A 288,358-nucleotide genomic window follows, 5' to 3' on the forward strand; every position below is an offset into this window, starting at 1 on the left:
TCAAATAAACAACCTAATGTGGCACCACTAGTAATAAGAAAAACAGAAGAGAAAACGAATTGTAATAACACTAGAAGGAAAGAAATCATACGGATATAGTAGAAATAATAAAAATGGAGACTAGAAACACAATACAAAAGATCAATAAAACAAAGAGTTGGTTTTTGGAAATGACAAACAAAATCACCAAACTTTTAGCTAGACGAAGTAAAACAAAAAAAAGAAGACTCAATTCAATAAAATCAGAGACGAAAAAGGAGACATTACAACTGATAACACAGAAATGCAAAGATCGTTAGAGACTCATGACAGCTATATACTAACAATTAGATAACCTAGAAGAAACTGATAAATTCCTAGACCCGTGTAAGCTATCAAGATTTAACTACGAAGAAATAGAAAATTTGGCAGTCAGCAAGATGGCTAACTAGAGACCCATGGTGCTCATCCTCAATCCCCACCAGAAGAAAGGGTCAAGGTAACAAACAGCCAAGATTTGGTTGCAGTGTCAAAGGGAGAGTGCTGGAGTGCATGGGAGAGTGGAGATGAACCGTGGTGATTAGAAGTTCAGGAGGGCAGTGCAGAGGCATCTGGTTTTTTCAGTCCTGTCTCCCTCCACTCGGATCAGATCTGTCTGGAGCCAAGAGAGTCTTCCTGTTGCAGGGAAAATGTAAGGAGAAGGTCCCCACCAGTCACCTTGTGACTGCAAACATGTACTGTCCTTACGAGAGGAGAATTCCACAGTCCTTTAAAGTCCTGAGCCCAGTTTGGAGAGCTGCTGGGAATTCACACAGCTGTATTGCCCTGCATTAGAGGCACAAGGTGTGCACTACCCACATCCCACTCACCCACTTGGGCCAAGCTGCCGCAGCACAATCCCGTCTTGACAACAGAGCCCCCTCTGGAGTGTAGCCTCCTCTGGAACTTCTGACAACCACAATTCTCCAGCATTTGGGCCCCATCTTCATTACGCCAAGGTCACATAGTGGCTGAACTCCACAACCCCAGCTGTGCAGAGTTCAAGCCCAGGATTGGCTGTGACTCTATTCTGGCACAGCAGGGAAACCAACTCATGCCACTGCATTTCAGCTGGGGAATAATCGTCCAGTCGCACCAAGAAAACCTGTCCTTGAACTAGCCAAACTGCCACATACCCTCTACTGAGCAGGAGGGGCCCCTGAGCTCCAAGCAGCTGATATGGTCTTCCCTCAATACCTGAGAAATAGCCCTGCAGCACCCTTGCCCTCCACAGATACATCCATGGCTTGCCCAGTGACCCGATCTTTTAAATAAGGGCCCGAGAAACAGTCCCACAAGCTACCCTTAGTGGGCATGACCCCAGACTGCCCACCCCTGGTGGACATGCCCAGGCTAGCCAAGCAGCTGTGGGCCTTTGTCTCACCACTGAGAAAGAACTCCACAGTCTGCCTTGGTGGGCATGCCCCAAGGCCTAACGAGAAGCCCCATGCTTCGACCCTGGTCCAACAAAACCACTTCTTGCCACCCCTCACAGAAATACCCAAAGACTAGCCAAGCAGCCATGCAGCTGTGTCAAAGGCCAAAGAGGCAGCCCTGTTCCCTCCCCCAGCAGACATGCCACTAGGCTACCCAAGCAGTGGTACAAACCCATGTCTTGGGCCTGAGAAACAGCCCAGTGGGCTGCTCCTGACAGACATGACCTCAGGCTATCTGAGCAGCTGTGCATCCATGCCCTGAGACTGAGAAACAGCCACACATGCCACTCCTGGCAGGCATGCCTCAGGCTGGCCCAGCAAACATATACCCATGTTTCCTGTCGGTATCATGGCACCCTGGTTCCAATGCCAGTGAGCCAGACCACAACTGGCTGATCCACCAACTGCATGCACACAACCCTGATCTGAGAAATAACCCTGCAAGCTCACCCCTAAAAAAGTCATGCCACTATAGCAGCATTTTTAGAGTAGGGCACTGAGAATTCTCAAATGTTCCTCTGGATCTCGCTGCCCAGTGAAGTTGCCACACTCCAGGCCAGTACTGGGGAATGTCTGCAAGAGATCTGGTGATGTGGCCTGTGCTCGTCTCCCAGCAGTGGGTAGCCACACCAGTCATGGGGGTAGCAGGGGAGTGATGCAGACTCTGTGAGATTCCTTGGTTATTGATAGCCTTAGTGTGTTGGTTTTCTCGAACACTGGTTATAGTAGTACTGAACTGGTCACTCGGACAGAATCAGGACCTCCTGGTTAGTCAGAGGGGTACAGGCAGTGGTGATAGCTGAGATTGCTCAGCCATTTTCTCCTTCCTAGGTGCAGTGTTATTCTACCGGGAGATGCTGTAATGGACTGTGTTGGTTGGCCTCCAGCCCGGAGGTGGTGCTTGCAAAAGAGCACCAGCTATGGTAGTAGCAGTGGGATTTTTGCTTGCTTTAGGTTGCCCTCTGGTTTCTCAGGCAATAGGTGGGGCCGTAGAGCTTCCAAGAGTTTCTGTTTTTTGTGTTAAGCTACCAGGGCAGGTGGTAGAACAAAGCCAGGTGAGGGCTCGGTCAGGCAGGTTTGCACTCTGAGTCTTCACATTCAGGGAAAGCAGCAGCCCCTGTGGGTGCTGGGGGACAGGAACAGTTCTCAGGCCACTGGGTTGATGTTCCAGAGGGGACTGTTGCAGAATGGCTGTAATTTCAAAGTCAAAAAACAACAGATGCTGTAGGCTGTGGAGAAAAGAGAATGCTTATATCTTGTTTCCCCTGTGGTTGGTTGGTATGTAAATTAATTCAGCCCCACTGTGGAGAGCAGTTTGGAGATTTCTCAAAGAACTTAAAACAGAGCCACCATTTGACCCAGCAATTCCACTACTGGGTGTATACCAAAAGGAAAACAAATCACTCTACAAAAAGGACACCTGCACTCATGTTCATTGTTTTGCTGTGCACAATAACAAAGATGGAATCAACTTAGGTTCCCATAAATGGTGGATTAGATAAAGAAAATATGACATGTATATACCATGGAATACTACACAGCCATAAAAAGAATGAAATCCTATCCTTTGCAGCAACATGGATGCAGCTGGAGGTCATTATCCTGAGCAAATTAATGCAGGAACAGAAAACCAAATGCCACATGTTCTCACTTATAAGTGGGAGCTAAACATTGAACACACACTGACATAAACACGGAAACAACAGCCACTGCAGACTACTAGAAGGAGGAGAGGGGGAAGTGGGCATGGGTTGAAAAACTATCTATTGGATACTACGCTCACTACCTGGGTGATGGGATCTATACCCCAAACCTTAGCATCGCACAATATGCCCATGTAACAAACCTGAACATGTACCCCCTGTAGCTAAAACAAAATTTGAAAAAAATTTAAAACTGTATAAAAATGTTTAAATTGTGAGGCAAAACCAGCCATAGATAAAGAAAAAGTAATGAACAGAAAATGAAAAACATTAATAAACATATCAGATAAAGGGTGAATTTCACAGCATATTGAAAAAAATTCTTCACTGTAATAAAGAAGGGCACATCATCTAATAAAGAGTGTAAGATATGAGCTCCACCAGGTATTTGGAGAAATTATAATACAAACAGTTAATGCGTGTATGAAAACAATTATAGCTTCATTCATAGTTCAAGGACTGCAAGTTAAATAAAGTATAATTTGTCTTTTCACTTATGAGGCTGATTACCTAGTAGTGATTCTGGGCAAGCTCCTTCTGTCTCCAGCCTCAGTTCTAGATGTTATAAGATGAGAAAATGGGACTACTATGTAGTCTCTTGAAGTCCTTGCTGTGGCGAGGACCAGCAGATTAAGCAAAGCCCTCTGCCTGGTGAAGAGAGAATTTGCAAGAGCACAACACAAAGCACATGAGGTTGGGATCACTGTGCATGGGGACACCAAAGGGGTACAGAAAACCTCATGATAATGGTTGATTTGATGTTCTGTAATGAGTGTTTATTCATCTTCATTACGTTTTATAGTGGTTTCACAGATGGAAGTTTCTTTAACCTTCATGGTCCTCTCATATCTACGGTTTATTTGTTGGTTGGTTGGTTTGTCAAACAAATAGTTTGTATTTGATTACAAATTATCTCCCAGTCCCATGGGGTTTATTCATTTATTTATTCATCTGAGTATGTGAAATTTTCACATTGCTCCCCAGTCAGATCTGTGCATAAAGGTATATTCAGAGAAGAATCAGATATCCATCTCCATTCTCTCTTTCCTTTCTACCAATTCCTGACCACACAGGTGACCACTCTCATTGGTCTCTGGGTTTTTCCTTTCTTTTTTATTTTTACCTGCAATGAGTAGGTAAATGGATATTTTCTTATTTTGCATTCATTGTTACAAGACACTAAATTTATCACTCCACAATGTATTTATAATTAACATACATCAGTTCATGGACACCTTCCATGTTCCTTTGAACAGCTACACAGTACTTCATTTTATAGTTGTACCACCATTTATATAACCACTCTTTTCTGTATGGGTATTTTGGTTGTTTCCAACATTTTGCAGTCATAAATAATGCTGAAATTAATAGGTTTACTGTAATTCCACACTTTGATTTATATGGTTCTGTTGGTCCGGAATTTCTATTATAACCCTACCCCTCTCACCCAGCATCAGGCCAAACTGATGGAACAATGGTTTTATGAGCAAGACCCTTGCATCTTCCTGTCGTAGTCTACATCTTATGGAAAGAAAAATGACTTGAAATCAGGACTGATTTTTTTCATTTTCAGCTTTACTCCTCAATCCTAAGCAATATTCTCCTTTGTTAGATGAGGGCAGTTTTCTATATGTCAGCAGGTATTTTGACTCCAAATTCAATGGAAGATTATGACTCAGGACATTTATTACAAGCTGGAAAGAATTCAGGGCCTGGCTTGGCCTGACTCCTGGACACTCTGTGATCCTAGGGAGAGACAGACACACATGGCTAGCTAGAACTGAGTCTGCAAGGCCCTGGAGAGTGGCTCCAATGTACCTGAGGTCATCTGTGACATTCACCGCTCTACCCTGGGGTGCATCCAGAGCCTGGAGAGATGCTATCTGGGCTCCTTGGTTCAGTAAAGCTCTGTGTTGACAGAGGACTCCAGGTATTTGTTGGAGGGTGGTATCAGTTGAGTTGTGCCTAAAATAATACTTTCTGGCTTCTCTACTCACAAATCTCACAGAATACTGCAGCTACTTTCTCTGGGTAATTTAAAACACTTTTTGTGGTCCCAGAATCCTTCATCTTTCTTTCCCTTCTTCATCTGTCCTCAACAAAGAATCCATAGTTGCCTGAATGAGGCACAAGTGTCTGTATAATCAAGGAATATCATAGCCATGAATGCACAGAGGGCCCACTAACCTCAAAGCCCTTCTTATTTTTTTTTTATTATTTTTTTTTTCTAGCAGGTATTCTGAGCATCAGAAGCAGACAGTGATTGTCCAAGATCCTACAGAAAGTTGGTAGCACAGATGGGGCTACATAGAATATAATCTGCGAGAAGAAAATACAAAGTGTTCCTTGCTCCAGGCCTCAAGATATAATGAGTGTGGGTGTTGTAGACATTTCTTGGCTTCTAAGCATAAGAATGTCATTCCTATTTTGGGGGAATTAACCACATGAGCCCTGAAATCCAGAGGCTCTGCCACTTTTTATAACAGAATAGGAAAGTCTGGACACTTGTTTTCCCTGCCTCCACTGAGAGACAACCTTATGTGAGTACATGCTGTGTTCAGATCACCAGACGCACAAACTCTGGACTGCACTTGGGAGCTAGTGATGGTAGGAGGTGAAGATCCATTTCTGGGGCAGTTACAGCAATGGCAGCTGTATTTGACTTCTCAGAAGAGAAATGGAAATGATGGCCCATGAATTGAAGAGCATCTGGCTTTGGCATATTGGCCATCTACTCTGAGGTAGCACCAATGAGCTCCACAAAGGCCAATATCTGACTAATTTTGACTGTGATTCTGCATTCAATGACTTCTTTGTTTTTGCCTTTTCTTTTAACTTGAATTTCTAGGTTTGCTAGTGGTTTTGTGAACCAGTCAGATACTTGTATTTTCACAGAGCCAAATAGACTTCTTTGAAATTCAGAAGAAAATAATTGGGGAAGTCTTGCTAGGGAATGGTGTGAAGAGTTCCTTGGATTACTCCAAACCAACAACCACAGCTGGTGAAAGTTATTTTTATTTTATTTCTTTTAGATTTTATTTTTATTGTACTCATTTAAGGTATACAACATGATGTTCCGATATACATATACATAGTTAAATGTTTACTGTGGTCAAGCCAACTGCCATATCCATTGTGTCATGTAGTTACCTTTCTGTTGTTGTGAGAGAAGCACATAAATACTGTCTTAGCCAGTTTCCAGTAGATGATACTAAGAGTTGAGTGACCTGGTGACTTCTTCTCTGGAATAGCAGTGTAAGGAGATCCATGGAAATACCCTCAAACCAAACAATCATACTTGATAAAAGTTATTTTTTAAAACAGCCACTAGAAGTCTCTGGGAATTGTCTTAAGTGCATACATTTATTTTTAAAACTCTACTAAACCTTGAAAGAACACAGAGTATCTACAGCATTTGAGTCATAACACACTCTATATTTTCTATATCCTAGCTCAATATGAGGGAAGCTTCACTCAGGGCACATCTAGCCAAGAAATGGGAGAATCTCTTTCCTCTCACTTCCCTTTAAAGGATTATGATATCTCATCAGAAGCAGAAGGTTGCCAGCATCTCTCAAACCCATTCCAAGGTTGTATTGCAGAGATTCCAGGTGAGTGTGATGAAGAGGTACAGAGCTCCGTTCTTCCACCCAACACTACTTGTAGTGGAGAGATTCTACCCCAGGCATTGTAGGTCAAGAACGCTGAGACCCCCATAGCCCTCGGCACAGCTCATTTGCCAGGCAGAGCTTTCATGCCAGTGAATGCCTGCCAACAACATCAGAGGATGTTCTGGCTCATGGTCAGAACCCAGTTGGTAAAGCAGGGCTGTCACTCTGAGAAAAGTGAACCACTCTTTCCAAAACAGCTCCTTAGAAGGAACTCAGTGATTTTCCAGAAGTGAGAGGCAGGCCATAAGAATAGAGAGCTCCAAAGTCCTCCCTAAGGAACTGACAGTATTAGGAACAGAGTATAAGAAATATCCAGCCTAACAGCGCTCTTAAAAACAATGGAGGCCGGGCGTGGTGGCTCATGCCTGTAATCCCAGCACTTTGGGAGTCCAAGGTGGGCAGATCACGAGGTCAAGAGATCGAGACTATCCTGGCCAACATGGTGAAACCCCATCTCTACTAAAAATACAAAAATTAGCTGGGCGTGGTGGCACGCACCTGTAGTCCCAGCTACTCAGGAGGCTGAACAGAAGAATCACTTGAACCCAGGAGGCAGAGGTTGCAGTGAGCCAAGATTGCGCCACTGCACTCCAGCCTGGCGACAGAGTGAGACCTTGTCTCAAAAAAAAAAAATGGAGATTTTAGTGGGTTTTAGTGGTAAACAATGAAGAGTAAGTTGGAAGCCCATGAGATAAAAATCTAATGATTAATGAAATTGAACATACCAACTGATAAAGTAAGCGTTTGAGGTTTTCCAGGAAAATATTGATGATAATTGTCATGGGAGAGTTACCCATGACACATTTTAATTCCACCAAAATTATCACAAAAATATGTCAACATAATTAGGACATACAATAATGGTGAGAAAATGCACACATCTCAATGGAATAAAATATAAACTCAATGCCTTTGAGAATTTCACAAATGATAAGGGCAGAATTCCACATCACTTAAGAAATGTTAGTAATTCAGCAAATGATGTTTAGACTGATTACCAGCAATTCAAGGAGTAAATACTGTATTTCCACTCCACCCATTATTTCAAAGTACATTTTAGGAGGTCAAGGATTTAAACATAAAGATCGAACTATAAAAGTATTCAAAGTAAACATGAGACAAGTTTTGTAGAATATTTATATGTGAATGATTTTCTGAAGTAAATTAATATCATTAACTACAAGCGAATAAAAAGTTTTACAGGGAAAATCATGCATACAGTAAAAAAACAGAAATTTTTAAAATGTATAAACACATATGGTGGGAATATATTGAAAGAATTTTCAATAATTAAAATTGAAAGAATAAAATAATCGAAAGAATTTTTAAAACATAATAAGGAAAATAGATCTTCTAATAGAAAAATAAACATAGACCATGAACATATGGTTTATTAAAAAGTAATGCGAGTAGCTACTACATATTTGAAAATAAATAAAACTACCCCCATAATTAAATAAAACCACACCAAGTTAAAACAAACACATGAGTCTTTTGTTGTCATTCCTATGAGATGGTCTTCCAAATTTGGGGCAAATTTCATCTGCCAGCGGTCTGTGTCTCAATTATTGTAAAAGGAGTAGCTTGGTCTCTTAGGACTCTTCCTGCTGTGAGAAAGATTCCAAGAATCTTACTAAAGTTTCTTCCAAGTGAGCTGTGAATGTGCAGTAGAAGAGCAGAAAGCTCGTGCAGTGGGCACACCACAAGTAAGAACACCAAGTTGATGCGGAAGACCTGGATGGTGGCAGAATTAGCATACTGTGGAGGGTTACTTTATAGTTGAGTTGCTGACTTCTTTGGGGTCTGCTGAAATCTATGTTTTTCTTTGATTCCACACTTTGGCTTGGATCATTCTATTTTCCTGGAATTCCTATTGTCACTGTGCTTTTTGGCAAATTAACCCCTCAACTAGTCTTTTTTGAAAGGCTAATGAATCCTCCTGCTTTTTCAACATTCTACCAAAGGGAATGACATCATATTAGAACAGATAGTTCCCAGCCCCAGCTCTACCCCTGATTTCTAGATTAAACTTTGATGGATCCCTAGATTCCAGTTTTCCCATCCACAAGAGGGGGGGTTTTGTCCGGATATTTCAAAGGGACTTTCCAACTTCAAATTCAAGAAAAATTGGAATGTGTTACAAGCTGAGAAGCACCTGGTACTTGTGCATGATGCTTATCACTCTGGGCTCCAAAAGACAGACACACATGGCTGGCTAGAACAGTGTCCCCATCCCAGGAGGTACTGGACAAGGAAGGCCTAAGAAGGTTGTTCAAAAATTATCATTAGTGATCTCCGCTTTCAACCCCCATGGAGCACACAGAGCCTGCAAATCTGTTATCAGCTTTTCCAGTCTCAGCCAAAACTGCTTTGTTAGAGAACATTATGCATCTAGGAGGAACATGGTAGCAGTGGAGCTGTCCCAGAATAACCATATCTTTTCTGACTGCAATGCAAATTCTGAGCAGTGATTTACCATTTTAGAGTCTCTGTGTAATTTCAGTAATATCATGCAGCCCCTGAACTTCTCATCGTTCTCATAATTCTTGATCTTCCCTCGTATTACAGAATTTTAAATGCCTTTTCAAGAAAGTAAGTGGATTAGAGAATCCAGGCAAGAGGTGGTGGAGTCCCTACTATCGCCAATCTCCATTTCCTTTTTACAGTTGATTAAAACTGTAGGTCATAAGCTGGGGCTAGAACACAGAGTGAAGGAAAGGAGGGGCATAGTAGGTGCTCCAGTGCTCACAATGGGATGAGAATGGTCGTGTGGGAAACTTTCCTGTCTTAGCCTCTAAGCCTACAAACACCATTCCAAGCAGAAGCTGCAAAGTCTGCATGCCTGTTTCTCTGACTTCTTGGCAGCCTCCACATGTGCATATGCACTGGTTCACACAGTCAGAGGTACACACTGCAATGGACTGAGAATTGGTGATAGAAAAAAGCAGACATGGAGGTGGTAGGAAGTGAGAGTTTACTCCGGCAGCAGTGACATAAATGGCTACAGCATCTATTTCCGGGGGGGAGTGGAAGTGGTGTCCAATTTGGCAATATTGGTGGCCAGACATGGGGTTGCCATGCCTGGAGGCAGCAGTGGTGTGCTCTGTTGTGATTGGAGAGAAAAAGACTGTGGGACCAGTATCGTTGAGGAATGAGCGTGCCCATAAAAACACTAAACGGTAGGCTGGGAGGATAAAGTATCATCTAGTGTGGAGAAGCTGAAGATGCAGCCTGTAATTAAAATATAGGCAGAAAAATGGGTCAGGCCCGTTAAAGGTGACCTTGTGAAATAAATTACTGCCATTGAAGAAACTGATAAAAAAAAAGATACCTGGCCTTCTGCCCAATAAGAAAAGGCACATTCTTAGGAATATTTCCATGGTGATTAGGGAGTGTCCCTTCTATTTCCAGAGGTGAACATTTGTGCTGTTCACTTTATACCTGCCAACGTGTAAGTTTCAAGGGGAGTTTGGAACCCTAGGAAGATCCCCGGTGTGGGTGATGCGTCCATGCTTTTGACTGTCCACTACAGGGAACTCCCTCGTTATGTTGTGGATCTCCCTATTTAAGGCCATCTTTGAGACTTGCTAAGAGACAGAGCTGGGTTCCTACTGCAAAAACAGAAAAAAACAGGGGGCACTTTCCTTCACCCCTGAGGCCTGGGGCTGCACTAACATGCTCAGCAAATGTAATGCTCCCATATATCACCTTGGATCTCCATTGAGTGACTCAAAGAAGCAAGGATGAAGGGGCATTCTTTCCCAGAACAAAGTAGTTTTGTTGTCCACAGCAATACCCAATTCCAGAGTCATGGGTGGCAGTGATGACTGTCCAGGACTGAAGCAGCTGTGTACACATCACACAATTGTTGAGAAGTGGTTCTGGCTGTTGTCATGCTACCTAGACACTCATATCTTACAATGGTCCTGATCCTGAATCTTCAGGCTTCTCAGAATTCTGTAAGCTGTGTTTTGCAGGTTGGGTTATCCAGCAAGCTCAGGGTTCTCAGGGGCTGAGACAGAGTTAACAATGCAAGTTGCCTTGTGAGGTCACACCTGTGAAAGTAAAGGCGAGGAAGCAGGATTAGGCAAAGGACACCATCGGCAATCTCTCCTGACAACATCTCTGTCAGCCCAACAGGAAGCTCTGGAGAAAGAGCAAGAATTTTTTATAAAAGAAGTTCAACATTGCGCATGAAGGGTAGAATCTCATACTACAGCCTTACTTTGCCTTTGGCTGGAGGGCCCTGGTTCTGTGTGATCTCAGCTCAAACACTGAGGTTGTGCCTGAGGTCGAGCAGTGGCTGGCAGCAATTAGCTAACCACACTCCATGTAGCTGGGCAACAAGGTGCTCCTTGAAGGGGGATTCAAGCAGTACCTCTGTCAGCCACAGTGCACCCCTGGCACTGCTGGGATCCGGGCTCCACACACATTGGGAAGCTTCTCCCAGGCTCTGGTCGGCTCTCCCTCTGAGATAAACCATAAGAAGGTGGAAGGGAAGCGGGTACACAACAGCTGTGGCCTCTGCAGTTGTTGTGTGGGTGGCAATTGGTTCTCATCATCACCCTCTTGTATTCTCATTTTAAAGTCTCCCACCTTCAGCTACGATCACTGCTGATGTCAGTGGCTTACCTGGTGGTAGGACTCACATTCTCATTCCTGGGCGTAACTATGCCCTACTCAGGACAGGGTATCCTGCTAAAAATTTAGAATAAATCTCTTCTTTTGACTAAGAAGACATGCTACTTAGAGAGTCTGCCCTTTAATTATCATGATGTTTGTTTGGAGCCCTGCTTAGTAAAGCTAAAACATTATTCATCATGATCCTTGAAATTCACAGCCCCTGCTGTATGTTAGGGAAGATACAGAATAGGAGCCCTTACCCAATGCCCAGGCAGATGACAACCAGTGGCCTTGTCCCTTGCCCAGCTTCCTCATCCTGAGGACCTTGAGGGTCAGGACAGCAGCCAGGAGGTGAGGAGTCTCAGGGCTTTCTTTTTTCCCTCTTTTGGTGGTGATTCCCTCCATTATACTTGATTTTATTTAGCTGTTTTTCACTCCTTTTCATCTTGACTATAGTAGCAATTCGTAATTTTTTCAAAAACAATATTTAAATCTATTAATTAGAGCTACTGTTTGTCTCTTCTTGACCTCAAAAATTTGCTTTTATCTTTATTATTGCTTTTTTTTGGCCTTATTCTCTCTTTTTCTTTTTTTGTTGAAAATTTGATTCATTTACACTTCTTATTTCATTTTTGTTGATACAAGTATTTAAGGCCTGGGTGTGTCCTCTGTATCCTTGTTTACTTTTTTGTCCACTTGGTTTATCTTGTAACCAATACAGTGTGTTCAATTCTCCTACTTTTAGTGTGTTTTTATCTATATCTCCTTGGTGTATCCCATATTTTCTTCTTTCTAAAGTGTTTTCTGTGCTATATAGTGCTTACATACTCATAACTAATATCTTTACTTAGAATTGTGGCTTTTAATGTTCAAAAGTGTCCTTCTTACTGTTTCAGCAACAAAACAAGTTATAACCAATGTGTGTAATAAATATCTATGAATCCACACTGATATAAATAAACAATTGAGCCGGGCGCGGTGGCTCACGCTTGTAATCCAAGCACTTTGGGAGGCCGAGGCGGGCGGATCACGAGGTCAGGAGATCGAGACCACGGTGAAACCCCGTCTCTACTAAAAATACAAAAAAAATTAGCCGGGCGTGGTGGTGGGCGCCTGTAGTCCCAGCTACTCGGAGAGGCTGAGGCAGGAGAATGGCGTGAACCCGGGAGGCGGAGCTTGCAGTGAGCCGAGATTGCGCCACTGCACTCCAGCCTGGGTGACAGAGCGAGACTCCGTCTCAAAAAAAAAAAATAAATAAATAAATAAAAATAAACAATTGAGTAGGTAAATAAATGAGGGATAATAAACAATTATCTGACATCAGATATTTATAGATTATATTCTATCTATAATTATTATAGAATAATAATTATAATTATCTATCATTCTTACAGAATAATTCCAAACAATTTATTTAGATACTTCCCCTTTAAGGAATATCTTACGTATAGTTGTGCAGTGGCTTCCTTTCAAAGAATATCGTATGGAAGGATAGGGAGAAAGGTTGACTTTTCAGTGTAGAAACTTGACGAACACTGCCTCAGTCTGGCCATCTAGGTCAACATCATCAATAGTAAATCATGTTGAAGTCAGTACCCCGGATATTACATGATAAGAAGGGCACTTTACCTCTGATGTTTTCCTCCAAAAAACCACAACCCCAGTATAATGAGAAAAACATCAGACAAATCTCAGTTGAGGGACATTCTATAAAATACTTCAGCAGTACTCCTCAGAACTGTCAAGGTCTTCAAAAACAAGGAAAATGTGTGCAATTGTCACAACCAAGAGGAGCCTAAGAAGACATGACCACTAATCATAATCCACATTGTCCTGGATGGGCTCCTGAAACAAAAAGAACCCTGGTAACAGCAAAGGCAATATGAACAAAGTCTGAACTTTAGTTAATAATAACGTATCAATACTGGTTCATTCCTTGTGACAAATGCACCCTAGTAAAGTGTTAACAGCAGCAAGGACTGCACACCAGCACACAGAAAGTCTAGCAAATGCTCTGAGCCTCCAGGACTCTTTCTCTGTATTTTCATATGTGGACGTCCTCCTTCTGGGAATGAGTTTATTTCAATCATAGGCTCTCCTATTCTTTACACACGTATTTCTGGACCCCGATGTTTCCTTTGAAAAGGGCAGAGGAAAAAGTTCAAGAGAGCTCTGCATTGAAAATCAGTTGTTCTTTCTGTATAATTTGAAGTTTTTACTGTTCTCTGACTTCAGATTTTGTTGAAGAAATGATGTTTCTGAGGTTTTCTCATTCTTCTGTGTAATGATATGGCTTCGTAAGAATACCTTGGGAGATTTACATTCACAAGCACATCATAACTCTAGCTACCCTCAAAGTCTGGAGAATTTTTATTTTTCTGGTAAAATACTCAACTGGAGAATATTTTTGTAAGAATATTTTAAAATTTTGACTTCATAGAAATTGAAAAACTTTGTAAGGTTAAAATATATGTTCTAGCTAAAGCAATGGTTAACAACCAACCAGAAAAAAATTTTTAAATGTATGAGAGCAAGGGGTGGGTTTTCTTTGTAGAAGAATCACTCTTATAAATCAATTGAAATATTATGGACACCTAGTAGAAAAAAGAGCAAAGGGTATGAAAAGACAGTAAACAGGAAAAAAATAATGTTAACACATGAATCAATACGAAAAGTGTACCACCTTGTTTATCATTAAACACAAATTAAAAATTATCATATTATCATTTCATTTCCTGTATCACAAATTGAGGCAAATTATTTCCCATCTCTGGACATGCTCAGCAGACACAGTGCTCCCACCTGGAATTTTAGATCTCCCTGGAGTGACTCGAAGCAGCAACTGTGCTCGGATACTCTTCTCCAGCATAAGGCAATGTTCTGGTCAGCAACGAACCGCATATGTGATGGTGCTCTCATAAAATTATGATGGAGCTGAAAAATTCCTATCACTTAGTAATGTCATAGCTGTGGTAATGTCACAGTACAATGCACTACTCACATGTTTGAGGTGATGCTGGAGTAGACAAGCGTACTCCACTGCCAGTCATATAAACGTATAGCATGCAATCATGCACAGTACATAATAATGATAGTAAATGACTATGTTACTATAATTAGTATACTATACTTTTTATCATTATTTTAGAGTGTCCATCCTCTACTTAATTAAAAAATAAGTCCAAACAGTCCCAGGCAGTTTCTTCAGTCTGTAATCCAGAAGAAGGCACTGTTATAACCAGAAGTGACAACTCTGTGTGTTTTTGCTCCCGAAGACCTTCCATCATGGCAAGATGTAGAGGTGGAAGACGGTGATATTGATGATCCTGACCCCTGACCCTGTGCAGGCCTAGGCTATTGTGTGTTTGTATATTAGTTTTTGTTGTTGTTGTTGTTGTTGTTGTTGTTGTTGTTGTTTTGAGATCGAGTCTCCCTCTGTCGCCCGGGCTGGAGTGCAGTGGCACGATCTCGGCTCACTGCAAGCTCCACTCGCCTCCCAGGCTCACGCCATTCCCCTGCCTCAGCCTCCTGAGTAGCTGGGACTACAGGCAGCCGCCACCATGTCCAGCTAACTTTTTGTATTTTTAGTAGAGATGGGGTTTCACCATGTTAGCCAGGATGATCTCGATCTCCTGACCTCATGATCCGCCTGCCTTGGCCTCCCAAAGTGTGGAGATTACAGGCGTGAGCCACCGTGCCCAGCCAACAAAAAGTTTTAAAAGGAAAAAAAATAATTTAAACGGAAAAAAGCCTATAGAATAAGGATATTTTTAAAAATAGTTTTGGGTAGCTGTACAATGTGTTTGTGTTTTAAGCTAAGTTTTACTACCAAAGAGTGAAAAAATTAAAAACAAAAAAAGTGTATAAAGATTTTACAGTAAGTTAAGATTAATTTATTATTGCAGAAAGAAAACTTGTAAGTAAATTTAGTGTAGTCTAAGCGTATAATGTTTATGTCTACAGTAGTGGACAGCAATGTCCTAGTTCTTGACATTCACTTACCATTCACTTAATGATTCACAAGACCAATCAACTTGCAGACTTTCAAGCTCCATTCATGGTAAGTCCTCTATACAAGTATGTTATTTTTAAATATTTTCTATCATATTTTTTCTGTACCTTTTCTACATTTAGATATGTTTAGATACACAAGTACTTACCATTGAGTTGCAATTGACTACACTGTTCAGTGCAATAACATACTGTACAGGTTTGTAAAAATGGGATATAAGCAAAGGAAAAGAATGCAATCATGCATTGCATAACTAAGCCACAAAATCACCTAACAACCCATTTCTGAGACCATGTCACTTGTCACTAAGTGACCCATGACTGTAGTTAACAACTCACCAGAAAAAATATTTGTTAATGTATAAAAGCAAATAGTGAATCTTATTTAAATAATAAGCACTCCTACAAATAGATTGAAATAATCTGGACAGTCCAATAAGAAAGGAAGCAAAGGGGATTAAAAAGCAGTCACTGGGGAAAGGTTAACATCTGAATCAATACGAAAGCTATACCATCTCACTGAACACTAAACACAAGTTCAGAATTCATCATGTTTCCTTTGAATTTTTTTTTTTCTTTTTGAGATGGAGTCTTGCTCTGTCACCCAAGCCGGAATGCAGTGGCGCGATCTCAGCTCACCGCAACCTCCGCCTCCCTGGTTCAAGCAATTCTCCTGCCTCAACCTCCTGAGTAGTTGGTATTACAGGCGCCTGCCACCATGCCTGGCTAATTTTTGTATTTTTAGTAGAGACAGGGTTTCATCATGTTGACCAGGATGGTCTCAAACTCCCGACCTCAAGTAATCCGCCCACCTTGGCCTCCCAAAGTGCACTGGGATTACAGGCATGAGCCACCACGCCTGGCCTTCCATGGCTTCTTTGTTTTTTTCGGTATCACAATGGATTTGCTAAAAACTAGGCAAATTCTTTCCTATCTCTGGAATTCAGTTCTAACAAACATAAAAATGAATGACGTAAAAGGATCGTCTCTAAAACTCCTACAGTCCTTTCCACAATGAAAGAGGCTAAAAGATACTATGAAGCTATTTTATTGAAACGTGAGATAAGAATAAAAAATACAGAAAGTTAAGATAATTAAAATGAGAGAATAAGGGGGTGCTGAAAATTCCACTCAGAATAGCTGACTTGTCACAGAGTTGTAGAAAATCATCTCAGCCAGATTGCTTCCATCTGCAGTGTCTTCTCTTTGTTTTTGCTTTCACACGTTACCTTATGCTGTTCCATCACTCTAGGCTGTCAGACTCAATCCAATGGACCACCTTTCATGGCCCAGATCAGGTGGATCCATCAAAGTGACCTTCTTAGGAAGTTAGCACTACATCTTAGTTCTAGGCCCAGCAAGGCTACGGAGCACTCTGTGACTGAAAGACCTTCATTCTCCTCTCTGGGACTGTTTTCTCCTCCTTAATGTGAGAAGGTGGTTCGTGATAATGTCAAGGGGTACTTCCTGTTCTAAATTGGATGGAAGGCTGTGTAATCAGGGGACATGCTAAGAGCTGATAAACACTGGGTGCCTGTTTTTACCTCCCAGGGCTGACACTTGCTTACCCTTGAGATGGCTGACCCACATGACTGGTTGGAGAAGAGTCTCTCTGTCTCAGTTCTAGACAGGGCATGAGAAGTGGCTTGAGTTTTCCTGAAGCTGACCAGTGGCTGCTCTATCGTTCCATCTTGGGAATGACTGTAAAGCCTCAGGGACGAACAGAGGGCTGCTGGCCTCAGACAAGAAGCCAGAACCCTGCTGGGTTTTGAATTATTGGATCCAGATGGTGGAAACAAATGGAGGAGAGCAGAAAATATATGTCTTCTCTTGTAATTGAAAACTTGATGTCTGCTATGCTCATGAAGCCACTGTGAGTCACTCAAATGGCATTTTAGAGGACTTAAATGTGCCAAGTGGACCCCAAATCCGGTCATTTTTCCCCTTCTTCTGACTTCCTCCCAAAAGTTACCCACATAGTCAAATTTCTCCTTAGAAAACTCTCAGTCAGGGGTGTCCAATCTTTTTTTCTTTTTTTTTTTTTTTTTTGAGGTGGTTTGTTGCTCAGCCACCGAGGCAGGGGTGCAGTGGTGTCATCTTGGATTGCTGACTCCTCCTCCTCCCGGGTTCATGCCATTCTCCTGCCTCAGCCTCCCAAGTAGCTGGGACTACAGGCGCCTGCCACCACGCCCGGCTAATTTTTTGTATTTTTAGTAGAGATGGAGTTTCACCGTGTTAGCCAGGATGGTCTCGATCTCCTGACCTCGTGATCCAACCACCTCGGCCTCCCAAAGTGCTGAGATTACAGGCGTGAGCCACCACGCCTGGCCAGGGGTGTCCAATCTTTTGGCCTCCCTGGCCCACACTGGAAGAATTATCTTTGGTCACATATAAAATACACTAACACTAACGATAGCTGATGAGCTAAAAAAAAAATCACAAAGAAACTCATTTAGGAGTTTGTGTTGGGCCATATTCAAAGCCATCCTGGGCTACATGCAGCCCGCAGGCCACAGGTTGGACAAGCTTGCTCTAGATAGTTTGGAGGCTCTGTTAGAGGGGCTGAAAAACTCCACATGCTCAGGCCTTCTCTTTTCCAGATGGTGTTACTGAGGTTAGTGAGAACAGGGAACTCATTCAGGTCTGTTAGGAGTAAGACTTAGGTCTGGGAGGTGGCACAGTACTACCTGTTCCTGAATTCCAGAAGGGAATCAGAGGACAGAGGGTGCCTGGAAGGGACTTGAAGCTGGATAAGTTAACGTGGGTAGAAAGACTCCCTTTTCTGCCCAGTTACACAGCCTCCCAGGTGGGCAGGACCAAGCTTTGATGTGGCAAAAAAACAAAACAAAACAAACAAATAAAAAAAGATACTTGGTCCAAAGTCGCATCTCCCAAAATGGGCCATCATCATGCTGTGAATTCCTTATTTCTATTAATTAATAATTTCCTTTGAAATTCTAAACAATTGGAAAACAATGAAAGACTCCAAGTATTAGGAGATAAATACTGAGGCATCAGTTGGAATTATAGAAATTACATTTGAAACAATTTGATCAAGTCAGCTGTTTTCAGACAATTGTACAACAAACCCATGTCTGGGAATCAGAGAACCAGTTCTTTTCTGGGCTTGACTTACTGAGTGAAATTAGGAAATGCATTTCTCCCTTCAGGGGTCTGTGCAATCTGGATAAAGTAAGGGGGGAAATGACATCTCCCCACAGTCATTTTGTTGTCCCTTATGCCATTCAAGATTTGTTAATCAGGTGTCAATATTTCTAGGGAGGCCATGCAGGGGCAGCAAAGTGAAACATGTTGGGGCTTCATACCTCTCTTTGAGGTCTTGAGTCTCCAAGCCCTTGTCTGGTTCCAGCACTCCTTGGACAAGGCTGTCTTCCCTAGTAACAGCACCTCTCATTGCTTGGGAAGTTGGGAGAACTGGTACCCCATATCTGCTTTTGAAATCTGGTTTGTGTCTAGAGGACACATCCAATGCATGGATCACATCCAGAATTATTGCAGAGGGAAAAAATGAAATGGAAGCAAGAAAAATAGCTTCTTTTCAGCTCACCCAAAACATTACTCACGCTTTCTTTTTTCTTGATCTCCTTCAAGTGCATTAATAATTTTTCTCTAACTTCTTTCAGAGAGTAGTTTCCAGGAGATTTTTTTGGGGTAGTTGAAGACAATAGAAGGCAGAAGAGGAAGAATGAGTAACTTCCACAATCTCCTCCCCAAGAGGTATAAAATAACACCACCACTAAGAAATTTCTAAACAAAATCACACCCTCAACATAACTTGAAAACAAAGAATGCCAAAAATACAAAATACCTGTCAGTGAAAAGGGAGCAAACAACAAATCCCAGGGCTGGGACTCACACTCTCCTGCTGTTTCCAGCCCCACTGTAAAACTTAAAGCTTTGCAAAATCAACCGAAAAAAACTGCTGAGGAAGGAATGACGTAACCACGATGGTGAAATAGAAGGCACCTGCTCATGTTCCACCAGAATGACAAGAATTCTACACTCATCCACAGTCCAAAATCTCTCTGTGGGAGCCTCTGGATCTGGATTCAGGGGGAAGTTTGTGAAACTCTGGTGGAGCCCAAGACCTTGGAGGGTCATATTGAGAGTGCAGACCAACACCCACGTGGCTGATCTGCTGAGCTGGCTCCAGAGTTCAATCCCGGAAACGGCCCATTCAGGGGTTTGGTTACATTTGGCCTTGAGCCTGAAATCAAACCCATCTGCTGTGGGGCCCAGAATGAATCACACACACTAGGGCTTTGGCAGAAAGGCCTTTCTGCTCACTGACTAGGCAGTGAACCTGAAAGTTGCCTTGTGATTCAGTTCCAGACCCCATCAGTTGAGGTCCCAGCTCAGAGCTGCTCACACAACAACCCAGAGGGAGACTCACGCATATCTCATAGCTTAAGATCCTAAGCCTCCCTGACAGGCTTGCCAACCTCTGTTGCACAGCAGGTCGAGGTGGGATCCAGTCTCAGCTCTGACACTTCCTGCTGTAATTGAACTATCCTTTCAGTGCTGAGACTTGCAGGGAGATATGTACTTGTCTTGGTCAACAAGATGGAATCCCCAGCCTCCATCCCACAGCAGATCCCAAGCGAGGGGCCATTCCCAGCTTCAGCTCCTTCTGCAGGAATCAGGAAACTATTACGTGTCTGCAGGAGCTTGCTGGAAGATGTGCAGTCTTTCTAAGCCAATGAGACTGGGCTCTGCAGCCACTGCCCCACAGCAGATCCTGAGGGGCCCAGTATCAGCTCCACCCTCTCCTACTGCAGTCAGAGGACTATTGCAATTGGCAGGGTCTTCCTGGGAGATGTGTCCCTGCCTGATTGAACATGAAAGGAATTACAGTCTCTGTTCCACAGCAAATCCTGGATGGAAGAAACCACTGGTGTCTGTGAGACCTTGAGCTGCTCAGCTACCTTGCTGGGCATAGACTGGCCTCCTGGCCTGCTTCCTGAGGGAAAAGAAAGTGTCTTTTTGGAACCTTTCAATTTTTCTCTCTCAGTGGCTTATCTTTGCCTGAATTCAGACAAGAGTTAGTTCTTTTGTTTTTGTAAATAGTGAACATACCGTCTGAATCTTGTTTCTTAAAAAATTCAAGTTTTCTTCATTGTTTTGGAACTTCACATTGATCTTTACCTGAATTAGATATAATGAGATCTGATTCTGGGTTTTCTTTTGTTTTCTATTGATTTCTTAACCTGACTATTCTTCTAAGAAAAACAACATATTGATTATTGTTACTTTGCAAAACTTTTTCTTAAATCTAGGAGGTTCCAGTGCCCTAGGGTTAATCTTCATTTGTAAACATCTATGCCTATTCACAAGAATTTATGCTCCCCCATAAACTTAAGTATGGTTTCAAGTTCCCTTAACCTCCATAACCACACCATATTAAAAATGGATTTTGGGTATAATACACCTTAGGGATAAATTACATAAATATTAAATATTGAGTAAATAGTGACATCTTCACCACATAGTCTTCATGTATTGTGATATGTGCATATTCATGTATTGTGAGTATGTGTATATTCAAGCATTTTTATAGCCTGAAAATTATAGATTTCTTTTTTAAAGCTCTGCCTGTCTCCTGTTAAGTTTATTTATAGCAATGGTGTGATTTTGTTGATATCAATAATAGAAAATGCAGCATGTCTAACTGATTGTTGCTAGCATATAATAAAAATATCATTTACTATCACTTACTAACCTTGTGGCTTTTAATGGTTACTTAATCTCTCTTAGCTTCAATCTTTTTACAAAATTAGAAAATAAAATATGTATAATGGCCATCTGAAAGGGACTTATGAAAAATAAGTGACAATACATGTAATCTACTAGGTATAGGAAATAGAGTAAATATTAAAAAACAGAAACCATTATTTCCTCCAGTGATGTATTTTGTATTTGTCAAGCCAGAAGTTTGGGTACTGCTCTCACCTGTACTCCAAGACACCCTAGTGTCAAAACACTACTGTTCTTCGGACTAGCCCCTGAACAACAGGGAAAAATCATGGCTCAGATGCTCGTGGATGGGGCAAAGTCGTTCAGTGATCCACAGTGTCTCACCCCAATCCTCTGCTCCCCATGTCTTCTCAGAGCAGGAACCCAAGAAGAGCTGTTTCAGATCCCAGAATGGCAGGATTAGACCTTCCTTTGCAGAATAATTATACCTTACCCCCTCAACTGAAATAGACCTCTGAGGCCTGAGAGGGAGACATACATTTGCCAGAGGTCACCCAATACGTGGGGAGGCAAAGCCAGTGCTCAGATCACCTGACTCTCAAGCCTGTGCTCATTCCCCTTCACCCAGGCTGCTCCCCGCCTGGGGGCTATGGCCTTCTCTGAGAGTATCCTTGTGCAATGGCAGTGGGACGAGTGGGTCAACAGGAGAGCCATGAGGTTGCTCATATTCCTGCCCCTTTCTCCACTACTCAAGTCTGCCCTGCCGCCAACATGTATGTCTCCAGAGAATGCTATTCACCCAAACCTCTGACACCATAGTATGAAGGACTTAGTGTATCTTGCCTCCTCATCCACATCTTAAAACAGAAATCTGGAAGAGAATATTGCTTAACCTAAAGGAATGCTACATCATGGGGGAATCTCAGGCATAAACCAGTGAAATTCTAAAGAGCAGGAATTTTGCAGCATCTGTAACATTATCCTTTCTATGTCATGTTGAAAAGATATAGATCCCTGGGAAACATTAATGAGAAGGAAGCGGGGAGCTGTAGGTTCAGCCATAAGGGTTGGCTGGTCACACTGGCAAGGCTGACAGTAGCCAGGTCAGGACTGATGGTGGATTGGAAAAAAAAGACCTGCTTATGGTTTATGTAACGTTTATTTATTTTTTGTGTTTTGTGTTTTTCCTGGTCCTTGGCCAAAGGCAAGATTTCCAGATTTCCATTTCCTGGTGAAAAGGAGATGGCAGCACTGGGGCTGATTATTGGATTTGTAATATGAAGCCCTAGCAATGGGCCTCCTGTTTCCTCCCCCCGCTCTGCTCTCTTTCACCATGGGACCCTTGCCCCTCTTCACTGGAGAGAAGAAGTCCCAATTCTACATCCATTTCCCCAAAGCATCCAGGAGCCCAGAAGTCATAGGAACCAGAAACAAGTGGAGCAGAAGGAACTCTTTATTGGAAAGTGGGTGAGAGAGGCAGCTCCAGGCTTGGGCATCCTGAATGGGAGGAAGAATGGACAATGTGGGAAGGGGAAGGGCAGCAGGGACCTAGGACCAGATGGGGCCTGTAGCTCTGGGGACGGCACAGGTGCAGCAAGGACAGGCTCCATCTGTGGAAGAGAAGAGAATCAGAGGTGAGAGTCAGCACATCAAAGCACTCAGAGGCAGTGAGGAAGACAGATCATCCTTCTAGGCACTCTGGTTATAGCCTCTCAGACCCCTCAGTCTCCCAGTCTTTCTGTCACCTCCCACAACCTCCCTCCCACCAACCTGGGATGGTTCCCCACTGCTCAGCCTTCTTTTGTGTCTTCAGGGGTCTCCTCTTCCTCCACCTAGTGCTCACCTCACTGGGGAACAAAACAGGCCATCCCGCAAGAGCCTTCACAGCACTTCTTGATTCCTGGGCAGTCAGTATCTTTCAAGCAGCGGTTAGGGGGATTCAACATGGCGCACCGGATCAAGATATTGGGGCAAGAGCCAGGCTTAGTGGAGACTGGACCTTTGACTGGCCCTTGCCCTTTGACTCTATCTTGACCTTTAACAGAAACTTGTCCTTTAACAGGATCTTGTCCATTGAATGGAACACGGCCTTTGACAGTGTCTTGACCTTTAACAGGAACTGTTAAAAGAAGAAACGAGCCCACATTTATACCCAGTAAGCCCCCGCTTCAGCTGCCATGTCTTTCCTCTGGGTCTGGGTCCATCCACTGCTTACTGCAGCATCTTCAAACCATGACCTGAGTAGGGAAAGTACACCTGGAGAAGCTACACTCTTGGAAGCCTCTTCCTTTTTTGGGGGAGTCTACAGGACCAGAGTTCCCTTGAGTATTTTTTTCTTCCCCCTTCCTGCACTCCAAGTCTCTCAGGAGCAGTGGTCAGACTGGGGTGACACCCAGCAGTGAAGAGGACACATTGTCATTTCTTAGGAAGAGCATTGGAGTAGGAAAGAACCCTGAGCCACATACTAGGAGACTTGAGCCCCATCCTGGCTCTGGGAATTACCTTGGCAATTGCTCACTCATTTCTACGTTTTGGTTCCCTCCTTATAAAATGGGGGTCCTCAAACAACATGATTCCTGAAGTCTCGTTGTTTCTTAACCTCCTTTTAGAGTACTGATTACTCTAGTGCTTTTATGGGGCAGAGAAACAGGGGACTGTGTCCACACCCAAGGCTTCAAATCCTGGAGTTCATTATTTTCTTGCACATTCCTCACAGGTATTGACATCTGAGGCCAAGGCTACACACCAACATTACTTCCACAAACAGTCCTGATATCTCAGTCACTGAGGTGGAAAGCATGTGGAGTCCACCAGCCAAAGTCCTGTTTTTTCTGAATATGATGGCAAAGAACAGAAAGCTGAAATCTGGGCTCCAGTGCTGCCTACTGCTTCAGAAGTGCTCCCTGTCCTGGCCCAGGATGTCCCAGAGGGTCTCCCCTTAGTCCAACCCAGCCCAGCAGGTCACCTGTTCACTCACCTCCTGTGACAGCTGCCTCTACAACCAGCATCCCAGCGATGAGGAACACCACCACGATCAAGAAGCTGCTGGCCCTCATGGTGTCAGGAAGGTGTTTGGCTAAGAGCTAAGGCCATACCAATCTTTATGCAGTCCAGCTTGGCCTGGCTCCAGGGGCGGGTCTGTGGTATTATCAAGGGACATGTCCTTAGCTGTATTGGGAAATATCTACCCCATTCTGGGAGGGACCTGGGGGCTTTCCCCAAGGATTATTCACAGGGAGAACTAATGGACGTTACATCACATTATCTCTGATTGTCCCAAGAGTTTTCCTACTTTCTCACAGAGTAGAAGTGCTGGCTCACTTATTAGGTAACATTACAATGAAATTCTTCATGTTTTGAAATACAGTGAGGCCCAAGAAGAGAAAGGAATCACCGAAGGTTATTCAGCAAGTCACTGGTAGATCCAGTCTTGATTACAAAACCAAGGTGTTTCCCCATTATGCTCTGGTGCTACAAACCCCACCCAGATCTACTTTATCATTTTACCACTCCCAGCATCAAACTGGGCGTTTCCTTCCTTCTTCCCTGGTCCTGCAAAAAACTCTGTAAGACAAATTTGCCTTGAATACATAATGACTAATTATCGCACTTTGCTGTTTCAGAGACGGCCTTTCAGATGCATCAAGAAAGTAATTGGAAGGTGGAATTCTAGGTCTGAAGAGGGATGATGCCCTTGAAATCACAGTGGTAGGGAGAAAATAATCAGAAAAGAGTAGAAAACACATATCATGTATACATTGGACATCTACAGTGTGTATGTCCAGCATGCCTCCCCACTTCTTTGAACAGCACCCTGTTGTCTCTTTGAACCATCAACTTGTGAGTCTAATGGGGACTGCTAATCATGAAAGCCTGACCCCTGACCACAGGTAGGGTGTGTGTGTGTGTGTGTGTGTGTTTGTGTGTGTGTGTGTGCTGTGTGTGTGAAACTTGGTCTGGTCTATTAAAATATTTTATTTGAATGGGTAATGAAAGGGGAAAAAGGGGGTTCCTTCTTCTGGAAAAGGTGATATATATGAACCAGGGAATTCCAGAAGTGGTTATCTAAGTCTGGGGGTGGAGATCAATTGTCTGAGAAATTCACTCTTCACCTGGCAGAGACCTTAGCTTAGACCCCTGAAATCTTTCTCATAGTAAGAAAGATCTTAGGAGAGCGATATGAGCTTTTCTTTATGTATGGTACACAATTTGCCTGTGAATTGCTTGGTCCTGAGCTTTTTCTTGTTGGTAGGCTTTTTTTTTTTTTTGGAAGTTAATAGCCTTTTAATTTTTTATATATATATATTTTTATTATACTTTAAGTTCTAGGGTACATGTGCACAATGTGCAGGTTTGTTACATATGTATACATGTGCCATGTTGGTGTGCTGCACCCATTAACTCGTCATTTACATTAGGTATATCTCCTAATGCTATCCCTCCCCCCTCCCCACAACAGGCCCTGGTGTGTGATGTTCCCCTTCCTGTGTCCAAGTGTTTTCATTGTTCAATTCCCACCTATGAGTGAGAACATGCAGTGTTTGTTTTTTTGTCCTTGTGATAGTTTGCTGAGAATGATGGTTTCCAGTTTCATCCATGTCCCTACAAAGGACACGAACTCATCTTTTTTATGGCTGCATAGTATTCCATGATGTATATGTGCCACATTTTCTTAATCCAGTCTACCACTGATGGACATTTGGGTTGGTTCCAAGTCTTTGCTATTGTGAATAGTGCTGCAATAAATATACGTGTGCATGTGTCTTTATAGTCGCATGATTTATAATCCTTTGGGTATATACCCAGTAGTGGGATGGCTGGGTCAAATAGTATTTCTAGTTCTAGATCCTTGAGGAATCGCCACACTGTTGTTGTTGACCAATGAAGGAAGATTCGGTAGCCTTTCAAGAAAGACTTGTGATGAACTCATTTTGCCAAGACAGAAAGCAAAGTAATAGCAGGAATCAGAGTAACTGGATGACCGAGACAAGGTGTGCAATCAAAGAAAAACATAGATCTGGGGACACCATGAAGATGAAAGGAACGTGATTATAAAGTGACACGCTGGCCGGGCGTTGTGGCTCATGCCTGTAATCTCAGCACTTTGGGGGACAGAGGCAGGTGGATCACCTGAGGTCAGGAGTTTGAGACCAGCCTAACCAATATGGTGAAACCCCGTCTCTACTAAAAATACAAAAATTAGCCGGACATGGTGGCATGCGCCTGTAGTCCAAGCTACTTGGGATGCTGAGACAGGAGAATTGCTTGAACCCTGGAGGTGGAGGTTGCAGTGAGCTGAGATCATGCCACTGCACTCCAGCCTGAGCAACAGAGTGAGACTCTGTCTCAAAAAAAGTAAAAATAAAAAAAAAAAATAATAAAGTGACATGCCACAAAATGTCAAGTCTGCCAGCATCAACATCTTCTGCATCACCTTGGCATCCTCACTTACAGTGATCCCACTGCACAAATTTTCTGCTCCTCTATTGCAAATTCACTCTTCACCTGGCAGAGACCTTAGCTAAGATCCCTGAAATCTTTCTCATAGTCAGAAAGATCTTAAGAGATCAAGTTATTCATTTCACAATAACTGAGACACAGACTACTGGCAAATGAAATTTTCCCATAATCATTAGTAAAAAGACCATCCCATAGGAACAAAAAAATGACTTGTGTGTTTGTTTTAAATAACATTTATTTAATTTTGATTGAAGTTGTATTTATTTTCATACATCTATTATCTACTTACTTTTTCCATAAATCATGTATACGTGGTTCATGCTCATTTTTCTATTGGATCATCTGTTTTCTTTTATGTTATAAAAGTTCTTTAAATATAATATAGAATACATTTATTCCTATCACATGATTGTACTCATATTTTTGAATTTCTAATCATTTATATTACAATATATTAGATTTTTCCCAACAAAATTTTTTTATTTGCATATGGTTAACAATATCAATTTGCTCCAGAAAGTCATTCCCATATCAACATTCTACAAAACTCCACTCATGTGTTCTTTGAATACTTTTATAGTTCAATCTTTATATTTAAATTCTTGACCATCTGAAACATACTTTGAGATAATGTGTAAGATACAAATCCAGTATTTCCCCTGAATTGCTGGTAATCTGTTTTAATATCATTTACTGACTTATCTAACATTTCCTGGATAATGCAGGATTCTGCCTTTATTGTTTGCTAGATTTTCGAAGGCATCAAGTTTCTTTTTTTTCCATTGATATGTGTGTGTATTTCCTTCATTAGTACCATATGTTCTAAATACGTTGACATGTTATTGTGACAAAATTGGTAGCATTAAAATGTATCATGGGTAACTCCCTTTTTCATGACAATTTACCCTCAATATGTTTCTGGGAATTCTCACATGCTACTTTATCAGGTGGTATGTTCAGTTTCCTTAATCATTAGATTTTCTGCCATGGAGCTGCCAACCTCCTCTTCATGGTTTACCACTAAAATTCCCATTGTTTTCAAGAGCACCATTAGTCTAGACATTCCTCACACTCTGTTCCAAGATAATAGTCAGTTTCTTTGGGAGGACTTTGGAGCCCTCTGTTCTTATAGCCTAGGTTTCACCATTGGAAAATCAGTGAGCTTTTTCTGTGGAGTTTGTTGGAAATAGTGGCCCACTTCTCTCAGGGTGACAGCCTTGTTTTACCAACATGGTTCTGGGCATAAGCAGTAGCCTCTGATGTTGTCGGTATGCATTCCCTGACTTGAAAACTCTACCCTACTAATTAGCTGTGCCAGGGGGTATGGGGTCATAATATTGCTTACCTCCAATGCCTGGGGTACACCCTCTACAATACAAGTGGTGTTGGGTGGGAGAACGGAGCCTCGTACCTCTTGGTCACACACACCTGCAATACAACCTCTACAACATCACCTGGAAGGGAGGTTAAGAGATGCTTGCAGCCTTTTCTTCTTAGAGAGACATCATAATCCTTGACAGGGAGGTGGGAGAAAAGGGATTTTCCCTGTTCTTGGCTATACATGCCCCAAGTGCAGCTTCCCTCATGCTGAGCTGGGAGGTAGAAAGTACAGAGTGGGTTATGGCTCAAATGGCATGGACACTCTGTGTTCTTTCAAGATTTAGTAGAGTTTTAAAAATAAATGTATGCATGTAGGACAATTCCCAGATGGTTGTTTTGTTAAAGAGTATCTCCACAGAGCTCCTCACACTGCTACTGCAGAGCAGAAGTCACTGGGTTACTCGATTATTAGTATTGTTTACTGGAAATTCGGTAAGAGAGTAGATTTCATGTGGTCTTCCCAAAACAAGAAAACTATGTGGGATGATGAATATGTTAATTGGCTTGACTATAGTAATTAACTATGTATATGTATATCAAAACATCATGTTGTATACCTTAAATGTGTACAATAAAAATAAAATCTTAAAAAAAATTTTAAATAACTTTCACCAGCTGTGATTGTTGGTTTAGAGTAATTCATGGAGCTCTCCACACATCTATTCCCTAACAAGAGTCACCCAGTCATTCACTTCTTAATTGCAAAGAAGTCAGTCTTGGCTCAGTTAAAATTAAATGGATCACAAAGCCATTAGGGAACCTATAAACCCAAGTTATAAGAAAAGGAAAAAGCAAGCAAGGCTATGAATGCAGAATAACAGTCAAAATCAGCCAGATCCTGGCCTTAGTGGAGCTCATTTGTGATACCTGAAAGCAGGTGGAGGTTACACGTCTCACAGCCAATGTCTCTACCATCATTTCCATTTCTCTTCTGAAAAGTCAAATACAGCTGCCATTGCTATAAATGTCCCAGGAATAAATGTTCACATCCTATTATCACTAGCTCCCAAGTCCAGTTTAGAGTTTGTGCATCATATGACATTAACCCAGCATGTGCTCCTATGAGGTTGTCTCTCAGTGGAGGCAGAGAAAACAAGCATCCAGATTTTCCCGCTTTGTTATAAAAAGTGGCACAGCCTCTGGCTTCCAGGGCTTATGTGGTGGTTAATTTCCCCAAAATAGGAATGAAATTATTACACTTAGAAGCCAAGAATGAAACTTGTTTACAACAGCCACCTTCATTACATCTTGGGTCCCAGGGAAAGTAAAACTTCGTGTTTTCCTTCCACAGATTTTGTTGTAGCCCCATCTGTGCTACCAACCTGATATAGGATTTTGGACAGTCTTGTCCATTTCTGAGGCTGAAATTACCTTCTGGGGAAAAAAAAAAACAGAAAAATAAGGGATTTGAGATTCGTGGGGCCCTCTGAGCAGTCCTGACTATGTTACTTCTTGATTGTACGGAGACTGATGGCCCCATTCGGGCAACCTTGGCTTTTTTGTTGGGGAGAAATGAAAAAAAGGAAACAAAGATAAAGGTTTCCATTTTTTAGAAAAAATGGTAGAAATTACCCAGAAAAGGCAGCTGCGATGTTCAGTGTGATTTGTAAGTAGAGAAGTCAGAAAGTGTGGTTTTAGGCACAACTCAACTGACATGACCCTCCTCCACTGGAGACCTAGAGACCTCAGCACTACAAAGTTTTTCTGTGATAAGGAGCCCAGATAGCATCTCTCCAGGCTCTGGGCACATTTCAGGGGTACAGCAGTGAGCATCACTCACTGACGACCTCAGGCACACTGGAGCCACTTGCAGGCTCTGTTCTAGCCAGCCATGTGTGTCTGACCCCAGGATTGCAGAGTGCCTAGGGGTAAGGATAGGCTCCAGGTTCTTTCCAGCTTGTAATAGATGCTCTGAGACACAACCTCCCATTGAATTTAGAATGAAATCCCTGCTCACATATCCTAGAAAACTGCCCTCCTCATACAGATGGGAAAATTATTTTGGAGTCCAGAACAGAGCTTGGAATTGAAAAGATCTGTGATGATTTCAAATCATTTTTCTTTCCACAGGTTGTCGACCAAGACAGGAGGACACAGAGGTCTTTCACAAAAGATATTCATCGATCAGCTTAGGTTGTCCCTGGTTGAAAGAGTTACAGTAGGAATGCCAGACCAATAAGACAATCCAAGCCCCAATGGGGAAAATTAAAGTAAATGTATTAATTGCAGCATTGTTTGTAACTGCAAAGTATTGAAAACAGCCCACATGCCTATACAGTGGAGAGCTGTTGAGTAAATGGTGTACAACAAAGTATTATGCAGCTGTTCAGAGGAATGGTGAAGATGGCTATAAACTGAGGTATGATTTCCAGATACATTATGAAGTGAAAGTGTCTTTAATAAATAAAGCAAAAGAAGAAAATATTCATTTATCTACTCAATGCAGGAAAAAAGAAACACACAAAGGAAAAAACCAAGAGACCATGAGAGTGATCACCTACAGGGTGTTGTCAGGAATGGTGTAGAGAGGAGAGAGAGAATGGAGATGGAGACCTGATTCTTCTCTGAATATACCTTTATGCATAGACCTGACTCTGGAACCACGTTGGAAGTTTCACATACCCAAACAAATAATTAAGTGAATACATTCCATGGATTGGGGAAAACTTATAATTGAGCACAAACTGTTTATATGTTTTAAAAATTGAAGACAAACAGGAGGTTGGAGACAGAGAAAGGTGGCCAAATAGAAGCCTCCATGGATCATCCCCCCTATAGGTACACCAAATATAACAACTACTTACACAAGAAGAATACCTTCATAAAAAAACATAAAATCAGGTGAGTAATCTCAATACCTGGATCTAACTTCATATTGCTGAAAGAGACACTGAAGAGGGTATGAAAGAGTCTTGAACTGCTGACGCCACCCCCCTCCCCATCCCCCAGCAGAGGCTGCATGGCAGAGAGAGAAAATACGTGCCCTGGGAGAGGGAGAGCTCAGTGATTGTGGGACTCTGCATTGGAACTCAGTGCTGTCAACACCAGAAATAACTCAGCCGATGCCCATGGAGGGCGCATTTAGATGACCCTTAGCCAGAGGACAATCACCCATTCTAGCAGGTGGAACTTGAGTTTTGGCAAGTCTCGCCACTGCAGGCTAAAGTGCTATGGGCTAGTAAATAAACTTGAAAGGCTGTCTAGGCCACAAGGACTACAACTCCTGGACAAATCCTAGTGCTGCGCTTGGCTCAGAGGCCAGTGGACATGGGGTGCATGCGACCTAGTGACACACCAGCCTGGGCAGCTGAAGGAGTGCTTGCATCACCCTCCCTCAACCCCAGGCAGTGCAGCACACAGCTCTGAAAGAGACCCCTTTCTTCTGCTTGACAAGAGGAGAGGCATGAGTTAAGAGGACTTTGTCTTGCAACTTGGGTGCCAGCTCAGCCACAGTAGTATAGGGCACCAGGCAGAATTGTGAGGCCCCTGTGGCAGGCCCTAGCTCCTGTATGATATACAAAATCAATGTACAAAAGTAAATAGCATTTCTGTACGCCAACAGTGTCCAACCTGAGTGCCAAACTAAGAATGCAATCCCATTCACAATTGCCACAGAAATAAAATAAAATACCTAGGAATACAACTAACCAGAAAGGTAAAACATCTCCACTACAATTATGACAAAACACTGCTGAACGAAATCAGAGATTACACAAACAGATGGAAAAACATTTCATACTCATGGATAGAAATAATCAATATTGTTAAAATGGCCATAATGCCCAAAGCAATTTACAGATTCAATGCTATTTCTATGAAACTACTGTGATAGTTAATATGTAGTGTCAACTTGATTGGATTGAAGCATGCAAAGTATTGATCCTGGGTGTGTCTTTGAGGGTGTTGCCAAAGGAGATTAACATTTGATTAACATTTGAGTCAGTGGGCTAGGAAAGGCAGACCCACCCTTAATCCAGGTGGGCACCATCTAATCAGCTGCCTGTGTGGCTATAATATAAAGCAGGCAGAAAAATGTGAAAAGACTAGACTGGCCTAGCCTCCCAGCCTACATATTTCTCCCATGCTGGATGCTTCCTGCCTTCGAACATTGGACTCCAAGTTCTTCAGTTTTGGGACTTGGACTGGCTCTCCTTGCTCCTTAGCTAGCAGATGGCCTATTGTGGGACCTTGCAATCATGTGAGTTACTTCATATTTATATACATATCCTATTAGTTATGTCCCTCTAGAGAACCCTGACTAATACAGATTTTGATACCAAGAGTGGTTCTAGAGGAACAGAATATTAAAAATGGAGTTCTTTCATTGGTTTGAGGTTTCTGGACTTGGCTGCTTAATATGATTAGACCAAAAAATGCTAAGAACTCTAGTTCTAATAGTAGTATGGAGAACACTGATAGTCCGTGGCATTAACTGTTCAGAGAGTTATGCAAAATAAGCGCATTTGACACTCCTGATTCACTACTTGTGAGAGGCAAGGAGTTTAGTGATTCTATACATAATACCTTTGACCACATGTGGAGAACCAAGGAACATAATGAAGCTGGTTGGTTACTCCTAAGTTCAGTGGACAAAGTGATGAAAGAAAATGATGAACTCAGGGATTCTATCTCCCAGCTTCAGAAGCAGATACTGAGTCTCAAATCTGCTAAGATTGCCCTGACTGAGAGTCTTATCTCCTTTAGAGAAAGAGCTGAAATTGTGGAAAAACAGACACAAGCTCTTATCATGTGAGTGGCTGACCTGCAACAAAAGGTACATGCATAGCCTTGCCAGGTGTCATTGATTGGAAAAGAATGGTACCCTGCAACTTGGAATGGGGACATGTGGGAGGACCCTGATGAAGCTGAGGACACTGAGTTTGTAAACTCTGATGAACCTTTTTTGCCAGAAGAAACAGCTTCCTCACCCCAGTAGTGGCAACATCACCTCCCTGACCCGTGCTGCCATCAGCCTTTCCACCTTTGTCTGGGGAGATAAACCCTGTGCTGCCTGAGGCAACAGTGATGGCCTCCCCTGAGGCAGTTGCCAGGCAAGATAATGTTGATTCTCCTCAGGAGCCACCCCCAACACCCCTGTTTGCTTCTAGAACTATAAGTAGACTAAAGTTCCAGCAGGCCCCTAGAGGTGAGGTTGAAGTGTGACCCATGAGGAGATGCACTACACTCGAAAAGAATTGCTTGAGTTTTCTCATTTATATAAGCAGAAATCTGGAGAACAGGCATGGACATGGATATTAGGGGCGTGGGATAATGGTGGAAGGAACATAGAGTTGGATCAGGCTGAGTTTCTTTATTTAGGCCCACTAAGTAGGGACTCTGCATTTAATGTTGCAGTTCAGGGAGTTTTAAAAGGTTCTAATAGTTTATTTGCTTGTTTAGCTGAAATATGGATTAAAAGATGGCCCACTGTGAGTGAGCTGGAAATGCCTGATCTCCCTTGGCTTAAGGGAGTCCAATGTTCAAAGGCAGGAAGCATCCAGCATGGGAGATCCAAAGGCTTAGGGAGATTGGGATGCTGGAGTGAATTAGTCACTTTAAACCTACTCATCCCTGCTGGGAGGGTCCAGAAGATATACCCTTGACCAATGCCTTGTGAAATCGATTTGTGAGGTCAGCACCCACATCTTTGAAGAGCCCTGTAATTGCTCTTTTCTGTATGTCAGATCTAACAGTGGGAACCGCAGTCACTTAACTGCAAAATTTAAATACAATGGGAGTAACTGAAGCCCGAGGTGGCAGGAGCCAAAGGGCAGCACTCAACTGTCAAAGGCAAGGTGGGTGTAGCTACCATAATGGAAAGCAGAGGCAAAGCAGCAATCAGTCTGACTCATGTAGAGCTCTGGCACTGGCTAATTAATCGTAGTGTTCCTAAAAAGTGAAATTGATAGGAGGTCTACTGCGTTCCTATTTTATACAAACATAAAACTTCTAGGTCGAATGGACAAAAGACTAATTTGAATTATAAAAGCAGAGAATCATGGCCCCTTAATCAATTTCCAGACTTGAACCAGTTTACAGACCCAGAACCCCTTGAATGAAGGGGAGGCCAGGTCCCCTTGAGGAAAGACCCCACTACCCTACGGCCAATTTATGCAGTGAATCTTTCTCCCATCCTTTCCCAAGGAGATCTCCGGCTTTTTACCAGGGTAACTGTGCACTGGGGAAAGGGAAATGATCAGACATTTCAGGGACTACTGGAAACTGGCTCTAAGCAGACGTTGATTCCAGGGGATCCAAAACATCATTGGGGTCCTCCAGGACCAAAAGTAAGGGCTTACTGAGATCAGGTAATTAATGGAGTTTTAGCTCAGGTCCAACTTACAATGGGTCCAGTGGGCCCCTGGACTCATCCTGTGGTCATTTCCCCAGTGCCAGAATGCATAATTGGCATAGCCATACTTAACTGCTGGCAGAACCCCCACATTGGCTCCCTGACTGGTAGGGTGAGGGCTATTATGGTGGGAAAGGCCAATGGAAACCATTAGAGCTACCTCTACCTAGAAAAATGGTAAATCAAAAACAATATCACATCCCTGGAGGGATTACAGAGATTAGCGCCACCATCAAGGACTTGAAAAATGCAGGAGTGGTGATTCCCTCTACATCCCCAATCAACTCTCCCATTTGGCCTGTGCAGAAGACAGATGGATCTTAAAGATTGACAGTGGATTATCATAAGCTTAACCAAGTGGTGACTCCAATTGCAGCTGCTGTACCAGATGTGGTTTCACTGCTTGAGCAAATTAACACATCTCCTGGTACCTGGTGTACAGCCATTGACTTGGCAAATACCTTTTCCTCCATTCCTGTCCATAAGGCCCACCAGAAGCAATTTGCCTTCAGCTGGCAAGGCCAGCTACATACCTTTACTGTCCTACCTCAAGGATATATCAACTCTCCGGCTTCGTGTCATAAAACAGCAAAAAGACACACAGCTAGGAGGTAACCACAAGATTGCACTAGAAAGAGAGGAAAGAATGATGATGATGATGATAGATTAGATAGATAGATAGATAGATAGATAGATAGATAGATAGATAGATAGATGATAGATAGAACACCTACTTCACAGAGCTTTTTCCTCAGTATTTCTCTACCTTCCACATCAGGTACCAATTTTCCTGTGTGCACTCATAACCCATTTCTCACCATTACTGATAGCTATGTTCTCAGCCACCAAGTGAGTAAGTACATCACACACTTTTACAGGAGTGCAGAGAGGCAGAACGGCTATTTAGCCTAGGGGTCACATTCCAAAATGACCTAGTTAGACTTTTAATTTTATCAACAAACAAAGTTTTTGCAGAGTCATGGTGACATAAGGACAGGAATTAAAGGAGCAAACACTAATAATGCAACCGAAACTTATTTCTCTGTAGTTCATAACGCATTTATATTTTCTGTGAATCTAGAAATTATCTTGCTAATAGCACAATATCTTGCTTTGTCTTTGTTTGTGTTTCAACGTCGATGTGGTACCCCAAATGCACTCATATGTGAACAACACTGGGAGGGGTGGGTTTCAATTGTTCTGGATACACACTGTGAAGAGCGGAGTTGGTCAGACCTGATGCAAGCCTGGGGAAAGACAATGCCCTCCTATTGCCTCAAAATCCGCTGGATAAAGTCAGAATGAGGAAGAGCCAGGGCAGCCCTGCAACACCCTGAAGAAAGGCAGTCCACGAGGGCTCTCATAAACTATACCGCACAAATTGTTTCAACATTGTCTCTTCCTGGAGGTGAAAGGAAACAGCTGATGGTTCCGGGTCAAGTTGAGACACCTCTGACCTCCAGCCCGCAGAGCCACAGCGCCGCCTGCTGGTGGAGCCCCGCCAGAACTGACATAGACAGGTCCAGCCTCCAGGTGCACCCACGCCCTTTTCTTGCACCATGAAGCTGAGCAGCCTCTCTCTACTCTCTGTGACCGTCCTCCTTTGCCTCCGCATAGTTCAGCCTGGAATCCTGAAGAGTGTGAGTGGGTAAGGCGTGACAATCCTGGGTGTGGTTGGGGTTAGGGAACATTTCCTCTGAGGAATCCGTGGAACGAGCTGGCCCTGATGCCTGGAAGTGACTTATGGTTGCCCTCGACTCACCCTGTGTCATCTTTCTCCAGCTGCACCGAAACCTGGATATTGCCCAGAGTTTACTCTATCCTGCCCTTTCACCCTCTTACCTGTGTGCCGGCACGATAAAGCCTGCCTGGGGGTCGAGAAGTATTGCCTCTTCAACTGTCAACATTAGTGTACGGAGCCCTGGTGAACTTTGGATTGAGGTGAGGAGCCCCAGATCTGCCCTTCTCGCCTGCCCCTGAAACCTTCCTGCAGAAGCATTCATCTTAGAAGGCGCTGAGAACTGCCCATGCCTCTGGAAATCATTGCGATCAGAGCTTTCAGATTGGGTTGGGCCATAGATCTGCCTCTGAACAGTGAAAGGGGCGGCTCAATAGACTTCCTTGCTCAGAATATGCACTGTCCATTTCACATAAGGGGCACCACCTTTCTCCTCTGTATGAAGGGGACATTTGGACCAGATAATCTCTAAGCTGCTCAAGGGTTATTGAATTTTTATTGTTATTATTTCAGTTTTTCACGATACCTTTCACAGCACCTTTCTCTTCATATTTAAATCGTAAGGTCAGGGATTATAAATTCATCATTCCTTAGGGTGGCTTGCCTAGAGTCCCTGATCCGCAGTCCCTGATTCTAGGGCAGCATATCTCAGTTTTCTGTGAAGGCGAGTACTTAGCAGGATTTCTGCCACAGTGCCCCGGGACACAGAATCATGTCTCCTGCAATGCCAAGTCCCCTGGCATTGACAAAGTACCAGCCAGGATGAACCTTCCCTGAACCTTTGCACCTTCCTACATCCCTGATTCTATTTTCTCTCTCGAGGTGGAAACTCCTTAGCCAAGCCTGAGGAGACGCCAGTGCTACAGGCTCAGATTTGGATAACTGGTCTCCAATTTGTCCATGATCTTCCCAGGCCCAAGATGTCCTTTTAGAGTTAAATGCTTCTTAATATGACAAGAAGACAAAGAGATAAAGCATTGTATATTTAAAACCACAGAAAAATCTGTAAGACTGCTGGATCTTCTCTCTCTCTCTCTATCTCTGTCTGTCTCTCCATCCTTTATGGCTTTTCCCTTCGGATCTGAAAAAAGGATATGATTACTATTTCACATTTAGTTAAGGACCACAAAGGTAGTAGAAGTCTGGACAAGTCTTCCAAAATTTTATTTGTAACTATTATAAACAAATTTTGAAAAGCCAATTATTCCCTAGTATGCTTTAAGTTGACATCTAACATTTTTGTCATAATTGAATAATAGTTACAAAGAATAAACTTTTAAGAATATGATGAATATTGTCATTTCATTTAAAAAGCATACCTTAATCTTTTTAATGTTTCTAATGGAATTTAATCATCTTGACTTGATAGTAATAACTATTAAGGAAAAAAAGCATGTTCTTTTCTCCCATCTTTTTCCTCTTCTTCTCCCTTTTTTCATCATTTCCTGAACTATTCAAACCAAAACTATAGGTGAGTAGGTTTGTTTAGGACTCACTCTGAAAAGCAGATGCCTAGACAGGATTAGATAATCAAGAGTGTGTGTCAAGGAAAATGCCTGTGAGGGGCAAAGGGAGGTAGCCAAAGTGGCAAGGAGAGCATGAGACCATGATGCAGGGCTGCCTGCTCTGAGGGAGGAGAGATGGAAGAAGGAAGAGTCTCAGAATGAAGTACAACATTGGTAAAGTGCCAGCCAGGCTGAAAGACAAGGCTTGAACTGAAGCCATCTATTAGAAGAGACCCGGGTCTCAGAATGAGCCTGCCTTAGTGTTCGGGCCTCACTCAGTCATTGGCTGGGAGTAACCTGAGGGAAGCATCCATGACTTCTGCATAGACATAGTGGCAGATGCAGAGGACAGTAGCTGGGGGCATCCATCAGTTGCACACCCTGAAGCAGCAGGAGATCTAAGCGGTGCACTTCCATGCTAACCACTGTCCTCTACCTTGTGCTACACAGTTACTTCTCCAGGTACCAGGTATGGTGATGAAGGCTAGTTATCCCAGCTACTTAGGAGGCTGAGGTGGGAGGATGGCTTGAGCCTGGAAGGCAGAGGTTGCAGTAAGGGGAGACCGCACCACTGCACTCCAGCCTGGGCAACAAAGCTAGACCCTGTCTCAAAAAAAAAGAAGAAGAAGAAAAAGAAAAAAAAGAAAGAAAGGAAGGAAGAGGAAGAGAAAGAAAAAAAAGAAAGCTGGTTAATGTTAACTTGAGTTTTTCATCTTGGCTGTCAGTGTTTAATCCATCATAGATGCTTCCCAGCAGGTGTTAATATGTAATACACAAGTCTTCACAGTAAATGTCCGCTCACATGTTGGTCCTCTTGCCCTATCACAGACATCCTTGCTACTGATTTTCTAGTCCTTTGCCTTCCAAGCTCCTTTTTAAAAAATTGGGTTTTAATATTATTTAGGTATTTAATATTATTTAGATATGACAAGGCCAACATATCAGGAGATGACTGCCTTTTAAAAGAGAGTTTGTTATACTCACATATCTCAAAGGAGAGCCACACCTTGCCATGGGAAGGGTAGAGCAGGGGGGCACATAGGAAGCACCTTTTTCAGTCAAGAGATAGAGGGAGTGAGGGAGAAATGTGGGCAAACCTTTTCTGTGGTTCCTGCAAGAAGGAGCAGGTGAGGCAGGGTAAGTGTCTTAGATTGGCCAGTTTGAATAATTTCAGTGGTCTCTGAGGCAAAGGTACTGTCCCTAGCTGTCTCTGAGCCAGTACCATGATGTTCCCTATGGCCCCAAACACTAGTAGACCCAGGATCCAGCTTATCTCAGTAGACCGCAGCACTAGACTGGACCCCAGAGACTCAGGCTCCAGGCTAGCCCCTATGGCCAGGACCCAGGACAACCCTTGTGAACCTAGCCTTCAGGCCAGCACCCACACATCCAGCCCCCAAGGTCAGCCCCAGTAAACTTAGGCTCCAGGCAGGTCCCCACAGACCAGGGCTCTAAGTCAGCACAAATGTCTCCAGGAAACTGGCCATCATCTGCAATGCCAGGATCCAGACAAGCCCCCACAGACCCAGGCACTACAACTGCCACAACATGAGGCCAAACCAAGACTCTAGACCAGGCTCTGTGTTCTCAGAGTCCAGAAGACAAAGGGTCCAGGATTGCTCTAGCAGACCCAGGATCCAGGCCCATCCCAGTAGACCAAAATACCAGGCCAGTTCCCCATGCACTGAGGATCCAGTACCATCCCTGAAGACCCAGGCTCAAGGTCAGACACCATGGACCCAGGACCCAGGCCCGACCCCTTGGACTAAGGCTACAGGCCTGCTCCAGTGGACCCACGTTTCAGGCTCATCTCAGTACCTGGCCAGCCCCTTCAGACTCAGGCTCAAGGGCCACCCCAAGAGCAAGCCAGCTCTCATGGATCCAGGCTTCAGACTAGCTCCTATGAATACAGATTCCAGGCCCAACCCAACCCAGGTAACACATCCACCCACCTGCTGACCCAGGCACCAGGCTAGGCTGCCCCAGCACTCAAGCCTGCCCAAAGACCACACTCAATGGTCTCCCCAGAATATCTGGACAGACTGACTGGGGAAGGGCTCTCCCAGACAAAGTCAGTCTGAAAATCCTGGAATAAGTCTCTACTTCTTCAAATGCACAGATAGTAACATAAGGGAACAAGAAACATGAAAAATTAAAGAGACATAATGCCACCAAAAGAACACAATAATCTCCTAATAACTGACCTCAAAGAAGTGGAGAAATACAATACTGTCTGACAAGGGATTCAAACTAATTATTCTTAGGCCGCTTGATGAACTTCAAAAAATAATACTAGCACAAAGAAACAATTCATGAACTCAGAAAAAGAGTAAATGACCAAAATGAGAAATTTAATAGAGAGAGTAAAGCCATTTTTTAAAAAATCAAACAGACATTCTGCAGCTGAAAAATGCAATGAATGAAATTAAAAATTCAATAAAGAGCATCAACAGCAGAATTGATCAAGCAGAAGAAAGAACCTGTAAACTCAAAGAAAAGTTATTTTAAAATATACACTCAGATGAGAGAAAAGAAAAAAAATGAAGAGTAGTGAACAACATCAAAAGAGCAAATATTTGAGTTATGGGATTTTAAGGAGAAGAGACATAAAGGGGTAGAAAGCTTATTTAAATAAATAATAGCAGAAAACTTTCCAAATCTGGGAAAGGACATAAATATATAGGTATAGGAAGGTCAAAGGCTTTCAATAAAATTTAAACCAAACAACACTACACCAAGATAATTACAATCAGTCTGTCAAAAATCAAAAGCAGAGAGAAGATCCTGAAAGCAGCAAGAAAAAAGCAATTCACATAAGGGAATTCCAATAAGGCTAACAGTGAACTTTGCAGCAGAAACTTTAAAGACCAGGAAAGTGAAATGATATATTCACAGTGCTGAAGGAAAAAAAGTGTCCTTCAGGAATGAAAGAGAAATTAAAATTGTCCAGACAAACAAAAGCTGGAGGACTTTATTGTCATGAGACTAGTATTACAAAAAATGCTAAAGGAAGTTCATCAAGCAGAAAGAAAAAGATTTTAATAAGTGAGATGAAAACATACAAAAGTATAAAACTCATTAATAAAAGTAAGTACATAGTCAAATTCAGAATACCCTAATACTATAATGGTGGCGTGTAAATCAAATATTTTTAGTATGAAGGCTAAAACACAAAACTATTAAAAATAATAAAAGCTACAATAACTTGTCAAAGAGTACACAATATAAAAAGATATAAGTTGTAACATTAAAATTTTTTAATGTGGGAGCCGGGTACAGTAGCTCATGCCTATAATCCCAGCTGCTCAGTAGACTGAAGCAGGGAGATCACTTGAGCTCAGGACTTTGAGACCAGCCTGGGGAATGTAGCAAGACCCTATCTTTTAAAAAGGGGGGACAGGGTGGAATCAAAATGTAGAGTTTTAACATGATCAAAGTTAAGTTGTTATCAGCTTCAAGAAGACACAGTAAATAAAAATATTATTTTATGTTTATAGATTAAAGAATTTATATTGTTAAAATGTCCCTACTACTCAAAGTAATCTATAGATTCAATGAAATGCCTATCAAAATTCCAAGGATATTTTTCATAGAAATAGAAATAAAAGGCCCTTAAATGTACAGGGAACCGTAAAAGACCCTGTGGTTTACATGGAACCACAAAAGACCTTTCGTTAAAGACTGCTTTAACAAAGCAATCTGGCGCAAAAGTGACAAATCTTTTTGTCAGGAGGCATCACACTACCTGATTTCAAAATACACTACAAAGCCATAGTAATAAAAATAGCATGGTACTGGCATAAAAATAGACACATAGGCCAATAGAACAAAATAGACATCACAGAAATAAATCCATGCATTTACAGTCAACTGAGTTTTGACAAAGGTGCCAAAAATACACAATGGGGAAGAGACAGTCTCTTCAATAATAATGTTGGCAAAGCAGGATATCCATATGCAGAAGACTAAAATTGGACCCTTATCTCACACCACATGTAAAAATCAACAAAGTGGGTTAAAAACTTAAAGACTTGAAACTGTAAAGCTACTAGAAAAAAATATAGTGGGAAAGGTCCATGGCATTGTTCTGGGCAATTATATTTTGGATATGACCCCAAAAATATAGGCAATAAGAGCAAAAATAGACAAATGCAATTATGTCAAACTAACAAGCTTCTGCACAAAAAAAGGAAACAACAGATTGAAGAGACAACTTATGAAATGGGAGAAAATATTTGCAAACCATACATCTGATAAGTGATTAATATCTAAAATATATAAGAAACTCAACTCAATAGAAAAAATATAACCCAATTAAGGAGTGAACAAAGAATCTGAATAGATATTTTCAATGGAATACATACAAATAACCCATAAGTATATTTGAAAACAATCAACATCACTGATAATCAGAGAATGCAAACAAACCACAATGGCATTGTTTTATACGTGTTAGAATGACTACTATATAAAAGACAAAAGATAAATGCTGCCAAGGGTGTGGAGAAAAGGGGAGCCTTTGCACACTATTGGTGGGAATGTAAATTTGTATAGTCATTATGGAAAATAGTATGGAAGTTCTTTGAATAATTAAAAATAGAACTAAAATATAATCCAGCCGTCTCACTACTAGTTACATATCCAAAGGAATTAAAATCAGCATTTTGAAGAGATATTTGCTCTTCCATGTTCATTGCAGTATTTTTCACAATAGATAAAATATGGAATCAACCTAAGTGTGCAAAAATGGATGAACAGATCAAGAAAATATATGTATACACAATGAAATACTATTTAGCCTTAAAAAAAGAACAAAACTTTGTCATTTGTTACAAATGGATGAACCTGGATGGTGTTATGTTAAATGAAATAAGCTAGGCACAGAAAGACACATTCTGCATGATCTCCCTTACATGTGGAATCTAAAAAAAGTTGAACTCATAAAAGAAGACAATAGATTGTGATTAGCAGGGCCTGGGGGGAAGGGGAGTGTGGGGAGATGTTGGTCAAAGAATACAAAATTTCAGTTAGATAGGAAGAATAAGTTCAAGATATCAATTGTACAGCATGATGAATATGGTTAATAACAATACTGTGTATTTTTGAAAACTGCTAAGATAGTAGATTTTAAGCATTCTCATCATGATGGTAAAACTTGAGTTGGGGCTATTAGATGACAAGAATGTATCAGTGTTAATTTGCTGATATTCATGGTTGTATTGTGGTCATGACAGAGGATATCTTTGAGGGAAATACACATTAAGGTATCGGGAGTGATGGAAAATAATTTTGACAATTTTCTCTCAACTACAGAAAATCACAGATACATACGTCATTACAAACTTTGGTAAATTTGAGTACAAATATAAATAAACTATGCATAAAACTATCTGCTTTGAGAAAAATTAAAAGGAAGGGTGAAAAAGATTTCTTTGATGTAGCATCATTGAGCTAAGACTTGAAGAATATGAAAAACTTAGCCAAGCTGTGGTCAAAGAGCAAGAGGTGGAGAAGACATGTTCCAGCAAAGGGACCTGTATTTACAGAAGCCTTGAGATGGAATAGAATATGATAAAGTCAAAGAACAAACACTCAAGAACTAATATGTGTTTTATGTGATCATTCTGGAGAATGTGTGGTTTGTCAGTGGGAATATGAGTTATCAAGCTATTTCTGTGATCCAGATAAGAAATACTGCAATAGCTTGGATCAGGACAGAGAGTCCCAACCTTGGCACTACTGACACTGGGGATGGACAATTTTTTTTGTTGTGGGAGGCTGTCTGGTGCATTCTGGGATGTTTACCAACATCCTTGATCACTCCCATGTTTACTGCAGTATTATTCACAATGGCCAGGAGGTGGAAACAAACTAAAAGTTTATTGACAGATGAATGGGGTAAAGAAAATGTGGTATTTACATTTCGTGGAATTTAAACAGCCAAAAAAGAGGAAAATCTTTTCATTATGCTACAACGTGGATGAACCTTGAAGACACTATGCTAAGCAAAATAAGCCAATCACAGAAGGACAAATATTTCACGGTTCCACATTTATAATCGTAAGTGAGTTGTCAAAAGTAGTCAAACTTAGTAAGCAAAAAGTATGATGGTGGTTTCCAAGGGTTTCAGGAAGGGGGAAATGGGGAGTTGCTATTCAATGGGTAAAGTTTCAGTTATGCAAGATCAAACAGTTCTAGAGATCTGCTGTAGAACATAGTGCCGAGAGTTAATATGGTACTATACACTTAAAAAGGTGTTACAAGGGTAGATCTCATGCTAAGTGTTCTTACCACAATAAAATAATTTTTAATCCAAATTTAAATTTTCAGAAATTTAAGAATATTACATAATACATAATTAAGCATAAAAATGTAAGAACATTAATAATACATAAGAATGTTATTTAGAAACATGGAGATCAATATTAGAAACAGCTAGAAGAGCTAAAAGTGGTTACCTCTGGTATCAGGACCTCTGGGTATCAGGAATCAAAGTAAATAGGAGCAATGTAGGAGATTCTCATTGTAAACCTGGTTTTACACTTTACATTTTATACTGTGTACATATATTATTGTGATAATACTTTAAATAGAATTTCATATCTTTAAGACTAGGGAAAAAGTAGCTAAAGAATAGGCATAATTTCTTCCTGGTTGATCTTCCTTTAAGGAAGCGTTTGCTCCTTTGTCTGGCTCCGTGGAAAGTGGAGAAGGGGTTCGGATGATTGTTTCCTGATTTTTAGGCATTAAATATTTTGGGATCCCACAATTTCTAACAAGGCCATTAATTCACCTTGTACTTTCAGTCAGGCACACTGTCAGGGCAAAGATTACTGTGATGTCACCTCCCATTAACAGAAAGGTACACACACACAGACACACACACACACACACACACACACATACATACACACAGGAGTCTCTCCCGTTGAAGCAAGTGCTTTAACCAGCAGAATATGTTCATACATGGTAGATAAATAAGGAATTAAATCACTAACATGTAAAATTGGGTTAATACAGCTTTTCATAAGGCTATTGTGCCTTGTCCTGTCATATAATACCAATCGAATGCAAAAATATTGAGCATGGTATCTCTGTAGTGACACACAAAATACACACACTTCATCTCCTCCCTCTTATCTCAGTTTACCTATAGGCATTGCCCTACCAAGTGTGTGATATGCCGTTGTCGTGAGTTCCATCCTCTTCTTGATAGAAGTGTTTAATATTGTGATCAATGTCCTGGAAACAAGAATCTGAAACATGATTTTAAAAGAAATGCCTCAAGGCCAGGCATGGTGGCTCACGCCTGTATTCCCAGCACTTTGGGAGGCTGATGGGGGTGGATCACTTGATATCAGGAGTTTGAGAGCAGCCTGGCCAAGATGGTGAAACCCCATCTCTACTAAAAATACAAAAATTAGCCAGCTTGTAGCCCCAGCTACTTGGGAGCCTGAGGCAGGAGAATCTCTTGAACCCGGGAAGCAGAGGTTGCAGTGAGCAGAGATTGCACCACTGCACTCCAGCCTGGGCGACAAAGGGAGACTCCGTCTAAAAAAAAAATGAATAAAAATGTAAAAATAAATAAATAAAAGAAATGCCTTAAATACTGAGAAGTTTCAAATATAAAATATTTTTAAATAAATGAGAACATATGCTATTCGCCACAGCAATAAGCTAAATGTTGCACTCCATCAGAGATGAGACCGCTAGTGAGCCTAACACATCAGTTACTATCAGCTTCAAGTGAGATTGATAAACAATTGTAGTGGATTAAAGGTCAAGTTTTTTTTGTTTGTTGTGTTTTTTGTTTTTTTTTGTTTTTTGTTTTTTGTTTTTTGAGACGGAGTCTCGCTCTGTCGCCCAGGCTGGAGTGCAGTGGCGCAGTCTCGGCTCACTGCAAGCTCCGCCTCCCAGGTTCACGCCATTCTCCTGCCTCAGCCTCTCCGAGTAGCTGGGACTACAGGCGCCTACCACCACGCCCAGTTAAGTTTTTGTATTTTTAGTAGAGACGGGGTTTCACTGTGGTCTCGATCTCCTGAGCTCCTGACCTCCTGATCCACCCGCCTCGGCCTCCCAAAGTGCTGGGATTACAAGCGTGAGCCACCGCGCCCGGCCTGTTTTTTTGAGACAAAGTCTCGCTCTATTGTCCAGGCTGGAGTGCAGTGGCGTGATCTCAGCTCGCTGCAACCTCTGCCTCCCAGATGCAAGTGATTCTCATGCCTCAGCCTCCCGAGTAGCTGGGATTACAGGCATGTACTACCACACCCAGCTAATTTTTGTATTTTCAGTGGAGACGGTGTTTCACCACGTTGGCCGGCTTGTCTTGAACTCTTGATCTCAAGTGATCTGCCCGGCTTGGCCTCCCAAAGTTCTGGGACTACAGGCATGAGGCACCACGCCCAGCCAAAGATCAAGATTCTAATGTCAAGAGCATCAGGATAGAACTTGGCAGTTGTCCAGTTTCATTTAGAGTTATACAGCTTCCTTACAAAAGGGAGAAACTGGCAAATCAACAAAGCGGATTGCTATTTTAAGCCAGTACGGAAGTAAAAGGTAGACAATGACCCTCCAGTATAACAACATTTAGTCCCAAGAATGATGATGTCCTTCATTCCACCTTTTGTACATACCTCAAAAGCAACAGTATTTCACCATACCCACTTACCAAGCAAACTCCCCATTTTTTGTCAAAGTAAAGTGCTACGTTTACTACATAATTTCTTTATCAGGAACTGAAGATGTTTAACACTGTGGTCATGTTTTTATTGGGTGTGGCTTCTGTTTGTTTGATGTGTTACTTATGAGACTGCACAAGTTCGAATGTTCTACTTCAACTCTATTTTTTCCGGAAGACCTATTATTTGTAGTGAGCAAAACTCTAACCTAATGATTTTCAGGAATACATATTCCATGTTTACGAGAAATGTATCTTCCCTTTTATTCCCTATCTGTTTTAGGCTCGGCCGTTTTTGTTCAAGGCTTTCCACTTTCTTGAAGCACATAAATAAATGATGCCCAAAAAAAAGACAACGAATGTGAAGTCTGGTTAATGTAATTCACAAAATAACAGATTGAAGAGAAAATCCATATATTTATCTCAACTGATGAAGAAAAGGCATTTGATAAAAATTCAACATCCTTTCATGAGAAAAACTCTTAGCTAACTAGAATTAAAAGGGAACTTTATTAACTTGATTCAGCAGAACAGGGGATGAATTCCACAAGGTCACATGGCATGGGCTAAGGAATGCCTTTATTAGGTGAAACCAGTGAGCCAAGGATCAGCACTCCTAAGCATGGGATACTCCCAGCAGACACTCCCATCATTACTCGCTTCAGCCTACATTGAGGCGTTCCGAGGCCATGCACGGCTATTAGTCAGTGAGGCAGGACAGCAGCATTTCTCAACATCAATATTACTGGCACTTGGAGACAGATCATTGTTTGTTGTGAAAAGCTGTCCTATGCATTGTTAGATATTTAGCAGCGACCTCAGCCTCTAGACACTGGGTGTCAGAAGCACATCTGCCCCAGTCGTGACAATCAAATATGTCTTCAGACATTGCCAAAGTCCCCTGGGGACAAAATAACCACCTTTTGAGAAGGTAGTTTACTACTGCAAAACAGGAACATTGTCCCCTGCAATTTTACCTTCTTATAATAAAAATATGAGAAGTTCCTTATGGGGCTTGCTTCCTAGACAGTCTAGGTTTCTAGGAAACCTAAATGTAAGCCTAAATGTACTTTTATATGTACATATATAAACATATTTTTGCTATATATATGTATATATGTAAACATATTTTTGCTATTGAGTTGCAGTTCTTTATATATTTTGAAAATTAACCCCTTACCTGATATGTAGTTTGCAAATATTTTTCCTATCTCATAGGTTGCCTTTATTACTAAATATTTTACATGTTATTGCTTTTAAAGTATTACATCTTTCTAACCAATATTTCTAGTGTATAGAAATGCAGTTAAGTTTTATATATTGATTTTGTGTCAGCTAATCTTGAAAAATTGTCTGTCATGATATATCTGTAGTTTCTTTTGGGTTTCTGTTAGACTATTGTGTCGTTTGCAAACAATGGCTTCTCTCTTCTTCTATTCTAATACATATTTCTTTTCTTTTTCATTATATATGTGTGTGTACATATGCATATATATATATACATACACATAAATATAAAGACCCAATTAAAAGTGAATAAGACTTAGACATTTCTCCAAAGAAGATGCTCAACATGTCTAATCATCAGGAAAATGCAAATCAAAACCATAAGATCACCTCATACCTGTTAGGATGGCCATTATTTAAAAAGAAAAGAAAAAGAAAACAAGTCCCAGTGAGAATGTGGAGAAATTGGAACCCTTGTGCACTGTCAGTGAGAATTTAAAGGAGTATAGCCACTTCGGAAAACAGTATGGAAGTTCTTCAAAAAATTAAAAATAGAACTACCACATGATCCAGCAATCCCACTTCTGGGTATTTATTCAAAAGAATTTAAATCAGGATCCCAAAGAGATATTCGCACCTGCAAGTTCATTGCTGCAATATTCACAATAGCTAAGAAATGGAAACCTAAATGTGCATTGACCCACTGACAGATAAATGGGGAAAGGAAAAAAGATTATATACATATATATATATATATATATGCATACCATGGAATATTATTCAGCCATAAAAAAGAAGAAAATTCTGTCTCATGCTACAACATAGGTGAACCTCAAGGACATTATGCTAAGCAAAATAAGCCAGTCACAAAAGGACAAATATTGCATGATTCCACTTTTATGAGGTATCTAAAGTAGTCACTTATAGAAGCAGAAGACAGAATGGTGGTTCCAAGGGTCTGGGGGAGGGAAAATGGGGAGTTGCTATTCAGTGGGTTTCAGTCATGCAAGATGAAAAGTTCTAGAGACCTACTATATGACATTGTGCCCACAATTAACAATACTGTAGCATGTACTTAAAAATATGTTAAGAGGTCATGTCTTACAGTATATATTTCTTACCACAATTTTTTTTAAAAACACAGTGTGGAGCAAAGCATGCAAAATACAAAAGAATATTTAGGCCATAATTATGCTTACATAAAGTTAAACAACATGCATCACTAAGCAAGCCATAGCAAGAGAGCAAAACTGTAAAGGAAAACATGAGGATGATTAACAGAAAGTTCAAGATACTGGTTACCTCTGAAGTAGGGATGGTAATGTCCTATTCTAAATTGATAGGTTCATAGGTGTTTATTATTCTTTTTCAAAAGGTATAGAATGTTGATTACATTCTTTCATATGTAGGATTTATTATACAATACTTTTTTAAAGAAGTATCACCAACAGTCAACCACAAATGACATTTTGGGGAGAACTGGAGAAACAAATATGAACTGGCTATGAGATGACATGCAGAAACTATTAATTATCTTAGATATGATAATGGCTTTGTGATTATATTGAAGAATATCCTTATTCTTAGAATTTGCATGCTGATGTATTTAGGAAATAGGAACATAATGTATTCAATTTCATTTCAAATATTTCAACAAATGTAGCTATAGATATTCTAAAATATCCCAAAATATTAATAATTGTTAAATCCAGTTGTAGGTACACAAGTAACAATGTTCTGTTATTTCAATTTTTCTGTATGTTTAAAAAGTTCATAATAAAAAGCTGGAGGAGAAAATAGACAATACATTCCAACATTCCAGTATTTGTTTATTAACTTCCCAGACTCCATCCCTGGTATCCGAATGATCTGAGTCCAAGGATATGACTGGTGAGATTGTAACCAAAGATTCACCATCTAATAAGGAGTTGGCTCACTTCCAGGAATGGAGGGATCCTCCCTGCCTCTACTTAACCCCAACTCAGTCCCTTCCACACTTTAGGATGTGGAACACCCCAAATCCAAATCTTTGCATTACTCAGGGGTCCTGTTAGTAAATGACAGAAATCCAATTCAGACCAGCTTAGGCAGAAAGGTGAATGTATTGGGTGGTAACCTAACCCTGAGTATGAGTGGGGCTGATCTCAGGAAAAAGGTTAGTGAAGGACTAAATTTCCTCAAAATTACTCCTTGTCCATCTCTCATCTCTTCTTATCAGCATCTTAGATTTATCTTCTCAGAATTTCTCTCTCACCAGGGCCAGGACCAAATTTCTGGAGTTTCTGGACTTATATCTGCAACTTTTCCAACAGGAAGGATTTTCCTCTCTTTAGTACCCATTCAAAGAAAGGACTCCAAAAGCCTGGTCTCAGACACACACACACACACACACACACATCCATGTCTTCTTCCAAATCCAGGAATTTGGGGGTTGCAGGGGCAGAGGAGGGAAAACAAATCCTATGAAGACGATACAGTATAATTATTATGCTCATTGTATGAATGAGGAAACGGAGGCTTAGAAAGGTGAAGCCGCTTTCAAAGTCACACATCTGGTGACAGGTCCAAGATCTGCTTTCCTCCAGGCCACATGAGATTGGCGGGGAGAAGGAGCACACGGTGCTGGAGCGCAAGGTTGAGAGTGAATGTTCAGGACAGACATTTTAAGCACCGCCATTCAGATTCTTCCTTGCGGTGAGGAGAGAACTGAGAACAAGTCCGGGGCAGCACAGGAAGGAGGGAAGATTTTGGTCCCAGGTGAATCAGGCTGGAAGAGGGACTGATAGAGAACATGGTGGCGTTGAGGGAGTCTGGCCCTGCCACTGCCTCGTGTGTGAACTTGAGTAATTTCATGCCCTTTCTGTGCTTCTTTTCCTCCTTCCATAAGACAGTTTGGCCCTGGTGGCACCTAATGGTCAATCAGGTGGCCATTTCTTCTCTTCGTGCGAAGAACGAGGGTCGCTGTTGGATTTCTTCATCTATTCCAGTGCAGAGCCTTAGGGAAAGCCCCAAGTCCCTCCTCAAAAGGGGCCATTTCCAAATAGAGCTGGGAAGTGCAGCCTCCCTTGCCATTTTGAGCCTTCAGCTCCACCCACTGGCGTGCCCAGCAGGGACACTATAAAGCCAGGCTCAGCCCAGCTCCCAGCCAAGCATCTGCCTGGCAACATGGGGTCCAGTAGCTTCTTGGTCCTCATGGTGTCCCTCGCTCTTGTGACCCTGGTGGCTGTGGAAGGAGTTAAAGAGGGTGAGCAGACATGGTGGAGCTGGGTGGGGCTGGGCTGGGGAGAGGTCCTGAGGGGCCCTCTGGGGCTGGAGTTCTCATCTCACCTTGTGGCTTCCTCCACTAGGTATAGAGAAAGCGGGGGTTTGCCCAGCTGACAACATACGCTGCTTCAAGTCCGATCCTCCCCAGTGTCACACAGACCAGGACTGTCTGGGGGAAAGGAAGTGTTGTTACCTGCACTGTGGCTTCAAGTGTGTGATTCCTGTGAAGGAACTGGAAGAAGGTAAGGAGACCTGCCTCCCAGGGCTGGGGCTGTCCCTTCCCCTGCCTCTATCTGACCCATGAAATTTCGCAGGAATTATTCCTTTTAGCTGGTGTGAGGAGGGATGGCTAAAGCTGGCAGGGCCGTCAGAGACCAACTAGTCTGAACATCTCCATTGTCCAAAGGAGGAAACAAAGATGAAGACGTGTCAAGGCCATACCCAGAGCCAGGATGGGAGGCCAAGTCTCCAGGCTCCTCCTCTACCAGGTGTCCTCAGAAATGAGGCTGGGTCCTTTCCACCTCTGGGGGTCACTCTCACTTGGCACCTGCCCCTGAGTGTCCTGAGACTTGGAATATGGAAGAAGCAATACCCACCCCCACCAAAGAAAACCTGAGCTTGAAGTCCTTTTCCCCAAAAAGAGGGAAGAGTCATGAAAAGTCCAGACCCCAGGGACTGTACTTTCCCTCTCTACCTGGTGCTCCTCCCTAATGCTCATGAATGGACCCCTCATGAATGAAATCAGTGCCCTTATAAGAGACCCCAAAGAGCTGCCTTGCCCTTCTGCAATGTGTGATCACAGCTAGAAGGTGCTGTCAGAGATGAGAAACTGGTCCTCACCAGATGCTGAATCTGCTGGTGCCTTGATCTTGAACTTCCCAGCCTCTAGAACTGTAAGAAATAAATATTTGCTGTTTATAATCCACCCAGTCTATGGTAATTTGTTATAGCAGCCCAAACCAGCTAAGACAACCTAATAGTAAAAAAAAAAATTATACTCAACATTATCAAAGTGAATAAAATATAAAATACCTACAAATAAACAAATCTAGAGATGTACAGAAATTTTCTGAAAGAAAACCCTGAAACTTTATTAAATGACATTTTAAAAGATCTGGATAAATAGACTAAACTTTTCTACAGAATAAATAAATCAATAAACGTTTTTTAAAAGATATGCTCTTCCCCAAGCAGGAAGCCTCCACAAAATGTTCACCTTGGTCAGCATAATTTATACCTGAAATATAATTAAAATTAAAACCCACTGGGTTTTGCAAACCCTAATGAAATAATTGATTCTGGCAATGATCATCCATGGCTTCTGAATATTTACAAGGCGCCATTTCATCAGCCCATGGTATATTTACAGTTTGTAACAGGGGAAACATAAGTTTACAACTTGAGGATTCAGGTGCACACCGAAAACACATTCATCTGTCTCCACAATGCTAAAAATGGGTAAAGCAGACCTCCGTTCCTCCTGAGGTGATGCAACACAAAACACACAGCATCATTCAAGAAGGGCTCCTGCCAAGACAGTTGAGCATGAACCTCACCAAGCCTCTACAGCTAGCATTCATCTATGGGAAATGTGAAGGACAAAGAAGATGAAAGACATCACAGGGAAGCAACATGAGACATTCTAAAGAACAATTTGTCTGTTTTGTTCAACAAGTCAATAGCATGAAGAAGAAGGAGGAGGGAGGAAAGGAGAATAAAAAAGAGTTGGAGAGATTGTTCTAGATTAAAAGAAACTTCAGATACATTACAGCCAATGCAATATGTGCACCAACAACCATACAGTCACTTTTGAGACAATAAGAAAAACAAGATGCAAATAGAATATTAGATGATGTTAAGAAACTGCAGTTAATTTTCTTAGGTGTGACAGGAGTATTGTGATTATGTGAGAAAGTGTCCTTAGTTTTTAGAGATGCACACTGAAGTATTTAAAAGTAAAGTATAAGATGGGTTGGATTTACCTTAAAATACTTCAGCCAAAAAAGAGGTGGGGATATGCATGAAGGAATTCTTGTAAAATGGTTCATTGTTGAATCTGGATGATGGATGTGTAGGCTCCATAAAAGTATTGGCTGTTCTTTTGTGCATTTTTTAAAACTTTTTATGATAAAAACAAGGGTTTGTTTTTGCAACTTAACAAAATGATCATTAGGTTCACATGGAACAATGAAATACTTGTAACCTGGAAAACTGAAAATGTAGACTAATGAAGGGTAATGGATACTACCAGTCACTAAAACATATTACGGAGCTACAACAATTACAACCACAATACAAGCATACCTTGTTTTATTGTGCTTTGCAGTCGTTGCATTTTTTACAAATTGAAGGTTTGTGGCAACCCTGCACCAAGCAAGTACATTGGCCGCATGTTTCCAACAGCATGTGCTCACTATGTGTCTTTGTGTCACATTTTGGTAATATTCACAATATTTCAATTTTTTTCATTATTATTACATCTGTTATGTTGGTCTGTGATCAGTGATCTTTGATGATACTATTTTAATTGTCTCAGAGTGCCATAAACTGTGCCCACATAAGACAGTGAATTTGATCGATAAATATCGCATATGTTCTGATTTCTCCCCCAACCGGCCATTCTCTGTTTCTCTCCCTTGGAACACAACAATGCTGAAATAAGGCCAATTAATCATCTTACAGTGGCCTTTAAGTGTTCAGGTGAAAGGAAGAGTCATGTCTCTCACTTTAAATAAAAAAAAAAGCTAGAAATGATTAACCTTAGTGAGGAAGGCATGTTGAAAACCAAAAACGGTCTAAAGCTAAGCCTCTTTTACCAGTTAGCCAAGTTGTGAATGCAAAGGGAAAGTTATTGAAGGCAATTAAAACAGCTACTCCAGCGAACACACAAATGGTGAGTGAAACAGACTTATTGCTAATATGGAGAAAATGTTAGTGGTTTGGATAAAAAAATCAAAACAGCCACAGCATCCCCTTAGCCAAAGCCTAATCCAGAGCAAGGCCCTAACTTTTTTCAATTCTACGAAAGCTGAGAGGTGAGGAAGCTGTGTAAGAAAAGTTTGAAGTTAGCAGAGGTCAGTTCACAAGATTTAAGGAAAGAAGACATCTCCATAACATAAAAGTGTAAAGTAAAGCAGCAAGTGCTGATGGAGAAGCTGCAGCAAATTCTTCAGAAGATCTACACAAGATAATTGATGAAGGTGGCTACGCTACACAATAGATTTTCAATGTAGATGAAACAGTCTTTTATCAGAAGAAGAGGCCATTTAGGACTTTCATAGCTAGAGAGAAGTCAATGCTTGGCTTCAAAGCTTCAAAGGACAGGCTGACTCTCTTACCAGGGACTAGTGTAGCTGGTGACTTTAAGTTAAAGCCAATGCTCATTTACTATTCCAAAAATCCTAGAGCCTTTAGGAATTACGCTAAATCTATTCTGCCTGTGCTCTATAAGTGGAACAACACAGCCTGGATGACAGCACATCCATTTACGGCATAGTTTAGTGAATATTTTAAGCCCACTGTTAAGACCTACTGCTCACAAAAAAAAGATTTCTGCTTTCCTTTTGTAATATTTCTACTTATTGACAATGCAATTGATAGCCCGAGAGCTCTGATAGAGATGTACAAGATGATTAATATTTTCATGCCTGCTAACACAACATCTATTCTGCAGATCAAGGAGTAGTTTTAATTTTCAAGTTTTATTATTTAAGAAATACATCTCATAAGGCTATAGCTGCCACAGATGGTGATTCTTCTGATGGATCTGGGCAAAGTAAACAAAACCTTCTGGAAAGGGCTCACAGTCTAACTGCTATTAAGAACATTCATGATTCATGGGAGTAGGTCAAAATATCAACATGAATAGGAGTATGGAAGAAGTTGATTTCAACTCTCATGAATGACTTTGAGGGGTTCAAGACTTCAGTTGAGAAAGTCATCGCTGCAGATGTGGTGGCAATAGCAAAAGAACTAGAATTAGAAGTGGAGCCTGAAGATGTGACTGAATTGCTACAATCTTATGATAAAACCCGAATGGATGAGGTGTTGCTTCTTATAGATGGGCAAAGAAAGTGGTTTTGAGAGATAGAATCTACTCCTAGTAAAGATGCTGTGAACATTGCTGAAATGACAAAACCAAGAATTTAAAATATTACGTAAACTTAGTCGATAACAGCAGGGTTTGAGAGAATTGATTCCAACTGTTTGTTGTCGTTGTTGTTTTCAGAGACAGGGTCTTGCTCTGTTGCCCAGACTGGAGTGCAGTGGCATGATCATAGCTTACTGTAAACTTGAACTCCTGAGCTCAAACAATCCTCTTACCTCAGCCTTCCGAGGGGGTAGGACTATATGCATGCACCACCATCCAGCTAATTTTTTAATTTTTTGTAAAGGTAGAGCCTCACTGTGTTGCCCAGGCTGGTCTCAAACTCTTGGGCTCAAGTGATACTCCTGCCTTGGCTTCCCAAAGCTCTGGGATTACAGGCATGAGCCACTGCACCATGCCATGACTCTGATTTTGAAAGAGGATGTACAGTGCATAAAATATTATCAAACAGCATTGCATGCTACAGAGAAATCTTTCACAATATACCTTTGTATCACACCTGCACATGTACCCCCTAATTCTAAAATGAAAGTTGAAAAAAAGGAAGAGTCCATGGATGTAGCGAACTTCATAGTTGTCTTATTTTTTTAAATTGCCACAGTCAACCTATCCTTCAGAAACCACTACCCTGATCATTCAGCAGCCTCAACATCAAGGTAACACCCTCCACCAGCAGAAACATGATGACTCACTGAAGGCTTACGTGATTATTAGCATATTTTAGCAATAAAGTATTTTTATATTAAGGTATATATTTATTTTAGACAAATGTTATTGTGCACTTAATAGACTACACTATAGTGCGAACATAACTTTTAAATACACTGGGAAACCAAAAAATCCACGTGGCTCACTTTAATCCCAGCATTTTGGGAGGCCAAGGTGGGAGAATCACTTGAGTCCAGGAGTTAGAGACCAGCCTGGGCAACATAGAAAGACCCCTGCCTCTACAAAAAATAAAAACTAGCCAAACATTATTGCAATATTCTCTTTATTTCAGTGGTCAGGAACTGAACCCACAATACATGCTCGCCTGTGCTGGCATAAGAATGAACAGTCAAAAGCAAAGAACGGGCAAGGCACGGTGGCTCAATGCCTGTAATCCCAGCACTTTGGGAGGCTGAGGCGGGCAGATCACAAGGTCAGGAGATCAAAAGGAGCTTGACCAACATGGTGAAACCCTGTCTCTACTAAAAATACAAAAATTAGCCGGGTGTGGTGGCACGCGCGTGTAATCCCAGCTACTCAGGAGGCTGAGGCAGGAGAATTGCTTGAACCTGACAGGTGGAGGTTGCAGTGAGCCAACATCGTGCCACTGCACTCCAGCCTGGGCGACAGAGCAAGACTTCATCTCAAAAAAAAAAAAAAAATGAAAACCCATAAACAGCCCCTGTTACATACAAGACTTAAGTTATTGATAAAGTTTTAATTCTTAATCAATGGCAAAAGTTTAAATTATTCATTAAATGATCATAGGACAGTTGCTTAATTACTTACAAAAAAGATATTTCCTATTTCATGCTCTGTACCAAGATAAACTTCAGCTAGATTAAAGAATTAGCATATCTTTCAAAAATCACAAAATAATAACAAGTAAATATAGTGAATATTTATCTGACATCAGAGTCAAAAAGCCTTTTTAGCATAAAAATAAAAGGAGAAAATATGAATGAAAAGATTGATTACCCTAAAATTTAATCCTTTGATACTAAGCAAAAACAAGGAAACAAATATTTGCAATATAGCATTAAAGTATTTATCAAGCTTATCTCATTCAGTTCTCAGAACCATCCTATAAAATATATATGATTATCTCTATCTCTACTGGTATACAAGAATAAACAGGGGTTTTACAAAATTAATGTCAGATAGAGCCTATGGCACCAAGATTCAAAACTAGGTCTGCCTAACTCCAGTACACATCTTTCACTACTTCACCATACTGCCCCTTGTGTATGACAGGTTCATAGATTCTTAATATATAAACAGCTCTTAAAACTCAAAAATAAAAGGACCCCCAATAAAAATGAGCAAAATACAAAAACAGGCAATTCACAGAAAAAGGATACATTCAGTATGCAAATATGAAGAAATGCTCACCATCATTGGTGTTAAGAGGAAGAGGAAGACAAATTAAAATGAAATATTGTTTTCCATTAGCAAAGATTTTATTTACTTATTTTTTAAATATTCTGTATGTAGTAAGAATATCCACTGAGGATCTTTGGCTGTGAGCAACAGCATCGGATCTTTGGACTGTTCTGTTTAGAGCACTGGCTTCTCTGTTCAAGACTCTAATGAAGGCATGGGCAAGTTAAGGGTGGAGAAACGTGCAGTGGGTGTAACCTGGATTGAGTGCCCTCAGCTTTGATAGGAGAAGTACCTGCTGATCGGCAACCAACCAGAATGACAGGAGTCAGGGAGCAATGGTTCCACTGAAGGAAGAGATGCTGGGCAGACAAAACAATAGACATCTATTGCAGGGCAGGTGGAGGCTCTTGTACACTCACTTACTTCCTTTCTGAAATTTAATTTGACCAGATATATCCAACGCCTGGAAACATCACAAGGCCTTTTGACCCAGCATTTCTAACTTTGACAAATTTACTTTAAGAAAACAGTCAGAGATGTGACTCCACAATGTACACAAAAAGATGGTTATCACAGCTTTATTTATGACAGTGGAAAATTGGAAACCTCCATGTTTCATAATAGGATACTGATTATGTATATTTGGCATATCTTTTTTCCCTAAAAACTTTACTGAAGTGATGTTTTGACATACAGATCTAACAAAACAGCATGCAGCCATCAGAAAACATGATGTTTAGAGAACATTTCACAGCACAGGAAAATGTCTACAAAATAATTTTAATTTAAAAAGCATTGGCCAGGCATGGTGGCTCATGCCTGTAATCCCAACACTTTGGGAGACCGAGGCGGGTGGATCACCTGAGTTCAGGAGTTTAAGACCAGCCTGACCAACATGGTGAAACCCTATCTCTACTAAAAATACAAGAAATTAGCCGAGCGTGGTGGTGGGCGCCTGTGGTCCCAGCTACTCTGTAGGCTGAGGCAGAGAATTGCTAGAACCTGGGAGATGGAGGTTGCGATGAGCAGAGATCGCCCCATTGCACTCCAGCCTGGATGACAGAGCAAGACTCTGTCTCAAAAAAAAAAAAAAAGGCATTTCATGGCTGGGCACAGTGGCTCACGCCTGTAATCCCAGCACTTTGGGAGGCCAAGGTGGGAGAATCACTTGAGTCCAAGAGTTAGAGACCAGCCTGGGCAACATAGGAAGACTCCCCATCTCTACAAAAAATAAAAACTAGCCAAATATGGGGGTGCACACCTATAGTCCCAGGTACTCAGGAGGCTGAGGCAGGAGGACTACTTTAGTCTATGAGGTCAAGGATTCAGTGAGCCATGATGGCACTGTGCACTCCAGCCTGCGTGACATAGTGACATCCTGTCAAAGACAGAGAGAGAAAGAGAAAGAGAGAGAGAAAGAAGGAGAAGGAGAGAGAGAAAGAAAGAAAGAAAGAGAAAGAAGAAGGAAAGAAAAAAGAAAGGAAAGAAAAGAGAGAAAAGAAAGAAGGAAAGAAAGAAAAAAGGAAAGAAAGAAGAAAGACAGAAAAAGAAGAAAGAAAGTAAAAGAAAGGAAAGAAAGAAAGAAAGAAGAAAGAAAAGAAGAAAGAAAGAAAGAAAGAAAGAAAGAAAGAAAGAAAGAAAGAAAGAAAGGAAAGAAAGAAAGAAAGAAGGAAGGGGTCATATATTTGTCCTCCAAAATAAAGCTTCCAAGGAGGTGCTAGCATTCCAAAAGTAACATCAGATCATAGAAGACAGAGCCTCTCCTATCTTGATAGCTTAGAAGACAGCACGAGAGATTCACATTAAACCCAAGGAAGAACTTCCTGCTGCCAGGGCTGTCCTGGATTGGAACGGGTAAGTGAGACAAGCCCGGTAATATCACCCTCCTTTCTCAGGATCAGTTGAGGCATTGACCCGCTTTTAAAACCCAGGAACTGAATGAGGATGATGGGGAGGCCACAGTGGGAAGTCCCAGCTTAGTCAGGAATTAGCTGCATGTCCTTGGGCCAGTCGCCTCTCATCTCTATCTCACAGTTTCCTCGTCTTTCAAATGGGAAGGCTGAGAGAATGTACCTCGATGGAGTTTCTGTTTAGGATGTCCCTTAGGATGTCAAGTCTCAGCTCCCTCTCTTCTACCAAATGCAGGAGCCAACATCAAAGATACGAAATCTAAGGTGGGGGTCCCTGGATGAGATGACATTTTTTTGCTCAGGATCCCTTAGGGCCAGAGAAAAGGTTTCAGTGGCCACGCATCCGCTGTGACCAGCAAACAGCCAAGCCAAAAGCCATGCTCCGCCACCCTCGACAGCCAAGCCAGCTCCAGGAAGAGGGCAGCTCTACCAGAAGCCACTGGTGATCTCACCGAAGGCGGGGTGGTCTTTCTTCCATCCACAGGACCCAAGAGGAGAGGCCAGAGCTGGCCTCACTCATTATGCCAACCTGGGCCAGCCTTCTTTGGCTGCAAGCTCTGGCCTAACCCTAATGCCTTCTCCCTTCCTAGGCATCCAGAACTCTGCAAACCCCCACTCCTTTGTTATTCAAAGCTGACCTCTACCCGCTGCCTAGACATCACCGGGGCTTCAACATCTCTGAGAGCTGGGAAAGCAAGCATCTGACTCAACAACCTTCACCCTGTATACAGATGAAAAAACTGAGGCCCAGAGAGACAAGACTTGCCCAAGATCACAGCCCAAGTCACCGATACAGGCAAGACTGGATCTGAGTCCCCCACATGCAGGATGTGCCACCACCCTATCTTCAGCTATTGTGACAGCATCCCTTGCACTGAGGCCTCCGGGCCCTCAGGGGGTGGGGCCAAGATGAAGCAGGCACGGTGTCACTCCACGGCCCTCTCTTTCCTCTCCTGACTAAGTTTCTCTGGCTTCCCTGAGGCTGCAGGTGTTAATCTGGGGGGCCTGGGCCCTGAGCCGGCAGCAGAAATATGAAGATCCAGAGCCTCCTCCTTCTGGGGGCCCTCCTGGCTGTGGGGAGTCAGCTGCCCGCTGTCTTTGGCAGGAAGAAGGGAGGTGAGTGCGGGAAATCCCTCTGCTGTGGGGACCAGATTGTCTCTACTTCTCTAGAGAGAGTAAGGTTTGGGGGAAGGCAAGTAATGCCCTGTGGGGTGTGTGTGTGGTGTGCGTGTATGTGTGGATGCCTGATTCTTAGTGCTTTCAGAAGACTGTGTTTTCATTTGTGTACATTTGTATCTGTCCACCTGCCTGTGTTGGTATCTGTAAGTGTCTTTTCTGCCAGTTTCTCAGTGCTTGTGTGTGCCTGTCTGTATGTTAGGGGGTGACGGGGCGGGGAATACATGTGCCTGTCTGTATAGACGTGTGTCTTTGTGCCTGCTTGTCTGTGCAAAGCTCTGTCTGCACACGTATGCTTAGGAATGGCTGCATGCATGTGTCTGAGCTTGATGCCTGTCCATGTGTGTTCATGTGTGTCTCTGTGCCTCCAGGTGTGGGGAGGGACCCTGTCTGCGCCTGCTGGACTGTGGCGTGACTGGGTCAGTGGGTCCACCATCCCATCTGTGGAAAGGACTTGGGAATTGAGGAGAGGGTGTGGCTTCTGGGATCTGGGCTTTGTGGGGAGGAAGCTCTGTCTAACTCTCATCGCCCCCAACCTCCTGTCCCCATTCCCACCCCTGACAAGGCTGGGGCTGGCCTGCTGACAGGTGAGGGAGGGCTGCTGAGTGGCTAGACAGGTGACTCCTGATCTGGGTGAGGCCTCCACCTCCGTCCTCTTCTGGGGCTGGAACATTCTAACCTACATTCACCCGTGCAACCCTGGCCCTGCCTTAAAGAAAGGGGACAGTAATGGGGACAGGCTGAGGAAGGAAGTACACTGGTGAGCTCCAAGGCTGGACCCCGTGTTGACTGTGATTCAGGCACCATCACCACGTAACTCCTCCATGCGATGCTATGAGGACGGGACTATTTTTATCCCCATTTTGCAGATGAGGAAAATTGAGGCGTAGTGGGGAGCCACTTAACAAGGTCAAAGACCGACTCTTGAGTTAGTGCCAAACGTGGCATTTGAATGCAGGGATTTGAAATCAGAAACATTCACCTTACCAACTATTACAGCAAAAACCCAGGACTGTACAGGAGAATGCACCCCCAACGTAGCAAGGAGCTGAGAGACCAAAGAATGACTTAGACAAGTCCAGATTGGCAAGTGCATGAGTTTATTAGGACTTCCAGGCAGGGCACTCCTGGAAGGCAACAGGACAGGTCTGGAGACTTACTCCTTGTAAAATCGGGTCCCCTGCCTCTCTCTCCAGAGTAAATAGTGTCTGGAGGAATAAGGGCCTGGCACACAGTAAGCACAGCATAAGTGGGTGATTTGGCAGAGTCACTGTGTTCCCAGGGAGCACACCCCAATATTCAGCCCAGCTGCTCAGAGGCAAAGAGCTGGCACAGCAGAAACCAAGCCTGCGCAGGGCCACTCTGCATGGGCAGGTGTGACATGCTTGTCTCTCTCACAGCTCACCACACCTTGTCCCCCACTGGCTTCTCTCCCGTGAGACATTGCCGAGCTGTTGGTAGAATTTCAGACAATGGAGGAAGGTGACGAAGCCAAGGGAAGGGAAGCCTCAGTTTGTTGCCTGTGGAAGCCCAGCCACCTCTGTTTATAAGAGCTCCCCATTCTGCCCCTTCTCACTCAAACGTCTGGGTGTCTCTGATACAAAGAGCCTGGCATAGTCCCTGATAAACAGCAAGTGCCTAATTAAATGCTGTCAGTGGTTATGTGGTAATGGGAAGATACATGTGTCTGTGTAGCTCTGTGCATATGATTCTGTATATATGACTGTGTATGCGTATATATGTCTCTCTGTTCACACACATATGCTATATATTTATATATTTATATACATAACTGTGTGTGTCTGAGTGTCTATCTGTGTGTATGTATCTATGTGGGTAGGCATGTGTATATGACAGTGATTATGTTCCAGCTCATATGTACATACATGACGGCCTGTTTATATATGTGTTTATAAATATATTGCATATATATAACTATCTGATGTATGTCCATATGTATATATGTGTGTATTAAGTTGAACCATGTAAAATTGCTACTTTTGTAGATAAAACAGTTGACTCTCTGCAATTTCTTATTGTTAAGCCTGTAGCTAATTGTGTGTCTAGATCTAAGTGTGCTTGTGTATTTGACTATGTGTGTGTATCGTCTGTGTGTACAAGTGTATATATTTAACCATGTTTGGATACGATTCTTTTGCTCTCTAAGTCTACACACCCATGGCGCATGCATCCAGATGACCATCTGTGTGTGTGTCTGTCTCGATGTACACGTCTGTGAGTGGAGAACCTGGTTTGGAGGGATGTTAGGAAAGGCAGGCAAACAGAGTGAGTGTGACCACCCAGAGCCTCTCACGCCGGCTCTGCACACGCCAGGCTTTTATCCCCACCTCCACATTGCAGCTATCGCAGTTCTTCCACTGGAAATGCCAGCTGCCATGCCTCATCCCTATCTATCCATTCCCCAAGGCCAGCTCCAGGCCCCTCACCACAGAAGCTCTTCCTGCCTGACCCACCCGGCTCCACCAGCTTTGAGTGCAGGCAGCTCCATTTGGCCCACCCTTTGAGACCTGCGCACCTTTGACTTGGACTTGTGAATTCAGGGCTAAACCTTGGACCTCAGACAGTTTCCCAGAAGGAGCCCTGCCATCACCCCCACCACCCCAAACCCACACTTTTCCCCCCTCCCCACACCAAGCCTCTCTTTGTCCAGCAGGGGGCAGCAATTCAATTTAAACCAACCCGATCTGACAGCTGAAGTTGACTTAGAGCACGTGATGTGAGCAAGGTGCCTACTTATGTGTGCAGCCAGCACCCAGGCAGGGGGCTGAGGGGGAGGGGCGGACATAGAGGTAAAGTCACAGCACCAGATCCAGCTGCCCCTCGGAGCTCTTGAACATTTTCTCTGATGCTGGATTGAATTGAAGGCCTGGGACCTGCTCCATCCCTACAGCTCAGGGTGGAGACTCACAGAGGTCAGAGGGAGCCGGGTCCTGGGAGTCCTAAGCCCAGCCCATGTGGGTCTGGACAAGTCACTGCCCCTTTCAGGCCTTGATTTCCTCCTCTACATGGAGGAGGATACTGATTTCCAGCTTTGTGCATGAAATCTGAACATGGCCCAAAATCCCAGCAAGAAGAATGGTTAGGTAAGCTCTGGGATGGAACACTCTATACCATTCAGAGGAGTGCCTCAGAGACAGAGTTAATGCCCGATCCTTGAAACCATGCCATTTGCAACCGTGATGAACGCAACAGTGCAGACGTGGCCCGCTGTGGCTGTGACAGTGCACCAGGCTGGCCACTGCTGATGCACATGCAATGCTGGGCCTCACTTCAAAACCCTTCAAGTCACTGAGCACCCACTGTTGTGCGCCGAGTGCTGTGATATGGACCAATGGTGAGCATAGCTAGCAGGGTGTCTATTCTCATAACCTCCAGCCAAGTGAGAGACATAGACAAACAGATGCAGCGTCACAAACTCTGGAGGAAAGAAATGAGTGTGTGCTGGGGGTAGGGGGGGTGCTGATCTAGTTAATGTGGGGTCAGAGAAGTAGGGTTTTCTGAGGATGTGATGTTTCTGCTGAGTCCTAATGAGCTGACCAGGCGAATGGAGTATAGAAGAAGTACACTAGGCAAAGGATGCAGCCAGAGCGAGAGCCCTGCTTGGAGCAGATCAGGAGGCACTGAGTGGAAGGGCAGTAGAAGATGGGGCTAGAGAGATGGGCAGGGCCCAGACCAGGCATGGCCTTATTGGCCACAGTGGAGATGTTGGGCTTCATTTTCCCCTATCATTTGTGCCACCTGAGTCTCAAACTAGCCCAGCTTCCCATTTCACAGCCAGAAAACCGAGGCTTGGAGTCATTATAAACAAACAAACAAAAAAAAACAACTAGCCAAATGACAGGCAAGAAGCAAGGGATGGAGAATTCAGATCTTGTCATTCCCAGGTCAGCACTTATTACATAACCGTGAGCTTCCTCCAGCGGCAATATTGGGAGATTCTCTTACAGAGAAATCGGGGGGCTGCCCGCCAGATGATGGGCCCTGCCTCCTATCGGTACCTGACCAGTGCGTGGAAGACAGCCAGTGTCCCTTGACCAGGAAGTGCTGCCACAGAGCTTGCTTCCGCCAGTGCGTCCCCAGGGTCTCTGGTAAATGCTCCCCTCCACCTTGCTGACCACCCAAGCCCCAAGCTCCAGGGCCGGTGGGCAAGGACAGAGCTCACCCAGTTCCCTGTGTTGCAGTGAAGCTGGGCAGCTGCCCCAAAGACCAACTGCGCTGCCTCAGCCCCATGAACCACCTTTGTCACAAGGACTCAGACTGCTCAGGCAAAAAGCGATGTTGCCACAGCGCCTGCGGCCGGGATTGCCGAGATCCTGCCAGAGGTATGGCTCCTGGGTGCCCAGGGCAGGTGCCTTCCCTCTCTGAGCCCCAGCTCTAATACTTTCTTCATTGCTACAAGCTTAACAGGATGCCTCCCCAGAAGTCAGGGCCTCCCATGGCCAGGATTAGGGAATTGGATTGGGGTTGGGGGAGTCCTGCTAGGATGACAGAGGACCCGGGTGCCCTTGGTTCTCTTCTTGAGCTTGCTGTGGCAACTGGATGACAGCCCTAAACTGCTCTGGGCTTCAGTTTGCCCTTTTGAAGGGGTCGGAGGAGTCCTGCCTTGGTGGCAACCAGAGCTGAGCTGGTGGGGCATGGATGGGAGACGAAGGCCAGAAACCAGAGCCCTATTACGGGAAGGAATTAACCCTTTCTTTCTCCTTCCTCAGGCTAATTCTGATTTAGGATCTGTGGCTCTGCAACCTAAGCTGGGGACCAGCGGAAAGAGTTCACGATGGGAGGCCTGGGGCCCTGCCCGCTGGACAGCACTATCTCTACCAGCGGTGGTTCCAGCCTTCTGATAAACACTGGCCTCTTCCCTGCAACCCATCCACCCCTGGTTTCTCCTCCTGGGCGTCAAAGTCCATAGCCTGAGCTCAGAGGAAGGCCTCTGTATCAACCCAGTGCCCTGTACCACTGCCATACGAGCTTCCCACCCTTCCTAACACTTTCACACCAATCCGTACATGCTGCTTCCTCCACCAAAAATGCCCAATTCCGGCAGGCCCTGATCTCTCCCTCAGGCAGCCCAACCATCCAGAATGAATATTCTAGCAGAGTTTTCCAAACATCATTCGCCTCTTTCATGATTTTCACCATACCTACAAAACAGCACCATGGTAGGTTGCACGGTGCCTATACCACCATTTACTTAATGTTTTCTTTAAATGACTCACTTTTGTATATAAATAAATTTATTTCAAAGGAAAATTGATATCACTACTATAAATGAGATAAATGAGATCAATTGCCACAAATGGAACTATGAAAACAAATGCAATGGAAACAGCTCAGTTCCATTAAAGTAAATCATATCAGATTAAATGATATTAAATAGTGTTATTAAACTCTAGCTAGCTATAGCCACCTGCCAAGACTGAGCCTGAAGCCTGTACTAACTCTATGTTTTTGGTTTTTTGTTTTTTGAGACAGAGTCTTGTCCTGTTGCCCAGGCTGGAGCGCAGTGGCACGATCTTGGTTCACTGCAACCTCCGTCTCCCGGGTTCAAGAGATTCTTCTGCCTCAGCCTCCCTAGTAGTTGAGATTACAGGTGCCCACCACCATGCCTGGCTAATTTTTGTATTTTTAGTAGAGACAGGTTTTCACCATGTTGGCCAGGCTGGTCTCAAGCTCCTGGCCTCAAGTGATCCACCTGCCTCAGCCTCCCAAAGTGCTGGGATTACTTACGTGAGCCACCGCGCATGGCCAGTCTATGTTTTAATCAATGAAGATTTAAAGGGTTAAAGATGCAAACATCAGCCAGGCACGGTGGCTCACGCCTGTAATCCCAGCACTTTGGGAGGCCGAGGCAGGTGGATCAGGAGATCGAGGCCATCCTTGCTAACGTGGTGAAACCCTGTCTCTACTAAAAATACAAAAAATTAACCGGGCGTGACGGCGGGCGCCTGTAGTCCCAGCTACTCGGGAGGCTGAGGCAGGAGAATGGCGTGAACCCAGGAGGCGGAGCTTGCAGTGAGCCGAGATCCCACCACTGCACCCCAGCCTGGGTGACACAGCGAGACTCCGTCTCAAAAAAAAAAAAAAAAAAATGATGCAAATGTCTAAGCTGAGACTTTCTCCCTGGGGTAATCAGAAGGCTTGAGAAGGGTATGACTTTCTCCCTCCAAGAGTCCATGTTGCCTGACACTGCATCCAGGTACATACTAAGGTCACCGCAAATTGCCCAAAATTTGGGGAAATGTTGTTCAAGTCGTCGGGATGTCATTATTGTGGTGGGTCTCTCTCCACCTCACTCACTTCAGTTTCTCCTGGGTCCAGTATGCAGTCAGGGTTTAATGAGTGTTTATTGCTGGGAGAAGGGGTCAATGAGGGAATGACAGTCATCCCAAGGGACAGCTGGATTCCTGACTCTCCCACTTTCCTCCCAGGAAGGAGGTGGCAAATTCCCTGCTCTATCTGCTGGGTCTCTTGTGTCCAGCACAAGACTGAGGGACTGGGTGGTCCACTGTGGAGGTAAACTTCGGAATCCTTGGTCTTCTTTGCCTGTTCTCTTGACCTTGCAGTATGATGACAGGTGCTTCCTTCTGCACTCTGGGCTTCTGTTTGCCCCACTGGAAGATGGAAGGGATTCTACTTCCTCACCCTCCTTGTCCTTCCCATGGGATTCAAATGCTTGAACGGTTGACTCAAAAGTACCAAATGCTAACTACATGGATATAGACTGAGGTCTTGGAGAGGGGAAGGAGAACTATCTGGGAGTCACTGACTCCGAGCAACCTTGGATATTTCTGTTTCTCTTTCTGGGCCTTAGTTTCCCCATCTACATATAGCTTCAGACAGTTAACACAGATAATATTGTAGATTGGATTATTTGCCTACAATTGTTCCTTTCCCCTCCCCACCCCATGCTTACAGTGGCTTCCCTCAGGGAGAGTGTAGATCCTGCCCCAGTGACCTGGGCTTGGCGAGGAGACCTGTTTTAGCTAATGGGATGTGGGTGGCAGTGACAGTGTAGCCTGTTTAAAGACAAAACACCACCATTCTTTTTTTTTTTTTTGAGATGGAGTTTTGCTCTTGTTGCCCAGGCTAGAGTGCAGTGGCACCATCTTGGCTCACTGCAACCTCCACCTCCCGAGTTCAAGTGATCCTCCTGCCTCAGCCTCCCAAGTAGCTGGCATTACAGGCACCTGCTACCACACCCGGCTAATTTTTATATTTTTAGTAGAGATGGGGTTTCACCATGTTGGCCAGGCTGGTCTTGAACTCCTGACCTCAGGCAATCTGCCCACCTCAGCCTCCCAAAGTGCTGGGATTACAGGTGTGAGCCACCGCACCTGACCTCCACCCTTCTTAGAGCTTCTGCCCTCTGCCATGAGAAGAGCTTGCCCGGAGCCACTTGTCTTGCTGGAGAGACACCTGGGGAAAGCCTGAAGCTGAGCTAGACCAGCCAAGCCTCAAACTTGCCAAAGAGAAATAAATATTTGTGGTAAGAAGATACAGAGATTCAGGGGTTGTTTGTCACAGATTTATCCCAGTAAGAGCTTGACTAATTCAGATTCTGGTTATTAGTCTGTAATGAATGTCTACTGTAGATCTCCCACTTTTAAACATCATTTCATTCATCCAACCCATGACCCTGAGAAAGGCTATTCCCATTTGACAGTGAAGAAATAGTGGCTATGAGATAAGCGACTTGCCCAAGACCCCAGCTGAGAAATGATATAGCCAGGATTAAACCATACCTTACTCCTCCCTTGAGAGTAATAAAGGCAGCAACAGCTAACAATTACAGATCATGTGCCATGCACCAGGCATCATTTTAATCACTTTACATGTATAATCTTGTATAATCTCATTAAATCCTTGTATCCTTATCGGGTAGGCTTCATTACTTTTCCCCATTTCACACATGAGGAAACTGAAGCATGAAGAGGTTAATTTGGTCAAAGTTGTCCAACTTGTAAGTACTAGAGCGGGGATTCAACCCCAAGCAGTCTAACCATAAACTTTACATCCCTATTGACTACACTAATTAATTACAATCGGTCTTTGAAGATTCCTCCCACTTAAGATTCCTCCCATCTGAAGATTCAGTGTCCACATCTGAAAAATGAAGATCACAAAGACCCAAGAAGGTTAAGTGACCAGACTTAATTCTAGACAACTGGAACCCAAGCCTGTTGATACACAGCTTGTTGCCCTAGGTTTCTTTCCTCAAAGGCATCAGGAGGAAAATTAGGGGGCCGCAGCAGGAAGCTCCCAGTTAAGCCAGTTAAGACTTGGCTGCCAAGAGCCCTATGACTATCCTGGTGCTCTGAGTTCTGAGCTAGGTCCTTGGAATGGCAGGAGGTGACAGGTCACAGACCATGGCTTCTCTGGCTATAGGTAGCAGCATCTACACAGCCCATTCTAGATTCCCTGCTCAGCTTCCTGGCTAACTCACTCCCTGTTCCAGCAGTTCTGTGTGTTGGTCTATGCCGTGCCAGCTCCGAGTTCAGCTCCAACCCAGTCAGCTCTATCTCTACTGCCTGTCTCCGCTGCCTTTCTGGAAAGTCTCCTAGGAGGCTGATTCCTTTTGCAGACTCTAACCTTGCTTTCCTCCCTCACTCATTCAATAAATGTTTGCTGAGCACTTAATACAGGCTCTAGGCTGTGCTTCGCAGAACTCATGCACTAGTGGATGAGACAAAGCCCTAGCTAGAGAGTTGCATGACATATACCAGACCGGAGAGGCCTGGGAGGCTATGGGAGGCCAGGAGAGATCTAACTCAGCCTAGAAACCAGGCAAGTCTTCCTGAAGATGATATCCAGGTCAAGACTTTGAGTTTTAGCAGGAGCTAGCCAAGTAGAACACTTCTAATTATCCATTCTCCCCTTCTTCCTTACCAATAGCAGTGCCCCTGGTTAGAAATATTTGCCCTACCCCACCCCCAGGCTCTTGGAGTGCCGGTGACATTCCATATTTTGACCTGGATGGTAGTTACAATGGATACATACATTTATTTAAAAAAAATCATTCAGCTGTAACTTAACATTGTGCACTTTACCATGGGAACAGTATATTTCAATTTTAAAGGTAAATTAAAATTTTAGAAATATGTTTCCTCTCCAGGCTCCTTTGCACCAAACAATGATCATGTGACCCAAGACTGGCCAATCAGAAGTAAGGAAAATCTACTGGGGGGCTACATGGCAAGCTATAGTTTTCCTAACTAAGGGATGGACTTGGCCTTTTGTCTGTCATCCATTTACCCTGTGTCCTTCCTGGAACATGGCTGCTGCCACTAGAACAGCTATCTGGTGTCCTTGAGGATTGTCTTAGTTGGGTTCCCCCAGAATAAATCTTGAGATGAAGAATCATATGACAGTGATGCTTTGGAAATGTTTCCAGGAAAAATGGTTACAGGAGTACAGAAGTTCACCAGGAAGAGAAGAAGCCAGTGATGATGTGAAATCCAGTGAAGTCCCACAGGGCAGTTCTAGAAACAAGCATAGATGGAGCACATACATTCTCAGGTACTTCAGGTTCTCCCTGTGTGGAAGCATAGCAGGCTCTGGCAGCCTCAGGAAAGCCCCAGATACCAGCTGTCAGGAGGAAAAACATACCAGGAGCCTGTGTGCACAAAAGCGGTAAAGGATCCCAGAGGAGCTGTGGGCACGAATGAGTCACATAAGAAGGTGGAGGAGGAAGTGACAAGGAGCCTGGGTCTTCAGGGCTATTCATGAGCAGCTGTACCTACCCTGGCCTGCCAAAAAAAAAAAAAAAGCAAACTCTTGTCTAGTGAAGTCACTGTAATTCTGTTTCTGTTCCTGCAGCTAAATTAAATTCTAACTGATATGCAGGGTAAAGAAAGGGCAGGAGGAGTTGTTCATGGAGAGGGAACGGCATGTGCTGTTCCTCGTCTCAATCCTGAAAGGTAGGTGTTGTTCTCATTTTACAGATGAGGAAGATAAGGATCCAAGAGAAGTGCTTGGCCCAAGGTCACACAGCAGTTTAGTGGCAAAGGCAGGATTCAAACCCAGTGTATTCATTATCTATTGATGTGTAACAAGGTTTCACAAATGCAGCAGCTTAAAGCAATACACATGTATTATCTCACAGTTTCTATGGGTCAAGAACCCGGGCACAGCTTAACTGGGTCTTTTCCTTCAGTTTCTCTGCTTCACGAGACTGCACTCGAGGGGTTGGCCATGGTGGGAGCCTCATCTGAGCCTCAATTAGAGAAGGATCTACTTTCAAATTCACAGGGTTGTTGGCAGAATGTCAGTTCCTTGAGGACTAATGGACTGAATACCACAGCTCCCGGCTGGTTGTTGGCTGGAAGTCACCCTCATTTTCTTACCTTTCCCACCTGGCAACTTGCTTCATCAAAGCCAGCTGGAAGGCACAGCCTTAAGTAACCTAATCAGATAAGTGACATCCCATCACTTTTGCTATATTCTGTTCATTAGAAGCAACTCAGTAAAGCCTGTCCACACACAAGGGGAGGGGATTGCACAAGGGCATGAACACCAGGAGGCCGACATCACTGGGAGACATCTTAGAAGATGCCCGTCACATCCAGGTCTACTTAATTCCAAAGTTTTCTGTATTTTCTGCAAAATCAAGCTTACTCTGAAGGTAAAACCCCATGGATTCCAATGACTCAACCTGGTCAGGGATTGAGGGAGAATTTGGGAGACAGACCATCCATGGTACCTGAAGGACAGGGATGCCCTGTCCTTCCCACTCTTGTGGTTCACAAATTCCACCAAAACTTCATTTACCTCTCACTATGTAATCTGGGGATGAAACCAGATCCTGGTTTCATTCTCTTCTGCCCTTGGGAAATAGGTCTGTCTTTTCTCTCAGTTTTGGAAACAGTCTCTGCAGCTCCAGGGAAAACTCCTGAGTCCTGAGGGGTAGTGAAGGCTGCAGACAAACTTTTAGGCCAGGAAACAGAAGACCTGCTTCTTGGGAAATCTGCCTCAGTTTCCCTGTTGGTCAAATAAGGGAATTGGGCAAGATGCTCACTAAGAAGCTTCCTGCTCTAACTTCTTCTTTCGAGGGAAAAACTAAAGTGGCACAGCCTAGGGCTGTGCTGTCTAATATGGCAGCCATGAGCCACGTGTGGCTACTGAGCACATAAAATGTGACTAGTCAAAACTGAGATTTGCTATAGATAAATCTCAAAAAAATCTCTCTCAAAAAATAAAAAATAAAATAAATTAGTACACTAGATTTATATATGGGAGGCAGAATTCAGATGATCCCTCCTCAATGATCCTCATCCCTGTATAATCTCCTCCTCTTTAAGTGTAGGTGGAACCCGTGAATGTATATTATATGGCAGAAGGGAGATTGCCCTGGGTGGGCCTGGACTAATCAGGTGAGAGTTTTAAAGTCAGAGATTTTTCTCTGGCTGGTTACAGGAGGGGAATTCAGCACTCTGATGTGCCTGAAAGAAAGCAAGCATTCATGCTATGAACTGCCTATGGGGCAGGAACTGTAGGCAGCTTCTAGAATCTGAGATTGACCCCTAGGGGACAGCTAACAGGAAAAGAGAGACCTCAGTCCTATAACCACAAGGAAATGAATTCTGCCAACAATCTGTGAGCTTGGAAGAAAACTCTGAAGCTCACATGAGAACCTCAACCCTGGCCAACACCTTGGCTTCAACCTGGTGAGACCCTGAGGGTCCAGCCAGGCCATGCCCAGTCTTCTGACCTACAGAAACCATGAGATCATAAATTTGTATTGTTTTAAGCTACTAAATTGTGGTAATTTGTTATGTAGCAATAAGAAAAATTAGTACACTGGATTTTAGAGATTTAGTACAAAAAAAGGAAAATGTAAAATATCTCAATAATTTCTTTACTGATTCCAATGTTGAAATTATAATATTTTAGATTTAATAAAAGACATCAGTAAACATACAGTTGATCCTGCAACAACACAGGTTTGAACTGCTAGTGTCCACATATATGCAGATTTTTTTCCAATAAATACATTGGAAAATTTTTGGAGATTTGTGACAATTTGAAAAAACTTACAGATGAACCATGTAGACTAGAAATATCAAAAGCCTTAAGAATAAGTTAGATATGTCACGAATGCCTAAGATATATGTAGATACTATTTATGTGTTAATCGACTGTTTATATTATTGGTAAGGTTTCTGGCGAACAGTAGGTTATTACTAGTTAAGTTTCAGGGGAGTCAAAAGTTATATTCTAATTTTCTAGGCATGGGGGAGTGCTTTCCCTAACCCCCACTGTTCAAGGGGTAACTGTAATTTCGCCTGTTTTTTACTTCTTTAAAATGTTGCAATCAGAAATATAAAAGGATATATGTGGGCCGGACACGGTGGCTCATGCCTGTAATCTCAGCATTTTGGGAGGCCAAGGCAGGTGGATCATTTGAGGCCAGGAGTTCAAGACCAGCCTGGCCGACATGGTGAAACCCCTTCTCTACTAAAAATACAAAAATTAGCTGGGCGTGGTGGTGCATGCCTGTAATCCCAGCTACTCGGGAGGCTGAGGCAGGAGAATCGCTTGAACCCAGGAGGCGGAGGTTGCAGTGAGCCAAGATTGTGCCACTGTACTCCAGCCTGGCAACAGAGTGAATGAGGCTCTATCTCAAAAAATAAAAAATAAAGTAAAATAAAATAATATATGTGGCTCACATTATAGATGTTGGACTGTGCTGGCCTAGAGGACTCAGAAGTCAGCCATGGGACCTCCGGCAGGTCACCACATCTCTTAAAGCAGTTCTTATCTGTGAGATAGGAATAATAGTAGCACTTACCCCACAGATAAATTTGCAGTTTGAGTGAGATTGAGGTCTATGCTTGACCCAAGGTAAGTACTCAGTAAGTGTTGGTAATTATCATTATTATTAATAACAATATTTGCAAAGGCTCATATCCAGGCCCTAGTCTCCAGGAGCCTCTCCCCAACCAGGCACACAGCAGCCACACAACAGGTACATGTGTGGGGATTTCACAACCTCTACAAAGCTCTTTGGCACATGTTCTTTGCCCTCACAACCCACTTGGCAGGTGGGAATCAGGAACCCGTTGGCAGGTAAGGACACTGCGCCTCAGGGGTAAAATAATCGTTTCAAGCTTCACAACTCACCTAGGAAGAACCTGGGGCTCCAAGGGAGATGAGGCCACCTTCTACAGCTCCCTAACTCAGATGCCCACGGTCTGAGAAAATGACTGGAGCTCACCCCTAAAATGGGGGACATAAGATCCTGGCCCTGTCAAGTGTGTGCCATGAATAACTGAGATCAATCACTTGCAGCAGCTGAAGTACCCTGGCACATACTAAACACTCAATTAAGCAAATCATTTCTACTGTTGTTCCTTTGCCAGAGAAGCTTCTGCTGAAATCCCTCTCTAGGGGGAATCCTCACGCCCTAAATGACCCCTCCTTCCTGGCCCTGTAACTCCGGAGGATGCCCCTGCAGGTAGGCCCAGTCTCCAGACACCACCACCCCCCAACCGAGTCAGGAATAGAAACCGCCGCCTCCGGCCGCCAGCGGCCTCACTCCCTCCTCCGGCAGCGATCGATGCGGCCTTCAGCCGCGGGGGACTAGGCAAGGAAGAAGGAAGGAGAGGGCAGCGGGGCCGCCTGCAGCAGGAGGCTCGGCGGGGCCGGCGGGGCAGAGGCGAGATCGAGTATAGCCAGCGGCTCCCAGCCTCGGTGCCTTTGGGACAGACACGTGAGGCGCCCGGGAGGTGCCACCACAGGTAAGGGGCCTCCTTTGGGGAGGGACGTGGCTCCGGGACGGTCCCGGGCAGCCAGAGTGGGAGGCGGGGCTGCCTGGGGATCCTGGTGCTCTTATCCCCTCTAAGAGACCCCCCACCCCCCGCCAAGGAGGAAGCAGTGTGGGGTGGCCGCGCTTTGGAGACCCTGGCTGGTACAGTTTGCTCATCTGTAAAATGGGATTAGAAAACCTCCCTGGCAGGGTTGGTGTAGGGATTAAACCCAGTGAGGTGTGCATGGAGCCCAGAGAAGTGACTAGCAGATAGGAGGTGCTCAAAATAAGTGTGTGGAGAGAGAAGGAAATAAAAAAACCTGGTCTCCAACCTTAGCTGTGCCATGGACTAGCTGGGTGATTTTGAACAAGTCACTTGATTTTTCTTACTGATATTCAGGTTCTTGTCAGAAAATGTTTGTTGAATTAATTATCCCGTTTCATAGAGCAGGCAAGTGAGTTCCTGATGGATGAAGGGATTTGCCCAATATTATGCTTCTAATGGGTGATGAAACTGGATTAGAAATTTCATTTTTTGATGCCAAATGCAGGTGGAGATCCAAGTGGAGGTGGGAGTGGAGCTACATCACACATGTTTATTGTGCATTGATTATGTGCCAGGGACCACGCTGCCGATAAACACCTTGCATCATTTAATTCTCTGAGCCTCTCCTGGAAAGTATGATGCTACCCGGTTCCACAGACAGGGAAACAAGCCCAGGGAGGGCAACGAATGCACTCAAGGTCAGCAGCTAGTAAGTGGCAGACTCAGGTCTGACCACAGGGAAGTACACAGGATTAACATTTATTGAGCATCTACTGTTTTCCCAGGGCTTTGAACATATACCACAATAATGATTCATCCAAAGCAACATTATCCCCATTCCAGAGGTAAAAGAGCTAAAGCCCAGAGTGGGAAGGACACTGGCCTGAGGTCACACAAGTGATAGAGCTAAGGGTGGAACCCCAAATCCATTTAATGCCAAGCCCAGGTGCTTTACACACACTTAATCCCTAGTCTAGATATTACTGAACCCACAGTGCAAATGAGATTGCCAGTGGTGAGGAGGTGTCACTAGCCCCCAATTCTAGCAGTCAGGAGTTGGTGGGTAGTGGAAGAACCTAAATCCTTCCTGAGTATCCACTAAGGCTGAGCACTTTCTATAATCTACCTTAATCCTCCAGCCATCCCTGGAGGTAGGTGCTATTGTCTACGTTGTGCAGGAAATTGAGACCTGGAGGATAAATAGCTTCCTCAAGGCCCCAGGTGCATCAGGGGTGGAGATAAACCCAGGTTTGCCTGACTCCAGAAGATAGTGACACCAGTAAATAATTTATTAAATTCCTTCTGTGAGCCAAGCCCAAGAAAGACATCAGGTCATTTAATCTTCATAACCACACTTTGAGGTGAATATTTTTATCTCCATTTCACAGAGGCTCAGAGAGGTGATGTTACTTGCCTAAGGTGACACAAGAGAGCCAAGGTTCAAGGTCAGGTCTGGCTGACTCTACAGATGCTTTACATAATCTAAAGCAGGAGCTCTCAAACTTGACCATGTATCTGAATCACTTTCCAATCTTGTTAGAACACAAACTGCTAGACCCCACCCTTAGAGTTCCCGATTCAGTAAATCGATGGCAGGCTGAGAATTTGCATCTTTGACAAATTCCCAGGTGATGCTGATGCTGCTGGTCCGGGGAACACACTATGAGAACCTCCGGTCTAAAGTGGTGCTCCCAACACCCCCAGCAGGTAAGTGTTACTATCCTCATTTTGCAGAAGAAACAGGTTCAGAGGGCTGGCGGGCCCAAGATCCCACAGTAGACCTTTGGTGTAAATAAATCCAAGTTTGTCCTGGAAAAGAAGACATCCTATGTGAGCACCCACTAGGTGCCAGGACATCCTGCGATTCCGTCGCTTTCATATCCTTCCAGGTAGATCTCAGCATTTATTTTCCAAAGGAGAAAAATGAAATGGAGGTGGGGTGGGTCAGTGATTTGGCCAAAGTCAAATGATGGGGATGAAGGATAGTCAAAGCCAGGCCTGACTCTGAGTCCTGAGGGCACCTGACATTTACTGAGCGCCTCCTGCATACCAGATGCTTCACACAGAGCCTCCAACACCCCTTGGCTGGTTGGATGGAGGAGGGGATTTTAACCTGGTCTTCCAGGAAGGGAAGCCGGGGAACTCCTCAGCGCGCCCTTCTGGTGTCCGCAGGGAGGAGCACTGAAGTCTTTGTGAGCGAGTTCCCGGCCCCCGACACCGGGATCCGCTGGCGGCGAAGCGACGAGGCGCTGCGCGTGAACGTGGGTGGCGTGCGGCGGCAGCTGAGCGCGCGCGCCCTGGCGCGCTTCCCGGGCACGCGGCTGGGCCGCCTGCAGGCCGCGGCGTCGGAGGAGCAGGCGCGGCGCCTGTGCGACGACTACGACGAGTCGGCGCGCGAATTCTACTTCGACCGGCACCCGGGCTTCTTCCTGGGCCTGCTGCACTTCTACCGCACTGGCCACCTGCACGTGCTCGACGAGCTGTGCGTCTTCGCCTTTGGCCAGGAGGCAGACTACTGGGGCCTGGGCGAGAACGCGCTTGCCGCGTGCTGCCGCGCGCGCTACCTGGAGAGGCGGCTGAGCCAGCCGCACGCCTGGGACGAGGACAGCGACACGCCGAGCAGCGTGGACCCGTGCCCCGACGAGATCTCCGACGTGCAACGAGAGCTGGCGCGCTATGGCGCGGCGCGCTGTGGCCGCCTGCGCCGCCGCCTCTGGCTGACCATGGAGAACCCGGGCTACTCGCTGCCGAGCAAGCTCTTCAGCTGCGTCTCCATCAGCGTGGTGCTCGCCTCCATCGCCGCCATGTGCATCCACAGCCTGCCCGAGTACCAGGCCCGCGAGGCGGCGGCCGCCGTGGCTGCGGTGGCCGCGGGCCGCAGCCCGGAAGGCGTGCGCGACGACCCGGTGCTGCGACGCCTCGAGTACTTCTGCATCGCCTGGTTCAGCTTCGAGGTGTCGTCGCGCCTCCTGCTGGCGCCCAGTACGCGCAACTTCTTCTGCCACCCGCTCAACCTCATCGACATTGTGTCTGTGCTGCCCTTCTATCTCACGCTGCTGGCTGGTGTGGCACTGGGCGACCAGGGCGGCTCGGGCGGCAAGGAGTTCGGCCACCTGGGCAAGGTGGTGCAGGTGTTCCGCCTCATGCGCATCTTCCGCGTACTCAAGTTGGCGCGCCACTCCACCGGGCTGCGCTCGCTGGGAGCCACGCTCAAGGTACGGCCTCTGAGGCCAGGTTGGAGCGGGGGTGGGCGGGGGTAGCCATCCGGCAGGTTAGCAGGTGAACTTACAAGCCTGCCGAGTCCAGGCTTACGTTGAACTGAGATGCCGTCCTTTATGCCAGGCACAGGGCTGGACACCAGGTGTATGTTTCACATTCCCAACAGCCCTGTGAAGAAGGGCTTACCGTTATCTCTTTTTCCTGGGGAGAAAACTGGGGCATAGCTTTGCTTGTCTTTCTTTTTCAAAACAAAGAAAAAAGACAAAGATCACTTTTGATATATCTGTCAAACATCAAATTATATATATCACAAAGATGCGCAAAGCAGGATGCTAAATGGCTTTCTGCTAGAGCCTTTCTTCTGGCACTATCGGGGGCTCTGATAATCATAGGTCACTCTTAATAGGTAAAGTCTAGGAATAGCCCCAGGAGCTAACACTTACTGAGCACTAAATCTGTGCCAATTTCACATCCGTTATCAATTTAGTCCTTAGGAGAACTTCCTCAGGAAGATGCTATTATTTATTCTCTTCCCGTAGATGAAGAAGCTGAGGTTGGAGGGTTGGCTCTTTAAAGCCTGGTTGCAGTTTACTGAGCATCCTCCTTGTGCCAGGTGCTGCATTGTGGGTGAATCACTGGCCTGGCAAGCTTGCACTCAAGGGGGTGAAATTAGCCTGGTTTGAAGAGGGAGGCAAGGCGAACGGCGTGTGCCGAGGCCTGGAGAGAGAACAGGATGAATGCTGGGAGGGGGACATGGAGGGAAGGAGATTCCCAGAGATGAGATTGAAGAGGTGAGTGGGGCAGGGCACCGAAGGGCCATGAAGTCTTGGCACATGATTTTGGACTTGTCCCAAGGGTATAGGAGAGCTCGTGAGAGGTTAAAACAGAGGTGTTATTGTCACTGCTTGGCAGAGGTGGAAACTGAGGCTCCGAGAGGTGACAGTGCTTGTTGGAGGTTCCTCAATAAGCAGTAGAGCCCAGAGAAGAATCCAGCTGTGCCTGGCTCCAGCACCTCATGTTCTTTCTCCTAAAGCTCCATGCGGCCCTGCTGATAATCCCTAGCCAATGCTAAAAGAAAGATCCCTTCCACCCATGGCTTAGTAAAGCCTCTTATATGCCCTCAGGATACTGGGTGCTGGCAGATGACCTAGGCAGAATCCAGGTATAAGAAATTACATTCGCCAGACCCCCTGAGCTCAGCATCTCCCCAGGAAAGATCCCTGTGCCCCAGAACGTTGCCCTGTCCCCTCCATGCAGAGAGCCAGGGCCTGACACTGCTAGCTTTGTCTTCAGTAGGGGAGAAGAGTATTACTAATCAGGGCTGCCAGGGTCTAAGATGCAGGTGTAATATACTCCAGATGAGAGCCTTGCTACTCAAAGTGAGGCCCCTGACCACCAGCAGCTTTCTCATCACTTGGAAGCTTCCTAGACTTGTAGATTCTCTGGCTCTACCCAAGACTATGCGATTGCGTTCTGCCAAGACCCCTGCATGATTCCTGCACGCATTAAAGTTGGAGAGACTCTGCTCTAGACTAGGGGTTCTCAGCCTTGCATTACTGACATTTGGGACCAGGTAATTCTTTGATGTGGGAGCTGCCCTGTACATTTTAGGATGTTTAGCAGCATCCCTGGCCTTTACCCACTGGAGGACAGTAGCACACCTGTCCCAGTTGCAACAACCAAAAATGTCTCTAGACATTCCCAAATGTCCCTTGCAGGGTGGAGGGGGGGAGGTGGTGGGCAAAACCACCCTGTTTGAGAATCACTGCCCTAGAGCTTGGCCTCAGGGACAAAGCAAACATACACAGCCATAGGAAAGTGAATTCTGTGGGTGGTCTAGGGGACTTATGTCCTCTCAGCTTCCTGGAGGAGCAAAAAATATTTTTATACTTTTCAGACCAGTCAAAAGTACATGAAACCAACTTTGCATTGTGGAATATAAACTATGGGTCTCTTGGTTCTGCAACAGTGTAAAAATCACAAGCTTTTCATTCCCTGGCTATGGTGCCACCAGTAACCCCGGAGTTAGAAAAAACAGCTGTAGCCTAGCAGATACCTTGGACAATAGAACTTAGGCCTGTGCTCAATACCAGGGAGTTTTGCTGCCAACTGTAGTTGAAAGATCTTAGTTTAAAGTCAGGGGACCTGGGCCTTAGCACCAGCTCTATCTTGCTGACTTTGGACCTGTCCTTTATACTCTCTGGGCCTCAGTTTCCCCACATGCCTAATACCAGGACTGTAAGCCCATCCACTCTGACTTGGCTTTCTACATTCTCTTTCAGCACAGCTACCGGGAGGTGGGCATCTTGCTGCTGTACCTGGCCGTGGGTGTGTCAGTGTTCTCTGGTGTGGCCTACACAGCTGAAAAGGAGGAGGACGTGGGCTTTAACACCATCCCAGCCTGCTGGTGGTGGGGCACAGTGAGCATGACCACCGTGGGCTATGGGGATGTGGTGCCAGTGACGGTGGCTGGCAAGCTGGCAGCCTCAGGCTGCATCCTAGGGGGCATCCTGGTGGTAGCGCTCCCCATCACCATCATCTTCAACAAGTTCTCCCACTTCTACCGGCGCCAGAAGGCTCTGGAGGCAGCCGTGCGCAACAGCAACCACCAGGAGTTTGAGGACTTGCTGAGCAGCGTTGATGGGGTGTCGGAGGCATCTCTGGAGACATCCCGAGAAACCTCTCAGGAGGGACGGCCTGCAGATCTAGAGAGCCAGGCCCCCAGTGAGCCTCCACACCCTCAGATGTATTAAAACCAGGGATCCGTGACCCCCTGCCATGCCCCTACAGTCAGCTGAGACAGCAGAGATTCCTCCCCTGCTAAAGTTCTTCATGGTAGTGAGCCTCTCACGATCACTCATGCTGTCCTGAGAAATGAGATTCAAAAGCTGCATTCCTTCCTCCAAAGGCTCAGGGCAGGACAGTGCTACCCTAGATTCTGTGAGATTCTGCAAGCAACTCAGAAAGCTTTATAAACCTGCCTCCAAGCCATTCATGAAGCAGGCATGAGCCAGAGGGAGGAAGTTGAAAGGATGCTAATGATTCCTGAGCACCTCCTGTACATGAGCCAGGTCATGTTTGGCCTTGTGTTGGAGAAAGATAATTATCCCCACTTCACAGATGAGGAAACCGAGGCTAAGAGATGAGCAAGGCCTCTCCCAGATGTCACAATTAGAAGTGGCAGAGTCAGGTTTGGAATCGGGGCTTGTTGGTGGGCCTGGAGCAATGCTCCATCAACTCCATCTTTCTTCTGCCCTCATGAAGTTTGCATATGGTTTTTGGTGATTTATGGGTCCCCAGAGTTGATCCACAGATAAGAAATCCCTTTCAGAGCCAGGGAAGGGTCCAGACAGGAGATTTGGATATAGGAGCTCTGGATCTCAGCTGTGGTTCCTTTCTAGGAGCATCCAACAGGAGTCAGCAATCAAAGATGAGTCCTGGAGGGAAGGAGGATGAGTCCTGGGAGGAAGTACCGTAGCATTGTACTTGCCTCTTTAGCTGGTATGCAAGATTTGCTAAGCAATAATCTTCTGACCTTCCTCTCAGGGCTGATGTGAGAGAAAGAAAATCTGAAGGGCCCCTGGCCTGAGATCTAGACAACCTAGCTGCGCCGAGACCTGCTGTGTAAAGTGGGCCAATCCCTGCCCCCAAGTCCAGATTCCAGCCCCTCTGTCAAATGGTCAGAATCTGTGACCCAGAGGGCAATGAAAGCCAAGGAGAGCAGAGGGGTCTCTAACTTAAAGCCAGCTCAGCTCTGAAATGTTGGTGGCAGAGGGCTGACATATATGAATACTGGCTTCCCAGACCCTCCCCCAACAGTCTGACCTTGGCAATTCCTTTCTGCCTATGACACAGGCGTCCAGCCCTACCTAGAGTACCCATCCAGGCCCATGTGTGAGAGTCCTCTCCCTTCTGGCCAGCTCCAGCCCCCTCATCCTTGCTGGGGGCATATCTCTCATACCCACCTGCCGAATCTTCTCTTCACTTGCTGAGAAAGTCAGAGGAGGGGATCCAGTAGCCCTTTCCACATACTGTGGCTACAGCACCCAGCACTGTGCTGTTGTCTGACTGTGGCTATCTCTGTCCCATCACCCTGAGCCTCAAGATGGAAGACATTGTCTGCTTGAACTCTGGGCTTGGTGCAGAGCAGGTGTTTGGTAAATGTTGAATAGATCAACCAATTCCTACAGCCCACTAGGTGCCAAGCTCAGAGGGGAAAAAAAGATAGCCAGAGAGAGACCTGGCCCTCAAAAAGGTGTGAACAAGACTGAAAAGGAGGTCCATTCAGCTCCGCCTGCCCTGTCCCTGCTTGGTTCTTGAAGTTTTTACAATATATTCCTTGTAGGTTCTTCACTCGCTCACTCAACAAATACCCATTGGAAGAGTTAAACTGGGGCTTCGTGTGTGGCCTGCAGTCATGTTTTGGCTTAGTCCAACAGTATTTTTATTATATTTTAAGAATCTGAATGCCTTTGCATGAGGCATGTACTCTCAGGTTCCCCATAGTGTCTCCCCCGCTGCCACCCACAAACAGACACACATGCTGTTGTGTTATGCCCAGCCACTCTGATTTACTGGCTTCTGACTTGTGGACTGCTTACTAGTCTCAAGAGATACAGTGGTGGAAAAATATATCCCTATACTCATGAAGCTTACCGACTAGTAGGGAAGATAGACTCTAATGCAATAATCACATAAATATATCATAGTGAGCTCTACTAAGTACAGGTGTGTATAATGTATCAGGGACCATGGCCCGAGAAAGTGAGAAGGCTTTCCTGAGCAAGTGACAATCTAACCTGCCATCCAAATGATAAATTGCTAATTAAGCAAATGAGGTTCCAGGGGGGAATACTCCAAGCAGAGAGAATGGCATGTGTGAAGGTGTGTGTCATACACAGGGCCTAGTACGTAGTGGGCCCCCTACATACGCATGGATTCTGGGTCTCCAGATTGGAACAGAGGATGGAGCTAAGCAGGAAAGGGCCTCCCTTGAATTCACCACACACATACCAGCCCTTATGCACACTCTGCTCCTTACATCTAGGCCCAGCTGAACCTAGGTTAGGGGCAGATCAGAAGGGCTTAATGTACCACCCTTATGGTCTTGCGGCACACACCAAGAAACCCGATGGCTTCCATATTTTCTGACCCTACAAACAGGTCCCTAATACTGGTGTGGAGAAAGCTCAAGAGAGAATCATCTGGCCTGAGCCCACCATGAGGCTGTTTGTGGTCCTGGCAGAAAAGCAACAACTCGCTCCCCTTCCCATGTATCAATGAAAACCATTATGCAAATAAAGAGCTGGGCCCCAGGATGTGTTTCTGCTTGTATGGAGATGGCTCCCTGACATGCTGTCTGAGTGACTGGAGAGGGTGGGCAATATGTGGAGTGACTTGGAATCCACATTCTCAGGCTCCAGTCCTGGATTTGGCACAGACTTTGTCCATGGTTGTGCCAGCCAGAACAGGTTGCAAGTGACAGGAATTCAGTTGGAACAAACTTGGTCAAAAAGGTTAATTTATAAAATAATTAAAGTGAGGAATGACTGTTAACAATTAGAGTTTGGGGGTATAAGCAACAGAAACTGACATTAAGCAAAAAATGAATTTATTGGAAGATATATTAGTTTCCAGCAGCTGCTGTAACAAATTCAGATAAACTTGATGGCTTAAAACAGTAGAAATGTATTCTCTGACAGTTCTGGAGGCCAGAAATCCAAAATCAAGATGTCAGCAGGGCCACCCTCCCCTCTGGAGGCTCTAGGGGGAAACCCTCTCCTTTTCTCTTCTAGTTTGTGGTGGCTGCCACCATTCTTGGCTTTCCTTGGCTGTGGCTGCATCACTCAAGTCTCTGCCTCTGATCTCACTTCACTGTCTGTGTATGTCAAATCTTCCAATGCCTCTGTCTTATAAGGACACTTTCGATGACATTTAGGCCCACCAGGATAATCCAAGATGACCTCATCTCAAGATCCTTAACCACATTTGCAAAAAGACCCTTTCCCAAATAAGGTAACAGTTACAGGTTCCAGAGATTAAAATATGGACATATGTTTGGGGCCACCATCTGGCCCACTACAGAAGGGTATCTGTGAAATTCACCTGACCAAAGGAAGAGCTGACTGACGAGGCCTCAGGAAATACAGGAATGAGGGGAGCTCTAGGGACCTCAGTAGCAAGACTCATGAACCTTCTGTTTAAGACACTGCCACCCACATGATCTGCCTCCAGTCACCTTCCTTCCCTGTATCATCCTGCTCACAGTTCCAATCCCAGGAGAGAGTCTGATTTCACTTGAGTCATATGCCTCTCTCTTGGGAGGGATGGAGGGCAAGGTACCGTATTCGTATTTGCGGCAGTTGGAGGAAAGGTACTTACCCAAAGAAAAGACCACGTATTGTCACCAGAATAAAGGCAAAAGGCAAAAATAACATACCATACACTCCCATCCTTTTCCCATACACACAGATTTATGCATGTTTCTAACATAAGGAAACTCTCATATATAACCAAAATATACTGATCTCCCCAAAGGAAAGACACCCTATGTGGCATATCCTGTTCATGAATCCAGTTGTAAGTTCATTCTTCCACTGGTACCACTAATTCTGTCTCAATATCCTGTAATATAAGGAATAAATGGTAAATGTAACTGCCACCAGCATACCCTATATGATACTAGAGGAAAGGAAAAGAAAAACACAGCAAGGAGGAAAAGAGGCCATTGCTACGTCTTCATTTCTGTAATGGTCATAAGGCTGCCACTGGCATTTATAACATCCCTTCTCTGTGAGCCATGTCATGCCCCCTGCCTTTGGCCAGCACTTTAGTTGGTTGGGATTGTTTGATGGGGTAACCTAAACCTTTATTCCTAGCGAATCTGAGTACTTGTTAGTCCTGCTGACATGTGAAGATTCCCCAAGGAATTCCATGGAGTTACTTGCATTCCTTTCTGCCTACTTTATGTAGCAGTAACCATATTTCCCCTTGACAGGGTGGTTGATTACCCTAATCAAGACTGTAACTCCCTTTATACACACATAGGGAAAAGAAAAGCTCAGAAGGTCCAGGTGACAGTCTCAGTCTCCAATTCAGAGTATTCTTCCTTGAGTACCAAAGAAGTATTCTTCCCTTGGGTACCAAAGAAGTATTTTTCCCTTGGGTACCAAAGAAGTATTCGCCCCTTGGGTACAAAATCTCTAAGTCAGCGGAGCTCAGAGTCATAGGGATAGGAAGCAATAGATTTGCAAGTGGGTCATTGGGTTTAATCAGAAAACATGCAACTTGATTGAAAGCAAACTTCTCATGCAATCAACTTACATCATTAGGGTCTACGTGAGCCAAATCCCATGTACCCATGGATACACTTGATGATGGAGTCCTTACTAGGCAGGCTTGACTTTCTATCTGGATGGATGATATCATAGTTGGTCACGTTGGGTCATAAGATTACCTGATATCCCATAGTTAGGCCTTCATTCACCATCAAAGCCCAGTAGCAAGCCAGGATCTGATAGCAGTAGAACCAACAAAATCCAAATTAACATTGTACTTCTTTTGTGGTGATAGAAGTACTACACATATGTCCAGGGTACTGGACACTCTTAAGAAACTTCACTGAGGTACACTGGATTTATCTCCCACCTTGTAAAAGATGTGTCTTACCTACAGAGCTGAAGTGTCTGCTCCTTTGTGCTCTCCAGGCCCTGTTAATGTGATTTAGTCAAAATTAGTTTGCTGTCTTTCAGAATAGGGATATTCGGGGAATCAAGGCCTTCCTGGTACAGAGCTGGAGAACAGAGGTATGCCTGAGTTAGAACAGTAAATGAAAACTCTTATCCCTTCTAGGTCATAGCAAAATGCTTCCAGTGGTTTCTGTTCCTCAGAGCAGAGAGTGAAACTAGTAGATGCATGACTCCAGGGACTGTAATGATGAGCATATATCTAACACAACAGTTAAAAATGGAATTATCACCTGACTAAAGTAATCCACTATCATTTTCCAAGACCCATCTAATTTTGCACCTACCAGAGGAAATTAATGGTGTTTTGATTGGAGTCATCAGCCTGCAAAGTCTTTGGTAGAAACACTAATCTCTGCAGCCTCCCCTAAAGATATGTTACTACTGTTGACTTTTCTATTTTGAAACAGTTGTTCAGTTGGATTCTATTGGCCTTTATATCACAATGGCCCTCACTTCATGGGTCAGAGAGCCAATGTGGGGATCTTTTCCAACTACCTCTCTGAAACTGCTGATATAGAATACTTTTGGAATTCCATTAGGCCTCCAGTGGCATGGACAAAAGCCAAAACACTATTTTTCACATGATAGATGGACCTACAGTGGTACTCTTGAACCCAAGAAACTGGTATTAGCTCGAAGTCTTCATCAAGGTTCCCTGAATGGTGTATTTCCCTTTCCCCAGTATCCAGTTACCTTGGGAAACGGCCACAGATCCTTTTGGAGAAGGCAAGAGAAATATTCACATTACACTCATGTAGTATAGCAGAGTCCTTCCTCAAAGGCGAGTAGCAGATCCTTCAATCAAAGGGCTTTAGATCAATAAACGCAAGCCCAGTGTTAGGTGATGATCTGTAACTATCACAGTGGCTCAAGTCGTGACTTTTTTTTTTTTTTAGCCAGAACTAGAGGGTGTTTTTGGTTTTCGTTTTGCTTTGTTTTGTTTCTTATGTTTTGCTGGTTAAACAAATCAAGTAAGACTTTAGTGGGTTGCCTTTAACTTTTTAGGGCCCTACACTGTGGCAGTCTGCCACAGTTACTACTTGAGACCGTCATTACGACAGCTTACTACTGTTACTGCCTGAGACCATCATTACAAGACTGAATGAAGGGACGAACATAGAAATGAAAACTTAAGACAAAAGAAAGTATTTTAAAGGAAGGGGCCAGGGGAAGAAGAAGAGAGCTCCCTGCTTCTAGTGAGCAAAGGCAGCCCCCGAGCTTCCACAGTCCTTCCTATTTACTGGGTAACAAGAGCAGGGAGGAGGAGGTAACGACTGGTCAGCTGCTTAATTGATCACAGGTTCATATTGTTACTAACAGGCTTCAGATGTACCTAATCACAAGAAACACTATGCTTGGGATGTGACTGCCCTCAGCATTCCTGCCGGGTGGCAGATGCAGTTCATCAGTTTGCCAACATTCTGCATTTATGAGAAACAGTTTGCTGCTTACTCATATAGCCTCCAGTAGTATACGGAGTTGATCACGACCCTCATTATTTCGGCCTGTAACACTACACCATGAGTTCTTGCCTCATACAGAGCCTACTGAATATTCCAGAGATCACTCCCACTTCATTTCTGAGGATAAAGTGCCAACGCCTGGCCTCCCACATCTCTGCGTTCTTCTTCCCCTCTGAATCAGGCAACCTATGTCAAATTGCAGCCCCTCCACCCAGCATTCTTGACTTTCCTCAAAGCAAGGGTAAAGTGTGAGGGCTACAGTTAGAGGTATTTGTGGGAAGGAGGCACAAAATAGATCCAATCCAGCCTCCTGTCTTCAGAAATCTTTGAATCTCTTCCTCTACATGATGCCAAGGGATTTGGGGCCCTTAAGTTCCATTTCACATGGGCCAGCATTTGTTTTAAGTTTGCATTAGCCAACTCATCACATTGTTAGAGCCTTGCCAGCTCCTGGAGCTAGCACAGAGAATGCCAAATAATCCCTGGCAAGTGAATCCATATCAAGAAGATCAGCCTGAGCCAAAATTACATTCCCCCTTCCTTGATAAAGCACCACAAATATCCATTTCCACAGATACTTCCCCAAATTTTTGATGGTGTCAGTTAACAAGTTTCTTCAATTCTGTATGGGTCCAGGATTTTTACCTACTGTGTCTACTTGTCATGCTCTAGGTCAAACTGATCCCCACCTTCCAGCTAAGTAGCCTTGAGGGATGGGGCAAGCAGGAAATTGTGAGCTTTCTCCTGTAAGAAAAGGTGTGAATTGTTTGCACCCGGTGTTTTAGAGAGCTTTCAGTTTCCTCCCACATCCTCTCATGTGATCATTCCACTTGTCATAATCCCACTGCCTGTTAATGCCTAACTTCACAAAGTGCAGCAGGGTTGTGAATTCAGCAGCCTGCATCATCAATTGCCAACTTTGGTATTCGGAGAACTCGGCCCTACTGCAAGTCATAAGAGAGTCTTTTACTGTAGTCACAGAAATGCTGTCCGTTCATTCTGTTTTAAAAAAAAAAAAAAAAAAAAAGGCATTGGGGCTTCCTTTGTTGACTCTCCCTTTATATTAATATATGCAGTTAGAAACAAAATGCTCTATCACACAGCCTGAACATTCCTCACTTCCTTAAAATTAACTGTGACACGTGTTATCCCTTCTCTGAGAGCCTTCTCAGTGGTCAGATGCTATGAATGTAAGACATAGGCCTTTACCATTGCAGACCATTGCTGGCTTCCCAGACTACAGCATGAGCAACAACCTCATTGTATTTTGCCCCATCACAGTCCAATAATTTTGAATATCCCACATGGGATATGGTGTCTACAACTCAACTCTAGTTCCAATTTCTGTATCAGTTAGGAATTTTTGGTTGCAAACAGCAGAATCCAACTCTGGAAAACTTAAGCCAAAAAAGGACTGTATTGGAAAGGTACTGGATAGGATCAAAGTCAAATTAAACAATGAGGCTTTGAGAAAGACAGCAATTCGAGCAACATAGGGATTGAGGTAGGTAAAACTCATAAATCACCTCTTTGGGGCACTGCAATTAAAATAGCTTAGTGACAACTGCCTCCATTGTATAAATCACTCTGCTCAAGCTAAAAAATTCCCTGAAGATTGAGTCTAACTAGACTGGTTTGGGTCATATGCTCATCACATGACTTTGGGGCGAGATGGGAGGAACTATCACAGACAGTCCCACCAGGACATAGATGGCAGAGGGGTAGCTCCCTGAAGGAAAATGGGGGTCCTTTCATTAAAATGAGGGGAAAGGATCCAGGGGAGACAAAACCAACACATATCTTTTACAATACCACTGAGTGAGAATGGCAGCCAGGCGGCTTGGTTTCAGCAACAACGAAATCAAGAATGAGAGAGAGACAGAGAAACAGATAGAGGGAGACTGGTTTCTGCATCACATGGTAGGTAACAGGGTTACCAACATCTCCCAGTTTGGTATCTTGTAGCGTCTCCACCAGAGAACTTCCCATTTCCGGTTTGAAAAATCTCTGATTGGCCCAGAGATTGGTCACCTTGGGTGAGGTGACTGGATCACTCAACTGTGGCGAAGGGGTTGGATCATGTGAACCTATGGCTGGAGTAGGAGTCAAGCAGTTCCCAGAAGAGGGAGTACAGGACAGATCTCATAGTAATCCTCTGCAGTCTTGCTCTCTTGGTCTTCAGTTTCAACTTCTGTAAAATGGAGGGATAATGTCCAGAGATGTTAGGGAGCAACTGGGGGCACGTGGGACAGCTTAGCACATCTGGGCTCTGAGATGTGATGTGCTTGTTGTTAATGATAAACAAACTGATAGTTTCACCCTCTTTGCAGTGACCTCAAGGTGGCGACTTCCCTTGTGAGTGAGACATAATATTCCTTAGGGATTATCAGATTGAAGATCTGCCCCCTCTCCAGCCCCATTTTACAGATCAGAAAAGAGAGACCCCGAAGTCCAAGGTCACACAAGAAGCAAATCCCATTCCTCAGTCCCTTTGAGTGAGAAGAGCTGTTCAGCTCAAATAAGGGCCAAGTAGGGTGTTTACACTGGGACATTAGAGTGGAAGACTCCAGTTGACTTATACAGTACTTTTTGAAGCCCCCAAGAGTGAAGATAGCCTAGCAAATAACAGTCATCCTCCACATAGCCTTGTCACTGTAATTTGCAAAGTGGTTTCACATACATTATCTCATATACTTCTCACAACAACCCCACAAGACAACAGCAACAACAATAAAATAGTAGTATCACCACTGAACAGATGAAAAAACCAAGATCCATGGTCAGACAGTTAAAAAGTAGCAGATCAGGGATTCAAACTCAGGCTTTTTAATACCAGATTGTACTCACTGAGCACCACTTCCCACTATTATCACTTTGTCTGGTAAACTTAACTCCCCAGGCACCAATGAAGCAAGTGGCTTTGAAGTGTGCGTCCTATAATGAGTTTCTTCTATCTGAAGGCTCTGGAAACGCCCTGAGGTGCTGGCTGGGATGGTCCTCAATACCAGACCTCATACTTCAGGCCAGTCCGGCCCTGCCGGTGTGGAAAGAATTCTCCAGGAAGTTAGTAAGTTGAGAAGATAATCTTAGAAGACAGGAGTCTTTGAGAAGGAAGGGGAGGGGGTGGCGTGGGGAGTGTCTTTCAGAATCCTGTCTGCTAGAAAGGAAGAGAAGGACAAGAGCAGTTGCAGACTGGTATTTAACCTTGTTCAGAAGGGCAGAGTTCAGAACCCTCAAGAAATTCATTCATTCAAGAGGAAGAATTGCACACACCTTGGTTTTTGAAGTCACATCTGGGTTCAAATGTTGGCCCTGCCACTCATCAATTGTGTGACCTTAGATTGGACCTGTTGACCTCTAAGGGGTATTATATCAGGACCAACCCCCAACTGGTATCCAACCCCCACCCCACCTCCCCACCATCTTTTCCTACGTACCTAGATCAATAAGGAATCTTTCAGGTACAAGTGAAAGAGACCCAACAAAGTGACTTAAGTACAGGTGGATCCACAGGTTCCACTGAAGTCATCACGTCATTTTTCCCTGCTTGTCTCTCTGCTCTGTGTTTCTGTGTTGGCTTCAGACAGTGAGTTATTTAAACTATTTGAATAAAATGGAAGAATATGAGGGATGCCATGCAGTGCAGAGGAAAGAATGTGGTTAAGGCCAGAAAGTTGGGCTTGAATCTGCTTCTTATGAGGTGTGTGATCTTGGTTGGGTTTCTTTGTCTCTCTGAGCCTGTTTCTTCACTTATCTTGGTTTAATAACACCCACACCTCAGAGTGTTATGGTCAAGTTCAAGTAAGATAATATATATGAAAATGCCTGGCACAAGGTTAAAGATTAAAGAAGCCCAAACAAATGCAAAGCAAGGAAATAGAGCTCAGCAGCCTCTACCAGGGCTCTTGTTTTCCTCTGGAGGGCAAAGCAACTCCAAGCAGAGGGCACTGGGAGAGGAAGGGGTTTGCTTATCTAGAGATCACAAACTGGACTCACACTTGAGGCCATAGTTGGGGTCCTGGAGTGAACACTGGAGTCAAGAAGCCTAAGTTTGAATCCAGGCTTGACACTGCCAAGTCGTGGGCCTCTGTTGGATCATTCATTGGAACAAGATGCTGGCTGAGATAAATGCTCATGGGCTAAGAGTAACCACCCCTTACATCTGGAGAGGCCTAGGTAGTTTCCAAGGGGCCCTCCCATCCATGGTCTTGGAAGCTTCTAAAACAGCCCAGTGGAGTAGAAAGCAAAAAGCCTTGTTTATTCAAGTATAAAATACATATGGAGAAAAAAAAGCACAGATCCTAAGAGTTCACATTGATAAATTTTCTCATCATGAACACACTTATGTAACAAGCACTCAAAGAATTAGAACCTGAGTAGCACTGTAGTCCCTCCTCATACTCACATCCAGTCACTACCCCACAACCAACAAAGGCAAACGTTGCCCTGACTTTTAACATCATAGAGTAGGTTTCCTTGGTTCTGAACTGTATATAAAAAGAATTGCATAGTATGTACTACTTTGTGTCTGGCTTTTTTATTGTGGCAAAATACATATAGAATTTACCATTTCAACCATTTTTAAATGTAAAGTTCTGTGGCATTAAGTACACTCACATTGTTGTGTAAGAACATCTGTCTCCAGAGCTTTTTCATCTTCCTCAACTGAAACTCTGTGCCCATTAAACACTAACTCCCTATTCCTCTCTCCCTCCCTCTGCCAACCACCATTCTACTTTGTCTCTATGAAGAGACCTTGCTACTCTAGGTACCTTATGTAAGTCCAATCATGTATTTGTCCTTTTGTGACTGGTTTATTTCACTTAGCATAATGTCCTCAAGGTTCATCCATGTTGCAGCAGGTGTCAGAATTTCCTCCTCCTGAAGGCTGAATAATATTCCATTGTATCTGTAGGCCCTATTTTGTGTATTCACTCATCCATCGATGGATGTGTCTAGCTTCATTTAAATGTTTGAGAGATACAGCCATATTGTTGCATGTACTGAGAGACTGAATGTACAAATGGACAATCCCAGAATATATATATAAATAGAACTTTGACCCACAACCTGCAGTAACCTGCTCAGGAAACCAACCCCTTATCTACAATAAGTAGCCCAGGTTGCCAGCCTGCTGTAAGTCAGACTTGCAGGAAGCCAGATTGCTATCTCCAGTGGCAATCCAGGAAGCTAAACAATAACTTCTGTAACAATCAAGCCAAAATGGTCAGGATTTGATTAATAACTGACAGCTTCCCCAATTTTTGTCCCACTTCCAACTTAGGATCAAACAGAGAAACCAAATGTGCACCCCTAAATCAATCACATAGGATGTCCTGCTTCAAGTTAGCCCACCTACAGCTTTCCCATGCCAACAGCTTCCAACAGGGCATCCCTGAAACCTTCCTTTTTTTTCTGCTGTAGAGCTTTCCCATTCCTTTGCCTGCCTTTGAGTCTCTGCCAAAATGCAAGTAACAGTGGCTGACTTCTTTGCTGTAGCAAGCTCACAATACCCTTTTGCTTATTTCCACAGTAGCTACAGGTAGCTCATTCTCATTGTTGTATAGTATTCCACTATGCGAATCTGTGTAATTTATTTATGCTGCCACTGGGCATCTGGATGGTTTCCGGTTTGGCAAAATTATAAATAATGCCATTATGAATATTCTAGTATATGTCTTGTGGTAAAAAAGCATACACACTTCTGTTGAGAAAATACCTAGGGAAGGAATGCTAGGTCATGGGTTCCAGTTGCTCCACATCGTCACCAATACCTAGCATTTCTATTTCTTCCATTTTAGTTATTATGGTGCGTACATGGTAGTAATGCATTAAGGTTTAATCTGTACAGTTGTCCCTTGGTATCTGTGGCGAATTGGTTCCAGGAACTCTGGTGGATACCAAAATCTGCATGCAGATGCTCAAGTCCTTGATATGAAATGTCCTAGTATTTGCATATAACCTATGCACATCCTCCTGTATCATTTAAATCATTTCTAGATTACTTATACCTAATACAATGCTACACAAAATGCCTAATGTAAATGCTATGCAAATTACTGTTATACTGTATTGTTTAAGGAAGAAAGACAGACACAATTTTTTTTTCTTTTCTGAGATGGAGTCTCGCTCTGTCACCCAGGCTGGAGTGCAGTGGCACAATCTCGGCTCACTGCAACCTCCGCCTCCTGGGTTCAAGCGATTCTCCTGCCTCGGCCTCCCAAGTAGCTGGGATCACAGGCGTGCCACCATGCCCGGCTATTTTTGTATTTTTAGTAGAGACAGGGTCTCACCATGTTGGCCAAGCTGGCCTTGAACTCCTGACCTCAAATGAGTTCTTGGCCACCCAAAGTGCTGGGATTACAGGTGTGAGCCACTGTGCTGGGCCATTTTTTTTTTTCCAATATTTTTGATCCATGGTTGGTTGATGTAGAACCTATGGATATGGAGGGCCAACTGTATTTTCCTGATGACTAAAGTTGAGCACTATTTCATGAAGGCATAGTTTCAAAATGCATAAATCTATCATGCCAGTTCCTTGCTTAAAACCCTTTGACGGCTCTCCATCTCATCAGGAATTAACACCCAAACCCCTTCCCATGGACCACAAGGCCCTGAACATTCTTGCCTTCACCCACCTTATACACACTGTTCCAGCCATGGAAGAATCCTTCCATTCTTCCAACAAGCCAAACTTTTGTTCTTATCTCAGGGTCTTTGTTCTTGCTGTTCCCTCAGCCTGGCTGGTTCCTTCTTGTCATGGCAGGTCTCATTATAAACATCGTTTCTCCAGAAGCGTCATTGATCATTCTATATAAAGCCATCTCTCCCTACACATACACACACGTGCACGCACACACATGCACACGTTACTCTCAATCCCATTACCCTGTTCTTTTCTTTTTGCTGTACTTCATCATTCTCTGAAATTACCACGTGTTTACATGTCACATAGACTTTCTGTGGAAACAACAGCTACAGATCTAAACCAATCTTGAATGAGTGACTCAAAAATCACAAGCATCGCTGCCATTGATGATGTGGTTTTCTGAAATGGAGAACAACTCTTAGTAAAGGTCCAAACAAAACAAACTACAAGTGTCTCTCCATTCTTCATAGTTCATTCTTAAAAAAAACAAAACAGTAAAACCATATAAAAAGTACTTTGTGTTTACATGTAAATGAACTTTGGTTTAGTATCACATGTTTATAAACAAAATTTTCACCAAAATTAATAACCAGTGGAACATCTGAATGTTGTGTTGGATACTGGACAGATGCTTGTTATGCAGGACTGTCCCAGAATGCACTGCAGAGCATCTAGCAAACCTGCCCCTGCCCGTTAAATGCTGGTAAGGCTCCTCAATCGCTATCACCACAAAAACACTCTCATACATTTCCAAAACACCCCCTGGTGGGCAGTACTGCACACTGTAAAAGTCTATATGTCTATAGAAAGGGTACACCATCATATACCTAAGAGTGTGTGTGAGAAAACAAATGAAGTCATCTAAACGGCTCTGCATTGTGCCTGGCAGATAAAAAGTGCTTAATAAATATAAACTTACTTCATCCCTCCTTCTTTCCTTCATCTGGCCATAGGTTCTCAGTGTGATCAATAAGGAACATCTGTCATCAACCCTGGCCACAGGAAGGAAGGTACACTAAATATTTCAAGGAGTGAGGTGAGTAAGTCATGGAACAATAAACACACTTATCACCCCACTCCAAGAAAGGCCCACAGAATAACATGACAGTTATACACATAGACTGTGGAACTATTCTATTAAATACTGTACAGCAATTTCACTCAAGAGAACTACATTTACTTTTCAATGTAACTCTATTCCCTCTCTGCTGTGGGGCAACTTTCAAGGCTGAAAAAAAACCTAGGGTCAGGCTGGAGAACTATTCCTGGATAAGAATGGGCCATACCAGGGCAGGAACCTGCTGCTCCACCTCTGAATGCTGGGCCACGTCTGGCCTGGCTTCATGCAGCAGCAGATGAGGATGAAGGATTCCAAGGTGATCATGTCACACTAGAGGCTTTATACAGGCGGGCTCTTCTGTCCAGGATGTCTTCTCCCCCTCACTTCCTACTCTGTATTAATATAGCCATCTCTTCTTCATTTTTAAAGTTTCAAGGTATATTGTCTCCTTTAGAAGCGTTTCCTTGGACATCCCAGCAGAACCCTCACTCCCACTTCTGTGTATTCACAGGCCCTGTACCTTCTTCTACCATGGTATGTTCAATGTTGTGTGTTTTTGTCCTTGGCTAACTCCCCAAATGCCCTGCAAAAACTGTGTCTGGTTCATCTTTATTATATTCCTGATAACTAGCTCAGTACCCTGGCACACAACAGAAGCCCAAGAAAAGTTTACCAACCTCTCCCCAGCTTTGGATCTTAGAATAAACACACTACAGAGTCAATGTCACAAAGATTGTTCACAACACCATTATCCAGGCTATACATGGAGGTTCTCATTAATAAGGGTTTGTGGTCCAAAGGACAGTTTATTTAAAACAAACGTGATGAGGTATAGGAAGAAGAAAGGAAGAAGAACAACAATTCTAACATAAAAACACAGGAAGCATCTCAAACTTAAAAAAAAAAAAAAAAAGAGTGGGGGCAATGGAGGAAGCTATGTCTCATACAAACTGCTGACCTCAATTGATTACTTACATCCAAACCTTACAAAATAGCATTTCAAGTCAGCACTTAAGCCAGTGTTATTAGATTTTCTTATAAAAAGTTAAAGCTACAAACTTCACATTTTTAAACTGTACATAGCAACAGCATTTAAGCTTTTTTTTTTTCCAAGTTGGTCCGAGTGCAAGCTGGTAAAAGAGATTTTTTTTCCAAACACAAACAAGAACATGTATTCCAAAGACAATGAATATAATACTGATAAAAACACAAACATAGTGCTTAAGAAAAGATGGGGTGAGGTGGAGATGTAGATTGGGCAGGAACAATTTTCTAGTAAATAAGGAGCTGCAATCTTTAGAGGCAACATGGAATGCTAGAAAGGACACTGGAATAAGAATCAGAAGACCTGGATCTGAATCCTGGCTCTGCCATATTCTAGCCACATGACCTTGAGCAATAGACTTTACCTCTCTGAGCCTCAATTTTCACATCTGTAAAATGAGGATAATAATACCTATATCTCCCAGCACTATTAAGTTTCTATAGATAGGGCTATTCAGATTATCTACTTCTTCTTTTTTTTGTTTGAGACAGAGTCTCAGTCTGTCACCCAGGCTACAGTGCAGTGGTGAGACCATGGCTCACTGCAGCCTTGACCTCCCTGGGCTCAGGTGATCCTCCCACTTCAGCCTCCTGACCAGCTGGGATTACAGGTGTGCGCCACCATGCCCGACTAATTTTTTTTTTTTTGATGTTTTGTAGAGATGGGATTTTGCCATGTTGTTCAGGCTGGTATCTATTTCTTCTTGAATGAATTTTGGTACTTTTTATTTTTCAAGGAATTTGTTTATGATGTTGAAGTTGTTAAATTTATTAGCATAAAATTATCCATAATATTCTATTGGCTTTTTAATACCCATAGGATGTATCATGATGTCACTTCTCTCATTCCTGATATTGAAAAGACTTACTGAGTTTTAAATGGTATAAATTTCTGGCATCTGGCAGGTGCTAAATAAATGTTTCCTGGATCGAAATCTACAGTCTCAAGGAGTCAAGGCTACAATTCTTAAGTTGCTTCAGATGACTGGTTCTATCTATTTATCAATATGTCTACTGATCCACTCATCCACTCATCCATGCATCCTCCCACCCTTCCTCTTCCCTGTCAAACATTCATCCATCCAACTGGTGGCTTGGGGAAAGGGACAAAAAAGGGAAAAAAAAAAAAAAAAAAGGAATGTGCTTCAAAATTACTGATGGAATAATTAAAATAGTCTTAAAAATTCTGAGATTTTTGGCCAGGCAGGGTGGCTCACGCCTGTAATCCCAGCACTTTGGGAGACTGAGGCAGGTGGATCACGAGGTCAGGAGTTCAAGACCCACCTGGCTAATATGGTGAAACCCTGTCTCTACTAAAAATACAAAAATTAGCCAGGCGTGGTGGCACAGCGCCTGTAGTGCCAGCTACCTTGGAGGCTGAGGCAGGAAAATTGCTTGAACCTGGGAGGCGGAGGTTGCAGTGAGCCGAGATGGTGCCACTGCACTCCAGCCTGGGCGACAGAGTGAGACTCTGTCTCAAAAAAACAAACAAACAAACAAACAAAAAAAGAATTCTGAGATTTTTTTTTTTTAAAGACAGAATCAGGTCATTGTTTCTTGAAGGCAGAGAACAAGCGAGGACCTCAAATTTCTCTGGAAGCTCGAGTTGCAAATGCTCAAGCAATGACGGAAGCCCAAGGCTCGTTGAAAGCAAGCTGATATATCTTAAATTTAGTATTCAACAACAACAACAACAACAACAACAAAAACTAGGACTTGCTCCTTTGCCTTTCTGTCACTAGAAAACAAATATACTTTGTCAGGAAATTTCTCTGATCCAAAACAAACTGACTTCTGGCCAAAAGGCTCCATCAAGCTAGACTGGTAAGCAATAGACTTTGTTGGATCAGCAAGCTGGGTGCACACATGCCTGAAACAAAACAAACTCCAGATCAAAGTTCGTGACCCAAGAATAGTTATGGGGGAAAACTGAACTTTTTTTTTGGATCTAGCTTAGGAAAGGAGAAAATGGGCTTTCTCCTCCTGTCTGGCCAAGTGCAAAGTTCTTTGTCTAAAAAAGAAAGAGAGGCCAGGAGCTGTGGCTCATGCCTGTAATCCCAGCAGTGTGGGAGGCTGAGGCGGGTGGATCACCTGAGGTCAGGAGTGCAAGACCAGCCTGACTGACATGGTGAAACCCGTCTTTACTACGAATACAAAAAAATAATCCGGGCATGGTGGCACATGCTGTAATCCCAGCAGGAGAATCGCTTGAACCCGGGAGGTGGAGGTTGCAGTGAGCCAAGATCGTGCAATTGTACTCCAGCCCGGGCAACAAGAGCGAAAATCCATCTCAAAAAATAAAAAGAAAAAAGAAAGAGGGAGAGACAGAACTATTAATTAGCACAGCAAATGGTGCAGGGGTGTGTATCCTGGATGCTTTGGTTTTTAAAACTTACTTGGCTATCAGACTTAAGTACTAATTCAGCTGTCTTTCCAACCTAAAAATGCCAGTTAGAGTTATTTAGTCTATGCAAGAAAAGGTGGTCACTTCATTTTAAAAAGGCTTGTGACTTTCCTTTTTTGTGTAAATATGATCTCCTATAGTGATGCTATGAATCCTGATTCTATCATTTACTAGCTGCATGACCTTGGGAAGGAATCTTTCTCTCTGAACTTATTTCTTCAACTACAAAATGGAGATAAAGTAGTTAAGTCACAGGGTTATTGTGAAGTTTAGAGCCTACCCAGCTCAGTGCCTGATATATAATAGGTGCTCAACAAATGGTAGCTGCCATTTATTATTCCAGCAAGATCCTCAAATTGTCCTGTTTTCCGTATCTGCCACATAGCTATTTCAGTGGCCAACCCCTGAAGACTAACAACTGCCTCTTGCATTTTTTAAAAACTTGCTTTAATTGCAAATAACAGAATCTGGCCACAGAAGAGGCACATTCCCTGCCTTTCCATTGATTCCCAGGTTTCAGGAGCAAAAGCAATTATGGAGTCAAATTACAGTATCTTGAAGTGCAACCCAGTCATGGCTCCCCATCTGAGGGAAAGAGGTAAAGTTGCAGGAAGATGGCTCTATGCTGTCTTTTGCAAAGCCCTCTGATCTGCTTCAGGCCCAAAACCTGCCTCCATGGGTGCTTGTCTGCTATATTTGGCAGATGTTGCGGAGCTCAAGGACTCGCTGAAACGGAATGATCTGGCTTGTCCAGGGAATCTCTTTACAGCCAGGTCATCTACTGAAGAGCCAAGGCAAGAGCAAGTTTCTGTTAGCAAGGTTCCCTGGAACAATTAACCAAGACTGACACAGGTCTCTTCCCCCAAAGAAGGGGCTGCATGGTTCAGTGGCCTGGGAGTCAGGACCCTGAATTCTAGTCCCAGCTCTTACGCTAACTTGCTTTGTGATTTTGGCCATTCCCCTCTCTACACCTCAGTTTTCCAATCATCCGTACAAGAGGGTCAGACCAGATGATTTCTATGGTCCCTTCCAGCTCTGACATTCTGTGTGTTCAGATTGAGCCTCCTGGAGAACAAATCTTAGTCTAATATTCATTTATCCTTTCCAGGCTGCTTAGCAGTAAAAGAGAAAAGAAAACAGTCACATATTTGAATGTGGGTCACAAACGCAATCCCCTCTACCCCTATGTGTAAGGAATGTGGAGCAAAATGCCACATGTATGATTTTTACATGAACAATGAGAGCTTCGAAAACGCTTTTCCTTTGTGGACTGAACACAGCCCCGTGTTTGCTGAGAGTTCCTGGTAGACCTATCCCCTCAGTGGATCATGTCTCCTCTTAAGGCACTGGGCAGTATCTGTGCTGTGACTTTAGGCAGTGAGAGAGTGGAGATGGATGAAAGGCATTGAAAGAGCAAAGGCCAATTTGCAAAGAGGGTGCCAGGCTTCTCCTGGGACTCAAAGAGTAAACATAAACTCTCAAAGCTTTCCCTTGGACATCACCAATAGCTCCAGAAGCCAGTGATGACCACACAAGGCTGAAACCATGGTAAATGAACTGTCCCAAATCTAATTTTTAAATGCAGCCCTGCAAAGGGGGAGGTTGGCTCCTGGGATTCAGTGACCCCCTAACAGCCTCCCAGTGTACTCTGCCCTCATGTTCCACAGTACCATAATCTTACAGAAAAGAGACAAACTGTTTAAAACTGTACCTGTACAGAGATGCCACCACACTGCGTGGGGAATCTATTTATAATTTATATATATATATGCATATTTATATATTTTTTAAAAGTCTTCCAGAAAGAACAATTGAAAGCTATTGGGAGAAGAAAAACAAACAGACAATGTAAAACTTTCCCAGCTATCACTCAACTAGGAGTCTCTGTTCCTGGGGTTTAAAACTCTGAGTTAAAAGCGCCAATATAAATCCTTTGAAATAATATACCTGGCCAATGTACATACACACATCAAGATGGAACGTTGACTGTCAAGAGAGCCCTTCCCACTGGCGCACATTCCTGAGTTCACAAAGGTGCTGTGGAGAGACGACAGAGCAGAAGTGCTGGCTAACAAACGTGAGGCAAGCCATCCAGAATTCACCCAAAGCCTAGGTGGAGCTGGGGCCCTCACAGCCTAGCCTTGCTCAGAAGTTTTGTTGCCGTCTCTTCTTAGCCTCAATGGCATCCAGGATGGGCTGCCGCTTGGACTGGTACTTCTGCCGGATCTCTTCAATCTCCTGCTCCATCATGGGGTCCAGGGCCAAGAGCCTCTTCTGAAGGTCCTCCACTGTCCAACTCTTAAGCTAGAAGAGAAGTGGAAAGTATAGTCACGACAAAGCTTAAGTCAGTGGCAGAACAGTGGAGAAGCCCAGCCTTCCCAGGCATCCAGAGGGAAGGGAGACAGGAGGAAGACACTGTGGTCAGATCACAGGTTGGGTGGTGGTGGTTGGAAAGTGACAATTCATTCCAAAGAATGGCGTACCTTGAAGCTTGTCTGAGATAATTTATCCCTGGAAGAGATCTAAGTGCTAACCACTTTGATTTAATGTGCCTTGACCAAGAACTTAGTGAATAATACTCTTACCTCCCCTATCTTTTAAATTAATTAAATATAGATTCATTGTTAGGGCATTAAAATAACAGTAACTTGCTGTATGTGAAATAATGGTTGCCTCCCCGTTCTTGTTCTGTCCACAAGATGAGCATCTATCTGGACAGCGCCTTTCCCACTTTCAGGATATGACACCACGGAGGATAGATGCTGATGAGGCGCAGATGCCATCCCCTAACCCTGCCTTCCCATACCCCCAATGTCTTGACACTGCCCTGTTATCATCACCAGCATTTACTTGAGGCTACTATATACCAGGTAACACTCTAAGGCCCTTGGGAATACAGATGCAACCCTTGGCAGGGGTTGGGGTAAGGGTGGGTAGTTGGAAAAACCTCAAACTTCTGAGATTAAGTTTCTATCATCCAGAGAAAAACAATAAGCTGATATATAAATTAATAATAATGGCTGGCATTTAGTGTTTTCTATGCACCAGACACTGAGTGATTTACATATATGGATTCCTTTAATCCTCGCAGCAACCCATGCTACAAGGACATTATTATCCCTATGTTACAGATGAACAGCTCAAGGAGGAGGGTAGCTAAGTAACCTGCCCAATGTCTCCCAACTAGTAAGTGGCAGAGTCAAGACTCAAACCCAGGCAGCGTGGCTCTAGAGTCTATGCTCTTAACCAGTGTTGCAGAACAGCAGACTAGCAAAGCACAGGTTTTAGAACTAACTCAACCTTTGGTTAAAACGTGGTTCTGCCTGTTGCAGATGCCATGAGACTCTGTCAAGTTACCAATCTCTCCAGGCCTTCCCCATCTACAGAAGTCAGACAGCAGTGCCTCATCACATGTATTATAAGAATTAAATGAGATCATGGCTGTAAAGTTCTCAGCACAGTACCTGCTGCACTGTGTGTGTAAAGACGGCAATGGGTGTTATAAGCCTCTCTCTTCATAAAAGCCCAGGGGTGTACCAGTGTTCAACCTGTGTCTGCAGCTGTGGGGCAAGGGGCTCTGCTGCCATATGTGTGGAGTGTCCAGTGATTACAAGTCTGGCCAATCTTGGCTGTCAGGGGTGGGAATGAATGCTGACATTATCCACAGTGGGTGGTGATATTTTATTCTGTGTGCTCACAACCAGTTTAATAGGTACAGTGTTTCAAGAACTCAAAGTCTTACAAGAGGTCTGTTGTGCCCACATTTAGAAAATCATGATCCTCGGCCCCTTCCTGAGGTCTCCACAGGAAAGTAGTATAGGAGCTGGGTGAAGGGCCCTCTGTCTGTCTACCCTTCCTTGAGTGGGTGGGGTGAGAGCAAGTGTGAAGTGCTACAGTGGCCTCCCTAGAAATGGCCTGTCACCACAGGAATTTTCCTTGGCCTGCTTCAGGGAGGGTGTCTGAGAAGTGAGAAAACCCTAATAGTTCAAGACGAAAGGTGCTTTGTAATGTGAGAATGGAAGACTTGAGAGTGTGGGTAAATGCTGGAAAGTTGGGCTGAAAAAAAAAAATGTATCTTTCCAGCCTGTGGTTTTATACTACCTTAGAGGTTGGTGTTCTTGGCCCAAGGACACCCCCTAATAGCAATGCTTGCCTAGTCTTTGGCATTTTCAATTCCTTCTGCAAAGAGAGAATTCCTCAAGCCTACTACTGAATGTAACTGGTAGTTAAGAATGTAATCTTTGGGATCACAGGTCCTAAATCTGTACTGGCTATGTAACCTTAAACAGTAATTTCACCTCTTGAGCCTCAGTTTCCTCCTTTGGAAAACAGACAATACTATTTCGTTCCTCCACCCTGGGGCAGTACTAAGACTTACACGAGATAATGGTCTGATGGTCTTAGCTCAGAACTTCATATGGTATGTGTTGGGCAGATAGTAAATATTCCATAAATGGAAGTTATCACTGTTGTTATTGTTGCTATTGTTATTATTATTATTGTATATATGATTGGTAAGTCTCTAATTAATCTTCCATAAATAAGCTGTTTCTGTAACCTCTAATTCAAGCTAGAATCAAACATGTGAAAAAGAAAATATTCTACTCTATTTTGTGCTAATGCCTAAGGGCTGGTACATAATACCTGTTAACTTATGTATAGTTTAACAAAATATTTTTCACCCATCCATTTATAAATACTCATTGAACAGCTACTATGGGTCAGGTGCTATTCGAGGCACATAGGCTACTTTAGTGAAAACAAACAAACAAACAAAAATCAGTGCCCTTGTGAAGCTTACATTTTAATGAAGCAAGGAAAATAGCAATAAACACAGTAAATTAGTAAATTATTTTTATATTAGAAGGTGCTCTGGAAAAAAAGAAAATAAAAAATAGCGTGAAAGAAGGGGAGCTGGGAATCAGGAGGGTAGATTTGCTTTTCATCTAGTCACTAGGATGAAGAATAAATTGCAAAATGAAGAAATGTAAGTTAGTGGAGCTACACTGACTTTGCAACTTATTCTGCAACTTTGGGCAAGCCCCTTCTCCTCCTTAGACCTTAATTTCCCCATTTGTGAGAGAGGGCTGACTAGATGATCTCAGAAGTCTTTCCAGACTCAATGTTTCTCAGTGTATGACCTATGGATCACCTGTATCAGAATCACTTGCTAAAAATACAGATTCCTGAGCCCCAATCCAAAGCTACTTAATAAGACTCCCTGGAAGGTGAGGCACAGGATTTTGCATTTTGAAGAAGCTATTCACGCTGGGCATGGTGGCTCATGCCTGAATCCCAGCACTCTGGGAGACCTAGGTGGGAGGATTGCTTGAGCCCAGGAACTCCAGACCAGCCTGGGCAAATAGTGAGATCCCATCTCTATGGGGGAAAAAAAAATTAGCCAGGTGTGGTGGTGCAGACCTATAGTCCCAGCTACTTAGGAGGCTGAGATGGGTGGATCGCTTAAGCCCACTCCAAGGCTGCAGTGAGCTGTGACTGAGCCACTGCACTCCAGCCTGGGCAACAGAGCAAGACCTTGTCTCAAAAATAAATAAATAATAATTAAAATAAACTAAAATAAAGAAGCTATACAGGTATTTCTTATAAATCCTCAAGTTTGATAAACATGATTCTGTATCTTCCTTATTTTTCTGTTAGTAAAATTCTCACAAAGTATTGCTGCCTGTCTCTGGTCTAAAGCTTCTCCTGGGTTTCCAATTTCTAGGCAGTTTTGTTGCCCTTGATTCTAATCTGGGGGCAACAAGCACCCTTGCCTTATCTCAGCCACCTTCAGACTAATTTATGGCTGTCCTAAGAACTTTGGGGCTTAAGTTACATCTGACCTATTACAACACAGCCAGCCAGGCACTGCTGATGACTCAGTCATATCATCCAGATATGGATTTTTCTGAAAAACAAGCTCAGACAATAGTTTCATGGCGCCAAGTGTAGCATTTCACCTTCCTGGTCCTTGGTGGCATAAATACATTTCAAATGGATATCTTGCAGTAAAATAACTATAGTTCTACAGTTTTGCTACAGCCAGAATCTTGAAGCAGCAAATTCTCAATCCAGCCATGTAAGTAGCTTGAGCTGTTTTCACGAGGTATGGGAAATATCACCATTCAGTACCTCATCTATCCCATAGGATGTGAATATCCTCTCTATTCTGTGATACCCATACTCCATACTCGCACATCCAGATCAGCTCTCACTGGATATTTCAGTCCCTGATTATCTCGTGAAAATCTGTGATATGGTTTGGCTGTGTCCCCATCCAAATCTCATCTTGAATTGTAGCTCCCACAATTCCAACATGTTATGGGACGGATCCAGTGGGAGGTAATTAAATGTTGGTAACTAAATAGCATGGTCAGGTCTTTCCCATGCTATTCTAATGATAGTAAGTCTAATGAGATCTGATAGTTTTTTTTTTTTTTTCTTTTGAGACGGAGTCTGGCTCTGTCCCCCAGGCGAGTGCAGTGGCAAGATCTCGGCTCACTGCAACCTCCACCTCCTGGGTTCAAGCGATTCTCCTGCCTCAGCCTCCCAAGTAGCTGGGATTACAGGTGCCTGCCACCTGCGCCCGGCTAATTTTTGTATTTTTAGTAGAGACAGGGTTTCACCATGTTGGCCAGGCTGGTCTCAAACTCCTGACCTCAGGTGATCCACCCACTTTGGCCTCCCAAAGTGCTGGGGTTACAGGTGTGAGCCACCACGCTAATAGAATCTGCAGCTTAACACATCCAAAGCAAAACTCTTGAGTCACATCCCTTCCTCATCCCCAAATCTTGTCTCCTTACTCCCCAGTCTTCCCTATCTCAGGACTGGTATCATCATCTTTCCATTTGCTCAAAATCATTCCCGATCCTTCCTTTTCCCTCACCCCCGCCTCCTGCCAACATCCAATCCTTTAGCAGTCCTATCAATTTTGTCCCTGAAATACTGGTATAACTCAAACCCAACCACTTTTTTCCATCTCCATCTACCTTGGTCCAGGCTATCATCATCTCACAGCAACAAACATAATTAAAAATACAGAAATGAATCCAATCACATCACCCTTAGGTTTCTTTCCTATTGCACTGAGAATAAAATCCAACTCATCAGTGGCTACATGGGCCTCATATGGCTGGTCCCTGCCTCCCCTCCAACTTCATAATCTATTACTCTCTCCTTTGCTCAGAACCCTACAGCTACACTTTATTTCAGATCCTCAAACAGGCCATACTTTTTCCAGCCTCAGTGGCCTACAGAGTTAATGAATCTTCTGCCTGCATGGTTCACGCCCTGTTCTTCCTTATCCTACAGGTTTTAGTTTAGATGTCAGCTCCTCAGAGGATGCAGGCAAGCCTTTTCTGACCATCTTATCTAGAAAGGCTGCCTCCTCTCCATTATCCTCTATCTCAGCCTCTTGTTTTCTTCAAAACGATCATGTACCTTGTAATTATTTTTATTTATTTTCTTTTACTTGTCTCTCTTACTAGGATATAAGTTCTGTAAGGGATTGACCTTGTCTTATTTACTATGCTAAACATAATACTGGTTGAAGAAATGAATAAATTATCCTTCATTTCTAGTCAACTAAGAACAAAAGCCACTGAAACCAATGAAGCAAGCTTACATGGGGCATCATCATATGCAACAAGGTTCTGGATGGGTGCTGAGAAGAGTTAGTGTAGAATAAGAAGTGAGTTCTGCCCTCAAGGAGCTTTTAAACTTAAAAGTAATTCCCCTCAACATTCTTTTGGAATCAAAGGAAATCTCTGTTCACTTAATGAAAATGTCTGTGTTTTGTACTGTCTGTTAAGAAGCAGGGCTCCAGTCTCGGCTCAGTTATCTCTAAAGGCATGTCCATTTAAACTGTTTATTCAAACAAAAAAGAACTTCTGTTATAAGAAATACACTTCGGAAAGCATGAGATCATCAAAAGAATAAGAGACACGATCCTGCTGGAAAAGACAAAATAAAGGCCAACCCTAGAGCCACAGACTTGCTACTGAAGGTGGGTTTTGCTGAAGAGATCAGACCAAGTATAAGGATTTCTGAGTCTCTTTCTGGGAGAGATCACAGTGGAAGGAGAAACTAAAATAAGCCTCTTAATCATGGTTATTTAGAATTTCCTTGCCATAGTAAGGCTAAGCAACACATCAGTCTTGGGTAAAGGAAGAGGACGGGCTCCGAGCCTGACAGTACTAATGTCTTATAGGAACTCACTCACTCACTATTTTCTAACACCTAGACTTCCCTCACCATCACCTTTACCCAGTGTGATGAGGTCTGATGTCTGCCAAAGGATGTCTGAACAAGTAAAAGCAACATTTGTGCAGATGAGATTTCTCTTAAAAGATGTGATCTTTGGAAATGTGTTGTATCTTAAAGTAGACATATTTTTAGTTTAAAGTTCAGCCTCACTCTGTTAGCAGGATACAAATGCTGTCTTACTGTTGGATTCTACACATTACTTCACCATTTGCATCTGTTAAGTGCTGAACTCAGCATTTTATCTGCACTATTTTATTTAATCCATCTGTAAGGTAGGTATCATCATTATCCTCCTTTTAGAGATGAGGTCACTGAGGATAAGAGTGGGAAAATAATTTAAGTGATACAACAAGGAATTAGAAGAGACAACAAGCAATTGGAAGAAATATGAAGGGTTTCTGGAAATGGGAGTGTGTTTGTGAAAAATGTGGAAGACTGGAAGAATTATGAATTTAGCTGACATTAGATACATCAGATGGCCCTCACATTCAGAAATGCCACTAGTGGTAAGGGGTGACTTTAGACAAGTTACTTGTTCTCTCTGAGATTCCGTTTTCTCATCTGTAAAATGGGTATGCTGTCTACTTTGCTGCTTTTGTTCACATAAAAATACCAAGTGCCTACTACACACATGGTGCTGCTGCTGAGATGCAGTGACTCCAAGGTGCTGAATATGATTCAAATCAAATCAACCAATTTTATTGGCAGCTACACTAGGCCAGGAACACTGCTGGGCAACATGAATATAAAGGGCAATACACCTGTCAGAGAAGCAGCTCAGGTTAGGGGCAAGAGCACTGGTATTAAGTCAGATGGACCGGGTTCCATACAAGTTCTGCCCTTGGTAGTCGGATGCCTTTGCATAAATCATCTAATATGTGCCTCAATTTTCTCATTTTTCAATGGAGGACATTATTCGTTCTACAAGGGCGGTTGTAAGGTTTGGAGGTATTGGTAAGGTATATAACATAATGTCATGCATCCACCAGAAAGAAAGTGGGTGAGGGCTACCACCTTATATCCTTTTTTGGGAAATGGAGGAAGTATGTAATGTAAATAATAGCTGCTGTTGCTCTAAGATGAGTTCACAACACGGTGCAGGACACATACCACATACACAGAGGCACCTCTATTGAACTCTGTGTGAGAAACCCTACATCATACCCACTTGGTTTATTTCCTCTGGGCCAGGCCACGGCAAAGTCCTGATTCCCAGCATCACTATGAATAATGAAGGCTGATGGGAACTGATTTATTCTTAAATCACCTTAGCAACTCTGAAATTCTGAATCATACCATTTTTCAAAGTCAGCTGCATAATTGGCCCAGAGACCCACCGGGAAGCTCCAGCTGATACTTCATCACAAAGATAATTCAAAGGAATTACACTGACAATTAGCCCATCTTGAATCAGCAGAGTCAAGCTACACTAAACACATGAGAATGTATAGTAGAGCTTCCTCTTCCCTTGTCAACCAGTCCCATAGGGAACACAAATGGGTCTGGCCCATACCCAAAGTACAGGGTTTAGGCCTGTTTCAAAGTTCTGCTCCTCTGCCACTATAAACTCTCACCTCAAAAGTCTATTGTCCCTAAAAACCATCAAAGAGAGACCTGCCAGAGCTTTTAAGGACAAGTTTCAATTCCATATGTATCATATATGAACACTCACAATTCTTCCTCCAGTGTCACAAACAGGATTTCTCAAACACATCATCCCTTCTGGATGGGCGAGTCAGACTGATCTTGTCTCAGGTGATGTTTTATTGTAACCAAGAATGAGGAAAGAACACACCTTTGGAATTTAGCAAGATGACAGGGAAGCTTGATAGAAGCTAAAAAGTTGAATGAAGCCATCATCATACCATCCCATATCTCAACACTGGCCACTAGAAAGTCTGGAAAAGTGCAACAAAAAAAATGTACAAAGGCAGTCAAAAGGCATCTAGAGCACTAATTTAGTACTGAGGATACTTATCTTTCTTGATGTGAATATGTTACTATTTAGGAATGGATTCTAGTTTAGGGAGAGGTGACTCTAATAAGATGAGATTTTTAGGTAATGCAGTAATCTCTCATCAGGTGACAGAAAGCCAAGCAGAAAAATCAAAGAAGATGACAATCAAATCATAACTCGTGTGGATTAAGTAAGTACCACACCATTAGTTTCAAAAGACCTTGCTCCTTAAATAAGCCTTGTGGGAATTTTAATAACAGACTTTCTCCGACTCAAATTATGGTCATGCCAAATTATTTTTCCATCAGTCCCCTATAAAGTCTTCCTAATTCTTCTCCAATAAGGACAGAAATCAGCAAAACCATGATGAGTTAACAATTGCCTCAATCCCATTTTAGGTTTATAATTAATCAACACTTGTAATTCTCATTATCAAAATTCCAAACAAAGAAAACTTGACCACATATATAAAAAATATTTACCAAGAAGACTGGAATGAAATGTAGATCATAAGCCTGGGTGAATCAAAGAAATCTGGCTTCAAGTAGGCATGGTGATGTAATGACAAGACCTCTGACATGGATCTCTTAGAAGACTGGGTTCAAATAACCCAAAGACTTTGTCCACAGAGCCTAGAGAGGAGACTCAGCACATCGTGTGTGTACATGTGTGTATGTATAAAGAATATGATTTAATAAATGGCAAACACAAAAAAAAAGTTTTCTTCTTTAAATAACATTTCATAAAATATGAAGTACTTGCATACTGTTAGTTTTTTGTGATTACAGTAGTCCCCCTATCCACAGGGGATACATTCTAGTGGATATCCAAAACCACAGATGTATATATTTTGGTACTATCTAGCTAGATATCTGTGTGTGTGTGTGTGTGTGTGTGTGTGTGTAGATATACAATGTGTATATATATGTATATGTATATAATGTGTATATATATACACATACACAATTTTTTTCCTATACATATATACCTATGATAAAGCTTAATTTTTAAATTAGGCACAGTAAGAGATAAACAAGGAAGCATTTTACAGCTTCTCTTTGGCAAATCCAAATTGCCAGCATCACAACTCTTATGCTTTGGGGCCATTATTAAGTAAAATAAGGGTTACTCATATAAACTAGAGGAACTAGAGAAAGAAGAACCAACCAACCCCAAAGCTAACAAAAATAAATAACCAAAATCAAAGCTGAACTGAAGGAAACTGAGATGTGAAAAAACATATAAAAGACCAATGAATCCAGGAGTTGGTTTTCTGAATAAATAAATAAATAAATTAATTAAATAATAAGACTATAGCTAGACTAATAAAAAAAGAGAGAAGATCCAAATAAACAAAATCAGAAATGACAAAGAGGACATTACCACTGACCTGACAGAAATACAAAAAACTCCCAGAACCTATTATGAACACCTCTCTCTATACACACAAGCTACAAAATGTAGAACCAGGACCAGATGGATTCACAGCTCAATTCTATCAGAGGTATAAGGAAGAGGTGGTACCAATCCTACAGAAACTATTCTAAAAAATTGAGGAGGAGGGACTCCTCCCTAACCTATTCTATAAGGCATCCATCTATGTCTATCATCCAGACACCAAAACCTGACAGAGATACAATAACAACCACCACCAAAACAAACAAACAAACAAACAAAAAACTTCAGGCCATTTTTCTCGAGGAACACAGATGTGAAAATCCTCAACAAAATACTAGCAAATTGAATCCAGCAGCACATAAAAAGGTTAATCCACCTCTATCAAGTAGTCTTTATCCCTGAGATGCAAGATTGGTTCAACATACACAAATCAATAAATGTGATTCATCACATAAACAAAAACAAAAACCACATGATTACCTCAGATGCAGAAAAGGCTTTTGATGCAATTCAACATCCCTTCATGTTAAAAAAAAAAAAAAAAAACCTCAACAAACTAATAACTGAAGAAACATACTTCAAAATAGTAAGACCCATTTACTAAAAACCCACAGCAAACATCATACTAAATGGGCAAAAGTTGGAAGCATTCCCTCTGAAAACCAGAACAAGTCAAGGATGCCCTTTCTCACCACTCCTATTCAACAAAGTACTGGAAGTCCTCCCAGAGCAATGAGACAAGAGAAAGAAATAAAAGACATCCAAACGGGAAGAAGGGAAGTCAAACTATCTGTTTGCAGACAATATAATTCTATACATAGAAAACCCTATAGACTCTGCCCAAAAGCTCCTTGATCTGATAAACCACTTCAGCAAAGTTTCAGTATATAAAATCAATGTACAAAAATATAATAAGTAGCATTGTTATACACCAACATCCAAACTGAGAACCAAATCAATAACACAGTCCCATTCACGACAGCCACAAAAAAAATAAAATACCAGGGAAATGAAAGATATGTGAATAGAATACAGCTAACCAGGTAAGTGAAAGATCTCTACTTAAAGAATTATAAAACAGTGCTCAAAGAAATCAAAGACGACACCAACAAATGAAAAAACCTTCCATGTTCATAGATGGGAAGAATCATTGTTAAAATGGCTATACTGCCCAAAGCAATTTACAGATTCAATGCTATTCCTATCAAATTACTAATGACATTCTTCACAGAACTAGAAAAAAACAGTTTAAAAATTCATACAGAATTTTTAAAAAGCCCAAAAAACCAAGACAATCCTAAGCAAAAAAAACAAAGCTGCAGGTTTGAAGTTGGTTTAACCAAATTCAAACTAGGCTACAAGGCTACAGTAACCAAACCAGCATGGCACTGGTACAAAAACAGACATACAGATCAGTGGGACAGAATAGACAGCCTAGAAATAAGGCTGCATACCTACAACCAACTGATCGTCAACAAAGGTGACAAAAACAAGCAATGGGGAAAGGAATCCCTGTTCAATAAATGGTCCTGGGATAACTGGCTAGCCATATGCAGAAGATTAAAACTGGACTCCCCGTTGGCCGGGCACGGTGGCTCACGCCTGTAATCCCAGCACTTTGGGAGGCCGAGGTGGGTGGATCACGAGGTCAGGAGATCGAGACCATCCTGGCTAACACAGTGAAACCTCGTCTCTAATAAAAAAATACAAAAAATTAGCCAGGCATGGTGGCAGGCACCTGTATTCCCAGCTACTCGGGAGGCTGAGGTAGGAGAATGGCGTGAACCCAGGAGGTGGAGCTTGCAGTGAGCCGAGATCACGCCACTGCACTCCAGCCTGGGTGACAGAGCGAGACTCCGTCTCAAAAAAAAAAACAAAACAAACAAAAAAAAACACTGGACCCCCCACCTCGTTATACCATATACAAAAATCAAGTCGAGATAAATTAAAGACTTAAAAGTAAAATCTAAAACTATAAAAACCATGGAAGATAACCTAGGAAATACCACTCTGGACATAGGACCTGGCAAAGATTTCATGACGAAGACACCAAAAGCAACTGCAACAAAAACAAAAATCAACAAATGAGACCAAATTAAACTAAAGAGCTTCTGCACAGCAAGGGAAACTATCAAGGGAGTAAACAGACAACTTACAGAATGGGAGGAAATATTTGCAAACTACACATCCAACAAAGATCTAATATCCAGAATCCATAAGGAACTTAAACGAATTTATAAGCAAAAAACAAACCTTCCTGTTAAAAAGTGGGCAGAGGACATGAACAGACACTTTTCAAAAGAAGATGTACATGTGGCCAACAATCATATTCAAAAGTGCTCAACATCATTAATCATTAGAGAAATGCAAATGAAAACCACAATGAGGCCAGCTGCAGTGGCTCACACCTGTAATCACACTTTGGGAGGCTGAGGTGGGCGGATCACTTGAGCCTAGTAGTTTGAGACCAGCCTGGGAAACATGGTGAAACCCCATCTCTACAAAAAAATACAAAAACAATTAGCCAGGTGTAGTGACACATTCCTGTAGTCCCAGCTACTCAGGAGGCTGAGGTGGGTGGATCAACTGAGCCCAGGAGGTCGAGGCTGCAGTAAGCCATGATCACACCACTGCACTCCAGCCTGAGTGACACAGGCAAGACCCTGTGTCCAAAAAAAGAAAAAAAAAAAAAAAAAAAAAAAAAAACAGCCTGGGTGCGGTGGCTCACGCCTGTAATCCCAGCACTTTGGGAGGCCGAGGTGGGCGGATCACGAGGTCAGGAGATCGAGACTGTCCTGGCTAACATGGTGAAACCCCGTCTCTACTAAAAATACAAAAAAAAAAAAAAAAATTAGCTGGGCGTGGTGGTGGGCGCCTGTAGTCCCAGCTACTTGGGAGGCTGAGGCCGGGGAATGGCGTGAACCTGGGAGGCGGAGCTTGCAGTGAGCCAAGATCACGCCACTGCACTCCAGCCTGGGCGACAAAGCGAGACTCCATCTCAAAAAAAAAAAAAAAAAACCCCACAGTAAGATTATCGTCTCACATCAGTCAGAATTTTTTGCTATTACTAAAAAGTCAAAAAATAACAGATGCTGGTGAGGTTGTGGAGAAAAGAGAATGCTTACACACTGCTGGTGGGAATGTAAATTAGTTCAGCTATTGCAGAAAGCAGTGTGGTGATTCCTCAAAGAACTTAAAACAGAATTACCATTTGGCCCAGCAATCCCGTTGCTGGGTATATGCCTAAAGGAATATAAATCATGAAGACACATGCACAATTATGTTCATCACAGCACTATTCACAATAGCAAAGACATGGAATTAACCTAAATGCTCATCAACGGTAGACTGGATAAAGAAAATATGGTCCATATACACCATGGAATGCTATGTAGCCATAAAAAAGAACAAGATCATGTCCTCTGCAGCAACATGGATGGAGTTGGAGGCCATTATCTTAAGCAAACTAACACAGGAACAGAAAAACAAATACTGAGGCCAGGCACCGTGGCTCACACCTGTAATCCCAGCACTCGGAAGCTGAGGTGGGAGGATCATTCGAGGTCAGGAATTTGAGATCAGGGTGGTCAACATGGTGAAACCCTGTTTCTACGAAAAATACAAAAATTAGCTGGGTGTGGTGGCACATGCCTGTAATCCCAGCTACTTAGGAGGCTGAGGCAGGAGAATTGCTTGAACTCAAGAGACGGGGGTTGCAGTGAGCTGAGATCGTACCACTGCACTCCAGCATGGGCGACAGACAGAGCAAGACTCCATCTCAAAAAAAAAAAAAAAAGAAGAAGAAAAGAAAAACAAATACTGCATGTTCTCACTTATCTAAACAACAAAAACATGAGTACATACAGGGGAACAACAGACACTCCAGAGGATTACTGGAGGGTGGAGAGTGGGAGAAAGGAAAAGATCAACAAATCACCTATTGGGTACTATGCTAATTACTTGGTGATGAAATAATCTGTACATCAAACCTGAGAGACATGCAGTTTACCTATGTAAAAAACTGCACATGTACCCCTGAACCTAAAAGTAAAAAAAAAATAAATAAATTTCCATACTAAAAATAAAAGGGTTACTTAAACACAAGCACTGTAATACCAATACTACAACAGTCTTTATGATAACCAAGATGTCTACTAAGTGACTAATGGGTGCAACAGAGTGGATATGCTGAACAGAGCGATGATTCATGTCCCAGGCAGGATGGAGCAGGATGGCACAAGGTTTCATCACATTACTCAGGAAGACACATAATTTAAAACTCATGAATTGTTTATTTCTGGAATTTTCTATTTAATATTCGGTGGTTGTGGGTAACTGAAGCCATGGAAAGCAAAACCATAGTTAAGGTTTGGGAGCTATTGTAATTAAAAAACATTCTTAAATTTACAGGACAAAATTCTTAAAGTAGTATTTTGCATGCTTAGAATTTATTCCAACTCTATTATGGCATGAGCTTTTACAACTTGCTCTGGAATTCACAAGGCACCTGTTTTGTTTTGTTTTTGTTCTGTGAGTTTTATAACAGCCTTTGGCCAAAGGTAATATAGTTTTGACCAAACACAGATTTTTTTCCCTATCATCTTGACCTTGACTCTCCACAGCAAGAACCCATCAAAAACTTTCATATCCCCCAAGGTTTACTTGCTGATGTCTAGCATTACATCTTTCTTAAAATGCAGCCAGTACCCACTCTGTGTCAGAACCCATGTAAGGATAGAGGAGTATGGGTGAGTAAGAGTGGGTATGGGACAAAAAAAGTATATGGCATGCTCCCTTCACGCTAGTTGTGGAGAGAAAAGAGGTAGGGAAGTCACGAAAACAAGCTACAGTCTGGGGTATTAGTGAGGGCTAATGATCATTAACATTAATTAGATACTTTTAATTGAGTTCTATGTGCTGGACATTGTGCTCAGCACCTTACATGCATTAACTCAAGTAATCCTCACAACAGTCCAAGAAATAAGTACTCTTATCCCTCATCTTACAGATGCAGACACTGGAGGCTTAGAGAGATATAGGCATTTGCCTCTGGTCCCAGAGGTTGTAAGTGGTTGAATTAGGATAGGAATCTTAGCGTGTCTGACTGTAAAGCCTGGCCAACTGTGTGTCAGGGCAACATGTGCTATAGGAATTGACAGATGGAAGAATCCCTGTGGTGAGTCTATGGGAAAAAAAACTTTACCTCGTCACACTTTTATAGTGCAGAGAAGAGGGGGTCATTCTAAATCAGGGAAAGGTCTGAATTTTAACTTTTAAAAATGAAATGCAAGTTTGGTTATATCAAGTAACACATTTGAGATACAGAGAACTAATAAAATTAGGTTAAATAAATGAAAAGACTTATGAGCTCATTAGTCAGAAATACTAACAACAACTCCCAATTCCTTCAGGTGCCATGCTTTTTTACACCTCCAAGCTTCTGCTGGATCTATTTCTTTCTTCTGCTTAGGGGGCTGCCCATTCAACCTTCCAGCTCAGCGCAAGCTCCAACTCCTCTCTCAATCCTGTATCTTTTTCTTTTACTAAAGTAGGACCTATTTGAGAGTAAAGACTATATCTAATATATTTTCAGAGAGCAGGCCAGCAAAAAATAATTCTTAATAAATATTTAATAAAGAAATAGATCCTTAATCTTTAAGCCTTTATTTGAAAATGATACTGAGTTTTTACTGGGTTCTCTCAAGCACCAGTAAGACACCAGGCTTTTCAGCATTGAAAGTATGTAATCAATACATAAGCCTAAGAGGATAATTTAAGTTCATTAAATAAAGTTGTATCAATTACTCAAAATTGACCCATGCATACCAAAATCAAAATAAGCGACTAATTCAGTATCCTAATTGCAATAAAATTACAAGGAAAGAAATGAAAAAAATTCACTCTAGTCCTGGTTGCTTGATTGCTCTTTAAGAAAAATTCTATTTTAAGAGTATATTATATTCCCCCTTATCTGTAGTTTCAGTTACCCACAGTCAACTAAAGTCTGAAAATATTAAATGGAAACTTCCAGAAATAATCAATTCCTAAGTTTTAACTGTGTGCCATTCTGACATGCATGATGAAATCCTGCGCTGTCCTGCTGTATCCCACTTGGGATATGAATCATCCCTTTGTCCAGCATAACCATGCTATACACACTATCCACCCCTCAGTCACTCAGTAGTCACCCTGGTTATCAAATGGACTGTTGCAGAATTGGTATCACAGTATTTGTGTTCAAAGAACCCCTATTTCACTTAATAATAGACCCAAAATGCAAGAGTAGTGATGCTGGCAATTCACATACGCCGAAGAGAAACCATGATGTACTTCCTTTAAGTGAAAAGATGAACATTGTTGGCTAACAACAAAAAATCATACACTAAGGCTGCTAAGATTACAGTAAGAATGAATCTTCTACCCATGATACTGTGAAGAAGGAAAAAGAAACACATGCTAGTTTTGCTGTCATACCTCAAGGAGCAAAAGTTTCAACCACAGTTGTGTGATAGGCGCTTGGTTAAGATAGAAAAGGCATTACATTTGTGGGTGAAAGACATGAACAGAAATGTTCTGACTGACGGCAATGGGGTTCAGTACTATCTACGGTTTCAGGTGTCCAATGGGGGTCTTGGAACATATTCCTCCATTGACAAGGGGGACACTGTAGTTTTAAATTGTTGTATAAATTTCATACTTAAGGAAGCCAATCTGTGAGAGAAACACTTTCAGGAAGTTAGTAAACACCCATTACACCTCCTAGAATAACTGTAAATGTCTATAGAAGGTAGAGTACAAGAATGCGAGGCTCTTGATGTTTGAAAGCACTAAAGGGAGGCATCAAAAGTAACCTCATTCTTGTAAGAATATTAATCTTTCAGAAGGTATGAAAACCTAAAACACCAACTGCACTGAGCTACTGTTTTAATGCAGCTTAATAATTCAGGAAAAGAGCTAGCTAATCACATAAGAAACCCTGCGAGCTATGCCTCCATATGCTTTCTTGGGCTGGAAACTTCCAAGACAGCAAAAAGGCCAAGCTGCTTCTCTCTCTTCCTGCCAAATAAAAAAAGCCCAAAGAATCCCAAGCAAAATTTGAAAGCTAAAATGCAAATTGATCTCACTTTATTTAATAGATGCAGTCTTAAAAGGCATCTTCAGACTAAATAGGATCCAATTTTAAACACATAAAAGAAAAAAAAATGCTTACAGAAAACTTGTCAAGAATACAAATAGAAATTCCCTAAGTAAGCTACTTTGCAGGTCGAAGTTTTAAAATTGGGGATTTCTCAGCGTGGAAAAGATTGCAAGTACATAGCACTCAGTTTCTGGAAAGTATATAACACCCTGTAAGCCTTACTGCTGGGTACTCCCATGTAATGAAGGGTGAGAGATTCACAACCTAAATACCCAAAAAAGAAATACCCTCTCAAGCAATCCTTTGAAAGAAAAAAAAAATCTGCAACAAAAGAAGACAAGAATTCTGCAAAGCATGTCAGAATCTTTTTATAATGGCCATAGTCTTAGGACTTGAACTCTCTACAGTGTCAAAAACATAAATTAGGTCTAGATAGGGGTAGGGGTGTGTGTGTGCGCGTGTGACCTTCAAACTGCTAAATATAAGTTTTTATCATTTGTTCATTTTTCTGGTTGAAGACTCTAAAAAAGATTGGTTGAATCCTTACTCTGTAAAAGCATTAGTATGTATATAGCCTAAATATTTTAGGATAGTCCTTTATTCTTTTCGGCAACTGTCTAATTGGTATAATCAAATGTGAATTAATTTATGCCATGGTAATACTTCTCAAATGTGTATAAATTCCTAAACCAGAAAAAAATTTTGTAAAGACCACGTGTCCTAGTTTTTCATTTTGAAAGGTTTAAACACCATATTCCTAGCAGTAAGCTCGTCTAAGCTCAGAGTTAAAAACACTTAGCTTCTCTGGTATAAAACCGTTCTTTAAAATGTGCTTCCTAAATGTTTTCTATAATGAGCAAACATCTTGAAGAAAGAAAGTGCTTCCAATCTGGGGTCTGACTTACAACTTGGAATCCATGATCCCAATGACTGGGAGAGGGGAGAATAGTGACAATATCATGATTAGTATATAACACAGGTCCTGTGGGAAGGTATAGTTCTATTTGTCTATAAACATATCTTTGTTACTTAAAACTACGTAAGTTCTAATTTTCATAAACTCTTTTCCCCTCATGAAGGGTCTGATTGTTAACAGCACAAGCATATAGTTATTACTGCTCTTGACTTGATAGTACTTCTTTTTAAAAGAATAGGGAGAGTGTGTTACCTCTAAGATCCAAGTGCACCCTTCTAGATGCACTCTGTGATAAGCATTTCTCTGAAGAACGTGTGCTGTGAAGTTTTCTCAGTAGAGCACTGGGAGGAAGAGGCTGTCCTGAGTGTCCAGCATGGGAGCTGGCAATATGGGTGTGAGGACCATCAACACTGTGGCCCAGCTACAGCCTAGAACGTGGTCTTTCTGTGATCTTGCAGGCTTAGCCTACCCTAACGTTTTGGGAGCTCAGCTGACATGGACACCAAAGCCTCCACATGGCTCTTGTGTTCTAAAGGCCTCCTGGCCCAGCCAGGGCCCACACCCCACTACCCACTGGATGGCCAGTAACCCACTGGATGGCCTGCTGTCTGCCGGCATTCCAGAGGGTAAACGAGGGCTTGCCCAGAGACTCTGGATCAGCTCCAGTCTTGTCAAACCAGCAAACTCCTCTGTGATTCCATGGGCTGAACCACATCTTCTCCAATGAGGTCTGAAGCCCTGGCAGTTTGTCCTTCCTTGGATATACGCCCTCAGCCTTAGGGAACCCTACAGAGTTTCTTCATATCTGATAGTTACTCTTATCATAGGTAATACTTATTATATTAAACTTCCCCTCTTTAACCTACTGTGTGGTTTCTATCTCCTCTCTGAACCCAGACTGCTACAGGGAGGAAGGGTGCAAGTGAATACACATGAGCTCACGTTTGCCCACTAATGGAAGAACTTTCAAAATGATAAAACCTAAATAAATATTTATATTTGAAAAATGCCAAGATACTTTCCAATCCAGAAGAGTCTGGATGATATTTACAGTCCAAATGCAGAATTAAAATATTCTCATTTTCTCCCACTGAAAATAAAGTAGTAGTGAACAGATAAATTCTGGTAATATCCATACAATGGAAACTACTCAGCAATAAAAAGGAACAAACTCCAGACATATGCAACAAATGAACAAATCTCAAAACAGTATGCTAAGTGAATGAGACCAAACACAAAAGGCTATATACTGCACAATTCCATTCATCTGACATCCTAGAAAAGACAAAACTGTAGGGACAAAAAACAGGGCATAAGGGAACTTTCTATAGCTTGATTATGGTGGTATTTATACAGCTGTATATTTCTATTAAAACTCATCCAACTGTACACTTAAAAGGAGCATGTTTTATAGAATATAAATTAAACCTCAACAAATCTGACTTTACAAAAATACTACATATCAAAAATTGTGGCAGGTAGTTGAAATAATATTTAAAGGAAATTTTACAGCCTTAAACGTTTGTTAGAAAAGAAAGATAATTGGGCCAGGAGCGGTGGCTCAGGCCTGTAATCCCAACACTTTAGGAGGCTGAGGCAGGCAGATCATGAGGTCAGGAGTTCCAGGCCAGTTTGGCCAACGTGGTGAAACCCCGTCTCTCCTAAAAATACAAAATTTAGCCAGGTGTGGTGGTGCGCACCTCTAATCCCAGCTACTTGGGAGGCTGAGACAGGAGAATCGCTTGAACCTGGGAGGTGGAGGTTGCAGTGAGCCAAGATCACGCCACTGCACTCCAGCCTGGGCAACAGTGCAAGACTCCATCTTGAGGAAAAGGAAAAGAAAAAAAAAAAAAGAAAGAAAAAGAAAAGAAAGATAATTAAAAATTAGTAAGCTGAATTGTCCAAGTGAAGAAAAGAAAAATAAACCCACAGAAATCAGAAAGAAGAAAATGATGTAAGAACATAAATTAATGAATTAAAAAGTTAATGTGCAGTAGCAAGGATCAACAAAACCAAAAGCTGGTTTGGGCTTAAAAAAAAAATTACATTTTGATAAGATTGATCCCCACACCCCCACCAAAAAAAAGAAGAAACAAATAACAGGAATGAAAAGCAAGCTATGAATACAGATACTGCAAGTTTTAAAATCTGAAACTTGATGCCAATAAATTTTAAAATGTACATGAAATTAAGATGTCTTGGGAAGTGGCAGAGTCCTACATCTGGAGTGAAACCAAACAAAACTGACCACTAAGAAATCTAGACCACAAGGACAAAGTAGAATGAGTAGATTGTTAAAAACACATACTCAAATGACACAGCCACAGAGGATGAAACCATCTCTGAAAATAGAGACAACCATGATATTTCTGAATATACATGTTTTCCCTAAAGGCAAGAAAATAAGAAAAAAAAAGTTAACGCCCAATCTCCAGTTCTGACAACACGGCAGAATATCGAGGTCACTCCTGAAACCTCGCCATGTAAGAGAAGCAGCGATATCCAGGGGCCAGAGAAATTGTGTACATGCCCATCCCCACCCCTTCTTTTGATGCTTATATTGCTATTCTTGGTAAATCAGGTGAAAATGAATACCAAGGGTAGCCCTATGGAGAGAAGAAATCACAAGGACAGGTGGGACAGAAGGTTAAGCTCTGCCTGTATTGCCTTGATGGGAGGGCAGGGTTCAGACACCTTGTTGTACAGTGATTACAGGAATAGTAACAATAGCAATAATAAAAGCCAGAATTTTTTAAGTATTAACTGTTCATTATTAGCAGCCATACATACATTAAGTATTTTATATGTATTAATCTCATTTGCTCTTCATTAAATCTTACAGCTATAATTATTAACCCAGTGCTACAGATAGGGAATTTGAGGTTTGAAGAATTATATAATCCATTGAGGTTAACACAGCCTGCAAGTGGTTGAAATCAAAATTGAATCAGGTTCTGTCTGACTCTGGAGTCTGTACTTTTTCCTTTTTTTAAAAAAAAAAAAAAAAAAAAAAAGATACAGTCTCCCTCTGTCACCCAGGCTAGAGTGCAATGGTGCAATCATAGCTTACTGTAGCCTCAAACTCCTGGGCTCAAGTGATCCTCCTGCCTCAGCCTCTTGAGTAGCTAGGACTACAGGTGGGCACCACCATGCCTGGCTAATTTTTTAATTTTTTGTAAAGACAAGGTCTAGCTATGCTGATCAAGCTGGTCTCAAACTCCTGGGCTCGAGGGATCCTCCCGCTTTGGCCTCTCAAACTGCTAGGATTACAGGTGTGAGCCCCGCACCTGGCCAGGAGTCTGCACTTTAAATGAAATGTCACCCAACATCTACTACTATTGGCTAAGTGCTTTCACACTCATTCTCTCAGCTAAACAGAGAGAGAGAATGAAGCACAGACAGCAGAAAAGCCTATGTGCTGGGCAGCGTTAGCATAGAGAGAACCCATGATTTAGTTACTTGCCTTGGTAACAATGAACTGGCAAATTTTCCTCAACCCAAGCTACCATAGTACTAAGTAGTTAGGGGAAAGAGATGGTGGCTTTCTCTATCTGCAAAATGGGAAGTCCAGATAATCCCAACTAACTTTTGCTAAAGTTCCTGTGAGAAGTAATCAAAATTTCATGGATAGAAGTTCCCTGGGGACAAATTTTGGCTGAAAAAAAAAAAAAAAAAAAAAAACTACTATCTTTACACAGAGCTTTGAGCAATGATTTGAACTACTTCCAACTTGTGGAATTCCCTCTTCTCAGAAATGACTGCAGGTAGTCAAGCAAATGTGAGATGATGCCTCTTGTTGGAAATACAGCAAGAGCTGGAAAATATGTCCTTTAAGACCCTTTTCAATCCTGAAAGTTTATCATTCTCTGATACAGTGTTGGAACAGATGATTGAGAGAGACAATGGCTTCTAGGAATTCAAGACATGCCAATTTGTCACCTGTGCTTACAGTGAAGCCACACAGAAGTAACCATGGAACAGCCCTTCCTAGGGCCTAAGGTGCTATGATACTTACTGCAGTTCTTAGGATCCATTTCTGAGCCAGTCTGGACTCAGCTCTTTTTCTCACCATGTAGTTGAGATTAAAATCACCCTGTAGTTTAATATCAGAGAAAAGATGGCCACGAGAATGAATGTTAAAGAAGAAGCCTGCCAAGCAGTCATGGATCAAGCAGTCTCCGAACCAAACAAAGGAAATGAAAAACGGTCTCAGGCTCACACAGGCTGATACTGTTTTAAGCAACCTCTTGAGGTCAAAAACCACAGGCATTTAAGTCCTGCTCTCAAAGCCATTTCAATAACTGAGTTAAAAACCAAGCTCAAATCAGCTAGCACGATCCACCAGCAAAACAAGGCTACTGTGGTTCTGAGACAAAGATGACATTCATTTACCATGTGGTTTCTCAGAAAGTGTATCTACACAGCAGGTTTCCCTGGCAATTTTGGATACATATGTCTTTTCCAGACTGCTGTTCTTGGCTAGTTTTCTGAAAGAAAAGAGCACAAACTCTCATTATATTCCAAAGCACAAATAAATTCAGTCTCAACATACTTTAAACCAAACTTTATAGGAAAAATAAGAAGTTAAAACAAAAATAGTGTACCCTGTCAAGAACAATTTAGGATAGTCTTCTCACCAGAAACTGCTCGGCAGGACTACTTCAGTAAAAGGCCATTAACAGGCAGTGGTGTTGAGCTTGGCTAGCTACTGGGAATTCACATGGCACTGCCAGGTCAGAAACCTAAACACCAATCATAGTCTCCATTCATCTTTCTTCTAGCACAGAAGAAAAGAAACTCATCAGAAAAAGGTTAAAAAGTAGAGCATGGAGATTGTCCAGAAAGGTGGTGGCAAGAGTCTGAGAGCGCAGGTGCTGATGGTTAAAACCCCAGCTTAATTCACACACTCAACAGGCAAAAAAACGCAACAACAAAAACAATCACAAAGACTCAATCCCCAAACCTCCCACTGACAAGAAAAAAGCCTGGCTTAATATATTAGAATGACCTGAAAATAACCCAACTCCAACCAAAAAAGCCCCAAATGTTAAATGCCAAGTAAAAAGAGGATGATTAAATCAATCAAAAGAATATAATGTGATAGGCTACTATGTGACCCTTAAAAATGATTTCACAAGTGTTTTTAATGATATGAGAAAATGTTTAAGATATGTTAAGTGAAAAAAATCAAGATTTATTATGCATGCAGAATGATCTCAGCTGTGTAAAATAATATCTAAGTATTAAAAAACTGGAAGGAAATGTTAAAGTGTAATTATTATTTCTGGGGGTGTTGGAAGAGTTGTAAGAGACATTTTCTTCTTAAAGCTTTTCTTCAGTCTCTAAACTTTCTATAAGGAGTGTGTTTTTACAACTAGAAGGTTAAAAAAAATAGCATTGTAACATTCTAGAAGAGCAAACCAACAACAAAAAAGAAGAAAATAATAACATTTATTAAGTGCTTATTGCAGGCCAGCAGTAAGGACCATTGTCCTAAAGGTGCTTAACATGCATTACAGGTTTAGTATCCCTTATCCAAGATGCCTGGGACCAGAAGTGTTTTGGATTTTGGATTTTCAGATTTGGGATTACACAACCTGTATCTCATTTGATACTCACAACAGCCCTATGAAAGAGGTATGACTTTACCATGTTTGACAGATAAGACAATCAAGGGTTAGACAGGTGACATAATAGGTGGAGAAGATAGGCTATGAGCCCTAACAGAATAACTCCAGTGGTTTTAACCACTATATGCCTCTCAACCACAATGGCATAATCTGTCTCCCTGCCTGCAAGCCTGACCTAAACATAAGCCTCAATGACAAAATCTACTTTAAAAGGCACTATAATAATTTAGGATAGTGTGACTGCCAAGGTACTAAGATCCTCAGATAAATATTCAAAAGAGGAACTAAAACACCTCAATGAAGCTATAAAAAGAATCTATGTGATAGAGCAATGCATCGCTGCGCTGAAAACATACCAGCACAACAAATCAACCCACAGCTAAATCCCACTATACAAGAGAAGCTAGTAATAACTGTCAAAGAAAGACCCCTGGTAACCACTTACTGAACTACCATGAAAAAATGAATGCACTAAAAGATACAATAACAATGAGCTAGACAAAAAGCCCCCCAGCAACAAGACGCCTGGACCATCACAGGCTAGAGAAAAGAAAGAAACTAAAGAGAAAAATAAAAAGCATTGTACTCGATGCCAAATTATATAAAATACAACCAGCACAGGAGGACCCCCTTACTTTTCTTTCAGTCTAGCACTAAAGGCCTTTTGGTTAGAAACAATCAATTTTGCTTGGCAAAAAAAGGATCAAGACGTAGAAGTACTTTGGATCAAATTCTGTAGAATCAGCCTATTCGAGATGCATTAAGGTTAATGCCAAAACCAATATGGTGTTCTGTTCACAGTTTCTTTCTAGAGGTTTTAAAAGCCGAAAAACATTAAAACTCAGAGTTTGAAGTGGAAACTTTCTATCTGTAAAAACAAGCCACTTTTAGGTACTACAAGCTATTAAGATTTGGTAATTCTAAATTAACTATGTATTTTTTAAATCCTTGGTTGTTAGAAAAATATAAAGCTCGATTGCTACCTTACTCTTAACACCAAGACAAATACCTGATAAATATTGCAAAAGAAAAAATAATAAAACATTCTAAAACAAAGTAAGGGTTAATATTTTTGTAATCTTAGAATGTGAAAAACTTTTCCAAACATGACATAAAATTCCAGAAACCTGCAAGAAAAAGCTAATAAATCAAAATATGTATAAATTTAAATGTCTGAAGTTAGATGCCATATACAAAGCTTTAAAAGATATTCTAGGAGAATATCTTTACCACATATGTTAAAAGGTTCATAACCTGAAGAAGTCTTTAAAATCAATAAAGAAAATAAGAATTACATGGAAAATTCAGTAAATAACATAAAATGACAATTCACATACCAAAAATGATAGGGAAATTTAACAATATGTATCAAAATTTCAAATTTATGAACAGTTTGACCCAATAATTCTACTGCAGGAATTACTTCTAAGGGCATACCATGCAAAGATGTCATTAAAGCAATATTTATTAATATTAAAAAGCTGAAGGCTACCTAAATGACCATGAACTGGAGACTGGGTAAATCAGAGGTCACAAACACAAATGTTTTGAGAGACTGGCAAAGACAACAGAAATAAACTCAACAGGTCAGTCATAAAACAAAAACAGGAAGTGGTGGGATCTGTGAAGAGCTGGAGAACTCAGACCCATTTCAGTAGTTCAAAGTATAAAAATTACAGGTGCCACAGGCCAAACTGGCTCCCCCTTCCCCAGTACCCACATACCCCCAGAGTGAGATGTGTAATCTATAGCCATGGGAGGAGCACTGCTGACTGTTCTCTCTGCAGCCAGCCTAGGAAGATCCCCTTACTCTGAATGCTCGTCTGTTCTATCACATTTGAGTAGATACAAAAGAGCTCATTGATGTGGACAGATTCTCAGGATTAACAAAACCTTAAAGGTCATCTAGTCTAATTTGAAGCTTTCCTTGAGGCTGCAGTCATTCAGACGTTTAGGCCCAGGGGAACAGCGTAGAGAGGGGAGGGGAAGGAAGTGAAAGTGATGGAGTACAAAGCCAGAAGTCAGGGAATGAGGACTACACTTGGCTTTCCTGTGGGATTTTCATTTTCCACAACAACAAAATTGAGATGGGAGGAGAAGTGGTAAGAATTCTTAAAAAGCTGAAATCTTGTGCATCACATATTTTCTGTATCACTGTACGTAAAACTCTATTAACTGAATACCAGGAACTCAAGCACCATTCTAATATGAAGTGCTGAATTCATAGTACCATTGTTAAACATCCATTTAGCAATGCACTCTGGGCAGCTGTTACCCTCACTGACCATGCTGGCATAGGGAAAAGTTCCACAGATAATGTGACAGATTGTATATGGTATTTTTACTGCAAGATCTTAATTCATCCCAGGAACCGTTTTAAAAGAATAGTTGTAGTTTTTAATTGCAGTCTCAGTAGCACTTCCAAAAGTGGAAAATCTCCACTTGAAATTGGAATGGAACACTTCTTCCCAATGTGTGAAAATAACTTTATGCTTGGTCCTGCATATCTAGGAATAAGAGCACTTGGGAGGGGGTAGAAAATTTCTTGACTTTACCTAATTTTTAATAGCACTACATTAAGATTTATTAAACTAGATGCATCCATGTCTAAAGAACAGTATTTGCTGTGTATTTTCTCCTAAGTAAAGGGCAAATGGAAGTGACTAGTGGGTCTATAAAATAGATTCAAGTTTGCTCTCCCTCCAGCTGCTGGCCACCCTCTGATCCAATGCTCTGCAATGTGAACTCTGCTAGACGAAAGGGTATACTCGGCAGCTGATGGATCCCATACAGCTCTCTGTCTCTCTCTGTCTCTCTCTGTCTCTTTCATACATACACACATACATTTACTTGAGCTATTTTACATTAACAAATGTACCATCAGGATAAAACTGTTTTGAAAAAAAAAAAAAAAAAAACATCAATGTGGGAACTGTCCAGGACTTATAGCCTCCAGGCAGGCACAGAAGGGAAGCAATCAGAGAAAACACAAAAGGTCTATCAGTGTTTTAGTCAGTATCCTTGATATTTAAACCCTAGGAACAAGAAAGTCATAACAGAATTAATGTCACCCTAGGAACAAGAAAGTCGTAACAGAATTAAGCTCATCTTAGGTATAAAACAAATATCACAGCTGGGCATGGTGGCTCACGCCTGTAATTCCAGCACTTTGGGAGGCCAAGGCGGATGGATCACCTGAGCTCAGGAGTTCGAGGCCAGCCTGGCCAACATGGGAAAACCCCGTCTCTAATAAAAATACAAAAATTAGCCGGGCATGGTGGCGGGAGGCTGAGGCAGGAGAACCACTTGAACTCAGGAGGCAGAGGTTGCAGTGAGCCAAGACCACGCCACTGCACTCCAGCCTGGGCAACAGAGCAAGACTCTGTCTCAAAAAAAAAAAAAAAAAAAAAATCACAAAGCAAACAATGTGTGAACTAGCAGGGCCTGCAACAAAAGTGTGAAATAAGCGTGGGTCTTCCTCTTACCTTCCTTTTTTGGGGCAGCCCACCTCGGTATCTTTCCCTTTTCTGGTATTTCATCCATGTCTCCCACCCTAAGTGTTACACATGTAAATAAAATTTACTGAATGCCTACTCTGTGTCAGATACTCTGCTAAGCACTTTAAAAGCATTTTTAAATTAATCTTCTCAATAACTCAGAGGTAAATATGATCAGTATCTTCATTCTAGGTTGGGTGACAAGCCTAGAGTTACTGGTCCCATAAATAATGAAACCAGCAATGGATCCAAGTCTATCCGCTCTTGGTCGGTATATTAGACTGCCTTCTATGCTCATGTTGGTGTCCTGGGTGTCCTAAGCATTTCTCTGCTTTTAAAAGAACAGAAAAGGAACCTTATATATACTGAGCATCTTTTACACACTTTACACAAGCTCTTTATTTTAGGCTCATATGATCTCCATGAGAGAGACGCATTAGCTGCATTTTTTAAATTGGCAAACAAAGACCAAGAGAGTTTGAGGGCTCTTGAAGACTTAATCTTATCTTTAGCAGACAAAGACACAGAGTCCCAGAAAGGTTAGGTGGCTTACTTAGGGACACAAAGCTAGTTATAGTCAGAGCTGAGACCTGATTCCCAATCCACTGCTCTCCTTCACTATAAATAAGCCATCACTCTAAAAGGAACTCACATATTAATAATAGAGTAGGAATGCCAGGCACTTTGCTAAATGCTTTATGCTTTATCCAATTCGATCAAGGGAATTCCCAACACTGTATTTCCAATCAATGTTTTTTACTACAGTTTTACCAAAGAAGCAGGGAAGAAATCTAAATTCCACATCTATGAAATTATAGTCCAATTAACATATTCCTATACCCATAGATGAATGGATATTACAAAAAGAAAATCTGAAGAAATTTAAAAAGTTTTCCAAAGAGTGCACAATGGGCTCAAATAACATAATCAAATAACACATTCTGAGTACCTGCATGCTATGGCAATTCACTAAGGGCTGCATACGTTAGAGAAAGAAAAGATGCGGCATCTGAATTAGATGAATGTTCACCATCGGCACATATATAACCGTTCTCATGCAAACAAGCGTATGTTATTCTGAGAAAAATAATGGTCTATCATTTATCAATCATGCACCAAGGGTGGGACAGGTCACCTAGCATCTCTTGTCACCTAGCGCCTCAAAGCCTCTCTGTCAAATGAGTGGGAATAAGATCTATAAGATCTACTGTGTGAGGATATTATGAAAAGAAGACGGGATAAAACATTTACAGGGACCTGACACACAATAAGCATTAAATAACTGCTATTTTCATCATTTCCTTGTCAAATTCCACAATGTAGTCTTAAGAGACCAAGTGTCTCTGCCAATAAAATTTAAAATAAGACAATGAGCAACCAATATGAAGATTACTAAAAATATTCATTATCTAACACTGGAGTAAGAAAAGCAAATTAGGCTGGGTGTGGTGGCTCACGTCTGTAATCCCAGCACTTTGGGAGGCTGAGGTGGGCAGATCACGAGGTCAGGAGTTTGAGACCAGCCTGGCCAACACAGTGAAACCCCGTCTCTACTAAAAATACAAAAATTAGCCAGATGTGGTGGCGGGTGCCTGTAATCCCAGCTACTCGGGAGGCTGAGGCAGGAGAACTGCTTGAACCCAGGAGGCGGAGGTTGCAGTGAGCTGAGAAAGCTCCACTGCACTCCAGCCTGGGTGACAGAGGAAGGCCTCATCTCGGAAAAAAAAAAAGAAAAGCAAATTAGCAGAAAAGCCCATACTGATTAGACAATAGATAACAGAGTAGAAGAGGAGAAAAATTCAGGAACAAGTACCTGAATGAGACTGACAAGCACACTGTGACAGATATAACCAGAAAATATATCAAATATTTCCTGTATCCATTAAGACTCCTCCGCAATAGATACCTTTATTTTCAGAGGTTACATTTGTTTTTTTGTTTTTTCCTTTTAGTTTTGAGATAGGGTCTCATTCTGTTACCCAGGCTACAGTGCAGTGGCACAATCATGGCTTGCTGCATCCTCAACTTCCTGGGCTCAAACGATACTTCTGCCTCAGCCTCCTGGGTAGCTGGGACTGCAGGTACGCACCACCACACTTAGCTAATTTTTTTTTTTTTTTTTTTTGTAGATACAGGGTATTGCTGTGTAGCCCAAGCTGGTCTTGAACTCCTGACCTCAAGCAATCCTCCTGTCTTGGCCTCCCAAAGAGCTGGGATTGCACCCAGCGAAAACCAAAAATGTTCTTAAAATAATAATGCCTTTTTAGTTAGAATGACATTTTCTGGCTGGGTGCGGTGTCTCACGCCTATAATCCCAGCACTTTGGGAGGCCAAGGCAGGCAGATCACCTGAGGTCAGGAGTTTGTGACCAGCCTGGCCAACATGGTGAAACCCCATCTCTACTAAAAATACAAAAATTAGCCAGGCATGGTGGCATGTGCCTGTAATCTCAGCTACTCAGGAGGCTGAGGCAGGAGAATCATCTGAACCCGGGAGGCGGTGGTTGCAGTGAGCCGAGACTGGGCCACTGCACTCCAGCCTGGGTGACAGAGCGAGACTCCGTCTCAAAAAAAAAAAAAAAAAAAAAAAAGACATTTGCTGACAACAGAAAATTCCTGTACAACCCATAATTAGAAAGTAAATAAGAAAGAACAGCAAAAGAAAGTACAAATTAAATTGCTCCAATAAGAAGAATTGTTTGCATAAACAATTAATGAAATACAAAGCTTGTCAATCTACACTGTGTTCACAATAAGCATGAAAAAAACACTGTGAGTTAATAATAAATACTCCTCTAATGTCACGAAATTCCCAGGAAGATGCAATAAACCTGAAATCATTCTTCCTGGTTACTGTAGTCCCTATCACATGTTATTTGAAAGAAGATTCTTTTTCCTGGTTTATAATATTGGGTATTTAATATGTAAGCATAGTTTTTATTTTTGTTTTTGTTTTCATGTGAGAAAACACACACACGAATTAATACAGACAGGAAGCCACTTAGGGGTTTGGGTTCCAGACCTGATTCTGGCACTAAGTAGGAAAGATGCCTTTGTAAAATGTCTCTGGGCTCCAGTTCCTCAAACTATAAGAGGATAAGAAACCCCACCCTGCTACCTCACAGAAACACTGTAAGCATTGCCGAACAACATATGAATGCACCTTTAACTATATTAAATGCTACCTAGATCTAAAGTGATAATGTTACTATCATCAGCAAACAGAGTCATACCAGAAATCCAGGCTTAACTGCTCCTTTGTCTTCCTCACTTCTGAATTATTTGTCATCATTCAAAGAGCTAATTTTTTATAATAGTAAAATAAAATGTGAAATAAAAATAGGTGATAACACTTAATACACAATGAACCAAAAATAAACATCAATGGCCTTATAATTCTTGGCTAATAAAATTCTACCAAAGTTCTGAAAGTAAACTTAGTTCAAATAACCCAACGTGTATTTCATTTGATCCTTTCTCCAACCCTGTGGGAAAAGCCGGATAGGTACTATTATATTTAATTTTTACAGACCACAAACTCAAATTCAAAGAGAAGGGTGACTCACCCAAGGTCCCAGCTAAAGCCTGGGCCATTCACCCTTCTTCTGATGTAATGTAATGTTCATTCTACTGGTCTGTGTTACAAGTTTTCCCTATTTTCAAAGAAACTCACTTCACACAATGTCAAATTTCTAAAGTGATTCAGTAACTTTTTTCTTTTTTCTTTTTTTTTTTTCAGACACGATCTTGCTCTGTTGCCCAGACTGGAGTGCAATGGCACAATCACGGCTCACTGCAAACCATATACTCTTGGGTTCAAGCAAGCCTCCTACCTCAACCACCTGAGTAGCTGGGACCACAGGCACATGCCACCCTGCCTGGCCAACTTTTTAAAATGTGCTTTTATTTTTTGTAGAGATGGGGGTCTCACTATGTTACCCAGACTGGCCTTGAACTCCTGGGCTCAAGTGATCCTCCGACCTCAGCCTCCTAAAAAGCTGGGATTATAGGCATAAGCCACTGGTTCGGTAATTTTATCATTCACCTAGCCTGGTTCAGTAATTTTATCATTCATTGTACATAGCCAGCAAACTCTTGCCTTAAGCAAATGCCACATAGGAGATTGTGCACTCAAGAAGTGAAAGGGCGGCATCTATTGGTAGAAGTGTGTTACTGTAAGGGAAGTAGTTTCAGAGCTTCAAGATTTGAAAATTTACGTTGACCTCAACAGTTCATGATTTGAGGTGGGTGGAAAGAAACACTGTATTATTGTATAGAGATGTAAGGAAAAGAAAGGAAGAAAGCATTAGGAAGTTCTAAAACTGTTACCTATGATCACTTTGGTAGTCAATTTCCAAGCAGTAACAGTTTTAATTCCTTTGTTTTAGAGTAGTTTTACATCAGTCCCTCCGGGTGCAAGTATTCTTTGGGAATGTATCTCTGGTTTTATAACAGAAGGCAATGGCAAATCACTGGGGGAAAAGTTTAGGTAATGAAATTTACTCCATGGACAATGTTTCAAGAAAGGAGGGGAAAGTGGAAGGAGGGAGGAGAAGCTGACATTTATGAAGTGACTACAGGTGAAGTATCCCTTAACCAAAATATTTGGGACCAGAAGTGTTTTAAACTTTAGATTTTGGAGGATTTTGAAATATTTGCATTATACTTACCTGTTGACCATCTCTAATCCAAAAATATGAAATTTGAAATGCTCCAATGAGCACTTTCTCTGACTGTTCAAAAGTTTCAAATTTTAGAGAATTTCAGGATTCCAGATTTGGGATACTCAATCTGTATTATATTGCAGGCACTTGATGTGCATTACTCCATTTAACTCTCATATAGGTTCAAAATGTATCCTATGGGTTCTAGTACTACTTCGTTTTACAGATGAGGACAATGAAGCTCAGAGAGGAGAGGTAAGTGGCCCACAGCTACTCAGCAAATGGTGAAGTCAGGATTTGAACCCTGAAAGCCTGATTCCAATGATCTTAACTACCAAACCTACTGCTTCTTCACTAAAAGAACAGTCACTTTGGTACACAACTGCAACTTTATCAAGCCTTCTCAACAAATGTAAAATCTTTGCTATTGTGAACAGTGCTGTAATGAACAACCTAAATGCCCATCAATGATAGACTGGATAAAGAACATGTGGTATATATACACCATGGAATACTATGCAGCCATAAAAAGGAACGAGATCATGTCCTTTGCAGGGATATGGATGGAGCTGGAGGCATTTATCCTTAGCAAACTAACACGGAACAGAAAACCAAATGCTGCATGTTCTCACTTATAAGTAGGAGCTGAATGATAAGAACACATGGACACATGGTGGGGAACAACACACACTGGGGCCTGTCAGAGGGTGGGGGCTTGGGAGGAGGGAGAGCATCAGGAAGAATAGCTAATGGATGCTGGGCTTAATACCTAAGTCATGGCATGATCTGTGCCATAAACCACCATGGCACACATTTACCTATGTAACAAACCTGCACATGTGCCCCTGAATTTAAAAGTTGGAAATTTTTAAAAAAGTAAAATCTAACATTTTCAGTCAAAAAATCTGGATGTATAGAACAACCAATACCCTGAGCTGTGTTTTTTTCTCAGTAGCAGTACAATAAATTACCATCAATGAGCCTTCTCCTCCCTACACTGTCCATTAGAAATCTCAGTAATATCAGCATCAAACTCCAACAGAGAAATGAAGAAAGGAAATGAAACATGCTTTCCATTCCAGCATTACTGGTGCTTGGAGTAGGTGTGCTATCAAAGACAAAAGATGCTAATTGCGTTGTATTTCATTTGAGTAGTGGAAGATCCAGATTTGTATTAGGTAAAAGTGGTCCTGTTGGGAAAGGGAAATGACACCAGGAACACACCTTAGATAATGAGAAAAGTTCTGCATCATGTTTTTTCTTTCAGAGGCACTGGGCTACATAAGCAAATATCACTTTCAAGAGTTCTAATAGAGACCCTTTCTTTGGATGGAGTGGGAAAACTTGCATAAATCTCCTTTGTCTTCTCAACATTTCATGTCCCAGGAATAAGGATTACTGAATTGTCAAGAGTTCGTGTGAGAAAAAAAAACAGGAGGTAAAGCTGAAAAGAAAGACTGAAGAAAATATCTTTAACAGCTCAAAAGAAGAAGAGTGAAAAATATGTGTCTAAGTGAATGAGATCATAATTCAAAGGCGTGGCTATGGATCCAGGAATAAGAAAAATACATTCATCTCAGCTGAAAACTAAAAACTGTGCTTTCTTAATAGCTAATTTATATTTTAAATTTCAGCCACTGAAACCTTCTTGATGAATAATAAACAACACTGAAGTTACAGTTGTTTTTCTTTTTCTTTTCTGACTTCATTATAGAAAAATTAAAGTAACTGAACCAAATCTGGCTTTGGTTGTAATGAGATTCAAACTTTAAAAATTTCAGGTTCTGATTACAGCAATTAGGAATTCCAGTCCTCCAGGTTGTTAACACCCGGCAACATTTTAATACCTGGGGCAGGCTAACAAACAATGTTTGCCAGGAGATTGATTACTCACTCTTCCTGTGACACGTGATGTTATGACTAGAGTCTTAGGGGCTGCTTTATACAAACAGCACTAAAATGTGGAAGAGGGAGACCTCTGAATAAATCCACTCCTTGCTGTTAAAAAAAAAAAAAAAAAAAAGCTAAACGCGCTTAAAACATGTAACTTGCTTCTCAAAACTGACAAAGCATGAACCTAAAAAACCAAAACAATCATAAAAAATAGCATTCCCTATTTATGAATAGGTTTATGAAGCAATCAACTTAAAAACCGTTGCAAACAACCTAAATGTGTATCAACAGAGGACTGGCTGAATAAACTACAATACATTCTCACAATGGAATACTAAGCATAGGAAAAAAGAATGAGGACTATATGTATGGCTACGGAGTAATTTCTAGGATACATAATTAACAAAAAACAAACAGAGAAAAGTATGGATAGGACACTACTGTTATCTCAGAATGGTAGTACAAACATACACGTATTTGTCTGTGCATGCATGGATGCATGCACGCATGTGTCTTGTGTATATCTCCCAAACATAAAAAAAGGAGGAAACAGAGGAGATAGGAAGAGAAACTAAATCTGAACAACTTTGTTTTGTAGACTTGCCCCTTGGAACCATATAGCTTATATAATTATAAAGCAAAACAATAAAAAGCAATACCTCAAACAAAAAGCAAAATGAAACAAAAAAACCTATCAGCCAATTGAGTTTGTGGCATAACCACATAGAAATTATTCCCAGTAGCTTTAACATATAATAATTTTATTGTACATCTATATGGGATGTCCCTAAGGACAACAAGCTGCAACACAAATCTTAAACTGTTTTCAGTATTGTTGTCAGAAGTACTGGTATTATTATTCTGAGGCTGACATTTATTGTGAATTGAAAAACAAATGAGTAATTATATTAGAATTGCTGGGAAGATATTTGGCATGGGGGAAAGGATTACAGATGTGGGATGAAAGTGGTTAAGGAAGAAACTAGTAGTATTCAATCTACACTGGAAATAGCATAAGAATGCATAAGTTTGTAATAAACACATTTCCTGGATTCATCCATTGAAAAGGCTTAGAAAAAAATGACCTAACTGCAGTGAGCACAACTTGCACCCAGACTGTGGTCTCTAATTACCATTTCCCATTTTAAAGACCCGAGTTCCTTTAAAAAAAAAAAAAAAAGTCTGTTTCCAGGTTTGGAGCAAGATGAGCCTGGAACATCTCACATCTCATCATACTAGAAAGCAAGGATGCTCTCACAAACTACTAGGGAGTATATAAAGCATACCTCAATAAAACATTTAAAAGTAACTACTGGGGTTATATCAAGATGGAACCATTTGAACATAAGAAATAGTTGAAAGGATTGAAACAGATCAAATAAATTTAAATCCATGAATTTATGATACAAAAAAATCACTGGTTATATCTTTGGAGAATGCTAGGGAACCAATACACTATTTTGAAAATGATAATAAAAATTAAAAAATCAAGTGCATACTGTCTTTTCTATATACATTGTACCTGAGATTATCTAAATAATGAAATGCTTCTTTACTTCAATTGATAAATGGAGAAGAAATGATCAAATGTCACCACTTTGTAACCTCTAATGAAATGGCATCCAGACAATGACCTTCACTGGTTTCTAACAACAGAAAAAGAGAGATGACCATATATCCAGATAGTATGAACCTTCTGATGGAAGTACACATACCACCTATGAAATACCCTTGCCAAAAAAAAAAAAAAATTGAACCTGATTCTGATCAAGCTTCTAGATCAGCAATTCTCAAAGTCTGGCCTGTAGACACCTGGAAGATCCCTGACACCCTCTTAGGGGACTCTGTAAGACCAAACTATTTTCATATTAATCTTAAGACGCTATTTGACTTTTCTACTGTGTTGACATCTGCACTGATTACACAAAAGCAGTGGGGGGTAAAACTGTTAGCCTCAGTATAAATCAAAAAGTGGCACCAAATAGTGTCAGCAGTTATTGCATTCTTCACAGTCACTGGCTACAGTTTTTTAAAAACCCTTAAGAATGCCCTTGATGAAGTAGTAAAAAAGTTCATGTCTTTTTAATAGTATCTATGATGAAATGGGAAGTCCGCATATAGCACTTCTGTTGTAACTGAAATACAATGGTCATTTTGAAGCAAAGCGTTTGTGCAATTGAGCTGCAAGCTCAACCAGCTGCTTTTTCCACAGAGCACCATTTTTACATGAAAAAATGACAAATTGTGAGTATTCAGACTTGGGTATCTGGCAGACATTTTTTCAGAAATGAAAAAAGTGAGTCTGTCACTCAAAGGAAAACAACTAAGAGTGTTGTAGTTGATAAAATTCAAACCTTCAAATGAAAATTAGTATTCTGGAAAACTTGAATCTACCACTGTGAGCTTGACAACTTCCCTACACTTAGTTAGATACTCTTCTGATGAGACTGGTCATAACTTCAAGGAATGTGTGGTTTTTTTTTATATTGTTTAATGAAATGTGCCAACATTTAGAAGATCCATGTAACTGAATGAAGCAACATTTTCCAAATGCCCAATGAGTGATGTTACAAAATCACGTATGAGTAAAAGTTCCACTCAAAATTTTAAAACACTAATGAATTTTAATATACACAGTAAGAAAATTTCATGAATTTAGTTTCATACTCTACATTGCAACTAACCTATAAGAAACCACTACTTGTTGAGTTTTGGTATAGGGTCAAAGACTATCCACAGTTATCTTAAACAGCTATTACAATAGTTCTGTCTTTTTCAACTACACCTCTTTTTGCTAGGCTAGACTTTCTTCCTATACTTCAAACAAAACAATATATTACAACAGACTGAATGCAAAACAGATACGATCATCTATCTGTCTAAGCCAAAAAATTTGAAAAATGTAAACAATGCTATTTTTCTTACTCATTTGTTTTTGTTTTGGGAAAACAGTCATTTTTCATTGAAAAAAATTACATTAATGTATATATTAGCTTATTTTTTTAAGTAAATAAATTCTTTAAAAATTTTGCAGTTTTAATTTCTAATTCAGTAAATATTAGTAGATATAACCCCTATAAACAAAAGCCCTCTGGGGTCCTCAGTAATGTTTATAAGTATGAAGCAGTCCTGAGGACCACTGTTCTAGATAAAACTACCAATGTATAAGAAACTCAGGGAACATACTAAATAAAACCACTTAGATGCAATCAGCAATATCCCGAATGAGGGAAACTATATGGGATAACAATTGGGTTTCTCCAACAGTATCTCAAAGTACATGAGCAGGGGTAGCAGAAAGGGAGGGCTTTAAATTAAAAGTGGCTTAAGAGACATATCAACCAACCTCCTATAAATCTCATTTGGATCCTAATTCAAACAAGCTAAAAAATATATATAAATCCAGGAAACTAAACAGTAACAAGGAATTTCTTGGCATTAAAGAAACTTATTACTCCTAATTTGTAAAAGTATGATAAAGGTATTATATTTTTTAAAAGGTCATTAATCTTTTATAAGTACATATGAAATATTTAGAAATGAGATATGCCTGGGATTTGCTTCAAAACAATCAAGCAGTGTGGGTGGTGAATAGTGGAGGTGAAGGATTAAATAAAACAAGAGTAGTTGACTTGATGATTGCTGTAACTGAGTAATGGGACATTAAATTTTACCTTACCATTAAAGGCTGGTAAATTTAAGAATATGAACTAATTTTTAGACTCATTTTGAAATAAATGAACAATAATTTCAAAGAATGTTTTGGGGAGTTATTTTTGTCTCTATGAAATGGCAGATAAAGTTTCAAATTGTAGATAACTGAGTTCCCAGAAAACATCAAGATGCATTCTTGAGAGTATTGACTTAAGCACAGGCAAATAAAGCATCTCTTCTACCATATCAGTCATGATTTCAAATTATAAATAAGGTAGTAATAATTCTTACCTCCCAGCAAGTGTCTGATTTCTAACATGTGCAGCCAAAAGCAAAAAGTACAACCTAATAATAAATGAGTAACTGACTATGTTCTGACAATTCAGTGAAGCTTCTTTTTTTTTTTTTTGAGACGGAGTCTCGCTCTGTCGCCCAGGCTGGAGTGCAGTGGCGCAATCTCGGCTCACTGCAAGCTCCGCCTCCCGGGTTCACGCCATTCTTGTGCCTCAGCCTCTCCAAGTAGCTGGGACTACAGGCGCCCGCCACCACGCCCGGCTAATTTTTTTGTATTTTTAGTAGAGACGGGGTTTCACCGTGGTCTCGATCTCCTGACCTCGTGATCTGCCCGCCTCGGCCTCCCAAAGTGCTGGGATTATAAGCGTGAGCCATTGCGCCCGGCCGAAGCTTCTTTGTAAAAACCCAAAGAAATCTCAACTTACAATCAGATTTGGAGCCCTGATCTAGGAGAGAATGGTTAAGATAAAGTTTGGTGGAATCATAGGTTGTTATCGGCCTCCTGGGAAAAACTCAGGGCTAGAATTTTTCCTTCTCTACCACAAAAAGCCATCTGAATGGCTTACAACTATCCAAGGAATCCAAGCAATCAATTTTGTTCAGGTTCTGTTACTTTTATCAAATTAATTTTGAATTAACAGTTTGGTGGTTTTATATCCTGATGGACCCATTATCACACAACTTCAGACGGATATTAGCTCTCTGTGTTGCATTAGGACTCTATTTTTAATTTCTCTGATATACCAAGGAAAAATCTAAAAGAGTACTAAATATTTCCAGCAAAAAAGGGTACATTGGGCATTAATTTACTTCACCTGAAGTTCTCTCCTTTGTTCCCTTCCTCCCCTTTCGCACACATCCACACTGGTAATGCTCCAACTCAATTACTCAGTACTTCCTGAACCCATGCCACACTCCTTAGTATCTCCACAGACACACTTCATCTTTCAAAACACACTTCCAATGACACTTATTGGTGCCTTCCCTGGGGTTCTTGCTCTCTCTTTTGGGCTCTTACAGCCCCTTCTTTATGTACTTTATGGATAGAACTTACCAGAATAGCCTAGAAAAATGCCACACAGTACAGACAGTTAAAAGGATGGGCTCTGGAGTCAAACTGCTTTGGTTAAAATCCTCACTGTGCCACTGTCTGTATAACTGTAGTCAACCACCCCCTTTTAGTCTTAGGGTTTTCTTTTAATTGACAAATACAAATTGTACATATTTATTTTATACAACATGATGTTTTGAAATACAGTAGTCCCTCCCTTATCCACAGGGGATGCATTCTGAAAACCCCAGTGGATGCCTGAAACTGTGGATGGCACCGAACCCTATACATTCAGCTTTTTCCCATATGTAAATAACCTATAATGAAGTTTAATTTATAAAGTTGTTACAGTTAAGAATTTATCAATAACTAATAATAACACAGAACAATTACAACAACAATTCGCAGATGGAAGATTCACATTTGTTCACAATTTCATGGATGGATGATTCGTTCTTAACCATAAATCTTAGCAACCTCAGCATATGGTTTTTTTCCCCCCTTATTTTTGGTCAAGAACTTTCACCTTTTCTCTTAAAAGATGCACTTTACATCTCCTCTTTGGCAAACTGGAATTGCCAGCATCGCTACTCTTGCACTCTGGGGACATTATTAAGCAAAATAAGGGTTCCCTGAACACTAGCACTCTTATACCTCAACAGGTGATCTGATAACCAAATTGGCTCCTAAGTGACTAGGAGTGGGTACCGTGTACTGCACAGATATGTTGGACAAAGGGATGATTCATGTCCCAGGCGAGATGATGCACAATGGCACAAGATTTCATCATGTTACTCAGAATGGCATGCTACTTAAAACTTAGAAACTGTTTATTTCTAGAATTTCCATTTAATATTTTCAGACTGCAGTGGGTAACTGAAATCTCATAAAGTGAACCTCATAAGGATATACTGTATGTACATACATTATGAAATGGCTCAATCAAGCTAATTTACATGTGTGCTACCTCACATACTTACAATTTCTTTGTGGTAAGAACACTTAAAATCTACTCTCTCAGTGATTTTCAAAATACAATACAGTGTTTATTAACGAGTTACCATGTTGTACAATAGATCTCTTGAACTTATTCTTGCCATTAAGCCTCAGTTTTTTTACCCCTAAAATGGCAATAACAACATTCCTACCTCATGGGATGGTTCTGAGAACGAGGTAACATATGTAATGCCTGGCACATAGTAAATTTTCAATAAATGTAAGCTATCATTAGTATAATGTATCAAAATCATTTGATTATTTTCTGCTACATCATAAACTCTCTAAGCGTAGTGACTATATTTGAGTTTAATTCAACTAGTAGTTGAATAAAATAATGGATGAATTCAGAGACTATGTCTGAGTTTAATTTGAAATGGTGTGCCAAGCCCGGCAATTGCTAGGTATTAGGAATACGAAGACGGGTAAGATAAAGTGAAGGCTGTAAAAGATCTCGCAGTCTTATGTATTCACACATAGTACACACAGAGAACCTCAATAAATATAGATTGAATTAATATGTGAGGGCCAGTTACTATCAACTCTTTTTATAGAAGAAGTCATAAGAAATCTGAAAGCAACTTCATTTGAATAAATAGGAAATTTACTCTAAAGCCTAAGGATACTGAAAGCTAATAATCAACAATACTTGCAAAGCTGATAACTGACTGAAAAGTGTTGTGGTTCTCTTAATCTGTATATATATAACTTGGCTTTATTTAGACTAAAACCAGGAAAAATCTCAATAGAAAGTTTAAAAATGTATCTCGTTCTATTTATTCCTTTTAAGTTAAGCAAGTAATACATTAATATAGTAATAAATTCTCTTTCTGTGTAAAGACAGCTAAAACTAAAGTTCTCTCCACAGGTAATGACTTTCAAGTTATTTTTAGATCCTGTCTTTTTTATCTATGCAGCTGTATGTGTACGTATACATAGAAATGGTAGCATGATTTGTGTTTTTTTTAATTTACACAAATTTTACAGTTTGCATTATTTTGTATTTTATCATTATATAATACACTCATATATAATGCAAACTATGCATCCAACAAAGGTGTATATATTTTTAAAAATTTATCCATATTATATACACATATACGCACATATACATACATAGGTATGTTTCTCAATCCTACTCTGTAACATTGATCTTTTGTTATTGTTTTAAGACATGGGGTCTCACTCCATCACTCAGGGTAGTATACAGTGGTGCAATCCTAGCTCACTGCAGCCTCGAACTCCTGGGCTCAAGAGATCCTCCTACCTCAACCTCTCAAGTAGCTGAGATTATAGGCATGTACCACCAAGCCCAGCTTTTTTTTTTTTTGTAGAGATGGGGATCTCACTATGATACTTAGGCTGATCGCAAATTCCTGGGTTCAAGTGATCCTCCCACCTTAGCCTCCCAAAGTACTGGGATTACAGGGTGAACCACCACACCCTGGCCTATGTTCTATTCTTATGCCAATATCATAATGCTTTCATTATTGTGGTTTTGTGGTATGTTTTGATCTCTGGAAGAATAAGATCAACCTTCTTCCTCTTGTTCAAAAGTATCTTGCATATTTTTATGTATTTACACTTCCACATGGGAAGTAAATATGGCATAATGTTTAAACATCTATTTATCTAAGTTTTCAAATTTAATAATATAAGATTATAAATCATAATCTCTGATCACACTGCCATATTCTGTTTCTAGTAACTGCCTCTCGCCTTTCCCCTACTGCAGTTTATTAGTACACTCTTCCTTTTTAACTTGGTCAAATCTACCAAATATCAGGTCCTTTCAAATATCCTGCTGTTGGTTTTTACCAATCAACTTTTTGTTTTGTTTTCTATTTCATTAAATTCTGCTTTTATCTTTATCCTATTTTTAACTTATTTATAATTTTTCTTGTATTCTAAGAAGAAAATTCATTTAAGGCTATAAATCTTCTAAGTGCCATTGTTTACTGCCTCCCACGGGTTCTGAATTACAGGGATTTGAATTTTGTATAATTGTTATTATTCATTTCTAAGTTGTTTATAATTTATATTTTTACTTTATCTTTAAAGTAAGATTTAGGAATATATTTTTATATCTCCAGGTGGGATAAAGTGGCTTTGACTACTTTCTTAATGTTAATTTCTAATTTTATTGCATTATAGTCAGGTAATGTGGCCTGAATAATTTCTCTGTTGAGATGTCTTGTTTAACCCTTTCAAACATTGGCTGGACATGGTGGCTCATGCCTGTAATCCCAGCACTTTGAAAGGCAGAGGCGGGTAGATCACCTGAGGTCAGGAGATCAAGACCAGCCTGGCCAACATGGTGAAACCCCATCTCTACTAAAAATACAAAAATTAGCCGGGCGTGGTAGCAGGTGCCTGTAATCTCAGCTATTCGGGAGGCTGAGGCAGGAGAATCACTTGAACCCAGGAAGCAGAGGTTGCAGTGAGCCGAGATCATGCCAGTGCACTACTCCAGCCTGGGCAACAGAGCAAGACTCTGTCTCAAAACAAAAAACAAGAAAACATAGTTACTCAAAGTTGACAAACACAAGCAATGGGGAAAGGACTCTTTATTCAATAAATGATCCTGAGATAACTGGCTAGCCATATGCAAAAGATGGAAACTGGACTCCCGCCTCCTTAAACCGTATACAAAAATCAACTCAAGATGAATTAAAGACTTAAATGTAAAACCTAAAACTATAAAAACCCTAGAAGATAACCTAGAAAACACCATTCTGGATATAGGACCTGGCAAAGATTTCATGATGAAGACAACAAAAGCAATTGTAACAGAAATTAAAATTGGCAAATAGGTTCTAATTAAACTAAAGAGCTTCTGAACAGCAAAATAAACTTTAAACAGAGTAAACAGACAACCTACAAAATGGGAGAAAATTTCTGCAAACTATGCATCCAAGAAATATCTAATATTCAGAATCTATAAGGAACTTAAACAAATTAACAAGTAAAAAGCAAACGACCTCATTAAAAACGGAGCAAAGGACATGAACAGACACTTCTCAAAAGAAGACATACACATGGTCAATAAGCATGTGAAAAAAATACTCAACATCACTAACCATTAGAAAAATGCAAATCAAAAACACAATGAGATACTATCTAATACTAGTCAGAATGGCTATTACTAGAAAATAAAAAAATAACAGATGCTGGCGAGGTTGTAGAGAAAAGGGATTACTTATACACTGCTGGTGGGAATGTAAATTAGTTCAATCATGGTGGAAAGCAGTGTATCGATTTCTCAAAGAACTTAGAAGAGAATTATCATTCAACTTAGCAATCCCATTATTGAGTATATACCCAAAGGCACAGAAATTGTTCTACCATAAAGACACATGCATGTGTTGTGTTTGCTGCAGCACTATTCACAATAGCAGAAACATGAAATTAACCTAAATGCCCATCAATGACAGACTGGATAAAGAAAATGTGGTACATGTTCACATGGTATACTATACAGCCACAGAAATGAGCAAGATCATGTCCTTTGCAGCAACATGGATGAGCAGGAGGCCATCGTCCTAAGCAAACTAACATAAGGACAGAAAACCAAATACAGCATGTTCTCACTTGTAAGTAGGAGCTCAACACTGAGTACACATGGACACAAAGAAGAGAACAACAGAAATCAGGGCTTCCTTGAGGGCAGAGGGTGGAAGGGGGGTGAGGATCGAAAAACTACCTATGGGATACTATGCTTATTAGCTGGGTGATGAAATAATCTGTACGCTGAACCCCCATGACACACAATTCACCTCTGTAACAAACCTGCACATGTACCCCTGAACCTGAAATAAAGGTTAAAAAAAAGAATAAAACATAGTTGTTTTATGAATATTCCATGTTTTTAAAGTTTCATATATATTAGAATTTTTATCTATTTTCTGTTTTATCAATGTTAATTGTGTTAGCTTTTTGTCTAACTGAAATGTCAATTTTGGAGAGAAGAATATTTAAGTCTTCTTAATTAACTTCTTGAAGCTATAATTGCAGTATTCTCATTGCTCCTTGTATTTCTATCAGTTTAGGATAAATATATTATGTTTCATATAGGTGCATGACTTACATCTTCTAGATAAAGTATACCTTTTAACAGTATAAAAATATCCTTCCCAGGTAACATTCTTTTGTCTTAAATTCTATTTCATCTGATTTGTTTTTTGTTTGTTTGTTTTTTGTTTTTGAGATGAAGTCTCGCTGCATCATCCAGGCTGGAGTGCAGTGGCACGATCTCGGCTTACTGCAACCTCCACCTCCTGGGTTCAAGCAATTCTCCAGCCTCAGCCTCCTGAGTAGCTGGGACTACAGGTGCATGTTCCACTACGTCCAACTAATTTTTTGTACTTTTAGTAGAGACAGGGTTTCACCATGTTGGCCAGGCTGGTCTCAAACTCCTGATCTCACGTGGTCTGCCTGCCCTGGCCTCCCAAAGTGCTGAGATTACGGGTGTGAGCCACCATGCTTGGCCTCATTTGATATCAATATTGTTTCACCTACTTTCTTTTACTGAGTATTTGCCTAGTGTATCTTTTTCCATTCCTCTGTTTTAAATTTTTCGGTTGTATTTTCTTTTCGTTACATCTCTTGTAAACAGCGTTTAGCCGGAATTTGACTGTTATTTTTATCCAGACTCTTTCTCTTTTAATAGGAGATTTTAGTGCACTCACATTTACTGTGATTACTGATGCATTTACATTTAAACTGCTATCCCACGTGTCACTCGGCTCCAGCCTCAATGAACTCCTTTCCTTCCTTACACAGAATCTATGTCCTGTCTCACAGTCTCTGTACTTGCTTCCCCTACCTTCCTGTGACTTGCTTCCCCTCTTCACTGATGTCTCAGCTGAATGTCCTGTCTCTCCACAAGGCCTTTTCTCACAATATCTCTATACTGTGCTTTAAAAAAAAGAAAAAAATTCACTATTATTACCTGAACTGATATCTACTAGGGTACTGGCTTACTGTCTGTTTCCTTCACTGTAAACTCCATGAGAACATGGGCCTGGTCTGTTTTGTTCACCACTGTTGGCACTTGGGCCATTTTTTTAAATTTTTGTAATAGAGATGGGGTCTCACTATGTGCCAGGCTGGTCTTGAACTCCTGAGCTCAAGCAAACCTTCCACCTCGGCCTCCCAAAGTGCTGGGATTACAGGTATGAGCCACTGCACCCAGCCCGGGTCATCTTAAGCTAAAATATTAGTGTGTTTTTAGAAGATCCATGAGCCAAATTGGATTTAAGTTTACAGCTTTTTGTGGCTTTATGAATGGCAAAATGGGAAGGTCTGAATTCTCATAAAATATTACATTCTTTTCCAAAAATGTGATCTGCTAATAGACTATGAAATACCAATTTTAGAGACTATTACATTTTCAAGCACCTTTTATATTTTAATCACTATCTATCTTAAACATTATTAGAAATCTTCGGGGGGGGGGGGGTTTCTCAACCTAACAAATAGGCAATTCACTTATAGAAATAGGACAAATATTCAGTTTAAGATGCAAATATGAAGTTTTTGTCAGTATAAAATTCTGCTACTCAGAGAATGGTGTGAACCCAGGAGGCAGAGCTTGCAGTGAGCAGAGATCACGCCACTGCACTCCAGCCTGGGTGACAGAGCGAGACTCCATCTCAAAAAAAAAAAAAAAAAATTCTGCTACTCCTGATTAAATTACTTCCCATTTGCCATTTTGGGCAAAAAGGTCATTGGAAAACAGCAATTCCCTTCATAGGAGGAAACAGAATTATCTTTTTTCATAATTAAATACTGTCTGCCTAGAAATCAGAAAGTCTGTAAGAGATTATGAGGGAGGCTGGGCGTGGTGGCTCACGCCTGTAATCATCCCAGCACTTCGGGAGGCCAAGATGAGTGGATCACAAGGTCAGGTGTTCAAGATCAGCCTGGCCAAGATGGTGAAACCCTGTCTCTACTAAAAATACAAAAAATTAGCTGGGTGTGGTGGCAGGCACCTGTAATCCCAGCTACTCAGGAGGCTGAGGCAGAGAAGTGCTTGAACCCGGGAGGTGGAGGTTGCAGTGAGCTGAAATCATCTCACCACTGCACTCCAGCCTGGGTGACAGAGCGAGACTCCATCTCAAAAAAAAAAAAAAAAAAAAGCAATTGTGAGGGAAACATGTTAGCAAGTCTGACACATATCCTTCATTAAGCTTTCAAGAGATTATTCAGAACTTTCTTCAAAGGACTAGCTCTTTATTTGCCAGATGTCACTGACAAACATACATTTTCCATATTTTATGTGCTTCTTTGGTACCTCCAGTAAGAGTATAGGAGACTCAAAAGGAGAATAACAAGGAAATTTAAAAATCACACAATGTTAATAAAATAGAAATACATCCTTATCTCTGAATTTCTATAGTACCTAATAGAAAAGAAAACAAGAAATGTATATAAAGATACACTACTCTAAAAACCTTTTAGAACAACTTTAGTGGGTTAGAGTTACCAGGAGGACAGGTTAAAACACCAATGGGTGCTGTCCCCAGATATTCCTATTCAGTCCGCCTGGGGTAAGGCCTGAAAAACTGCCTTTCTAACAGTCTCTAGGTGATGCTAACACTGCTGGTCTGGGACCACTTTGAGAATCACTGTTCTAGACTATTATTTCAAATGCTTGCTTTGGGATCAAGGTAAAAGCTATGTAACAAGAATATCAACAATGAAGACAGTTTTCATTTGATCTTTGTTGGGAAAGCAGCTCATGTATCTCTCATCTCAATTTTCTTTTATCGCTTAGTTTGAAATTTTTTTGTAAGAGACTTTTATAAGTAAATTATCTTGACATTCTGAAGGTACAAATAGAGTAGAATGTTATATATCAGAATAGGCTGGCTCAAGCATATATAAATCCAAACAATTTAATGCAAGAGTCCCAATATCAAATGCCCCCAAATGTCAGACAGGTCAGACAGTTAATACGAATGAGTGAAGTAGGTCAAATAGTGTGAAGAATTAGAGAGGTCATACCTAAAGAGGGCAGCTGCCACTCAGCTCCAGACAACCGTTAACCAATAATGTAGGTCTACTGTGCCAGATCTTTCACATTTTCAAAATAAGCTGGAGACCCAACATTTTGTGCAAAATCTCTTAAGTTTTTAACATAAGCAACTAATTTTAAAAATTTAAACACTGTATAGAACACACAAAAAGGTCTGTGAGCTGGATGCTGCCAGTTTATGACCTCAGATTTATCATGCAATGTGCTAACCTGGTCACTGTGCGCCATGGGCCCACTCCCTCTAGAAGTCATCTACTTCCAAAATAAAAAGTACTCTCTCTAAAGACCTACTAAAGCTCCTCTGTATAAGTAGCTTGCCCACCAAAACAAATTTCCTGCCAATGATCTTAGTATGAGAAAACTGTGGCAAAGAGAAATAAATTCTTTACACGTTGAAACTACTGATCCAAGAATAATGATTAGAATTAAAGTTGGGCAAAAGGCCTGAATAGACATTTCTCAAAAGAAGACATACAAATGGGCAAAAGGTATTTGAAAAAATGCTCAACATCACTAATCATTAGGAAAATGCAAATTGAAACCACAATGAAAGGGCCCGTGCCGTGGCTCATATCTGTAATCCCAGCATTCTGGGAGGCCCGGGTAGGAGGCCAGGAGTTCCAGATGAGCTGGGGCAACATTTCCAGACCTCATCTTTACGAAAAATTTAAAAATTAGCCAGGCGTGGTGGTCCATACCTCTAGTCCTAGGTACTCAGAAGGCTGAGGTGGGAGGATTACTACAGGCCAGGAGTTTGAAGCTGTAGTGAGCTATGATCGGACCACTGCACTCCAGCCTGGGAGAATAAGCAAGACCCTGTCTCTCAAAAAAAAAAAAAAAAAAAAAAGAGAGAGAGATATCATCTCACCCTAGTTAGAATGGCTATTATCAATAAGACAGGAAATAACAAATGCTGGTGAAGATGTGGAGAAAGGGGAATGTTCATGCGCCTTTGGTGGGAATGTAAAGTAATAAAACAATTACAAAAAACAGTATAGAGGTTCCTCAAAAAACTAAAATAGGTCTACTATATGATCCAGCAATCCCACTGCTGGGCATATATCTAAAAGAAAGGAAATCAATATATCAACAAGATATCTAAACTCTCCTATTTGTTGCAACACTATTCACAATAGCCAAGATATGGAATCAACCTAAGTGTCCATCAATGGATAAATGGGTAAAGAAGATGTGGTATACACACAATGGAATATTACCCAGACAGAAAAGAGAAAGAAATGTCGCTTCTTTTATTGCAACCTGGATATTACTGGAGGTCATTATGTTAGCTACAATAAGACAGAGACAGAAAGACAAATATTACATGTTCTCACTCACGTGGGAGCTAAAAAAGTGGATCCTATGGACACAGAGTACAGAATGATGGTTAGCAGTGGCTGGGAAAGAGGTGAAAGAGGGATGAAGAGAAGTTGGTTAAGGGGTACATAAATACAGTCAGAGAGAAGGAATAAGTTCTAGTATTCAATAGTACAGTAGGAAAATTATAGTTAATAATTTTTTGCATACTTCAAAACAGCTGAAGAGAAGATTTATAATGTTCCCAACACAAAGAAAAATGTTTGAGGTAATAGATATCCTAATTACTCTGATTTGATCACTACACATTATGAACAGGTACTAAAATATTACATGTGCCCTAAAAATATCATAAACAATATTTTTAAAAATTAAAAACGATTAAAGTGACTGGGTTTTCAAAATCACTGACTTCTTTTTTTTTTTTTGAGATGGAGTTTCACTCTTGTTGCCCAGGCTGGAGTGCAATGGCACAATCTCGGCTCACCACAACCTCCACCTCCTGGGTTCAAGCGATTCTCCTGCCTCAGCCTCCCGAGTAGCTGGGATTACAGGCATGCACCACCACATCCAACTGATTTTTTTTGTACAGTTAGTAGAGACGGGGTTTCTCCATGTTGGTCAGGCTAGCCTCGAACTCCCAACCTAAGGTGATCCACCCGCCTTGGCCTCCCGAAGTGCTGGGATTACAGGCGTGAGCCACCGCACCCAGCCAAAACCGCTAACTTCTGTAACATTTAAAAACAAGGAAACCAGGCTTAGAAGTACTACAGATTTGAGGATTCTCAAGCATTCTATCACAATAATGATGTGATTTGGTACCCCACAGTTAAACATCTTTGCTTGAAGACTGGCTAAACTGAGAAATCAGTCCTTATACACATGTTGAAGACAACTATACAGGCAACGTGGAATAGATGCACAATAATTCAAATTTCATAAGTCTACTCTGATTAGCAGTGGCAGCCTGGTGCACTGTGTTAAGAAGGATTCTGAAGCTGAACCCCGATTCATTGGAAAAGATGGGTGCCAAAGGCCTAGAAGAGGAGAACAGCAGCAGGTGTGCCCCATAATTTGCCACCTTTGAATAGTAAATAAAAACACTGGACCTGTGTTCAGAAACGCTATAGTTCTCCTATAATGTATTAATATAGCAACTAGAATACCTTTTAAATATAAATAGGATCAAGTCACCCCTCCCAATGGTCTTTCATTCCACTCAAGAGAAAAGCTAAAGTCCTTTTTATTACACAAAAAGCCCTACATTATCTCATTCTCCATTATATCTCTGATATCATTTCCTGCTGCACATCCTATTGATGCCATTCCAAAACATACTGTTTCTTCATTGTTCCATAAACACACCAGCCAAGTCCCTGCCTCAGGATCTTTGCATCTGCTATTCCTGCTGCCTAAAAATCTCTCCTCTGGATATTCACATAGTTCACATCCTCATCTTCTTACCAATGAGAACTTCCTTGACCACTCTATTTTTAAAAAACTACACACACACACACACACACACACACACTCTTTCTCTTTCCTAACCTCCCTTTTGCTTTATATTTTTTACAATACTTGCTACCATTTGACACACTAAATACTTTTCCTTCACCTAGAATGAAACCTCTATGAGGGATGGGTTTTTGGCTGTTCTGTTAACGACTATATCCCTAGAATAGTGTCAAACACATGACATTAAAAAACAAAAACAAAAACAAAAAAAAACACTGGATAAGTAAATGAACAAACAGGTAATAAAACAAATGAACCTGGGTTCTATCATGGGTTCAGTGACTAATCAGTTAATTTACCTCAGATGAGTTATTCTGGTCCTCAAAGGATCTCTACCATTAGTTGTATAAACTATGACACTCCTGCCACTTTATAAAAGAGAAATTAAGTTACGGAAGAACGGCACCATTTCCTCTGGCCAGTCAGGAGTACAGTGGAAAGCCAGAACTCGACAGGCCTACCAGAGTTCAAGCCCAATGCCCAATCTAAGCTCTTTCATGAACAACAGAATTATGACAGATGAGGATAAAACTTCAGAATTTAAGAATGTAAAAATAAAAAGTTCCTGAAGAGAAAAATCTTTTCTAGTAATAGTCAAGAAGAAAATGCAGACTCCTTAGCTTACTTTTTCCCAAAATTTTTATTGCTCTACTCCTTAAATTCCTATGAACATTAATGAGTGTCTATGGTTGAGGGAAAATGTTCCACAGTAGAGAAAGGAAAACACACGCTGTTTTTCATATGAAACTGGAATAATTACACATTCATCCTCTGAAAAAATTGAGAATAATCCTTTCAGCAGGGTTAAAATTAGGAGAATAGTTAGCAAAACAACAAGGACACCACAAAATAGTGTCAATTGCCCTCCAATCTAATTCTTAAACATAAAATCAAAACCCCAAATAAACTATTAAACACAGTTGCAATTTCATTTGATGATTGAATACTTCTCTCACCATGAACAATTTCAAATTGGACAAAAATAAAAAGTGAATATTTTTTGAAAGTGAAAAAGATGCCACTAATCGGGGACCAGAGAACTGTTCAAACACCAATCAAAATATTGTCCTTCAGCTCAGGAGACACTGTCAGGGATGGTTTAGGAGACTCAAAATGCCCAAGAAAATGCTTGGGCACTTTCAGTGAAATGACATAATTCAATGTGTGATATTTCAAATAACTTCTCCCAAAGACATAACCATTTACTTCCAACACTACTTACAAACTCATAGTCTCCATCCTGTGGTATTTTCCAATCTGAAGAATTTTTCAGTGGACCAGGTACACTCCTGCCAAAGCTGTTGATCTGGTTTTCCTTTTCTTTTTGTTCAAAATATTCAAGAAAAGATGGTTTTGCAGGCTGCATGGTCTCATCCCTTCCTGAAAACCAAGAAAAATGAAAAATGAAAAGAAACACTCTAAAATTTTAGATAAGTTTAATAAACAGACCTATCTCCAGATGGGCTACAATCTCTGGATCAGTGGATATTTCTGTTAGATAAAGGACTCCTTCAAGAATCTAGTGAAACTACAGAAAAATGCACAAATGCTTGCCCAAAAAATTCTCATGGAATTTCAGAGGAGTTAAGATTTCCCCTAAAATACATTCAGAAATTTCCCTGGGGTCCCTTTTTCTAGATGGAAAGATTTGGGTGATGCAATGATTCTGATAATCTGCAAATAATACATTTGGAGTCTACTATAGCAAATAGCTCCTGTAATATTTAGAATGAAACAGAAGCAAGCAAAATATTTATTTAGCATCTATCATATACAATATTCTCTAGAGGCACTTAAGTGGGAAGAAGGGATGATACAGTAGGGTGACTTTCTTTGATAATCTCATAATCTAACTGAAATAATGAGAAAAATATACATGAAAAAGAAAACAAATAAATCACAATTCATTCACTATGAGATATCATGTAACTTTAAAAATACTATCTACATATGGCTTACAATAAACTTAAGGGAAAAAACAGGATACAGTATTATATATACAGTATGCTTTTGACTCCATAAAATCATACATGTAGGAGAAAAAAAAAAACTAGGGGAAAATACCCAAAATGTTAACAGGGTTTATCTCTGGTATTGGGACTACTGGTGATTTTATTTACTTCTTATGAACATTTTTTAAAGAAGTTAGTATTGAACAGGTATTAAATAAATAGAATTGATTATAAGAATTATATGTGCCCAGTTCTTGGAGGCTGTGTGGTCAGGGAAGACTGGTAAAAGGGGACTTAGACGGGGCCTCAAACCATCCTGGAGAAAAGCATCAGCAGTTACACAGCAGCAGTAACCGTTAAGAGAGCAGAATACAGCAGCTATTAGTTACTAGTAACAAGAGCAGAAAGAATAATTTTACCTGGCATGATTTAAAAATCAAGCTAGCTGAATGTACCTGTTTCAAAGGTTGAAGTATCTTTGTGCCTGTGATTAGTATTCTAATATAGGGAAACACAGGAAGTATTTTTCATTGCTTTCCACGAACACAGGGGTTTATACGGCCCTTTCCCACAGTAAACAGGAAAAACAACCAGAAGGTTCAGCACCTTAAGAAGTAGACTAGAAGGTAGGTAGAAGACAAAGAACAGCAAGTGTTTCTCTCCAGGCACCCTTGGTCTATGCAATCTTACTTATTTCGTGACAATTCCTAGTCCAATTTCAGGCCAGCCGCCCTACCTCTCAGAACATTTGTCATTTTTCTCACTATCACCATTGCTAAGATCAACAGCAGCCAATCCCATATCTGCCCATATCCACACACTGCCAATGGTTTCCTACTACACTGTTTTCTCCTCACTAATTAAGAATTAAATATATTATTTGATAGGACCAATCAGCAAGCATATGGTGTTTTGTTTTGTGTGCTCTAGGTATGATGTGAGGTACTTTTCATGCTTGTTTTCATTTTTAAATTAAATTTAAGGTACTACTTCATAATATAGTTCTGCAAGAAGGATAACAAAATAAAACTTGTAAAAATGGTGGTGCACTGGATTTGCCAATGAGTCTTTTGCTCAGTCCCCTCCTCTCAGACCACCAAAGGAGAAGACTGGCTCAGAGACAACTCTGCAGCAATCTTACACATAATCCTACACATTTAAAAAAAAAAAAAAGCATTCAGGGAACCTCCTAGAGTCAACCAACTTCCAAAGCGCTGCAAATTGCTGGCATATACAATACACAGTATACTTTCATACAAAATATCTCAACCCGCTGAACAGAATAGAAAGTCCAGAAACAAAATACAAAGTCCAAACGGCTATCTGAACAATGGGACAGCTATTTGAGAAAAGATTAAATTGAATCTATATCTCATACCTTAAGCCTGGAAAACTCCAAATAGATAAGAAATCTAATTGTAAAAAATGGAAACCTTTAATACTAAAAGAAAATGTGTGAATGCATTTAAAACCTGAGTCCGGAAAAGGCTTTCTAACTATGATACAAATCCAGATATAATTTAAAAAATGGGTAAAAACCTTTTATGTGAAGAAAACACCACAAACTTTAAAAAATTAATAATCACACACACAAACCTCATAAGCCAAGACAAAAGACAAATGACAAATAACACAAAAATGTTTTAAAGAGTTTTCTTTTTATTTAAAGAAAATTTTAGCCAGGTGTGTTGGTTCATGCCTGTAATCCCAACACTTTGGGAGTCGAGGCAGGCGGATCACCTGAGGTCAGGAATTCGAGACCAGCCTGACCAACATGGTGAAACCCCATCTCTACTAAAAATACAAAAATTAGCTGGGCATGGTGGCCGGTGCCTGTAATCCCAGCTACTTGGGAGGCTGAGGCGGGAGAATCACTTGAACCCAGGAGGCAGAGGTTGCAGCAACCAAAAAACAAACAAAACACTCCCACCCGGGGAAAAAAAGAAAGATAAAACCAAAAAAAAAAAAAAAAAAAAAAAGAAAAAAAAATTTTAAGATTTATATATTAGGGAGATAAGCTCCCAAGAACTTCTTAAATCAAGAAAAGGACAACAGAAGAATAGAAGAAAACTAGACTAAAGACTTGCAAAAATAATATACACACAAAGATATCCAACGGGTCCTTAAACATGAAAAAATTGCTGAGTTTCACTCATAATACGAGAAATTCAAATTAAAACTACTTAGAGGGACCATTTCTTACATTTCAGACTGGCAAAGCTTCAAAAGCTTGAAAACACACTATCTGTTGGTAAGGCTGTGGGGGCACAGGCATTCACACATTGCTGACCTGGAATGCAAAATGGCATAATCCCTGTGAAGGGGATCTGACACTATCTAAATATCAAAATGTGAAATTGGGAAAGGCATAGCAACTTGTGTTGTATTTGAACTGAGGTATTATGACCTCATGATTTAAAAAAAAAAAAAAAAAAGACATTTCTGAGCTTTCTTCATCAAAAGGTGTTGGAGCAATGACACTCCAGTACAGATAAGCACATGTAAGTGGCTCAGATATTGGTTTCCAGATACCATTTCCTGCAAAAAGGAACTAGAATTAGAAAAACAGTCGACTCCAAGTCTAAGGCAGGGAAATTACAAAATGGACCTGAATCTGGAATCTCTTTTGTGCCAAAAAAAAAAAAAAGCAAGTACTCAAAAACTGATGGGGACATATCAAAAGGATATAGGAGCCACCTTGAAGGTCCTTCACTGATAAATTTTTGGACACTCTGAGCATCAAAAAGAATGTATTCAATAAGAGATCAGAGCAATAATCTAAAAGTGAAGGAGCTTTAGGAGACAAGGGAAAACTCTTCTTTAGAGAAATTACTATTTACGCTGGGCACAGTGGCTCACACCTGTAATCTCAGCACTTTGGGAGGCCAAAAGAGGAGGATCCCTCAAGCTAAGGAATTCGAGACCAGCCTGGGCAACATGGTGAGACCTTCACTCTACTAAAAACAAAAAAAATTAGCCAGGCATGGTGGTACATGCCTGTAGTCCCAGTCACTTGGGAGGCTGGGAGGACTGCTTGAGCCTGGGAGGTCAAGGCTGCAGTGAGCCATGATCATGCAACTGCACTCCAGCCTGGGAGACAGAGTGAGACACGGTCTCAAGAAATAAAAAGGAAAAAATCACTCTTTGACCACTTTATTGTGGTAACAAAAAAGAGCATCTCCTTTGTAGGAAATACAAACAAAAGAGGATATCTTCTTTCTTAGGAAATACACACTTAAAATTTGAGAGTAAGCTGCGTATGTCACACACCAATCTCTCTCTTATTATTTCTGTCATTCATGTATGTTTATCCATCCACCCATTCATCTTTATATATGCACAGATAAATGACTAAATTGAGTTCATCAATAAAAATGGTGATTTCTGGACAGAAATAACAGGTAATTTAAAACTTTTTCTCCAATGGCATTTACAAAAACCATAAGGGCATCATTCTTTTTTAAAATGTATTATATCTAATAATAAAACAATATATTTCTATGGTTCTTCATTAATTACTTTCAGTTACAATACAGGTGGACTTAAGAAATTGAATCTTTAAACCAAGGATGATGAAACACTAAAGATAACATTTCTGTGGTCTAATTCTAAACCATGTCATAAAAATCAAAGAAATGTCTGTTAGGCGAGAATATAATCATTTGTCTAATTTCTGTCACTGTTCAGGTGAAAAAGTGAGAACATCTGCTTTCCTCATATGTGAGTTCTTCTTTCTCACCAACCCACTTAAAAATTTCTAATTTTTGGAGTTAAAACACCAACTGTTCTTTGTCTCTTTCAACAATGAAAATCCACAAATAAGAAAGTCTATCTAAAATGTATTTGCTTTTACCTTCTGATATCAATACCAGGGACCTGATTATACCTGACATTTATTAGAATTCAAAGTTCCAAAAACTAAAGTGAAATAAAAAGAGAAGTTTTTTAATCTAATCACATATTCAGATACAAGCTGCAAGTAAAATGCACATATGTATTAGAAATTTAATAGCGAAATGATTAGTTAAAATGTTACATTTATCCGATTGCCAGAAAGCTAAAGTTGATTTTGGAGACAGAAGAATGGAAAAATCCCTCTCCTCAAATTTTATGTTACGTATATTTTAACACAATAAAAAAAAAATGGAAAGTAAATCCCTATCCTGCAGTTCAAAGATTTAGATTCCGGTTCTGACTATATGATCTTGGTAAAACCACAGGTTCCCAATCTGCAAAAAGAAGACACAGGGCCAGATTATATCTAATGTTCCCTGCAGCTTTGAAAAATTCCATGATTTTATGACTTGGCAGTAGCATATGAAAACATATTTATGCTCAGTTATTAATAACTATTCAAAAGAAGAAGTTCTTATCTCTAGTAGGATTATGATACTGGATGCCTCTAATCTAAAACATGCTACAACTAGATCTGTACAGGCATAAAGCAAAGACCAAAGTGAAAAATAGTTAAGACTCAAGAAATATTTTAGTGACAAGAATATCTCTGATTCTTTGGATTTTTTGTTGTTGGTGGTTTAACAGATGGAAGAGGTGACTCAAACTGTAATAAAGATATCATCTAGAGATTCAGATGATAATAACATTTTATGGAACTAAAGTGAAAAATTGAATGAACTGACTGATGGGGGAAGCCACCTTAACTGGCAAGAAACAGGAGACACTCAAAAATAGTTAGCTGATCCTTGTATTTAGTGATTCCAGAAATTAAATGCCTCCACCATAATGGTTCTTTCCTTATGTGTGAGAGTGCTTTACTGACATGTTAAGTTTATATGAAGAAGACAGCATTCCTATTGTGAATAACACTGTCACTAAATTGCAGCACCTGTTCTAAGTCTGATTTTATAGACTGATAATAATTCTCAGTAAACGGATTTGCATTCCTATCACAGTTAGTATATGATAAATTGTTTTTAAAAATGGCCACAACAATTTCCTCTTGGTATCTTCATCCTTACCTTATGCCCTCTCACAATGACTCTGGGCCTGGCTATGTAACCTGCTTTGGTCATTGAGACAATAGCAAATGTATAGCAAGAAGAGACTTAAAAATTCTTGTGTAGGCTGGGCATGGTGGCTCATGCTTGTAATCCCACCACTTTGGAGGCCAAGGTGGGAGGACTACTTGAGCCCAGGAGTTCGAGACCAGCCTGGGCAACATAGCAAGACTTGGTCTCTACAAATAATAATTTTTTAAAAAAATTAGCTGGGTGCGTGGGGCCTGTCATGGGGTGGGGGGAGGGGGGAGGGATAGCATTAGGAGATATACCTAATATAAATGACGAGTTAATGGGTACAGCATACCAACATGGCGCATGTATACATATGTAACAAACCTGCACATTGTGCACATGTACCCTAGAACTTAAAGTATAAAAAAAAAAAAAATAGCTGGGTGTGGTGGCATGCACCTGTGGTCTCAAATATTTGGGAGGCTGAGGCAGGAGGATCACCTGAGCCCAGGAGGTCAAGGCTGCAGTAAGCTATGATCGCACAACTGCACTCCAGCCTGGGTAACAGAGCAAGATCCTGTCTCAAAAAAAAAAAAGTCTTGTATATTTTACTATCATATAAATAAAACTGATTGAGCCTGCTAGATGGTGAAATACTACGTGGAGAGGCCCAAGTCAACAAATGTCTCAACAAATAAATCAGCCATCCCCAGCTGTTATTGCACCAGCTGACCACAGAGCACGGCTAACCAGCTCAGACCAGAATTGCCTGCCTACCTGAGTCCAACCTAATTGCCAACCTACAGAATCATGAATCAAGTTAAATAAAATGGCTATTTTAAACCACTAAATTTCAGGGTGGTTTATAATGCAGCAAAAGCTAACTGATACAGTTTCAGTATCTCTCTCTCTTTCACATAAACATACACATACACACACACACACACACACACACACACACACACATATAAACATACACCCCTAAATCTGGAAAAAGAGTTCTATTCTTTGGAAACTTAGGTTCAAATTCAACTAATATTCACTAAATACCTTCTAAATTTCAGGCTTTCTACTAGGTGCTTTCACATAATGGTCTCATCCAAACTGCACATCCAAACTGCATGACCACCATATAAAGTAGAGGGGGAAAAGCCTTACACTCAATAGGTATCTACTAAGTGCCAGAAAATGTACTATATCACTTAATCCTCAAAGATTCTTTTGAGACATGTGTTATTATGCCCGTTTCACAAGTGAGAAATTTGCAGATTTCTAAGCTAGTAACCAACAAGGATGGGATTTGAATGCCAAATGTCAGGTTTTAAGTTTAGTGAGCTACATCTCATATTGTACAGTCTCTAAAATCAAAATAAAGATTCTTGACATGTTAGAACTGCCATTAAACTAAGTGCAGAAAGAGTAGGGAAATGTAATTTTCCCAGTAACCTTATCTTTGAACCTTTCTTTCAGCACCCGTTAGCTAGATAGACGATCAAGTGTGCTGGACAGCAGCTTGTCAGTTTGAAAAGCATAAGAGAATCATTCCAAGCTGATTAAAGGCCATGCTGTACCCCAGGGCTTCAGCTAGCTAGTGGGTTTTTTGTTTTAACTTGAGCTAGCGTATTTTTTCAGATGTATCCCAAGAAATAAAGATGTTCAGCTGAATGATAATACAAGAAACCTAAAGCCGTAGAAAGAATGGACTGAAGAGAGAAATCAAGCCTTGAAAATACCACATCTTGCTCTGATTCTTTTATCTGATGCCGGCAATGCATGAATTCCTATACTAAGACTGGCCTATTTTTCTTTGTAAGCAGCATTTGTCAAGCTAAATGAGCAATCTGTCTAAGCCTACAGACAAAGCAGTGAATTCATAAGCAACTGTATCTTCCATTTATTTTTCTTTGAAAAATGCTATGTAAAAGCAGATGGAACCAACAACCCAAATGTCTATCAGCTGATGAACAGATAAACAAAATGCAGTGTATCCATACAGTGGAATATTATTCGGCAACAAAAAGAAATAGTGATACATGCTATAACATGGATAAACCTCAAAAACATTATGCAAAATGAAAGACAACATTCTCAAAAGGCCACATGTTATATGATTCCATTTACATAAAATGTCCAAAATAGGCAAATCTATAGAGACACAGAGTAGATTAACGGTTGCCTGTGGGTGAGAGGCGAATGAGAAGTGACTGCTAACAGGATTAGAGTTTTTTGAGGGGATGATAAAAATGTCTTGAATTCAATAGTGCTTACACTTGCAACACCTTGTTAATATCCTAAAAAAAACACTGAATTCTATGCTTTAAAATCGCAAATTTTATGACATATAAATTATATCTCAATTTAAAAATAGTGGCCAGGCATGGTGGCTCATGCCTGTAATCCCAGCACTTCAGGTGGCCAAGGCAGGAGGATGGCTTGAGGCCACGAGTTCGAGACTAGCCTGAGCAACATAGTGAGACCCTGTCTCTACAAAAAAAATTTTTTTTAAATTAGCCGGGCATAGTGGTGCACACCTGTAGTCCCAACTACTCAGGAGGCTAAGGAAGAAGGATCACTTGAGCCCAGTTCAAGACTGCAGATGCCACTGCACTTCAGCCTGGGCAACAGACCAAGATCCTGTCTCCAAATTAAAAAAAAAAAAAAAAAAGTAGAACTTTAAAAATTAGATAGAATTTTAAAAATTAGATTGTGGTGATGGTTGCACAACTCTGTGAATAAACTAAAAACCATTAAACTGTACACTTTAAATGAATAAATTGTATGGTGTGTAAATTATATGTCAGTAACTCAATTTTTTTTAAGCAGCAAGACACCTTTCCTTTACTAATTGCTCTTATTTCTGGATTCATATGAACTACAACATAATGCCTGGGTAGTCATAACTGCGAAGGACCTTGACCAAAGACTGAAGCCCACTGTTCCATTGGAATGACCATCTACTAGACCTTAAACTTCATGACCTTCAATTTCAAACCTCCATTTTCCAGACTGTCACTAAGTAAACCACAATGGTCGACCTACTGTTTCCTTAATTCCTAAAATGACTCTTTTCTACTTAAATCGTAATTAATTCTGTGCAAACCAGAGAACTGGGCAGAGCCTGCCTTTTTTTCTCTGTTTCATGCATGAATGTTTGCAGGAAAAAAAAAAAAAAAAACTCTGGTAATCCTGCAAATGTTTTCCTCTGGCTTGGAATAATATGCCTTAATGTGCAATTCTTATCACAGGGTTTGTTTTTTTCTAACATTTGTTATGAGTGTGTGGTTTTGGGTTTTGTTTTTGTTACCAGGCATCTAAGTGCTTTACATGTATCAGCTCATTTCATTACACTGGTTACTATCCAAGTAACTGTGTATGGCCATAAATATTCCTTTGAATGTCCTTTGAAACCACTAAGAATTGCTGGAATCATAAGTTATAAGGTTCCCTGGAGCCCAGAATAACTCTTCCAGTTAAGCAGTTTTGGTAATTGCCTCTATATGAATGGACTTAATTTCTGGGCAATGGTGCTCTAGCTGTTTTAATTCTGGTGAACTGAAATATATCAATTCAAAGAGATCTAAATCCAAAATTCAAAGGGTTACTAACTACAGCAATAGTGGCAGCACATCTAAAAAGATAAAAAAAAAATGTTCACAGGTGAGAATGGTCCACATCTTGGTTCTTGCAAGAATTTCCTAATTGGTCTCACCTTTTACAGTCTTTTGAAACTCCATTTTATCACTTTCCTAGTCAAAGTGTCTTCAGATACCCTATTAACAGGAGAATCAGATTCAAACTCCTTATTTTCGAATTCAAAGTCTTCCAAAATCCAATCAACACCCACATCTGCTTTAGCCAACCTGAATAATGAAAACACATTTCTACCTTTCTGACTTTGCACCTGCCTGTAACATCCTTCCCCACCCTTCCTGCATATCTGAGTCATTGCCTTCCTTTTCACAAATCCTTTAACGCTTTCCTGTACCACTTACCTAGCATTTGTCTTAGTATATCATTACCTTCATATGTGGAGGTCCTTTCTCCTACATTGCGTCATTATCGAATACTATTATTTGAAGCGCCTAGAGTAATGCTCTATACACATAAGGAATTAGAACAATTAGAACAGTACACATGCCATAAGTATTAGATAATGATAATGACAAATGTCATCTTCCCCTTTTAATATATAAGTTACTGAAAGCGGTGAATGCCTCATTTGGTTTTCATACTCTACACGTTAATGACACATAGTGACTATCTAATAAATGCTTCTTGGTTGGCATTAAATATTCATTATAAACAAATACTGATTCCAAATTGATATTTCTAGAGCATAAACATTTGAAAAGAATCATCTGCTTTTTCTTTATAGATCCACTTAAATTGACATTTTAAAATGTATCTCCATTTTCTTGCTGAAAAAAAGGTCAGAACAGCAAGCTTAGAGCACCAGAGAAATAATATATTCCACTAACTGATGAAGAAAGATTTATCTGCCTCTTAGGTTTAAGGACCAAAGTATATCTTTTGTGATTCACTTTCCTATGTTCCTCATTACCATTATGCTACTGCCCTCTCTTGAAAAATGTATTTCCTCCATGGCTGTTCTTGGCTCTCCTTTTACCAATATAACTATACTGGAGTAGCTATCTTTCAAAATATATAGGCCTTGAGCCCTTCACCCAAGTTACACTGAGATCTGGTACTTTCATATCCTAAAATGTGGTCTGGCAGGGTGTTCTGAATGAATTTTCAGGCACCAGGAGTCTGTGCTTTTTGGCTCATTCCAAAAGAATCAAGAATGCCAATGGTTTCCAAAGATAAAAGGGGGCCCAACATCTGGATACAATAAGAAAAACTGCACAAACAATTAGGATTTAGTCTCCACTCTGGCAGGACAACCTTGAACTATTTTTGAAACTCTGAGAAAAACCTAAGTACCAAGATGTCTGCTCTTCTATTGTAAATCTCACCCACGAGGGAGCTACTGATAAAATGCACGGTGAACCACAGCGCTTATCTTTCGGGGATGGAAAAAAAATCCAGTCGGTAATAAATTCCACTGTATTAAGATAAGAGGCTGAAACTTTACAAAGAAGGCTCATGTGTATCTAAAGTCTAGCCCTCTTAAAAATCTGTCATCTTGTATTCTGAGCTATTTAACAGATTCTCAAAACACGTATCATCTTATTGCCAAGGAATTTAAAACACAGACACACAGACACACACACACACACACACACACACACACACACACACCACACAGAGCCTCCCTCTCTCTTCTCGGCACAATGGTAAAATGTTACTGAAACTGACAAGTGACCTTCCCTTAGCTCAACCATGTTCATGTCAGCACTCAGGCATTCTTGGGGTGGCACTTACAAAACACCATTAATACCAAGAGTAAAAACTAAAAGTAAAAACTAACTATCAAGAGAAAAGGAATTAGGAAGAAGAAAAGTAGCGCTGGTTGAAGAAATGTTTAGGTCCAATGAAAAAAACACTCTCATACATTAAAAGACTTTTATAATACCTACCATTTTTGAGCATTTACACACTATTTTACACATACAAAGATCTCATATCATCTTGACAAAACTACAAAATAGGAACTTTCGTACCCCATTTTTTCAGACCAGGAAACTAAGGTTCAAAAAAGAAAGAACTTGACCAAAGTGATGTAGTCTGTAAGACCCTGAGCGAAGTTTCAGGCCAAAGACTCTGACGCTAAAAATCAATGTTCACTCCACTACTCCTTTGTCCTTCTCTTGCCCTTACTCAGAGATAGGGTTCCAACAAAATCAAATGTTTTCAGCTTTAGTTTTGGGGTGCATAACTGCATTAACGCTGTCTGAAACTCTCATATGATGCTGTGAGTGGCAAGCATACACTAACACAATACTCTGATGACAGATGTTTAAATCCCGAAGGGATTAGAAATTGGACAGTAAGGCTACTGTGGTAAAAGAAGTGTTAAAATACTTGCAGTACTTTATGTCCTAATTACTGTACTTGCAAATGCCATAATCTGAGTCAGAGAGAATAAGACAGATAACACACAAGGGAGACAATGTTCTAACAACCCCTTTCAAACTGCAGATGGAAAGAAAATAGGCTCTGAGTCAAGAATTCCCATCTTATGCAGCTCTGAAATCAGTATCTGATGGACGGTGTTGAAGTAAAATCATTTTGACAACAGCCTAGCCTTTCACCTGATTTCAACATGAGGAAACTCACAGCAACAATAGGTGCCTTCATGAAACTTAGGACTTTCTGAGGAACTATAAACACATAATGTTTTTACCACAAAATACTATCTCAGTAATTTAACTAAAACATGTCTCTTAGTTGCCCTAACTTAATTATGTCATTATGCTTTAAAATTCTATTTCAAAGAGATTAATGTGGCTGTTGCTCTGGGAGAAAAATTAGAATCTTATGCACTAAGTACAAGTTTTAAAGAGGAATCATCATCTCACTCCCTTCAATTCACTGAATCTAATTTGAAGGCTTGGTCAGGGGAAACATTCCTTCAATTAGTAGTCCAAGTTCTGCCTCCCATTGACCTATTAAGCCTGGAGATGAGGAGGGGTGACCAGGGCTATGCATCTCTTGCGAATGTGGTAAGGACAAGAAAACCATGACATTATCGCCAATGAATCCTGAGAGGAAGAACCGCCGCATGTCAAATCTTTAGTGGATGAGTACATGTTATTACAAGTGGCCATCCTTTGGCTTGTCATTTCCTCACACAGGGCAAAAGCATTTAACTGCTAAACTACAAATCTGTGCAAATCAAGCTACTTCAGTTGCTCCAAAATGTTTTTGTTATCTCTGCCTCTAAAAAAAAAATTTTTTTTTTGCTTTCAAACATATAATTTACTTTTTAAATATTTAATAATGTTGTAAAAGTTTGGATTCTTTCTACATCAAGTATAAAATTAATCATTTTTATTTTATTTTATTTTGAGACAGTCTTGCTCTGTCACCCAGGCTGGAGTGTAGTGTACGACCTTGGCCCACTGCAATCTCCACCTCCCGTGTTCAAGCGATTCTCCCGCTTCAGCTTCCTTAGTAGCTGGGATTACAGGCACGCCCCACTACGCCCCGCAGATTTTTTGTATTTTTAGTAGAGATGGGGTTTCACCATGCTGGTCAGGCTGGTCTCGAGCTCCTGACCTCAAGTGATCCACCCACCTCGGCCTCCCAAAGTGCTGAGATTACAGGCATGAGCCACGCATCCTGGACCGTTTTCATTTTAGCTCTAAATATTAACACCCTATTTCATAATGATCAAATAAAACAAGAAATTCTTCTCCTTTAAAAAAAATGGTTGCTTGAAAACGGATAATGGTGAAACTATTTTTCTGCATATTAGGATAAAAGAAAAATATATAATTTAATATAAAACAGAAAATATGTTAAAAATTCCATCATTTTCACAGTACTACCAATTGTATTCAGTGCCACCAATATATTACTTTGGATGACATATGTTAGTAATACCAAAATTAACAAAACCCACAACCACACAGTGACAATTTTAACAATTTAACAATTTTAACAAATCTCCTTCAGAAGCTAAAAGATCAAGTATCAAAAATTGGTAAAGAATAGACAAATGAAAGACAATTAGCAACTGATTGCCAATTGCATAGATTCCTGCACCAAACAATCAGAAAATACATTATTTTTAAGACACACAAAACACATTTAATGAAAATTAATAACATGTTAGGCCACAATGTCTCAAAAAATAACAAAGAATTGATATAACACAGACCACATTCTTCAACTGCCATTCTATAAATTAAAAATTTTAAATAAGCAGTTTTTTAAAATCATACATTTGCTATTAAAAAACACTTCTGAATAACTCATGGGTTAAAAAATAAATGTGTATAGCACAAGCACTACAGACTGGAAAAAAATATTTACAACATACCACATATGAAAATGTATGGAATACAGCTAAAACAGAACTAAGAGAAAAAGTTACAATGTTGATTAAATGTATTAGTAAGCAAGAAAATTAAAAAGCTAACTATTCAAATTAAAAAAAAACAAAACAACATCAATTAAAGATTTTTTTTTTTAATAAAACCTCTTAAACTAAAAATAGACCAAAACTTATTTAGCCTGTTAAGGGGTATCGACCAAATTCTGCTGCAAAATCAGACTCGATGGTAAAAAATCCCAAGAATTTTCTTTAAAGTGAGCAACAAGACAAGAATGTCCACTACCAGCTCTACTATGCAACACCGTATTGGAGGTCTTAATAAGAAAAAAAAACCTTGGCCAGGCTTGGTGGTTCACACCTGTAATCTCAGTACTTTGGGAGGTTGAGGAAAGAGGATTACCTGCACCCAGGAGTTCCAGACCAGCCTGGGCAACATAGGGAGATCTCATCTCTACAAAAAAAAAAAAAAATCACGGGTGTGGTGGCACATGCCTGTGGTCCCAGCTACTCAGGTGGCTAAGGCAGGAGGATTGCTTGGCCCCAGGAATTCAAGGCTGCAGTGAGCTAGGATCGCACCACTGCATTCCAGAGTGAGATAGTGTCTCAAAAAAAAAAAAAAAAAAAAAGAAGAAGAAAATCATATATAAAGATCAAAAGGAAAAACTATAATCATAATTCACAGACAATAAGACTGTCTCCATTTTTTTTAAAAAGGAAATCTCCATAAACCGGTTACAATGAATAAAACAGTCCATAAATGCCTACAGTAGTTGTCTATACAAGAAAAATGTTAGAAACAAAAGTTTTTTAAACTATGCCATTTGTAATAGCAACAAATAAGTATCTAAAAATAAATTTAACAAAAAGCTCTAAAACATCTTTGTGGGACAATTATAAAATTATCTAAGACTATAAAAGACCAAACAGATTGAAAGATAAATAAACCACATTCATACATAGAAAGAATTAACATAGAGATGTCAATTCTGCCTAATTAATCTATGTATCCAACGCAATTAAGTCAAAATTCCAGTAGTATTTTATAAAATTTGATATACTGATCCTAAAATTTATATGGGAGAGGCCGGGTGCAGTGGCTCACGCCTGTAATCCCAGCACTTTGGGAGGCCAAGGTGGGCAGATCATGAGGTCAGGAGATTGAGACCACCCTGGCCAACACGGTGAAACCCTATCTCTACTAAAATACAAAACATTAGCCGGGCATGGTGGCGTGCGCCTGTAGTCCCAGCTACTTGGGAGGCTGAGACAGGGGAATCGTTGAACCCAGGAGGCAGAGGTTGCAGTGAGCTGAGATCGCGCCACTGCACTCTAGCCTGGTGACAGAGCAAGACTCCATCTCAAAAACAAAACAAAACAAAATTTATATGGGAGAATAGTGATATAAATTTCAAGAAGTAATCTGTGATGAAAAGAAAAATAAGAAGGGGATGGGAAATCTATTGTAGACAAATGGTCAAAGAAGGACTGAGAAGGTGACAGGATCAAAGACCTGGATAGAGGGGGGAAGCAAGTCTTTCAGATGGAAAAATAAAACAGACTACTGGAGCTCATATTGTAAACAAAAACAAATTCCTGATCTATATCAGGAATATATATATTTTTACTGTAATTTACTGTAACATAAGCCTTAGTCCTGGCTCCCAACAACTTGACTTAAACATATATATATATTTGTATGTATACATATATATATTTTTCAAGTCAATTCTACCCAAGAATTATTAGATTTTTTAAAAAATTTATTGAATTATTCAAGTAAGGCCATTTTAGCTGATTACAGTTTTAAAACTATATGCATGGTACCATGCTACAGAAAAAGAACACCAATTGTGTCAAGTCCACTGAGAAATCTGGGAAGGGAGAGAAAAAGTGACTATTTTGAGATGTTTTGGCTGACTTCTTATTTGAACTTTGCCAAGTATGAGGTATCCAATCTCCCAAATAAATAAAATAAAGACATTGCCCTAGTGTCACTGCAGTTACTTAAAATACACTTAAGAATGAATAAATAATGGTCTTGTTCTAGCATAAAGCCTACCTTTATATAAAGGGGATTTGTGAACTCAAATGGGAACACAGTTATAACCCATTAACTTAATACAGAGCTCCCTCTGCTGGCCCAGAGAATGCACAATGATCCTAACACTGACACAGACCCTCTCATGTCACTTCAATAATGTGTCCTGCTGTTTGGGGAGGTAAACAAGGTTATTCTAGAGCCCTTATTCAAAAACAAAAACAACAACAAAAACAAGAACATATCTAGACAAATAGAAGAAGCCTTCCAAAATCCCCAATCTAATATTTTATCCAGACACAGGTTTTCAAAGTAACGTGGACCATGGTTTGCCTCTTTCGTTCTCACATGTATGCTTGAGGCCACTTAAAATCAATCAAATCCCACCTTAATTCCTTCCCTCCAACTGCAATCTGACTCCTTCCTATAGATTCAGATATATACATCCAAAACAAATCCCCTCAGAGGTAACAATATCATTAGCTTATCAGAGGCATGCCCCCTCTGAAAACCATCTGTCCTTTCCTTCTGGAAATACTGAGGACATATGTAGAGTAACTGGTTATCAAAACAACCAGCAAGGAGAAGTACATTACTACAAGCTGAGATTTACCAACACATGATCTGTAACATAAGCCTTAGTCCCAGCTCCCAACACTTGATAAAGGGGCTCTGCTAGAAGTAATATAATCTGATGATTCAGAACATAACCTCTGTATAATCTAATGATTCAGAACATAACCTCTGAAATCAAACATATCTGGGTTCAAATCTTGGCTTTTCTGTTACTCATTATGTAATCACAAGCATGTTACTTAATCTCTGCAACTGCAATTGGATTTCAACTGCTATTAAACAGGGAGTGGTTCTATTTACCACACAGCATGGTTGTAATGATCAAAATATGTGAAATGCTTAAAGGATAAATGCTTAAAGGACAGTGTGTGGTATATATTAAGTGCCTAATCACTAATAATTATTATTAGCAGTTATAACATCTATCCTATTGAGTATAACACATAAGTTACATATAATAAATAATTGGGAGGCCAGGCACAGTGGCTCACGCCTGTAATCCCAGCACTTTGGGAGGCAGAGGCAGGCGGATCACGAGGTCAGGAGTTTGAGACCAGCCTGACTAATATGGTGAAACCCCATCTCTATTAAAAACATAAAAATTAGCCGGGTGTGGTGGCATGCACCTGTAATACCAATCTCAGGAGGCTGAGGCAGGAGAATCGCTTGAACCCAGGAGGCAGAGGTTGCAATAAGCCGAGATCACACCACTGCACTCCAGCCTGGGCAACAGAGCAAGACTCCGTCTCAGAAAAAAATAAATAAACAAATAAATAATTGGGAAGTCCTAGGCAGAGCAACCAGGCAAAAGAAAGAAATAAAATGCACTCAAATAGGAAAAGAAGAAGTCAAACTATCTCTCTTTACTGACAATATGATTCTATACCTAGAAAATCCTAAAGACTCTGCCAAAAGGCTACTAGAATTGATAAGCACCTTTAGTGAAGTTTCAGGATAAAAAAATGTACAAAAATCAGTAGCATTTCTATACATAAACAATGGCCAGGCTGAGAGTGAAATCAAGAACACAATCCTACTTACAACAGCCATAAAGAAAATGAAATACCTAAGAATACAGGTAACCAAGGAAGTGAAGGATCTCTACGAGAACTACAAAACACTGCTGAAAGAAATCAGAGGCAACACAAATAAATGGAAAAACACTGTATGCTCATGGATAGGAAGAATCAATATAATTAAAATGCATATACTGTCCGAAGCAATTTACAGATTCCATACTATTCCTATAAAATTGCCAATGACATTCTTCACGGAACTAGAAAAAACTATTCTAAAATTTATATGGAACCAAAAAGAGCCCAAATAGCCACAGCAATCCTAAGTAAAAAGAACAAAGCTAGAGGCAGTGCACTACCTGACTTCAAACTATAAGACTATAGTAACCAGAATGCTATTCTGGTACAGGTACAACAACAGACACATAAACCAATGGAACAGAATAGGAAACTCAGAAATAAAGCTGCACACCTACAACCATCTGATCTTCGACAAGGCCAACAAAACAAGGAATGGGTAAAGGACACCCTATTTAATAAATGGGATAACTGACTAGCCATATTAAAAAGACTGAAAGTGGATCCTTATCTTTCACCATATATAAAAATTAAGTGAAGATGGATTAAAGATTTAAATGTAAGACCTCAAACTATAAAAATCCAAAAAGAAAACCTAGGTGATACCCTTCACAACATCGGCCTTGGCAAAAAGTTTTTGGCCAAGTCCTCAAAAGCAATGGCAACAAAAGCAAAACTTGACAAGTGGGACCCAATTAAACTAAAGAGCTTCTGCACAACAGCAAAAGAAACTGTCGGCCGGGCGCAGTGGCTCACGCTTGTAATCCCAGCACTTTGGGAGGCCGAGGCGGGCGGATCATGAGGTCAGGAGATCGAGACCACGGTGAATCCCCGTCTCTACTAAAAATACAAAAAATTAGCCGGGCGTGGTGGCAGGCGCCTGTAGTCCCAGCTACTCGAAGAGGCTGAGGCAGGAGAATGGCGTGAACCCGGGAGGCGGAGCTTGCAGTGAGCCGAGATTGCGCCACTGCACTCCAGCCTGGGCGACAGAGCGAGACTCCGTCTCAAAAAAAAAAAAAAAGAAACTGTCAACAGTGTAAACAACCTACAGAAAGGGAGAAAATATTCACAAACGATACATTCAACAAAGGTCTAATATCCAGAATCTATAAAAAAAAAAACTTACACAAATCAACAAGCAAAAAACAATTCCATTAAAAAATGGGCAAAGGACATGAACAGACACTTCTCAAAAGAAGACATACAAGTGGCCAACAAATATATCAAAAGATGTTCAGCATCATTAATCATCAGAGAAATCCAAATCCAAACCACAATGAGATAGATATCTCATACCAGTAAGAATGGCTATCACTAAAAAAAAGGTCAGAAAACAACAGATGCTCGTGAGGCTATGGACAAAAGGGAATGGTTATATACTGTTGGTAGGAATGTAAGTTAGTTCAGCCACTGTGAAAAGCAGTTTGCTAATTTCTCAAAGAACTTAAAACAGCAATCCCATTCGACCCAGCAATCCCATTACTGGCTATATACCCAAAGGAAAATAAATCATTCTACCAAAAACGCACATGCACTCATACGATGAGTTTACCACCACACTATTCACAATAGCAAAGACATGGAATCAACCTAGGTGCCCATCAATAGCAGACTGGATAAAGAAAATATGATACATATATGCCATGGAATACTACGCAACCATCCATGTAAGCAGCCATAACCAAAGCATGCAATTAGGCCAGGCGCAGTGGCTAACAACTGTAATCCCAGCACTTTGGGAGGCCATGGCAGGTGGATCATTTGAGGTCAGGAGTTCAAGACCAGCCTGGACGACATGGTGAAACCTTGTCTCTACTAAAAATACAAAAATTAGCCAGGTGTGGTGGTACACGCCTGTAATCCCAGCTACTCAGGAGGCTGAGGCAGGAGAATTGCTTGAACCTGGGAGGCAGAGGTTGCAGTGAACTGAGGTCGCGCCAACACACTCCAGCCTGGGCGATAGAGCAAGACTCCGTTAAAAAAATCCAATTATGTCCTTTGCAGCAACATGGATGGAGTTGGAGGCCATAATTCTAAGCGAACTAACACAGAAACAGAAAACCAAATACCGCATGTGTTCACTTAGTGGGAGCTAAACACTGAGCACACATGGATATAAACACGAGAATAACAGACATTGCAGACTACTAGAGGTGAGAGGGAGAAAGGGGACCATGGGTCGAAAAACTAGCTACTGGGTACTATGCTCATTACCTGGGTATAATATATTTATGCATCAAACCTGCACATGTACCCCCTGTATGTAAAATAAAAGTTGAAATTTTTAAAATAAATAAATGAATAAATAATTGTTTTGAACAAACAAAAGCCATCCCTGGATTCTCAGTGAAAGACAGCACCAGAATCACCATAACTATGATGAGTTTTCTATTATGGATCTAATGCCTATGAATATAATAGGCAACCAAAACAAATCAGAAGCTCTGTGGAATGAAGACAGCATAGACTCTGACGTGCTTTCTTTTTTTTGTTTGTTTGTTTTTTGAGACAGAGTCTCGCTCTGTCACCCAGGCTGGAGTGCAGTGGCACGATTTTGGCTCACTGCAACCTCCACCTCCTGGGTTCAAGCTACTCTCCTGCCTCAGCCTTCCGAGTAGCTGGGACTACAGGCGCCCGCCACCATGCCCGGCTAATTTTTGTATTTTTAGTAGAGATGGGGTTTCACCATATTGGCCAGGCTGGTCTTGATCTTCTGACCTTGTGATCTGCCCGCCATGGCCTCCCAAAGTGCTGGGATTACAGGCGTGAGCTACTGCACCCGGCCAACTCTGAAGCGCTTTCAATTTCCAGCTCCACCACTTACTAGCCATGTGACCATGAACAAGTAACAATCTCTCTGAACCTGTTCCTTTATAGAGAAAGTGGAGAAACATCATCTCCGTAGACAGTTAAGATAACGGAATGAGCTGAAGTGCTAAGGCCTCCCCTCCTGTTATAAACACACAGAAACTCAAGACTTAAAAAACAAACAAACAAACAAAAAAACAACCCATAGTGCTCAGAACCAGAAAACGAAAACTTCCAGATGCCAAAAGCAGGAAAGAAACCCACAGCACTGAGCCGAGTGGCCTACTGGGAAAACCAAATCACAAGGACTTTAGCTTTAAGGCTGATGTGCAAATAGCAATCAGGATAAGGCAGAAGGCAAGACATACCTCTAAAGGGGGAAGCCAGAACTCAATTCCCAGCATAAAGATAGGAGCCAGGACAATACTGCCCAGAAGCCTGAGAAGATGGCTTACAAATGGCTTCTGCTTAGGTAGGTAAGAGGTGGAAAAAATCAACTTCTAGAAATACAATTCCCTTGGCTGTACCACAAGTACAATGTGGAACTGAGAAATAATCTAAAGACTGCTCTAGAAAGAAATACCCCATAGGGCCCTAGGGATGCCTGTACAACCCAAGGAATACAAAGGACCTCCAAGCAAGACAATTCTCACCAAACATAAGCTCAAAAACAAAAATTATAAAGTGTAAGAAGAAATGTAACAATATGAGAGATAACAAACACAATAAACAGAAAAATTAGACCCAAAAAACACAAAATAATAGCATGATCTGAAAGTTTTTTTTTTAAAAGGGAAATTGAAATCTTCAAAGAGATAAACAGAAAAAATCTGTAAGACAAGCCCAGAGCAGTGGTATGCACCTGTAGTCCCAGCTGCTTGGGAGACTGAGGTAGGAGGATGATGAACCCAGGAGTTCAAGACCTGCCTGGGCAACATAGCAAGACCCCATTTCTGGGAATACATACATACATACATACATACATACATACATACATACATCCGAAACAAAGTGAAACAAAAATAAAATAAAAAAGGAGAAAAAGAAATCCCAGAAAAAAAATAATAATAGAGAAACCAAAGAGAATATTCCAAAACTGAATAAAGTCCTGGGTCCTTAGATTGAAAAGTACAGAGCCAGAAGAAGTGGTATTAGAAGGAAGAAAAAAAATCCAACATAGAGACAATAAGTTAAAACAGAAAATACTCAGGAAAATGAAAAAAAGAGAAAAAAGTAAATCATCTACAAAAGAACAATATTGACAACAGAATTTCCATCACCATCAACAGATACCAGAAAATATCAAAATGATCTCTTCAAAGCACAAAGAGAAAATAAGAGTCAACTTAGAAATCCATGCCTCAGTAAACTATATTCAAAAAAGAGAAAAAAATTAAGACTTTTATTAACCATACAAATTATAAAAGTTTGCTACCCATTACACCCTACTGAAAGGAGAAGAAAAATGAGCCCATAAGACAAAGTATAAGCTTAAAGAAGCAAAGGTAAGCAAACATATCAGTAGCTCACTATGTTCATAAATTGTATTGACTCTAAATAATGATTATAGTAGCTAACGTGTTTTGTTTTTTTTTTTTGAGACGGAGTCTCGCTCTGTCGCCCAGGCTGGAGTGCAGTGGCGCGATCTTGGTTCACTGCAACCTCCGCCTCCCAGGTTCACGCCATTCTCCTGCCTTAGCCTCCCGAGTAGCTGGGACTACAGGTGCCCACCACCATGTCTGGCTAATTTTTTGTATTTTGTTTAGTAGAGACGGGTTTTCACCGTGTTAGCCAGGATGGTCTCGATCTCCTGACCTCGTGATTCACCTGCCTCGGCCTCCCAAAGTGCTGGGATTACAGGCATGAGCCACAGCACTCAGCCGCTAATGTTTTTTAAAAATCTGGTGAACCAAAGCAATAGACAACAACAACAAAATATGAGAGAGGCAGTTTGAAAAAAAGGCAAAGTGTCTTAAATCCTTTTTCTTATTCAGGAAGAGGAGAGAGATATTGATTAACTTTGAAATTTATTAGGAAAGTAGAAATTTAAGTAAGCATATACTTATGCATACACTTTGCCAGTTGGTAGAAGAGAGTGGGAAGAGGGGATTAAGGTAAGGAAAAGGAAGTGATGGTGGTGAGGACTCAATCAATCCAACAGAAGGAAAGAAAGGAGGCTGGGCATGGTGGCTCACGCCTGTAATCCCAGCACTTTGGGAGGCCAAGGCAGGCAGATCATGAGGTCAAGAGTTCGAGACCAGCCTGACCAACATAGTGAAACCTCGTCTCTACTAAAAATACAAAAAAAAATTAGCTGGGTGTAGTGGCGCGCGCCTGTAATCCCAGCTACTTGGGAGGCTGGGGCAGGAGGATCGCTTGAACCCGGGAGGTGGAGGTTGCAGTGAGCCAAGATCGCACCACTGCATTCCAGCCTGGGCGACAGGGCAAGACTCCGTCTCAAAAAAAAAGAAAAAAAAGGAGAAAAAAAGAATTTCATGACAAAAATATCAGAAGCAATTCCAACAAAAGCAAAAATTGACAAATGGAATCTAATTAAAGAGTCTCTGCACAGCAAAAGAAACTATCGTCAGAGTGAACAGACAACCTACAGAAAGGGAGAAAACTTTTGCAATCTACCCATCTGACAAAAGTCTAATATCCAGAATCTACAAGGAACTTAAACAAATTTACAAGAAAAAAAAATCCATGAAAAATTGGGCAAAGGACACGAACAGACATTTCTTAAAAGATTATTATTTTTTTATTTTTATTTTTAAGGCTAGTCAAGTGAAACAGTGGGAGTGGAGAAAAACAAAGAAAAAATTGGTTGTGGCCAGGCGCAGTGGCTCATGACTTTTAATCCCAGCACTTGGGGAGGCCAAGATGGGGGGATCACTTGAGGTCAAGAGTTCAAGACCAGCCTGGCCAACATGGTGAAACCCCATCTCTATTAAAAATACAAAAATTAGCCAGGCATGGTGGCACATGCCTGTAATCCCAGCTACACAGGAAGCTGAGGCAGGAGAATCACTTGAACTCAGGAGGCAGAGGTTGCAGTGAGCCAAGATCACACCACTGCACTCCAGCCTGGGCGAAAGAGCAAGACTCCACCACAAAAAAAAAAGAAAAAGCTGGTTGTGATCAATTAGTTGTAAAAACCACTGCACTCAGACTAACCAACAGTTATCATTGTTTTAAAGACATTTTTAGAGGCTGCGAACAGTGGCTCAACCTGTAATCCCAACACTTTGGGAGGCTGAGGCGGGCAGATCATGTGAGGTCAGGAGTTTGAGACCAGCCTGGCCAACATGGTGAAACCTCATCTCTACTAAAAATACAAAAAAATTAGCCGGGTGTGGCGGCACACGCCTGTAGTCGCAGCTACTCAGGCGGCTGAGGCAGGAGAAACACTTGAACCCGGGAGGTGGAGGTTGCTGTGAGCCAAGATCGCACCATTGCACTCCAAGCCTGGGCGACAGAGTGAGACTCCGTTTCCAAAAAAAAAAAAAAAATTTAGAGACGTTTTAGGTTCACAGCAAAACTGAGAGGAAGGTAAGGAGGGTTCCCGTATCCCATATACTCCCTGCCACACATGCATAGCCTCCCTTAACATTTATAATTTTAATTTCCAAGGATAAACATTTCATAGAGGTTTAAATAAGGAACTAAATGAAAGTCTATCTATTTTCACAAATTTTAACCTCTAGAAATTTCAGTTCTGTAAGTCATGAATTACACAATTTTTATAAATGTGTTGACTATTAGAGGAATAAGGGACAATGAAAATAAACAAGTTTAGTAATTATTTAATTTTACTGATTAGGGCACTGAGACCCATAGGAGGAAAGTGAATTATCTAACACCACATAGATCAGTATCTGAGCCCAGGCTTGTACCTGGTCCAATATTAAATATTAAATCAGGCCAGGAGAGGTGGCTCACACCTCTAATTCCAGCACTTTGGGAGGCCAAGGCAGGATGATCACTGAAGACCAGGAGTCCAAAACCAGCCTGGGCATCATAGCAAGACCCTGTCTCTACAAAAAATTTAAAAATTAGCTGGGCACACCTATACATACTCCCAGCTACTTGGGAGACTGAGGTGGGAGGATAGCTTGAGCCCAGGAGATCAAGGTTACAGTGAGCTGATCATACCTCTGTACGCTAACCTGGGCAAGAATAAGACCCTATCTGTTAAAAATAAATAAATAAATAAATAAATAAATAAATAAATAAATAAATAAATAAATACTTAAAGTCAATTATAAAGAAATGGTATGATGACTGAGGTTTACTTTAATTCATTTTACTATTTTCTACAGTTATTATCAGAAAAAAAAAATCTTGCCCAAAATACCACTGATATCATAGCATGTCCTATAAATCAGGACTTTGAAGCCTGCATTACCTTAAGAATCTTTTTTTCCCCTTCCTCCTCTCACTGTTTTTTATGGCCTTAAAAATGAATACTTTTACAAAGTGTTTACTATTTGCTTTTTGGTGAGGTGGGGCTGAAATAAGATGGGCAGTGAGTTGATCATTGCTGAAGCTGAGTAATATAGGTCTATAGGGGTCATTATATTATTCTGTGTAAATGTATGTAAGTTTTAATTTTCCATAAGGATAAATTTAAGTAACTCCTAAAACAATAAGGAATTTTTAAAAATCTCAAAATAAGTGGCAAATCTGTCAAATCTGTAATCCAAAAAGGAGAATTACAAAACCTGCAACAGACTGTGAACAAATTGTATTTAATGTTACTCAGACTGTGACTGCTTAGGTTTTTAAATAGTTCTCTTCATGATAATAATAAAAGATGCATGTTTCTCATTAGACATGCTAAAACTATCCAAGTTCAGAAACTGAAAAGAATAAACAACTCATTGAATTAGCATTTGAATTACGAAAATCACATTTGGAAAAAAATTAATTCTTTAAATAAAAATGGGCACATTTTCAATTTCCCTAACATGTGCATGCACAACACACGCTAACAGGTCGGCCTAGTTGTGTTACACAGTGATTATAATCGTCTACATAATTAAACCCCTTAAGACAAGTAGACGATTTAGTACTCAGAGTCAATGAAAAGAACTAGAGGTCAGTAGCTCATTACTGCAAAACGAACATTCTTAACAAATCATACTGGCTACTTTTAAAACAGGAGGGGAGGAGAAGGGCAATCTAGTACATGGCATTTAGTTGATAATTTGTATATTACCAAACATGAGATTTCTAGAGTGCCTTAATCTTGAGTTTAGGGGATGAAACATAAAGCACCATGAGCACTGAATGACACAAGAATTTCACTCTAAGATAGGAGCTGAACACAAGGTGTTAGGCCTAGTCACAGGCAAAAAAGGATCAGCCAGATATGGAGAGAAACAGAGATGAGTTTAAACTAGAAGAAACTGGATAGAACTTTTCAACTTGTACAGTCATCTTTCATTGACTGACAGTGTTGGTAAACTTGGGTTAGACCCAAACTGTCATGAAAATAAACTGAAGATGTATGTACAGTAAATAACTCAGAATGTCATTACACCTTGACAGGAATTATGCATCAAACAATGCATGTGCTTGCCTCCAAAGATCAAGGTAAGGAAGGAAAATAATGACAACTTTCAATGAGAAAATGGCTGTTCTGGTTCAAAAGCAAAATCCTTTCTCACCGTCAATGCTTTCTTCACTTTGACTCCACAGGCCAGCTTTCCCCCTCCCCAAACCTCCCGCCCCCATTGCAAACCTCCAAGTTTTCTACTCCTTTGGTTGTGACAAAAGAAAGAACTCAAAGCTAAGCCTGCATGAACCATGAGAATCTGCCTTCTCTGAAATATGTATGCTAGGTCTAAGAAGTCAGTGGATTTACTCAAAGCCTTACTTTTCATAGTTCCTTCCTCTTCTTCATCCTCTGCATTGATCACCATGGTGCCCAGCTGTGACGGCAACGTGTCATCGTGCTCAATCATAGTATTGGCTCCATCAGTCATGGTGCTGGCTACTCGGACAGTGCCCATCTCATCACCCACTGCTCGAACCATCGTGCCAGAATCCATTTCATCCTCTTCCTGTAAAAGGATACGATCTCAAATTGGGGCTAATTTGACAAAAGACTGAGTTTTCTGAATAACTACTACTTATCTTAGTGAAAATATTTTGAGATTTAACGCTTATTCAGGTCCTAAACTCACCTTCCAGAAATGAAAGCACTGTTACTTAAGCAAAGAAGACAAATTTTTCCATGTGATAATAAGCAGTGTATCTAACCCTAAAGGAATTCTTCCTCCACTCTTCTTAAGAGTTTTGCAACATAGATCTAAGAAACTCATGTGAACATCTTTGGAATCTCAGGGTTGTGAGGAAGTCTATAAATGTAAAAGCTACATGTTAAGTATGGATCCCAGATTCCTCAAAAGGATATGAAAAGCCAAGTCCCAGACCTGAGCATTCTCTCTCTCTAAAATAAAAAGTTAAATTGAGTAAAAGACAGGGGGGCAAAAGAGGAAAATTTAAAAGTGTTTTAGGAAGCACTGGGAGAAGAACAAGCACAGATACAGCAACCCTCTAGCATGTGTTGGTCCAGGTTAGGACATAGTTATGCTGGAAGAGTCTCCAGCTGCAAGTTGATCCAGTATCTCCTACTCATCTTACCTGGTTTGGCAATCATAAAATAACAAGCATCAATGCCTGAGGCCCACAGCAATGGCTGCCACTCACTGAGTTTTCTTCATCGTCCTGGTCCACTTCCCGCTGCTGGGATTCCTGGCGTTTCAGTTTCACATCCATGGCTTCATTAATTAAGTCTCGCAGTATTGACACTCCTTTGGCACTCTTGACAAATGGGTGCTTAAAGAACAAAGTAGAAAATACTGGAGACAGTTTATATGGTGACAGTGCCAAAACAGTACCTGGAACACAGTAGGTACTGGATAACATGTGTTGAATCAATCAATGAATCTGATCTTTCTCTTTGTGCTTCGGACAACAGCGAAACCACACTCTCTTTATAACTCTGAGCAGAGCAAATTCAGTCTTTGCCTATCTTTTTCAGCCTGGCTGAAATGCCTATGCCATTTCTCTCTGTCAAATCTAGCGATTCTCAATAGGGAGTATCATCTCCTGGAGGAAGTTGTGTAAACATGTTGGGAACATGTTATAGCTGTCACAATGTTTGGTGAGCACAAATGGCATGGGACACTAGCAATTTTGCAAAGTACAGAACTGTCCTGTACGACCATGAACTGTGGCAGATTCTGCACATTTTTCAAATGTCTCAGGGTGTGTACACACCTTAGTACATAATACCAAAAAAATGTTTTCAAGAGATACGCAAAAAGGTCAGTGATTTGGGAGGTGATTTTAGAGAGGGGAGCTTAATGGAATAAAGAAATTATTTAGAAATCACTGAAAAATCTACTCATCTGACTTATTCTTTCTATGGTAGCATTTCCAACTACACATTTAGGTAAAAAGGATTTTAGTGCAAAAATGCAGTTGCTGCAGACATACTAAAACTGATCATATATATGTAACAGATTTTGACCCAAATATTATTCAATCACCAGACACTTGAAACAAAGGGGTATTGCTGAATTTCATTAATAAAAATTGCTTTATAAGTTTTTAATATTAATACCATCATATGTTTTTATTGTTTGTATTTGTAGCACATGGTAAGAAATCTATGCTGTGAAAGTTACATATGGAAATTCTTTTTGGGGAATTGCCTGTTGTCTTCCAAACTTACTCCAATATTGTCCCCATTGTTTCTTGGCAATCCATTCTCTGTTCTCCATCACCCATCAAAGGATGCAAGTTCCAAGTAAGAACTCCAGAGATGGAAAATATACCTCAAAATGTGGTCGGATTGCAACACAGGAGATACATTTCCATAACGTTTTGTCACTATCCCATCCAGGTTTGGCAATCCACTTAGAAATAAGACCCAGCTCATTTGCAATAATACCATATTGCCTTGTTCTTTCCACTTAGAAAATCTGTAAGATCATATCCCACCTTCTGTAATGAGACAAATAAATCTGGCTTGTTATTATTTAACATCAGTTTCATGCTAGTGTCCACCCATTCTTTTTACTGTATTTCTTAAATGGCGTAGTTTCTGATTTTCTTTTTTTCTTTTTTTTTTTTTTTTTTGAGATGGAGTCTTGCTCTGTTGCCCAGGCTGGAGTGCAGTGGCACAATCTCAGCTCACTGTAACCTCTGCCTCCCGGGTTGAAGTGCTTCTCCTGCCTCAGACTCCTGCTGGGATTACAGGCATGTGCCACCATGCCCAGCTAATTTTTGTATTTTTTTAGTAGAGATGGGGATTCAGCATGTTGGCCAGGCTGGTCTCGAACTCCTGACCTCAAGTGATCCGCCTGCCTCAGCCTCCCAAAGTGCTGGGACTACAGGCCTGAGCCACTGCACCTAGCTAGTTTCTGATTTTCTTACAGCTCTTGTATCTAAACTCATTCATGAAGCCAGGCACAGGTATCTATTTCATTATGTCTGCAAACTGGGTCAGGCTGAAGTATCCGCACGTTGAAAGCCATATTATTTCATTACAAATTATCTTTACTTTTCTCCATCACATCATAGACAATATTGATTCTTTTTAAATTATGGGTATAAAAAGGTTTTATTATATGTGAGTTTCATTCCAGAAAAGTAATGAGAGTTTTTAAATATATATGTTGGTTATTAAAAGGGGGCACTGAGTCTGAAATGGGTCTGAAATGGCTGCAAACGGTTGGCCCAGCCCAATTATAATAGCTGATATTTATCACATTCATACCATACTGTCTTCAATACATGTGAACATTGTTCAAAGTAACACACATTATATCATTTAATCATCACAACACATGAGGCAGGTACTATATCCCCATTTTATAGATCACAAAACTAAAAGAACAGAGAGGTTAAGTTACTTGCCCAAGATCACAAAGCTAGTAAATTGGGAGCCAGGATTCAAACCTGGGCAATCTGACCAGGATCCAAGCTCCTAACCACTAAGCGTACTGCCTGCCACATCCCACCTGTCCTTCAAGGACCAGGCCTAGAAGCTACCTCCTCCAGGAAAGCACTTTTTGCATCTCCAGTCCAAAGAGGTCTTCTCCCACCCTGAACTACAACAGTACCCACCACTGATCTTAATTCTTTGTCACACTCGGGTAGACTTGATGGTATCCCTACTTTGGAATAAAAAAGGCTCAAGTTCTAATACTGACTGTGCTATTTACCAGCTGAGTGACCCGAAATGAGTAAACCTCCCTAAGCTTCCATTTTTTCATCTATAAAACTGAAATAATAGCCACCCTTCACAGGGTCTATGTGATGATTAAATGGCACATGTGCAAAGTATGTGGCACACAGCAGGTACTCACTAAATGTCAGTTCCCTTTCTCTAATCCCATACTGCCCTGTATTTTCTTACATTATTGTCTTGTTCGATGATTTAACATTCTTTTCTACTCAAATAGATTCAAACCTCCTTAGAGGTAGGGAATGTCTTAAACTTCTTTTACTTTGTTTTTTGAGATAGCGTCTCACTCTGTTGCTCAGGCTGGAATGCAGCAGCGCAATCATGCCTCACTGCAGCCTCAACCTCCTGGGATCAAGAGATTCTCCCACCTCCCACCTCAGCCTTCCAGGTAGCTGGAACTACAGGCATGTGCCACCACACCTGGCTAATTTTTTGCATTCTTTTTGTAGAGACATGGTTTCACCATGCTGGCTGGCCTCAAACTCCTGGGCTCAAGCAATATACCTGCCTCAGCCTCCCAAAGTGCTAGGATTACAGGCGTGAGCCACTGCACCCAGCCTGCCTTATACTTCTTTACTATCTCCACGTAGGTGACCTCATGGCATCTTTTGGTCAGCGTGTAAATGAAATTGAGCGAGGTGGCGTCACAGGGTGATTCATACCTGCAGGAGCTGAGTGGCTGTGGCTCTCTGCTCAGGGCTCTTTACAAGACACTGTTTCACAAAATCTGTAAAGTTATCTGACCATAGCTCTGGTTTTCGGAATGTGGGAGGAGGATTTGTAGGAATCATGAAGATTGCCTGGTTAGAACAAACAAACAAACAAAAAGATAAGGTAAAATAAAAGTAATGCTCCAATAAAAAATACATCTGGAATTACATTTGAAGCTTAGTAAATGATTTTTCACTTATCCACTGAGAAGCTCACCCAAATTCCAACAAAAGTCTAAGCATCTGATGGCTAAAGAACCTGATGTATCTCCCCCTCTCCTTTTCCCTCTCTCATATATGGGTCTTGTTCCCTAAACCTCACAACATCAATCAAGCTTTTTTATTTTTATTATTTTGGTAACCACAGTACATTGCCTTTCAAAGTAGAAAGGCGAGTCCTAAGAGTATCTACATCCTAAAGATAATCTTGGTCCCACAGTTGTCAAGTTTCCCTGCCTCTTAAAAGTTATTACCACCCCCAGATGTCAGCAGCAACTACACAATAAGGTCATCAACTGGAAGTCCCAAAAATCACAATGGGGTCATTAACTTCCAAACTAAGCTAAATCAACATATGTGTGCTGGGGAAAAATTAAAAATTGGCCCACTATGTTGCAGTTACATTCTACTATGTCCAAAAATAAGACTATTATTTATTAAATTTCCAATTTTGAAAAAGCCATGTTTTTTGAAAAGTAAAACACTATACAAATAAGCAGCTTAAATTATATTCTTTAAATCTAAAATTGTAACTAGTAAATCTCCTCACTCCTTCTCCCAAAAAAGAGGGAGGACTTATCTTGGGAACATGAAATTTATGTCTTTTAATAGGAGAATTAATTAATCAGAGAAGAGGAAGAACTGGGGTGAGGAAGGATGGAAAGGACCACAGAGCCCCTGAGGAAGGCAGGGTTGGCAGGGGGGTGTATTACAACAGTGCTGTAATGAAGGGTTCTGGGACAGTTAAGCCTGGGAACTGCTTAGGGTGTCAACACTGGAAGAGCTTCACTGGAGATGCATTCTATGGGCCCTTAACATTCTAGAAGGAGATAGAGGTTGGAGAGTACACAGCCTCCAGATGAAGAGAATCTGGGGATCTACAAACCAGAACTTACAAATTCAAACACCTATAGGGGCCAGGCAGAAGAAAGACAAAAAATGAACAAGGCCGGGTTTCAGTGATATGCGTTCAAAAATACAGTTTGCTTTCTTCTTAACACTATTATAAGAAAAACATTAGAGAAACACTGTAATAAGTGGCAGCTAATACTTGGTGACACAACAGGGAATCATGGAGACTGATAAAGTAGAAAGTTCATACTCTGTATAAAGGAGACAACCACTACTCAGCTAGTGAATGTTGACATGTTAAAATGTGGTTGTCTAAAGTATTCAGTGAGTGAGTGAGAGAGAGAGAGAGAGAGAGTAGCACAAATCAAACTAAACATTTCTATGGTCTATGTCCTGCCAGAGGGCTATCAATACACAACCTCTGGAATGCAGAGGGGTGGAACACACTTAAATTAATTAATGACTACAACTAGAGTCAGTAGAGGTGTATCATCTATACTGACACTTACGAATTACACATAATTCATTTATTGTTTGCAACCTAATCAAGTAAGCCATTGAACTAACTTTTTTTTTTTTTTTTTTTTTGAAACAGAGTCTCACTCTCTCTCCCAGGCTAGAGTACAGTGTCACGATCTCGGCTCACTGCAACCTCTGCCTCTGGAGTTCAAGCGATTCTCATGCCTCAGCCTCCCAAGCAGCTGGGATTACAGGCACACACCATCACGCCCAGCTAATTTTTGTATTTTTAGTAGAGACAGGGTTCACCATGTTGGCCAGGCCGGTCTCGAACTCCTGACCTCTGGTGATCCATCCACCTCAGCCTCCCAAAGTGCTGGGATTACAGGTGTGAGTCACAACACCTGGCTTGAGCTTAACTGTTTAATGATGATCAGTAACTAACCACCCCACTGGCTTCCTGTCCACTTCCTTACCCTCATTGGATGGATATCGGCATAAGGGGGCTTTCCTTCAGCCATTTCTATGGCAGTTATTCCCAGGGACCAGATGTCTGCTACACAGTTGTATCCAATTTCCTGAATCACTTCTGGAGCCATCCAAAATGGTGTTCCTATCACTGTATTCCGCTTGGCCATGGTATCCTAAAATAGAAAGGGAGAGAGACCGACACTAAGCTTACAACTACTAAGATGTCCACAGAGGAAGTCTACAGAAAAAAAAAGAAGAAAAAAAAAAACTACTGAGAAAAAGAGGCTTTCCCAACAATAAAAAAATGCCTTGTACTTGAAATACACATAAAAACCATACTCTGAGCATGATCAAGCAGGCATAGAAGAAATTCAAATGACAAAGAAACACAAAAAGATAATCAATTATTAAAACACAAACTAAGATTGACAAAAAATTTTAAATTAATAATTAATGCTGATAATAGCATAGAAAATCAGGCACTGAAATAAAATGTTACTGTAGTATAAATTGGTACATTTTAATACATAACTTGGCAATATTTATTCAACTTTTAAATATTCATATCCTTTGATCCAAATCTATTTCTTGAAATCTATCTTATGTTCAAGTGTTTCAAACTATATGCACAAAGATTGCAGAAATGTCTGTAATGGGGGAGATGAGGCAGAAAAGGAAACAACTCAAATGATCATCAAAAGATATTAAGTTAAATATAATAAATAACCATATACTGAAATACCACATTAAAAAGAAAAAAAAAGAAGATATATACCTTTTCCTAGCATGAAAAAAATGCACAACATATATTACAAAGCAAAAGTTGTACAATTATATATAATATAGCCCTGTTTTCGTAAAAGGAAAATACATATAATAATGATCATAACAATAATAAAACAATAACCAATAATAAGAAATGTTGTTATAGCACAAAAAATCTGGAGTAATACACACCAAACTATTAATTATATCTAGCAGGCAGAATCACTAAAGATTTTAACTGTCTTTCCTGTATACATCTGTAACATTCTGAAGGTTTACGTGAGCATACATATGCAATAAAAAAATTTAAAACTCGATATATAAAAAATAATATACAAAATATCTTAGTTTGTGGCCTAAAGAAGAAAATGTGGATATAGTACACACTATAGCAAATAACCATTTGCATACTTTCTCAGGATGGCATGGCCCTACTGAAAGAGAACCTCCCTACAGTTCCTATGCTTTAGCAAAAGAAGGTTTTTTTTTTTTTTTTTTTTTGAGAGTTTTGATCTTCTGCCCAGGCTGGAGTGAAGAGGCACAATCTCGGCTCACTGCAACCTCCGCCCCCAGGGTTCAAGCGACTCTCCTAACTCAGCCTCCCAAGTAGCTGGGACTACAGGCGCCCACCACCATGCCCGACTAATTTTTGTATTTTTAGTAGAGACAAGGTCTCATCACATTGGCCAGGCTGGTCTTGAACTCCTGACCTCAGGTGATCCACCTGCCTCAGCCTCCCAAAGTGCTGGGATTACAGGCATGAGCCACAATGCCCAGCAAAAGAAGAATTTTTAAACAGAACTGAATATGAAAAAGGACTTCTGATCATCATCACTGATATTCCTTCTGAAATGCCTGTGATTTAGGTTACGCCAGTCAGAAGCAAATGACATGTCATTTAAATCAATCTCACTGTCAGTCCTATGTAAAAACTAACACAGGAACTAACTTACTGCTTAGTCATTTCCTTAGCTCTGAAACTTCAAATTTGCAAGGGTGTTTTCAAATGGTGGTAGTCAAAATTGTTTTCACTGGATTATTTCAATTAGAAATGGTTACTTGGATAGCTAGAAAGTTTTTGGAAATTAATAAGGGCAATGAGTGTACACTAACCCCACTTAGATTTGTATTATAAAGTTATATTAGTAAAATAGCATAGCAATAAAAAATATAAAGTCCAGAAGTTGACTATGGCATATGTGTATATGTATGTGTGTGTGTGTACATATATATCATATATATGTATGTATAATAACCTGTTATATATACCACATATACATGATATGATTAAAATGTCATTTAAAATCAGCAAGCAAAGAATAGATTATGAAAAAAAAAGCACTGGGAATCTAGTTAGTCATTTATAGAACTCTACACTTAAATGCCTACCTTATACTTTCACCAAAATAAATTCAAATAAGTTGAAATTTTAAACATAAAAAACAAAGCCCAAAGAACTCTTTTAAAAAGTATATTAGACAGCCAGGCACAGTGGCTCACGCCTATAATCCCAGCACTTTGGGAGGCAGAGGTGGGCAGATTGCATGGGCTCAGGAGTTCGAAACCAGCCTGGGAAACATAGCGAAATCCCGTCTCTACTAAAAGTACAAAAAATTAGCCAGGTGTGGTAGCAGGCACCTATAATCCCAGCTACTCAGGAGGCTGATGCACAAGAATCACTTGAACCTGGGAGGCGAAGGTTACAGTGAGCCGAGATTGCACTACTGTCCTCTAGCCTGGGTGACAGAGCGAGACTGTCTCCAAAAAAAAAAAAAAGTACATTAGCCAGGCATGGTGGCACACGCCTGTAGTCCTAGCTATTTGGGAGGCTAAGGTAGAAGGATCACTTGAGCCCAGAAGTTCAAGATTACAGTGAGCTATGATCATGCCACTGCACTCCAGCCTGAGCAACAGAGCAGGTGTGCTGGCTCATACCTCTAATCCCACTACTTTGGGAGGCAGAGGCAGGAGTTCCAGACCAGCCTGGTAAAATAGGGAGAGCCTATCTCCACAAAAAATGTTAAAACTTTAACTGGGCGAAGTGGCACACACCTGTAGTCCTAGCTATTTGGGAGCCTGAAGCAAGAGGATTGCTTGAGCCCAGGAGTTTGAGGCCACAATGAGCCACGATCATGCCACTGTACTCTGGCCTGGGTGCCCGGGCAAGACCTTGTCTCAAAAAAAAATAATAATAATAAAGAAAACATAGATTAACTGTTCTATAATGTTAAGGAGAAAAGGGTTTTTTAAGCATGACATTAAAGACAGAAACCATAAGATAAAAGGTAGATGGATTTTTCTATATAAAATTTGGAAACTTATGCAGTATTTTTTAAAAAGCCATAATCAAAATTAAAAGACAACTAGTAAACTAGAAGATATTTCAGCATATACAAAAAAGGAGTAACAATTTTAACATAAATTTTTTTAGTTTATCTTTTTAAATAGATTTATTTAAAAGATGCAATACTCAGCCAGGCACAATGGCTCAAACCTGTAATCCCAGCACTTTGGCATGCCAAGGGGGGCAGATTGCTTGAGCTCAGGAGTTTGAGACCAGCCTGGGCAACATGGTGAAACTACATCTCTACAAAAACTACTAAAAATTAGCTGGGGGTGGTGGTGTGCATCTGTAGTCCCAGCTACCCAGGAGGCCAAGGTGGGGGGATCACCTGAGCCTGGTGGTTGAGGCTGCAGTGAGCTGTGATTGTGCCACTGCACTCCAGGCTGGGTGACAGAGCAAGACCCTGTCTCCCAAAAAAAAAGGAAAACTGACACACACGAAAATGAACATTTACAAATGAATTGTTATAAATGGCCAATAATCAAATGCAAAAATATGTGAACTGCTTTGAGAAATAGCAGGGAAGATACAAGTTACCGCCCATTCAGCATTAGCAAATATGAGGGGAAAAGAGCACATTTATATACTGAAGTTGGAAACTGAAATTGTTCACTTCTAGAAGAAATTCAGCACTATGCATCAAAAGCACTTTGCCAATATACATTCACATATTTTCTGACCCAGATTCCAATGTAAATAAATTATCCTAAGGATTTACTCAAGGAAATGCTGCAAAATTTAGTTGCAAGAATGTTAATCACAGAGTTTATGTTTATAGTGGTGAAAAAACTCTAAGCAACCTTAATGGGCACCCAACATCCAACTGTAGGGAAAGAGTTAAATAAATCATGCTATATCCATACAATGAAATACCCATGTTGCCACCAGAAATAATATTAGAGTCTTGGGTAAAGATGACAGCTTGAGCAAATACATTTTACTTTCACTATCTCTCAAAACTCACTCAAAAAGATACTAAAAGGATTGTTTTTTAAGAGTAAATCTACAAGAATAAAAAAACAAAGGGGAAAACAATCACAGCCACAAAATTTTAAAAGCTGGAGAGCAGATGGCCCAATAGTAACTAACTGAACAGACTATAAGATGGAATCCTCAGTCAGTCGCCAGGAAAACTAGGAAACAATCTGATTTTAACACCAACCCCTCCAAAAGGCTTAGAAATTGGTGGCATCAGGTAGAGAAAAGAGGGGTGAAAATGGACGTCCAAATAGGAAGCCTGGGTTGAAAGAGTTAAGCAGCAGCTAAGCACCCTAAACCCTCCTCTCCCAACTAGTGGGCTTCCCTTGCCCCACCGTGGCATTAGACTGGAGGTGTATTCTCTGGGGAGTGAAACCGAGGATCTCTAGACTATAGAGAGTGTGCGTGGTGTTGTGAATCAGGAACATTAAATGAGCATTAACATGCTAACAATCCCCACTGCCACCACCGCCACCACTTCCCAGAAGGCTGCCAACAAGGCCTACAGCCTCTAGACAAGAGACCGGAGAGGGGCCTAAACTTGGTAGTACTGGAGGTTTCACAACCAAACAGCCAAGTCAGATCATCTTATACTACAGTTTCAGTTTATTTTAGTGAAGGAAAAAAAATCTCATTTTTTTTAACAAAACAACATACATGTTCACAGTTAATTAAAAAATAAAACAAAAACACAAGTCCAGCAAGGTGCCAGGACACAAGATAATATACAAAAATCAATTGTATGTTACACTAGCAATGAACAATCTGAAAATAAGGCAAATCCATTTAAAATAGCATCGAAAAGTACAACCTACTTAGGAATAAATTTAACCAAATACATGCAAAACTTGTACACTGCAAATTATAAAACATTGCTAAAAGAATTAAAGAAAATCTAAATAAATGGAAAGACAGCTTATGTTCATAGATCAGAAGACAATATTGCCAAAATGGCAGTATTTTCGAGCTGATTTAAGATTCAAAATAATGTCTACCAAAATCCCAATGGCCTTTTCTGCAGAAATTGACAAGCTGATCCTAAAATTTATGTGGAAATACAAGGGACCCAGAACAGCCAAAACAATCTTGAAATAGAAGGACAAAGTTGGAACACTCACACTTAACCAATTTCAAAACTTACTTCAAACTTACAGTAATCAAGACAGCATAGAACTGGTACAAGGACAGACGTATAGGTCAATGGAATAGAATTGAAGGCATAGAAATAAACTCATACATTTCAACAAAGAAAAACAGTCTTTTCAACAAATGTTGGAACAACTATGTATCAACATGTAAAAGAATGAAACTGGATGCCTATCTCACACCATGAAAACTAACTCAAAACAGATTACAGATCTAAATATAAGAGCTAGAACTATTAAACACTTCAAAGAAATCCTGCATTAGCTAATGATTTCTTAGATGTGACACCAGAAGCACAAGCAACAAAAGAAAAAAGAAACTAGACATGACCAAAATTTAAAAATGTTGTATTTCAAAGGACACCTTCAAGACAACCCACAGAATGAGAGAAAATATTTGCAAGTCATGTACATAAGAGACTTACATCTAAAATATATAAAGAACTCTTACAATTCAACAATAACAAGGTAAATAACCCAATTAAAAATGGGCAAAAGATTTAAATAGACATTTTCCCAAAGATACACAAATGTCCAATAAGCAGAAAAAATGACAGTCAACATCACTAGTCATTAGTAAAATGCAAATCAAGACCACAAAGAGATACTACCTCATACTCACTAGGATGGTTATAATCAAAAACACAAAAAAGAAAATGTTGGCAAGGATACAGACAAGTTGGAATTCTCATACATCAGCAGGGAACACAAAATTGTGAGCCACTTTGGAAAACAGTTTGGCAGTTCCTTAAAAAATTAAACACAGAGTTACCATGTGACCCAGCAACTCTGTGTATCATATGAAAACAAAGGTTCACATAAAAACCTGTATACAAATTTCATAGTAGCATTATTCCTAACAGCCAAAAAGCAGAAACGATCTAAATATTCGACCAATGAATAAGTAAACAAAATGTGTTACAGCCATGATGGAATATTACTGAGCAATAAAAAGGAATGAAGAATTGATGCATGTTACAACACAGATGAACTCGAAAACATTATGTTAAACAAAAGAAGCCAGAAACAAAAGGGCACATTGTGTATGATTCTATTTATATGAAATATTCAGAATAGGCAAATCTATAGTGACAGAAAGTAGATTAGTGGTTGTCAAGGGCTCGGAGGAGAATAGGGACTAACAGCTACAGGGTACAGTTTATTTTGAGGATGATGAAAATGTTCTGGAATTAGACATTGGTGATAGCTGCACAATTTTGTGAATATACTAAACACTGAATTGTACACATTTAAAGGGGAGAAAAATTCTGCCAAGGCAGGCATTACAGCAATAAGAACACTGTAAGTCATTATTGGATAATCAATCAATTACTAAAATTATTACTAAATGGAATGGATACTCATATATATATACACACATATATATATACACACACGTGTATATATATACACATATATATACACACACGTGTATGTATATATACACATATACACACACATGTGTATGTATATATACACATATATATACATACACATATATATACACATACACACACACACACACACACACATATATATACACACACATACATACACATTTTTTTTTTTTTGAGATGGAGTCTCACTCTGTTGCCCAGGCTGGAATGCAGGGTGCAATGGCGTAATCTCCCAGGTTCAGCCTCCCAAGTAGCTGAGATTACAGGCATGCGCTACCATGTCCGGTTAATTTTTGTATTTTTAGTGGAGACGGGGTTTCACCATGTTGGCCAGGCTGGTCTTCAACTCCTAACCTCAAGTGATCCTCCCACCTTAGCCTCCAAAAGTGCTGGGATTACAGGCATGAGCCACTGCATCTGGCCAATATTATATTATTTTATAGACCATCAGAGGGTGTATTTTTTCAATTTGGTTTCCTGACTAAGACTGTGGTTTAGGTAATATTGTCTGGTACTGTTTACTTGTGTGTTAACAACAAAACTTTTTGGAGAGCCCACAAATCATAATACTGAATAAGGTTCTAATTTATTTTAAACATCAAAGCAATTTCTGTGCTGTTACAATACCTGAGGCTCCCTAACATGTCCCAGGCAAACTTATAATAAAAAAATAAATAAATAAATAAAAACTGCACATAACACCAGTTCTAAACACACACTATATATATTCATTCTACCACCCAAGAAAACCACTTGATATGTAATATTTTTGCAAATTTTAGAGTGTACCTGCCTAGAACTGTTTCTATTTTTCTATATATACTTTCATATATACTTATGTATTTTATAGAATCAAATAATTCTAGACTTCCTATTTTGAAAACAAGCTTTTTTTTTTTCTTTTTTCACTTCCACGCACTAGTTAGGCAGGAGAAGAATCAAGAGACTGTATTCTGGACTCAAACGAAGAGAGTGTTTTCAGTACAGTAACTGCCAAGTACTACCTGGAAGTTGAATGAGATGATGTTATGTCTTAGTCAAGGAAAGCAGTTTGGACTTAATTTTTCTTCCTTTTATAAATATGTTGATGTAGTGCACTAGAGTAATCTATCATTTCTTGTTTTACTTTTCATCTTTATAAAAGTTAAAGTTAAGCTATGTGACCTGAACCCCAGGAAAAGACCTAAAATAACCCACTGACTAGCTCTTTTGTAACTTATTGGCAGATTCTGTGATTTTTTACTAATACAATTAAGTCAAGTATTATATTTTAAAAATAGGTAAATAAAAGGAACTGCTTCTCAGGACAGAACTGAAAATTATCAATACAAGTAATATTTTTACTTACTGTAAGTTGACCTGCTACCCCAAAATCTGCAAGTTTTGCATGTCCTTCTGTATTTAGCAAAATATTTCCTGCCTTGATATCTCGGTGTATTTTTCTCATAAAATGAAGGTATTCAAGTCCCTTAAGAGTTGATTGTAATATTGTAGCTATTTCATCTTCTGTTAACTGAAAAAAGAATAAGAGGTTCAAATTCTATCAGTTTACATCAGCGCATTAGAAAAAGGACAAAAAATCAGATCCAAACACCTTTCTTTAATATAAACAGATCTTATTCAACCTGTGAACAGCATTTGACTGCTTATACCAGATACACTGACCACTCCCAAGGCTATATTTCCATACCAGATCTCCCCTCAATCAGATTTATTTATCTCCAACTAGAATACCTAGCCAGCATCATAAGCATAACATGTCAAAATCAAACTCTATGTCTATCACCTTACCCCTCTCCCTCTGATCCATCCAACCTTCTACTTCTCCCACAGTCCTCCCTCTCTCAGTAAAAGGAAACTTTATTCTTTCAGTTGCTCTGGTCAAAAACCTTGAAGTCATCCTTGACTTTTCTCTATCTTCAAAATACTATATATCCAAATACACTGTCTGTAATCACCATGGTCCAAGTCACCATTGTGTCCTGCCTGCACTATTCTCATAATCTCCTCACTGGCTTCTTTGCTTCTGCTCTTGACACTCTACAATGTATTTTCCACACAGAAGCTATAATTAAAATGTAAGCCAGAGTCAAAACCTACCAATGTCTTCCTAACTCACTTAAAACAAAAGTCAGTCCTTACCAAGGCTTTACATGATCTGGCTCCCAGCTACCTCTTTAACTTCATCTTCTACCACCTTCTACCTTGCTCAATCTGTTTCAACAAGGGCTTGCTTCCTTGCTGTTCCTCAAACACTCTAAGCACATTCCCCTTTCTGGGACTTTTCAACTGCCTATTCTCTTCATCCTGATGTCTATCCAGTTTGCTTCCTCAGTTTGTAATCTGCCCAAATATCACCTCCTCAGAAAATGGAGAGGGCTTTCTTACTCCATTTCTAGCTCATACTCTATTCCCTTAAATTACCTTGTCACTGCAGTATACTACCATCTGACATATTACCCATTATTTATCTATGTATGTGATGTCATCCCTGTTAGAAACACAAGCTCCTAAAAATGTCTGATTTGTTTACTTTTGTTTCCCTAATACGAATAAAGCCACCTGGCACACAGTAGGCACTGAAAAAAATATCTGTTGAACGATGATAAATAAATGAAAGTGAGAATGCTAAAAACTAGTATAGAATATCTGATCTGTCCAATATAGACTTTCTGCAGACCCAACACCAGTCCTAAACAAAATCTATCAACAAACTGTTACACAGTTCCCCTTCTGACAAACAACTCAGATGTGAAATGCAGTGTGCTCTGGTGCAAAAAATATAGGATTTGGGACTAGGAAGACATAGCTTTTACTCTTAGCTCTACTTTCATGTGACTTAAGCAAGTTACTGACCTTCTCTTAGCCTGTTTCCCAATCTATAAAGTAGGAATATAACTTTTCTTTAAGAGTGTCATAAAATCAATTAATATAAGATGTCATAATTTAACACCTCTAATATTATCAATCAATATTTAATAAGTGCCAGGTACTATGCTAATAATATGAAAAAAAGCCACGCACAGTGGCACATGCCTGTAATCTCAGCACTTTGGGAGGCCGAGGCAGACAGATCACTTGAGGCCAGGAGTTCAAGACCAGCCTGGCCAACATGGTAAAACCCTGTCGCTATTAAAAATACAAAAATCAGCCGGGCGTGGTGGCAGGCGCCTGTAATCCAGCTACTCAGGAGGCTGAAGCAGGAGAATCACTTGAACCCGGGAGGTGGAGGTTGCAGTGAGCTGAGATCGTGTGCACTCCAGCCTGAGTGACACAGTCAGACTCTGTCTCAAAAATAAATAAATAAATAAATAAATAAATAAATAAATAAATAAAGGCTAACCATTATTAAGAGTTTAATCTATGCTAAGCACTATGTTTGTAATCTCATTTCATCCTTATAACAACTAAATGAGGTAGAGGAACTATTATTATCATCATCGTTTTATACATAATGAAGCTGAGGCACAGACAAGTTAAGTCATTTATGCCAAAGGTCAGAGAGAAATGATAAAGCTTTCACTAAAGTCCAGGCAAACACTATTGGCAAGGTAGTAGGCTAGAGTCTGGGGTGCCTTCTGTAGTGGAAGAGAACAAAGCTCATGACTTGACTTACCACCTCTTTATTCTAACCAGCTAAGTTAATCAGTTAAAGTAGCACTGCCTAATAGAAATATAATGGGAACCACAAATATAATTTTTAATTTTCTAATAGCCACATTGGAAAAGGAAACAAGCAGACGCAGTGGCTGGTGCTGTAATCCCAGCTACTCAGGAGGCTGAGGCAGGAGGATCACTTGAGCCCAGTAGTTCCAACATACAGTGACCTATGATCACACCACTGCACTCCAGCCTGGGCAACAGAGCAAGACTCTATCTCAAAAAAAAAAAAAAAAAGAAAAAAGAAAGAATTAATTTTGAAAATCTGCTTTACTTAACCATATTTATCCAAAATATTATCACTCCACCATGTCATCAATATGAAAAAAATCAAAGATTTTTGTTTACAATTTTTTTGGCAATAATTCTTCAAACTCTGGTGTATAATTTATATTGACAGCATATCTCAGTTCAGACTAGCCACATTTTAAGTCCTTAATAACCACACGCAGCTAGTGGATATCATGGTGGATGGGGCAAAGTTATACCATTTGGCAAAATAACGTGTAGTAATTTAAAAATCAGCACTTAGGTCGGGCACGGTGGCTCACGCCTGTAATCCCAGCACTTTGGGAGGCCGAGGCAGGCAGATCACGAGGTCAGGAGATCATGACCATCCTGGCTAATACGGTGAAACCCCGTCTCTACTAAAAATACACAAAAAATTAGCCAGGCGTGGTGGCGGGCGCCTATACTAGGGAGTACAGCTACTAGGGAGGCTGAGGCAGGAGAATGGCATGAACCTGGGAGGCGGAGCTTGCACTGAGCTGAGATCACACCACTGCACTCCAGCCTGGGCAACAGAGCGAGGAGACTGTCTCAAAAAAAAAAAAAAAAAAAAACCAGCACTGAGTAATTAAGTTAAAATTTCTTAAATATAATAACCTACTATTACAATGGCAAAAAAAAAAAAACCAAAGTGCCATCAAAATTAATTTTGGACTGGTTTAAAATACCTGAAATAAATTGACTTAATGCTGCATATAAGAAGCCCTGAAGTCCAATGTTTAATTCAATAAATTATTCCAGTTTTGGAACTTCTTTACATATATCTTATGTTAGGATATTATTCCTAAAGAACTTGCTATTTGATTAAGCAAACACACTAATTCTGAATAATGTAAATTAAGAAGATAGTATATGAATAATCCAAAAGTTATAACTCAGTTTTAAAACATCCTCACCTTATAATTTGTATAGCACCTCACAATTTACAAAGTACTTTTACATATTTAAATTAATTTTCCCAACTTTGCAAATATGTAATACAGATATTATTATTCTTATTTTTCTTATTAAGACAAAAAAACTACAGGCTAAGATTTTCCCTGCTTCTCCTCTTATCCACCCACAATCTACCCAGAAGTTAGAGTTATCTTTTTTATTTTTTGAAACAGAGTCTTGGTCTGCTGCCCAGGCTGCAGTGCAGTGGCACAATCACAGCTCACAGCAGCCTTAACCTCCTGGGTTCAAGCAATCCTCCCACCTCAACCTCCATCACACCCCAAAAGTTAGCTGGGACTACAGGCGCAGGACACCACACTTGACAAATTTTTTTTTTCTTTTTTCTTTTGTAGAGACGAAGTCTCACTATGTTGCCCAAGCTGGCCTCAAACTCCTAGACTGAAGTAATCCTCCGCCTCAGCCTCCCCAAGTGCTGGGATTACAGGCATGAGGTACCACACCCAGCCCCAGAGTTATCTTTCTAAAACATACATCAGATGACTTGCTCACTTGCTTAGAATCCAGCAATGGTTTCCTATCGTACCTGGGATAATATTCAAACTCATTCCCATGACCTACAATATCCAATACCATCTAGCCCTGCTCACCTGTCAAACCTCATCTCCTACAGCTTCTCCTTTGCCTATTCCCTTCTAGTCATGGTAGCCCTTCTATCACTCAGACATGCCAAACTCATTCTAGCCTCAAGGTCTTTGCACTCGTTACTGCCCACCTACAATGTTCCTTCAGGACTCTTAGCTCCTTTTTGTCATTTGAGTCTTCCTGTAAACATCACCACTTCTGAGTGATCTTCCTCAACTATCTACTCTAAAACAGTCCACCAGTCTCCACAACTTTACCATCACTTCATCCTCATTCATTTTCTTCATAGTATATATCATTATTATATCTTTTCTATTAATAGTTACCATTAATTTGCTTTTGTTGCCCTATTCCAAAGTACACTACCATGACAGCAGAGTTGTCATCTGTTTTATTTACTATTAGATCCTTCAGGCCTAAAACAGTGTTCAAGAAATATTTACTGAATGAATACATAAAGAGATTAAGTAACTGAACCAGAACTAGAACCCATGACTCCTAGGTCTTACACTGGCAACCACAGTATCAGCAAATCATCTTTCATAAAGGGATTATTCTCTGATTAACAGGAAATAGAGGAAGTTAATCTGTGAACATGCTAGGTAGAAGCAGAAACCCAAATCCAAATCCAAATTTAAACATTTAAAATTCATTCTATAACCAAGATTTAACAGTCATTTTTTTCCCAGTAAGAAATAACCAAAGCATGCTAAAAATCACTGGACTAAGTTGGTGTCAAAACTGCCACATTGCCAGGCATGGGGGGGTCACACTTGTAATCCCAGCACTTTGGGAGGCCGAGGTGGGAAAATTGCTTGAGGCCAGGAGTTCGAAACCAGCCTGGGCAACATAGTGAGACCCCCATCTCCACAAAAAAAAAAAAAAAATTAAAAAACAAAACAGAACATTAGCTGGGCATGGTGGTACACGCCTGTAGTCCCAGCTACTCAGGAGCCTGAAGTGAGAGGATCACTGGAGCCCAGGAGGTAGAGCTATGACTGTAGTGAGCTATGACTGTGCCACTACACTCCAGACTGGGTGACAGGGGACTCTTGTCTTTAAAAAAAAAAAAAAAAAAAAAAAAAAAGCTGTCACACTTAGGAGACATAAAAGAATACAGATGGAAAGGCCGGGCGCGGTGGCTCACGCTTGTAATCCCAGCACTTTGGGAGGCCGAGGCGGGCGGATCACGAGGTCAGGAGATCGAGACCACGGTGAAACCCCGTCTCTACTAAAAATACAAATAAAAAATTAGCCGGGCGTGGTGGCGGGCGCCTGTAGTCCCAGCTACTCGGAGAGGCTGAGGCAGGAGAATGGCGTGAACCCGGGAGGCGGAGGTTGCAGTGAGCCGAGATTGCGCCACTGCATTCCAGCCTGGGCGACAGAGCGAGACTCCGTCTCAAAAAAAAAAAAAAAAAAAAAAAAAAAAAAAAAAAAAAAAAAAAAGAATACAGATGGAAAATAACCATGGAAAAGGGGAAATCTGACAGTCGTCTCTCTAGTAGGAGAATGCCCTGAAAAAGAGGCAGAAAAAAGAAGATGGCATAAGAAACTAGCTCAGTTGCATTGTTCTAGAAGGTAAACCTACCGTTTTATTTCGTAATCGAATGATATCAGATACAGAACCAGCCCCACAGTACTCCATAACGATCCATAAGTCTGTGTTCTTAAAATAACTGCCATAATATTTGACTACATGAGGGCTAGAGAGAGAGAGACAATACAAATTAATAAAATGGCCTTCAAACATCTCTTAATTCATGCTATTAAGTATATAAAAATTAATTCCTCATCCGGAAAGAACAATTATTCATAGTTAAGGATAAAATGGGCAACCTCTTGATAAGAATGCAAAATGGTATAGCTTTTCTGGAGGGTAATAAATCCCGAAAGTATAAAAAACACGGTGGATCCTTTAACCAGCATTTCTATGTCTACAATTTATCCTCAAAAAAGAATCATAAATGTTCAAAAAGTAATAGTTACCATCATAGCACTATTGACAAAAGTGGAAATTTAGATATCATCTAAATGTCCATCCAACATTAGGGAGTTTATTTAAGAAATAATGATACAGGGCCAGGTGCAGTGGCTCATGCCTGTAATCCCAACACTTTGGGAGGCCGATGCGGGCAGATTGCCTCAGCTCAGGAGTTTGCGACCAGCCTGGGCAAGATGGTGAAACCCTGTCTCTACTAAAATACAAAAAATTAGCCAGGCATGGCAGTGTGCACCTGTAGTCCCTGCTACTCGGGAGGCTGAGGCAGGAAAATTGTTTGAACCCAGGAGGTAGAGGTTGCAGTGAGCCGAGATTGCGCCACTGCACTCCAGCCTGGGCGATAGAGCAAGACTCCATCTCAAAAAAAACAAAGAATGCTATAGCCATATAATAAAATATCGTGAATGCATGAAAAATGTTATTGAGGAGTATGTGATAACATGAGAAGATATTGTGTTTACAAAAACAAACAAACAAAAAAGCAGGCTACGGGCCGGGCGCGGTGGCTCACGCTTGTAATCCCAGCACTTTGGGAGGCCGAAGCGGGCGGATCACGAGGTCAGGAGATTGAGACCACAGTGAAACCCCGTCTCCACTAAAAATACAAAAAATTAGCCGGGCGTGGTGGCGGGCGCCTGTAGTCCCAGCTACTCGGAGAGGCTGAGGCAGGAGAATGGCGTGAACCTGGGAGGCAGAGCTTGCAGTGAGCCGAGACTGCGCCACTGCACTCCAGCCTGGGCGACAGAGCGAGACTCCGTCTCAAAAAAAAAAAAAAAAAAAAAAAGCAGGCTACGAAACAGTAATTATTGTAAAACTCCAAAGTGATTTGGAAGAATATGTGTATCAAGCAGTATTTAAGAACGATGATTTCAGCCAGGCACAGTGGCTCACATCTGTAATCCCAGCACTTTGGGAGGCTGAGGCAGGCGGATCCCGAGGTCAGGAGATCGAGACCATCCTGGCTAACACGGTGAAACTCTGTCTCTACTAAAAATACAAAAAATTAGCCTGGCATGGTGGTGGGCACCTGTAGTCCCAACTACTCAGGAGGCTGAGGCAGGAGAATGGCATGAACCCAGGAGCTGGAGCTTGCAGTGAGCCGAGATCACGCCACTGCACTCCAGCCTGGGCGACAGAGCGAGGAGACTCTGTCTTAAAAAAAAAAAAAAAAAAAAAAAGATGATTTCTCCAAAGGGAAAGTGATTTTCTTTTCTATTCATTTGAATTTTTCTAAGAAGTCATATGTACTTTGTAATGAAAACATACACACACTACAATCTATTATAAAGAAAAAATGTTCAGGATCAAACCTGGAATTTTAGGTCTCGAGCTGGAAGAGAGATACCAAACAAGAAATTTCAGAGAAATATCAAATATCCTATTAAAATAAAATAATGTGCCCTCTGAGAACTGCCAGCTTTAACTGGCTAGATTGTTATCATGGCCAAATAAAGTTTCATAACAACTGATGCTAAAACCAAATTGGCTTCATTAACTCAGAACTCTTAGAATTTCCTCTTCAAACCTTGGGAAACACGCCAGTGACAAGGACAGCAAAACACACACACACATTAAATATTAATGAAAAAAGCGTCTAAGGTAAATATCAACACATTTACTCTCCCTGTAATACAATACTGACAGTATCTTGCATTGTTGGTTAGATCTCTCTACATATATATATATATATGTGTATATATATATATATATATATATTATATATATATATATCTATAAACTCCCAGAGCACAAGGACTCTGCTCTGTATTTCACTGTATTCCTTACAGAGCTTAACACAGAGTAGACTCTTGAAAATATCTCTTCTTTAATTAAAGACATTTCCACACTCTGTTTGGAACACAGCTCCTGCACAGTCTATCGAAAGTGACTCTAAGTCCCAATTTGCCAAATGGAAAGAACTTCCAAAATGTATCTGAAAAAGAAGCAAATGGAAAACTGCCACCTTAATCTGGTCAATCCAATCAAGAAAAATGGGCATTTTATCTAGTAGACAGTAATCACAAAAATAGAAGGGAAAAAAAAAAGGAGGGAGAGAAAAAAGAAAGGACTACCTTCCCAAGTCTGTGAGACTGAAAGGCTTCTGGACTAATTTTTTGGTAGGTAGCCCCCCTAAACCTTAATGTAGAAGTTTTGCAAACAGCGGGTACTAAGTTGATCTGCTGACCAAAAAGCCTTCAGAAGAATGAATGCAGCTTCAACTGAGAGAATTTCTCACCCATCTTCAACTCCCTAGAGCTGGCATTGCCCCTAACTTTGTGTTTGTCTCTAATCTAAACAGTGCTGGGGAAGCCTGCTCTATCAGTGACCAACCCATGTTGTCATGGAATTTCAGAGCAAACCACGTGATTTTCTGTGGTTGTCTTTTGGTCTGACTTCCTGCCTACAACATTTGACAAATGTTAGTTCCTCAAAAATAAATACTTAAGTACTCTCATCTAGAATAATTTTTTTTAATGTGAAGGAACAAACAGCAGTATATACATAACTACTCTTTTTTTTATAGATTTACCTGATATTCTAAGGTTTCTAGAACTAAACAACATTTGCATTATCTGTTCTTAGCTATCTCTGTAGAAATGTTTTCTCAATAGGAAGTAAAAAAGATCATTATCACACACACACACACACAAAAAAGCAAGCACCACCTTCTGCCTCTTCTTCCTAGTTTCTAAAAGGGCTCACTGAAGAAAAGAAAAAAAGCCAGGCATGGTGGCTCACTCCTGTAATCCCAGTACTTTGGGATTTGGCCAAGGCAGGCAGATCATTTACGGTCAGGAATTTGAGACCAGCCTGACCAATATGGTGAAACTCTATCTCTACTAAAAATACAAAAATATTAGCTGGGAGTAGTGGCACATGCCTGTAGTCCCAGCTACTTGGGAGGCTGAGGCTTAAGAATCGCTTGAACCTGGGAGGTGGAGGTTGCAATGAGCCGAGATTGCACTGCTGCACCCCAGCCTGGGCGACAGAGCGAGACTTTGTCTAAAAAAAAAAAAAAAAAAGAAAGAAAAATTGAAAAAAAAAAACAAAACAAAACACCATGCATAAAAATTATGGAGGTTTAGCTACAAAAACAACCATTATCATCACATTTTTTTCTGAAAAGAAAATGTACAGTGATTCCATTGAATTCTCCCTTCTGAAAATATCTAAGTAAATGTGTCTCTAGGTATCAAACTCTACACAATCATAGCTAATTCAAAACCACATTCTCCCCAAAGGAAGCCCACACGCCTTTACCTGTCACATTGCTGCATTATAGAGATTTCTTTGATTATCTCCTGGAGGTCTGATTCCACAGGAACTTGCTTAATAGCAACAATCTGACCCGTCTCTTTATGAATAGCTTTGTATACACTGCCATAGGACCTATAAATTTGGGAGAAGAAGAACATTTATAAAGTCAAAGCAAGCCAAGATATAAGAAGTGGTAAAACACAAGCAACTGATAGTTCTAACATATATCCCTAAGTGCCTAATACATATACACTTACAAAACTAAGATAGCTAAAATACTTTTTGGGAAAAAACTGTCAAGAGAACTACAACAAAATGGCATCTTGAAAGCTTCACATTCAAAACTGTAATGAATGTATTATTATGAGATGGTAATATAGTAGCTGCCATGCACTGCATACCTGCTATCTGCTAGACTGTACACCATCTCAATTCATTCCTACAAAAAATGAAGATGAGATGATGATCCCTATTTTACAGGTAAATGTAAAAAGGTTCAAAGGGGTTTATGATTTGCCCAAGGTCACATAAGTTATCAGTCCAGGATTTGAAACCAGTTGTGTTATCAGTCCAGGATTTGAACCCAGGTGTGTCTGAAAACAAAGCTTATGTTGTCTCCGCATCTATACTGGGGTACAATATGGAAGTGGCAGTCTTTGTTTTATTGCATTCATTCTAGTACCACAAGATCTTTCTGTCCTTGCTCCTCTTACTTACAATAATACTTAAAATATTATGGAAACTAATTAAAATCTAAGCCTGTTTAATATTAGTATCAGGTAAACACAGCACACACACTCTTTGCTTCCTACTCCATCTTCCCTTAACAGCTTAACATCAAAATAAAGTTTATGTATCTAGTCAATTTGGAGGCTACAAGTCCACTAGATTTTGAAAGTAAAGAAGCTGGATTTGAGTCCTACCAACACTACATTTAGCTATCATTTACACCTTATTAACCTTGTTGTACCTGAATTTTCTCATCTGTAAAAGGACAATAATACAAACTACCTTACAAGATGTGATGGTATCTCATTTGTGATGGTCAAATGAGAGACCATCATCACTTTATACAGATAACATTTTCATTGGAATCCTGGGCAGCTGTCCGTGAAATATACTGAGTAAACTCTCTTCCATATTTCCCAACACACCTGTATCTTCACACTGTCTTGGTGAAAAAAAAAATCAAAATAACAGTGCCACCTACTATGTCAAAGTAGAATACTCTAACTGCCAAATAGATGCTCATGAACTGTTTCAATGTGAAAGTAACATAAAACTTTTTAAGTCTATGCAGAGCACATAAAAAAAATTCCATTCCATTAGAAGCTGTCATACTTGCAAAAGTAGCATAATGATCCTTAAATATCACACCAAATACTTTTTGCCAGACAGAGCCAACTGTTGAGCATGTGTCCCTTCTTCCTTGCTAAAATAACCTCCTAATTTGTTACAGTGGTGATGTGCTTGGTCCCAGGAGATATACCATGGTAGTCCAAGCCACTCACAGAATTCCTATTCCCTTCTGCCGGTGACGGAACTAGTGGCAAACATGTCACCCAGTTCTGGCCACTGAAATTTGAAAATAATTCTGCTGAAAGGTTTCTGGGAAGACTTTCTTCCCTAGTAGGAGACAAGCACACAAGAAGGCCCATTTCCACCTGCCACTTCCCTTCTTACTTTGGTTACTGCCATGCAAGAGATGATGCTTGAAACTAATGCAGCCATTTGAGACTATGAGAATTGCCCAGATGTCAAACCAGTGTCAAGCCAATTAACCGCTTCTCGAATCTCACACCCCTAGATGTATTATTTGGTTCTTAATGTCTTTATTGGTTAGCCACTGTTTGTTGGGTATTGTTACTTCCATCCAAAGGCATTCTTGATAAATTAGCTCCTGTATGTCTGAAACTGTCTTTATTTCACCTCCACTCTAGAATGATAGTTTGGTTGGATACCGGATTGACAACAGCTTTCCCTCAGCACTGTTGTTGCAGTGTTCCAACATTGATTGTGGCTGAGAAGTCTGCTTTCATCAGATTATCATTTTCCATGGGTAATCTCCCCATAGCTTTTAAGGTTTCTTTTGTCCTTAACAGTCTACTATTCTACTGTAATATAACTAGGAGTTGATCTGGCACTTCATAAACTTCTTCAATCTGAGGGCTCGTGTCTTTCCTCAAGAATGAAAAACTCTCAGGATTATTATGTGATTATTTCCTCTATCACTTCTAGGATCTTCTTCTAGAATTCCTACTGAAACTGTATTAGACCTCCTCAATCTATGTTGTCTTCGTGGTTTCCAACACTGTATTTCTCTGCTCTGCATGTTGTGATCAGTATCATTTCTATCTTTCAATTCACAAATTCTCCTGTCAGTTTGTCTAGTTTACTGTTTATCCAATTTATTGGGCTTTTAAAACTTCAATTGTCGTAGTTTTCATTGCCAAGATTCCCCACTTTTTATCTGCCTTTGGGCAAATGTGTTAATAATCATGTTAATAATCTGATGTTCTTTTAAAAATGTTATCTCCTCGTTGATCTTTTCAAAAATTGTAATCATATTAAATTCTTTTTGAGATTGCTCCATTATTTCTTTTTCCTTCAGTGTGAATTCTCTCATTCTGCTGATTATCTCATGGCAGTAGATTTCCTTGCACAGATTTCATTTTCTCTTGAATGATTTTCCTCTATACCACACTCAACTGTCAGATGATTTCATGGTTTTCTCAGTACAGTCGTCTGGGATATACAACTTAAACCAGGTCTTATATTCAGAGTTTGGGGTTTTTGCCCTTCAAGATACCATACTTAAATACAATCCAAGCTCAGTTCCTATTATCGAACCAGTATATCCATTTTTTCCCTAGGCCACAGGCAAATGACACTTTCTGGTTGTGGTCAGGCAAATTTATTTCAGCTTTAGTTCACAGACAGAGAGCCAAGTTCCAGCCCCCAACTTCATGCAGGAAGCTGAAATGCAATCTCCTGACAAGGATAAGGCATGCTTTAGTCTCCACTGATTATTTAGATTTCTTTCCTATCCCTTGTCCACAGCTGTCTATATATCCTTATATTTAAAATAATTTTCACTCATTATTCTCATGTATTAGAAAGTTCTCTGCATACACTCACTCAGCAATCTTGACCAGAACACTCTTCATACCTCCCTATGCATCCTGATAGCAAGGAAAACTCTGACAGCTCATATGAAATTAAGATTCCTGATTCCATATACTGCATTTACAGTATTCTGAAGGTGGGGATGGGGGGGGGTTAGAAGATTTCAGCAATCATACTCACAAGCAAGTCCCTTAAAACTTGATTCCCTACAACAAAATGCGATGATTCAATGAATTACAACTGACAGCAGAGAATGGAGAAGTAGGTGTTTTACATAAGCCATGCAAGGCAAGGATCTATGTAGAAAAATGGAAATATTACAGTATCTGAGGCCAAATTAACCAGATACAAGTCTTAACAATAGCACTCATTTTTTATGAAACCATGGGCAAGATGCTTTTGTTATCATTCTATGATAAAAATTTAAATGAGTCAATGTATACAACTTTAAGTAGAAGAAAAAAGGTGCTAGGCTCCACTTGAAAATACTTCCCAAGTGCTCTCCACTCATCCTGGTCTGGAGCTTTGGCTCTACTCTGCCACAGATCCATATGATCCTCATAACACAGAATGATTGCAGCCTCCAGAATCCAACAGTTTTTTTAGCCAGAGCTCATTTCACAAGATACAAGTCAGTGAGAGTTCACAAACCATTCATCCTCCAGAACAATTTAAGAATAGCACTGGCCAGGCATGGTGGCTCACATCTGTAATTCCAGCACTTTGGGAGGCTGAGGCAGGCAGATCACAAGATCAGATCAAGACCATCCTGGCCAACATGGTGAAACCCCATCTCTACTAAAATACAAAAAATAAGCCAGGCGTGGTGGTGTGTGCCTATAGTCCCAGCTACTCAGGAGGCTGAGGCAGGGGAATTGCTTGAACCTGGGAGGCAGAGGTTGCAGTGAGCTGAGATTGTGACATTGCACTCCAGCCTGGTGACAGACCAAGACTTAATCTCAAAAAAAAAGAATAGCATTGTGTCACATGTTTGGAAAAGAAGTGCAGTGAAGGTCTTCCTTCAAAATATTCCTAGTTAAATGAGGCTTGCTTAGGTTCATTCAGTCAGAATAACAGAAATCCAAGAAATACCAGAAATCTGGTATTATTTAGAACAATAAGGTGATAGTATGGGAAGAAAGATCTGAAGCTTTGTTTTCTCCCTGGTGATATCTTCATAGGGAAATTTCCACATTCCTTGCAGAAGACATCCATAGATCTAAAACGCAATTTGTCCAGGTGCAGTGGCTCACATCTCTAATCTTAGCATTTTGGGAGGCTGAGGCAGGAGGATCACTTAAGGCCAAGAGTTCGAGACCAGCCTGGGCAACACAGTGAGCCCTCGTCTCTACAAAAATAAATAAATAAACAAATAAATAAAATACAATTTAAAAAATCATAGTTAGCTTATTTTTTGTTTACATTATATTCCTGATATATTCTCTGTCTATAATCCTCCTTAGACATTCCACAGACCCAATCAGCTCAAACAGAGCTACCTATAAGAACACCTAAAAATACTTTAAGACTTGACATGATGAGGTCTTGAAAATGCTTCAGCTGATACATTTAAAATAGAATAGCAATAGTTGCCACTTACTGAACATTATTATTGTAATAAGCACTATACTTTACCCCAATTACCTCAGGTAATAACCTAACTCTATGAATTGATATATTATTATCCCAACTTTACAGATGAGGATTGTGAACCTCCAAAATAGTAAGCAATTTGCTTAAGCCCACTTGTCTATTATGACCAGTAAACAGTAGAGCAAGGATTTTAACCCAGGTCTGCCTCACGTTATAGTAGTAAGAGCAAACTGTACTAGAAATGAGAGAAATAAGTTACATAGTCAATTACGCCTATCAGTCTTGACCTTATTCTAAGTATAACTTATGAGCATTGTTAGATTAAAGGTCACGGCCTTGCTGCCTTAGGGAAAATAGCAAGGATGGCAAGCTGAAGCTGAAAATGGCAGGCAACAGATGTAGAGGGACTGTAATTTCCCCATACCTTTAATGATGCCAGTCAACTGGCAGTCTTCAGATTCATCTTGGACTTGTCTTTTCACAGCACAGCTGGTGTGTCATTTTTACTTCCCTTCTCTGCTTGATTTCTTGCTGGATTCCAAAGAGTATTTTTCCAACTTACAAAAAGATGATGACTAATGTTTTTTACAAGGAGGTAAATCATAAAAAAAACCATTTCATGTAATCCAGGATTGGGTTTAATGTTGAATATGTCTCCTAACATAAAAAATACTAAACCCAAAAAAAAAATCTAATGACATAAAGGAAATGATTTTAAAGAGCATATAGTCATCAGTTGGTAGTTGTTTTTACAAGTTAGTATGTCGGGTCTTCCCGTGAACCAGAAATACTCCCAAGGGATTAAAAATACAGACACACACAGACACACACACACACACACACACACACACAAACACACATGCGCGCGCGCCCGCGCACACATAGCCTGTCTCTGAAAGACACACAAGAAGCCGCTACCCTCGGTGATTCTGGGTGGCTAAGAGACACAGAGAGGTAGGAGGCAGTTTTTTTTTTTTATTGTATGTGTCTTAATATTTTTTTAAATTTTGAATCATGATTGTATCACCTATTCAAAAATTAACAAGAAAAACTTAAGAAATGGTGTCATTAACATTTTAATTTCCTGGTCATTACAGAAGAAGGAATAAATACACAGGATTGAATTAAAATGATATATAAAAGTACAAAAATTATGTAAACTTAATTGTATCATGAAAGTCAATGATGGTCACTGCGCATTACTAATAATCACTTCATCAGTATTTTACAAACGCATTAACAAATCTGTGTTTCACGAAATCCACTGGCTCCCAACCCAGGATTGTGGATGTCCTAAGTAGCTGTGAAGGTGGTGATAGTGCTTGATTTATTTACTATATTTCACAAAGGTGCAAATATTAAAATACTAAATTAAATTGAATTTCATTGCAACAGTTACTGCATACCAATCAGAAATTATGAACAGCAAATTTAAAAATTTCTTATAGAATTATAATCTAATTAGTGCTATCTGTTAAGTAGATAAAATCATACGGATTCTACAAAAGAGAAAACAATAGATATTCTTCGTGTTAAAAAGACCAGGAATCATTAAATCTGTCTATAATAGGGATTGGAGTAAAGCAAAGAAGGACATCACAAGCTGTAAATTTACCTTCTACCCCACCTAGAGCAATGCTGAAAGGTTCATATCCTTCTGCTTCTTCTGAGGCAGGAAAAAGACTGGGACCCAATGGCCTACCCATAGTTTCTTTACACTCACCCTTCTCCAAGTTTCTCTAAGACATCAAATACTTCTTCTGGTTGTTTGGTTAAACTATCTTCATCCAATTTTTTCAGCTGCCTGTGAATAAAGAAATATAAACACAAAATACATTTTATTTGCTAGCAACTAGAACATAAAATATATCATTTATTTTATAATTAGCATCTCAGGAACTTCTCTATACAGTCTTCACTAGTTAAGACTGTTTTAAGAAACAGGGTTTCTTGGGAGGCCAAGGCAGGCAGACCACGAGATCAGGAGATCGAGATCATTCTGGCTAACATGGTGAAACCCCGTCTCCACTAAAAATACAAAAAAATTAGCTGGGTGTGGTGACACACGCCTGTAATCCTAGCTACTCAGGACGCTGAAGCATAAGAATGGTGTGAACCCAGGAAGCAGAGTTTGCAGTGAGCCGAAACTGCGCCACTACACTCAAGCTTGGGTGACAGAGAGAGACCGTCTCAAAAAAAAAAAAAAAAAAAAAAGTAATGTGGCTGAAATGCTGTAGATTCAAGCATTCGATGTATCCTTCAAAATCTATTTAAATCTTGAGATTTCATGAATTAAAATGATGTAATTATCTCTTCAGAAAAGGTGTTTAATGTAAGGTAACTATGAATTGAAACATAACTATGAATTGGACTGCAGACTAAGGAAGACACAGGAAACCTTTGCTCTTCCATTAGCAAGTTTTTTTTAAGTTTGTCAAAACACATAAATTCTATAGGTATCACAGAAACAGAGAGTGGAAAGTGTACGTTTAGACATGATCAAAAGTGAAAAATCACTAGGCAGCTGAGAGTTTCAGATATTCTCACAAAGACCTTCCTATGAGTAGATACATACCTTTGACTAGTCCCAAAAATCAAAGGTACTTGGCTGCTCACAATTTCTAGATAATTCAGATTTCTGACTATGCTAGACAATCATAACAAACATGGGAGGTTGTAAATTAACACTTTTTTAAAACTCTGAGATCTCTGAAAATTACTAATGAGCTTAAAGAAGGAACTTGCCAAGGAATATGTGTGTGTGTGTGTGTGTGTGTGTGTGTGTGTGTGTGTGTGTGTGTGGTCTACACAATGGCTTCCTGAAACTACAAAGAACAACAAAGAATAGAGAGCTGAGGAAATGGTGAAATATGGAAGTAGTCACACTGGAGACTTCTTTGTAGAAAAAAAAAGGTTTAGACTAGCTGGATAATATCAATTATTACAAGAAAAGACTTAAATACACACACATACACACACACACACAAATGTGTATCTTCCTAAATAAAATACATTAAAATCAGAAGACAAAAAATAAAACAAACCAACAAAAACCCTGACCACATCAAGTGTATCTACCAATAAACACTGATCTCAAAAGGACAATCTTACAGAAGTTTATGAATATCAAGGACTATGTATTAGAGAAACGGAGAACTGCTCCAAGTCAAAACTGCCTTAACTTGATATCAACAGAACAAAATGATCACAGTGACCTTTGAAAATCAAAAGGTCCTAAAAATTAAATACCAATGACATCATAAAAACTCCTACCTTCAAAATGAAAAGGGATGAAGTGAAACTCCTCTTAAACTTCAGAACTGAAACTTCTATAAACTCAGAAGTCAGAATGAACAACTCATATGCCAGGGTTTTTTTGGTAAAGTCCTGAATTGTCATTGTATAAACATTGGACAATACCTCATTTCTCAAGTATAATCAAAGTTGTATAAACAGCTTATACAAAGGAAGATCAAATATGTTTCTTTGAAGTGTTGACTCTCTGTGGTTTACAAAATGCAAAAGTCACTATTTCAACTACTTCAGGGACCACAGCATAACAAAGGAAATTGCCACTGCCTTGAGAGAGACAGCTGCAAACCTCTGATAATACCTTGACAGACAAACTTTATATGACGGCTCGGATACTTCTTTGAAACAACCTAAGTGCTTTTTTGTTTGTTTTTGATCTTGGGCTATTAAAAACAACTTGAACTTAAGGCGCTATTACATCTCTGGTGCCTGATAACCAAGAGGTGGTCAAAATATATTTGGAAATGGATTCACAAATGTAATGATGGGAATCACGAATTTCACCAGCAATCTTTGTGAATTATCACAATAAAACAGAATTTCACCTAAAAAGTATTAGTGAATTATCAACATTTCTATAAAAATATTTTGATACGTGACTCATAATATTTTATACCATGACTCTTCACAGAACAAACACTATTACCAAAACAGCCTGACTCTGATAATGCAGTTCTCTTACCTGGGACTTCCCCAGGTTCCAGACAGTTTCAGCACTTGCTCATAAATGAACAAGCCTGGTCAACAGAGCATCCATGGACCAAATACTGGTGGATGCTCCTCTCCTAAGTCAGATGGCCATGTGGATGGCCAGCATCCCAGGAATGCACTCTACACCTCCCACTATACCATTAATCTAATGGCAACTCATTTTTTTAAATTATTAACTCGTATATGAGACACCAATCTGTCATCATTCACTTAATCACACACACACAAATGTCAAACTCACGAACACAAAGGGCATTTCCTGCACTGGGGTTGTTGGAAACACATGCCATCTGAATTTCTGAAAAGACACCTGTATCTTTCCAAACACAAATAATGGTGTCTATGAAGTAGTCACTTACAGGTTTGGCTAATTCTCAAAGCTTTCTCCCATTTCAGAACTCCCATAAAGTTCATTTTATGTGTAACTATTTCTTTTTCCACACAGAATTTGACATGGATTACAACAAATATACATGATAAATGGACAGAATCTTAAATAATAAAACTCTGTCCCCAGCTTACCCCAATTCATATGTTGAAGTCCTAATACCCACCACCTAAGAATGTGACTGTATTTGGAGACAAGGCCTTTAAAGACTTAATTAAGATAAAATGAGGTCATATGGGCATGCCCTAATCCAATATGACTGGTGTCCTTATAAGAGGAGATTAGGACACAGACAGGTACAGAGGGAAAAACACGGAGACACAGGGAGATGGTCATCTACGAGCCAAGCAAAGGCCTGGAAAGAAACAACTCTGACAATGCCTTGATTTCAGATCTCTAGCCTTCAGATCGGTGAGAGAATAAATTTATGTTGCTTAAACCACCCACTCCATGATACTTTGTCATGTCCTAATAAACTGATACAAATGATAATAAAATTGATCTGCTTCAAATTAGGCAATCTACTAGTTACAAAGAGCAGGGAATCACCAGCCACTTAAGAACCCAGTCCTGCAATGCTCTTCTCTTGTGCATTTAATACATTTTTTAAAATCCAAAAGATACAAGAATGAGCATGCCAAGAAACTTTAGTCCTTTGCCCAAGATTATGTAACACAGGGCAAAGGGGGAAACAAAACTCAGATTCCTAATCCTCTTTTCAATTAAACCAAGGCCTCAGAGAAAGAAACTAAGAAGAACGAACGTAGTTCAGAAAGAAACATAACTAGTGTGCATTTATAATTGGATCACTATGGTACTATGGCAAATATCTGCTAACATACACAGAGACCTGTGAAACAGGGGTACTTTTAGAGAGGCATCAGAGTGAGGCAGTTAAGAGCATGGCCGGGCGCAGTAGCTCTCGCCTGTAATCCCAGCACTTTGGGATGCTGAGATGGGCGGATCACGAGGTCAGGAGATAGAGACCATCCTGGCTAACACGGTGAAACCCCGTCTGCACTAAAACTACAAAAAATTAGCCAAGCGTGGTGGCACGCACCTGTGGCCCCAGTTACTCAGGAGGCTGAGGCAGGAGAATCGCTTGAACCCCAGAAGGCAGAGACAGCAGCGAGCCGAGATTGCGCCACAGCACTCCCCAGACTGGGCGACAAAGTGAGACTCCGTCTCAAAAAGGAAAAAAGAGCATGGACTTTGGACCAGACCCCATGGATATTAAAATCCTAGTTCTACCTCTTACTTGCTATGACTTCTCCCAGCAAATCACTACCCTGTCTGTATCTCAGTTTCATCATCTGTAAAACAGATATATAGGGATATCTACCACACAGGATTGTTGTGAGGTTCAAATGAGTCAATAAACTGAACCATATGAAGTTACCGTTTTTATGGTTCAAAGATGGTCAAACATCAGCAATTTCATATGCTTCAGCAGGAGACGTGGAAAGCACTTAGAACAGTGCCTGGCACCCGGTAAGTGCAATATGAGTGTAATAATCATTACTATTACAGTCTCAGCACACTATGCTAGGGTGAATCCAAAGCCCATCCCAACCATCTATTTGCTTTCTGCAATGTTTGTGCACCTCAAACACCCCCAAGCTCAAACAACCCCTAAGAGTGCTGCCCAGGCAGTCAATCCCTTCTTTTCACCTCTTGGTTGCCCTGCACTTCCACACCCTGAACACTTCCTTCTTTAGAGCTCATTCTGCTGCAGGAAGTCAGACGTCTCTGTGAAATAGAAGTAACCACACTGAACCTCAGAGAAGCATGATTTCTTCGGTCTCTAGTCCCTACCTTTCTCCAGATGTGGCAGAGTGGCAAAAGACCCGGGATGTCCACAAGGGAAATCCAGGAGTTGAGATTTTCTAGGATCAGCCACCATCCTGATCTTGACCTAAAGCAATTCCAGGTACCACTAGGATCTGGTGCTGATATTCACAAAACAACTGAGGCCTGAAAAGGGCACAGTCTGGCAGGGTTCAGTGACCCAGAGTAAAGAAGGAAACACGTTTCCCAACCACTCTGGACCTCAGTCTCCCTATCTCGAAAATATCCTCTTATTTCCTTACCTACCTCCCAATGTCAGGTTCTGAAGAGCTGAGGAGGATGTGAAGACCATTAGGAAGACACTCTGAACATCAGTAATAAAAGATGCCATCCTACAGTGGGGACACCACCAACAGCATCCTCTGAAATGCTACCCTCCACCATCCCCTCCCTTGCTAGACCTTCAACCTTTCCTCGCATGCTTTCAGCCTTAGGCGGAAAGCTTTTCCGCTCCACAGATCCCCCCCACCGCACCCCTCAAGTGGGACTTGAGACCCTTAGAAAGTCCACCCGGCCTTCCTCTTGGCCAGTTCTCGGTCCACCCCCTTAAAGAGATCCCTCACAGATTCTGCTTCAGCATTCGCCCCTACCTCCGTGAGTCCCTGCTTGGATAACGTTCCCCCGAGTGGCCCGGCCTCAGCAGGTACTCTAACTTGTCCCCACGTTCCTCAGCAGGGTCTCACCACAGCGAGTGCTCCCTCTAACCGGTGCCAAGTCTAACCCCCTTAGCAGATGCTCCTCTCAGCCGGACCCTCACCCACCAGACGTCCCCCCCTTCACTCAGCAGGTGTCCCATCAGCTGGGTCGCTTCGCTCCGGGGACTCCCACACAGGTGTCTCCCCTCAACCAGTTCCCGCTTTTTCTTCCCCTGCCCCCATGCCCGTCCTCTTAGCCAGTGGCCTCTCACCGGCGCGGCGGGTTCCTCAGCTGTACCGTCTCCATGGCGCTGCCGGCAGCCGCCCAGACCCGCTCACTGCTCCATCCTCCCCGCGGACCTCCTGAGCCCGCCTCGCAGACCCTCCCACACTTCCGCTTTCCGCCCCTACCGGAAGCGGAGCGCCGCGCGGGAGTGGGGCGGAGCCACGGCCCTGGTCACGTGGTTCGGGCGTGAGTCTTGTGGCGCGGTGGGGCGCGGACCCGGAACCGCCAATTGGTGAAGGCGCCTCTAGGCGGTGCCCGCTGGTCTCTAGGGTGTCAGCGGCGCTGTCTTGCTGCGATACCGGAGCGCACAAAATACTCGGTCCCCAGGCCGAGAACGCACCTCTACCTGGGTCCTGGGCCCCATTTCACAGACTGAGATGCGTGAAGCGCCTCCTTTAGAAGAGCTGACGATTCTTAGCAAACCAAGTTTTGCATGATTTTGGTGAGGCGGCGCTGCCCCAGGAACGCCTGGAGGTATTTGTGGTTTTCTGCCACTTACCTGGTTGAACTCTGGTCCCAACGGGCCCCCTGCACATTTTCTCCTAGGATGCTACGGAGCATCAACGCGCAAATTGCCCCACTCTCTTTCTTAAAGGCCTCCCCTTTAAGTCAGTTTGCAGACATAAAAATAAGCAACATTAATTAAGCATTTGCCGTGTACTTGTCTTCATATATTCTCTCATTTAATCCCTCATGTCAAGCCTATAAGGTCATCCCCATTTTTATTTATTTAATGATTTAATACAGTCGCTACACGTTTTCAGGGCTTTACCTCATTTAATACTCCTAACAACCTAGACGGTATTATTATTATTCCTATTTCATAAGACCAGAGAGGTGAAGTATCTAGCCCAAGGTCACATAGCTCAGAGTATAGGTTTGGGGATTTAAATCCAGGTTGGTCTGATTTCAGGGCCTGCACCACCAAACTGGACAGCCATGGATGTGTAACCTCTTTTTGGGCCTGAGAGACACACCTTTTTCTCCACTCAGAGCTCCGGCTTCAGCTATTGTGCTTCCGAATGCCACTACCATCAGTGAGTATTAGGAAAATGGCAGATTCTACCCAATTGACCCATGGGGAAAGTTATAGGAGAAAACAACCAGAACAACCTCCCACTGTTTTTAATTGCCTTGCTTTTCCCAAGGATATGCCATCTACAGAACTTAACACCTGAGCACCCACCTTTCAGGGCCACCCATGGACCAAAAACGGGATAAAGGAGCCATTCCCTGACATAGGAGGAAAACATTTACTGAGAAGCTACTGTGTGCCAGACACAATCTCGGACTTTCACTTAATCCTCAAAACAGCCCTAGGAAGAAGTACCTACCGTTATCAGATAAGAAAGCTGAGACCCACGGTTTACACAGCTAAGGAGAGCAAAGGTTTTAACCCAGGACTGTCCTGACTCCACAACAGCAAAGTTGTTGTTTTGTTTTTGGTGTTTTGTAGAAATAGGATCTCCCTATTATTACCCAGGCTGGTCTCAAACTCCTGGGCTCCAGCAGTCCTCCCACCTCAGCCTCCCAAAGTGCTGGGATTACAGGCAAGAGCCACCACACCTGGCTGATGAATAGGAATTGGGTAAACATTTTTGAAAATTAAATACCAAATTACCATTACACAATGCCAAACATCCCTCCTTTGTCCCCTTCCCAGGATTTTTCCAGAAGATGGACTCACATTATGATGGCCCCCTTTTTCCACAGAATGTTCCCAATGAAAATTTCTGAAATGATGGGAATGTTCTAAATATGTGCTGTCTGAAATAGTAACCATTAGCCACGTATGGCTGTCGAGCACTTTAAATGTGGCTAGCATAACTGAAAGGCCACATTTTTATTTAAATTTAAATTTAAGTAGCAAACAGTGGCTCATCATAATAATAGCTTAAGAGAGAAATGCTGAGCAGGGTTACTGGGAGAGGTATTTTCCTATAAGCTCTGGATATACAGTTGACCCATGAACAACAAGGGTTTGAACTGCATGGGTCCACTAATATAACCCTTGTTTTGTTTTGTTTTGTTTTTCAATAAATACAGTCAGCCCTCCCTATCAGACGGTTCCGCATCCACAATGAAACATGGTTGGAAAATACAGTATGGGATGTGAAACCTGTGTATAGGGTGGGCTGACTTTTCATTTCCATAGGTTCTGCAGGGTCAACTATAGTACATGAGTATACTCACATTTTAGTATCCTAATAGATCCTGGAACCAATACCTGGCGGAAAATGGGGGACAATTGCATAACAGTATTCAAGGGACTGGCCGTGATGGCTTGCATCTGTAATCCCAGCACTTTTGGAGGCCAAGGCAGAACAGGAGTTCAAGACCAGCCTGGGCAATATGGTGAAACCCCTTTTCTACAAAAAGCTTAGCCAAGCATGGCATATTTGTGTAATGCCATTTGCACGACCCACATGGTCACCCTGGACCCCGTGGATCAGGCCCTGCCTGATGCCACCACCACCACTTCTGTGCCAGGCCCCCAGTGTGATGCAAGTTGCATGATGCTGTTTGCTGTAGTGCCTTTTAATGGCATAGCTTTGGCAGGTTTGGAGATGTTCAGAATAGGAAAATCTATAGAGCCTGTGGTGGATTTGTGGTTGTCTAAGGCCCTGGTGGAAGGGAGCATAGGTAAATTGGAAGGGACGATTAAAAGGTGTGAGATTTCATTTTGGGGTGATGAAAATGTTCTAAAATTGGTTGTGGTAATGGTTATACAACTCTGAATATACTAAAAGGCATTGAATTGTACACTTTCAATAGGTGAACATATATGAGTTATATCTCAATAAAGCTATTTTACCAAAAAAGACACCTCTTCCCAGAAGACTTCTCTGTTCCCTTGTCCCTCCCCTGACCCTCTCATCTGTCCCTCCTTCAAATTATTTCAGTACTGTTTTTATCAGTCCTGGTATTTATAGGAAGCACTGCAGGAAGGGATTTCCAGGTATTGACTGCTGTGTAAGAAACCACCTCAGAGTTTATAGGCATAGAGCAACAGTCTTTTTTTCTTCTCAGAAATCTACAATTTGAGCATGGCTCAGCAGGAAGGCTAATCTCTGCTTATGGTGTCAATCAGGATCAATTAGCCCTGTCCAAAAGGCATTTCACACAGCTGACAGGTTGGTGCCAGCAGCATGGGCCTCATCTGGTTTTCCCACCACAGTTAGTGTTCATCCTTGGTGGGAGCAGGGGGCAAGGGGAAGCATTTCAGATGGAACAGCCATCCAGCCCTCAGAAAGCTTATAGTCTGGTGGAGTTAAGTGTATGCAGATCACTATAACTGAATTCCTGAAGGTAGAGACTATATCTTTATCAATCAATGACGTTTATTGGATGTCAGACCCTATTAGGGTCTTGGATAAACAAAGATAAAGAGGACCCACTTCCTGCCATTAAAGACCTCGCAGTGTTTAAGGAAAACTACAAACTGGCAATCAAAGGGTGACAAATGCAAAGTTAGGGATAAAGCTAGCGACCAATAGGGAGCAAAGGGAGCATAGTGGGGGGTGGGGAGGGGGCTGGAATCAGGAAAGGCTTTCAGAGAAGATGATGTTTGAATGGAATGTTATTAAGTTAATTCAGGATTAGGCAGGAGAAAAAGTATTTAGGAAAAAAAATCCAGGAGAGGGAGATAACAAGCAAAGGCTAGGAAGCAAGAACTTAGTGTGTGCAGATAGCAATGCGTGGGACATAGAGACATCAGATGAGGCTGGAGATAAATTGAAGTCACCCTCCGTGAAAGATCTTCATCCATTCTGAAAGCTGATCATACGAATTGGGTCATTCTTGTCACATCCAACTAAGACAGAATTGAAAAGCCGGGGGAACAAATACTTAGGGCATGTAACATTGTTCCAAAAAAGCAATTTTTTTGCAAGCCTGGCTGCTAAAACTGCCTGCTGTAACCTAAAACCAGTTTTATCTAATAGCTACTGAAACAGCCTGCTACAATTCTGAGTTTTATCCACCACTATCACTTACCAATCAACGCTTGCCAGCACCCCAAGAAGCTGATAAACCCCCACTTTACTAGTGCCAGTAAATTTCCTTGAAGAGCAATATGTAACATTTCTGTTTTATAAAATCTACAAACCTTCTCTTTGTTCTTCTGACATACCAAAGACAACCTGGTCTGTGTGTAAGCCCTGAATTGCAATTCTTGATTCCCAAATAAAATATTTAAACTTTAGAGATTCATCTCTCTATGTTGACTTTGACACCATCAATCCACCTGTGCATTAATTTATTAAATAAATATCTATAGAGCACTAGGTGCCAGGTACTTTCTAGCCTTAGGAACCTTTGCACTTACCATCCCTCTGGCTGGAACAGCATTCCCTAAATCTTGTCTGGTCTCAGCTCAATTATTATCCCCTGAGAAAGGCCTTCCCTCATCCCCTTATTTAAAATAGCCCACACGTGGTCACTTTCTATTGCATTATCTTGCTTTGTTTTCCTTACAGCACTAATCACATGAAATTAGAGTCTTCGTTTGCTTACCAGTTAATTGCCTGTGGGGACCCCACTAGGACATAATCTCCCTGATAGCGGGGCCAGCCTCCTTCCCTGCGTCATCCACAGCGTTCTAGCAACGCAGGGAGCCCAGAGCATGCAGCCGCCCCGCGTGCAAGGGGAGCCTAAGTTCCAAACCGAGCACGCGCAGAGGGCAGGACGCTCCGGGCCTCCAGGTCTCGCAGGCCCCGCCCCCAACCCGCCCCCTCGCCGCCGGGTTCGCTGTGGGGCGGAGATACTCGCCGCCGGCGCTTGCGTCCGGAGGGTGTCCCGCACCACACGGGGGAGGACGGAAGGCGCCCCAAACTCGCTGGCCTCGCCCCGGGATGGCCCCCAAATTCCCAGACTCTGTGGAGGAGCTCCGCGCCGCCGGCAATGAGAGTTTCCGCAACGGCCAGTACGCCGAGGCCTCCGCGCTCTACGGCCGCGCGCTGCGGGTGCTGCAGGCGCAAGGTACGACCCCGGCCCCCATCTCGCCCCCGGGCCTGCTCCTCCAACCCCCGCAACCACCGCCCGGGCCTCGCGCTGCCCGCGGCCAGCAGTCCTGCCCGGCCCTCCCACCCTTCCAGCCCCTTCCGACTCCCGCATCCTACCAGAAACTTCCTCGGCCCTTTCTTTTCACCTGCTTGTTAACTGCCCTGTTGGCCCCCATCCTAAGTTATTTAGGCCTCGTTCTGAGCCCTGAGGATAGAGCTAAACCCTCCTCCCCCGCAGCGATTCATTTTTCAGTTAGTATTTGTTGAGTAGCTGTTATATACCGCCTGTGTAACAAGACACAAAAAGTCCCTTCTCTCAAGGACGGCGCATTCTTGTGGGGGCGGTGGGGAGGGCGTGAGTCTTAAGCGAGTCAGTAAGTAAATGAGACCTGTGGGATAATCAGGGTTGGGAAGAAGACAAATAGGGTGATGTGATAGAGTTGACTGGAGTAGGAGATCAAGGGCAACATCTCTAAAGAAGTGATATTTGAGGTGATGTCTAAATGATGAGAAGCCACGCGCACAAGGTTTTCGGTCCTGAAGGGAACTGCAATGTTCAGGAAGGCCCCCCAGGCGATATAAACATGGTGTGTTTCAGGGGTCAAGCATAGTGAGCCAGGGCAGGGAATAGGGAGACATGAGGTCAGTTAGGAAGGCAGACCCTTATTTATTGTGGAGGTGTTTTAAACCCTGGAAGCTTGGCATGAAAGCTACTGGATGGGAAGCTACTGGAGAGTTTGAAACAGAAGAATAGCATATTCTTACCAGTTCTAACAGCGTCCAGCTTTCGTCAGCATACCGCAGACCTTTGCCTAAAGCCCCTTCTTCAGAGTGACTTAATCAGAAACGCTCATTAGTTAAAGCCTTGACTTTTGAAAGGAGCCTTGGATCCTGGTTTCTGTGAGTCACCGTTCAGTACCTATTTCCCTTTGCCGCCTTCCTTTTTTTTTTTTTTTACTTTACTTGGCTAGCATCTGTTGAGTGCTTTACCATGTGCTAGACATTTTAGACACGATCTCCTTTGATCTTTATTATGGCCCTGTGGATAAGATGCTTAGAAAGGAGGAGTCCAAGAGAGTTAAATTGGCTCCCTCGGGGTTACACAGTGAAGACATGGCAGAGCCACGATTTGAATATGGATCTGTTTGATTTTGATGCTAAGTCCAAATTTTTAATCATTTTGCTAGACCTCTCCTCACATCCTTTCCAGATTTCATTCTTTTTTTTTTTGTCTGCACTTTTTGCAGTTTCAAACCACTCCTTTGCCCCCTTCTTTTTTTCTAGAAAACTCTCCTTTAGGCCCACTTCCTCATGTCAGCCTTACTTGATGAAGTTGCTGAGGAAGCTGAGGTATTGATGTTGCTGCCATTTTCATTCATCTCACCCCAGCTGGTCTGGAAAAGCTTGTACATTTGTATGGGTTAATTCTGGGTCCATAGAAAAGCTAGCCTGGTATCTAGATTTAGCAAGGACCAGAGTTTGGTTCTGCTGCTGCTGCTACAGATTTTCTAGGTAATTTTGGGCAAGTCTCTTGATTTCTCTGATCAGTCTTCTTGATCACGAAGAGAGCTCAGGGAACAGGCTAACACAATGAACCCTTCCAGCAAGTCTGTGAAGTGATATCCTCATGTGGTAGGTGGGCACGTGTGATCAGAGGGGTGGAGTGACTTGTCAGGATCGCAGGGTTGATGCCCTTTCTACCGCACCACTGCTGTTTCTGAGCAACCGTACTCTGGTGACTCAAGATGGATTACAGGTTTTGGGTACTTATTATTAGCTCCTTAAGGGCAAGGATATATTTTACTAGTCTTTGTGCTTTCCGTCTCTGGGCCTGGCAAAACAAGAGGGGAAGATGCTTGTTATTGTTGGTATTGAATGAAAGATATCAAATACCAATATGGCAACAGGATACTTAGTGAAAAAAGTAAGTTGCAGAAGGATAGGCAATATGATGCCTCTTAGGAAATGCTTTAATAGACATAAAATGGTATCTTACCTGTTAACACACACACACACACACACACACACACACACACACACACACATAAATGTAGAACATGCTTGAAAATGTTACATACCAACTTCAGGATTGTATGGGCCTCTGTGAGTCTGGGGAGGGAGCACAGGGATAAGGATGGGCATGGCTGGAGTTTTAGCTTATCAAAAAAATTTTTAAGAGCTGGGTGCCATGGCTCATGCCTATAATCCCAACACTTTGGGAGGTCAAAGCAGGAGGATCACTTGAGGCTAGGCATTCAAGACCAACCTGGGCAACACAGTGGGACCAATGGGACTCTGTCTCTACAGAAACTTTAAAAATTAACTGGGCATGGTGGTACACACCTGTAGTCCTATCTGCTTGGGAGGCTGAGCTGGGAAGATCACTTGAGCCCAAGAGTTCGAGGCTGCAGTGAGCTATGATTGTGCCACTACACTCCAGCCTGGGCAACAGAGGGAGACCCTGTCTCTAAAAATTAAAAAAGTTGGGAACTAATATAACATGTGCTAAATCTAGTGGTGGATTCTGAGATAATGGTTTTCTGTATGTTTCAAAATTTTCAAAAAGAGACCCTGTTTTCAATTCTTTTTAAAATTATGGCCCACACTAGTGGGTATGAAGTGGTTGAAAATTATCTTTAAAAATAAAAATCATTGTTTGTTGGGCACGGTGGCTCACATCTGTAATCCCAGTACTTTGGGAGGCCGAGGCAGGCGGATAGCCTGAGGTCAGGAGTTGAAGACTAGCTTGGCCAACATGGTGAAACCCTGTCTCTACCAGGCGTGGTGGCGGGTGCCTGTAATCCCAGCTACTCAGGAGGCTGAGGCAGGAGAATTGCTTGAACCCAGGAGGTGGAGTTGCAGTGAGCGGAGATCACTCCACTGCACTTCCAGCCTGGGCAACAGAGCGGGACTCTGTCTCAAAAAAAATAAATAAATAAAGATCACTGTGGCCACAGTGAAGGACTTGAGCCTCTGTGATTCCTGAGGGTAAGGATTGCCTCAAAAAAATGTCTAATAATTCTCCCCATGGGGTAGCTTAAGGCTTTTTCCTGATTAAGTTCTCTGTACTCCCATCACACCCAGCTCAATTATCATTTCCCTAACAAAGTCCTCTCTGGCTTGACCAGGTAAAACTAGTCTCATGTCTTTCATGGGTCTTTTGTGCCCCTACAACTTTTGGTCAATCCATTTATCATGTGTTTATCATCTTGTTCCCTCCCTCCCTTTCTTTTCTTTTTTTTTCTTTCTTGGATTTAAATGCTTTTTGTAATAAAATACACACCTATCCATCCACTTACCCACCCAAACCCAAGTAGTTACAGCACGGATTTCTTTGAGGCAGAAGCTAGCTATTTCATGTATATCTTTTCTCTGTTATCAAGTTCAGTGCTGGAATGAGTGAATGAGGAAATACTTGGTTCCCTTTGAATGGCAGAAAGCTCAGTGTCCTTGCTGTCACATAAGAATGACAAACATGCCAGCCCAGCCGACCAACAAGCCTGATCAGGTTATAGTTACCTCTACTGCCTTAACACAAAGCCCGAAGAGCTCTGAGTATGAAATGTATCCTAATGCCCTGAGGCACCCATTTCCCAAACTGATCATCTTCCGACTCTACCTGGGCAGGTTCTTCAGACCCAGAAGAAGAAAGTGTTCTCTATTCCAACCGAGCAGCGTGTCACTTGAAGGATGGAAACTGCAGAGACTGCATCAAAGATTGCACTTCGTAAGTGGCTGAGGGTAACTTTGGGATGCCTGAGAGTCTCAGAAGAGGAGGCCGGGTTAATCTGGCTTGTTTCTTCTTTGGAAGGATCCCATCAATTACATCTGGGACAGATATTAAGAAAGTGTCACTGAGTTTCACCAGGTCACTGAGAATGGGAGTCTCTATTTGGTCCTTATGGCCCCTGACTTGCGTCTTTGGAGTCTTGGCTCTGCTGCTGAAAAAGGAGTGGGATGGGCAGTTAGAAGCAGGCCTTAAAGTCTTTGTGCAGTTTGAAACCTGGGAATGAGGTGGAGTGGCAGACCAGTAACTGGCTTCCCCAGGTGTTTTTCTGGGATGGGAGTATGTGAGGGGAAGGGAGCGAAGGAAAGAAGGAGGAATAGAGGTTAATAGATTGTCTCAGAAGAGAAAGGAAAAAAATGGTATTCATGAATGACCAGTTTTAGAGGACACTGAACAATGTTTCATACCTCTTTTTCTTCAAGCTAGTCTAATATTCTTTTATCATCATGAAACTTTCACATTTACCTGAAATGTGTTCTCAGATCTGATGTCCTCTGACATTGCTTTAGACTCATGCCCTGGTGATAGCCAGGAGAGCAGGAGGGGTGTGAGCATGCTCACAGAGCCTGTGCTGAATTAATTTGTGCCATGCCCTGTGCTAGGTTTCCCTCTTTGAGTGTTCACAACCAATCTGTGGGGTACGTTTACCATGTGTCCCAGGCCAGAACTTAGTTGCTGAGGGTTGGGGCAGTAAAGTGATTTACCTGGGTTACATAGTTAGCAGAAGAGGTGGAATTCAGACACCACCCCATCTGACTCCAAAGCTTGTTTGTTATTCCCGCTAGACCACAACTGTAAAAAAACATAGTAGCATGAAAGCCATGAGGCTTTTGTTCTTGATTTGGGGGGAAGTGAAACTATGAAAATTGATGCACGTGCATGCACGTTTAACAAAATTCATGTTTCTCCGCCCTCTTTCCCCTCCTCACTTCAGTCTAAGTTGAAAAATCCCTGTTCTGAGGTTTGGCGTTTTTAGCCATGTCTCTCAGCCAGAAATTACTTCCTGTACGCTGAGTGCTCCAGATAACCCTGCCTGGAAGAAATTGCAGGGAAACCCTGGTGGCTTAGCAGCCAGCCAGTTGACATTTTTGCCTCCTATTCTAGAGCACTGGCCTTGGTTCCCTTCAGCATTAAGCCCCTGCTGCGGCGAGCATCTGCTTATGAGGCTCTGGAGAAGTACCCTATGGCCTATGTTGACTATAAGACTGTGCTGCAGATTGATGATAGTGTGACATCAGCCCTAGAAGGCATCAACAGGTGAGCTCCATTCCCAGCAGGTGGTCTCCACGGCAACTCCCTGTCCTTCTTGATTGGCTGCAGGCCATTGCCTTGTCTGCCTTCTGAGGGGATCCCTTTGGCTACACTTAGAAAGCTCCCGATGGGCATGAAGGGAAGGTGTGAAAGGAAAATCTGCTTTTGTATTTAGCAGGTTTTCAGGGAATCAGAATTAGTAAGATTGATTGATTGATATTTGCCTACATGTGCCTCACAGTATCTATGTACACAGTAATATTTATTGTGCACTGTTTAAGGTGTTGTGCCCGGTTCAGTGGGGGATACCAAAATGAGAAAGAGGTACAGACCCCACTTACCTTCAAAGCGCTAACACTAATTGGAAGAATAAGACACAAGCCCAAGCAGCTATGACAAGCCTAAAAGGACATGGTTTGTGGACATGGTTCAGTATATTGCACTGTGACCCCTCCAAGAGGTTCCCCAGGTGCATTTCCTTTCTGGTCTCTGAGCAGTTATTGGCTTTTATCTCATGGATATGGTCATCTGTATAACTGATCATGTTTCCCCTCTGCATGTGCGGCTAGAAAGCCAAACACTACACTAATAGCAAACCCTTAACAGGACTTCATGGTATGTATTTAGTGCTTTATTTCTGGCTTGACTTGTCTGCCAGCATTCTTTGTTTTCTCTTTGCCTCCTTTTTAATTTATCTGATCCCACAAAATCTACCAATTATGTGACAGACTTTGCTGTAGGACCTGGGCTGATGACTGAGACATACCTCTTCCTGCCCTCATAGAGGTCCCGGTCTCAAGGAGGACACCAGTCAGTAATAGGCAAGCACAGTACAACATGATAAGCGCCATGGTAGGAGGCAGCACAGGGGGCTCTGAGGCCAGAAAGAAGCCACGTAGCTAGCTGAGAGGGACAGGGGGAGGCCAGAGAGAGCTTTTCAGAGGAGGTGAGCTAAGACTGAGAGATATGGGGTAGGGGGTGAGCCAGAAGACAGAGCAGCGTGTGCAAGGGTGAGCAAGTGTGACAGATCACAGGAATTGTAAGAAGTCGGTCTCACATGGTGCTGCAGGCAGGAGCTCAGCTTGGGACAGGTTGGTGAGGCCAAGTCACATAAGACCCAGTGTTCAGGGCTTGGACTTAATCCTGAGCAAGTCAGGCTTTATGAAAAGGTCTTTAGCTTGGAGCAACACAAGCAGATGTGTATTTTAGAGAAAAGCTCTTTGCTGCCATGTTGAGGGATGATAGGAAGGGCAACAGGATAGAAAGGAGCCATGCAGCAATCCAGGGGAGAGGGTGGAGAGAAAACAATGGGACCAGTCGGGACATGTAGGAAGTATATCAACAAGCTTTAGTGGTTGCGGGGTAGCGAGAAGGGAGGAATAGAAGAAGACACTCAGATTGTTGACATTCAGTCGGAGGTGACTGTGGGACATAAGACTAGAGATCTAAGTAAGACGGTTGGGTATTTACATGGAGCAAAGGAAGAAAATACAGGCCAGACATACGGATTTGAGGGTCATCAGCATAGAGATGGATTAGGGCTGTGAGAGAGAAAAAGAACATCACAGCAAGCGTGAAGAGGATGGAGCTTTGAGAAACTCCAGCATTTGAGGGACTTACAGAGGAACAGCAGCTGGAGAGGTGGGAGTAAACAGGGCATTTATGTCCCAAGGGAAGGAGTATTTCAATAAGGATGGAGACATCATTAGTGTCAGGTGTTCCAGGGAGCTTACATTAAAGGTTTAGCAATGAAGTCACTGGTGGCTCTGATGGAAACTGGTCAGTGGGATCAGGAGCCAGAGGGCAATGCTTTCAGAAAGTCAGGCTTGAAGGGATGCCGGGGAGTATACCTGTGATGGCAAGGGGTGTCTAGCGTGGTTTTATTAGGTGAGGAAAGAGTTAAAGGGACTTAAATGCTGATTGTTGGAGTTAGTAGAGAGGAGGGATGAAGATGTGGGAGAGGGAGGTGCTGCCTGGGTGTGGTCCCTGAAAGAGGCAAGAGGAGATGGGATCCAGAGCCTAGGTGGGAGGATTGGTCCCATTGTCTCTTCTGTTGTGACAGGAGAGAAATAGGAAGGATTGGGCACCCAGGCAGGTTTGTATTTGGGGTATAAGGAAGTTTGCTCTAAAAAAGGGGAAGGGCCAGGGAACAGGTTTGAGGAGAGCAGAGGTTTGAAATAGCTTGGCCGCCAGGAAAACAGCCTAGCCAGAGACATCTTGGAATTTGTAGTGATATTAGTCTGTGGTTTTTATTCTTGTAATATAGGAAACATGGTTGTAGAAGCAGAAAAAGTATACATTTAGCATATTCACTCATTCAACACATAACTGATTGGGCCTTGGTGGTTGCCAGGTGACGTACCAGGTGCTGGAGATCAGTTGACAGAATGAACTTGGTCCCTGGGTGGCATTTTAAGCTGAAATCTAAAGAATAAGTTGGAGTTAGCCGGGTCTGGAAGGTGGCAATCTTTTTCCAAAATGGAAATGATTGTTCTGGGTAGAGGAAAAAGCATGTGCAAAGTCTTGAACAGAAGGATCAGAAGGGAATGTGGCTCACACTGAAGGGGGACAGGAAAGGGTGGGGACCAGATCTCACAGGCCACATTAGCCTAGGGAATTGGGAACCCCTGAGGAGTTGTAAGATTTGAGAATGACGTAAGCTTTGCATTTTTTAAAAAGCCTGAGCATTAAATGTCAGGTGCTTGCATGGTTGTGTACTCGATTCATTGACAAAATATGAAACAAAACGTACGACTCTTTCTTGGAGAAACTATAGTCTTTTTGGATCATGGTTTAAGTATCCTTAACAAGCAACAGATCACCACTTTAAAGGTAACATAGTTTGACCAAGCTCAAGGAGTGTCATGGTGACTGATCTGAGATGGTGTTTATGGGTGGCAGACTCCTGTTCCTGTATTGCACATGTTGGAGGAGCTAAAGAGGTGGTTCTGACCAGGGGGAGGGTGGCACCTCTGGCTCTTCTGAAAAGGCCTACCTCCCACGGGTGTGTGAAAGGAGAAATATCTTCTTGACCCAGCTGGAAACCTCCCTGCAATCCTGCCTTCTTTTCCAGAATGACCAGAGCTCTCATGGACTCGCTTGGGCCTGAGTGGCGCCTGAAGCTGCCCTCTATCCCCTTGGTGCCTGTTTCAGCTCAGAAGAGGTGGAATTCCTTGCCTTTGGAGAACCACAAAGAGATGGCTAAAAGCACATCCAAAGAAACCACAGCTACAAAGAACAGAGGTGAGCTGTGACTCCCTGCCCAGAGTCTTGCAATCTCCCGCTATCCGTTTTCTTTAGAGTAGTCCTGCAAAAATTGGCATTGTTTAGCTGAGTTATAAAAATAATCTGTGGAACAAAGTATAAAACAAAATAGAAGTCTTCACCTCTTAGAGATTGTTTTCTCAGCTGTATAGTGAAGGTGATGATAAAGTCTTCCTCACAACCATGAGGACTGAACGACATAAGACACGTAAAACTCCCAGCCTGGCACATAGGCATGCAGTGTGAGTTCCCTTCTCTTTCCTCTGGTAGCACTTGGGATGTAGTACTTAGGATGTTTTTGGTTGCAAAAACAGAAAGCTTAACATGGTAAAAATAGTATAGGGAATTTATTGGCTCATAAAACTGAAAAATCCAGAGAGAATTCAGGCAAGGTTTGCTCCAGCAGCTCAGTGTATTAACAGACTAACTCCATTTTTCTGTACTTATCTCAGCTTTATTTTCTGTTGTGTGTCAGCTTTGTCTTTGGCAGGCTTCCCTCCTAGTAGCAAAATAGCTATAGCAGTTCCTGGCCTCTCATCCATACCCCATGCCTCATGACCAGAGAAAGTCTTTCTCTGATAGTTCACTAGGAAAAGATAGGATTTTTTTTTTCCCAAAAAAACTCTTGCTCACATATTTTCTCAATCGATTTCTCAATCTATTCTGGTCTTCATGGTCACAGGCCATTCCCTGAAGTACACACCATAACCGGGGGATGAGATTTTGTAATTAGGTCACCCCTGAGGCACCTGCCCCACCTCCAGAGCTAGAGGGTGATGCTTCCCAGGAGCATGTACACTGTGTGAATCCATGGAGAAGCATGAAGAAGAGAAAGGAGATCCAAGCTGGGCAGCCAAAAACAGGAGACTCCTCACCTCAACTGTATGAAATGAAGAGGCCATTTGTCAGGCACTAGGAAGCTCTTTTAATGTTCCAGGGGAATGGTCCCAGTCCAGCAAGCTAGGGATTCAGGCTAGAGGTGCAGAAGGGATCAGAGATGGAGCCCTGCCATGTGTAAGTGACCTTTAGGTGTTAGGGGAGGACAAGAGTTACTCACTGTCTACAGGAGAACGCCTCTCTGGTCATGGGTAGCATTCACTCTGGTTTGTGGGAGCCTGGTAAGTGTTCCCCACTCTAGGATGAAAATGTGGGGTGCTAATGAACCTGATGGCACCAGTGCACCTACCATTGATTGCATTCTTTCAATCAGTGCACCTGCCATTGATTTCATTCTTTCAATCAGTGCACCTACCATTGATTTCATTCTTTCAATCAGTGCACCTACCATTGATTTCATTCTTTCAATCAGTGCACCTACCATTGATTTCATTCTTTCAGGGTCACTGAGCCATGTGTCCCAAGCCATGTGTATGCTAAGCAGTGTGACACAGAGGACAGGTAGTCTTGGCCCAGGGACTGAGACATGTCAACAGTGTCTTAAAACACAAGGAGGAGGAACATGTGCTTTAGAGTCTTACTGTTTGAGGATTTCAGGATAGAAACTGACTTAAGTGCATGAGAGAGTCAGGGAAAGACTCAGAAGGGGTGGCAGTGGAGGTGAAGCCTTGAGCTGGACCTTGAAGGAGGTCATCAGGTGGGAAGGAAGGAGAATCCTTGGCAGAGACAGTGGAGAGAGTTGGAGAATGAAAGTGCATGGGGAGAACAGTAGGAATAAGGATGACTGCAGAGTGGTGTGTTGCAGGGTGCCAGTGAAGCTGAAGCCCTACTTCGAAAGAAGCCTATGTGCACATGCACAGGGAGACATACACACACGTTCGTAGAAGACTGTAATAGCAAAAAACAACTGGAGATAACCCAGATCTCCATAAATGGGAGAATGGACAATTCAGCTTTGGTATTGCAGCAATGAAAATGAAGGAGCTGCAGGTCTGTGCATCAACACAGATGAATCTCAGGAATATAACATTAACGGGAAAAAGAAAAACCAAGTCATAAAAGAATACACAGACTTATTCTTCTGTATGAAGTTCAAAAACAAAGTAAACAGCAAATGGTCTGTGGGTACTGTTGTATATAGCTATACTGTTTAAAAAGGTGGGGAAGAAGCACAGAATTGGGGATAATAGTTTCCTCCAGCAGTGGATTGAATTGAGGAAGGTCCCCCAGGACTTCAAAGGTCCTAGTTATGTTCTTTTTCTTAAACCAGGCGATGAATTCAGGGTGTAAACCTATCATCTTACCCTGGTCATAAATATTTAGTATTTTATAAAGATAGTTTTAAAAAATTTGAAAAGCAGAGGATATGGAGCCGAGGCTGGAATAATTAATTGGGGCCAAGCAGTGAAGGGCCTGAACACCAAGTTGAGCAGCTTGGATTTCACCTTGTTCTCTCTGCTTCCTCTCCTTGAAGGCTGGAGCAGAGTTGCATGTGTTAGATGTGGGAGGATACTCACAGGCTCAGCCCAAACCAGAAATGAGGAATAGCAGGCTCTTCTCCCCTTTTCTCACAGCCCAGAAGCTATACCTTTTCTTTACCAGATGTTTATTTATTAATATTTATTTACTTATTGTCCTGCTTTAAGTTTATAGTGTGTTCTGTACTTTCTTACATACTCTCAGATTTGACCCTGAAAATAGCCATCTGTGGAATTAGTATTGCCCTATTTTATAGGTGAGGAAACTGAAGTCCAAAAGTTAGGTAGGTCACACAAGATCTTCCACCTACCAAGAGGCAGTGCCAAGGCTAGAACCTGGGTTGCTTTTTATCATTTATATATTTTTATGTGCATGCAAAAATGTTTTTATATCAGGAATCCCCAAGTTCTTGATGAAAAACTGTTGAATTGCCCAGAAGCTATTAATTGGGGGAAGTCATTAATCAGAAAGGATGATTTACAACAGGGGAGGAAATCTCTGGGGGAGAGGATTGTAGACAGTTTGGAAGGGACGATGCTGAAGAGACCTCACTGATCTCAGTTGGGTGCTGCTCCATGGTTTTTTTCCTCTTCTGAATTTGTATCTAGTGCCTTCTGCTGGGGATGTGGAGAAAGCCAAAGTTCTGAAGGAAGAAGGCAATGAGCTTGTAAAGAAGGGAAACCATAAGAAAGCTATTGAGAAGTACAGTGAAAGCCTCTTGTGTAGTAACCTGGAATCTGCCACGTACAGCAACAGGTATCTCCTATATAGCTGCTGGCCTGGGGCATTTCAGGACATTTGTTCCATAGTCTTCTCTTGGACTGCAACGGACCCTTCATCCCTAGCATTTACTCAAGTATGTTATGGCCGAAAACAGGCATCCACGTTGTGAGCTAGACATGGCCAGTGGCATTCATTCTCTCAAAAGGGTAGAAACTGAGGGATGCCAAATGGTAGCCTGGGCTTTGTTGGCCCCTGTCCCCAGAATTTTCATAAGCATACAATGTAACTAAAAGCAGTGTGCCTGCTCTGCAAACACAACCCTAACACAAGTCTCTTAGCCTGTCCACCCCACCCTGCTGCTCCCTACCCTTCTCCAAGACCCTCCTGTTAGAAATTTTGGCACCATTTCTGTCAGAGAGCACTGGCCCAGAAGTCAAAGTGTGAAGTAACCATTGCCTGGCATGAGAGCAGGAAGGACGGGTACAGTCTAGCCTGAAGGGTTAGACTTGTGGGCCTGTAGAAAGCCCTGCACCAGGAGCTGCCATCAGTGACCACTGACTGAGAGCCTGGGAGCCAGGGTGCGGTCCCTTCACTGTGTAGGAGTGACTGTTCTGCAACAATGCTCGGAGGTATAGGTGGTCTTTCTCTTTTAGTGTTGAGAAAATTGAGGCTCAGAGAAGGAATGGTTTTGCCTTAAACTCACCCAGCCAGTAAATGTTGGCACCAGAATTGGAATCTGACTTCAACAAGATCTTCCTGTTACTTTTACTCTCAGAAGCTTGAAACATTCAGCAAGAGACCATATCAAAACCAAATGCTTAGTATAAAACATTTATTATAAAATGTTAGAAATCTGTTTATCCTTCCCTACCAGCATACACATATCACTCTCTAGTTCAAAAATCTTGGATCTAATATAGACACATTGTTCCTTATTCCAAACTCTTGAGATAAAATGTGTTTTCCAGCCACGGTGGCTCAGTGCCTGTAATCCCAACACTTTGGGAGGCTGAGGCTCCGGGAGGATCACTTGAGGTCAGGAGTTTGAGACCAGCTTGGCCAACATGGCAAAACCCCATCTCTACTACAAAAAATCAGCTGGGCGCCGTGGCCCATGCCTGTGATCCCAGCTACTCAGGAGGCTGAGGCAGGAGAATCACTTAAACCCAGGAGGCAGAGGTTACAGTGAGCCAAGATTGTGCCACTGCACTCCCGCCTGGGTGACAGAGCGACACTGTGTCACAAAAAAAGAAAAAAAGAAGTGTTTTCCATTTTAGTGAGGTAATATGGTCTGAATTATGTAACACCCCAGCAGCGTCTGGGGCAGCTTGCAGAAGTTAATTGTTAGTATTTCTGCCAGTGAAACTTGAAAATTCCGTGTTCACATGGGGTGGAATAGAGAAACTAAATAGCTTCATGTCAGTTCAGATCAGGTTTTGCTGCCCGATGAGTTGGAAAGAGAACTTGTAGTTTTAAAGCTTATATTTTGGAATTTTGCACCTGTGGTTTTATGTGGTTTTATTGCTGATTGGACCAGAGGGGCCTCAGTCTGCCAGGCTAATTTGAAAAAGAAACTGCAGCCTATTTGTTCCATATTTGTGCGGCATCTTCTAACTCCTCTATCTCTGGGCCCTCTTTCACCTTGCTTACCTATGCGGCTGGACACCTCCATTAACTCATTTTTCTGGATCATTACCACATTTGGAGCTGTGTTTTGTCTTGTTTAGATACTGTTCTTCATGCAGGTGTCTGTGCCACACTGTTTTAATCACTTTTGCTTTATAATATCTTATAGGGCTGGTCTTTTCTTCATTCTTCTTAATCAGAACATTTCTAGTATTTTTCCATGTTTGTTCTTCTAGCTAAACCTTTGGATCATTTTGGCAAATTCAAAAAAATATCTTGTTGGACAGCTTTTGGTTGTGATTGCATTGGATTTATAATTTAATCTAGAGGACTAATGACAAAACTGAATTTTTAGCCATTGTGGCTAAGATTTTACCATGTCCTGGAATGTCTTGGACATAGTCTAATGCTCCACCTCATGTACACCCATCTGAATGACACAGTGCCCAGGCTTTGGCTTACTTTGGCTCCCTTTGTGCAGGTGACATCTGAGTGCATAGCACCTACAACTTGCCAGCCCTGAAACAGCTCTCATAAGAATCTCATTTGTACTCACAACAGTTCTTCGGCTTAGGTCATTGTCCTGTGTTACCTAATCAGGCTCAGAAAGGTGAATTAATGACCACAAAGTTAAACAACTAGTACATGTTGGCTGAGATTTAAGCCAGATCTTTGTGACTCCAAAGCTTACTTCCCTCTCACTCACTTGTGTTATTTCCCAACCCCTTTGTAATTAAAACCCTTCTGACTGGATACAGAGTCAGTTCATTTACCAGAAGTCAAGGGGGTTTATTTTATTGCCTGAAGTTATGCATTTTGTTCATCTTAAATATAGTCTTTAGAAGTCTCACATGACCCTATTAATCACCACATTTCTATTCTGAAGTCACGATACACTGTGGTTCCTCTGCTTCCCAGACACTTGGCTATTTCTTTAAATTTCTAAGCCCATTGGGAGGAAACTTTAGTTTCCTTAGAATTCCTCTATGTTCAGGCCGGGCATGGTGGCTCATGCCTGTAATCCCAGCACTTTGGGAGGCCAAGGTAGACAGATCGCTTGAGGTCAGAAGTTTGAGACCAGGCTGGCCAACATGTTGAAACCCCATCTCTACCAAAAAATACAAAAGTTAGCTGGGCATGGTGGCACGCACTGTAATCCCAGCTACTGGGGAGGCTGAAGTGGGAGAATCGCTTGAACCCAGGAGGCGGAGGTTGCAGTGAGCTGTGATCATGCCACTGCACTCCAGCCTGGGCGAGAGAGCAAGACCCTATCTCCAAATAAAAAGGAATTCCTCTGTGTTCAAAGTTTAAAACGGGCTACTATTTTAAAACTTGGTGGTTTACAACAACCATTTTATTTTGCTTGTAATTTGTGAGTCAGGAATTAGGGAAGGGCATTTCTCATTTGGGGTCTCTCATGCAGGGTCAGCAAGATGGTAGCTGGGGCTGGAATCCTCTAAAGCCTTCTTCCTCGACTGTCTGGCAGCTGGACTGCCTGACTCAAATGGCTGGGCAATGGAACTGCTAGAGCAAGCTGGCACCTCTTTCCACTTTCTTAGCAGCCTTTTCATGTGTGCTGGCATGAGCTTCCTGAGAGCGTGGTGGCCTCAGAGTAGTTGGCTTCTTCCCTGTCAGTTCAAGGCTCCAAGAGCGAGTGTTTCCAGAGACCAAGGTGGAAGCTGCAAGGCCTATTATGACCTAACCTTGGAAGACACATCGTGTCCCTTCCTCTGTCCTCTGTTGGTCAGAGCAGTCACAGAGCCTGCCTGAATTCAGAGAGAGAGAGCAGATACACCTCTGCCTCTCAGTGGGAGGATTGCCAAAGAATTTGTGCCTGTCTTTTAAGTTGTTACAAGGAGAAGATTTTTCTCTCCGTTAATTTATGAATTCCATGCAATCACAAAGGACTAGTAGAATTTTCTTCTTTAAATTCATGGTAACTTTGTTAGAAAAAAATGAGAACAACGACATGAGAGAATCTGGTGTATAATAAAGTCTGGGGCAAAGAGAGATTACTTAATAAGAGGTGTTGGGTTGGCCAGGTTAAACTTGAATCCTACCTTACTTCTTATTTTAAAGTAAGTTCTAAGTGGATCACAGTTTGGAATGTAAAAAGCGAAACCATTAAGTTCTAGAGGAACACATGGATTAACTGTCTTGCAGTGGGGAAGGTATTCTTATGTGAAGGGAAAAAAATGTTACAGAAGTCATTAAAGGAAAAGTTAGAGAAGTTTGATTTCAAAAGATTAAAAACCCTTATTAAAGATGTTCAGCTTTACCCGCAACTAAGACAGATACTGTTTTCTTCCATATTGGCATACATTAAAATTTAAGACCCAAAGTTGGTACAGTTGTAGGAAAATAGGCTCTGTCAATAAGTATTCAGCTTTTTTGGAAAGCATTTTGGCAGTAACAATCAGATTTTATTTCTTTTTCTTTTTTTTTTTTAAGAGATGGGGTCTCCCTGTGTTGCCCAGGCTCTAGCATGTTTCATCCGTGAAAAGGGCTAGGATTGTTGTGAGGATTTAAGAAGACATAAAGTAGCCAGCACAGAGTAGGTGTTCAGCAAATTGGAGATCACTTCTCAAACTACCGCATGGCATGTGGGTGGCCCATAAGAAGTGACTGAAACCTCTGAAATGGTCTTTCCCCTTCAGAGCGCTCTGCTATTTGGTCCTGAAGCAGTACACAGAAGCAGTGAAGGACTGCACAGAAGCCCTCAAGCTGGATGGAAAGAACGTGAAGGCATTCTACAGACGGGCTCAAGCCCACAAAGCACTCAAGGTAAAAAAAAAAATCCTGGCCAAAAGGTCCCAACATAGCTACAGAGATTTATGCCAGTGTCACCATTTACAGGGTGTAGCCAAGCTGAGACAGTATCTGCAGCTTTTCTGTCTCATCCTGGGCCCAGGATAACTCAGAGCAGGCCTGCGGGCTGGGGTATGAAAACACTTTGCTGCCTCAGCAGCTATCCCCACCCCAGTCCAGGAACCTTCCCCCACACTCCTGTCTTTTCTTCTATTAGGACTATAAATCTAGCTTTGCAGACATCAGCAACCTCCTACAGATTGAGCCTAGGAATGGTCCTGCACAGAAGTTGCGGCAGGAAGTGAAGCAGAACCTACACTAAAAACCCAACAGGGCAGCTGGAACCCCTGCCTGACCTTACCCAGAGAAGCCATGGGCCACCTGCTCTGTGCCCGCTCCTGAAACCCAGCCTGCCCCAAGTGAGCTCTGAAGCCCCCTCCTCAGCCCCTTGATGGCCTCCCACCCTGTAAGAGGCTTTGCTTGTTCAAATTAAGCTCAGTGTAGTCAAACACAAGACATGGTTGTTGCACCAGAAAGGTCCCCACTAGAGCTAAGCATGAAGCTGAAGCTCTGTCCCTATTCCCCCTGGCCCAGCTAGCTGATCACACCAACAGATCCTCATCAGCAAAGCATTTGGCTTTGTCCTGCCCAAGTGTGCTGCAGACTGAGTGCTGCCCTTGTAGCTTTCCCAAACCCCACCTCACTGCAGTTCATCTGAACAACCTGAGCTCCTGGGCAGGGGTGGAAGGAGGGGGATAAACCTAAGGCCCTGATCCAAAGCAGCCTGTTGAGCTGGTTCTCCAGGGCTGCAGTCTCTCCAGGTATACAGCTGCTGTCCCTGCCCTGTCCTGTCCTTGCACAGTCTCCTGTGTCTGAGCCCCAGTGCCTTCTGTTCGGGCCCTCCTTTGGTGGGAAGGCAGAGCCCTGACCCTTGGATGGCTGTCCTTGACTGTGCTGCTGCCTTCTACAGAGAGGCACCTAAGCTGTTTAAAGAGCCCAGTGATTGTGGCTGCTCCTCCTGGAGGTGGGAGGGGGAGAGAGGCCTCCTTGGTCAGTGTCCATGCTTTCTGGGCAGGGACTTGGCTTTTTGTTCCAACAGTGGCCCTCTCTGGGCTTCATAGTTCTTTGTAATATGTTGAAGTTAATTTGAACTGACTGATTTTGTTGAACTGTGTGTTTAAGCTGTTGCATTAAAAAGCTTTCTTCTACATCAGTATCTGCTGTGCTTTCATTTATGCCTTTTCAGCTTTGCACCTGCAACGCTGTAGTAATAATAAAAGTTATTGCTTATTGGGCATTCATTCATTTGTTGAACAAATTTATTGACATGTCTGCATGGGCCAGGCATTGTGAATAGTGCTAGGGAGATAGCAGTGAATAGACACAGCCCCTGCTCTCAGAGGGCTGGTAGTCCAGTGGGAAGGCAAGAAGTTAATCAGACAACCACACACATGTAAAATTGCAGCTTGCCTGAGTGTTGTGAAGCAGTCATCAGTGATTTCCCTGCCCAAAAGGGGAAATTTGATGCAGTGGAGGGAAGGGGGTCCCTGAGTAAGTAAAGCTTGAATTGAGTTCCAAACGGGGAGGTTAACTAGTGAAGAGGGGAGGGAAAGCACCGTGGACAGAACGGTGAGCACGGCCAGTGAGTACAGGGACCTAAAAGGGCTGATGAGATTCACAAAACATGGTCTGGGGTGAGGCTGGAGAGTGCTCTAGGATCTAGCTAGAATCAAGGGCTGCCTCCCTTTCCTGGGCTGGTTTTCACCTTACGGAAGTAGAGTTTTAGGATTCCATAGAGCAGAGTAGACAAAGCGGTCTGATTATCCCTTGGCTCCCATCACACAGTGCTAAGCAGCACTCGGCGTTAAGCACACCACCTCTGAGCTCTCTTAAGGATGAGTCTGTTGTCTGAGCCGTCACAGACATCCAGGCTGAAGCAGAGTTAGAGTCAGACAAACCCCATCAGCACAGTCAAGGGACAGTTTCAAAGTGGGGCACCGTAACCCTTTTATTTCCTCATAAGCAGGCAGGACTGATGTGAGGACATCCAGTCACAACTGATTTACATCATTCTGAGCTCTAGAAGGCAAGCAACTTGATTTGCTAGTGAAGACACAGGGTGGGGCTGGCACAACCCAAAGAGGCTACTCATTTTGTACTTCAAAAACGTGTGAAGAACACAACATAAGCTTCCTCATCCCCATCACTCATCTTTGAAACTTAACATCATGTAGTCTTTTCCAGAGACGCTTTGAGGAATAAAACTTCTGCTTCTCATAGGTTAATGTTTCTAGGAGAGGGACACACAGCTATCAATGTGACTGTCTTAATGGTCGTAATGGAATTCTACCCCAACTCCCAGAGAAGGTAAAACACCGTTACGTGGGAATGACAGGGCAGAGAGCAGATCATGCAGGGTCTCCTAGGCTATGTAAAGTAGTCCTTATTCTAATGATGGGAAGCTACTGCAGGATTTATGCAAGGATGAGACATTAGAGAGGCATTTTGAAAGAAGCCTTAGGACTGCATGGTGGAGACAGACTGCGGGAGGGCCAGGGTAGATACAGGTAACTGGCAGAAGGCAGTGAGCACAGGGGTTGAGCTTAGCTCCAATTAGTGGATTTATTCCACTAAGTAGTGATAGTGGATTTGGATCTGGTAGGAGGTCATGTTGGTGGATTTTCGCTGGAAGATGGGAGGAGAGAAAGTGGTGTGGCAGCAGGGCTGGGGAAACCCTCTGATTTTGGCTTTTGATACAGAATGGTGGGGCCATTTATGGAGACAGAACACTGGAAGAGAAAATCAGAGAATAAGGCTGGGCACGGTGGCTCAGGCCTGTAAACCCCACCCGAGGCGGGTGGATCAACTGAGGTCAGGAGTTTGAGATCAGCCTGACCAATGGTGAAACCTCATCTCTACTCAAAATACAAAAATTAGCTGGGTGTGGTGGAGTGCACCTGTAGTCCCAGCTACTCTGGAGGCTGAGGCAGAAGAATTGCTTGAACCCAGGAGGTGGAGGTTACAGTGAGCAGAGATCACGTCACTTCACTCCAGTCTGGTCGACAGAGTGAGACTCCGTCTCAAAAAAAAAAGAGAACCAAGGAATGAAAAAGAGAACTTAGTTAAATCATAAGCTTGATTTTAGACATGAATGTTAGCAAGATAACCAGGAGCTGATGGCAGGTAGGCAGTGGAATGTGAGAGAGGTGACTCAGGTGCTCTTAAGAGTTGACTGGGCTGAATTAAAAAACGGAGTCATCCTAGACTGGGTACAAATTGAAGATCTGCTTGCAAATTAGACAGCTCAGGAGAACATGGCATGAGAAAAGGAGAGGACCCAGGACTGAGACTAAAGAAATGCCAGCAGTCAGGATTTGAGAAGAAGACGATGGATCTGCACAGGCAACAGATTAAAAGCAGCCAGAGAAGTGGGCAGGGCATGGCGAAGACAGGTTGGAGGTCTGTGGAGTGGAGAACAGGACGAGTGAGGACCTGAGAGTGGCAGAGCAGCCCTGAGGACTCAGTCAGATGTGTTGCTGGTGAATTTTTAGCAGAACCCAGTCTGTTTGGGTCATAGTAGCCACTTTCATTTGGCCGCTCGGGTACAGGAGAGGGCAAAGACCTGGACTGTATGTCCCTGATAGGAGGTGAGCACTAACTGACACAAAGAAGCTTTTTGAGAGACTTCCCCATTCCCTGCAGGGGAGGAAAATCCCAACCTGGGAAGGTACCCTAAAGTGTTCCTACAAGGGTTAATTATTTTACACAACCCCCTAGCCAGCCGAGAAGCAGCTGGGTGTTTGCCCTGCAGGGTGCCCAAGCCAGGGGCTGCATGCACATCAGATGGGGGCCCCTGTAGCTCTGGTCCATTGTGTGATATCCAGGTCATCATCCACTGTACTGTTGATGGGTCAGTTCCTGACACTTCTCCTGCTCTTGTGTACATGCCCTCTGTGTACTTCAGCACTCCTTTAGGGTTTCTGTTTCTTAGAGCCAGAGGCCCACCCCAGTCATGTCTACCCTTTGCTCTGTCCCCACCTCCCTCAGACACAAAAGGGCCTCCTGGGAGGCAAGGCAGATTTTGCAGCACTTTTAATACACAAAGCAAAAGGTAATAGGCTGGATGGGTGACCAACCTTCATTCACATACAGAGCCCAAGTATAGATACAGACTAATTGGGAAATAAGTTAGAGTTTGCAGGGCCTTAGGGCTGAGAGCCAGAAACACTGTCCTTTTGGCAGCCATGGAAGCAAGGATTTCCTTTTCTGAGGATAAAAATGTAAAAATAAGTGTTTTTAAAGTATGGCAGACACCCAGTCTTCAATAAAGAAGGTGGTTACATCCTGGCCAGGCCTTCAGGCAGGCAGAATGGAGCCAGGCAGGGCCCCGGGAAAGCCCAAACTATTCTGCATGAAGCCAGGCAGGGCAGCTGGCAAGAGGGCACCTCCTTCACCCTCCACCACCCCCCATTCGGATCACAGTTAATCATCTCCTCTGATTCTCACGACTTCCTCCAAACTCCTTGGTGCTTCAGAGAAAGCCAGGGACACAGCATAATTCTCAGTGTTTGTGAAAGTCAGTCCTTGCCTATTTCCTTACAGCTTCTCCCGGGCTCAGCTGCTTCTGCCACCATTCCACCCACCTGGTTTCAGTGCATGTACGCCTTCGGCTGCTCCACAGCCTGGTGTGCCTGCAGCACAGCCACTGCCTCGTCGATCTGTGAGAAATGAGTGGCGGGGGCGCTTAGCGCAGCTCTTAGCAGGTCACAGAAGAGCCTTGACCTCCCCCTGGCTCAGCATCCTGGATACAGGATCCTCCTCCATCCACATGGTTTCTGTGGAACCCTCCCATCCACAACTGCTTGCAAGATCCCATGGCCCTGTCTGTCACCTTTGACACAGAGGTACACTGCTGAACAGCTGGAAAAACCTTAACCCTTACACTCAGTCACAACACACTTCCTTGTACCAAAAGACCTACCTACAGAACAACACAAGATTAGTCTACGGAAGGGCTGAAGTAGCAAACCCTTACCTAAGGCCCCTTCCACTCTAAGATTCAGCAGGCCTTCAGGTATCAGCAAGAAGAAACACTTTATCTGGCCAAACAGCTGCCCATTGGCTCCACTAGGAGAGCCCTTGTCGTTAGCTCTCCTCCTGCCCCCTCGGGCTCCCTGCTGCCCAGGCTTACCTTGGCATGGAGGGATTCTGGAGACTCCAGCATGAGCAACAGCTCCGAGTTGTCGATCTCCAGCAGCATGCCCGTGATCTTGCCAGCCAGCTGGGTGTGGACATCATGGATAAGGGGGTAGAGACGCTCCCCTGTGTGGAACACACTCCAATGGCTCGTGCACTGCCTAGCTCACACCCCAGCATCCCAGGGCTCATATGGAGTGGAGCACTGAGGACATCTGGGTTCTTCTCCCAGAACTGCTCCTTCTAGGCTATGACATTTAACACTTGATCTTCTAACATCAGGTACTTTTAATGACCCGGCCTGGTATTGGTGGTCAGCCCATCTCAGCAATGTGTCCAGGGCCCAGCCAGGACTGGGTGCCTTAAGTGGGGGCGGAAAGGGTCTTCCCATGAAGAAAGTGAAGATGTTTACCGAGAACTACTAACAACGCCTTCTACTTCCATTAAGCTCATTTAAAATGTTTCTGGGTGAGGCCAGGCATGGTGGCTCACACCTGTAATCACAGTACTTTGGGAGGCTGAGGTGGGCGGATCACCTGAGATCAGGAGTTTGAGACCAGCCTGGCCAACATGGTGAAACCCCATCTCTACTAAAAATACAAAACTTAGCTGGTCATGGTGGCGGGTGCCTGTAATCCCAGCTACTCAGAAGGCTGAGGCAGGAGAATCACTTGAACCCGGGAGGTGGAGGTTGCAGTGAGCCGAAATCGTGCCACTGCACTCCAGCCTGGGCAGCAGAGCAAGACTTCATCTCAGGAAAAAAAAAAAAAAATTGGGGGTGAGGGGAAGGGGTAATGTGGCAAAACCCTAAGTAAGCTGAGGAGACAATGGGGCGGTGGTAATGGGGGCCTTCAGTGAAGGATCTAGAGGTCTTGGTGGCTATGCAGTAAAGAACCTGCCAACCAGGAACAAGCTTGTGTTCACCTAGTGGCATTTTTATCAGGGCCTGCCATGGACACTAGGGGTGGAGATGAATTGCACAAGGAATCCAGAATCTATGGGGAATATCATGTATTTAGCAAACGCACAGATCCCCCCGCCGCCTGCATTGAGCACTGGACACTGGTGAACAGCAGCTTCCTCCCGTTCAGGAGAGGTGTGAGGAACTTTAACCCCCACCTACAGGCCATTTCTCGGCAGAAACCCAAGACCATACCCCTACTCTTCCCTTTGTTCCCTGATCTCCCCACATCTGGAGTGTCTCCCAACCTCAAAGTCACAGGACAGCGGCAGTGGAAGAAACCTCAGGACCATCCAGTCTGACCAGGGTTTTAAGACAAGAGAATAGGTGCCTAGAGAATAGTCAGCTTGGCCACGGTCACCCAGTAGGGGGGTCGGTAACAAAGCTGGACTTTGACCTCACATTGGACCACCACTCAGGGTGTTTCCCAGCAGGCTAGCCAGCTCACAGCCCTCCTCTTCTTGCTCCAGAGTAGGAGAACCAGCCACTCACCAATCATCTGCTTTTGCTCATGCAGGGGCGCAGCAGCCAGCATGGACGCGGTCAGGGGCTCCTGTCCCGGGATGTGCACAGCCGGCTCCTGGACCTGCATGGTGCCGGGGACACATCCCTTAATCACCATGGACAGGCATGTCCTCAAAACACTTACCTTGGCAAGTGAACAGAAGGCCAGGGAGGCACTGGAGGAGGGGAACAGAGGGCAAGGTCTGGATGATCAGGTTGGGTGGAGAGTCCCCAGCAAGGGCAAAGTGGATTAGAAGACGAAGTCTTGCCTCTAGCTTAGACATTTCCTGTAGTGCTATAAACTTATAAAGGTCCCTGATGAACATTGATAAATGAAAGCCCTGTGTTACCAATAACTTTGTGCCAAATAAAGCACTTTTTATCAAGTAGATTTATGGACACGTCCCCAGCACACCTCTCACCCTTTCACATCTTGGTAATTTTAAAACATTTTTGGCCAGGTGTGGCAACTCACACCTATAATCCTAGAACGTTGAGATCAGCTTTGGCAACACAGTGAGACCCATGTCTCTACAAAAAATACACAAAATTAGCCAGGCATGGGGTCACATGCCTGTACTTGGAGGCTGAGGTGGGAGGATCACTTGAGCCTAGGAGATCAAGGCTGCAGTGAGCTATGATCACACCACTGCACTCTAACCTGGGTGCTGTCAAAAAAAAAGACCCTGTCCAAAAAAAAAAAAAAGACATTTTTGCTGTTTAAAGACTATTCTCGTTCATTTTGCAAGAAATAGTTCAGAAGAGACACATTGAAATTCTACGTAGGGTATGATAATGCTTTTTTTTAGGAGAGGGAGATAAATACACAGTCTTTGATTACAGAACGTATTTTCTGTTTTGAAGATTAAGTACATCCCTTCAATAATCAGCATATTCTTAGAATACCTTTCCTTGGTGTTTATCACAAATACTAACGACATCCAAATTAATTTTGGTAATAACCGAGGCAAAACAAATTGTAAATAAAACGTAATACTGGCCCTCTTTCCCCTTCTCGCTGTAAGGCTGATCTCTCATTGATTGTACACATTAATAAATGAAACTTTACAAGCCAAGAAAAGAAAAAAAGCCAAGGCCCAACACCTTAGCTAAGGTTCTGAGCCAGGCGGCCAGGAGCCCAGGCTAAGAGCAGCCAGCTGGGCTGGCCTTACCCGATAGGTGCTATGTGCTGCTGGGGAACATTTGTACGGCAGGAGAGGCCGGCCTGGTGTACAGCATCCTACCCCACCAGGTCCTGTGGTCTGAGTACCAATGTTGGCTGCAAAACAAACAAACAAAAAAAAGCAGAGTTCAAATAGCTGCTATCCAAAAACAAAACAAAACAGAAAATAACAAGAGTTGACAAGAATGTAAAGAAATTAGAACACTGTACACTGTTGGTAGGAATGTAAAATGATGTAGCCACTACAGAAAAACAGTATAGGGCTTCCTCAAAAAGTTAAACAGAATTACCATATCATCCAGCAATTTTACCTCTGGGTATACACCCAAAAGAATTGAAAGCAGGGTTTCAAAGAGCTATTTGTACAAACATTTTCTTTCTGTTTTTTTTCTTTTCCTGAGATGGAGTCTTGCTCTGTCACCCAGGCTATAGTGCAGTGGTGTGATCTTGGCTCACTGCAACCTCCCCCTCCTGGGTTCAATCAATTCTCTTGTCTCAGCCTACCAAGTAGCTGGGATTACAAGCACATGCCACCACGTCTGGCTAATTTTTGTATTTTTAGTACAGACAGAGTTTCACCATGTTGGTCAGGCTGGTCTCGAACTCCTGACCTCATGACCCCCCCGCCTCGGCCTCCCAAAGTGCTGGGATTACAGGCGTGAGCCACCACGCCCGGCCTGTACAACCATTTTCACAGCAGCATTATTCACAATACCCAAAGGGTAGAAAAGCGTCCATTGATAGATAAATGAATAAGTAAAAATGAGGTCTATACATACAATGGAATATTATTTAGCCTTAATAAGGAGATTCTGACACACGCTACAACCTAGATACATCTTGAGACATGTAAAGTAAAAAAACCAGCCACAAAAAGACAAATACTCTATGATTCTACTTATATGAGGTACCAAGAACAGTCAAATTCACAGAGACAAAGTAGAATGACAGTTGCCAAGGGCTATGGGGAGGAGGAAGGAGACGTTATGGTTTGATGGGTACAGAATTTCAGCTCTGCAAGATGAACAGAGCTCTGGAGAGTGGATAGTGGTGATAGTGCACAACAGTGTGAATATACTTAATGCCATTGATCTGTACACTGAAAAATAGTTAAGTGGTAAATTTTGTTATGTGTATTTTACCACAGTAAAAACGGAATAAGCAGGGGTGTCAGGGCCTGGCAGCAACCTAAGGCCAGGGACTGAGTATGCCTTGTTCATGCAGAACCTCCAGCGCTGAGCTTGGGGCCCCAGCACACTGTGGATGTGAGAACATTTGCAGAATGAAAGAACAGATGCGCTTGCTATACAGCCAAAATCTACACCCTTGTTTATAGTCACTGCAATACTTAACAGGCTTGAGGCCCAGTGCTAAGCCCTTGCATGCATGATCTCATTGATCCTCAACAACAAGCCGGGCATGGTAGCTCATGCCTGTAATCCCAGCATTTTGGGAGGCCGAGGCTGGTGGATCACCTAAGGTCAGGAGTTCGAGACCAGCCTGGCCAACATGGTGAAACCCTGTCTCTACTAAAAATACAAAAATTAGCCAGGTATAGTGGCGCGTGCCTGTAATCCCAGCTACTCGGGAGGCTGAGGCAGGAGAATTGCTTAGAACCCAGGAGGCAGAGGTTGCAGTGAGCCGAGATCACACCATTACACTCCAGCCTGGGCGACAGAGTGAGACTTGATTTCAAAAACAAACAAACAAACAAAAAAAATTAAGTCTGGGCACGGTGGCTCATGCCTGTAATCCCAGCACTTTGGGAGGCTGAGGAGGGCGGGTCACCTGAGATCGGGAGTTCAAGACCAACCTGACCAACATGGAGAAACCCCGTCTCTACTAAAATTACCCAGGCATGGTGGCACATGCCTACAATCCCAACTACTTGGGAAGCTGAGACAGGAGAATTGCTTGAACCTGGGAGGCGGAGGTTGCAGTGAGCAGAGATCACGCCATTGCACTCCAGCCTGGGCAACAAGAACGAAACTCTGCCACAAAAAGAAAAAAAAAAATTTTTAATTCTCTACAATAAAATGGGGGTATTATTTTTGTCCCCATTTTAAAGATTAGATGATCAGATATAGTAGTCAGCAAGGGCCCAGTCAGTTGGTCTCAGGAACTTGAGGCCAAGCTAACCACCACGCTACAGTCTCCGAAGTCGGCTTTGCTCACCAAGAGGGCGTATGGCAAGGTCACCATGGAGGCTGGTCCTGACTCCTAGTGCCAACTTTGCCCCGCCCCCATTCCCCTTGGTCCTACCCACACTCACCTACTCTCTGGGTATGAGGCACCGTGCGTGGCACCTGGGTGGAGGCCTGCCTGACACTGCTGATGGGGGCCAGGGGGCGCCGAGGCACGACTGGTGGCCGGACCATCGAGGCACCTGGAGGGTAGGCAGCTTGTGGTGCAGACACCACAGAGAGAGAAAAGTTGGATGGAGTGGTGGGAATAATCAGGGTGGCACACTGTGCCTAGAAGCTTCCAGGGCCACCAAGAGAATGGGAAGGGAAACTACAACATTCACAACACAAATAGGAATCAATTCACTTAGACCCAGAACTCCAGAAAAGGGGAGTGTAGGAATCTACAATTTCAAAGCCAGCTCATGTCTACCTAGAGCCCCAAACTGCATAAGCACCAGGATCGTACACCTTAGTCCCTCAAGACAGTTTCAAGTGAGCGTGCATTTCACTCTTACAGAGGAGGGCCTTTGGTCAACAATATAGCCAGAGGAATTTCACCTTCTCAGCTTTGCAAGAATTTTCAGAGTCACACATCAGAGGTGTCTTTGGTGATGACTGCTGGTGGCTAGCTGCATGTCTTTCATTGGCTCACCACTGCGCTTGGTAATTTACACACATCTCATTCAGGCCCATGCTCAGAAGAGGAAACTGGGGCTCAAAGAAGTGAAGTCACCCACCTTGGGAAGTGGCAGAGCCAGGTTTCATCCCTGTGTTATGACTGCCCCACAGGGCCCACACCAATAGGCCAGTCTGAGAGTGGAAGGGGCTGGGTCACTCACAGGAAGGTCTAGGTGGCTGGGACGTCCACCTGGGGGCAGGCTGGGTGGGTGTCACTGGGCCACAGCCATAGTATGCAGCCTGGGCTGGAGGCTGCATGGGAAAAGAAGACCCAGACTGAGGGGCTTGGCAGCAGGGTAGGTGAGAAGCTACACCTCCTCAGGGACGCCATGGCAGGAACTCCACTGGCTCCTGCAGGGACTGGTGAGTCAAGACCCACAAGACTGAAATGAAAGCTCCTTCCTCCCATCTCAGGATGTCCATTAGCCCTGAATCCTGCAGGGCAAAGATCTTAGATTTCAATCTTGGCTCCTTGTCAGCTAACCCAATGACCTGGATAAAAAGGGTGACATCTTACTCCAACTTGTGTAGCTTAAGCAACTGCTAAAAGGAGAGGAATGTTCTCACCCTGGTGGCCTTTAATGGGTGACATCTTTCTACTTCCTGTAAGTCCCACGAGGTCCTTTCCCAAACCATGCTCCTCAGAACATTAACATCCAGGGGAGATGTTAACAGGCATCCCACAAAAAAAATGACCATCTAAGCTGGGGAAATGCTGGATAATCTGTGCCTGTTTGGGAGAGTCTCAGTAGATATTGGCATCTTAGGGTAGAGTAGTGTAGACAGTAAAGAAATTTAGGGCTGATCATAGTGGCTCATGCCTGTAATCCCAGCACTTTGGGAGGTCAAGGAGGGCAGATCACTTGAGGTCAGGAGTCCAAGACCAGCCTGGCCAACATGGTGAAACCCCATCTCTACTAAAAACACAAAAAATTAGCCGAGTGCGGTGGCACGCACCTGTAATCCTAGCTACCCGGGAGGCTGAGGCACAAGAATCGCTTGAACCCAGGAGGCAGAGTTTGCAGCGAGCCAAGATGGTGTCACTGCACTCCATTCTGGGCAACAGAGCAAGACTCTGTCTCCAAAAAAAGAAAAATTTAATTTAATTTTTTAAAAAATGTAGGGTGGGGGACGGTGGTTCACTCCTGTAATGCCAGCACTTTGGGAAGCCAAGGCAGGAGGATTGCTTGAGCCCAGGAGTTTGAGACCAGCCTGGGCAACATGGCGAGACCCCTTCTTTAAAATAAACAAAAATATTAGCTGGGCATGGTGGCACGCACCTGTAGTCCCACCTACTCAGGAGGCTACAGTGGGACGATCACTCAAGCCCAGGAATTCAAGGCTGCAGTGAGCCATGATCATGCCATTGCTCTCCAGCCTGGGTGACATGGAGACCCCGTGAAGGAAGGGAAGGGAAGGGAAGGGAGGGGAGGGGAGGGAAGGGGAGGGGAGGGAAAATGTAGGTTTATTTTGCTTAACGCGACATTTCCCAAACTTGCTGGATCATTAAGAGTCTTTTTCAGCACAACATTCATGAGCTTCTCTCACTGGAAATGCCATTTGACTAACACTATCTCTCCCTTTTATAGAGAGGGAAACAAAGACTTCCTAATGAGTCCTCGGCAGAAGCAAGTTAGAAACCTCCATTTCCCTAGAACTCTAGTTTTCATGCTCTACCTGGCTGGGGCAGGGGAGAAGGCTGTGGTGGGAGTTGTGGGCAGGCCGTCACCTGGGGCACGGCAGGCAGGAAGTAGCTGGAGGGCTGCTGAAAGGAGCCCAGGAGGGGGTTGCTCAGGGTCCGCATGGTGGAGAGGCGCTGCATGTACTGGTTGGTCAAAATGGCCTTCCGCTCCTCTTTGCGCTGGGCCAGTGCCACGTAGAGTGGCTTGGTGCCCACGATGCGCCCGTTCATCTCTGTCACGGCCTTTGTTGCCTCTTCTGGGGAGGAAAAACACACAAAGCCAAACCCCTTGCTGTGGCCACCCTCTGTCATCACCTAAAAGCAAGACAAGACAAGAGCTGCTGGGGTGGGGAAGGAAGGCTCCTGGGGCTGCGCTGCCTCCCTCCTCCCCACGGGCCAAGCTCAGCACTGGGCAGGCCCGCGAGAAAGCTGTGATGGAGGGATGTAGCGTGCACCCCTGTTTACTGAGCTGTGTTCGAGGGATGTAGTGTGCACCCCCGTTTACTGAGCTGTGATGGAGGGATGTAGTGTGTACCCCCCTTTACTGAGCTGTGATGGAGGGATGTAGCATGCACCCCCATTTACTGAGGAGTGATGGAGGGACGTGGCATGCACCCCCATTTACTGAGCTGTTTGAGGGATGCAGCACGCACCCCCATCTATGAGGCCTGCTGCATGCCAGATACTTTACATGTCTTCACACCTCACATGTACAACCTCCCGATGCGGGAGGCATCACGGCTCCCACTTTACAGCCGGGATAAGACAGACGCGCAAGAGTGACTTGTCTGGGGTCACTCAGCCAGTGGTTCATATGTTAGCTAGGACTCAACCCAACACACGGTTCTGGTAAGCTTCTATTGCCTCTGCTAAGTACCAAGCCAAGTTCTTTAGGAATTTGGGAAAGAGGTTCTTAGCCTTTTTGTTAAAATAACCTTTTTACATTGGAGTAATTTTAGATTTACAGAAAAAGTTACAAAAACAGTACAGAGGGTTACTATATATCTTTTTTTTTTTTTTTTTTTTTTTTTGAGACGTAGTTTCACTCTGTCACCCAGGCTGGAGTGGAGTGGCATGATCTCGGCTAACTGCAACCTCAGCCTCCCGGGTTCAAGCAATTCTCCTGCCTTAGCCTCCTGGGTAGATGGGACTACAGGCGTGCGCCATCACGCCTGGCTAATTTTTGTATTTTTAGTAGAGAGAGAGTTTCACCATGTTGGCCAGGCTGGTCTTGAACTCCTGACCTCAAGTGAACTGCCTGCCTCAGTCTCCCAAAGTGCTGGGATTACAGGCGTGAGCCACCATGCCTGGCCTGCTGTATATCTTTCACCCAGTTTCCCCCAATGTGAACATAGTACATTTTTCAAAACTACAAAATTAACACTGGTGCAATGCTATTAACTGTTTTATACCACTAGCTCCTATTAACTATAATGCTATTAACTGAACTCCAGACTTCATTGGAATTTCACTCTTATTTCCCCTAATATTCTTTTTCTCTTCCAGAATCCAACCCACATGGCATTTAGGGTTTGTCTTTTTTTTCTTTTTTTTAAAGAGATGGAGTCTCACTCTGTCATCCAGGCTGGACTGCAGTGGTATGATCATAGCTCACTGCAGCCTCAAACTCCTGGGCTCCAGGGATCCTCCTGCCTCAGCCTCCCAAGTAGTTAGGGCTATAGGTACACACCACCACACCCAGCTAATTTTTTTTTTTTTTTTAAGTTTGTAGAGATCGGCAATCACTATGTTGCCCAGGCTGGTCTCCAGAGATCCTCCTGCCTGGGTCTCCCAAGGTGCAGGGATTACAGGCAGGAGCCACCACATCTGGCCCTGGGTTTTTAATCTTTTTTTAGGGTCAAGACACTGGCCTGGCTCATACAGCCCATAAGGACTAGAGTTATTTTTAAAATCTTCTTTTTTTCTTTCCCTTTTTTTTTTTTTTTTTTCTTTTGAGTCAGGATCTCACTCTGTCACTCAGGCTGGAGTGCAGTGGTGCAATCTCAGCTCAACTGCAGCCTCAACCTCCCAGCCTCAAGTGATCCTCTCAACTCGGTCTCCCAAGTAGCTGGGACTGCAGACAAGCACCACCATGCCTAATTTTGTTCATTTTTTGTAAAGATGAGGTCTCATCCTGTTGCTCTTAGCTTTTAATGATGTGTAATCAAATTTACTGATACCTAATTTACATGTACCACAGCCTTCTCTCGCATTTTTCAAAAGGATCTTAACCTAAAAGACAACCTTTTTTCCTCCAAGCACAAGGCTCCCTGAAGGATGTTTACAATTGGACACAATAGCCAAAAGAGAACTTCTAGACCACTTCCTCAGAACCCAACATCACATCATTCAGGCGGGTCCCCCCATCCTGTCACTCACACTGATCTCTTTGGAAAATTTCTCATTCCCACTCCAGCTCCCTACCTCCTCACAGCCAAGTCAAACATTGCTGCTACTGCCACTTCTTCCAGGCAGCCTTCCCTTCTGTTCCACTGAGCTCCTGTAGCTCTGCCTCCCATACTGTCCCCCATCTTATAATCCATTTGAGTTAGTGACGGGCTGACTTCCTCACTAGACTATAAGCTACTGGAAAGCAAGGATCACATCTGATTTGCTCCTGTTTCCCACAGAGCCTGGTAAAACAGCAGGTATTTAAGTATAGAATGAATAAACACCGGATCATCTTAAAAACCATCTGGGCACTTTTCTTTTTTTGAGGCGGAGTCTCGCTGTTGCCCAGGCTGGAGTGCAGTGGCGCGATCTCGGCTCACTGCAAGCTCCGCCTCCTGGGTTCATGCCATTCTCCTGCCTCAGCCTCCGGAATAGCTGGGACTACAGGCACCCGCCACCATGCCCGGCTAATTTTTCGTATTTTTAGTAGACATGGGGCTTCACCGTGTTAGCGAGGATGGTCTCGATCTCCTGACCTCATGATCTGCCTGCCTCGGCCTCCCAAAGTGCTGGGATTACAGGCGTGAGCCATATTGCCCAGCTTCTGGGAGCTTTTAAAAAAAAATAAAAAGCCCAAGCCCTACACCCCGGGGATCCACATTCCATGCCTGACTCAGGTGTGTGTATTTAAGAATTGCCCAGGGGGTTGTAATGAGAAGCCAGAGTCGAAAGCCATCCAGTGAGCCCAGTGTCCTTATCTATAAGACACATCTGCTAAAGCTCATAGAGCTGCTGAGTAGATGGGCCAGTTGCCATATCTCAGGGGCCTAACAGGGTTGGGCACACAATTGGTGCTCCAGAAATAGGTAAGAACAAATGAAGAATGACGAAGTCCAGCCCTCTCACTTTCCAGATGGGAAAACGGAGGCCCAGGAGGGTGATGTCACTGGCAGAGGCCAGACAACAAAAGTCAATGGAAATACTAAGATGTGAATTTCTGGAATCTGGCATACAGTAGGCACTCAATAAATGCCAAGGTTACAGTGAGCCCCAAGTCCAGCTGTGTGACTGGGACTATATTTCTACCCTCTTCCCCTCCAGCCCAGACAAGGCTGCAGATGGGCTACAAGCTCCAACGGGGTCAGCAGAGCCCCAGAAGGGGTAGCCGGCACCAACCCCCTGGAGGCCGCTGGGCGAGAGGGCAGAGGGGTGGGGTTGTGGGGGGATGGTGCTGAGAGGATGGAAGGGAACCCTGTGCCCCGGAGGTGCCCCAGCCCTCACCTTCGCACTGGTAATCACTCCATAGGGAGAGAACTCTTTCCTCAGTTCGTCGTCATCAATGGAGTCGTCCAGGTTCTTCACGTACAAGTTCACACCCTGGGAGGGAAGAGAAACTGCTGGATGGCTCCTTCCCCTCCAAGCCCCAACTGCCTTGGGGAGAGCAGGGGGCTGACACAGGCACAAGGGGCACGGGGAGCCCCACCAGCCCAGCCTCCTGCTCCCTGTCTCCCTCAGCACCCAGGTACCCACATCCCTCAGCACTCAGGTACCCACATCCCTCAGCGTGCCCATCACATGCAAGCTGTAGTCCCCACATCCCGAATTCCCCTGCAGTTCTCACACTTCTACACTGGTCCCAGCCTCACCACAGCTATTCCCCATTTCACAGATGGGGCCCACGAGGATGTCCCAGGTCCCGTGGCAGGCTGAGGTGCAGAGCAAGCCCAAGCCGAGCTCTCCAGATGGTGGACGCCTGGCAGCAGGAGGCAGAGCTCCTCGCAGGCCGGCCCATGACCAGACCCCTAACACAGGCGAGCTGCCCCTCCACCGCCTGCCAGCCCAGGAACCTCGGGCACTTACTCATGCTGGTGCCAGGTGCCACTCTGAGCTTTCCCATACATTTTGATTTTTTTTAAGACTCTTTTTTTTTGAGACGGATTTTTGCTCTTGTTGCCTAGGCTGGAGTGTAATGGTGCAATCTCGGCTCAGCGCAACCTCTGCCTCCTGGGTTCAAGTGATTCTCCTGCCTCAGCCTCCCAAGTAGCTGGGATTACAGGCATGTGCAACCAGGCCCAGCTAACTTTGTATTTTTTAGTAGAGACAGGTTTCTCCATGTTGGTCAGGCCAGTCTTGAACTCCTGACCTCAGGTGATCTGCCTGCCTCGGCCTCCCAAAGTGTTGGGATTATAGGCGTGAGCCACCATGCCAGGCCACATTTTGATTTTTAATCTTCACAACAACGCTGCGTGAAGGAAACTTTTATCCTTGTTTTACAGACAAAACTGAAACACAAAGAAGCTAAATAGGTTGCCCCAGATCATACAGTAGCTAAGTGGCAGAGACAGGACAACCCAGGCAGACTAACTTCAGAGTCTGTGCACCTCACTGTTGAGTGACAGCTGCCTCTAGCACCTTGACTTTTCTCCTTCCAGACCTCCCAAACACAACAGCATATGAACGTACAAGAGAACAGAGACCACACAATTGTACAGCATAGCATCCTGCTCTCGTAGATTATGTGATGAGTATTTTGTTCTGCAGGTCTGAAAGCCCCTGGACACACTGTATGTACATAAGAGGATGTATGTGTTTCTCAGCCTCAGACCTAGTGACATTTGGTGCCAGATAGTTCCTTGCTGTAGCATTGTCCTGGGCACTGTAGGATGTCTGCCAGCATCCCTGACCTCTACCCCATGGATGACAGTAGAACCCCACCACCTGCACGACACTGAAAATTCTAGACGTTGCCAAATGTCCCCCAGGAGGCAAAACTGCTCCTCACTGAGGACTACTGAGTATGTGTTCGTGTTTTTGTGTGGATGTATATATTTATATGCCCCTCTCCATGAAGGATCTAGAACTTTTATGAAAAATCTTAGAGGGGGGCCAGGCATGGTGGCTCATGCCTGTAATCCCAGAACTTTGGGAGGCTGAAGCGGGCAGATCATCTGAGGTCAGGAGTTCGAGACCAGCCTGGCCAACATGATGAACTCCATCTCTATTAAAAATACAAAAATGAGGCCAGGCACGGTGGCTCACACCTGTAATCCCAGCACTTTGGGAGGCCAAGGCGGGCGGATCACAAGGTCAGGAGTTCAAGACCAGCCTGGGCAAGATGGTGAAACCCCGTCTCTACTAAAAATATAAAAATTAGCCGGGCATGGTGGCACGCACCTGTAATCCCAGCTATTTGGGAGGCTGAGACAGGAGACTTTCCTGAACCCAGGAGTCAGAGGTTGCAGTGAACCAAGATCGTGCCACTGCACTCCAGCCTGGGTGACAAGAGCAATACTCTGTCTCAAAAAAAAAAAAAAAAAAAAAAAAAAACCTTGGAGGGGTTCACTTCCCAATGAAGTTTTAAATTGCACTGATCTACAATATATTTACAATATTCACTTTTTTTTTTTTTTTTTTGGAGACAGAGTCTCACTCAGTCACCCAGGCTGGAGTGCAGTGGTGCTTTCTCAGCTCACTGCAAGCTCCGCCTCCTGGGTTCACACCATTCTCCTGCCTCAGCCTCCCAAGTAGCTGGGACTACAGGCACCCACCACCACGCCCGGCTAATTTTTTGTATTTTTAGTAGAGACAGGGTTTCACTGTGTTAGCCAGGATGGTCTCGATCTCCTGACCTCGTGATCCACTCGTCTCAGCCTCCCAGTGTTGGGATTACAGGCGTGAGCCACCACGCCCAGCCTACAATATTCACTTTAATTATTAACTCCATATAATTCAAAGGCTCTCCAACATTCCAACTTTTGGATGTAACATATTTGGCCTGATTATTCTCAACCAGGAGTAGGATTTCCTCTAGGGGCATCTGGCAATATGCGGGGTACTTTGGTTGTCTGAGACTAGAGGATGCAACTGGGATTGAGTGGGCTGAGTGGGATGCTAACCAGTCCCACATGAAGGATTATTCTAACCAAGAGGTCCCCAGCACCTCTACTAACCCCTATCATGGCTGGACAGTTGGGTTGTACACAGTTTCTCACTGTTATACATCAGGCAGTGGGGGCCATCCCATGCTCATTCGATTCCCACCTTGAGCCAAGTGCCCAGAAGTAGGTTAACTAGAGGAAACAGTCACCACTCAGGGTCCCCGACACACAGCTGCTCTCACACAGAAGTGGCTGCCACCAGGAAGTCTGACCTCACCTGGTAACGCCTCAGCCGGTCCTGCTTCATCTGCTCAAACCGGCGCTTCAGTTCATTCTGCCGCTCCATGCGCTTTTGGGCCCGGCCCGCGTACAGCAGCCGCCCACTCACCTCCTTCCCGTTCATATGGACCACAGCCTGGGGAGAGGAGGAGGGAACATGCTTGGTAACCACTCAGATGTGGCCCTGGCCCAGGCTCATCTTCTGGATCTAGAGGGGCCACCTGCAAACCAGGCTGACCACACCAGCTGAGAATAATCAGTACCAGGACAAAGGCCACTTAAGTATATCCACTTTGGCTCACACCTGTAATCCCAGCACTGGGAGGCCGAGGGGGACGGATCATCTGAGGTCAGGAGTTCGAGACTAGCCTGACCAACATGGAGAAACCCCATCTCTACTAAAAATACAAAATTAGCCAGGCATAGAGGCACATGCCTGTAATCCCAGCTACTCGGGAGGCTGAGGCAGGAGAATCGCTTGAACCTGAGAGGTGGAGGTTGCAGTGAGCCGAGTTCGCGATTGCGCCGTTGCACTCCAGCCTGGGCAACAAGAGTGAACCTCCGTCTCCAAAAAAAAAAAAAAAAATCGGACTGGGGGTGTATTTTAAGAAATAAAACTGATGGCCAGGCGCAGTGGCTCATACCTGGTAATCCCAGCACTTTGGGAGGACAAGGCTGGCGGATCACTTGAGGTCAGAAGTTCGAAAGCAGCCTGGCCAACTTGGTGAAACCTCATCTCTACTAAAACTACAAAAATTAGCCAGGCATGGTGGCAGGCGTCTGTAATCCCAGCTACTTAGGAGGCTGAGGTGGGAGAATCCCTTGAAACTGGGAGGCGGAGGTTACAGTGAGCTGAGATCATACCACTGCACTACAGCCTGGGTGATAGAGTGAGACTCCGTCTTAATAAAATAAAAATAAAATAAAATTTAGATTTGCAAAGTTTCCCACATTTAAAATGTCAAATGGCTGGGCACAGTGGCTCAGGCCTGTAATCCCAGGACTTTGGGAGGCCAAGGCGGGTGGATCACTTGAGGTCAGGAGTTCGAGACCAGGCTGGCCAACATGGTGAAACCCCTTCTCTACTAAAAATACAAAAATTAGCCGGGCATGGTGGCGGGCACCTGTACTCCCAGCTACTCAGGAGGTTGAGTCAGGAGAATCACTTGAACCCAGGAGGTGGAGGTTGCAGTGGGCCACGATCACGTCACTGCATTCCATCCTGGGTGACAGAGTGAGACTCCGTCTCAAAAATAAATTAATTAATTAATAAAAATCAAATAAAATGTAAATATTTATATATTCCTATATTTTAAATGTGTATTACTAAGTGAAAGAAGCCAATCTAGGTGACATACTCTCTGTTCCCGAAAAGGCAAAACTACGGAGCCAGTAAAAAGATCACTGGTTGCCAGGGGTTAAGGGGCATGGAGGAATGAACAGATGGAGCACAGGGGATGCTTAGGGCACTGAAAGTACTCTGCATGACACCATAATAGTGGATACACGTCATTATGCGTTTGTCCAAACCCCTAGACTCTACACCAAACGTAAATCCTAATGTAAACTTGGGACTGTGTGTGTTAATGATGTGTCCAAGTAAGTTAATCACTTGTAACAGATGTAACCCTTGGGAGCAGGACATTGATAATGGCAGAGGCTGTTCATGTGTTGGGGAATGGGGTATACAGAAAACCTCTGTTCCTTCCACTAAACATTGCTCTGAACCTAAAACTACATTAAAAAAAGAACTTAAAAAAATTTAGGTTCTAACTGTAACTACACATGGATAATCTGAACAAAGAAGCAAGCATAATTCTTTCATAGTGGCATGACAGCATCATCAACGTCCTTACTTTGAGTTGGATTTCATGGCACAAAATAGTCCTCTTTGCTAAGTGTGAAAGCCTTTTCGTGTGTGAAGATGGCATCTTGCTGTTTTGCCCAGCTGGTCTCGAACTCCTGAACTCAAGCAGTCTTCCCACCCAGCCTCCCCAAGTGCTGGGATTACAAGCATGAGCCATCACATCTGGACAGTTTTTAAACAATTAGAGACAGGGTCTTGCTATGTTGCCCAGGCTGGACTCAAACCACTGGGCTCAAGGGGTCCTCCTGCCTCAGCCTCCCACGTAGGCTGAGACTACAGGTGCACACCACCACACCTGGTGGAAACTGATTTAAGTGGTCAGTCCATGAGTAAATATTTTTATATAATAATGACTTTTGCATTCCTACCTAAATATTCGGTTCTGCAGACCTCAGGGCTTAGAAGTGACCAAAGAAGAATGAAGCCCTTGGCCTTTGACCACACGAAGGAAGGGCTCTGCCTGCACACAGGACTCTCCCACCCTCTTGGTTTAGGCCGGGGAGGGACTTTCTTCCACTCTATAGGGAGCTGGGGCCCTCTTCCTAGTCCCAGCTCAGTCCCCCTGCTGTGGAACAGAGCCATGGGGAGGCTCCTACCTTCTGGGCTTCCTCATGCTTCTCAAAGTTGACAAAGCCAAAGCACCGCGAGTGGCCGCTGTTGTCCCTCATCACCTTCACGCTCAGCATTTTCCCTGCAAAGGACCAACCTGGCTCAAAGGGGAGTCTGGGAAGTCCTCAGGAAACCCCAGGAGAGCCCCTCCTCCCTACCAGACTTTGGAAGGGAAGAGGAAAAACAGTGATACCCCTGCTCCCTTGGGGACACACCCACCAAATTGGGAGAAGAGGTCCTGCAGGCCTTGTTCATCCACATCCACCGGGAGGTTCTTCACGTAGATGTTGGTGAACTCCAGGGCCCGTGCCCCCAGCTCCGCCTCCCGCTCCCGTCGAGACTTGAAGTGGCCCACAAAGCTGTGGTCACGACACACTGGCTGATGGCTGTGGACAGCTACCAGCCATCAGCCACCCCCATGCCAACTCCTGCTCAACTGCTGCCCTTCTCCAGGCTTACATATCCCTCATCAGGAAACTGGGCAGGACAATACTCCTTAGAACATCCCCAAGGCCCGGCTACCTCCAACAGCTAAGATGTTATATTATGTTCCAGAGTTTGTCCCCAGCAGAAGGTTAAGAAGATTTCATTCTTGCGACAAATGCACACGTAACTACTATTATATACCAGGCAGCTGAGAGCACAGAAGAATGAGCCTGGGAGTCAGACAGACAAGGGCTTGAATCCTCGCTCTGCAGTTGCCTAGCTGTGTGACCCTGGGCAAGCTACTTAACCTCTCTGAGCCTCAGAGTTCATTGCTGTAAAATTGGAACTCAAATTCTCATCATGGGGCTTTGCTTATTAACATGTATTGGGTGCACTGGGGAAGCAGGGGTAAGTAAATCAGACACAGTCAATGCTAGTGTTACTATGGGGGGCATTGACTAAAATCACTTAAATACAAGATTAATTTTATTTTTATTTATTACGTTTTTGACACTCAGTTTCGCTCTATCGCCCAGGCTGGAGTGCAGTGGTGCGATCTCAGCTCACTGCAAGCTCCGCCTCCTGGGTTCAAGCGATTCTCCTGCCTCACTCAGCCTCCCAAGTAGCTGGGATTACAGGCATGTGCCACTACACATGGCTAATTTTTGTATTTTTGGTAGAGATGGAGTTTCACCATGTTGGCCAGGCTAGTCTCGAACTCCTGACCTCAGGTGATTCACCCACCTCTGCCTCCCAAAGGTGCTGGAGTTACAGGTGTGAGCCACCATACCCAGTCACAGGATTAATTTTAAAAGTTCATTTCCAAGTTCTTGTAAACACATCTAGGAGAGTATCCCAGATTTTAAAAATAAAAATAAATTCTGATGGTATCTATAGCACGTTTAGCACAAACAAAGTTGTACCAGGCACCAAAATTTGAAGAAAACTGAGTGGCAAAAGTGAACTTGAGTAAACTGGAGCTAATGAAGAGCATTCTTCTGAGAACTGGGTAAAGCCCACCAAGATTTGTTTGACAGGTTGACTGGACCCTCCCCTGAGTAACCCTGGACAAAATGACTCTCAGTGCATCCCCCAGCTCAAAGCCACCTTCTCTCCATGGCTCTGACCATGGGGGCTGGCCTCTCAGATGAACAAAATCAAAATTCTGGGCAGGGAACACCCAGAGGCAGATTCTCTCTATTATCTGCCTCTCAGTTTTCCCATCTGTGTAGTGGGGATGATATCAAAGTTAACAGTATGATGAGGGCAGGCTAAGCATATGCCTACTTTTCTTTCTGCCAAAATCTCATGAAACACGAAAGGTTTAAAGAAAAAGCCAGGCACGGTAGCTCATGCCTGTAATCCCAGCATTTTGACACTTTAGGAGGCTGAGGCAGGAGGATCACTTGAACCCAAGAGTTCAAGACTAGCCTGAGCAACAAAGTGAGACCCCATTTCTACCAAAAAAAAAAAAAAAAATCAAAAAATTAGCCAGCTATGGTGGCATATGGTCACCTGTGGTCCCAGCTACAAAGGAGGCTGAGACAGGAGGATTACTTGAGCCAAGGAGGTCAAGGCTACAGTGAGCTGTGTTCGTGCCACTGCAGTCCAGCCTGGGCTACATAGCAGGACCCTGTCACATACACATACACCCCATACTGAGAAGGCTGGAAAACAGATGAAAACACTGAGTCCATTGATGATATGACCATTAGCCAGTCCCTCTAGAGTTTTAAAATCACCACTTCCTTTACCACTCAGAACAATACTCTAATGCAGATCATCAGCTCCATCTTTCTGTGAGGAAAGAGTCCCTGAGAGGTTGAGCAGCTGCTCCGAGGTCACACTTCTAGGAGGGCTGCCTGCCGCTCAAGTGCCCGGTGTCCATTAGCAGCTTGAGGGTAGCATCAATTCCTAGTCAGTGGTGCCATGCTTCTGTCCCTGCAGCCTCCGCCCCTCCCTCAGGCCCAGCCACTCACACTTTGCGGTCATTCAGCAGCATCCCATTCATGGTGTTGATGGCCTGCTGTGCGGCCTCATGGGTCTCAAAATGGACAAAGCCGAAACCCCGGGAGCCATGCTCGTCACACGCCACCTGGGCCACAGGGAGGAAGGACAGGAAGAGTCCTGACAGAGGGTTCAGGTAGAAAGGAATGGCAAAGGTGATCACGACCAGTCTCTGCATGCCTGCTGTGTGCATGGAAAAGGCAATCCTGCATGTTAGGGATGGGATATGGAAGCTCAGAGAGTGCCGCCACTCAAGTTAATGGATTAAGGAAGGCTGGGTGCAGTGGCTTATGCCTGTAATCCCAGCACTTTGGGAGCCGAGGAGGTCGTATCACTTGAGGTCAGGAGTTCGAGACCAGCCTGGACAACTGGTGAAACCCTGTCTCTATTAAAAATACAAAAAATTAGCCGGATGTGGTGGCGGGTGCCTGTAATCCCAGCTACTCAGGAGGCTGAGGCAGGAGAATTGCTTGAACCCAGGAGGTGGAGGTTGCAGTGAGCTGATATTGCACCACTGAACTCCATCCTGGGTAACAGAGTGAGACTCTGTGTCAAAAAAATAAAAACAGAAAAGAAAAAACAGATTTAAGAGGGAGAACGAAATGAACATAGGTTTCATCTATACTGCATACTGGCTTTTAATTGTCTTCCTAAGGCAATGGGCAAAAGGGTTAGATTCAAACCCCCATATCTGCATCCTCGTTTCTATCAGCAAACTAGAAACAACCTGGGTATTCATCAAGGGGAAGCCTCGATGGTATACCAGTCTACTGTATATGCACAGTTGAAGAGAATGTGGTAGGTTACATGGCTGACAGTCTTGTTAAGTGAAAAAAAAAAATCCATTCAGGCTAAAGTGGGCATCTACACATTGGAAATTTTGAAAAAGACACATAAAACGTATTCATATTACTTTTGGGAACTAGGGCTGAAAGAAATGGAGCTTCTTTTTCACTTTCTTCCCTTCCACATTGTTTAAACTTTACCAATTCATGAATTACTGCAACAACAAACTCATTTCAATTTTTTTTTTTTTTTTTTTTTGAGATAGTTTCACTCTTGTTGCCCAGGCTGGAGTGCAATGGCGCAATCTTGGCTCCCTGCAACCCCCACCTCCCAGGTTCAAGCGATTCTCCTGCCTCAGCCTCCCACGTAGCGGAGATTACAGGTGCATGCCACCAGGCCTGGCTAGTTTTTTGTATTTTTAGTAGAGATGGAGTTTCACCATGTTGGCTAGGCTGGTCCTGGACTCCTGACCTCAGGTGATCCACCCACCTTGGCCTCCCAAAGTGCTGGGATTAGGAGCATGAGCCACTGCACCCAGCCTCAATTTTTTTTAAAGATGCACAATATCCTATTCCCATTCTGTAACCCTCCTGACTCAGGCCAGCAGGACAGAACTTGAGAACAGGGAAAGACCTTCTAGTTCACATAGTCCCTATCCCTCTTGTTGAACTCGCAGAAAGACCACTAACCCCCACTTCAAGGTGACTGTGGCTCCACTCATCCGTGTGGCTACAGGCTCAGCTCAGCTAGTGGCATTTTCTGCCTGATGACAAGCACTGGCCTCTCAGCCTAACTTGCACACTACCACTGGGATGCTCTTTCTAAAATGTAATTCTGACCACATCCCTTCAATCTCTAGTAGCTTCTATCCACAGAACTATATCAACTTGGCATTTGAGGCTCCCCAATGGGTGCTGCACAACAGATCTTGCTTCCAAACCCATGCCTTGCACATACCCCTCCACCTCTCATCCTGAAACAGGGTCCTTCCACTTTCAACTCAAGCCTCAGCTTGGCCATTTGGATTTAATCACATTGACTGAGTCCCCACTGTGGGTCAAAAACCTGCTAAGGGCATTACATACTTCCCTTGTTATCTATGCCACAAGAATCCTTCCAGGCATTTCTTAACCTCTGAGCCCCAGAGGGAAAATGAGAATAAATGACTTGTCCAAGGTCAGCCAACAGAAGTAATTCTTTGATTGTTACAGTTATCACTTAGAAGCTTAACAGTGTGCCAGGTACCCTTTTAAGGAGTATACATGTATGCAGAAAACCTAACACACAGAAAGTACGTGATAAATCTGCCATTATTATTGTGAAGAACTTAATACACAGTTAAGAGTCTCTTTCTTCCTTTGATCCTCAAAGACAGGAAAAAGCCCCGTCTCTCTGTCACAGATAACCCTTAGTGCATTACTACATCTCCTTAAGTCTACCTGCTCCTCTGAGCCACAGGGATAGCCTCTTATTGACGGGAATTTGAGAGCCCTCACTGGGAACTTCAGGATTATGCTTGGCACACAGTAGCACTTGATAAAAGTTCTGACATGCCAGGCGCGGTGGCTCACTCCTGTAATCCCAGCACTTCGGGAGGCTGAGGCGGGTGGGTCACAAGGTCAGGAGATTGAGACCATCCTGGCTAACACGGTGAAACCCCGTCTCTACTAAAAACACAAAAAAATTAGCTGGGCGTGGTGGCGGGCGCCTGTAGTCCCAGCTACTCAGGAGGCTGAGGCAAAAGAACGGCGTGAACCTGGGAGGAGGAGGTTGCAGTGAGCCGAGATCGTGCCACTGCACTCACTCCAGCCTGGGCAACAGAGTGAGACTCCATCTCAAAAAAAAAAAACAAAAAACAAAAAAGAAACAAACAAAAAGTTCTGACACATAGGCTACAAAAACTGTCCCTATCCTCCCTAGAATAGCAGACACTCCAAAGGCTACAGGGTAACTAATCAACCATCGTCATAAAATCTAGAAGCAGAACCCCCAGGTTTAAGCCCTCTGTTCCAGACATACTGACCTGCTATATGGCCGCTGATCCTCGACAGGAGAAATAATCAGAATCCTTCTCAAATGATATACCTCCACTGGCTCAACAGATATTTATTGAGTACCTAATATATGTCACATCTTATTCTAAGTATTGCGATACAATAATGACTAAGAACAAGGTCACTGATGGAACTTACATCTAATGTAAGACAATCTTAAAAATAAGATTTAATAACTTAATTGCCTTGATGGCCCCAATTAATGGCCTTCCTGTAGCCACACCCTTCATCCTATAATTTCTACTCCCCTCTCACTCTGAATGTGGGCTGGTCTTGTGACTTGCTTTGGTCAATAGAATGTAGTGAAAGTGGCCAGGTGCGGTGGCTCATGGCTGTAATCCCAGCACTCTAGAAGGTCAGGAGTTCGAGACCAGCCTGGCCAACATGGTGAAACCCACCCTGTCTCCACTAAAAATACAAAAATTAGCCGGGTATGGTGGCTTGCACCTGTAATCCCAGCTACCCGGGAGGCTGAGGCAGGAGAATCATTTGAACTCAGGAGGCTTGAACCCAGGAAGTTGCAGTAAGCTGAGATCATGCCACTGTACTCCAGCCTAGGCAACAGGGTGAGACTGCATCTCAATTAAAAAAAAAATGTAGTGGAAGTGATGGTTCCAGTTCTGCATTTAGTTCTCAAGAGGCCCGGTGTGCTTCCACTCTTGTCTTCTGAGCCCCTGCCATTGCCATGAGAATACCATGAGAATGGCCTGGACTAGCCTACTGGAGGACAAAAGGCCAGAGGGAGGAAAGCCGAGATGTTCCAGCTGACAGCCAGTCACTCCCTCATATACCCAGCGAGAGCTTCCACTCAGCTTTCAGTGGGCATAGGAGGGAACCCAGCCAAGACCAGAAGAACTGCACAGCTGAACTTTGCCCATTGCCAACGGTGGAATTATGAGCTAAATAAATGATTGTTGTTGATAGCCACTAAATTTGAGGGTGGTTACACAGCGAGAGCTGACTGATACACAGGTAACGTCTGATCATTCATGGAAGATGAAACTGAAAGAACGGCTATCACTCAGTGCTTGCTGTACCTGAAACTTGACTGAAAGGACCTTGTAAACTGTAAAGTGAGGTGTTGCTTGTCATCCCTCTACCAGGCAGGTAGTTGACACCGATCCACCCAAAGACATACACCCTTCATCCTCTACCTTGCAAGAGAGGATGTTCCCAAAGGTGGAGAAGGTATCATATAAAGCCTTGTTGTCAATGGAGTCCTCCAGGTTCTTGATGAAGATGTTGCCCACACCTGACTTGCGAAGTCCTGGGTCTCGCTGGGACCACATGATGCGAATAGGCTGGCCTTTGAGCATCTCAAAGTTCATCGTGTCCAGTGCCCGCTCCGCTGGACAGAAGGAAGAAGAGAGAAATTAGCAAGTTAAGGGAATTTTCTTACCTTGATCACCCACCCCTCGAGGTGCTTAACTAGGAGCCAATAAAGAGAAAGTCATTGTCTGGGTCCCACCCGAGATAAGAGCCCAAAGGCTCAGGAAGGATAAGCTGAGAATTAGTGTGTATGGTACTCCCCCAACCTTCCAGTTATGATCTCATTCAACTCCCTGCAGCCACATGAGCATGGATTCCTGCCCCCCATTTTACAGATGGGAAAACTGAGACTAAGAAACATGAAAGGTCTGTGGCAGTGTCAGGTCTATTCTGGCTTCTAAAGTACACTGGCTTCTAAAGTACACTGAGTGGATAAGAATGTCCATATGACAAGCACTTTGAGGAAATTAAAACTCAGAGGTGCTGCAGGGCAGAGCTGAGGTTAGATCTCAAGCAGTCGGGCTCTGGGGAAAGTGGACATTACCTCTCTGAGCCAGTTCCTCACCTGTAAAGGGGGAACGATGATAATGTTACCTACTTTTCCACACCTAACAAAGGAAGATACTGCCAACTACCAGGTTGTTGGAGGGACTGAAAAAGAAAGAAGGTATGCAAGGTGCCTTGTTTGTAACTTTGTGCCTGACACAAAATAATGTCTCAAAACAGCAGCCGATGCCCAGCCTCCGGCCACTGCTGCAGCCTGTGTCCCTCCCGGGTGATACATATGACCTGTTTCAGGGAGTCTGCTAGTGCAGAGACGTGGAAGGGGGCTGTGGGGAACACAGTGGAGCAAGTTTCAGGAAGCCCGGCTTCTCCACCTAGTCTTATCATAAATACCTGGGGCAAAACCCTTCTCTCTGCAGCACGGTTTCCATCTATGAGGTGGGGCAAAAAGGCCAAGTCCCACTTTATTCACAGGGCTTGGAGGAAGACAGGAAGAGGCAGGAGGTGGAGCAAAGCAGAACAAAGGAAGGTGCCCAGGAATCCAGCTCAGTAACGGGCAGGGAACAGGCCCCGCGGGAAAACCCCTTCCGTAGCAAACCACCCACTCAGGGAACTACCCGGTCCACCCAGGCGACCTGGCGCAAGGGATCCCTCTAGTGGACCCCGGGCATTTTTTGGGTGAGTTTCTGGAGTCTTACGTCAGAATGTTAAAGCTACTATTTTTGGGGTCTTTTTGTTGTTTTTTTTTTGTTGGTTTTTTTTGTTTTTGAGATGGAGTCTCGCTCTGTCGCCCGGGCTGGAGTGCAATGGCGCAGTCTCGGCTCACTGCAACCTCTGCCTCCCGAATTCAAGCGATTCTCCTGCCTCAGCCTCCCCAGAAGGTGGGATTACAGGCGCCCGCCATCACGCCCAGCTATTTTTTGTATTTTTAGTAGAGACAGGGTTTCGCTATGTTGGCCAGGCTGGTCTCGAACTCCTGACCTCAAGTGATCTGCCCACCTCGGCCTCCTAAGGTGCTGGGATTACAGGCGTGAGCCACCGCGCCCGTATCACTTAAGAGCATTTACGAGGTAACAAGTGATACAAGAGATAACTTCACAGACACCAGTTCTCCATTCTTTATGCTATCGGAGAATAAGCCTTAGCCCCATTTTGCAGACGAAAAGGTGCAGACGGTGAAGTCTTGCCCAACACACCCTAGTGGCAGAACGCCCTTGAAACCCGGTGCTCTTATCTTCATCCTCTCCACTCTCAACAGAAGTGCAGGCAAACTCATCGGACAAGCTCTAATCAACGCTATCAGCTCTGAGAAAGCGGCCTTGCGGCCTGGAGGCAGCGGTTTTTCAGAGCCCGTGCAGGTAGAGGCGCCCAGTGTGGATCTCACGTCGCGCTGGGAAAGGGCTGAGCCCAAGGCTGGGTTCTCCTGCCTCCCCGCTCACCAGCTGTGCCGCCTTGGGCATCTTCCTCACCAGGTGCTTTGAATCTCTCATCCTCACAAGCACTCTATAAGGCAGCTAGGACCCCCATTTTCCAGACAGGCATCTGAAGCTCAGAATGGTCGAGTAACTTGCCCAGAGTCACACAGCTGCTGGGCTTCTATCCCTGGTCCGCCTGACCCCACCCCACCCCGCCCCCAAAGCCTGTATCTGTTTTCACTCGGCCCTAATCTCTCTCCTCTGTAGCGGAATAGCAGTAAACCACACTAATTACCAATTCCCGTCTCGGGGGCCAGGCCTCTGCCAACGCCCTGTTATCTTTGAGCCTCAGTTTCCCCGGCTGCAAAGTGTAAGATGAAAGCGCAAGCGGCCCAGTTCCGGCTTCTGTCTGTCCGCCTGCTTGTCCGTCGGTCCGTCCCCTCCCGCCCCATCCCCAGGGCTCACCGTCCGCGGGCTGCTGGAAGTTGATGTAGGCGTAGCCCAGCGAGCGCCGGGTGGCCACATCGCGGCACACGCGGATGGACAGGATGGGGCCGGCGGGAGAGAATTTCTCATAGAGCATGGCCTCGGTCACGTCGGGGTGCAGATCGCCCACGTAGAGTGAGGCGAGCGGGTAGCCCGAGCCGCTGGCGTTCATGGTGGGCAGGGGGCCGGGGCTGCGGGGCAAGCAGGAGCCGGGTCACCCAGCGGCCCCGCGCTCACCCGGCGGGAGCCCTCCTTCCTGGGCGCGGGCCCGCCCCTTCCCTTTACCGCCCCCCGGGTCCCTGCGCACCAATCGTGGGCGCGCACGGACGTCCTCCCCGGGATCCCTCCTGGGCCCGCACCCCACCTGTGAGTACTTGGGGATCTAAAAGCTACAGGTGAGGACACCTCTGACCCCGCCCTGGGAGGCGGGAAAAGCCTTCAACCTGGTCTTGAGCAGGGCTGCGGGGACTTGAGTGGCTCTCAAAACCCCGAGCTCTTTTTAAAGGGCCGAGGACTGGGACGGAAAGGACGCAGGGAATTGAGTTCTAACCCCAGAATAGATCATCTTTCTGAACCCGTTTCCCTTCTCTGTAAAATGGGAATGACTCCCTCCTGACATGAATGAAAGGAGACCCAGACCGCGCTTTTTGCGTTTCACAGACAAGCGGAATTCCCAAGAGGCCACTGTTTCAAAGCTTGTGTAGAGCATTTTATCCTGCTCCATTGAAGATGTCTTCCTCCAAACGGCCTGATCCAGTCCCACCGTTTCGCACCAAGGATGGAAATGGCTTTGAGACGTGAGAACTGGAGACCACTAAGGCCTTTCTTGGTACTGGCTCATATTACCCAGACCGCTTTTCCTGGGACATTCCCTGTCCCTCTGCTAAGCCATTACACATCCATTACACCAGGGAGGTTCACTTGAGTTACTTGTGACTCAGCCTAAATGCGGACAGTTGGGAACTAATAGCAGAGCAAGACCTAAACAGTGCAAGACTGTGAATCTGAGCTTGCAGCGTCAATCTGGTATAGGGACATTAAAAACAACACAAAAACAAAACTACTCCACTGAGCACCAATACTTCACTTTTCCTCTGATAGGACTTTCCTGGTCTCACTGATCCAACAAAGCAGGTAGGCCCCCACTGACCTCTGGTTGAGTGTGGCTTCAACAGGTGGAACAGCTCCCCAACTAGGGACAGAAGGTGCCCATCTGGCTGTCCAGCCTCAGAGTAGCAAGGAAGCACTAATTCTAATCTTGGGCTAAAAAAGACCCCTCTATCCCGATTTTTTTCTCTCCTTGTGGTAGTGTGGATGTTTTCAGAAGGGGCAAATCCTGTGAGGAACCAGCTCTGCAGGCCACCATAGTGTGAGGACAGGTGAGACGCCAGCTTGGTGATGACCAAGCCTCATGCAACCACAGGTAACATATTTCACTGGCTTGGTTGTATCTCAGGGTTAAAAAATAGGGAAGGGATGGGGGGCTTGAATACAATGCAAAATAACTGTCCATACCAAATCTTAGAAGTCACTAACGAGGACCTAATACCTGCATGGTTTGTTGTGGAAAGTAGAGAGGTATCAAGTAACGGGTGGAAAGAGGCTGTTTAATTAATGGTAATTTCTCCCCCTGGATAACACCTTGACTTCTGGTCCTAAATAATAAAATAAAACTGTTTGCCTATTTTTAAAGAAAAGAGAGTTAAAAATAAGTGTGATCAGAATAGTTAGCTAGGTCTGGTAGCAACAGAGATGGTGGTGACACATCAATTGACAGGCAACTAACTGATAAAATTTTTATTTCACTTTTGAATTTTTACACTTTTCCTGATTATTCTGTGTAAGGTGAAACTAGAACTGTTTAAAAGACATACACAAATCTAGTACATCAATAACCGGGGATTTTTCTTTTTTGCTATACTATTTTCACAACCACGGGTGTGCTTGCTAGGCAATATAACCATCACAGAAGCAAACGTTAGGCAGAATACTGGTAAGAAAAAACAAAGCAAGAAAAGAGCTACCAGATATACAGACAGGCTTGGTTCCACATTCACTACTGCATTTTCAAGCGCCAAGTATTAACTGCACATTTTTGTTCAGCTAGAAAGGAGGGATTTTTTTTTGTTTTTTTTTTCCTTTTTTTTTTGGTTTTAAGTCAGTGCATAAATTTTTCTTTTCTCATTTCAGCAGATGGACAAACAGATGGACTCTACAGCTAGGTGGAATATTAAAGTTAGAGGGGTGATTCTGTGAGACTGATAGGCCTGACTATTCTCAATTCTCTCCACTGCAGTGTCCATGCAACTTCCCTGAATACAGGGTCTCCTTAAACACATCTGAGCGCTGAGCTGGATGAGTGCACTTGGGAGACCTGGTGACAGGCACAAAAAGCATGATCAGGGCTAGCCTAATACAGGCAGAAATCATGGATATTTAAAAATACTTTTTTGATTCAGATCCTGGTATGACTGAAGAGCAACACTGTGTTGAGAACTGGAGGAAGACAGAGTTCTGGTGCCAGAAGCACTTCTCAACTCTTTAAAGCCAGGCTTGCTCACCAAGGTGCTCAGTAATGCCTCTCACCCCTGCCCATATATAGCATTAAAAAGTGAACAAAAGACAGATAAAGATAGAATTCAAAAAGGAAAAAAAGTAAGGAAGCAGAGGGACAGAAACTTAGAAGAGAAAACCAAGGTCAATAGGCAAAAAGGATGGTGGGAAAGAACGTTTAGATTTCAAAATTTAAAAGCCCCGAGCTAGGAAGAACCTGAAAACTGAGTACTCCTCAAGTGAAAGGCCATCTCTACAGAACATCCTTTTTTGTTTGTTTTGTTTTCTTTTTTGGAGATGAGGTCTCACTATGTTGCCCAGGCTGGAGTGCAGTTATTCACAGGTGCAACCATAGGGCACTACAGCCTTAAACTCCTGGGCTCAAGCAATCCTCTTGCCTCAGCCTCCCAAATAGTTGGGACTAGATGCACGCACCACCACGCCTGACTCAGGACATCACTCTTAAACGTATTATCCAGGAAACAGATAAGGTCATTCATAAAACACACGGCTTTTTTTCTTTAGCTCAGTGTTGACAATGAAAATAGATTCCACTATTGAAGCACAAGTTGCAAACTGGTAACATAGTGAACATATTGCTGTAGGAAAGGGGGTTCAGTCTGGTATGTTATATGAGCACTTGAACTTTTCAAGGTGTCATAAGCCAGTTATCTGCCACAAAGAATTTCCATTTCAAGATTCGAGTTTCCTCAGAGGAAGACACTGTGGACATTTGCGGTCATGAACTTTTAAGTGGCAACAGCCCAAACAGGTCAAGTGTCTTTAAGTCCCGAACAACGGCAGCATTACTGTGAATTACCATTAAACTCAAATGCCAAATGATGTGTGTCTCACTCCAAGTTCCAGCATCACAATATAATCTCTATAACTTTCTGTACAACTTTACAATGGAATTGTGTTTCAATGATTATTTTGATATCAGATTAAACCTTCCAAAAGTTACACATAATTCAGGTCTATTTTTTCTACCAGTAAGAGTTCTGCTAAATTACAAAACCCCATAATCACAGTGTTCAGTTTAAAAAAAATTAAACACACAGTAATCCTGTCAATGTTAATCAAAATCAAAACTTCGGAATGCCGTGGCATTTATGTGACCAATCTGGGTTTTAGATAAGAATACCAGCTGTTTATCCCATGAACCATTTTTCCTAGGCTGAGGCTGTGAAAAATCGAAAGTCGACGTACGATTCTTTTTTTTTTTTTTTTTTTTTTTTTTTTTTATCGCACAAGGGATATATGTGGAGGGTACAGAGTGACACTGAACAGATCACAAAGCACGAGAAACATTAGTTCTCTCCCTCCCCAGCGTCTCCTTCGTCTCCCTGGTTTTCCGATGTCCACAGCTGCAAGAGAAAGAAGTATAATCAAAGCAGGGCTACTAAAAGTTCCCTAGGTAGGTGGCCCAGTATGTATAATCTTATCTCACTCAACAGTTTAAAATTATTCCTGTGTCACTGCAGACAGGGATGACTGCCAAGGTCAAAACTTCAGCAGTCATTTATAGCAAATTTAACAACTTAAAACTGTAACTACATTTAACAGGGTACAAATCCCCTCTTGAAGATAACAGTGAATTATTAAGTAGGTGAATAGGAAAGAGACTATAAACCCTGTGGAAGTAGTACTTACAGTGAGATTGTCCCTAAGTAACTGCATGATCAGAGTGCTGTCTTTATAAGACTCTTCATTCAGTGTATCCAATTCAGCAATTGCTTCATCAAATGCCTAAAACAAAGAGCCTTTAGCAAAGAATTCACAAGTTCTCTGGAGCTAGTTTAGCCCACTTTTTTTCTGCTAAGTGAATATAATTTATCTTCTTGTACAGTACTTTGGGGGAACCTAGGCTGTTATTACCCTGTCTGTTAGCTGTTTCCAGCAGAAGTATATGGCATATTTACAAAGCAACAACCAACAATGACAGAAATTCTGAGATAAGAACTTTGCTGTACCTAATAACTAAGCAGTATTACTGCTAACCCTAGCACAGTCATTCTGGGCAAATGTGTGTGATTTTTTTAATTACCAAAGACATTTCTAGCAATCTTCTATTTAAAATTATTTATTTATTTTAACTAAAACTCAAAAGGTCTGGATACAATGGATAAAGTGAAACTCACATCACTAAATCTGATTTAAGTGATGGAACTTTAAGGCACCTTTCCCGAATAAAAATATTTTTAAAAAGTTGTGTGCATGTTGAGGGACTACAAAAAATATGTAGAAAAGGCCACAGGAAGAATATGGAAGGTAATCCAACACACAACAAGAATGTGGTGTGTATTTCTTTTATACAACTATAACCTCAAATCTTGGTACAAGAATTACAATGTATAACCAAGGCCCAAAGCTTGGTAAGAAACAACTAACTACATTTACCTGGAACTTTCTACAACCACCCCGCAAAAAACAGTAATCAAAGTCAGCAGAAGGTATTGAGAATGAATTTAAAAAGTAACAGATCTGTATTTATCTCATAAAAGATACACTCCCACCCCCAGAAAATCTTTCAAAAAAAGTCCAAGACAATGAGTATGTTCAGGAATAAAAAGAAGTTAATAACACAAGCACTGTTTTGCTATGGTTAGATATCACAAAGGGTCTTTCTCACCGTTTTTGCCAGGCTACAGGCCTTTTCAGGAGAGTTTAGAATCTCATAGTAAAAGACTGAGAAATTAAGTGCCAGACCAAGTCGAATTGGGTGTGTAGGTTGCATTTCTTTCTTACTAATTTCAAATGCTTCCTGGTAAGCCTGCTGGGAGTTCGACACAGTGGCTGTAACATAAAGATGAAAATATTAAAGGCTTGGTTCTTTCACAGGTATCACACATTGGACCAACTATCAAATTATTTTCTCAGTCCCAAATTGGGCAGGAGCAATGACCTATCAAATGAGGTGTCAGTGTCTCTGCCATTCAATTATACATGTTAGATATTTATTCTAAACCAAGTTGTATATTAAATGCTTTGGGGGAAAACAATGATGACAAAGTCTACTAAAGCAGTTAAGAAATACAGCTATAACCTTTAACAATACAGAATGTGAAAAACCATATGTTCTAGTGCAAAGATCACAGGCTTTAGAGTCGATAGATCCAAACTTTAATTCCCAGCTCTTACTCCCTAGGTCTGTGCCTTGGGGCAAGTAAAAACCTCCATAAACCTCAGTTTATCTGAAAAATGGGCAGCCTGCCACCTAACTCGTAAGGCTGTGTGAAGAGTAAGTGAGACTCGAAAGTACTTGGCACACAGGCACTTAATAGTGTGGTTAAGATTATCACATGTGATAAAAGCAATGCATCACTAGGGTAGTTTCATACCACCAAGTATAAAAAGTTTCACCGCTAAAAAGAGAGCTAACAAATAATACTCAAGATAAAGATCTTTTTAAATATACTGCGCACCAGATTTTTAATGCCCTCCATATTTCCCTGTCAGATAAATTTTTATTTGCCCACCCATGACCCTGTTCATCACAATGCTATGGTCTTTTAAATTCTTAGTACTGTGACACTGGTGTCTATGGCGAACAGACAAAGCAAAAATCATTAAAAGTCCCTGTGAAAGAAGACTGGCTCCATTACTGGTCAAATTTCTTTTTAAAGATATTACTTACTTTGTTTGTTGTCTCCAGATGCCACTTCGGAAAGATACCTAAAATAATCTCCTTTCATTTTCAAGTAGAACACCTTACTTTCTGGTTGTGTAGCATTGGGAATAAGATATTTGTCCAACAGCTCCTAAAAAATGATTCACATTGTTAAGAATTTAGAATTATTCACAAGATGTTAAAACTATGTTTGAGATTCAAGACACACACTACTGCTTCTAAATAATTTTTTTGAAGATTAAAAAAACACCAATTTTTCATCCAAGTTACTAAATGTTGTTTAGCCCAGGTCATAACAGCAAATGCCTGTATTCTTCTGTTAAAAATCACTTTGACCATCCATAGGGGATAATTAAAGTATAGCCATACAATGAAATGCTTTGTAGGCCTTTAAAATGATGCAGAGCTACACAGATAATGGAAAGGCTCTCAAAAGAAATCTGAGTGAAAAAAAGCAGATTATAAATACCACAAGAATCCTATTTTAACATTAAGATACATATGTGTACATGCTCACAAATACATAAGGGAAAAGCCTGGAAGGAGTATGTTAATAATGGTTCTCTGGGTGGTAAGATTATAAGTGATTTTTACTTTCTTATTTATATTCTTCTGACTTGTTCTCCCCACCCTTTTTAAACCCACAAACTGGTATTACTTCTATAATTAAAGGGGAAAAAAATATCTTTCCTTAGGAGGAAAAAGGTGACAACAGAGCAAAACTGCCAAGAACTAAGTTTAAAGTCAATCTGACCTGGGTAGAAATCCCTCTTCTGCCACTTACTATCTGTATCTGTATGACTCTGGACAAATACCTAATCACCTTGAGCCTCAGTTTCCTCAGCTATACGAAGGGTCATCTTCTAGGGTATAGCCATCTTCTAGGGTAGTTATAATGATAAATAAGTTGACAGACATAAAGCGCTTAACACGTTGCCTGGCACGTAGTAAGCACTCAAAGAGTAGCTAATACTATTAATAATAAATTCCTTTAAACATTTATGCTTACAACAAAAGTAGTTCTGAAGGAGTCCAAGCTTCGTATACAGAGCAATATTTTCGAAGAGTTGTTTTAGAATGTGGCATCCTGAAAAACTGGTTAAGAGGCAGTAAGTACCAAGCTCTTCTTCACATTCTTTCAGATGCTCTTAAAAGTTGGTCTACATTTCATGAATTATGGAACTTTCTTGCCCTTGGAATGCATGACATACTTCATCTGAATACCAGATGTACCTAACATTCAGGAATTAGTGCACCATTAACAAACCCCCAAATTACCAACAGGCAACAAATTTAGTCATGACACTCTTACGCCATGAGGCTAATAAAAAGAGAAGCTCAATGCAAAGCTTAGTTATAAGGGGATTTAATCAACCACAGTGAGAAGATGCAGGGGGTGGTAGTCGTTTTAATATTCTTTGTAGACAGACAGTGTGTAACTCCTAATGGGTTAGGGATAAGGGGTGCTGCCTGATGGCTGACAAGCTTTGTACTGGTTTTCAAAAGAAAGGAGCCATGGGCAGTAATTCGGAAAGGCAGCCAGCAGGGAAGGTGGTAGGTCCCCAAGTGTGAATTCCTTTTCCCTTCAAAGCAGCCCTCACTGAGTTCATTTTTACCTGATTTCACCTGGAAGAAAAAGAAAGTTCCCAATGGGCTCAGGATGTGGGGGAAAGACAATATGATTATGATTTGTTTTAGAGTACGTATCCCTCCCATTCAATCCCAAGTGGCGGCCAGAGGGAATCAATCATCTGACTAAGGGCTTATATAAAATACAAGAGAGGAGAATGCCCAAAACACTTTGAATTTGGCTCTGGGATGCATGCCGAACTTGATGGATGTGCCTAACTTTCAGACCAAAGTAGGACTTTACAGTGTGAAGGCATGACTGGGGCAAGGCTGAAAGGCAGCTCAGCTTTTTCATCTCCCTCCCCTACTGGCGATGACATCACTACTCTGACTAATATACACAATAGACTATCTGTAGCTGTATCTATTAAAATCCTGTCTATCTGGCCTCAATTTTAAAAGATGGAGGGAGGCTGAATAAATGTCACTGTTTTTCACAGGTCTTTTTGATAGGAGAGGAAAATATCTCCGAAGTGATGTACAACCTCTGATCAGGCAATAGGTGACAAAAATTATATCATATGCTTAAAAATTAGTTGTGAATGGCCGGCAGCTTTCCAGTATATTCAGACACCTCTCTCTCATAAGCTGTTTTGAGAGTCTGCATTTATACATTAAATTAATACTATTTAGAAACCACTGTCCAAAACAGAAGCACTGGCCTCTTACCAGAACGTCATTGCAGATGTCCTGCAGTTCTGCCTCTATCTTCTCACGGTACTCTTTGCCCATCTGCTGCTTCTTCTCATTCCTCTCTGTTTTCTGCTCAATGCTGGAGATGACACGCCAGGAAGAGCGGCGGGCGCCTACCACATTCTTGTAGGCAACAGAGAGCAGATTTCTCTCTTCATTGGAGAGTTCATGCCCCTGTTCTGTGACTGCCTTCATGGCTGCAGCCATATCATCATAGCGCTCAGCCTGCTCAGCGAGTTTAGCTTTCTGTACCAGCTCACTTTTATCCATTGTCATTCCCTAGAACAAGAGCAAGAGAAAAAGAGCAAATGTCAGGTTTCGGGGCCTAGGAAACGTGTGTGAATCTTCTTCCAACCCATCTGGAAAGCAGCATACTAAATGTGAAACATCTCGTTCCAAATGCCATCAACAATATTGATCATGTATCAAACACCTCTAGGGTTAAGTACTTTGCTAAGGCCTTTATATTATTTTGGTCAAGTAATCTTCCCAACAGTCCCAGAGTAGGTATATTCATAACAACTCCTTTCCCCTTCTTATGGGTGAAGAAATGGAGGGTGAGGGAAGGCAAGTGATATGCCCAGAGCAACATGCAAATAGATGGTGGAGAGCCAGAACTCCAGCTCACATCTATCTGGCTCTAGAGCTTTTGTTTTCATCCATTAACCTAATTCACCTGCCTGGCACATACAGACTGCTTAATAACTATTTCTTTACAAGTTTATGCTTACTAGCCGGGTGCAGTGGCTCACGCCTGTAATCCCAGCACTCTGGGAAGCCGAGGTGGGCAGATCACGAGGTCAGGAGTTCGAGACCAACCTGACTAACATGGTGAAACCCCATCTCTACCAAAAATACAAAAATTAGCCGGGCGTGGTAGCAGGCATCTGTAATCCCAGCTACTTGGGAGGCTGAGGCAAGAGGATCACTTGAAACCAGAAGGCAGAGGTTGCAGTGGCCGAGATCATGCCACTGGACTCCAGCCTGGGCAACAGAGTGAGACTCCATCTCAAAAAAAAGTTTATGCTTACTATATATATGTCTTTGACTTCTCTCAGTAATTGTCTGGTTTGTTTGTTTTAATGACTTTAATCCAATGATATCCTGTAATACAGGAAGTCCTCTCTTCACTGTCCTGTAAGGAACTCTGGTTTTGACTAAACCTGTTTTTTCCATAGTACAGGAAAAAGTAAGTATGATGATTGTTTCAATCAATCCTGAAGCAAAAGATATGATTTTAAATGATCTATTTGGCTGCACCCATCAAGCAGTAGATACCTGAAAGATGGGAAAGATTATTATCATATCTTCTGTAATCTGCTAAAACTTTGTTACTAGGACACACTGCACAGGAAGAACATAAACTAAGGGCAGTCAGACTTGGGCTCTATCTAGCACTAGCTCTGCTACTTACTTACAAGTGGCATGACCTTGGTTAAATCACTTAACCTGAGAGCTTCAGTTTCTTTACTGGGCAATAAGAACAGTACCCAGGGTTGGATGTGGTGACTCACGCCTGGGAACCCAAGAGTTCAAGATTATCCTGGCAAATCAGTCTGTAACAGAGTAAGACTTCATCTCTACCAAAGAAGAAAAAATTGGCTGGGTGTGGTGGTGTGCACCTGTAGTCCTAGCTACTCAGGAGGCTGAGGTGGGAGGATCACTTGAGCCCAGAGTTCCAGGATGCAGCAAGCTGTGACCGTGCCATTACACTCCAGCCTGGGCAACCATGTGAGACCCCTGTCTCTAAAACAAAAGAAAGAACACTACCAACTCTTTTAGTGGGCCTGTTATGAGGAACAAAAGACCTGATACATGTGAAGGCACCCTGAAAAGTATAAAGCATTATATAAAAATATCAGGCACTAATTTTGTATATGGTATGGGTTGCAAGAGAAAGGGGTGTATAACAAGATGTACAGCAACTTAACTTGAAACCATAACTGAATTCATCTGAACCATAACTGAGTTCATTTAAAATTTTTCTGAAATAGACAAAAATCCTAGTGACTTCAGTTTATCAATTTATCAAATCCATATGCCAATCAGTGAATACCTCTTATCAACTCACCGCAGTCAATTCCCCACTGCAATAATCACCATTTACAGAGTGTGGTAATTTTAATAAGTAATTTTTGGGTAAAATAATTGAAAAGTTATTTACTAAACAAGAAGAGTTAACTTTACGTACTGTTGGTTTAAATACTGATATATCAATCTGTGCCACACAGTATAAAAATACGCTAATATCTTGAGCTATAAAAACATGAAATGCTACTTTAAACAGTAGTAGTAACGTCAGGTTTTTTTGTGTGCTTTGTTTGTTTGTTTGTTTGAGACAGAGTCTCACTCTGTCACCCAGGCTGGAGTACAGTGGTGCGATCTCGGTTCACTGCAACCTCCACCTCCAGGGTTCAAGCAATTCTCCTGCCTTAGCCCCCGGGTAGCTGGGATTACAGGCGCGTGCCACCATGCACAGCTAACTTTTGTATTTTTAGTAGAGACAGGGTTTCGCCATTTTTGGACAGGCTGGTCTTGAACTCCTGACCTCAGGTGATCTGCCCGCCTTGGCCTCCCAAAGTGCTGGGACTTACAGGCGTGACCCACCGTGCCTAGCCAATGTCAGTATTTTTAAAACAAATTCTTTCATTACTATATACATGGTATCACAATTTAAGGCTCTGAAAATGATTGTTTGGAGATGGAGTCTCATTCTGTCACCCAGGCTGGAGTGCAGTGACGTGATCTCGGCTTACCGTAACCTCCGCCTCCTGGGTTCAAGCGATTCTCCTTAGCCACCCGAGTAGCTAGGACTACAGGCATGCGCCACCACACTCGGCTGATTTTGTATTTTTAGTAGAGGCAGGGTTTCACTATGTTGCTCAGGCTGGTCTTGAACGCCTGAACACAGGTGATCTGCCCACCTTGGCCTCCCAAAGTGCTGGGATTACAGGTGTGAGCCACCGTGCCTGGCCTCTTTGCTATTTTTAAATTAATCATATTCTGCTGGGCGCAGTGGCTCAGGCCTATAATCCCAGCACTTTGGGAGGCCGAGGCAGGTGAATCAAGAGGTAAGGAGATCAAGACCATCCTGGCTAACACGGTGAAACCTCATCTCTACTACAAATACAAAAAATTAGCTGGGCATGGTGGCACGTGCCTATAGTCCCAGCTACTGGGGAAGCTGAGCAAGAGAATCGCTTGAACCCAGAAGACAGAGGTTGCAGTGAGCAGAGATCGTGCCATTGCACTCCAGCCTGGGCAACAGAGCAAGATTCCATCTCAAAAAAAAAAAAAAAAGAAAGTATGATATGACCTCCACTCACAAAATGGTTTTGCCTCAAAAGTCATTTCTGTATTTTCAAGAGAGAAATTCTACACACAGGGCCTTATCACCTAAAAAATGTTTTAGGGAGCACAATAAGATACACTCAAAATCTAGGTGATTCAGAAAGAATTGATTCTCCAATTCATAACTATGATTTTTCTTCCTACTACTTATTATCTAAATCACATGCAGAGCTGTGTCTTATATAAGGCTCACTAATTGTAAGCTTACATTCAGTGAGGCAAGTCTCACTTTGATCCATCTGACATCTTCACTCGCAATACTAGAATAAAACTAAGGCAGAGAGAGTAATCCTCAAGAAACATTCCATTTGTTCCCTTCTATTTCCCACTACCCCCACAGCAGTTAGAAGAGGCCACGTGGTAGTTCTGTCCAATGAAAGATAAGTAGAAATGATGCTACTTCCAGGCTAACACTGTGAATATCCTACGTGTGGCTCCCCAGGCTCTCTTCCCTCACAGCAGCCACTGAGACGGCCATGTATTCTAGGTGGTACAGTCATGCAACTGTAGAGTTTTTGTCAGCCTGAGTCCCCGGGTGACTGTATAGTGCAAGACTCCTGCAGACCTGCACTGGACACGAAGGGTGAAAACAAAAGAAACTTTTGCTGGGTTAAAACATTGAGATGCCGGAGCTGTTGGATACAAGACAACCTGTTCTACTCTAATACAAGTACATCAAAAATACTCTATCAATCTTAAAATTATATATAGTCAGCCCTCCATATCTGCAGGTTCCAGATACACAGATTCAACCAACCGTAGTGGAAAATAAAGAAGGAAAAAAACACAAAATAAACAAGTATCTTCAGATTTTGGTATCCCCAGGTGTCCTGGAACCAACACCCCGTGGATACCAAAGGATGACCACTGTCTTAATATGTCTAACTTTCTTGACCATAAGGTCTTTGAGATCAGGACAATAAATATCTTCATCATTAAATAACCCTACTTCATGGTTCCTCAAAGTGCCAGGTACACCAGAAAGAAGCCAACTTTCAATGACCCAACAACCTTTAGAAAATTTCCCGTCTGTAGACTAATTCAAAGTTAGAACTGTCACTTAGAGGCCCACTACAAAGTTCATAGAACGCTACCTATGCAACTCTACCTATGGATGACTCCAAATCATAAAGCACTGGCCAAAAGCCAATTCAGAGCTAAGCCATCCCATGTGGTATCATAATGGAGTAATAAAGGATTGCCATTGCTGAATGATGCCATCAACCTCTTCAGCGCTACTAGGCCCCAAAATTAAGCTACCCCCCTTTTACTTCTCTCCTTCTCAAGGATTAAAAGTTAAATCATACTTCTCCAAAGAATCTGGACTATTCAATGGGACCTCCCAAATATGCCTTCCCTATTTCCCAAAATAGAATGTACCCTTTCTGTTTGGGGTCAGCTATTCTAAGCTTCTCTGAGATTACTGCAAGATTTCTTAGAGATTGAGAATCATCATGGTAAGATAAAGACTGAATGCATACCTTTTTAAAATCTGTATCCATTTATCTGTTTCAAATATTTTTAATTATACACATACAGAAACAACTTACAGCAAACAAAATCCATAGCTAAAGGTCCTGATGGCTACTGCTTACATAACTTTTGACTTATATAACATGGATTTTGAAGCAACTAGACCAATTTCAACAGGAAATGGGTTACACAACACCCAGCAGTTTGGAGGAAGGCAGCAAACAAAGGAGAAATGAAATTGTTCCTATTTCTACATCTACAATAAATCTCCCATCCAAAATCTTGCTCTAGTGGCACTGCTTTCAGTCACTCATTATCTACAGCCCCCTCCATGCCTTTGCTATAAGACCCATTTTCCTGTAACTCTGATCAAGTCACTTCCTGCTCAAAATTCCTTAAAGTTCCCTGATGCCAAAAGCATAGTCAGATTTCCTCCCCTATCAGTGAAAGCTTGCCAACCTATCTTCCAGACCCCCACATCATGCCTTCCACATCATGTGTGCTTCTGCCAAAATGGTTTTCTTACATACAAAGTACGCTTTTCTATCTTTGCTCACTAAGCCACTCCCTCTACCTGGAATGGCTTTTCCCAAATTTACTCTGCATACAAGATTCTTCACAGTGTGGCTCAGATACCATCCCTTCCATGAAGCCTTTTTTAAGCTGTTTAAGCCATAGCCACATGTGGCTATTCACTTAAAATGTGGCTCGTGCCACATATTGAAATCATGTTTTGTTCATAATGGGTTAAGTAAAAACAAATAGAATTAATTTCACTTCAAAAAAAATTTTAAATGCGGCTACCAGAAAAATTTAAATTACATATGGCTTACATTCTATTCCTACAGGACACCACTGCTCTAAGATGAATATATTCTTACAAAGCATTTCGCTGATACCCGTCAATGTCTTATCACGTTTCTTCAGTACTAAAATTACTTATATAGTATCTCCTATTTCCCTTCCTACACCATTAGCTCCTTTGGGCATTATCTCCCACAGCATCCTGTACATAATTGGTAGGAACAAATATCTGCTGAATGAACGAACGGATCCTGAAATGTAAGCATAAAACTGCAGAGTTGGTAGAGTTCTCCCTTTTCTCAAATAATTCAAAGCACCTATTAGCCTCGCAAGCATATTAAATCTTCATTACATTTGTACCTAGTTCCTTCTTGGATTTCTGTGCCCTCTGAAATTCAAAGAGTAATTCCAAAATTACTCTTCCAGTCAGGCATGGCGGATCACATCCAGTGCACATTCCAGTGCTTTCGGAAGCCAAAGCTGGAGCATTGCTTGAGACCAGGAGTTCAAGACCAGTAACATAGTAAGACCCTGTCTCTACAAAAAATAAAATATTAGCCAGGTGTGGTGGCTCATGCCTGGGGTCCCAGCTACTTGGGAGGCTGAGATGGGAGGATCGCTTGAGGCTAGGAGGCCAGGGATGCAGTGAGCCATGATTGCACCACTGCACTCCAGCCTGGGTGACAGACACCCTATCTCAAAACAAACAAAAAATTACTCTTACTAAATTACCTCTAGTCTTGCCTTTGTCCTTACTCAGTAACTTCCAATGACTCCCTTTTGGCTACTCCATCAAATTGAAGCTCTACCTGGCTTTCAAATTCCTGATAAATTGTCTCCTCTTTACTTGTTTGGCTTTCTCATCCACTGTTCTCCAACATGTACCTTTCTCTCAGGCTGGCCAGCACCGCATGCCCTATAAACACCATGCTCAAACGTGTCTGAAACTGCTTTTGTAGTTCCCTTCATCTACAGTGCTCTCCTATTTACTGCCTGCCTATCCAAACCCCATCCACTCTTCTAGGGCTACAAACCCTTCCCTGACTGCCCTAGCCCTCACTGATTTTACCTTGCCTATGACTCCGAATATACTTATAGCCTATTGCATGGTCTAGGGCTTCTTTATGCCTTTCTATGATACAGATGAGTACTGTACCATTTACAGCTTCACGTGTGTGCCCTCAAAGGAAAGCTTCACATTTGTTTCACATTTAATGCTTATAACTGTGCTAAACACAAAACTCATATGCAAATGAATATCAAGTTTTTCTACAAATCATTATTGGGAGAGTACAAGGAACACAGAATACCTATATGTAGTATAGTCAGAAGGCAGCAGGACTGTGTGTCACAGAGCAATGTGCCACTATACTGCCATGTGAGCATGTTAAATCTCAGCCTTCCAATCCATAAAATGAAGATGGCATCTACCTCAGGAGAGTTGCTGTGAAGATGAGGGGCAGGGAATTAAAGAATACTAAATGTGGAAATCTTCCTTGGAAAACGGATAGTGCAAAATCAAACTGAAGTACTATTATTCTTCTCCACGACTATTACATTGCAGTCGCCCAGAAAACCATAAGCTTGAATTTTCTTTTTAAATATACAATTTTGTGAGAAGGAAAAGCAAAAGTCTAGATTAATCTTGTACAGATAGTATGTTATGTTAAAATGGACATACATGTTAACTGTAACTGAAGTTTATCCATTAGTTTCTACTTGAATTTTCTAGTGATATGCCATGATGGCTTTTAATCAAGACCTACTGTTGTTCCAAGACTTTGAATGAGGTTCCTACTAAAAACAAAGTCAGCAAGATAACTCTTTGTCTCCTAAAAAGTTTTTGAAAGACTATAGTCTCATCATCAGGCCTGGCACCACTGCAGAAGCATCAAGATACTGGGGCAGGCAAACTCATTAGAGGCCACAAAGGGCCCAACCCTGCAGTAAGCCAAGAGATTTTCCTTGTGCTGGGCATATTTCAGGAAGAGACTGATGTGCTTGAGAACAGGAGCTCTCCAGCACACCTACATGATGATGATGGCTGTCAATCTGTTCTAAGCCACTGGATGCAGCAAGTCAGGACTGGGAAGCATTTGTTGATAAACGCAGAGATTGCTTAGTGAAAAAATGGAAGCAAATCTAAATATCCAACAATACAGGAATGGTTTAAAAAATAAGGAGATTGGCCAGGTGCACTGGGTCACACGTGTAATCCCAGCACTTTGGGAGGCCAAGGTGGGCAGATCACCTGAAGTCAGGAGTTCGAGACCAGACTGGCCAACGTGGTGAAACCCCGTCTCTACTAAAAATAGAAAAAAATTAGCCGAGGTGGTGCACGACTGTAATCCCAGCTACTCGGGAGGCTGAGGCAGGAGAATCACTTGAACCTGGGAGGTGGAGGTTGCAGTGAGCCGAGATTGCGCCACTGCACTCCAGCCTGGGCGACAAGAGCGAAACTCCATCTCAAAAAACAAAAGGGGAGGAGGCGGAAGATAGATGGTACAAGATTACGTGGCCATCAAAAGAAGAGATTTAATGTCATTAAAAGATTTATTTAAGAGCAACGGGGGCTGGGGGGAGGAAGCTGCACAATAGTATTTTATTTCTGTAAAATATCCCCTAAAGAACAAACAAACCCGAACAGAAAGGTTAACACCAAATGGTTAACGCCGGTTCTCTCTTTAGGTAATAACATTATTATATCCTCATTTTCTTATCTTTTTAATTTTCTTCAAGTATGTATTACTTTTAAAAAAATTTGGTACTACTTCTTTTTTTTAATAAAAAAAGTGTTTTTCTGTTTAAAGACAAACCACTAGTGCAGATAAACAGCTATGAAAAATAATTCTAAAGGTACTCACAAAATAGGATTTTCTTCAAAGAAACAAAATCCTAAATCAGATAATAAATGCTGAAAATGGCGGATCTAGGAAACAGCCTAGCCCCTCTATCTCAATTCCTTCCCCAAGGGACATCTTTCTTGTCAGGGTGAAAATACTGAGAAGTTATTTCCCAGTGGCTAGAGCAGATACCCTAGGATAAGAATCAAAAAAGAAAGAAAAGAAAAAGAAGACTACCTATTGCTAATCCATTTTTTTTTTTTTTTTATAAAGGCACTGCAAAGACAGAAAGAGTTGAAAATGACAGCTGTGGCCTTTAGAAGCACTGGCTTTCAGCTATGTTTTGTTTTCAAGGAAAAGAACATGCTCAATTCTAAAATAATAAGCTTTGAGTTTAATAATTTGTTAGAAATTTCAAATGAGGACTCCATTATTATATGTCAGGAATTACCCAAGCTCTATACATATAAAATATATGGTGGGGTCTGCTTTTAGCAAGCCTTACATACACATCTGAGCTTCTAAAGAGAAAGTAGGTGATTTTTCTACATTTCCACATTGTAATTATCTGAATCTCGTTTTCTCACTGTTAAAAGGAGACATTAATAATTATCAAATAAGACAATGAACATCAAATGCCCATATAGTGCTGGTTAAAGGCTCATAAGCCATTCTTATTCTTTATTCTTAAGCTACCTCACAAAAATGTAACACATATAATCCAATGTGTGTTGAAATAACTACAAAATGAAAAACTACCACATTCCTAAGAACTCTTTGGATTATTCATTGAGAGGAATTTAAAAGAAAGCAGTGTAGTCTTCCCCTCAGAGAGCTTAAACTCTAGTGGTAGAAACACAAGAAAAGAGCACATGTATATCTATTATGCATCAATTTAAAAAAAAAAACACAGCGCATGTTTAAGGGTTACAATGCCTCTCCTTAGAAAACCAACCAGAAAGAATTAGAGGAAAGAGGTTTAAAGGTAGCTAGGTCGTGACTTAAAAAGAGATGTTATTAATAAAGTGCCTGTATGTTTTTCTAGATGAAATAAAAATCAAAGGCCAAAGCAGATAAAGAAATGAGAACGAGGAGGAAAACTGACAAGAAAATCTGAAAAATCTAGGTTCAAATGTTTCAATGGGGTAAGGAACTGATCACATATTCTGAACAGCATTCACAGATGTACCATTCCAGACAGAGCATCCACAGCACTGTAAAGTAGAAGTTTTAGTTCTGGAGTCTCTCTGCTGAAGAAAAATCAGATGCCAAGCTACTGCAGGAGGGACTGAGAAAGTCAGTGGGACCAGGTGGTTAGTGGGTGTTACCCAGAAAAAGTTAAACACTCCTGGCTCTCAGAGAAAACTACTCACTAAAAAACACCCACTATAAAACTGTCTGTGTGCCATTCTACACATAAAATTTAGAGTCCTGCAATAAATTTAATTCCATTCAAACATTTGCAGGTTCTTTGTTAGGAAACAAAACACAGCATATCTGTAATACAAAGTCATTAGCACTATGTCCAGTGAACACTGAATTTGGAGAGAAACTGCATTTCTATTATTTCAAAATCCCTTCCCTCTTTCGCATCAGTTGTTGAATATCATTGCTAATTATGTCCAATTAGCCATGATTAAACTTACTGAGGATGTTAAGTGACAGGCGCAAGGTTACACATGTGACTTAATGGTAGATAGGACAATAAATTGACTTCTTGGCTTTAAGTAATCAATCCAAAAGACACTATGTTAATTCTGATCCATAAAGACAGCCCAATTGGTTGACCTTATGAATAATTTCTACAGTTTGGGGCCCACTGACATAATGAAGCCAATCAGTCTGATTTACCAGTACCGCACACCAAGTCCACAGGCTATGTGACCTCTGTGAATTTGTTTTCTCATCCATAATACAGGCAAATCTGGGCTGGGCGTGGTGGCTCACGCCTGTAATCCCAGCACTCTGGGAGGCCGAGGAGGGTGATCACTTGAGGTTGAGTTCAAGACCAGCCTGGCCAACATGGTGAAACCCCGTCTCTACTAAAAATATAAAAAAATTAGCCGGGTATAGTGGCAGGCGGCTGTAATCCCAGCTACTTGGGAGGCTGAGGCAGCCCGAAGGCGGAGGCTGCAGTGAGCTGAGATCACGCCACTGCACTCCAGCCTAGGCGACAGAGCAAGACTCTGTGAAGAAAAAAAAAAAGATAGGCAAATCTACTTACTAGGGTTCCTCTAAGGAGTAAAACTGTTTATGATGCAAAACAGTAAGCACTCAAATAAATGGCATCCACAGTACATTCCACACAAAACTTAAAAAACAAATGGTCAGCCAGCGAAGGGAAACTTTACACGTACTCTGCTTTCTTTAAAGACTTTTAAAAGAAAGGCATGTAACAATTTCCCTATGCTTATTTCTAAAATGGCCCTTATCACAGTTTACTGCAATGCAAGTGTCTCTGCTGGCTCCCACACTGGATTGTGAGCTTAAGGTAGGAATCCGGCCAGGTGCGGTGGCTCACGCCTGTAATCCCAGCACTTTGGGAGGCCGAGGCAGGTGGATCACAAGGTCAGGAGTTCAAAACCAGCCTGGCCAAGATGGTGAAACCCTGTCTCTACTAAAAATACAAAAATTAGCTGGGCGCAGTGGCAGGCACCTGTAATCCCAGCTACTCAGGAGGCTGAGCAGGAGAAATGCTTCAGAGGTTGCAGTGAGCCAAGATCGTGCCACTGCACTCCAGCCTGGGAGACAGAGTAAGACTCCATCTCACACACACACACACACACACACACACACAAAAAAAGGTAAGAATCCAGACTTGTATCTTTGGACACCCAATGTGGAGCACAAGGCCTAGCACACTGAGTGACTACTTGATCAACTGATGCATTCTTAAAAAGTGAAAAAGCAATTATTTCCTATGTGGACAGAGGAAGGTAGCACACATCTGACCTATCAAATACAGACTGTTTTTATAGTCTTAGACTACTTTTTGAAAAAAGCCAGCCAGCTCTCATCAAGAGGCAACACTATACATTCTGACTAACATTTTTCAGCTACCAATCATTGTATTTATAGATTCAAACTGACTTTCAACAAGCCTTTGGATTACTTTCTGTCCATCTCCTCCATTCAGAAGTCCAATCAGTTCGCTATACAAAAAGTTCACTACACAAAAACCCAAACCAGCTAACTCGTTTAGTAAATAACAAAAATATCCATCCATCATTTATGGCCTGCAAAGCACTCAGGGATTCCTAGAAACCCATTTGATCCTAAGTATCCTATGAGGCAGGTGACATTGTCCCCTTTTATAAATGCAAAGAGTTAACTCATTCAGGGTCACACAGCTATATATGGCAAATCTGGGATCTAAACCAACATTAATTTTAAAATTAATGCTCTTTCCTTTACGTAACCCTATCTCCTAAAGATCAGTTATGATCTCCAATGCTCACTTAAGGAAAAGAGAGAATTGTCAGTTTTTAAAAGAACTATACAAGATTGTTAACAGTGAAATTTTAAAACAGGCCTATTAAGCTAATGTATCTAGCTTTAAAAATAAAAACAAAATCAAGGAGTTAAAAACAGCATAAAAACATGCCAAAGACTCATCAAAATGTCAAATTTTAAAGGAAAGCTCTTAGCTGAGGGCAAATAATAATAATAGGACTCGTATCTACTTTATTGTAGCCTTCAATCTTCTTGTCCTGGTCAAGGCCATTCGGAAATAACTTCCTGTTGGTTCTCTTAGGGAAAACAATAAAATAAACTAACCGGTACGGGAAAAACTTACATAATAAGGAACTGGCCAGAATTAAAAAAAAAAAGTCAACTAACCTACAATCTGCTAGGAATGACTTGAGGCTACTGATCATTTACATCTTATTACGAGTATTAGATACATATAACCACACCTCTATTAGAAAATCTTTTAGAAGAGAAAGCAGTAAGATGATTGGCCTTCAGCACACATATCATGAGACAGAAAGCACTTTTAGTCTATGTTTCCTCAAGTATTCCCCTTAGAAAAATTCCCTCAGAATCCAGCTCCAACCATTAGTTTCTCCATCATGACATACAGATGACTGCTAAGATCATATTCACATAGAGATCAAAAGGATTCTAAAGCTTAAAGGTTGCTATTATATAACCATAATTTCTTGCCCCTTAACTAGTGAATTGTCATCTTTCCCTATCCCTAGAAAAATGTAGAAACAAGGAACTTAAAAGTATCTTTACAAGGAAATTTTAGTTGATTCTCTAAGGTACCAGCATTTAAAGGAAAACTCAGTTTGTTGACACCGAAACAGCAGGTAGCACAACAGGATGTTTTAATTTAGAAGTTTCTCTCTATTTACGTAGCTATATTTCCTCATTTCCTCCCTGCCAATAAAATGAGAAAAATCTGAACATCTACTGATGAAGTAGTAAGATAAACAAAAATTAATGGTCACAATCAAATTCTACTAGATGAAGAACCCAAAATTCTATGCCAAAGTAACTGATGACTTTCTCCCTAGTATGAAGCAAGTACTAGAAAAACTGGATTGTTCCCAAGCTTGCTTCCTGATGCATGCTAGCAATTATCATCCCTACAGGCCAGAATGGGTATATGCTCCACAATAAATTGTCCTGTATCTATCTTCAAAAATAGCTAATATTCCCATTCAAACGTTTACTTTATTAGGACTGGTGTAAAGAAAAATTAAGGACTAAATGGTGTTCACATAAAACATATACATGTGCTGGCTCTACCACATGTAGAAATCTATAATATCATTCCTCAGAACCAGATCACCTGGTTTCATTCCTGGTTCTGGCACTCACCTTGCGCTGTGTGTAGACCTCGGGAAAATTATTCTTCTCAGTGCCTTAGTTTCCTCATCTGTAAAATGGGGCTAACAGTCTTACCTTTCATTGGTTGTTATGAAGAGTGAGCTAATATGCTTAAAGTGCTTAAAGAAAGCTTAGCACACAGTAAGTACTGTAAGTGGTAACTATTATTATAGACTAATTGTCTGATACCACCTCATTAGTTGGCGAATAAATCACAAATGGATGGATTCGATATAAATGTCCATGAACAGCACATATGCTATGTCTAATCTATACACGTGTATATTCATGTAGATGGTCAAATAACACCTATCGAACCCCAACTATATCCCAGATGCTTATTTTCATTATTGAGCTTGTCACAACAAAAATATATCAAAAGCTGCATTACCATTTGTGCTATATAGACGAGAAAATGATTCAGAAAGACTGGATTTGCCTATATGCAAAATAAAGTCCTCTAATAATATACCATTTTTTGAAAGCAACATGTGTACAAAGCAGGGTTTAGTGTCATCAGATGTCAACTGGAGAGAAAAAGCCATTAATAGTGAACTCTGATTAAAAAACAAACCAAAAGCTTATATTTAACAATTTTCAGTTTATAAAAAAGGTTTATAAAATTTACATTTTTATAAACTGTAAAACAATTTACAGTTTATAAAAAATGATAACCCTGGAAATAAGAAAACCAAGAACCAGAGATTAACATGCTGTTCAGAAAGCTAGAAAATATTGCAGGCAAGATTTCAACCAAATTTACCTGACTCCAAGTCCAGTGCTCTTCCTGCTTCTCTATCCACAGCCAAATGGGCAAAATGTACTTTTTGTAGCAGCCCAAATCTCTGGAGACTCTGCCTAGAGAACCAGCATCATGGGAATTTGCTCAGCCTGGTTTTATAGAGGCTGCCTCCCTGATCTATAGCGCTCCAATTCTAAAATGGCTTCAATATAACAAGCACTGCAAGACGTGAAATGTACAAAAGATTATCGGGTAGGAGTCATACTCCAGGGGCTGGCAATCCATAAATATTTGCTACTGATGAATGAGAATATTCAATTTGAAAAAAACTAGGTGTATAGTCTAGGCCAAATCACCTCATTTCTCATAAAGACTTCATCTGCAAGATAAGTGAATGGTTTCTTATCTCATTGGACGGACAGGCCAGGAAAATAATTCTGCAGTTGCTACAGGATTATTAGCCTTCCATTTTGAAAGCCACACTTAAATTTCCAACTTAGGTCCAGTAAGATTGACAGGTTTTACACTCACACACTGTGTGTTGCCAAGGACAGGGATCCAAGAAAAATGAGGGCTCAAACAAATGAGATATCCCTAAGTAAGAAATAGGGTATACTGGAAGCAGTCAAGAAAAAATTCACCAAGAACAAATACGTATATACATTTCCAACATGAAAATGCAAAAGCTGCAGCGTCCAGGTTTACAAACTGCATCTGTGTCTGGCTTCACATGAACTGACAGAATGAGAAATGCAGACAATTTTCATATTCTTATAAGTGCTTCACCTTTCTCTTTTGGTTCCCGAGGCAGGTTGATTTTATGTTCATAGCATCATCTTGCCAAACTCCATCTCCCACACAGGGCAAGCAAAATCAGGACCAGCTATCTAGCCTTACCAAAGAGAAATGCAATGAAGGCAACGACAAGAAACATGTATTTTACAGAAAGGTTGGCAAATTGCTTACCAAGGCTGCCACCTCTGAAAACCCCATTATATGGGAGTTCTCCATTTGCGGCAAAGATGCACTCACCTTCCCACCTCTTCTTCCCTCCGCTCCCCACCCCCCGACCAGGAAGCCACCGGGCAAATTTCAGACCGAAAGACGTGCTAACACACAATATGGGGGAATTTGGGGTAAAGACACAAAAGAATCTGGCATTAAATGACGGTAAATACTGTGGGAAAATACTCCGATTCTCATCCCCTGATATTTTTTCCTGGGGATCTGGCCTAATTCAGTAACCGGCTCCAACAAACACATTTTCTTGATTCAAACCCAATTCCCTTCCTAGGAAATCTTGGGTCCTGCCAGGCTCCATAACCAGTGAAGGATGATGAAATGGTTTTACTGCAAAATGGGAGGGGGTTCCCCCACTGCTGTCTCCCAAGGTTAAACCCCTTACTCATCCAAGAGGAGGCAAACACGGGGATTGGGGCTAGAAAACTCACCCGCGTTTGATTAAATTTTATTTTCGGGAAACCAGAAAGCACGGAGCAGAGGTGACAGGGCTGAAGGGGACGGTTCTTGCCGACCAAGACACAGGGAGGGGTCGCGTGGGGACCGAAGCAGATAGTGAGGGAGGGTCCGGGATCCCCGGCTCCGCTGTCCCTTACGGCGCGCAGTACGGAGCTGCACCCCGCCCGGCCGGCAGGACCTCAGGCGGCCCGGGCCTCTACAAGAGGTAAAGGGCCCGGCCCCGGAAACAGGGAGGGGCCGCTGCGAGGTCTGGCCTCGCCGCTGGCGGCCGCCCGGAGCGAAACAGGCAGCGCGCCGCTACCCCCCGGGGCCCACCCGCTGGGCCGCCGTCGTCGCAGCAGCCAGAGAGGGGCTTCGACTTTGGGCCCCCGGGGGCCCCGGTCGGACCCCGCGCCGCACTCACCGTGGGAGGGCTGCAGGGAACAAAGACCCTTCCGAGCGAAGCTCCGAGCGAGATGACCTCTTCCTTCCCAAGCCCACTCCTCAGGCGGCGGCAGCGGAGCCTGCAGTGGCTGCAGCGGCGGCGGCGGCGGCGGCGGCGGCGACTACTCCGGCTCCGGAATCGGCGGCGGCGGTGGCGGCAGCTCCGCTTCCGCTCCGATCACCACTTCCGCTCCGGTCCTGGCCGCGCCCCGCCCCAAACCGTGTTCTCATTGGGCAAGCGAGGCACGGGGTTGCCGCGGCCCCACGGGAGGGGCGCAGACTGAAGGGAGGAGGAAGAAGAGCGAAGGGCAGGGTTGCAGCGGCCGGGGCAGGGTGCATGGCCGGGGGAGGGACCCAGGAGGAGGTGGGCGGAGAAGAAGGAAATGGGGCGGGGGAGCGGGAAAAGGAGGTGGGAGGAGAGAGGGCGGAGCTGGGGGTGGTCAAGATATGGGCTGTGTGGGAACAAGGAGGACTAGGAGTGTGGTCTGGGTGGTGATTGCCCTTTCTGCTGAGACTGGAAACGCGCCAGGGCCAGGCCCGGAGACTCGAGGTTTAGCAGTTCCCCCTCCACCCCGAAAGTAATCCTCACTGGGTCGGAGGCCGATGTCAGTCGTCTTGCTGTGTGTATACTGGAGCCAGGGAAGAACAGAAATTGCTCATCCCTCAGTGTTCACTTAATCCTTTCAATCATTCAGGGTACTTACTTTTTCCTTCTTTGGTAGACTGAAGAGGCCACGTGAAGTGCCAGGAATCCAATGCACAAACGTCTTTTTTAAAAACCTGTGTAGGGCCGAGCGCGGTGGTTCGCGCCTGTAATCTCAGCACTTTGGGAAGCCGAGGTGAGAGGATTGCTTGAGGCCAGGAGTTGTAGGCTGCAGTGAGCTATGGTCATGCCACTGCACTCCAACCTGGGAGACAGAGTGAGACCCTGTCTCCAAAAAAACCCCACAAAAATCTGTGTACATGATTTCTTCCTTAAGATGCCCTCTCCTTGAGGAAGTTCAGGGAAGGAAACAGGCCTCCATGGCTCCCCTCCCTTCCATGACTGCTCTCACAATCACCAACATTCTACTCCTCTCAAGGTAGTTGATTTTGTTGTTTTGTTTTGTTTTGTTTCTGTTTTTGAGACAGAGTCTGTCTCTGTCGCCCAGGCAGTGTCACAATCTTGGCTCACTGCAATCTCTGCCTCCCAGTTTCAAGCAATTCTCCTGCCTCAGCCTCCTGAGTAGCTGGGATAACAGGTGCATGCCACCACTCCCGGCTAGTTTTTGTATTTTTAGTAGGCACGGGGCTTCGCCATATTGGCCAGGCTGGTCTCAAACTCCTGACCTCAGGTGATCAACCCGCCTCAGCCTCCCAAAG

The 288,358-nt window shown here is 42.2% G+C and overlaps 8 protein-coding genes and 1 long non-coding RNA gene across 15 annotated transcripts; 5 read left to right on the top strand and 4 right to left on the bottom strand.

Moving 5' to 3' along the window:
• Positions 1 to 22,612: 22,612 nt before the first annotated feature.
• On the bottom strand, positions 22,613 to 24,254 carry PI3 (peptidase inhibitor 3). The gene is made up of 3 exons (XM_032142132.2): positions 24,155 to 24,254; positions 23,021 to 23,296; positions 22,613 to 22,787 (listed from the first exon to the last, which is right to left on the bottom strand). Exons 1-2 carry the CDS (start codon positions 24,231 to 24,233, stop codon positions 23,022 to 23,024), a joined length of 354 nt encoding a protein of 117 aa, XP_031998023.1. The 5' UTR covers positions 24,234 to 24,254; the 3' UTR covers positions 22,613 to 22,787; position 23,021.
• A 26,383-nt stretch (positions 24,255 to 50,637) lies between these two features.
• WFDC12 (WAP four-disulfide core domain 12) lies at positions 50,638 to 51,705 on the top strand. Its single transcript, XM_032142970.2, has 3 exons — positions 50,638 to 50,760; positions 50,864 to 51,022; positions 51,187 to 51,705. Exons 1-3 carry the CDS (start codon positions 50,682 to 50,684, stop codon positions 51,282 to 51,284), a joined length of 336 nt encoding a protein of 111 aa, XP_031998861.1. The 5' UTR covers positions 50,638 to 50,681; the 3' UTR covers positions 51,285 to 51,705.
• A 6,982-nt stretch (positions 51,706 to 58,687) lies between these two features.
• WFDC5 (WAP four-disulfide core domain 5) lies at positions 58,688 to 65,336 on the top strand. 2 transcript variants are annotated; one of them, XM_032754023.2, is made up of 6 exons: positions 58,688 to 58,833; positions 59,480 to 59,685; positions 59,878 to 60,005; positions 64,034 to 64,174; positions 64,268 to 64,408; positions 64,796 to 65,336. In XM_032754023.2, the coding sequence occupies exons 3-6, from the start codon at positions 59,921 to 59,923 to the stop codon at positions 64,798 to 64,800; spliced, it is 372 nt and encodes a 123-aa protein (XP_032609914.1). In that variant the 5' UTR covers positions 58,688 to 58,833; positions 59,480 to 59,685; positions 59,878 to 59,920; the 3' UTR covers positions 64,801 to 65,336. The 2 variants fall into 2 exon arrangements, with proteins under 2 accessions (XP_032609914.1, XP_031998473.1); XM_032142582.2 differs by lacking the exons at positions 58,688 to 58,833; positions 59,480 to 59,685 and having other exon boundaries at positions 59,831 to 60,005.
• An 8,279-nt stretch (positions 65,337 to 73,615) lies between these two features.
• On the top strand, positions 73,616 to 82,411 carry KCNS1 (potassium voltage-gated channel modifier subfamily S member 1). Its single transcript, XM_032142590.2, has 4 exons — positions 73,616 to 73,822; positions 75,505 to 75,583; positions 76,049 to 77,091; positions 79,378 to 82,411. The coding sequence occupies exons 2-4, from the start codon at positions 75,508 to 75,510 to the stop codon at positions 79,846 to 79,848; spliced, it is 1,590 nt and encodes a 529-aa protein (XP_031998481.1). The 5' UTR covers positions 73,616 to 73,822; positions 75,505 to 75,507; the 3' UTR covers positions 79,849 to 82,411.
• A 12,384-nt stretch (positions 82,412 to 94,795) lies between these two features.
• Positions 94,796 to 211,430, bottom strand: STK4 (serine/threonine kinase 4). Its single transcript, XM_032142141.2, has 11 exons — positions 211,325 to 211,430; positions 205,882 to 205,962; positions 199,443 to 199,571; positions 195,771 to 195,885; positions 190,044 to 190,208; positions 182,072 to 182,239; positions 180,018 to 180,155; positions 176,808 to 176,936; positions 175,972 to 176,158; positions 149,909 to 150,066; positions 94,796 to 99,767 (listed from the first exon to the last, which is right to left on the bottom strand). The coding sequence occupies exons 1-11, from the start codon at positions 211,357 to 211,359 to the stop codon at positions 99,609 to 99,611; spliced, it is 1,464 nt and encodes a 487-aa protein (XP_031998032.1). The 5' UTR covers positions 211,360 to 211,430; the 3' UTR covers positions 94,796 to 99,608.
• A 40-nt stretch (positions 211,431 to 211,470) lies between these two features.
• LOC116460868 (uncharacterized) lies at positions 211,471 to 214,153 on the top strand. Its single transcript, XR_004245941.1, has 3 exons — positions 211,471 to 211,812; positions 212,252 to 212,375; positions 212,487 to 214,153. It is a non-coding gene; the product is annotated as an uncharacterized LOC116460868 (long non-coding RNA).
• Positions 214,154 to 216,092: 1,939 nt separating this feature from the next.
• Positions 216,093 to 233,384, top strand: TOMM34 (translocase of outer mitochondrial membrane 34). Of its 2 annotated transcripts, none has more exons than XM_032142762.2 (7): positions 216,093 to 216,318; positions 219,969 to 220,068; positions 221,233 to 221,385; positions 224,453 to 224,622; positions 227,628 to 227,775; positions 232,026 to 232,152; positions 232,394 to 233,384. In XM_032142762.2, exons 1-7 carry the CDS (start codon positions 216,192 to 216,194, stop codon positions 232,496 to 232,498), a joined length of 930 nt encoding a protein of 309 aa, XP_031998653.1. In that variant the 5' UTR covers positions 216,093 to 216,191; the 3' UTR covers positions 232,499 to 233,384. The 2 variants fall into 2 exon arrangements, with proteins under 2 accessions (XP_031998653.1, XP_058289042.1); XM_058433059.1 differs by lacking the exon at positions 216,093 to 216,318 and adding an exon at positions 217,883 to 218,265.
• Positions 233,385 to 236,251: 2,867 nt separating this feature from the next.
• On the bottom strand, positions 236,252 to 262,791 carry PABPC1L (poly(A) binding protein cytoplasmic 1 like). Of its 4 annotated transcripts, XM_032142759.2 has the most exons (15): positions 262,516 to 262,791; positions 260,017 to 260,210; positions 255,995 to 256,110; positions 253,809 to 253,948; positions 253,577 to 253,671; positions 251,112 to 251,249; positions 248,238 to 248,333; positions 244,614 to 244,880; positions 243,046 to 243,136; positions 242,293 to 242,421; positions 240,010 to 240,116; positions 238,826 to 238,919; positions 237,368 to 237,498; positions 236,820 to 236,894; positions 236,252 to 236,442 (listed from the first exon to the last, which is right to left on the bottom strand). In XM_032142759.2, exons 1-14 carry the CDS (start codon positions 262,706 to 262,708, stop codon positions 236,826 to 236,828), a joined length of 1,860 nt encoding a protein of 619 aa, XP_031998650.1. In that variant the 5' UTR covers positions 262,709 to 262,791; the 3' UTR covers positions 236,252 to 236,442; positions 236,820 to 236,825. The 4 variants fall into 4 exon arrangements, with proteins under 4 accessions (XP_031998650.1, XP_031998651.1, XP_058288955.1 ...); XM_032142760.2 differs by lacking the exon at positions 236,252 to 236,442 and having other exon boundaries at positions 236,653 to 236,894; positions 242,293 to 242,406; positions 262,516 to 262,708; XM_058432972.1 differs by lacking the exons at positions 236,252 to 236,442; positions 240,010 to 240,116; positions 242,293 to 242,421 and having other exon boundaries at positions 236,653 to 236,894; positions 238,826 to 238,914; positions 243,051 to 243,136; positions 262,516 to 262,708.
• Positions 262,792 to 264,318: 1,527 nt separating this feature from the next.
• On the bottom strand, positions 264,319 to 287,170 carry YWHAB (tyrosine 3-monooxygenase/tryptophan 5-monooxygenase activation protein beta). Of its 2 annotated transcripts, none has more exons than XM_032142764.2 (6): positions 286,977 to 287,170; positions 271,019 to 271,321; positions 268,727 to 268,850; positions 267,722 to 267,885; positions 266,743 to 266,838; positions 264,319 to 266,456 (listed from the first exon to the last, which is right to left on the bottom strand). In XM_032142764.2, the coding sequence occupies exons 2-6, from the start codon at positions 271,316 to 271,318 to the stop codon at positions 266,400 to 266,402; spliced, it is 741 nt and encodes a 246-aa protein (XP_031998655.1). In that variant the 5' UTR covers positions 271,319 to 271,321; positions 286,977 to 287,170; the 3' UTR covers positions 264,319 to 266,399. The 2 variants fall into 2 exon arrangements, with proteins under 2 accessions (XP_031998655.1, XP_031998654.1); XM_032142763.2 differs by lacking the exon at positions 286,977 to 287,170 and adding an exon at positions 285,881 to 285,982.
• Positions 287,171 to 288,358: the final 1,188 nt, after the last annotated feature.

Source organism: Hylobates moloch, unplaced genomic scaffold (assembly GCF_009828535.3).
Source record: "Hylobates moloch isolate HMO894 unplaced genomic scaffold, HMol_V3 SCAFFOLD_21, whole genome shotgun sequence".
NCBI classification, from domain to species: Eukaryota; Metazoa; Chordata; class Mammalia; order Primates; family Hylobatidae; genus Hylobates; species Hylobates moloch.

What these genes read in the sequence shown, in the direction of transcription:
- PI3 (XM_032142132.2), bottom strand. Translation starts at nt 24,233, where the DNA reads ATGAGGGCCAGCAGCTTCTTGATCGTGGTGGTGTTCCTCATCGCTGGG. An exon ending in AGAGGCAGCTGTCACAGGAG is followed by an intron (nt 23,297 to 24,154) that starts GTGAGTGAACAG and finishes TTCTTTTAACAG; the next exon opens with TTCCTGTTAAAGGTCAAGAC.
- WFDC12 (XM_032142970.2), top strand. Translation starts at nt 50,682, where the DNA reads ATGGGGTCCAGTAGCTTCTTGGTCCTCATGGTGTCCCTCGCTCTTGTG. An exon ending in TGTGGAAGGAGTTAAAGAGG is followed by an intron (nt 50,761 to 50,863) that starts GTGAGCAGACAT and finishes TTCCTCCACTAG; the next exon opens with GTATAGAGAAAGCGGGGGTT. An exon ending in TGTGAAGGAACTGGAAGAAG is followed by an intron (nt 51,023 to 51,186) that starts GTAAGGAGACCT and finishes CATTGTCCAAAG; the next exon opens with GAGGAAACAAAGATGAAGAC.
- WFDC5 (XM_032754023.2), top strand. Translation starts at nt 59,921, where the DNA reads ATGAAGATCCAGAGCCTCCTCCTTCTGGGGGCCCTCCTGGCTGTGGGG. An exon ending in CTTTGGCAGGAAGAAGGGAG is followed by an intron (nt 60,006 to 64,033) that starts GTGAGTGCGGGA and finishes ATTCTCTTACAG; the next exon opens with AGAAATCGGGGGGCTGCCCG. An exon ending in GTGCGTCCCCAGGGTCTCTG is followed by an intron (nt 64,175 to 64,267) that starts GTAAATGCTCCC and finishes CCTGTGTTGCAG; the next exon opens with TGAAGCTGGGCAGCTGCCCC.
- KCNS1 (XM_032142590.2), top strand. Translation starts at nt 75,508, where the DNA reads ATGCTGATGCTGCTGGTCCGGGGAACACACTATGAGAACCTCCGGTCT. An exon ending in GCTCCCAACACCCCCAGCAG is followed by an intron (nt 75,584 to 76,048) that starts GTAAGTGTTACT and finishes TGGTGTCCGCAG; the next exon opens with GGAGGAGCACTGAAGTCTTT. An exon ending in CGCTGGGAGCCACGCTCAAG is followed by an intron (nt 77,092 to 79,377) that starts GTACGGCCTCTG and finishes ATTCTCTTTCAG; the next exon opens with CACAGCTACCGGGAGGTGGG.
- STK4 (XM_032142141.2), bottom strand. Translation starts at nt 211,359, where the DNA reads ATGGAGACGGTACAGCTGAGGAACCCGCCGCGCCG. An exon ending in AGGACGATGAAGAAAACTCA is followed by an intron (nt 176,159 to 176,807) that starts GTGAGTGGCAGC and finishes ATCCTTTTACAG; the next exon opens with GAAGAGGATGAAATGGATTC. An exon ending in AGAGGAAGGAACTATGAAAA is followed by an intron (nt 150,067 to 175,971) that starts GTAAGGCTTTGA and finishes CTTGGTTTTCAG; the next exon opens with GAAGGGATGAGACCATGCAG.
- TOMM34 (XM_032142762.2), top strand. Translation starts at nt 216,192, where the DNA reads ATGGCCCCCAAATTCCCAGACTCTGTGGAGGAGCTCCGCGCCGCCGGC. An exon ending in TGCATCAAAGATTGCACTTC is followed by an intron (nt 220,069 to 221,232) that starts GTAAGTGGCTGA and finishes CTCCTATTCTAG; the next exon opens with AGCACTGGCCTTGGTTCCCT. An exon ending in GCCCTAGAAGGCATCAACAG is followed by an intron (nt 221,386 to 224,452) that starts GTGAGCTCCATT and finishes CTTCTTTTCCAG; the next exon opens with AATGACCAGAGCTCTCATGG.
- PABPC1L (XM_032142759.2), bottom strand. Translation starts at nt 262,708, where the DNA reads ATGAACGCCAGCGGCTCGGGCTACCCGCTCGCCTCACTCTACGTGGGC. An exon ending in GCCTCATACCCAGAGAGTAG is followed by an intron (nt 240,117 to 242,292) that starts GTGAGTGTGGGT and finishes TTTGTTTTGCAG; the next exon opens with CCAACATTGGTACTCAGACC. An exon ending in TGAGCAAAAGCAGATGATTG is followed by an intron (nt 237,499 to 238,825) that starts GTGAGTGGCTGG and finishes TGTTCCACACAG; the next exon opens with GGGAGCGTCTCTACCCCCTT.
- YWHAB (XM_032142763.2), bottom strand. Translation starts at nt 285,922, where the DNA reads ATGAACATAAAATCAACCTGCCTCGGGAACCAAAAGAGAAAG. An exon ending in TCGGGAACCAAAAGAGAAAG is followed by an intron (nt 271,322 to 285,880) that starts GTGAAGCACTTA and finishes CTCTTGTTCTAG; the next exon opens with GGAATGACAATGGATAAAAG. An exon ending in ACATCTGCAATGACGTTCTG is followed by an intron (nt 268,851 to 271,018) that starts GTAAGAGGCCAG and finishes ATCATTTTTTAG; the next exon opens with GAGCTGTTGGACAAATATCT.